The 288,358-nt window shown below is 38.1% G+C and overlaps 3 protein-coding genes across 4 annotated transcripts; 2 read left to right on the forward strand and 1 right to left on the reverse strand.

The window, feature by feature from the left end:
* The first annotated feature begins 202 nt into the window (after positions 1–202).
* On the forward strand, positions 203–66,951 carry LOC136877038 (transmembrane protein 231). Its single transcript, XM_067150840.2, has 5 exons — positions 203–421; positions 519–685; positions 3,938–4,066; positions 33,842–34,067; positions 66,073–66,951. The coding sequence occupies exons 1-5, from the start codon at positions 283–285 to the stop codon at positions 66,336–66,338; spliced, it is 927 nt and encodes a 308-aa protein (XP_067006941.1). The 5' UTR covers positions 203–282; the 3' UTR covers positions 66,339–66,951.
* Positions 66,952–116,837: 49,886 nt separating this feature from the next.
* On the reverse strand, positions 116,838–152,929 carry LOC136877039 (mitochondrial import inner membrane translocase subunit Tim21). The gene is made up of 5 exons (XM_067150841.2): positions 152,842–152,929; positions 152,331–152,566; positions 125,652–125,886; positions 122,114–122,213; positions 116,838–120,068 (listed from the first exon to the last, which is right to left on the reverse strand). The coding sequence occupies exons 2-5, from the start codon at positions 152,560–152,562 to the stop codon at positions 119,937–119,939; spliced, it is 699 nt and encodes a 232-aa protein (XP_067006942.2). The 5' UTR covers positions 152,563–152,566; positions 152,842–152,929; the 3' UTR covers positions 116,838–119,936.
* A 283-nt stretch (positions 152,930–153,212) lies between these two features.
* On the forward strand, positions 153,213–238,168 carry LOC136877040 (solute carrier family 66 member 2). 2 transcript variants are annotated; one of them, XM_067150842.2, is made up of 6 exons: positions 153,213–153,371; positions 168,954–169,223; positions 177,005–177,141; positions 187,272–187,334; positions 226,752–226,968; positions 237,046–238,168. In XM_067150842.2, the coding sequence occupies exons 2-6, from the start codon at positions 169,021–169,023 to the stop codon at positions 237,236–237,238; spliced, it is 813 nt and encodes a 270-aa protein (XP_067006943.2). In that variant the 5' UTR covers positions 153,213–153,371; positions 168,954–169,020; the 3' UTR covers positions 237,239–238,168. The 2 variants fall into 2 exon arrangements, with proteins under 2 accessions (XP_067006943.2, XP_067006944.1); XM_067150843.2 differs by lacking the exon at positions 187,272–187,334 and having other exon boundaries at positions 237,046–238,167.
* Positions 238,169–288,358: the final 50,190 nt, after the last annotated feature.

Raw genomic sequence — 288,358 nt, forward strand, 5'->3', positions numbered from 1 at the left:
TCGTCGGTCGTTCCTATAGCAACGATCGTACGATGTTTTAATGTATAGCCAACGTAAGGAGAGTATAAATCGATTAGGTATTTATTAATTTCGGAGGAAATTAAGTCAGAAAATCGAATTGATGAATACATTGTTTAATTCCCGTATGTTTGAAACTTATTTTTGAAGATTATTGATATTTGACAGGGGTATTCTTTATAAAAATAAAGTCACAATAATTATTTTATTGGTTGCACTGTATTTTGACGCTTCGCTTGATATTACGATTTTCAAACACATGTAATGGCAGTGTATGAAGCATTTTCTTATAATGTTGTTTACAAACATCGAAGTACGTTGTGTTCGAATACTACAGTTTTTCTAATTTTGTCTGCGTTAATTACTGTAATTGGCCCTTTTCTTTTAGCATACAGAAGTCATGGTAATTATACTTTCTTGAAGTAGTTTTTAAACTGATATTCTGCTTTTATTTACACGTTGTTATGCGAAGCACATTTAAGTGGATTATACATTTTTAGGTTTCTGGTTAAAGACCGAAACATACCGAGAACAACCAGACGTTCTTTATAAACACCAGTATATCGTGGTGGTGGAAACTGATCATTTGGATACTCCAATATTATGCAGTACATTTCCAAATCTTAATAATTTCTTGAGGGATCGTGGTCTGTGCTCGTTAGTGAAGGTTAGTAATGTTCACGTGAGTATTGAGCATATATTTTTGCTGAGTGTTTTTTACAGTTACTTTTGTCACTTTACATTCTGTACAGTATGTTTAAGAGTTTAGAGAATGAATGTTTTGTAAGCGATGAGAAGGACATTGCCTAGTTGTTACGTATGATTTAGTTCAGTGTACTACAGATCATGAAAGTTTTCCTTGCAATTTAGAGGTTACATCTATGTAGGAAAGGTAGATTTTGAAAGAGAAAAAAGTTGTTATTAGGGAATAGGCCTTGGAACTTTTAATATTAGCTGACCTTGAGAATTTTTAGCGTAATATTTTAAAAAGTTATTTTGTAAATAAGTGAAAGGAAATCAGTGAAGTAGAAAAAAAGAAGCTAAAACTCTTGGAATGGTGGGTGCCACTATCGTCTCGACCATTGGTGGTATTTAAATGTATAGGCCTAGGCTTACACTCACCTAAACAAGGTCTAACCTTGTAGGTTTAGAGTGGATGGTGCTAAAGTAACACACACACACACACACACCTGATCTCAGCCTTGAAAAACAGACTGTTGGGTTGGTATATTCCATGACTTGTGTTGTAATGATTGGATATAAGTTAGTGCTAGTCTTTTTCCTTTTCCTTAACATTTGCAATGATTGGGCATTTAAGCCATGCAGTGCTTAAATGATGAAGGATTTCTGCACTGAGGGTTCTGTCAGCAGTAGCCTAGTTAATCATACATTCATATATTTGCCTAGTTGTCAAGTCAAGGTGCTGAAAAGTCTTTGTTGTTGGTAGGTCAACAACATTGATTTTGATGGAACCTGAATTATTTACATCTGTAGCAAGATATTCTGTTTTCCTCATGTTGAGCCAAAGGCCAACTTCTGCAAGGCAGTTCTGGACTTGAACTTAATGTTGAATGTCATTGTTGTTGTCAGAAACCAAGAGCACATCATTAGTTTAAAGTAGTCCAAGGTTCATTTTTCTGCAGAACTCTTGCAACAGTATCCATTACTCTGATGAAGAGGAGAGGTGAGACTTGATGTACTTTCACAGGATCAGGGAAATCACTTGATAATCCAGCAGCTGATTGTAATTGACTTTTTGGATCATGATAGAGCTGTTTGACCCATTCTTTTAGCTCTTTAGATAGGTACTCTGTGCTCACGGAGAGCAAACCAAATAAATTAGTGTGGTGCTCTGTCAGAGGTCTTTCCCAGGTCAAGGAAAGCAAGCTGTAGGTGCATTGGTTTCTCACAATGCTTTTCAATAAACTTTCACAGAACACACTGTAGCATCTGGTACGGGTCCCAGCTCAGGGTTACGAATAAAGACCTCAACGCTACCTACAGCGGAGGCGGTGGCGGAAAAGGCAGCCCAATGCTTGGTTTAATTGAGTAAAAGGGTATCTGTATCCATGTTGGAGTCGGTACCTCAGAGAGGCAGCTACAACAGCAACTGTTCCCTTTGTTAAGGGTGGCTGTTGAACAGTCTAAAATGGCATTGAGGAAGGCAACAGAAAACCACCTCAATTAATTTTCCCCAGGATATCATCAGTGTGGCTGAACAAACAAATTCCTCGGTCCCTGGTCCCGGCAGGCCTTCAGTGGCCAGGGGGTGCTAAGAATCTCCGGGTCGATCGCAATGAAGATATGCAGTTCGAATGTAAGAAGTATGTATGAAGAAGGAAAGGTCTATAACACCATCAGAGAAATGGAAAGGCTCCAGATAAAAATCTGGGAGAATTTTTACATAGTAACTTCATGATCTGTATTGACAGTGCTGAATTGTACAAAGTATAAGCCTTTATTTTTTCCTCCTATTCAATATCTTATTATTATTATTATTATTATTATTATTATTATTATTATTATTATTATTATTATTAAGCATATGGAATTTACAGAATGGACAAGTATATACAATATTATACAAAAGAAAAACCTGCAAAGAATACATGGTAAGTAGGGAACAATTACACATGAATATCTAAATTGTTTATCCACTGCACTACGGATACTGAGACATCAGCAAAGTCTTTTTGGTCTCCACCATAAGCACGCAGAGGGCATTCGTCCATTATATGATGCATGGTCTGGACTAAAGCACCACAATCACACGCTGGAGAGTCCCTGATGCTCCACTGGTGAAGGGAGAATGCAGATCTTCCACAATTTGTGCGGAACCTGTTTAGTGATGCCCACGTTCTTCTTGGCAAGCTGAAACCAGCTGGGGCGTGGTTTGGATTAAAGAGGCTGGGCCACTCCGGAGCTGTACGAATCCATTGCTCTTTCCATTTCTCTTTTAAATTGAAACCAGCATCCATTAGATTCTTAGCTGTTTTCATCGGTGGCTTACGGGATTTCAGCCTTTGTCTCCAGAGATCTGCAACATCTCTATGGATAGGTAGAGTTGGATTGGACATGATCTTATTATATTCTTGAACAAGGGCTCTTGAACGTCGCAGGCTTAATATCTTATTCAACCTCCCTGAGTGGGTACAAGTTCATATCAAATTTACTTTAAAAAAACATACATGTTTTGGTCCTTATTATTACTATTATTATTATTATTACGTCCTTGCCCAATAACTACAAGTATTTGTCAACAACCTGAAAAATAGCCACTTGGAATCTCATAAAACAAAGAATATATTTGTATTTATTTTCCTTTTTCAGTGGGCATTTTTAACATACATCTTGTATTGTACTGAGTTGAAAACAATCTAAACATAGCATAAAAATTTACAATTATGGTACACTGCATATTAAAATTCACAAAGTTTTTGTACAAATCTTGCATTTGGATAACAATTGTCATATCTTGCCAGACTCTAGTTCTAAATTGAGTCTTATAAAATTGAGTTTACAGTCTCATTGAAAATATTCTACTTTCAGAACACAATAATTCAATATAGATTTTGGCATAATGCACAAAAAATGAACATATGAGTTTAAACTTTTTAAAAGTGTGAACAGCAGCTCAAATATTGATCTTTCTTTCCTAAAGCCATATTTTTCTTCTTCCATTTTCTTTTCTAATTCCACCTGTAATCTTCCAATATCTTCCCAAACATCTTGACTACAAGTGAAATAAGAGTGATTTCTCTGTAGTTGTTACATTCCTTCTTAATCATCTTTTATGAATAATGGGATTATTACACCCTTGCCCAATAACTGCAAGCATTTGTCAACAACCTGAAAATAGCCACTTGGAATCTCATAAAACAAAGAATATATATGTATTTATTTTCCTTCTTGTTTTCAGTCAAGAGAAGAAGATCACAATAACGATGGAAGGCGTGATGAACTTCATATAGAGTTTGAACTTTCCATTCACAATTACAAAGCTGTACACTCTGTTAGACTTTTCCTGTTGTTTGATTACAAGCTACGTGTAAGTACTACGGTAACCATTTTGTTGTGAAATACTGAATAATCATTAAGATAATATTTTTGAAATTAAAATTGATGTGATATTAATGTAATCATTATGAGAGATCTGAATGCCCATATTGGAACTGTGAGGGCAGGATATGAAGATGTGTTTGGCTCTGATGGTTTTCGAAACACCGACAAGCAGAGTGCCTCCTTGACTTTTGTCTTAGAAATAATCTCACCATCAAGAATTCCTGGTTTAAGAAACAGCTGTCACAAAATCCCAGATATAACTGGATAGTTGAACAGAAATCTCTGATCAACTTTTATCTTCTCACAGGGAACCTACCTGAGTGAGAGATCGCAAATGCAGTGTCTAGGTAGGCCCATTCAAAAGCATTAGTACCTAGTAATGATGATTCCCATGTGCATGACAGAACAACAGAAAAGGAATGCAGAGAGCAACTCTATGAGATATATGTGCTACACTTTACAAAATGCACATCATTTATATTTGCAAAATGAACATTTAACTTGATTGTAAGCAGCAAATGAAAAATGATCTGTCACAGTGATCACAAAAATTTGTGTTGGCAAGGTCAAAGGTGGAATCTTTACAAGATGTAAACAATTCAGGATGATCAGCTAAGTATCCTCTCACAGAATGCATAGATATTTATACTAGTATAACATAGTGATGTGGCCCATAACTGGTGACAGTAACTTGCTATTGCTTGACGCTTGGTCTGCGTATAAAATAATGCCATTTTAGAGCAAATTACCGTATTTATTTGTGTATTGGACTCCCTCGCGTATTAGACCCTCCTTGGCTTTTCGAGACAAAGAAAAAAAAACTCGCATACAAGACCCTCCAACGTAATTCTTCAGAGAAGAACAACGCTTCCGCTTCGAAGCGGGTACAAGCCTTATTTCAGCTCTGATGACATCTCACAAATTTGTGAATAGTTTCGTCCGTACGACCCACGCAATGAATATAAACGTCAAAGTCATGCGGTACATCTGTGTTTCGTAGTTAAGAAATATCCGCATCCGTAGTGTAGGCCTACTGCAGCTCTGATGACGTCGCACAAATAGGTGAATAGTTTTGTGTCTGACCCGTGCATTGCAAGCATGCATCAGTCATGTATATTTTATTTATTTATTTATTTATTTTCATGCTTTCATTTGTGGTGAAGTTAAGGCTCACGGCCCTCTCTTACACATAACTACATATCTAATAAACTTCATAAAACAGAATAATGAAATAATGTAATGAAATAATATAACAAAATATAAATCCTAACCTCATTCATTCTTCCATTCATACTGCCATTCATACAAGCTGGTTATACATTTAATAGGTAATCTCGGCAAGATCACTTGAAAGAAGCTAAGGAAGTGCAATTCCTAACACTGACTGGAAGGGAATTCCATAGCCTTGCACCAGACCTTGAAAGGAGCGGTTAAATGAAGATGAGCGATGCACAGGAATTGAGAGTGTAGTAGTCGATTGTGTGTTGTGTTCATGAGAGGAGGAGAGTAAATTAAACTTTGAGGATAAATACTGGGGTTTAGATTCATTCAATAGATGAAATACGAGAGTTGCAATGTGAAGATGTCATAGTTTATAGATTTTTAACCAGGAGATAATTTCATAATAAGGGGAGATATGAGTTGGAAATTTAATTGAAAATATAAACCTAATGCATGAGTTCATTGCCCTCTGTAATTTTAATGTCTGTTCCATGGTGGCATCTATCATTACAATATCACAATAATTAAGTATGGGAAATATGAGGGTCTGGATAAGTTTAATTTTCAAGCTTAGTGGAAGAAGTGATTGGCGAGTTTTGAGAGGGTGAAGTGACGAGTGAATTTTCCTACTGATGCTTATTATGTGCTCACTCCAATCTAGTGTGTATATATGTCTGTGTTTTGTAGTTAAGAATGTCCACCAGCATAATGGTTAGCACAATTAGCTGCTGTACTCGGGAGCCTGAGTTCGATTCCCGAGACCGTATTGCCAGAGATTCATGAATGGCAGGAAGGTTGATTTGCAGTAAAAATGGTACAGGCAACTCCCTTCCACTGGGGGCCTGTCTAAAAAAGAGCTGCACCACCTTGAGATGAGGAAAGGAGTTTACTTTAGTTAAGAAATATTCACGGTTGTTGCTAGGCCTATAGGCAAGATCATTAACAAAGTAATCGTTTAATATCTCGTAACTCGAGCCAATGTAGGGTTTTTGTGAGAGAAGGAGGTTTAAAACGTGATAAAAACAATCCAGTCACAATTGTTTTACTCGCCAACGTACGTAACAAATAATAGTAATATTGATTTTTATGTCCCCACTTACTTCCAACGATTTTCGCAGACGCCAAATAAAACATACTAGGGTATGCATTAGTGCATTAGTAAAAAAAAATGGGAGACAACGAACGTACAAAACTAAAAATTATGATAATAAATGCATTACCGCCACACCTGTAGATAAAGTCAAATAAATATTAAAGTTTATGTATTCCACCTGTTTAATACATAAAAAAAGATAAATTAAATAAAATTATAGGGACATGTTTTGCCCTTTAATTATGGGCATCTTCAGCTTTAATCTCAAACTGAAAGTTGATTAATCAGGTACCTGATTGTAATTAACTTATGTGAATGTGAAGGAAATGTTGGAAATGTGCAAAAAGGTTGACAATAGTTATGAAATTCTTAATATCAGGCCTTAATAAAGTCTAAAATACAAATATCCATAAAATTATACACTTTCTTGAATATAGTTAAGAAATTCTTGAAATGAGGCCTTAATGAAGTTTAAAATACAAGTAGTCGTGAGTTTATACACTAGAGGAAACTTTTGGATCTTAAACAGATTGAATGTCACTATAATAATCACTTCAAGTGGGGTTTATAATAAATGTGAATTGATAAAACTGTAGTTTTCTAGAAGCATGAGAGAAGAAGAGTGCTTGAAGGTAAGTTGCTGTGTTCAATGTTAGCAGGAAGGAACGGCAGTAGTCTCTTGTGTAGAGTCGTAAGGGAAGTTTGGATTGAAGTCTCTTTATTAACGTTGAAATTGGTTGACGTAAAGAAGATTCGGAGAGAAAACATTATGTGTAACTTCCCTTACGACTCCACACAAAAGACTAATGCCGTTCCTTCCTGCTAACATTTAACACAGCAACTTACCTTCAAGCACTCTTCTTCTCGCATACTACAGTTTTATCACTTCACATTTATTATAAACCCCACTTGATGTGATTATTATAGTGATATTCAATCTGTTTAAGATCCAAAAGTTTCCTCTAGTGTATAAACTCATGACTACTTGTATTTTAAACTTCATTAAGGCCTCATTTCAAGAATTTCTTAACTATATTCAAGAAAGTGTATAATTTTACGAATATTTGTATTTTAGACTTTATTAAGGCCTGATATTAAGAATTTCATAACTATTGTCAACCTTTTTGCACATTTCCAACATTTCCCTCACATTCATATATAAGTTAATTACAATCAGGTACCTGATTAATCAACTTTCAGTTTGAGATTAAGGCTGAAGATGCCCATAATTAAAGGGCGAAACATGTCCCTATAATTTTATTTAATTCATTATCGTTTTTTTATGTATTGAACAGGTGGAATAAATTCTTCTTCTTCTTTTTCTACTGCTTTTTCCCACACCTGTAGGGTCGCGGGTGCGAACTGCGTCGCACATGTGGATTTGGCCCTGTTTTACGGCCGGATGCCCTTCCTGACGCCAACCCTGTATGGAGGGATGTAATCGCTATTGCGTGTTTCTGTGGTGGTTGGTAGTGTAGTATGTTGTCTGAATGTGATGAGTAGAGTGTTGGGACGGACACATACACCCAGTCCCCGAGCCAGAAGAATTAATCACAAGCGATTAAAATCCCCGACCCGGCCGGGAATCGAACCCGGGACCCTCAGAACCGAAGGCCAGTACGCTGACCATTCAGCCAACGAGTCGGACGAACAGGTGGAATAAATAAACTCAAATATTTGACTTCATTGTACATTTCAATATGGACCTAAACATGAGAATTATAACATGTAACACCTGTAGATATCCATAAACGCGGCAGACTTTCCTGTTATTTATTTTTATTCTTTCCTTCGTGGAACTTTTAGCACTATCCGGGTGATAGCATACCTCACCTAAATGAAGCGGTCTCTCTTATCTCATTTACAGCTGTTTAGGTAAATCCTGATGTGATAAATGTAGAGAACATGCATGAAATACACTTAAAAATAAGGGTCTGGCTTTCAACAGCCACAGTTATTTAAAGAATGCTTCTAGTCACTATGTATTACATTCAGAAATACAACTCATAACATACACTAGTTATCAGCTGGTGGTTTGGCGCGCTTTCAACAACACGGCTTTGTTCAGGAGGAGTGGCTTCTGCTACACATACACCAGCTGGGAATATCAGAGACCATCTCTAGAAACCATTTGGGAATAGCTTCACTCAGTTTGGACTCTATAGTCGGAAACAAAACTATTTTTAAAAGGTTCAAAAAGACGGGACCTGGAATGCTCTCGGTCTCGATTGCAGTGCATGGCTGACGAGATGGCAGTGAAGATGACTTCATTTGGAATAACGATACTCTGGTAGCGGGGGAAGTTGGCGGCGCAAGACAAGTAAAATGAAAACAGTTATCAGGTTTACTGTGTGATAGGTCTACTGCTCAGCTGATGGAGACAAGTGACTGGCCATTGAGTTATTTTGTATCAATATTGCATAATACGATACCCTTATCCTTTTTCTCTACGGGGTCGAGTATGAAGTGAGACAAATCTTCGTAGCGAGCTTTTACGACCGTATGCCCTTCCTGACATCGACTTCATCAGAGGAATTGATTATTTTCACCATGTTGGTCCGTATTGACTTATATTCAAATTTCTGTAAAGTATTTTCACCGCCTTTTCAATACTTATACATTTTATTTTATTTAATTACCGTACATGTACATGTTTCGAGAGCCACCGCTCTCTTCTTCAGCGGTGCCAAACATTAATTGATCCTTGGACTATGGTACAATGGTATAATATAACAAGTATATATGAATTTTGAAAATTGTTACAACAATTTCTCTTAGTTTCACCTTTCCTATTGACTATGTCATTTGTTGCAGATTTTACTGGAAATTTCCTAACTAATGTAATCTTTTAAATTAATCTCTATATGTTAATTTATGTCCTTATTTACATCTGAAAGAATAATTATTTCTTCTTGTCTAAATTTAACATTTACTTGTCATTTAGTGGAAATCCTTAAATAAATCAATTTGTAAAATAATAGATAACATCTATAAATAGTCTTTATCCTAAAATCGTAAAATCATAAATAATAAATATCAATTCGTAAAATAATAAATAACATCTATAAAATTAGTTATTCTTTAGAATGTTTCTGCTCTTGCTTTTTTTCTTAAAGTCTGCTATAATTTTCTAGACCTCTCATATCAGAATATCTTCTCTTAATCTCGTCCAATTCATTCCATCTAATTTATCCAAAAATTAAAATGTGATATTGGTCTGAACCCAAACAATATGTCCTCCTTCCTTCCTTGTTGTCAATCTGCTACTGGTTACGCGATGACCATGCTGGTCGCTTTCTAACCGTCAAACTCTTCAGCTCGACTGGTTGCCAAAATTTAACCTTGACCGAAGTATTCTTGTACTGCCGGCAGCACAGCGACGGGTAGCAGCGAGCCTAACAAGGTCATTGACAGCAGAGAGCAGAACACGTTTGTTTATTCAAACTAGTACAAGAATACTTCGGTCAAGGTTAAATTTTGGCAACCAGTCGAGCTGAAGAGTTTGACGGTTAGAAAGCGACCAGCATGGTCATCGCGTAACCAGTAGCAGATTGACAACAAGGAAGGAAGGAGGACATATTGTTTGGGTTCAGACCAATATCACATCATTTTAATTTTTGGATAAATTAGATGGAATGAAGAATTGGACGAGATTAAGAGAAGATATTCTGATATGAGAGGTCTAGAAAATTATAGCAGACTTTAAGAAAAAAGAAGAGAGCAGAAACATTTTAAAGAATAACTAATTTTATAGATGTTATTTATTATTTTACGAATTGATATTTATTATTTATGATTTTACGATTTTAGGATAAAGACTATTTATAGATGTTATCTGTTATTTTACAAATTGATTTATTTAAGGATTTCCACTAAATGACAAGTAAATGTTAAATTTAGACAAGAAGAAATAATTATTCTTTCAGATGTAAATAAGAACATAAATTAACATATAGAGATTAATTTAATAGATTACATTAGTTAGGAAATTTCCAGTAAAATCTGCAACAAATGACATAGTAAATAGGAAAGGTGAAACTAAGAGAAATTGTTGTAAGAATTTTCAAAATTCATATATACTTGTTATATTATACCATTGTACCATAGTCCAAGGATCAATTAATGTTTGGCACCGCTGAAGAAGAGGGAGGTGGCTCTCGAAACATGTACATGTACGGTAATTAAATAAAATAAAATGTATAAGTATTGACAAGGCAGTGAAAATATTTGACAGAAATTCATCAGACGAATTAATGAGATGAAACGAATGACGTGATATGAGTAACTAAAACGGATTATATTTACTTTATATGTAGGCCTAAAAGTCGACTTTTTACATTTAGAAATACTGCCTCCCATTGAAAATAGCCGGTATAACTCGAATACATTCATAAGTTTGCTAAAGAACAGTGTAGAATGTTTGCATGTGCAATTTATAGCTCTTTATAGCCTAGAAGTCATGTGTTCACTGCACAAAATTTGAGGTTATCACATATTGGACCCCCTTTACTTTTTTGGCTGTAAAAGTGGAGGGAAAAAGGGTCTAATACACAAGTAAATATGGTATGCCTCTTGGAAAGTGTGCGACGTTGAAATTCAAATACCGTGAAACCAGTAGACAAATTCATCTTCTGGATGTCTGTCTTTTTTTTTTTTTTTTTCCATGCCTATAAAACACAATATCAAATACGTCAGCCTCATGTCGATAGATTTACTGGCACTTAAAAGAACTCCTGCGGGAAAAAATCCTGGCACCTCGGCGTCTCCGAAAACTGTAAAAGTATCTCAAAAAAATGGTTATAGAAAAGAAATGGTTAATTCCATCATTCGTAAGTTCAAATCACGACCCAACACCACTTTGACGAAAACAGATCAACCCAGAAAAAATTACGCAACTTTCACTTTCAATAATACGGGCGTATATTCACTAACCAATGTTCTGAGGAAGCATAGCATTAAAATAGCATTTAAGACTATACAAAATAATAGGCATGTCATATATAATAGCAAATCAGTAAATAGTAGTAACAAATATCTTCAATCAGGAGTCTACCGAATGGAATGTAACAACTGTTTAACAAGTTATGTGGGGCGTACAGGCAGGAATTTCACGACTAGATATAATGAGCATGTAAACGCAATTAGGCATAATCATTTCTCGGCAATAGGGCAACATATGCATGAATATAAGCACAATTTTACGGACATAAATAACGATTTAAAAATATTAAATGTAGAACCTAAAGGTCCTTTGCTTAATATAAGTGAAGAATTATATATAACACTAGATCAGTATGCAAATCCTAATTATAACATAAATGAGTTATCTGAAAAAACTAATATTTTGTTCAATAAAATCGTTCCTATCTTAAAAAACGACTACGTCAAAATAGTCAACAGACGACGTCATACACAAGCTACGGCGCAGACAGCGAACCTCAGTGACTCCGCCCATACACACGTAAAAACCTTCCCTACTTATCCCTCCGCCCCTCTCACAACAGACAACACTAGAACCATCAGTACGAGGTACATTACTCGTCAAACGGCCAAGAAACTTGCATTTCAAACATCCAGCAGTAAGTAAATTAATTCAGGCTTTACAAATTCACACAATATTACACTTCTATTGAAATCTAACTCACTTCATTCATTTTGGCTTACAGACTTTACCAGCCTTAAAAAAAGGGAAAGGAACCACCACAGTCTTACGACATTTGATGGGAGAAAACTCCAGAAGTTAGGCCAGAACTGAATCATACATATATTCCATAATTTAACACGTATCAAGCTTATATTGATCCATTTCACAGTTATACAAATGGAACCTATAAAGTTCAACATTCGACATATATAGGAAAAGGCAAATTATGGAAATATAACGCAAGAATCAAGGCCAACACGTTTCAGTGTCACTAAACACACTGACTATATTACTAGACATTCAAGTGTTTTTTAAAACTTCTGTAGTAAATGATAAGCATTCAATTTAATAGACATTTATGTTTTATACAATGCATAATCAACATAATATGAAACTTGTAATTTTATGCAAGAAGGAACTGACATTTAATCATTAGGTTTAAAAGCCAACCATACACGGCATATTCAAACATTATCAATATCTGATGTTATACAAGACAAATTGTTATAATATTTTACCACATAACAACGCAAGATTCAAGCAATAAGTATTTTAGACTTTAAAGTACAATGATTAGACTTTAAAGTACATTAGTGTGTTTATGTAAAAATATTTTATAGAGGTTAACACGCATTTATATTTTGCCTAAAATAATATCACTCCAGAAACAAGGTATAAAGATGTAACATGATATTTTATTATAATTATCACGCAAGCTTTATTTATCAAATTTTACTGATAGTCTATTCACGATTGTACATAAGTATAAAAGGGTTTCGATTCAACAGAATAAGCAATACTTAAGATACGTGCTTAATCAACCCAAGGATGCATTCTGTCAGCCCAAGGGCATGTATATAATAGACAAATTTTTGTAATTTTAATTTTTAATTTTAACACAACACTTAGAAATTTGTAAGTTTTTAGATAAGTTTTCACTGAAAAATTATGAAACAATACATCATGAAGGTCTTTCAGAGGTATAAGATAGAAATGCAAATGTGATTCTGATATAGCTGAGGATGACCTATGAAGGGTCGAAACCGGTCCTAGATTGTAATAGTTTACAAGAAAATAAATGTATTGATTAGGTGGAATTTTTCTTTCCTTTTATGAAGATTGGTAAATGTCAATACGGAAAATGAAATTCATAAATCAAGATGTTAACGCCAACCAGGCAAAGAGTCAAGCATATAAATATAGGAATATCAGAATTAAATTAATGAATACAATTAAGAACATAGCATTTTTGAAAGAATGCCTCGCTCATGACCTAATTCCGAAGTTTTTAACTAAATATAACAACAAACATAGAAACACAAGACAGACACGTGACACTTTAAAGAAAACCAATAAAATCTGGATAAAAACTGAAATAAAATTTTTTTATCGTAAAAAACAACACTTGAATAATATACTATACCCTTTACAATTGAAAGTATCCCAAGAGCTACCACTTAGCTATTGGGATCACTTCCAACGAGTAACGAATGAGAAAATTGAACATCTAGCCATAAAAAAACAGAACACCCTAGACAAGAAATTAGAAACCTTGAAACGAACTCAGAAAGAAAAACAGGTGACTCACCTTGCAGAAAATAATAACTTAGCTCAGTCCACAGGAGATAGAATGCACCAATTTTACCCACCATTAAAAAATCTCACGGATACAATATTCAGTAAAGCAGAGTATGAAATTTTAAGCAAAGGTCCAAAACATAACTGGAATAACGCCTCAATACTACAGAACGTTACTACCGCAATAGCAGAAACAGAATTAGCCATACAGAGAATTCCGCATGAAATACGTGAAGAAGTTAGACACGATATTGTAAAAAAAAACTCCCGCAGTACATCAACAGAATACAAGAAAACATATCTAATAGCAATAAAATGGACAAAACACACATTAATAGCTTAAAAGAAAAGGTCAAACGTGATAATCTCCTGATAACAAAAGCCGACAAAGGGAACACAACGGTAATTATGAACAAAGATATATACATTCAAAAAACAAAAGAATGTTTCAATAATAACACATTCCGTACAATACGTAAAGACCCCACAATTACAGTACAAAGAAACCTAAAAAACTTGCTTAAGAACACACGTTTTTTACTCACCGAAGCAGAAGCAAATAGCTTAATAATAATGAACCCCCAGTTACCGAATGCTAAAGCTCTTCCCAAAATTCACAAAGAAAATACCCCTATGAGAACCATAGTAAATTATAGATCTAGTCCCACATATAATCTCTCTAAATTTATTCAGAAATTTCTAAAAAATCACTATTCCTTTCAGGCTAATAAGAGCATACGAAATTCCATAGATTTTTGCAACAAAACAAAGAACTTTAAGTTAGATAAATATCATTCCATAGCCTCCTATGATGTAACAAATATGTATCCAAATATCCCCACTGACAAAACCTTAAACATAATCAGAACTAATCTCAAAACATATAGTAAATTAAGCACATTGGAAATTGAGGAATTTATGATATTACTCAAATTTGCAGTCAATAACAATTTCTTTAAATTTCACGATACAATTTATCAACAAACAGGTCTACCTATGGGATCACCCGCCTCCGGAATAATAGCAGATATATACTTAGACTACTTAGAACATACTGCATTTAGTAAAATTGAAGGAATATCTTTCTGGTGCAGATTTGTGGATGATGTATTCGTCATCATCGACAACAGAACAACCAACGAAAATGCAATATTGGATAAAATAAATGCCATAGATAACATGTATACAATTCACCAAGGAATCTGAGAGTAACGGTCAGCTAAATTACCTAGATCTAACGGTTACTAGACACGAAAAACATCTCACCTTCAAAATTTACCGGAAACCTACACATACAATAAACACCATAAAAATAGATTCTAATCACCCTAATCCACATAAAAAAGCAGCATATCAAAGTATGATTTATAGAGCGTTTAATATACCGATGTCAAAAGCAGATCTCAAAGATGAACTACAACTAATTCACGAAATAGCTCAAAAAAATGGTTATAGAAAAGAAATGGTTAATTCCATCATTCGTAAGTTCAAATCACAACCCAACACCACTTTGACGAAAACAGATCAACCCAGAAAAAATTACGCAACTTTCACTTTCAATAATACGGGCGTATATTCACTAACCAATGTTCTGAGGAAGCATAACATTAAAATAGCATTTAAGACTATACAAAATAATAGGCATGTCATATATAATAGCAAATCAGTAAATAGTAGTAACAAATATCTTCAATCAGGAGTCTACCGAATGGAATGTAACAACTGTTTAACAAGTTATGTGGGGCGTACAGGCAGGAATTTCACGACTAGATATAATGAGCATGTAAACGCAATTAGGCATAATCATTTCTCGGCAATAGGGCAACATATGCATGAATATAAGCACAATTTTACGGACATAAATAACGATTTAAAAATATTAAATGTAGAACCTAAAGGTCCTTTGCTTAATATAAGTGAAGAATTATATATAACACTAGATCAGTATGCAAATCCTAATTATAACATAAATGAGTTATCTGAAAAAACTAATATTTTGTTCAATAAAATCGTTCCTATCTTAAAAAACGACTACGTCAAAATAGTCAACAGACGACGTCATACACAAGCTACGGCGCAGACAGCGAACCTCAGTGACTCCGCCCATACACACGTAACAACCTCCTCTACTTATCCCTCCGCCCCTCTCACAACAGACAACACTAGAACCATCAGTACGAGGTACATTACTCGTCAAACGGCCAAGAAACTTGCATTTCAAACATCCAGCAGTAAGTAAATTAATTCAGGCTTTACAAATTCACACAATATTACACTTCTATTGAAATCTAACTCACTTCATTCATTTTGGCTTACAGACTTTACCAGCCTTAAAAAAAGGGAAAGGAACCACCACAGTCTTACGACATTTGATGGGAGAAAACTCCAGAAGTTAGGCCAGAACTGAATCATACATATATTCCATAATTTAACACGTATCAAGCTTATATTGATCCATTTCACAGTTATACAAATGGAACCTATAAAGTTCAACATTCGACATATATAGGAAAAGGCAAATTATGGAAATATAACGCAAGAATCAAGGCCAACACGTTTCAGTGTCACTAAACACACTGACTATATTACTAGACATTCAAGTGTTTTTTTAAAACTTCTGTAGTAAATGATAAGCATTCAATTTAATAGACATTTATGTTTTATACAATGCATAATCAACATAATATGAAACTTGTAATTTTATGCAAGAAGGAACTGACATTTAATCATTAGGTTTAAAAGCCAACCATACACGGCATATTCAAACATTATCAATATCTGATGTTATACAAGACAAATTGTTATAATATTTTACCACATAACAACGCAAGATTCAAGCAATAAGTATTTTAGACTTTAAAGTACAATGATAGACTTTAAAGTACATTAGTGTGTTTATGTAAAAATATTTTATAGAGGTTAACACTCATTTATATTTTGCCTAAAATAATATCACTCCAGCAATAAGGTATAAAGATGTAACATGATATTTTATTATAATTATCACGCAAGCTTTATTTATCAAATTTTACTGATAGTCTATTCACGATTGTACATAAGTATAAAAGGGTTTCGATTCAACAGAATAAGCAATACTTAAGATACGTGCTTAATCAACCCAAGGATGCATTCTGTCAGCCCAAGGGCATGTATATAATAGACAAATTTTTGTAATTTTAATTTTTAATTTTAACACAACGCTTAGAAATTTGTAAGTTTTTAGATAAGTTTTCACTGAAAAATTATGAAACAATACATCATGAAGGTCTTTCAGAGGTATAAGATAGAAATGCAAATGTGATTCTGATATAGCTGAGGATGACCTATGAAGGGTCGAAACCGGTCCTAGATTGTAATAGTTTACAAGAAAATAAATGTATTGATTAGGTGGAATTTTTCTTTCCTTTTATGAAGAACTGTAAAAGTAGTTAGTGGGACATAAAGCAAATAACATTATTATTATTATTATTATTATTATTATTATTATTATTATTATTATTATTATTATTGTTATTATTATTATTATTAATATAAAACAATTTACTGCACCATTTACAACTGTGTCATAATAGACATTGGATTTGTACGCAAATGCATATTTTGTTTGCCAATATGTAGACCTCCAAAACCAACAAGGAAGTGCAATTGAAGGTGAAATTGGATGAATTATTACCGTATGTTTAATAGTGTAATATTTGAGATTACTGCATACTTTTCAAATTTAGGATTTATTGTGCATGTTTTTGACTTTTATTATGCATATTTTAATGTGGTTTACAAGCAGTCTTCAACAAAATGTAAAGTAATTAATGCCGTGAACTCTTTCGGCAATAAACCGGTTCGAAGGGAACTGGCAGTTATCAAGACACACTCACATCATACCAGAATCAGTCAAGAAGTCTTGGTGATTCACTGGACAGTATGGAGAAAATGAAGCGTAAAATGGAAGTAATCTCAGGAAACCTTGGTCTTGTCTGCAAACAAAATATCGTGATGTCCTTAAACAAAATCTGGGCTACATCATAATAGCTATAAACAAATATATTTGGCTGGTACTGATAATATGGATCTACTAGAATGTTTAACACCTACACTCGCTCCCAAATTCTAGTACTGTCCTGTCACATCTGTAGATGTAGAGAGATCATTCTTCACATTGAAGGTATAGTTCCGTTTCTATGAGTTTTGACTTGACAGTTAACCGAATGTCAGACAATGGTGCCAAATTGTTATGAGTATAAACAGCTGATTCCAAACACGCAACACGAACGGAAATATATATACTCGAATATAAGTCCAGAATCAATTATTCTTTGTAGCAAAATGCATAACTCACATAAGATGAACAATAACACATAGACTTACCCTAAATATGTTATAAGATTTAAAAAAAATCAATGCTTGAACAAATAAAATGCGAGAAAATGAAATGAAATTTCTACTCACTGTTTAGAAGAGCTCGTGTTGCTGATAGATTAATTTCTCCTAAGGAAGGAAAAAATCCTACAAACACCACTCATTTCTGAGTCACTGTCGGCATTGTCATCGTTTGTTGAGGTTTCACTCTCCTTGCTGTTTGCTTTGTCAAGAATGACCGAGTGAACTGACAAAGACCATGGAAAAAATTAATCTTAATACAATACACAGCTGATAGTATGTGGTTATAGAAAACAGATCGACAACACTGGGAACCGAAACTAGAGTCTAACACGCTCTGTCGAAGTGATCAGCTGCCTATGATTTGCTGTTTATTAATTCACTTAGTCTTCGCCTAAAGGCAGCGCTCAAATGTCAAGTTGAAACTCATAAGAACTGAACTATAGTTTTAACAGACAAACACCACAGATTTAAACCAGAAAACTTGGCATCGCTCAAATGTCAAGCCGAAAGTCATAAGAACTGAACTATAGTTTTAACAGACAAACACCACAGATTTAAACCAGAAAACTTGGAGAAGACTTTTGTAGTTACTGCAAAGCAAATTATGTGCAGGGAAGGTAAGGTGTGCAGTGTAAAATGAACGAGGAATATGTATATAAGTGTGTTTCTTCATGTTTGTGATTTTTTTACATGGCTTTGTTAAAACTTTACTACAGTAATTGATTTATTATGTGTATTAATTAACACATTGTGTGTTATCTAGGAGAAGTTTGCATACTGTTTAGATTGATACGTTTCACAAGCTATGCACACATTGTTTATACTCATAGAACAGCTGCAGCTGTAAGTAGTGTGATTTTTTTGTTTTTCATTCACTTGTTTATTCATGATCTTTTTATGTATCGGTGTGGGTGAATCACGTGTCTAGTAAAATAATGTTACGTTTGCATTTCATACAAGTGTTTAATAGCATAAAAATAAGTGCATACTTGAATGCACATTTCACCACTTTTTGCAGCATAATTGCATGCTTCTATTAGTGATTTATACAGCATATACATCCAATGTCTAGTCATGAAGCATGAAAATTATATGAAATTAATATTTTAATGTCTATGAGGCTGAATTTAAATTGAAACATTCCTATGTTTATCAATACAAATTGTCTAAGGCTGGTTCCGCGCTCTAACAACCGGCTTCGAGTTGAGGAGTTGTGAGAAAGATTGTGTGTGGTGTTATGGAACATTTTTACGTTTTTCGATACATATTGTCTATGGGTGATTCCGCACTCTAACAGCTGGCTTCTAGTTGAGGAGTTGCAAGAAAGACCATGTGTGGCTTTCCTATATCTTTGCATTCACACGTTGCTTTGTTACCTCTGCTGTGATGATACGCAGTTATAATTAGGCGGCGTAACCAAGCCACGTGAATCATTGTTCTATGACATTTTGATCTCATTTTAATACCAATGCGTATCCATTGTGTCATCCTTGAAACCACAAAAGAAGAGAAAAATGGACTTCGAATTTTGTGATTTTAAGGCAGAATGGAGTGTTATTTTGTTACTGAAATAGATGCAAAGCATTGTGTTTAGTGTGCAGTAACACTGCAGCTGTACTTAAAGAGTAAAATATATGTTGGCATTATGAGACTAAGCATTCATCACAATATTCCCAACTAACATGGAAGGAATGATCACAAAAATGAGAAACTTTAAAACAGAGTATTTTACTACAGCACAGTTTCTTCACTAAAGTGAAAAATGAAGCTACATTTAAAGTAAGTTTACGAGTAGCTCATTTGTTAGCAGAGGAAGGAAAATTGTTTACTCATGTTGAGTTCATTAAATCATTCATGATGTAATATTTTTGGGATTATGTTGTGTAATAAAGTATATGAACACACTCAACACGCGTTTCGATACCGTGCCTTTCTCCATCAGGAGAAAACAGAAAATGGAAACACGACGCAGCAATGGTTGCTAAGTGAAAGCAACAAAGAACTTAAAATGGTGTCCTAAGATGTAATAGAGATGCCATTTTAGCCCCGTGCTAGGGACAAGGAATGGCAGCAATCCTTAATGCCATTCATTCTTGTATTTTACGCCTGATAGTGCATTTATCCTTATCATCTAATATCATCTAATTTATTTATTTATTTCCACCTTCCCCAACTGGAGATTGTCCCTGAAGACAAAGTATACAGAAAGGCAATCTATATATTAAATTTTTTAAATGAAAACTAAAGTCAGTCAGTCCGGCCATTCTATCCGGTCCAGTTCCTTCATTTTTGTTTTAACTTAAAGGTATTCATGCACAAATTTGTCATCAGGTACTATAAATCACTTAACTTCCACCTTCCTCAAATTATTTCATTTTTTTCAATTCTTTGTATCCTTGAAGCAATCATATCTTTGGTTCTAATTGAGGTACAGAGTTTGTTTTGGCCTAAGAACACTCAGTGGATCAGGTTCTTTCATTTCAGCTCTTAACTATTCAAATTGGTTCATTCTGAGCAAAGTTATGAGTGCACATTAAATTTGACGTCTCATTTCTTCAATATTTTTTCTCATTGAACCAATCGTATCTTTCGTTCTAATTGAGGTACGCAGTTCGTTTTGGTCTAAAAATGCTCAGTGGATCAAGCGCTTGCTTTTGAGGTAATAACTATTTACATTGATAGATTATGAGAATAGTTATGAGTACATTTGTCTCTATGACGAAGATCTTTGAAGGACTTTTTAATAGTTCGGCGCGTAGTGTTGTTCCAAGGAACGTTTAATTCAATTTCTTTGTGTAATGTATTTTCAAGTGTTTTCTATTATCGCAGCAGATCATGAGCTTTATTTCATTAAGTCGGAACTTTGCAAATACATCCGTGAGCATAGTAACGTACAACACCATACATTGTACATTGCGGGCGGAGCCAGCGGGAAACTGCTAGTCTATATATTAAAAAAATTTATGAAAACTAAATTCAGTCAGTCTGGCCATTCTATCCGGTCGATTTCCTTCATTCTTTTTTTTAACTGAAAGGTAATCATGCACAGATTTGTCATCCTGTACTATAAATCACTTAACTTCCGCCTTCCTCAGATTATTTGATTTTTTCCAATTGTTTGTCTCTTTGAAGCAATCATATCTTTGGTTCTAATTCATGTACGGAGTTCGTTTTGGCCTAAGAACACTCAGTGGATCAAGCTCTTTCATTTCAGCTCTGAACTATTCAAATTGGTTTGATTCTGAGGAAAGTTATGAGTGCACATTCAATTTGACGTCTCATTTCTTCAACATTTTTTCTCATTGAAGCAATCATATATTTCGTTCTGATTGAGGTACGCAGTTTGTTTTGGTCTAAAAACACTCAGTGGATCGAGCGCTTTTGTTTGAGGTAATAACTACTTAAATTGGTAGATTCTGAGAAGAGTTATGAGTACATTTGTCTCCATGACGAAGATCTTTGAAGGACTTTTTAACAGTTCGGCGCGTAGTGTTGTTCCAAGGAACGTTTAATTCAATTTTTTATGTGATGTATTTTCAAGTGTTTTGTAGACATAATATTACATTCTATTACCATAGCAGATCATGTGCTTTATTTCATTAACTTGAAACTTTGCAAATACATCTGTGATGATAGTAACGAACAAAACCATACTTTGTACGTTGCAGGCGGAGCCAGTGGAAAACTGCTAGTATGAATACTAAAAGTAATTATGAGTTGGTTAGCACATTTGACATACTGTGCTGTATGTTATTGCCTTAAAAAGTTTGGAAGATATGATTCTTCAGGATTTGGATGGAATATTTCAAGGCAGTCACTGCAATTTCTCTTATTAATGCCTGATTGAGGTTAAATGATTTACAGAACTGGACGAAAAAGAGAGGAATGGTTCCTCTAGTGTCAACCATTAATCCTATGACTTCCATATCATCAAATGGGATGGTTGGTTCATATGTTGTTTTCTGTTCCTTTTATACCTTATTGGGTTGTGTTTCGGACGTCTCGAATCTGATCGTTGAATCTATTATAAAGCCTTTTCGGTGGTCCTTGAAGGCTATCGTGAATTTGATGGGTGCTGTCTGTAATAGAGAGACTGTGAACCTCCTCGAAGACTGTAAAGCCTGAGTCCCTTAATGCTTGAGCAATGACAGATCGTATTTTATGGGGCCTAGTATTTTGTAGAGCTTCTCCATGTGGGCAGTGACCGAGGACATGAGCAAGAGTTTCTACCTTGTTATGGCAGCGCCGACAACGGTTAGTGTCCATGGTCCTGCCTGGAATAGCTCGTACAGCCGCTATGTTACCTGCCATTTTCAAGGCATCACGCCATTCACTACAAGATAATCCTTGAAGGTGACTAACCCACTGATTGGCCGGAGGATGTTGATGAAAAAGGATAACTCCTTTCCCTTTCTGTGGGAGATCGCACCACTTACCAAATTCATCTTCTCTCAACTTGGTTCTCATTTTGCGGTAGTCTAAAACAACCATTCTTTTTGTTCAATACGCTGTCATCTGGTGTTAGATGTAGCCTTTTCAAACAGTTTAGGCTTTCTTCTTTCGGTTCCCTTGTATTTAGTATGTAAATATCTCTGCAGTTAAAGAGTATCTAAGGGCATTAATGCATTGAAGAATAACCTCCCAACACGAACAGAATAGCCCTAGCTAGTCCCTTGAATTTCTTAGGACTGTATAGCATGGTGTCTGGCATATCAGCAGGAACTTGTAAGATTTCTTTCAATGTGCATCTGATCATTTTACCTGACTCTTCCAAGGAATTTGCTCGGAGGGAATTGTTTGGAACTGGTAAATTAGAGATGGGCAATTTGAGGTATGTAGAATACAGAATCTTATACACTGCTACTTTGTTCTTTGCAAGTGAAGATAATTTTGTCCCACTCCCTTCAGCAACATTTTTCTCTCATCTCATTTTCTTAATGAAGCTCTCTGATTTTCCTTTCACCACTACACCTCATTTCATTGCCTGATATAATGGAAAGCTACGAGTGTTACTGTATTCTCTTCATTAAGTAGTGCACCACCTAAGTGACAATATCTTATCGCTCACTCCAGAGAACTTTACTTTTACCAGTTGCGATAAGCAAATATGAGCAAACAATATAATTGTACTTGTATTTACGTGAGCTCTGAGCAAATCAATATTCTTTCCAAAATCAGCTGATGCATGGCAGGCTGGCAGTGCTGGACTGTCGCCAGGCCAACTGCTCGGAGGCTGTCCTTTTGCTTAAGAAGGGCTTCATGATGTGCGGTATGGGACTACTGTATTGTTTTGACAAAGGAAAACTTTCCTTTGACTGAAGAAAATTGTCAGTTTGTACATTCCTTGAATTTAGGAGGAAGTATAGAAGTATAGGTGAATATTGTCCTATTGGCTATTCTTGAAACACCTCCCTCCCAGAAATACAGGATTGGTGCCATCACATCCACTGTGTAGCGACTAGGGTATGGTTAAGCGGGGGGAGAGAAAAGGTTCCAGAACTCGCATATCTGTTGAGGTTTTGGATGAACTTGTCAGCGTATATTAGAGCAGCCAAGGTCTGACGTTTATACTAGTGATGAGTCCACACTACATGGACAGAAACTGAAAATGCTCTGAAGAAAATGAAGAAAGCCAAGTCACGTGGGTTTGATGAAATGGGCAATGATATGATCAAAGCAGCTGGACTGCAGTGTCTGCAGTAGTTATATATAGGATACTGGAATCCATTTGGAAAGGTGAGGATATCCCAGAAGATTGACAAAGGAGGTTCTTTTACCAATATTTCAGAAAAGTAGGTAAGGGTTATTCTGCCCGAAGGCAGATCCGAACCTCCGCAGAGGTGTTCCTGAGCCGGAGTTTACGTGCGGTAGGGTGGCCAGTTCCTTTCCGCTCCTCCATTCCCTTACCCCCCACCAACAGCGCGTGGCAACCCATCCAACTCCTGACCACGCCCAATGTTGCTTAACTTCGGAGATCTCATGGGATCCGGTGTTTCAACACGGAAATGGAAATCTCATAACTAACTATATGGGCATTCCTCTTTTGTCACATGGGCTGAAGATTATGGAAAAAATTGTCAAAAACTGTGAGCTGTTAGTAAACCACAGCTTAAAGGGGAAATATGTAGCTGCAGACATAGCAAAACAACAATGGACCTGATTTTTTTCAGTTAGGATGGTCATGGAGAAATACTGGGAGAAAAGAAATCGTCATTCGTTTCCTGGACATTGAAAAGGCGAATGACAGTTTTCGGAGGGATATAGTGTAGGAATTACTACATAGAAGAAAATGTGCCAGCATTCTTAATGAGTAAACAGTATATCCCATTTTGCCCTGTCCTGCACAATTGTGCATGTTCGGTTATAAGATTATTTGCATGCGAATCATGTCTTTTCATCACCAGACTGCATTGTTTGTGCGGGTCTCGCAACATACTTCTTGGATGTTTTTAGTTCCAAGCAGCGCTGACAGAGTGGCAGAAATTGTTATTAAAATGGATACCACCACATGCTCAAGATGCCAGAAAGGTATTATTGATGTATTTCAACCATTATTGGACTTTTCTAGTTTAAATAAATGTTAGATTGTGAGTGTGCGTAGATATAATGATAATTTTGTAATTTAAGTGGTTATATGCACGAGTGAATGTAGGGTGACATCTGGTAGTCCAGTTGCAGGGTATACACTCTAATTGGCTCTGTAGAAGCACATACAAAGACGTCATTTTCTCCTTGGGATTAGACATCTTAGAGTTACAGGCTGGGTGCATGGCATTGAGAACCCCTGATACTATGGTAGGCACACGGGCGGATTTGTTTAAAAGAGCGCCTATTTCGGTTAAATTAAGGCGCAATGAATGCGCTCAGTACGCTACAAAGAAACGATAATGAAAATTGCGATCTTGAATTTCAACACCGAGGGTTTCAAGTATGGAATGGGGGAGAGGGTCCAGCACATGATGAGTTAGGCTAGACCTTATCAGCACGGCCATACTCCCACCCGTTGTTCCAGTCCTAACCTTTCCGTAAATAGTCATATTTTAATCTGAAAAGGCATATGTTCCTTAACCATGTTTCATCCAGCAACATGACATCTATATTATGGTCAGAAATAAAAGCTTCAAGGTCATATTCACGATCATGCGGTTTAGGTTTTACTTCATATTTTTGCATGTGGTAACATTCAACTTGCTACACTATATAAGAATTTTATTTACGTAGGTGGTCTGAAAAGTTCTTGGAATGTACTAGAATGAAGTATCTTACCTCGGTGGAACTGCTTTTATTTTTCAACATAGTCTCCCTGTAGACTAATGCATTTGTTGCAGCGATGTTCCACTGCCTTGATCCCATCTCGAAAACGAGATTCCTCCAGGCCTGCAAAATACCTCTCCAATTCGGCTGTCAGTTCTTCCCTTGTAGAAAATCTCCGTCCACCGAGGAAAATTTTCAGCTTGGGGAATAGATGAAAGTCTGATGGTGCCAAATCAGGTGAATAAGATAGATGTGGCAACAATTCGTACCCTAGTTCATGAAGTTTTGCCATGGCAATAACACTTGTGTGCGGCGGAGCGTTGTCCTGATGGAAGATGACCTTTTTCCTTGCCAAACCAGGCCTTGTTTTGCGTATCTTTTCCTGTAGTTGGTCTAGGAGGTTTGCATAGTATTGCCCCGTAATTGTTTGGCCAGTAGGAAGATAATCTATCAGCAGAATGTCTTTTGCATCCCAGAAAACTGAGGCCATGACCTTTCTGGCTGAATGCACTGCCTTTGCTTTCTTTGGTGGTGGTGAATCAGCATGTTTCCACTGCTTTGACTGCTGTTTTGTCTTTGGGGTATAGTAGTGGACCCAAGTTTCAACTGTAGTCACAAACCGGCACAAAAAATCTTGCTGGTTGCACTGAAAACGGGCCAGACTTTGTTCGGACATTTCCAATCTGGTGCGTTTATTGTCCAATGTCAAGAGCCGCTGCACCCATCTTGCGGATAATTTTCTCATACCCAATTCTTCGGTTAAAATATAATATACCCATTCAGAAGACATCCCTACAGCTACAGCAATCTCCTGCACTTTCAGTCGACGATCCTCCATGACCATTTTATGCACCTTTGCAATAATTTCAGGGGTCGTAACACTTTTTGGCTGCCATCCACTACGCGGATCATCATCCAAGCTCTCCCGACCAAATTTACTCGCTGGTCCACTTGGCAACAGTTGAAAATGAAGGAGCGGAGTCCCCCAGTGTGTTCTGAAAGTCGGCATGAATTTCCTTTGCTTTCATACCTTTCTTTACAAAGTATTTAATCACTGCTTGAATCTCAGTTTTTTCCATTGTCACAAATCACTACGCGGGAACAACAACAAAGAGTCGTCACTACCACACTCCTGCAGCTAGAGCACTGACGCGCCACGTGTTCACTCACAAAGGATGTGTGATTATTGCGCGGGAACCTCATTGCTCTAGCACTGACATCTAGCGGTGATTCCGAGAACTTTTCAAACCATCCTCGTAAGTGCAAATCTATTACAAATTATTGTATATGTTTAACATTGAAAGTAATCAAAAGTAAATGGGTTAAGAATTAATTTTTGTATTGTAGTATATTTAATCAGGTGGACAATTCTGACATTGGTGGTCTAACAGTTGATGAAGATGAAAATGATACTCCAATTTTGCCAGAGATTCTAACCCCTGCAGGTGCCTACTCATCATATGATAGCGAAGATAGTGATCCAGATGAACCAGTAGTCGTACCAGTTTCAACTGAGCAGGTGGCCCACACCGGGAAAAATACTTATTAGGAAGTAGAAACTGTTGGTGAAAAACACTCGCCCTTTACTTAAGGATTACAGAAGTTCATTGTAATACAGTTTTACTTTTTTAGTTTCTGTAGTTTGTTTAGTCTTTTCATATATTTATTTTCTTTGGTAATACATGTTACTGGTATTCTTTTTTTTTCTAGAGCCTGTTTATAGTAAGACCACCATTGCTATACTTCAATAATGATTTCTTTGAAAATGCGGCTGAAAAAACAAATATGTCAGGGAAGTCAGCCATGACGACAGTTACAGAACTCGAGAAATTCTTAGATATTCACTTGCTCATGGGATGCATATGATTACAAGCAAATACTATCCTTCACAGAACGTTGCAAACTAAAGCAGTAGGTGAAGAATAAGTCATGAAGTGTAAGCCTTAAGAACTTTGTAACTTCTTCCTCAGGACTGGTTCTTTATGTTGAAATATATCAGAGCAAGTATACATCTCTCGTAAGTGAAGAAGTTGGACCTTCTGTCATGATACAATTAGCTGGTTTACTTCCCCTTGGTAGCTTTGTCAATTTTGATAAATATTTTACAACAATTCCACTTCTTGACAAGCTCACTGAGAATGGTATTTTAGGTTCAGTTACTATCATGGTAAATAGAATCAGAGACATGAAAATTACCCAAGAAAAAATGAACATGGAGACTGGGAAGTACGTTAAGAGTGACGAGAAAATAGTGGTTGTTGAATGGAAAGACAGCCAGATGGTTGTAACGGTATCCATGTGCTGTTGTACAACCCGAAGCAAGAGTAAAATGTTGGTCCAAAACTGAGATGCAATACGTAGAGGTCAAGTGTCCAACTACAGTTTGCACATACAACAAATGCATGGGAGGAGTAGATGTCTGCGATCAAAGGATAGAATATTACTGAACATGGTTCAGAACCAGGCAGTGGATTCTGAAAGTGACATTACACTTTCTGGATCTTGCCACAGTTAATTACTGGATGGTGTATCGCTAACATGGCTGTTCTAATCGGGCAAGAAAGAGAGATGTTCAAGATCTTCTGAACCGAGCTCGATAGCTGCAGTCGCTAAGTGCGGCCAGTATCCAGTATTCGGGAGATAGTGGGGTCGAACCCCACTGTCGGCAGTCTTGAAGATGGTTTTCCATGGTTTCCCATTTTCACACCAGGCAAATGGTGGAGCTGTACCTTAATTCAGGCCACAGCCACGGCCACTTCCTTCCCACTCCTAAGCCTTTCCCAACCCATCGCCACCATAAGACCTATCTGTGTCGGTGTGATGTAAAATAACTTGTGAAAAAAAAAAAAAGAACTCCTGACATTTTGACTGGCTGTCAGAATCTCTATAATTCCTTCCCCAGAAAAGGAAAGGTGAATAGAAGTAGTAGAAGATCAGGCAACTGATGAAGATGAAGGAGAAACAGACAATTCTGTGCTCTCCCCCTACAAAACAAAAGATTTATACACCTTCACCAATTCCATATGTAGACAAGAGGTATGATGGATATGACCACTGGCCAGTCAATTTTGACACACCTTCCCCCAAAATTTGCCACCTGGAAGGCTGCGGGAGCCTCACTAAAATTCGGCATGAAAAGTGTGTGTATTCGTGTTTATCGAAATATCAAAATTGCTTTAATTGTTTCATGTGAAGGAGTAAAGCATTATGCTTATCTGTATATGGAACTTCTTTGTTTACGTTATCAAAAACATGCATAATATTTTTAGAAAGTTTTTGTTCCCCCCGCCCCCCCATGACTATAGGGTTGTTATGTGCTTAGAAATGTAAAAATATAAGATTTCAGAAGAAGTGGGGGTGGAAAGGGATATAAAACATGTCCACATCTATTAGTCCACCTCCGTAGTGTAACGGTGAGTACTATTAGCTGCTGTCCTTGGAGGCTTATGTTCGATTCCTGGTACTGCCAGAAATTTAAGATTGACAGGAGGGCTGTTACGTGGTTAAATAGGTCCATGCAAGATACCATCATTGGGGGTGTGCCTGAAAAGAGCTGCTCCACCTTGGGAGGAGAACACAAATTTACTTTTATCTCAGCTAATATGTTGCAGACATCTCACTTTAATATCATTCAAGCTGACCCTGTGTCAATTTTGACATTTTTTAAAAACTGTAGCAGATGGCAGTGCAGTAACTGGTACTCTCTGGTGCAATCTATGGTCGAGTTTTAATGAATTTTTTTCAGGCAAACACAAAGTGTGTCACTAGAGATCTTTTACATGGCAACATTGTATGATATGAGTACCGAATGGATTATTTTCTCCCTTCAAAAATCCGACTGTCTCTGCTGGGCTTCAATCTGCTACCTTAAGATCCAGAGGCTGATACTCTACCACTAATTCACAGAGGGAGCTTATTACAATAATAATGATAATGATACAATGAATACACTGCATTTGTAAACAGCAGTAATAGTACTGTACAATGCAAAGTGAACAGATAGCAAAGATCACTTGACTGGGAACTAAGCCTGGAATTATATGCGGTAATTCTAGACATAAATGTTTTTTGCTATTGGGACGTTACCGAAAGATTTCAGAAGAAATGGGGGTGGAAAGGGATATCAGGGATATCGTCAGTATATATATATTGTAACAGTAAAAGTTTGTTTTGATGGCTAGCTGAACACAAGACTCGGTCCAGGGGTGACCGGTCACTATCTGAATTGTTACAGAGGAGAGGGAAGTCAAATAAGTATAATGGAACACTAATTGTTTAAAAAAAGTTTATTCATAAAATAAAGTCAGATTTCAATATCACCTCAGCACAGCAGTTATAATGAGTACTTCTCCTTGGGGCGGAATTGGCCCTGATACATTGCGGGTCACAAAGTCTGCTTAGGGTGTCACCATCTTCCGAGCCGATCTTGAATATCTGGAAGGTCTAGGAGCATTCGTAGTCACGGTTGTAACGTGGCACTGGGCATGAAATAGATCCAAAGTAACTGGTCTGCACAAATGAAATAATAGTTAGTAGTGGTCTGCACTCAATTGACTTCTCAGTTGGATTTCACTAATGAACACAGTTATTGCTGATGGCTTGAATTGAACTCAAAATTACATCTGTGAGGTATCAGCCACGGAAAATAAATAAGTCACTTTATCAAAGTTAAATATGAGAACTTCAGCTGAATAGTGACGTAGAAAATAAAATATTCCACTTACAAACTTTACACAGTTCAAGTTCGAATTAACTCTAGAAATAAATGAAACCAAAGAATTTGTTCTGGGATGAATTTAGTCCCGTTCACGATTAAATCAAGAAAACACTGTCCTTTCAAGAACCGTCCTGGGTTCAACACAAGAAATGTTAACTGTATCAGTTTATTTAACCACAGTTCTAAGGCTATGTTCTGTCATGAATACGGTCACTTGGAAAATAAATCTTAAGTTCGATAGCACTGTTAAATTCAACTACTAGTGTCAGTAGCTTGTAACATAAACGTATAGTTTGACGAAATGTTCTAACACCTTGGTAGAGTAATACTGTCACAAAATTCAATCACCTGTACAGTTTGAAATACTGAATTACGTTTCGCTATTAGCACAGGTTTATCACTTGTTAGGGTTAAATGCAAAATTTTGTACAGTTTTGAAGTTTCACTAATGACAAGGTCTTTATCACTTTTAGCATTCAATGTTAAGTCACTTTGTGAAGTTTAAACACTGTCATTTAAATCCTATCATCTCTTGTAATTTAAACATCAAAGTACGTTTAAGTACTTGGTAGCGTAGTATCGTAAAATATAAGTTCGAATCACACTGTTCCTGTAAATAGTTAAAACACCTTAACTGTTCATGTTTCAACTCGTACACAACTTCTATTACCACACGCAAACGATGCTGTAGTATTTCTAAGTCTTGTAGATGCCTTGTAGAATCAGAGTTCAATAGTATGCGAACTTAAACTTTCATCGGAGAGTCGAACTGGTGACTTAACTCACAGCAGCAGAATGACCAACAGCCGACCGACCGGCCTCGACTGTGGCACAAGGTAGACTGGCTTGACAAGCGAAATGCCTGCCTGTTTATTCAGTATCCCTTGGGAATTATAATTGCTAATATCTTCAATAGTTTTTAACTGATCTCCTTGAAACTTAGGAACCAGGATTATCAACAATTTGGCTATACGGTGATGTGATTCATTTCTTCATATCATTAATCTATTTAAAAGAAATTAACAATGGAAAAGAATGGAGCATTCCGTCTGACGTAATACAACCTTGGCCAAGTTACCCAGTTGTGACGTCTCACTTCCCCGCTGCTCACAGCTGACATGTTCGCAGGGGAAGTGTGTTCGGCGGGTAACATAACTCTGCACACATCGGAGACTATGATTTAGAACCGTGTTACGGGTATAATATATAAAGTTGTGGTATTAAGTAAAGTGTATTTCTCTCATCGGTTGGCCAGCAGGCACATGGGGCCTGCCATTGACTCATTGCTCCCTCCGTGGCATAGCGATAAACACAGCATTTCACTCACTTTCTCATTTGTGCTCCATACTTAAAACATTTAACGAATGTCTATCTAATAAAATAATTATTCCTTTAATTGGAATAAAATATATTTTCCACTTTTCAGTACTTAACAAGTTATAATCTGATGAATGACATGTTTCGGTTGTTATTTGACCTCCTTCAACTATGAATGGTATGATGTTTATTTAATAAATTGTTGTATTGTTATGGAAATATACATATAAACATTCTGTGAAAAATGTTATCATTAATGAATTTTTTTTTGCTATTTGTTTTACGTCGCACCGACAAAGATAGATCTTATGGCGACGATGGGATAGGAAAGGCCTAGGAGTGGGAAGGAAGCAGCCGTGGCCTTAATTAAGGTACAGCCCCAGCATTTGCCTGGTGTGAAAATGGGAAACCATGGAAAACCATTTTCAGGGCTGCCGACAGTGGGATTCAAACTCGCTATCTCCTGGATGCAAGCTCACAGCTGCGCGCCCCTAACCATATGACCAACTCACCCGGTTAATGAATTTAAACATATTATTATTATGAATATCCAATACAAGTGAACCCTATTTTACAAAGTATTGTAGGGTTATAGTTGAATTGTGTGTTTCAACTATAACCCTGAATAAAGAAAAGAATCTCTCTCTCTCTCTCTCTCTCTCTCTCTCTCTCTCTATATATATATATATATATGAGTTTTGTCTGTACATTGCTCAGAATTTAAAAAGGATAGCATTTCTGTATCAGACGTGTCCGCAGTAACAAGGAAACACACATTTTAATTTTCTGTCATTTCTGTCTGTCTGGCTGTATGTATGTACGTGCATCACGAAAAAAAAGGCTGAAGAGAATTTAATGAAAATCCGTATGTGAAGTCGGGGAATGAGCCACTACAATCTAGGCTAAAATCATTTTATTCACACTGAGTAAAATAGTAGTTTAGGGGAAGGCCCAAAATTTATTTCTCCATGTTTTGTTATTAGTGGTCCTGTTGATAAATACTACACAACTAAAGTTATATAGAATTAAATTTCTGATCATTTATGTCTAACATTTTTACTGTACCAGTATGATAACAGAGATTCATGAATTTGTATTTTTGTTGCCGAGTCCATATCAACGCCGAGCCACGAGAAAATGGGTAAACAGAATTGGATTAAAATCAATATGTACAGTTGGGGAATAAGAAACTACTGTCTAGGTTATAAATAATTTTATTCGCCCTGGATGAAATGATAGTTTAGAGGAAGGCACCTAAAATTTAATTTTTAAATACCTATGTAATTGGTCCTATCAAAAAGTACTAAATAACAAAAGTTATAGAGAATACAATTTCGGATCATTTATGTTTTATTCAGTTTCACAGTACCAATTATGATAAGAGTGGTATTTCAGAGTCAGAAGAAAACTAAACGTGAAATTAGAAAACTTTCTTCATTAGCATCCCATTCATCTGGTTCATACATTTTCTGATACTGCTGGTACGTAACACACTGGTTCATCATAGTATTCCAGCTATTCAATCCCTACTTCGAGGCGCTGATTGGAATGAACAGTGTGCACACTAAACGGAATAATGACAGAAGAGTGTTCACGGCTGTCTGCGGCCTGGTCATTCCAGCTCTGGAACTTCGGACTATTTGTTAACAAACCCCATGGCACTACAGCTCTTGCAGGGCCTTGGCCTACCAAGCAACCGCTGCTCAGCCCGAAGGCCTGCAGATTAAGAGGTGTCGTGTGGTCAGCATGACGAATCCTCTCGGCCGTTATTCTTGGCTTTCTAGACCGGGGCTGCCATCTCACCGTCAGATAGTTCCTCAATTCTAATCACGTAGGCTGAGTGGACCTCGAACCAGCCCTCAGGTCCAGGTAAAAATCCCTGACCTGGCCGGGAATCGAACCCGGGGCCTCCGGGTAAAAGGCATGCATGCTATCCCTACACCACGGGGCCGGCTCGGACTATTTGTTAAATTTGAGAAAATTTGCAGTTTTTCACTTGATCGTGTATTTCATATGATACCATTGCTTTTAATCGCGACATTCCTACTAAAGCCATTGTAATGACCTATGTTGACTTCAGTTGGGAAAACCACAAAGACAGTCTTTCTGAGAATTCCGTGGTGAAGCACGGGTAAATCAGTTAGTCATTTAATTAAATTGATGGTTCCAAAGAGATGTTTTTATATTCTTTAGAAAGAGAACACGCCTTACATGTGGCCTTGTTGAAGGTTAATGGAAACTTCAGGATTGCTAGGCAAGTTTGGACCAGTGCTATACATACTTTTTTCAATTTTACATTTTGAACCAAGTGATTTGTCTGTGCAGTATGAGTCATGTAGTTATAGCTTGCATGTGGGGGATGGTGGCCCCATTGTTGGCAACCCTGAAGATGGTTTTCTGTAGTTTCCTATTTTCATACCAGGCAAAAGCTGAGGCCGTACTTTAATTAAGGCCATGGGTGCTACATTCTTCATTCCAGCCCTTTCCTATACAGTGTTGCCAAGAACTTGTATGTGTTAGTGCCCTAACAAAAAGAAATTTCAAATTGTGCTTTCAGAAGATATGCTCCTTACAAATGGAATCATTGGGTGTGATACAACACAGTGCAAGTCTTCCTGGAGCACGTTTTGATGTAGTAGCAGATCTGCGATTGGTACAGAAACAACCTCTTCAGTACCGGAGAAGAGATTTGCGCTACAACAGTTCTGTAATCAATGCTGAGAGCATATTTCCTGAATCATTCAACTTTCAAGCCATATTGTTGGAATATGCTAAACGTAATGGTATGTATTTTAAAGTATTGATGACTAATACTGTTTTTTCTTCTTCATGGCAGTAAGGCTTACCATAGCAGAACGTTGATTTGCTTCTTATGAAGTAATAACCTGAAATTCTTTCTGTTGTATTTTGTTCTTTTTTAATATAATGTAAATCAACAGTAAGCTTTAAAATAAATTGTATATCATAAAGAGGTAGGAGGAAATCAGGACTAGTTGTCTCATCAGACTGAAGCCAGACTTAGCTGTACAGTGACAGATAATAATGGTATTGAAGGAAGTAATGACATATATTTATGATATTGTAGATATTTTATTAAATTAGTTTTTCCAGTGCAGTATAGTTTCATTCATTAATTTTTCTGATGTATTTGTAAATTTCTCATATTTCCTTTTTCTTACTATACAATGAACTTGTTGGATGAAACCGTACACATTAATCGGCTTTGGAAGTGAAGTCATGTGAGGTGATTGAATGAGTACAAATCATATAGTAAACTATCAGAAATAAAGGCAGAAGGCCTCCAAATTCTCAAATATTTATGTTATTAGAGGTCCTATTCTAATGAAAATTGGTATACAATATAATTGTACTTCAATAGGAACAAAAATGAATATAACTTATCTATATTTATAAAATACGAGTTTTGTCTGTACATTGCTCAGAATTTAAAGAGGATGGTATTTCTTTATCAGTCTTCTTCACAGTAACAAGAAAATGCACTTTTTAATTTTCCATAATTTCTTTCAGTCTGTTGGTATGTATGTACACGCTTCACGAGAAACGGCTGAAGAGAATGTAATGAAAATCGTGCAAAGTCGGGGAATACATCGCTACAATCTAGGTCATAAATAATTTTATTTACTCTGAGGGAAATGGTAGTTAGGGGAAGGTCTAAAATTTAATTCTCAAATATTTATGTTATTAGTGGTCATATCTTAATGAAAATTGGTATGCAAAGTCGGGGAATAAGTTGCTATAATCTAGGCTGTGAATAATTGTATTCACGCTGAGGGAAATGGTAGATTAGAGGAAGGCCCAAAATTAAATTCTCAAATATTTGTTATTAATGGTTGTATCTTAACACAAATCGGTAGACAAAGTTGCGAATAAGTCGCTACAGTCTAGTCTGAAAAAATGGTAGTTTAGGGGAAGGCGGAAGACCTCAAATTTAATTCTCAAATATTTGTTATTAGAGGTCCTATGTTAATGAAAATCGGTATACAAAGTCGGGGAATAAGTCGCTATAATCTAGGACATAAATAACTGTATTCACGCTGAGTGAAACGGTAGTTTATAGGAAGGCCTAAAATTTAATTATCGAATATTTATGTTATTAGTGGTCGTATCAATAAATACTACATAACTAAAGTTATACAGTATTAAATTTATGATCATTTATGTCTTATACATTGTTAGTGTACCGGCTATGATCACAGAGATATTCATGAATTTGAATTTTTGTTACTAAGTTCATATCAATGGCGAGTCACGAGAAAATGGGTAAACATAATTGAATGAAAATCGGGATCACTGCTTGATGTACAGGCCGTACTGTAGCTCGGATGATGTCACGCAAAGAGCCGAACCGTTTCCTCTGTCCGGCCGGTGCAATGCAAGGACATGATAGGTCTGTACCTTATAATTACGAAATATTCACAAATATTATATTAATATAACAGGAGAGATAATTAATACCTCTAATTGCATCATATCTCGTAAGTTTGATCCATGCAATTTTAGGAGAAGTAGGTTTGAAGAGTGATCCACACGGTCAAAGCTTGAGGCAAGATGTAAATTGAATAGATTCCTCAATCTTAAAACAAAAATATATAAATTAATCAAGGATGTAGTATTCTTAAAAAAATTGTCTGAGACTGAAATTGATCCCGAAATTCTTTAAATCAACACAAAGAAAGAATTGAAATAGTAATAATATGAACAAATTTCAAAATAGAGTAAAATATATTTGGTTAAAGAATGAAATCAAAATAATGTACAAAAAGAAAGCCCAATTGAACTTACAATTATATAGAACACATTTAATAGTAGCCCAAATATTGGCCTCATTAGAATGGAAATCGTTCCAACAGCACGTTGACAACAAGTTGACACACTTGATGGATAAGAAACAGGTGACACTAGATAGAAAACTAATGCAAGTAAGATCATCACAAACACAACATTTTAAGCAGAAAATAGATAGAAGGTAAACCCTTTAGGTACCAATTTACTATGATAGTAAATTTGACGGATACACAGTTTTCAGGTAAAGAGATACAGCTCTTGAATAAGGGTCTAAGTATAATTGGCCTAACAAGAATAAAGAAGTAGACATCAGAGGTAGCCGAGATAGAAACCAAAGTTTCCAAACTACCATACGAAATACAAAACGACATAAAAACAGAATTAAAGAAAAAACTTCCAAGATTAGCAGAAGATCTATATACTAAATTTGATCCTATTCAATGCACATTAATACAAAACTTGAAAACCAAGATAAAAAACAACAGCATCGTAGTAACTGAAGCCGACAAAGGGGGTTCATTAGTTCTACTAGACAAAGAAATATATATCCAAAAAACAGAAGATTTTTTAATAGTAAATGTTAGACGGTGGTTAATAAGGACCCAATAGTAAAAATACAGCGTAATTTAAACTTTTTAGACTTAACAATAACACGCGACAAGAACACATTTGATTTCCAAATTTACAGAAAACCCACCCACACTCCAATAACAATCAAAAATTCATCTATACACCCCAACTCCCATAAACAAGCTACTTTTTACAGTTTAATTACAGAGCCTTAAAAATCCCACTATCACCAAAGAGTCTAAAAACAGAAATTCATTATATTAAGAGCTTAGCAAAATTCAACGGTTTTAAAATAGAAATAATCAACCGAATAATTAAAAAAATCAATATTAAACTAGCAACAAACCTCGTCCCTGACAAACCTAAAAAATCTAAATTCGCCACTTTTACATACAATAATCGAGGCATCTGCCAAGCAACAAACCCTCTTAAAAAACAAAACATTAACATTGCCTTCAAGACGACAAACACCAACCGCAGCTTGTTTTTTAATCACAATACACTTAACATAAACAATAGTATTTACTCAAACTCAGGCATATACAGGTTAAAATGCATGCAATGTGAAAAATCATACATTGGGCAAACAGGCCGGAGCTTCCTTACTAGATACCAGGAGCACTATAATGCCAATAGACATAATAAATTTTCAGCCATGAGCTCTCATATGAAAGATACAGGTCATCATTTCACAACTATCGAACTGGACCTAACAATCATCAAAATAGTAGGAAAAGGAAAATTAATGAACGAGTTAGAAAACATTTACATATATCTGGATCAACATTACAACAAAGACCTAAATCTTAATGATCCCGTCAAAATAAAAAATCCCTTTTACGAGACTTTACCCAATTTATTACAATCTTTAAATCCAAATTTAAATAAAATCCTTAAAAATCTTAAACTAACTTCCAATAAAGATCACAACTTCCCCTTAAAGGTAACTCCCTCCGTCCCCACCCCTGCTAATCTTCCACAGCCAATAGCCCGTAAGCTCAACCCTCCGTCCACCTCCTCTTCTCCATCACACCCCTCTTCCTCAATTCCACATCTTCAACAGCCAATAGCGCACAAGCTCAACGCTCCGCCCATTTCCTTCCCTCCATTACACCCCCCTCCCTCAGTTCCACACAGATACAACACACGACATTCAAATCTTACTCGTTCCAAGACCAAACAGACAACCAGTTCATGCTGCAAAAACCGAGAATGTAAGTAATTGAATATACATCATTTCGCCTAATTAACCATTTTTTTTTTTTCCCCTCTAAACTTCATATCTTTCATTCTCTTTTCATTACAGATTCTTCACCATATATTCTTCAATAGTTAGTCTATATTCAAAACTACAGCCAACAACAAGTAAGAATGTTCCTATTTAACTATCAGTATACAAGTTAACAAAGATCTATACGGCAACATTCAATTATGAACTCTTTATAACTCCTTCAACAAGATTACGGAGACCGCGAACCCACTACGTAAATAACGAGACCAATGGATTAGTTGGATCCAACTTTATAATCTACATAGCGCCATACTACAGTTAAATATCACGACTTTTCAACAAGAAAGTTTCAGTGTCATTTCAAGCGGCTACTAAGTTCCATTAACCTTCTCTTCAACATGTAAATCAAGTTGCTTCCAGCCGAATTTCACTCGAACTTTCATACGGCAACTTTAGCCATAGACCTTCTTGTTATTATGTTGTTAAGGCCTAGTTTGTCTAATTTATAAAATCATTTTTTTAAATTACTAGTGTAATATCACACCAACTACAAAAAAAAAATTTTCTTCACAAACATTTTAAATGAAGTTTTAATTGTAAATTATTATTTAAGAACTCATAACAATTTCTCACATTGTATAATTTCACTCTAATCTTATATTCTCATTTTATATTTTTTACCATGACAATCAGGATCCTGATTTTGATCTTTAAGTATGAGTGTAAAAAGGCTGATGATACCCTTTTAAAGGGCGAAACATGTCCCTTTAAATTTTAATTTAATAGGATTTAAGTCCTAATTTTGTAAATTCTATTGTATTGAGTAGGTTGATCCTAATAAATTTTAGTAATATCTTAAATTGGGTGACCCAATATCGGGCATCCTAGCTGATATTTACATGGACTCGATTGGACACTCAAAAATAAGAACTAATATCAAAGGGATTTGTTTGTGGTTGAGATACGTGGATGACACGTTTGTAATAATCAATAAGAATGTCACCAATAGTAGCGAAGTCTTAGAAAGCTTAAATAATATCAACCCTAACTTAAATTTCACTAAGGAGGTTGAAGACAAAGGCTCCTTGAATTTTTTAGACATAAAAGTCACCCGAACCATTAACTCCTTTGATTTCCAGATTCATAGAAAGCCTACACATTTGTCTGTAACCATAAATAATTCCTCATTATACCCCGGTTCTCAGAAACAGGCATCTTTTTATATTTTAATATATAGAGCGGTAAGAATCCCACTATCCCCTAATAGCTTAAAAATTTAGTTCAGTTACTTAAGGAATCTTGCCAAAATTAATGGTTTTAAGGTCAAAATGGTAAACTGCTTAATTCATAAGATTAAGACCAAGTTATCCACACATCTTATACCCGACAAACCTAAAAGAACTGAATACGCCACTTTCTCATATAGTAGTCCAGTTGTCCACCAAATTGCTAACACTTTCAACAAATGTAATTTGAACATAGCCTTTAGAACAACCAACACAACTCAAAATATATTCTTCAATTATAGTAAAATCAACAATAATAATAATAAATATTCAGGTTCAGGAGTCTGCAGTTTAACATGTTCTCAGTGTGGAATTTAACATGTTGGACAGACTGGACGAAGCTTCTATATAAGGTACATGGAACACTTCAATGCAGAAAAACACAATAAATATTCGGCATTGAGCACTCATATGAAGGAAACTGGTCACCATGTTACTTCAATTGAAGAGGATCTCACAATAATCAGGAATACAAGCAAAGGTAAACTTTTAAATGAATTAGAGAGTATATATATTTTTCTGGACAAAACATATAATAAGGATTGAAACCTTAGCGATGCTACGGAAGTCGGAAATCTCCTATATACTTTAATGCCTAAGTTATTAAAAACAGTCAACCCAAGCCAGAATATAGTCCAATGAATATTTAAATCCTTTGAATTAAAAACTCCCCTTATCCCACCAAATATTAAGCCTACATTTACCTTCCAAACAACCCCCTCCCACATTAACATCGGCATGCGAAGCTTTGCCTACCTCCGCTTCCCCTCCACCGCATCGATACAACACGCGGAGTAGGAACTCCAGACAGACTAACGCTGCTGATACATTAAGATGGACGTAGTTTACGGCGAATGAGTAAGTACCCGTTTTACATAACATATAATTCTTAGGGATTCACATACGATTTAAACACATACCGTCAAGCACGTTTTTTTGTTTCGTTAACAATATAACCACATTCTTTTCCACGGTGTTCTACATCTTCTAGAAGTACTACACTTTCGTGAGACTGCCAAACAAACCTCTCAAATACTCTGATATACTCGTCTCAGCAGCGACTTCAACCAGCATATCAGTGTCTTCTTGCATTAGTTATCTTACGATAATTTTTGATTAATCATCTAAATAAGATAATTTTAAATCGTTCTCCTTTTTCCCGGCCAATATTTTTTAGCTCCTGTGTGTTTCATAAAAAAAGAACATAATTCAACCTCAGCTTTTGTGTATTATCATACCATTGTTGTCTCTTGAAGTGTTGGGTTCGATATCTGACCCTCAAGCGATACGTATGCTCAGATTTCTTACGAATCATGGTCGGACATGTGTTGTTTATAGAATTAATATGGCAAAATTCTTTTCTTTTTAGACAAACATTTTAAATTGTTTAAAGTGTTTTTAGCATGTGTTGTACAGTATATGTTATGTTCTCAACATCTTATTTTATAACAACTATTCCACAGTGTCATTACTTTTAAGAAATCACAGTTAAATTTTTATAAGTTATAAGTGATAATGTCCTCTGACCAATGCTTGTTTTAAGATTAAATAAGGCTGATGATGCCCAATAAAAGAAGGGCGAAATGTGTCCTTTTAAATTTAGTAATTTCTATGTTTATTTAACCACATAATCGTGGAATTAACTGTATTGAATAGGTGGGGTAATAAAAATACTCCTTTTGTAAACTTAGTGAGATAGCTGTTTTCAATACGGAACAAAGATGAGAGTTATGGTTTGTAAACAAGTTAATAATGACGTTGTGTTTGTGTTCCTTAACGAAGTCTGCTCCAAGTATAATATTGAAATTAACCTTAGACATCACTATAAATTTGTGCGAGAATGTAGAATTACCCAGCGTAATGTCAAGATAAACCTGTTCTTTACATGTCACTGTCTTGTCTGGAATAGCCCCTCTCACTTTAACATTTGAGACTGGTAAAATTACATATCCTCTTCAATTCCTCAAATAATGTTCTAGAAATAATACTTATAGAAGCTCCGGTATCCAAAAGAGAATATACTTTGAATCCACAAACACGTGTGTCATCTATAGGCAATTTAGTAAATTTGTAAATGGTAGCGGGCTGATAATCCTCAATAAGGTCTTCCGATTTTACGTACCAAGAATTTATTTGAACAATCGTCCATCCCTCGTCTTGCCTGAAATCTTATTTAGAAATCGCAAGATCTGATATGAAATTGGCGTAGTTTTTTTTTTTCTTTCTTTCTTTTTTTTTTTTTTTTTTCCGCCTTTGTCCTCTCTTAATGTAGAATTAGTAGAAGCGTCTGGCGGTTTACCTTCCGTTATGGATTTTCGATATTTCTGGTATTCTAACCCTTCTGCACCTTTGACTCTATCAGGATTCACATCTTGATTATTCATTGCTTGCTTCCGTTTTTCCTTTTCTTCTTTCACCTTTTGCAGCTCGTCCAAGTATTTCCTACTCTCCTGATATCGGTTTTCCATTTCTTCTCTAAAATTTTGCAATTCCTGCTGAAAATATCTGGATCGTTTGTAAGGCCTAGCTCCTCTTCGATTTTCCCAGCGTCTATCTTGTATTCTCGTATAATTCCTGTATCTTGGGTTTCTACCATCTTCTCTTCCCTGTCTCGAAATCTTCTGCGGTCATCTCTTCTGTCTTGGAATTGCTTCTGCTGATCACGAGCCTCCTGGGATTGATAATTTATCTGATCCGGCAAGTCAGCATATTGTTTTCCAGCAGTATTCACAGCATTAATTTGTGGATTATTTGTTCTGGGTTACCTAGATACCATTTGACTCTTAGTCGTATAATCCAATTGTGTAAGTATAGCCTCCGCTTGAACTACATAATTAATATGGCGGCAATTAAGATATGTTGAACATCTGGAGGAAATTGTTTTGCGAGTGCTTTCAATAAAGCAGTCTCTTCCAATGGTTGATCTAATTCTTTCATACGTCGTAATTGTAGGGAAAAATAATCTGCATATCTTGTAGGTCCAGAACCTGTGTATTTCCTTGAATATAAATCAAGCCATAAGTTCTGCTGCAGTTCAACTCCCCAATAACGTTGCAAAAATAAGCGTTTGAAGCTATCAAAATCTTCAAAAAGATAACGGAACACATAAAACCAATTAAGGACATCACCCCCTAAGAATTTTTCTATTGTTCTAATGTGCCTTTCGGGGGAGATCTTATTATCCTTAATGTATTCCTCCAAGTTATGAATAAACATTTTAGGTGAAATTTCTTGGCGACTATCAAATTTTCTAGGTTTATCTTCACTCATTCTGATAACATTTATAACCTGCTGATTTCCCTGAGTTGGTGAATCAGGCATAGTTATTGTCTGACCTGTAATGTTACTTAAATTCAATTGGTTATGTTGACTCTTATTTACCATTCCCTCCGAACCAACTATTCCTTCCTGAATAGTATCTTCCACGTGATTCTGTCTATCTTGTAGACATTGTACCAAAGCTCGAGGACTACGATCCTGAAGTTTAATTATGTAAACTTCCTTTTCTAATCTTTTTATAATGTCTGCATTTTCTTCGACTTTCAGATTACTGATCTTAACCCATTCACGTACCATTTAACTGAACTTATTTATGCCTTGGTGTACCATTTATTTTCATTACTTTACATGATATTATCACCGACACTGAAAAAGCATGCTTTACAGCAACGTAATGAGAGGAAATATCCAAACTACTGTCAGATGTTCTTTGTGAAGTCTTTATGAATATGGTAGGTCATAAAACAGTCATATTCATGCATAGTCACCTTGCACGGGTGGGATTCAAATGAAGATTCCTTCCTCAGACCCCGTGTCACACAGACTTTGCATCTCCGTGGTGGGATAACCTTCTTCGTTGTTGGGGGTATTGTGGTCGGAAAGTATCCCCAGTGCCTCTCTTGAAGTCTCAGTGGTGTATCCCCAGGGCTTAGGTGCCTTATTTTGGATAGTCAGGCAAGGTCACACTCGCCAACAGCTGTTCGGCCAAATTGATCCGGAAGGTGGTAAAGCCTACTCGCTTATTTTCAGGGTTGAGGAGGGGATGAATGATGTTGAAATTCAGAAGTGTCATGTCTAGCATGTAGAAGTATATTTTTTGTATCCTTTTACATACTTCCTCATCAAGGGGAATGATGCGAGTCTCTGGTCATGGGAATCAACACCACCCTTTCCAGAGTTGTAATCAACAAGAAGATTGGGCCTGAACGTCTTTTTTCCATCATACATTACCACTTCAAGGTAATCTGGCCTTCATTTCATCCACAGGTACAGGAAACCAGTGTTCCTTTCCAAATGACATTATCCTATTTATATCCTCGGCAGCCGATACAAGACATTTACTTGCATAAGCATTTACCTCATAGGTTAGATGTTCCCGAAAAGTCTGCTGTTAGAAATTCGTTCACAACTTGTATTTCGTTCGGGCATTGTCCTAGGTGCCTTTGGAAAACACTATTTCACCACTTGCGATGCATGAATGATACTCTGGAGAATTACTTACATGCTCCCAGTTCCATTCCCTATCGTGTAAAACATGATTAGAAGCCGCTGGTGCGGCATCAGTTGTAGGCTTAAAATTCAGTGACATATTTGACGGCAAAACAGCACTTTGTTCACCCCTACCAGCGCTAAAGTTTCTATCACACGAACTACTTTCACTACTTTCCATATCCACTAAATTATTTGTCGCTTATTTGTATATCAATGTCATTCTCTTCTAAAAATTCCCATATAATCGCTTCGTCACTCAACATGCAGGCAGCCATGATTTCGCTTACGATGAGGTTGCTAAGATACTGGTTATTCTTTCCGCAAAATAACTGCACAGACGTGTTTATCGAATACATCAATGGAATAAAACAGTGATTCCATCTGTCAAGAGGTTACCTTACTAATATCAAATCCTTCAACAAAGGAAACCGGCTTGGAGCGGGTCCGGAAATAAACACTACGCGCGGACGGAGAGATCCGTCTTTTTACCGGAGTGCAGTCAAGAGCCAGGACGGAGAGATCCGTCAAAGTACGTCAAGTGGTTAATATCTTCACCTAGATTAACAACTTCTTTTTCTTCTTCTTTTATGACCACATAGGATCACTTTAGTCAGTCCGTCGTTCAGGTCTCTTTGAAGGGATTGTTCCGGCTTTGCGGTCCTCCCAGTACTTCTTCAGACGCTCCGATCTTCGTGCCCTTTCCTCAGTTGAAAATATGCGTGTTGGTTTGTGTTGTGTAAGGGTAAAGTGGAGGTTTGTATTCTGTTGTAAGGCCTATTTCCTTCAGATCTTCTCTTACTTCTCTGATCCATTTACATCCTGTTGTGGTATTTTTTGAGACGAGATTGTGTTGTACTAGGTGTTTCAGAAGTCTCGAATCCTGCATCCTCATGATATGTCAAACGAATCCCAGTCTCCTCTTACGCATAGTATCTGTAATGGGTTCTAGCTCTTTGTACATGACTTTGTTAGGTATTAACCGCCACTGTCCATCTTTCTGGTATTTTTTGTTGATGCAGGTTCTTCCAATTCTCCTTTCAATTTTCTGAAGTCTGTCGGTCTTTGATTGTTTATTCAGGTGAAGAAGTGTTTCTGGTGCATATGTAGCTTCTGGTTTTATATTTGTGTTGTGTTTTATTCTTGCATTTATTGGTAGACGTATTTTTGTAGATATCCCATGTTAATTTTTGTGCTTTAGCTAATCTATTTGTTCTTGTTTGGATTGAGATTTTTTCATTTAGGTTTTGTGTTATTACTTCTCCAAGATATTTAAATTGAGTTACTATTTTGATTTTATTACCATTTATGGTAACTTCTTTTAGTTGTGTTGGTTTTTGGGGCATAATTTCTGTTTTTTCATATTATATTTTGAGGCCAATTTTATTTGCAATGTTTTGAAGTTCTTATATCTGGGTTTTTGCTTTTATGTCCACAGCTAGTAATGCTAAATTGTCAGCGAAACCCAGGCAATTTGTTTTGATTTTTCAGCCAATCTTTATTTTGGGGAGACATTTCCTAAACCGTTCCCTCATTACCATTTTCAGAGCACAATTAAATAATAGTGGTGAGAGCCCATCTCCCTGCCATAGTCCACTTTTAATTTCAAATGTCTCTGATGTTTCACCCCTAAACTTCACTTTTGATTTGATGTTAGAGTCAATTTTATCATGTTTATTAATTTGGGGTGTAGTCCAAGGTGTCTTAAAATTTTAAACAGAGATTCTCTATGGATGCAATCACAAGCTTTCTTGAAATCTACAAATGTTATCAGCATATCTCTGTTTTATCCTGTTATAGTCCACTATCAACTTAAGAGTCATGATCTAATCAGGACAGCTCCTCCAGGGTCTGAAACCTCCTTGATATTCTCCTAGTTCTTTCTCAAGTTATAAACTTATCCTATTAGGGATGATTATTGAAAATATTCTGTATGTTATGTTTAGGAGCGAGATTCCCCTGTAGTTATTAGGGTCGGTTTTGTCTCCTTTTTTTTTTTTTTGCAGTGGGTGAATGAGGGCTGTTGTCCAGTGTTCTGGTAGTTGTTCTTTAATCCAAATAGAGGCAAGTTGTTGATGGAGGGCAACCTTTGCTGATGTTCCTGCATATTTCCAGCACAAAGGTCTGATCTTCTCCTGGTGCTTTGTAGTTTTTTAATTTATTCAGAGCTTGGTAGACTTCCTTTATTGTGGGGGGGATTGTTGTTTTCTGGTGGTGTTTTTATCGGGGTGTTCATGTCCAAATGAAGGAGTTCTGTAAGTTCCTCACAATTTAAAAGCTTGTTGAAATATTTACCCAGAATTTCTGCATTGTCTTTATTGTTATGAGCTATCTTACCATTTTCATCCTTCAGCAGTAGGGTCTGGGGTTCATATTTTTGGAGCTGCTTTCTGAAGGTTTTGTAGTAGTCCGATTGAGTTTTATTGAATTGTTCTTCAGTTAACTGCAGTATGTCTTTATGATGTTGTCTTTTTATTCTTATTAAGACTTGGGTAGTTTCTTTTCTCTGTTTTACTAGATTCTGATAGGATATTTCCGTTTTTTGGGACTGATGTAATAGCCATGCCTGATGTCTTTTCTCCGCTGTTTCATCACATTCACTGTTCCAGCATTGGTGTTTTTTGCGTGGTTTAATTAGAGCCAGGTCTTCTGCAATTTGTTTAAGGTTGTGTATTAAGTCTTCAAGTTTATCTGTGATTTTTATTTTTTCAGTTGCTTTCTGGTAATTTTTGTTGTTGATTAGCTGGGTAGGATCTATTTTTCTTTTAGTTTTAAGGGCTTGCTTTTGGTGTCTCTTGGGGAGTGAGTTTAATTTTAACTACGTAGTGATCTGAACCTGTGTCTATTCCTCGGATGACTTTGACCTTATAGATCTCTTTGTGGTGGTATTTGTCCATGCAGATGTGATCCAGTTGCCATTCTCCTTTAGTGTAGTCAGGATGTTTCCATGTTTTGAGTTTTTGAGGTTTCCTCTTAAAACATATAGATTTTGAGATTATATTATGGTTTCTACACAGGTCAACTAGTCTCTCTCCATTTTTATTTGTTTTCTAGTGTGCTGGCCATTTTCCAATGATGTCACAGTATTTTCTTTCTCTGCCTAGTTGAGCGTTGATGTCGCCTATGGTGTTTGGGGATGTTATCTATGGTCTATGGTCTGGTCTTCTGTTTCCTCATGGTCTTTTGAGGAGTTGTTTTAATCATTAGTGGGAGTATGGGCATTTATTATAATATAGATTTTATTAGATACCTTTAAGGTGAGCTTTGAGAGTCGTGGAGACTGTAATTTGAATTCTTGAACTGAGTTTATTATTTTAAGGCTGACCAAAAATCCTGTTCCAAATTGTGGGACATTCTTCATCACTCTCTTCCCGGGTATACCTTTCTGAAGTCTGTACTCTTGAGATTCCAAGGCATCCTTGTCAGTGTTTCTAATTTCCTGTAATCCCATGATAAGAATTTTGTGTTGATCCATTATGTCGGTGATCACTTTTAGTTTACCGGTTGCATGAGTGAGTTTATATTGTGTGTAGAGAAGTATGTTATCTGCTTTGGTTTGATTCTTGATTTTGTCTCGTTCGTGTATGAGGTACTGGGGTATTTCCATGCCTCCAACTTCACAGTATCTTTTAGGTGGCAGCCCACCGTATCCGAATGCTGCCTCCTCTGAAATCTTGGTTCAGCCGGTGGAGTATTCCTTAAGAGACCTTCCATGGTTGACTGTCAAGGTGTCACCTGTGTGGGGCTAGGTCCCGAATTACAACTTTGGATGTGATCCAGTGAGGTGATAATGAGCCGCTCCTCTGGAGTACAGATGCCTTGTGCAGCCACCCCTAACCTGGAGAACAGACGCTCCATAATGGATTCCAGTGGCATTTCCTCCACTGTGAGGACCATCACCCCACCTAAAGGGGCTCATTCGCCCGAAGCCGTTGACCCCCTTTGGGAGTCAGGTTATTTCCTGCCACCCAACACTTGGCCTTAGCAGTTTTACAGCTGGGTGCCAAACCAGCAAACCCTCCTCCTTTCTCATTCCGGACTTGGGACTGGACAATGACGGAGTTACAACCTGTTCTAAAATATTGGTTTTATCATTTTCTACCATCAATTTTACATCCACGATTAACTGAGTTAACTCCACAATTTCAGCTTGGTTTCCGCGCATGTCTATTCTAACTCCACTAATATTCACTTCTATTTTCGTTTTAAATTCTTTAAGGTCCTCTGCCAACTCCTGTTTAACTTCCAGAATTTTCTCGACCATATCCTTTTTCATGGAATCCATTTCATTCCTTACAAATTCCATATTAGTTTTGACTATCGCTACATCGCTGTGTAGAGCTGTTACCTTTCCTGTAATTATCTTATTTTCCTCTTGCAACTGTGTGGTCAAGTTTCCAACCTTTTCTAATGTTTTCTTTTGATTCTCACGACATTCTAAGGCAATGTTGTCGATCCTACATTATGTTTCCACAATTTTAGCTGTTAATTCATCTCGTCCCTTCTTGGATTCTTCCTTACTATATCTATCCATTGCTCTAAATGATCCAGAGTTTTCTTATTCTTCATTTATTCTTTGCTCTAAATGATCTAGATTTCTCTTACTTTCTTCATTCATCCTTTGCTCTAAATGTTCTAGATTTCACGTATGCTCTTCCAATGCTTTCCTATTATCTTCCAATGCCAAAATAAATTCACTTTGTCCTTTCTTGGATTCCTCCTGTATACTCTCCAACATCGCTCGCAGTGCTTCCATGTCCATAATTAATTTTTGTGCAAACTGACCTATGCCAACAGACGTCAAGATTTCGAGCCTACCCGATGTAATTGTATCATTGAAATTAAAGCATTAATTATGTATGTAAATCAGATCTTTTATATTTAAATAATTCCCAAAATACTTACCGGTAATATTTGTTAGGGTCCTACCTACACAGGATGACATTAAAATATACACGGTCACGAAATATCTAAATTCATGTCAGAGTATGCCACATAATCTCCTAGTTAAATGAAATGAGATCAAACAATATTAAATCAGGCTAAATAATGCTACATCGAGGCTAAATCAAGGCCCCATGCTTGGTAAAGCCATTAACCCTTTGCAGTCCAATATTCTGTCACATGTTCCAACAGTCTGGTCCAAATTAATTTTGCACATTTTTACCTAGTCAAATTTAACTCAGAACTTTTATTCATCATCATCATCATTTCCCTTTTTCCAGCTGTAGCCGGGTAGGGGCAAATATGGTTCCTCTCCACTTGCTTCGGTCTTTCCACCACTCCTCCTCCAACACTGTGTCCCAGTCCAGGTTTCTTTCTATAATGCTGCGTTGGATGGTATCCTTCCATCTCAATCGTGGTCGTCCATGGCCTCTCCTTCCTTGGATTTGCATTTCCATCACCTTTTTTGGCATTCTTTCGTCGCTCATTCGCTTTATGTGCCCAAACCATCTTAGTCGGCTCTTCTCTATTCTGTCATTCATTTCTTCCACTCCAATTTCTTCCCGGATTTTCTCATTCCTTATTTTGTCTCTTCTACTCTTCTGTATCATACTCCTCAAGAATTTCATTTCGGCTGCCTGTATTCGACTCTCATCCTTCTTTGTTATTGTCCAAGTTTCTGCTCCGTAAGTTGTTATGGGTACATAATACATCTTGTACATAGTATCCTTTGCTTCCATTGGCACATCTTTGTCCCATAACATATTTCTTACACTATGATAGAAACAACTTCCAGCTTGAATCCTTTTACTAATCTCAGCATCCAGTCGAGCATTCTCCATTAATTCACTCCCCAGGTATTTAAACGTTTCCACTACTTCCAGGGGCTTGTCTGCAAGTCTAATCTGACCTTTCCCTTCTTTCTCCCCTCTAGTCATAACAAGAGTTTTACTCTTTTCTACACTTATTTTCAATTCACATTCTTCAATCTTCCCATTCACCACATTCAACTGTTCTTGAACCTTCCTGTCGTCTTCTCCCCAAATCACAATATCATCTGCAAATAACATCATGTTCATTTCTCTTCCTCCATATGCTGCTTTTGCTGTTCTCATGATGTCATCCATTACTATTGTAAACAGGATTGGTGATAGAACACTTACCTGTCTCAGCCCACTAGTTATTTTGAACCAACTTGTCCTGCCAACTTGTGTTTGCACGCAACTACAACATTCCTTATACAATACTTTTATTAGTAACTATAATAATATTGTTATGATTATTACCGTATATTCTGTTGCATAGGAATTGGTTTCCATAATAATTTTCGTCATCAATGCAGAAGTGAAAAATAACATAAACGCAATCTCAGTATTGGCTTCAACAAATGCTCTAAGCCCTTAAATTAATAACAGAGGAAGAAGAAAAAAATCAACAACCGATGGTAGAATTTCTTGCTTTTCAGTTCTGTTGTATGTATTACATGTAACATTACATTGACAGTAGTTCAGTTTTATTCATGGATTTTCCCCTTACGGGACTGGAAATGTTGATCCATTTCCGCATTGGACATGTTCTGTTTTAGGCTGTATACAATGAAGATAGCCAGGAGATTACTGGGATTATCTGGTTGCCAATGATTGTTGCTCACTTAGTACCACCTGGGAGGGGGTAAATGCAGGGTATATATTATGCAAAGAAAAGAGTAAATTGAAAAATGTAATTTTTTGACCCATAAGGACCCCCATTAAGAGAATTATATCTGGTACATTGCGCTCTACTCCTATTCAGTGGTTACCATTACTGAACAACTTGTCTCCTCACATCAGAAGGCAAAGCACCCTTGTTAGACTGTAGACCAGGATAGCGAAGAACAGTTACCTCCCAATACATCAGGATACAGCTGAAAATGCCATAATGAGACTTAAGTCATGGAAACCTGCCTGGAGGACGACAAAGGAATTAGTTAATTCCCATTTCAAGCCTGATGAAATATGGATACACGAATGGTCTCAATCACTCTCATAGCATTGTCAACATCAGGGATCCAACTACAAAATTGTCTGGGTTCAACCTTCCTCGCTCCACCTGGACCACACTCAACAGGATACGCTGCAGAGTAGGAAGTGCTTCTGCTCTGCATCAGTGGGGCTGGAAAGACTCTCCAGCTTGTGACTGTGGTGCTGAAGTGCAAACCTTCCTGCACATTCTGAAGGACTGCCCTCTGCGAGCTTTTGCTGGTTCCATAGAGGACATTCACCGAGTGACCCTTTTTAATGTGGAGTTTGTATATATTTTGTATGTATATAAAGTCAATTTTTTTTGTGCCTGTTAAGAACTTATACATAGTCGATTGTCAACTGTAGCATCATATGCTAAATAATAATAATAGCTACTCATATGGAAGCGTTGAAAATTCCTCTACTGGAAAGCCAGAGAAGAAATTCTTTTAGAGTAATTTTCCAGTGACTGTACAATGTTAGTCAGACTTTCTTTTCTGGGCACTATTACATCCTTTCCACTTCTTATCTCTTGTTATTTTACATTTTGCTTTATATTCCTACTATCTCCCAAATGCAAGCTGATAGCTATATGACCCAAACAGTATAGCTGCTTGCTCAGTCTTCTTCTCTCTAATACCTCATTTTACACAATTTTTTTAACCAACCTATTAGTTGTTAGTAGTAGTAGTAGTAGTAGTAGTAGTAGTAGTAGTAGTAGTAGTAGTAGTAGTAGTAGTAGTAGTAGTAGTAGTAAAACCTAAATTTTGCAAGCATCTTGGAATTTCTCTGAAAATATGATCTCCAGACAGCATGAGAGGATTCTGTAATGAACTTTTCATAAAATGAAATCCCCTGTGGATGTCTGTCTGTTGTTTGTGTGGGCTAATCTCGAGGACTAGAACCAAGAACAGATTTTGATGCGGTTTTCATTGTTTTATACAGCATGTATCGAGGAAGGACTGGTTGTCTGAAATATTAATCTATGACAAAAAGAAGCTGAGCAGTGGTTATTTTTGGGAAGGAAGTTGAAGGGAAAGAAAAAAAGCTGTCTGAGCACTTTCTTGGCTTCATAATCATTATCCTCCTCCTTTCCCCTTATCAAGCTCCTTCTGGGCTGGGGCATTTATGGCATGTCTCCACTTTCCTCTCTCTCTTTTCACCATTCCTCTTCCATCATTTTGTCCCAGTCCAGATGTCTTTTTCTTACACTCCTTTATTGAATCGATCTACCTTGTTTGACGTCTCCCTCTCACTCTCTCTTCCTTGAACTTCATCTTCATCGTCTGTTTTGGTATTCTTTTCTTCTCCAACCTCTTTACATGTCCAAATACAGTAATCTTGGTTTACTCCTACCAGTTCTTTCATTTACGTTTTCCATTCCGACTTTTGTCACACCTTTGTGCCTCAATCTTTCCTTTCCTTGTCTTTCCTATTATACTTTTTAGGTATTTCATTTTGCTGGCTTGAATTTTACTCTCCTCCAGGTCTCAGCTGAACAATATATTTTGTACATTATCTCTTTACACTTCCTTGATACTTCCTTATTCCAGACAAGGTTTTTTTACGCTTTGGTAGAATGTGTTACCCTGTTGTACCCTCTTGCTAATCTCCATGTCCAGCCTTGTATTCTGCATTCATTCACTCCCTAGATATGTGAAACTGTCAACAATTTCTAGGCTTTGATCACCAGTTTTCACAATGCCTTTCCATTGTCTTTCTCTTCTTGATATCATCATGATCTTGCTTTTCTCTGCGCTGATTTTCATACCATTCGTTTCAATTTTCTCATTCAGTGCCTCAAGTTTTTCTTGTACTTCTTTACTGTTCGTTCCCCAAACCACAATATCGTCTGCAAATATTGGTAACTTCATCTGCCTATTTCCATATGCTTCCTTTGTCTCCATTACAATTTCGTCCATAATTAGAAACAAAAGAGGTGACTCCCCCGTCTTAGTCCAATTTCATTTCCAGACCATTCTGTCTTTCCAACTAGGGTCTGTACACTGTTGGCACAGTTATTATACATTGCTTGCACCATTTCTACAGTTTGTGTACCCAGTCTCTTTTTTTTTTCATGGTTGCCCAAACCTTTTCCCTGGAAACACTATCGTATGCCTTTGTTAGATTATGAATGTCGTGACCAGACCATTTCTTTATTCCCAACTCCTTTCCATTAATTGCCTCATGTTGAATATTGGGTCCACTGTAGGTCCTCCACTTCTAAAGCCATACTGTTCGAATCTCCTATCTTTCTTCTCATTCTCTTCTCTAATATCCTTTCTTCTGTAGTTATCACTAAGGTTTGGAAGTTTATGACCTAAAGAAGTACAAGATATACAAGCAAACATGTCCTAGAATCTAGCTAAATATGACCTAAAAAACATTGAAATATGACATGAGTTTTAGGGATAGGTAGCAAGTATTTGAGTATTACTTACAGTAAACGTCTTAAGTATCAAAACATGATCAGTGACAATACATCAGACAGGTTTAGGGCCAGTTCAACCATCTGCTGGTAAACTGGCTGGCAGCTACGCAGTAGGTAAACTACCCGGGGGTGTAAATCAGCTGGTACTTTTGCTTGCGTGCAACCACTCCGCGCAAGGGCTAGGTAGCTACCCGGAGCTAGACACCGATATACGGGGTTAGCTAGACTGATTTTCAGCGACTTCTCACTTTCTAGTGAGGTGCTATCTATCGTAAGATGTACAAAGCTATTTCGATTGTCTTATTTTCCTTTGCTTGCATCTGCTGATTACCACCAAAAAGCCTAATAAGGGGAGTCTTAAGAGTTATGGACAACAATTTATGTCAAGCTTTCGTGATTTTAATCTATGAGCTTCAAAATCAATACCTAAGTGGGATTAAAATCTCAAAATTAAATTTTCTCATGCCAGTTATAACTGTCATGTAAGGCAGCGTTTTGGCAAGTATTCTTGTAGTAGATTGGTCAAGTCGCTCGTTCCATAATAGAAGGTATGCAGGTTCTCTTTGTCTTTCTGATTCACATTAAAAAATTTATTTTCGTCCCGTGCCGTTGTTCTTAATCTCTTTTCCGTGCTGCCAGATATGTACATATACACACACACATCTTATGGACTTATTGCCTTTGAGCATTCTATCTGCAGGCTTCTGTGAATTGATTAAGTACAGTATCTCCACGATCCTCTATTTGCAACTAGCCCTGTGACTTTGTTTAATTCCACATGCTTCCACTAACTGGTGTCTGAAAACTGAAAAATAAAGCCCATTTGAGATGATTTCCAAATAGGTTTTGATTTTATATCGTTATAGAGTTTCTTTGTGAAAGCTTGCCGTATAAAATGTAACTCCGACGCTGTCGATGCGAGAGGCCGGTGTGACCGTTGCAACTCGAGGGAAGCATTAATGTTCAAAATCCTGCAATACAGTATCGATTACTGTTACACTATCATGCTTTTATCAATAAACTGAGCTAATTTAAGCTGTATGTCACCAGAAATACAGCTAATAATGTTCAGCTCTCAAAATTTGCCCGGCAAGTAAAGTCTTACAAGTAACTATTCTCAGTTTGGTTCCGTATTGAAGTTAACGTATATCTCAAATATTATAATAATATAAGATATATCTCAAATATTATAATAATATTTGAGATATATGTAAAGTCTTATCGGGCCCTCGAAGTGGCCGATAAATTACACGCCGGGTAACTACGATTTATTCTGCCGATAGCGCTACCTGGGAGTGGTTGAATGGAAATAGCCTTTTACGCGGAGGGCAAGTTATGCATTACTTTACCCGTAGGTAGTAGAACTGTCCCTTAATCATACAAACTGACAGAGAACGACAGTACATTAAAACGTTTAGTATTCATTATCATGGCCTTGAGGTGCAATCCTCGCTCGGTTTTCCAAAAAAAAAAAAGTATTAGGATGCTTTATGGTATCTGTCAGCATATGTTAGAAGACCCTGCCTAACAGGAATTTTATTGAGTTCATTATTGTACGTACTTCGTAATCTTTTTCTCTGCCAACATTGCACATCATGACCATGTGCATTCTCAGGCTGTCAAAAAGAAATCTTCTTCGAAGGTCGCTCAGTATGTATATAACTTTTTTGACTGGACGAGTTGGCCATGCGGTTAGGGGCGCGCGGCTGTGAGCTTGCATCCAGGAGATAGTGGGTTCGAACCCCACTGTCTGCAGCCCCAAAGATGGCTTTCCATGGTTTCCCATTTTCACACTAGGCTGTACCTTAACTACAGTAAGGCTACGGGTGCTTCCTTCCCACTTCTAGCCCTTTCCTATCCCTTCGTCGCCATAAGGCCTATCTGTGTTGGTGTGCCGTAAAACCAATTGTAAAAAAAAAAAAAATTTTACTGGGCAGAAGCTCCTCTCTACGTCACATGACATCATAGGAGCGTATTTAAACACAGTCAGTTTACTGCTACTTAGTTGCAAGTTGTCTTCGGCTAAATCAGATCCACAACCCTCTAAAGTGCCACTAATTCTGCACATAGTTGCGTATCCCTCATTTGCACTCAGTACCTTACTGAGTTTGTTCTTCACCGTAACTGACACTCTACCTCTTGCTTGTTCTACTTCGGATACCATGTTCTTTACTATTCCCAAACTCTCATATAATTCTAAACCAACCGTTTCTAGGCAAGAGATAGTTTTCAACAGATCTCTATAATTTGATGTAATATATACTAATTTTCCCAATAAATCATTGGGAAACAGTTCATGTACAATTTTTGTTGACGATGCCTCCTACTATCAGAAGCAGAAACGATTTCTCATAGAGTTTTGTAGTGTTCACAGTAGTACTCCATTGTGTTACGCTATGTTTGGTGAGCACTGGTGGAGGAGTGAAGAGGAAGGAAAGGTGCATGATTTTTGAATTTTACCAACCCTAGTAGAGCCTTCACAAATATTTTCTTAACATTTGATATTAACTGGTCAACATCGAGAAAATTCTGCTGTATTTCTTCTGAAACCCATGGGCAAGACACATAAAATGGACCATTTTTGGGTAGAGTACCTTGGTGAAGCATCAGTTACTAACAACAAGATTAATTCTCACTTAACTTCACCATCCCACAAAAGCTTCATGTCATTCTCAAAAAGTACTGCAATTATGGAATGGTTAGCTGCATCTAGAACCTCTGTATGAAGTAAATAAACATCGCCTAGACGATCCACAAGAAGTGTACCAATTGTAACATTTGCAACATACCTCCGACAAACACCTGTAGTTTCATCAATCGGATACCCAGACGCTAGTGTCGCCTGTACATACTAATTCTAATTTTTCGAAGTGCGTGTTCATAACAGGAGGGCAAAGAACTTTTTCACAATGTTGACTTGTCCAGAATCGACTGTGTTGTGTACTTACTTAATTGGAAGTGCTTGTTATGTATTCACTTTAGTAAGCAGAATATTGGTAGATACCAACATTTCACACAAGTCTTTTGAGAAGTCGAAAAGTTTGGCAAACAAAGATTTTGCTGTATCTAACCTGCTCTGTTCAGAAGACTTTTGATTTGTGCAGCTTTTATGCTTAGCTGTTGCACATCAAATTGCTTTACTGCTGCTACCTTAACTTTACATGCTTTACAAAAAAGAATTGTTCCATTAGTACTGAAGATCTTCTCACGAAACATTCACATAATTTCTTAATTTTACACTTTTACTGCACTTCACTTTCTGCATGATGGGGTTCACTGCAGTACTACAAGTGTGAACAATCTGTTGAAATTTGTTGGTAGTGAAAGGGGAAGGGAGCTGTAACTGGTGAAGTGGGTGAGAGATAACATGGAATTTCCTTGTTTGCTAATTGCATTTGAGCTAAATATATGTGCTAGAGTGACATCTTATTCAAAGGTGGAAACACACCATCGTTGCATTCTGTGAACTCACGCGTATTGTGTCGCAATCTGTATCATCTGTGTCATCTGATGGCCGGGCAGGCATCAGTTTTTGAAAATGAGACAAAATCTCTCATAGTGCATTGGCGGTGCCGGTGGCTCCAAGTAGCCTACGCAGTGGCCTCCATGGTATGCATTAGCCTTGCATCTTGGCAAGTGTGCTATTTACCGACTGATGAGCCCAATTTAGCACACTGGGGCGAGACGCTGGCAACCAGAAATGACTTAGCTGGAAAATTTATAATGTCCAATAACGGACCAACTATATTGGTATTATAAATTTACTCGTTCAGGGCAAATATTTCAGGTTCCCTATGGGAATCGGCATCTATATCATCTGATGGCAGGGGAGGCATCAATTTTTGAAAATGAGACAAAGTCTCTCATAGTGCATTGGCACTGCTGGTGGCTCAAACTAGCCTACGCAGTGGCCTCCACGGTGTGCACCAACCATGTGTGTTGGTAGGTGTGCTATTTACCAACTGATGAGCTCAATTTAGCACACTGGGGCAAAACGCTGGCAACCAGGAATGACTTAGCTGGAAAATTTATAATGTCCAATAACGGACCAACTATATTGGTATGAGTGATCCACTCGAACACGAGACCGAACACCTTCCTCATTTTCATTTTACGGACTGCTAATTCCACCTCTGACATGGTTATATTTTCTACTGCTGAGTCATCACACCGTATTACTATCGTCTATGCACAATTTCTCACATTCAGCAGTTTATCTAAATACTCCTTCCATCTTCTCTTTATTTCTTTTGGATGTACTATAAACTCTCCACCTTCCTCTTTCATGAGTTTTGTATAAACTCCTTCTTTCCTATTACTTCGTATAATTCCATTCAGCATTCTTTTACTGCCATCTCCATGTTTGTCCATCTTTTGCGTAAATTCTTCCCAACTTTCCTGCTTTTGTTGTCTTAACCAATTTCTTACATTCCTTTTATTATCAGATACTTCCTTTTGCTTTCTTTTTTTAAATCTTTTTATTCTTGCCATGCTTCTTCTTTTCTTTCACTGCTTCTCTCACCTCATTCCACTACAGTGTCTCCTTTTCGTTCACTCTCGTTGATATTCTACCAAAGGCACTCTCTGCCCTACTTAAAAATGCCTTTTTGAAATTTGACCATTCATCTTCCACATTTCATACTTAAATAACTGGAATTTGTTGTTTCAGTCTCTCCAGAAATTCTTCCTGTACATTTTTTCTTTTATTTTCCTATATTAAATCTCCTTTAATTTTCCTATTTTCTGCACTCTCGTTTTTGCTATCACCACTCTATGATATTTATTGAATGCGAGTTGGCCGTGCGGTTAGGAGCGTGCAGCTGTGAGCTTGCATCCAGAAGATAGTGGGTTCGAGCTCCACTGCCAGCAGCCCTGAAGATGGATTTCCGTGGTTTCCCATTTTCACACCAGGCATATGCTGGGGCTGTACCTTAATTAAGGCCATGGCCCCTTCCTTTTCCACTCCTAAGCCTTTCCTATCCAATCGTCGCTGTAAGACCTGTGTCGATGCAACGTAAAACAAATTGTAGTAGTACTCCTGGTAAAGCTGTTACATTTATCAACTGTCTGTGATTTGTTCTTTCCTAGAGTTGCCATAAGGTTCAGGATGAAATTCAGGACATCAACATCGACATGTTCCAAACTTAGGCGCCGACTCCATGGGAGCACTTGCTCCCATGCATATAGTGGTACAGGGACACAATCGTATTTTTTCTCCTGTAAAAATTATTTGATATATTCATCCTTGCCCCCGTGCTCAAGACCAAAAGTTGGCGCCTATAATTCCATGTAAACTGTCCCATCCATTATCAAAAGACACTCTTGTTATATGATGTTAATGTTAAAAATCAAATAGAGAAAGAATAAGAAATCATACTTTAAGTAAAATACCTACTGTACTTTACAAATGACTCCAAAATTATATACGGTAATATTCAATGTAATTTGCATAGATTTTTAAGTAACAGATGAGAAATTCCCTTTCAAAAGCATTTGAGCAAAATTTTAAATGATTTGCTCTGATTTTTAAAATTCAGAACATTTAGGGATTTTTTAAAATTCAGTCAGGACGTCGGGACACATGCTTAAATTTAGGACAATCCCGCTTTTTCAGGACGTATGGCAACCTTATCCTTTCCACCAGAAAGTAATCAATTACTGATTTTATTCCTCTGTCACCCCAGCCATACCTTGTAATTTTTATGCTGTTTTTCTTCTAAAACCATGTGTTACCAACAATCAATCCATTCTTCTTACAAAATTCAACTAATTTCTCTCCTTCATTCCTTTTCCCATATCCACATGGTCAGATTACTTCTTTCTTTCTTTGTCCTTTGTTTCCCACCTGTGCATTTAAGTCTCCCATGATAATTACTTCTGCATCAGTTATCTCCTTTTTTAGCTTCTCCAAGAATTCCTCAATATCCTCCTCTTTGTTCCCTGTCTGTGGTGCATACACTTCATTCCTCATTCTCAGTCTAATTTTCATTATCCTGTCGCTGATGTACTCTACCATATCCACATACTCCTCCAGCTGTTTTTAAATTATCAGGCCCACTGTATTTCTTGCCCTTTGGCCATCACTCCAGTATAGTGTATATCTTTTCCTCTTCTTTCCTTTCCGCTTCCATTTAACTTCACTCGAGCCTATTATTTATATACCCTCTTTCTCTATAAAATCCACCACTTCTTTTGCATTTCCTGTCAGGGTCATAAGGTTGATTATACCCACCTTCATGATGTTGGCTATTGGTTGCCCATTTATCACAGTTCCCCCAGCACTCAAGGAACTGAGCGTTACTTGCAGGGTATGCCCTAACCTTTTTTGAGGCAAGTACCATATTCATATTTAGGCTATTATTACGGTGGGGTTGCCACTCCCAAAGGCATTTTATACCTACTGGCAGGTGTAACTTTAGGCTGCTTCTCAGGAGCACAAATGCCTTTTGCAACCGCTTCACTGAAGTACGGACATTGCTGACAGGAGAAAGTTTTCCGTTTTATCTGACATTGGGACTGGGGTCCTCTTCCACTATCTAATTTATGTGTCACTTCCTATACAAAGGTTTCACCTAGCCTTCAAAAGGAAGTATTCCTCCGCCCATAGCCATTGGTCCCTCCGTTTGTGTGTCAAGTTTGGCAATGGCTGCTTGACCCTCGGCCAGACAGTCGCTGTCACATGCTAGCAGGATGATCCTGACCTGACATATCGGTTTCTTGGCATATGCTGCCTAAAATGTTAATAATAGACCCCAGGTATACATGGAAAAGTTGTTGAGCATTAAAAACTGTAAAAAAAAGTGATGGTATATACCTACAGAGGTGCCAACTATTACGGATTGTCCGTAATTATTATGGATTTTGCCTCATGATTAGGGCATTATGGTCAAACGGAAAATTACTATGGAGAGATACATTATCACGTAAAACAAAATGTCTATGGAAAAAATCCCCAGTTCTAGCCCTTCAGGCAAGCAACCCAGTGTTAAAAACATCCCAGGGATATGAGCTATGAATTTTAGGTAAATAAAATATAATTGTATGAAAATATATTTTTTATTTATTCCTAAAAATCATCGTTATCCGGTTGACTAGATTAGTAGCTTGACTTTTTCTACCACTACGAGTGCTAATGCGAGTCAATGCAGAGTTTCACTTAAGCCCTTAGGTGTGGACATTATAAAAAAAAAATGCCTGAGGGTATTGAACCAAGGAACACATTACAGCAAAAATTATGTAAATAAGTTAATTTAGCTGGGATTTGAATGAAAAAGTGTAAAGAAACAAGTGAATAACATTATCTATTATTTCCGTGGTGTTGGATGTGTTGGTCAAGGACAAGCTACCCTCCTCTGGACTTTCACCACATGCTCGTTTAACAGATGATCCTTATGTTTTGGAGTAAACTGGCCCACTTAATTATTATTACTACCCGTGAGCGTTGTGAAATTCATTGTGAGTGAAGGGGCTCTATTCTGCTCTTCTCTACTGTAAAACTGTAAGTTTTTTATTTATTTATTTACTCAAGAAGGGGCACCTGAGCCGAGGCTCTTATGGTGCAATACAAGATTAAATATTGGCAGAGTTACAAAATATTGACAATACAATAATAGCTTATTTCTAAATACATTACAGTCTCACAAATATAAATACAATATATAATACCACTGTACATTACTTGGTTGAAAGATTTACTGCTCATTTTCTTTTGTCCATTGATTATTTATTTTTTGTTTAAATTTTGAAATTGTTGTTGCCTGTTGTATATGTTTTGGAAGAGCATTGTACACCTTCGCAGAGTAGTGCCATAAGGAGTTACAACCATACTTACTAGTTTTTACAAATTCGGTATGGTCTCTCTTTGCTCCTCGAGTGTTATATGAGTGTATGTCAGAATTTATAATACAGATAGTGTTTGTATGAACCAATTTATGCTTAATTTTATATACCATCATAGCTGAAGCTCTATCACGTAACATGTGGAGTGGTAGAAGTCTGCATTTCTTAAACAAATAATCTGTAGGTGTTAAGGGTGGTAAATTAAAAAGTATTTTTAATGCTCTTTTTTGTAAAATGGCAACTTTCTCAAAGAGTTCCTTATTGCAACATCCCCAAACATGAATCATATAAGAAAGGTGACTTTCAATGAGAGCCTGATAAATAGATTTTAAAAACTTATGGTTGAATTTATATCTTATTCTGTGAAGCACTCCAATTGCTGGAGTTATTTTTTTGCATATAGTTTTAACTTGCTCGTTCCAGTCAAGCATTTCATCTATTTTTAAACCTAGAAATTTAGTAAATTGGACTCTTGGTAAAGGATGATCGAAGAATGTTAATGTAATATCAAGAGGAGTTGCACATGCGGGCTTGTGAAAAATCATGTAGTTGGCCTTGCTAAGATTAATGGATAGTCTATTGTTTGAAAGCCAAGTTTGTAGTAATCTAATGTCATACTGCATTTTTACCTCAAGTTCTTTAGCAGAGGTACCAACATAGAAAATATTTGTATCATCTGCAAAAGGAGATAATTGTCCTTGTAATTTTAGGGAGCCTATATCATTCACAAATATTAGAAATACAATTGGACCCAGTACTGATCCCTGAGGAATTCCAATTGAAGACATAAATTTTTAGCATTTTTATATGAGACGAATTGTGATCGATCACTGAGAATCCTTAAACCAGTTCAACGCTACACCTCTTACTCCTGCATCTTCCAGTTTTCTGATCATGATCTCGTGATCAACTGTGTCAAAGGCTTTTCTTAAGTCTAAAAATAACCCAGAAGCTAATTTTCGTGAATCAAGAGCTTCTTGCAGTTTAATGATAATATCCTCAACAGCATTGTATGTGCTGGAATTTGGAATAAAGCCATATTGATATTTATAAAAGTAATTATTCTTAAGAAGGAATTTCAATAATCTTATTTTAACAATTTTTTCTAATATTTTGGCTAAAATGGGCACGATAGAGATTGGTCTGTAGTTGTTTATGTCTAATTTATCTAAGCCTTTATGGATGGGTATAACTTTGGCAATTTTTAACAATGTAGGAACTGTACCTTCAGCTAACGATTTGTTAATAAATGCAGTGATGTATGGAACTATTTCGGTTGATAACTGTTTGAGAATTGTGTTGCTTAAACCATAACAATCGCAACTACTGGTATTTTTTATTTCTTTTATCATACTTGCTACTTCTTCATTGTCAGTTGGGTACAAGAATAAAGAATTTCCTGGATCTGTGTGATAACTATATGGATTACTGGTATTGGTTGTAGGCAAATTAACAGCTATTCTCCGGACCACCTTTTGAGCAGACTAAAGCGGAAGTGACGTCACTGTCTCGTCACACTCGCCGGGGATGCCAAATGAGCCGGCGCGCGATTCAAAGTTGTTCTCCACCAGTATAATACAGCACAGCTCACGGATTGAACCTCGAATGAATTTAAAATAATTAATACATTAACGTATGCGTGTTAGAATCTCATACAGTTTTTTAACGGCTTACATCTTTAAACAATTAATTTACTGAATTACATTTTAAATGTGAAAACCTACAATCTGTTTTCAGTCAATGACCGGGTCAAGGATGGAATAAATGAAGCCCCATCTTGCGGCGAGGATAGGAATTGAGCCAGCTGCCGAAGCCTGTCTCACTCCTCTGGGGCAATGATTAATGACTGACAGATGAAATTAAATGATACTGGAGAGTGATGCTGGAATGAAAAATGACAGGGATAACCGGAGTACCTGGAGAAAAACCTGTTCCGCCTCCGATTTGTCCAGCACAAATCTCGCATGGAGTGACCGGGATTTGAACCACGAAACCCAGCGTTGAGAGGCCGATGCGCTGCCACCTGAGCCACAGAGGCTTTCACAGTTTTAATGTACTAACTACAATTTCACGCTTAAAACATTGCGAACGAATTCTTTTGACATAAACAGTAAGCATTACATTCATTAAATTATTCTATTATTATCAATATATATGCTGTATATATAATATTTTATTATTTATTATTCACTATTATTATCTAAATATATGGCCTGATTCCTGATTGAAATGAGCTGCTACTCACGGGCGATTTATGAATAAGCGAGAGAAGTGAGGATTATGTACTCGTATTGGAATTAACTTGAAACTGACAGATGAAGTTAGCGATCCAGGCGAGAACCTGTCCTACCTCCGCTTTGTCCAGCACAATTTGAATAAATTAATTATTACAAATATATTTTAATAAAAAATATTAATACATATTATTATTATTATTATTATTATTATTATTATTATTATTATTATTATTATTATTATTATTACCATCATGCAGGAGATTTCAGCGTCAGCTTACCTTGTGCCACAGTAATTAATCTGAGTCACTATCGAGTGGCTGCACACCCAAGTCGGAATCAGAGCCGGGGCCAGCACACAAGGTAAACTAATCCCACCGTCAATACTATTCGCTCGGAAATGTTTATAAACAGAAAGAATCATATTTCTCTCGCCGGACGTAAAAAGCTTGCGTTTCTTCTTTAACTGATAACAGTCCGGTGAATTTTTGTTCGGATCCATTGCACAATAATATCCAATAACGAGTAAGAAGAAACCTACAAACGTACAAGAATTATGAATGGGTAGCACACAATACGCACATACACTGTTTTTGTAAAAGCGAAGCACACTGATAAAATTCCCTCACTGCCGTTTTAAACAGACTATGATTGGAACTGCACTCACGTGTTCAGGACATCCACTGAGTGAGTAAGTATGGCAGCTCTGCATTGACTGCACCGTTGCCAAAACTCGCTCTGAGTAGCGCTGCCCCCGTCGCCCGCGCCATCCCCTGGTCTATACACTCACTTCCGCTTTAGTCTCCTCAAAAGGTGGTCCGTAGAATAGATCCTGACCAGTACTAGTAAAATATTTAATGTTGTTGAAATATCACAGGGGTTGGTGATTATATTATTATTAATTTTTAGTTGAATATCTCTATTGTTGCTATTTGTTGTTTGAAGTATCTCGTTAACTAATTCCCATGGATTTTACTAGAAGCTAACCTGTTACTGTAATAAGAACTTTCAGCTTCTCTTTTGAGTTTAGTGACCTTATTACAGAGTATTTTATATTCATCTTTTAGATATTCTGAGACATACTGGCATCCCCTTCCCAACCTATAATGCTGTCTCTTGATTTTCCCATATATTTTATTTTTATAATTTATGAGGTTGAGGAGTTCAGGAGTCATCCATGGACATCCTGAGTTTTTATGCCTTGATTCAGTTATTTTCTTAAAACTTGATATGCTGGCTTCTGCTAAGAGATTAGTTAACTTATTAACAGTAGTTTCACAGTTGTCATTAGCATCAAGTATCAAAGGATTTTTATATGAAAGTCTCCTGGTGCTTTTAATGTCTATTTTTAGGGTGTGTGTTGTGGTGGAATATTTAAAAATACTACTACTATCTCTTACTGGGATGTCAAGATCACAGACCAGTATATTGTGATCACTGAAGTCACTGTAAACATTATACACAATTTTTTTACAGGGTGCATTAATATAAATATGATCCAAAAGTGTAGAACTCTTTTCTGTTACTCTAGTGGGATATATATTATTACATGGCAGTTGGCCATAGCATTCTCCTAGTTTACTCAACTCAATAGATTGCTGATTTTGTGATATTTTATCAATATTAAAATCCCCAATTGTAACACAAAAGTGCCTACTATTCTTGTTCCATAATTCTTCAAGTTCACTTAGAAAGGACTTTCCGAATTTATAATGTGGGTTATAGCAAGCTAAGATAAGTATTTCCCTTTGAAACCCACTGATTTCTATTAATAGTATGTTGTATGGTTTTTCTATACAGTTAATTGACAATAATTCTTTGGCTTGGTGCTCTGATTTAATATAGATAAGAATTCCACCTCCCCTATTGTAATTTCTAGAGCAAAATAACTCATAGTTATTTAGCATAAAATATTTCTCTTTGTATTTACTGTATTAAGTGTACCTGAAAGTAAATCTCCCACTGGAATAGTTTTCAGTTTTGGGAGGGAAAATCAGACAATTCAGGCCTACTGTACATTGGAATCGTTTTGGGTTGAGAAGATGAAAATGTCATAACAGAGGGAAGGATGCTTCAAGAAAACCTACACTGAATAAACCCAGCTGCTGGGTGCTAAGCAAGCTACAAATAATGTTTTATCACAGAACTAACACGTAATGTGCAAATGTTGTGTAATATGGTATGCTTTAGAATAGACTGTTGTCAGAAATGGCAAAGGAAGAGAAGGGAGGTGTAGTCTTTGAGTCAATTTTCTGAGGGAAGAGAGAGAGAGAGAGAGAGAGATTACTGATAAAGCCAATTCAGACTTCGGCACGTCTTTACCTATCTGTGAAAGATAGCCCTCAATAAATATTTTGTTATATTTTGCAGTAAAATATCAACCTTAAAATTATAAGCCGTAATAGAGTAATTCTTATCAGAATCAATTGTTTATTCACATCAATGATCCTGTTCGGATAAAAATATCCTTTGCAGTATATGATTTGTATGCATGATTTAGGAGTTATTGTCAATTTAGAAATGGTTTAAATATCTCTTGAGGAGAAAGGAGCAAGCTAACAGGAAGGCATTGGAGAAATGCTGCACAGACTATGTGCACTTCCTGACACAGAAAGTAAGCATCTCCTGGAAGATGTGGTGTTGGATGTGTTGGTCAAGGACAAGCTACCCTCCTCTGGACTTCCACCACATGCTTGTTTAACGGATGATCCTTATGTTTCGGAGTAAACTGGCCCATTTCATTATCACTTGTCTTGAGTCACTTGAATCCGCAGACCTAATATTGATACAGTATGTGAGGACTATTTTTGAGTAATTTCGTACATTGTCCTTTTGATTTTTTAAAGTTGTCTCTATGTTGAGATGAATATTGTGTAAGGTAAAACATTATTACCATTGATTGTTGAATTGTATAAATTTTTTTAGCCTTTATGGGAAATTATGAATGCTTTATTTTCAGTTTCTACTCGTTTGGGTAATGTATATCCTGTGTGGACTTCCGGTCGTGCTGCTGATGTGCCATTCATCATTTCTGCCACCATTCACTATCCAGAGGAAACTATCACCTATATACCTGGATTCTGGCAGGTTATGAAGTGGGCATGGATTCAATATTTATCCATTTTGATTATTTTTATTCATGTATTCCGTTCTATCAAAACATATGTATTCAGTAATCAGCTTGTGTCTAGTGTTAAGGAAGTTCCATGGAAGAAAGTAATGTAGTTGACAGTAGTTCAAAGCTGTGTAAATGTTTCAGTTACTGTGGAAAGCATGGACAGGTGGGAAGTAGCAACATCTCCCAAAGCTGTCCACTTCTTGTATCATAGAGATACAATGTGAGGCACTTTCCTCGTGTAGAAGTGATATTGAGGGGATGGTTACCTAGTTGTACTTTCCCTTAAAGTAATCACCTTCACCTCAATGCCACCAAAGTAATTATATTTTTATTGATAAGAATGTAATTTTTAAGGCTCTTATTGTAAAACTACTGCTTCGTAAAGAAATTCCAAATTACTATTTAGGTCGCCCAATTCCCATCTTTTCTCCGTGAAAGCATTATTATAGAATGCTGCATATTTCCACAGTTTGATGCTGTTTATTTTTAGCAGCTAAGTTAATTGCTTACATGATTATATCATGATACCAACTGTACTTCTATCGACAAGGATCAGGTCGTCTACCTATTCAACACTGTATACAATATGTTAATAGGGCAGGGGCTGATGACCTAGATGTTAGGCCCCTTAAAACAACAAGTATCATCATCATCATCATGTTAATACGGTATTATTTACTACATGATGATATAGATGTTGATTATAATTTATAAATTTACTCATTCAGGACAAACATTTCAGATTCCCTATGGGAATCAACATCTATATCATCCGATGGCCAAGCAGGCATCAATTTTTGATAATGAGACAAAGTCTCTTAGTGCATTGGCACTGCCGGTGGCTCCAGTTAGCCTACGTAGTGACCTCCACGGTATGCACTAGCCAGCGTATTGGTAGGTGTGCTAGGTACCAACTGATGAGCCCACTCTAGCACACGAGGGCGAAACGCTGGCAACCAAGAATGAGTTAGCTGGAAAATTTATAATGTCCAATAACGGACCATTTATGTTGGTATTATTTACTACATATCGGGTCATATTATATACAGTATTGAATAGGTGGACCTTCTCATCCTTGTTGATAGTGATAAATCATCAATACAGACCAAAATTAAATTCATTTCATATGATTTAATAACTAACTGCACTACTCTATTGGTCTCAATTGACCTGGCTCTTAGTGACACCCCATTGGTCCATATCATCAGGGGGTGCATAGTAATGAGCCTGCCTTTGACACAAAAACTCACCATTAGAGTGAAGGGCGTAATCAACAATTCATGGAAAGATGGACATTCTAAAAGGTACTTGGATAATGATAACAACAGTGTATACATAACCTTTGAAGCATATTATTGGACAGAATACTGGTAGAATGATGATTAGTTTTGATAAGCTGACTGAAAGTTTGTGTGTGCATGTTTTTTGACAATCACATTAGGTTTTCAAAGATATGTGTATCTGTTTTTAAGAATTTTTGAAACTCTTATGTATATATTATTTAGAAATATTCTAAACAATAATCCGTTCATGTGAAATGGTGCTCTGTTACTACGAATGATTGCCTACAGATCCGTCCATTTATATTAAATGTAATTAAAAATTAAGTGGTAAAAAGGAGATTAAAAAAAAAAAACATTACTCATATACTGAAGAAGCTATTTGATAATTATTTTGTAATAAATTTGGCTGAAGGATAATATTCGTCCGTTTGCAAAGATGTAGAATTATGGTCCTCTAGGATGGAAAGAAACACATATGGCAAGCAATTATTTCTCATGTGCATTTGTTTACCGACTAATTTCAGATTTTAGTGTGTGAAATAATCCTGTCCTGTTCACTGAGTATTCAGTGCAGTTTAACTCCATTTGCTCATCATACCTGGTGCCTTTCACCTCTAAAATTGTCTCTAGCTTTTTCTTCAGTAGTGTACAAATTGTTTGCATTATTGCTTGCTCATTCAGTATGGTCTTTGTTATAAAAATCCATTGAGTTTGAGTCCCAACTATGCATTTAATATGTTGATGAAATTTATTCTGTTATAACTCTAATGGGAGTAAAGTTCTTCATTTTTCTGATTTCCTAATCTGTTCAGGGCTAACTCTTTAAGGATTTACATTCTTCAGTGCATATAGCAGAGGAACCTTATTTATCAGGATCAATGGGGACTGTACATGATCTGGATGACCAAATAATAATAATAATAATAATAATAATAATAATAATAATAATAATAATAATAATAATAATAATAATAATAATAATAATAAATAATAATAATTAATTTTTTTATGGGGGACTGTGGAAAATGTTCAAAAGGCACTTGTGGAAGAGTGCGCACTCCACAAGTGTGTGGGATTCTTACCCACTAAAAACCACACACCCCTTTTCCCACGATGTGTATCATTACCCCAGAACTGCTCTCGCATTACTTCAAGGTGATGTGCTTACTTAGTCTTTCAGAGTGCTTCTTTCTTCATTTCTCCTTTACGGGCGTTGTTACACTTCCAAATTCCTCTTCTTCTAACGAAGGACATCCTCCACATACACTGCTACCCGATCCCAGAATTCCTGGTTTTGTAGCATCACAGAAATAACTGTATCTGGTGTCAGTTCTCCCAATTCAGTTTCCACACATCTTCTCTTTATCATCCAATGGCCGTACACAAAGAAGGTGTGAAGTACATCATCGATGTCGTCACAGTGTAATGCATGATGCATCACTCACTCCGCCCACTCTGTGCAGGAATTTCTGGAAATATCCATGTCCTGTTAGAAGCTGTGTGAGATAATAGTTAACTTCACCATAAACCCTTTGAACCCAGATATCCAAGCATGGTATCAGTCGCTTGGTCCATTTACCCTGAGGGTCGCTTTCCCATCTGAGTTGCCATCGCCTCATCCGTTGACTGAAGGCATGCTTCTTTCTTTGCACATTTCTTTCCCAGCTCTCCTTGAGTATGCCAGATTTCTTGTTGCTCCAATGCAAGTATATCTGTTGGGGCTATTTCTGCCACCGTGAGGATTGCAGGTTTAGAAACCGTGCAATATTCACATGCAATATGTAAGAGAAGGCGTCGTTTACTGGATTTCAGACCTTTAATATTTCCCATCACCGAGCTCGATAGCTGCAGTCGCTTAAGTGTGATCGGTATCCAGTATTTGGAAGATAGTTGGTTCGAACCCCACTGTCGGCAGCCCTGAAGATGATTTTCTGTGGTTTCCCATTTTCACACTAGGCAAATGCTGGGGCTGTACCTTAATTAAGGCTACGGTCGCTTCCTTCCCACTTCTAGCCCTTTCCTGTCCCATCGTTGCCATAAGACCTATCTGTGTCGGTGCGACGTAAAGCAACTAGCAAAAAAAAAAATTATTTCCCATCAGTCTGCTAAGTGCAGTCATGTATTTTACTGCCTTATCTGTCGCTCTCTGGTTATGATTCCAAAATGTGAGCTTGGAATAAAGTGTCACTCCTAGATATTTTGTGCTCATAGACATTTCAATCACCAACTCTCCAAGAGTAATTGGCACAAGAGTCTCGATCCTTTTCCTCATCAGAAGAACTATCTCCATTTTGTGTCCTGCTAGTGTTAGCCTGCGACTCATCATCCATTCTTTTATACACCACACATCACCTGGTTCAGTTTGATTTGAGCCATCTCAACATTACGAGCCTCTATCAAGGCGGCCACATCATCAGCGTAGCCCACAAGCTTCGTATCGTCTGGCATCTCCAAATGTAACAAGCCATCATACATGATGTTCCAAAGATCTGGGCCAAGGATTGATCCCTGCACTGCATCAGCTGTCAGTCTTTTTGTCTTTCTTCTGTATCATACAGCAGAGTGCGATCCTTGAAGTAGTCTCTCATTATACACGTAAGATACTATGATAGCTTGAAGGTTTCTTCAAGAGTGTCCAACATGTCGCTCCTCTTTGCCAAGTTGAAAGCATTCTTCACATCCAGGGTCACAAGAAGTATCAATTTACGGGAATGATGATTGCCCGTTTGTGCTCTTTGTGCTGTATTCACCACCTCCCACACTGCATCCATCGTCGAGTGCCCTCTCCAAAATCCATGCTGGCGAACAGATAAATCCTCTGCTAGCTGAACTGCTGAGAGAATTCTGGGATGCAGAAGTTTCTCCAGGTCTTTTCCAGCTGTGTCCAATAAAGGTCTATAACCACCAGGTTTTTCTTTGCTGATCAAGACCAATCGGACCCTTTTCCATCGGGGACTAAATACACCTGCTTGCAGGCAGTAATCGTACATATTCAGCAACAGTTCTGGACAAAGTTCTTATATTATTTTAGCACTTCTGCTGATATACCATCTGGTCCTGGAGTCGTCTTGTTTCTAAGAGAGCTAATAGCTCTATTCAGCTCTTCTATTGTGAAGGGGGGTATATCATCCAGTTCTTTTTCACCGTCACTGTCAATCCTCTCTGGATGCTCGGGGAATAGTGTATCCACAATTTCTTTAATGGTTTGGTGATCCATACTCGGGGTTGAAAATGTCGCGAGTTTCTTCATTACAATCTTGTAACCTAGTCCCCGTGGATCATCTTCTACTTCCTTAGCCAATGTGCCTCTCATCCTCTGAGTCCTGTGTTGAAGTCGCAGACAATTCCTTTTCAGTTCAGCAATCTCTTCGGTCCACCAGTACGCTGGGCGCTTGCTAGTTCAACACATACACCAGCTGCTTCTTTCCCTCTACAGCCAAAACATTTTTCTGTTATGTTCTCCATTCCATTCTGTATTACAGCAAGAAACTTTTCCTTATCGATACCGGCTATGTTCCACCGTGCTGGCCTATGTAAGATGTTTCTTACTCGAGGAGCTTCCTGGAGCAGTCGAAAGATGATATATTGGTGTTCACTTCCTGTATAGTTCTCACTCACTTGCCATTCAGTAATCTTAGGCGCAATATCCTCTGATGAAAAGATTACATCCGGTATTGTTCCCTGACATCCTGGCCGTCAAAATGTTGGCACCTTTCCAATGTTGTTGACAGCCAAACCCGTTCTGGCTGCCATCTCCATTATACGTCGTCCTCTGGAGTCTGTTTTTGACATGCCCCATTCCAACGCTTGAGCATTAAAATCACCAGCGACCGCTAGTCTGTTTTCCATTTCGCGTAATGCATCCTCAAGGCCATCAAGTTTCATCTGAAAGTTGAGAACAGATTCATTTGGCGTAAAATAACAGCTTACAATAGTCATTTCCCCATCTGTACCCAAACAAAACCATCTTCAGATCCATGCTCTATTACTGAAAATTTTTCTAGGTCTGATATCCAAATTGTAGCTGTTCCAAGATTATCCACAAACCACCCTCCCTTGATATGGTTCACTAATAATAACGATGTCTGCTTCCATCTCATAAATCAGCTGTGTCATAAGGTCGTTAGCTGTTTGACTCCTGTGCATGTTTGCTTGAAGGATTCACGTCATTTGCTGTGATTTTTGGCCTTTTCAAGAGCTTCACGGAATATTGTGCATGCACCCGATCCAGGAACATGATTTCGTTTAGTTTCATTGACACCCTTGTCTGTACAAAGCATGTATCATTCTTTTTGCAGTCTACTGCCTTATGCCCAACTTCTCCACAAATAAAAGAGAGCTTATTTCTGTCAGGGTCTGTGCAGTTTTTTGCAGGTGTCCATATGATGGGCATCGAAAGCAGCGAGGTAACGTGGTTCTAGTACGTACTCTGCAGTATAGCCATTCTATCCTAATTCTTCCTGCTTCCAGTAGTTTCTGAGCATCTTGATCTTTAGTTTCGAAGATGGCAAGTTTCTGTCCCCAGCTGTTTGGTTTTGTGACCGATATTTTCAGCTCTCCATGAGGATTACTGGAATCTTGTCTTACAGCTTCCTTCACATCTGCAGCGGTAGTGACACCATCAGTGTCTCGAATCTCCAGTGTAGTTCAGGGGGATTAAAGCCTTTACATCGCCATCTTGTCCGAGGCATCTCTCAGAGATAGTATGTACTGAATATCTCCCTGTTTCAATCTGTGTTGTTTTATTCCACTCAAAGAAAAACAGCCCCAGGTCTTGTTTTGCGGATAGATTGGATGCCTGCTCCACTGTCTTCCGGCTTCACCCTGTTCCTGATATCCATCAAAACATCTGTGAAAGTCTTACTGTTCATTGGTTCAATGATTTCGGCTTCTGAATGACTCCTTGATCTAGAATAAGGTCGTTTTCCACTCTCACTAACCGCTGTACCTTCAAGATCGTTTCTGGCCTGTTTCATTGGAATATCTTTGTGCTTCCTATTCTCACTCTTCTACTTTCTCTTCTTCTTGGATAGAACCTTTTCTCACTTACCTCGGTCTTCCTCCATGTCATTTGTCACTGGCGATGCCCTGGACAATTCCTTGTTCTCCGTGGCAGTTGATCTCTGCTTCAGTTCTTCTGTAGATTTCTTCCAGACATCCTGCATGTTGCTCCAGCCTCTAAAGCTTCTTCCATCTTCATGAGGCCATTTTTTATTTCAATTTTTAGATTCTTAAGAGGAATAGCCATGATGTTCTTCAACAGTGATCTTGCAGTCTCAAGATTCACCTCTTCTTCATACTGATTCTCCGTTATCTGCCGACTGATATCATCAATTAGATTTAAGTCAATACTCTTGCCGTTTCTGCCATTGTGGATGCTTTCCCTTGATACCCCAGACAGCTCCACTGTATCACACTGAATCTCTGTTTCTGCCACCATGCCAACGAGGGAGTCTAATTGGCTGCGACTTGAACTTAGGGGATGGTGTCTTGAGTCAGCGCTTGCACTAGAAAATGATCGTCTGTCTACTGCAGTGCTACTTCTGTGTGATTTTTATCTTTGACAAGATGGCTGCTGACAACAAGCTTTTCAATATCTCACTTGATATTCTGTCGTTCCAGTTGTAAACAAACACATCTACTGTACCATACAATGGAGCTTAAAATAACCGTACAAACCTGTTTCGGTAAGTACCTTCACAATATATCTTGTAGCTGCAAAGTTCACGCGTACTTTCTACAATAACAGCAATAATGATAGTAGTAACCTTTCTACTCCAGTAAGCATAATTTCACTGCCATTATTGTTCTCCCCATGAACTCCTTTGTTCAGGACTTCAGTAGAAAGTTTTCCTCTAATGTTGAGAAGATATTTAGAATATTCCTTCCATCTGTCCAGTGCTTTCCTTGAATCTACAATGATTTTACCTGTTTTACACAAAACACTATTCATTTCCCTTTTCCCTCCTTTTCTAAGATTCCTTCATCAAGTCTTTACGGGTTATTACCAAAATCTTCCCAACGTTTCTTCTTGGACTCTACAACAATTTGTTTCAATCTATTTCTTTCATTACATACAATTCCCTATCTACGTGTACATTATTTCAACCAAGATGTCTGCTTTTCCCCCAATCTTCACACACATTGTTGTTCCTATTGTACTCTGTTGTATGCCTTAATTTACTACTTAAAATCTACTATCTACTCATTTTGTAGCAATTCAATTGGATAGTATTATCAAACAACAGTTTTTGGTCACAGGCTGAAACTTCAGGCAATATAATCTATTCAAAAGCTAATTCTAATATGAAAACCAATATAGACTTATTTATTGAAGTGTGGCTTCCCATTTCTGCTACAGCATCCATGTGTGCTAGTCATTCCCTTGCTATATTGTGAACTTGCTAACTGTCTACAATATTCTTTAGATCATTTTGCTAATTGTATCCATGTTCTTCCCTGATTTCCTTATTCTGGAGATGCTCCACTCTTATCTGTCTGCAGTTTGGCACTTCGTCTTTTGCTCGGTGTATAGGATGCCTAGCTATTGAAACTAAACCCTTTAATCCTTTACATGTGCACTGACTGGGAGAGTTTGTATTTTCTGATTGCAACTTCACTGAGACCTTCAAACTTAATATCCTTACACCCATACATTTGGTAACACTTGCACCACATATTTTGCTGTGAAACTTCAGTTTTAGTGGTTTACCATTTTGAAGCTCCAGTAGCATTGCTTCATGTTGAAGTACAGGCTTTCAACTGTAACATGCTGCATGGAACCCAAAGCCATTCAAAGTACCAAATTCTAGCACCACACTTTTTTTGTCCTCAGTACTAATAGCCTACCACTTGGAGATGTCATTACTAGCATTTCTTGCCTATCATTGTGTTATGCTCATTCTCAGAGTTTAGATGAACTGGAAACCCAGTGTAAGAGGTTCTAGACAAATGAGATTCTGCTGTATTCAGAATCACATGTGTTGACTTAATTGTTAATGGAAAGTTTCAAACAATGATTGTTTAACGAATTGTATTTATTTATATATACAGTTGAACCTGACCTATACGTATATCAAGGGGAAGAGAAAAAACTACTTGTAACTCAGAATTACTTAGAAATCAGACTTACGCAATACATCACATATTTACTGAAAAACCAATGGAATAGACCTGCATGTGTAAATCCTTGCAAATAATAAATACATTAAGACAGAAAATATTATTTTGAACTTGGCCCGGCCTTAAAGAAATCAGATAGTTTGGCTTGTTTCACTTTTCTTGCATTAAGAAAATAAACCTCCTTTAGCAAACTTGGTAATGCATTCAAAGCATTTTCACTTCAACTTTTCGCACTGATGGAACGCCTACACACTTCGATTGCACTTTAACACTTCACTCAGTTCAGGTGTCAGGATTCAAGTCGTTATCTCCATCTCCAATGTCACTATTGCTTGTAGCTGGTCCATCACCGCCGCGTTGTTGGCATACATCAGCAATAATCTCTTCATCTGGTAGTTCTCCAGATACAGCCAGATTGTCATCGAAATGCACAAAAGTATCGAATTATATTTTTTATACACCCACCGTTAGCTTGCTTACGATACCCCATAATCACATCATAATTAGAGGCAGCCTCTTCTCGTAAGACACCAGTTTTGCAGGAACGGTTGCTGATTGTGGAGGATGACACCTGCTTCCAGGCAGCCGAAATAAAGTTCATGGCTTGTAGCAAATTAATGGAGAGAGGTTCATTTCCTGCATCACTCAGTGTTATTAAATGTTGAACCAGCATTTTTCTATAATGCACTTTGAAATTTGCAATGATGCCCAAATCAAGCGGTTGTAGAACGCTGGTACAGTTAGGAGGGAAAAATTCCATTCGGATATTCTCCAGAATGATTTGAGGTGGATGTACTGCACATCGATCCATAAAATGAAGGATCTTCTTCTGTTTCTTTTTCATTTTAATGTCCAGTTTTTCAACCACTGTTCCATTGGATTCAACTTCCTTAGGTTTTGTTTTCGCACCCTTAAAACACCTCGGATTCTTCGATTTTCCTATCACAAATGGAGGAAGTTTGTCAACTCCACCTGCATTGGTGGCGAGAAGTACTGTTACAAAAATTTTATTTTTCTTCCCTCCGTGGCATGAGTCACCTTTTTCAGCTAATGTCTTATTAGGAAGGAGATTGTAGAATAGGCCGGTCTCGCCACAGTTGTCGATGTTTGGAGGCTGATAATCGCTTACGATACCCGGCAGAACCTCCTCTTTCCAATGTTGCACCGTGACGTCATCTGCAGATTTTGAGTCACCGCAAATTGTTCTCGCTGTAATTCCATGACGATATTTAAATCCTTGCAACCATCCCGATGAAGCCTTGAAGGCAGCAGTGATACTCATCATTTTAGCTAAATCTATCGCCTTTGCCTTCAGCATGTCTGCACTAATTGGTAGAGCTGCAGCCCGCTTTTGCTGGAACCATGTGAAAAGTGCTTTCTCCAAATCTACATACCATCCTTCTTGCTGACGGCTGCGTTTTGCTGATTTTGAACCCAGTTTTAAGAACTCATCCAAAATAGCGTTTCTTTTACTGATGACTGTACATAGCGTGGTATAAGCAATGCCCAAGTCTGAAGTGATTTCAATTTTCGTTTTGTGTGGATTAGCGTCCACTTCTCGTATAACTTTTCCCTTTTCTGTTCTCCATGGCTAATCAAAAGCAACTACTGTTCAACAGTAAACATCAGATACCGGCATCTTGGACATTTTATTCTCCGTTGTTCCCACAAAAGAAATTCTCATATTCAAACAAATTTACTGTATTTTCATTTGTTTACGCACCGAAACCGCCCATTTTGCTTACAATGTACCTTAATCTGTGGCGGCATGTTAAAAACGACGAAGGTAGAGGAGGAGCAAAGGGGGCTCGTCTTTGTTAACTCACCAGTAAGTAAGAGTCAACAATGTCACTCGGCGAAACTCTGTTCTGTTTCAGCACCGAAACCCGATTGCTCTATTTCCGCCTACGCCGACAAAGAGGGAACTTCATAAATACAGTAGTTTCTTTTTAAAAAGCACATTCTCATTACAATTACGCAAAACTCAGTTATATTTCATTGGCACTTAATACGTATAACAGCGAATTACGTATAAACGGATTACGTATAAATAAGATTTAATTAACACGCTTTTAAATTATATTTTGCCGGGACCTAAAGGAAATTACATACAAATACGAATTACGTAGAACAGAGTTACGTATAAAGCAGGTTTAACTGTATTCATATTTCTGTTTATAGGCTTGACTTTGTGGTTTCAATTATGCGCCCCTCCCCCAACTCTTTAGTTCTGCAATTCTTATTGTAATATAATAAAGTTAGCATGCAACTGATCTCTTTTGAATGCTGGATATTTTAATGTTATCTGTAGGAAATAAAATATATAGCAAAGTCATCTCCTTACAGACCATGAAGGCCCTGGGAGAGGTGGAAGATAAAGGTTTGCACTATCTGTAACCACAATGCTTGGTAGGGTAGCGCGGTTAGCTCTATGCCTGGCCGTCTTTGTCCTCAAGAATTAATCTTATTCTCATTTTTGGTGTAGGCTGAGTGAATCTCAGGTCCATCTGCACCTCTGGAGGTGGAAATCTTGTTTCTTAAATTTTTTTGATGGTGAATAAAATCCCCTTCTGGCTGAACTGAGCATGCCTTTACTGCCTTGGCCAGGCATCCCCTAAATAACATGTATATAGCATCAGAAATTAATAGTTAAAAAAATTACACACTTTCTAAAAAAAATTATGAAATTGGTGGGTTTACAGTGTATGTGTTCAGATTGCTATTAGTTTGGCAATTAGGAACAGAAAAAAGAACATTTTAATCTTGGGAAGGGTATTTTGAGTATTATTTTTCAAGTTCCTAATTGCTTGTTATAATACTGATAATTGTGGATTTAGAAGTCATTACTGTTCATAATGTTCTAACAAACAGTCTTAGCAAAGATATAACATAAAGATATACCAATTGTAATTGGGAGGATATAAATAAATCTGTTTTATGTAAAGGTGCTCATTTATTTTAATTTTACAGATGAGTGTACAAATAGTTATCATGTTTGGCCATAGGAATAATAAGTAAACTCCTACGATGTTTGATATTTTGTTGTTATATTTTTGTGTTTTGTAAATTGTTCTTTCTTTATATTAATAAAAAATAATAAACATTCCTTGCTGTTCTATTTATCATAATTGCTAACACATTTATTTATTAACCCTTTACCGTCATATCGACGTTGCCGGGACAAAACCTCCTATGGGATAATATTTTTGGAGATATACTGACCCACAGCACATACATTATGAAGAACGATAATGCCTTGACAATATTCACACAATATTGCACCTTAGATGACAGAACCTTACCGGCCAAAGTTGAAATGAAAATCCACAGCCTGTTTCCAGTCATCCGACCGGGTCAGGAATGGATTGAATGAAGCCACCATCTAGCGGCGAGGATAGGAATTGTGCCGGCTGCCAAAGCCTGTCGCACTCCTCTGGGGAAGTGATTAAGAAAGGAAAGATGAAATGAAATGATATTGGAGAGTGTTGCTGCAATGAAAGTTGACAGGGGAAACCGGAGTGCCTGGAGAAAAACCTGTCCTTCCTCCACTTTGTCCAGCACTAATCTCACATGGAGTGACCGGGATTTGAACCACGGAACCCAGCGGTGAGAGACCGGCGCACTGCTGCCTAAGCCACGAAGGCTTACTGGCCAAAGTTCTAAGCTAAAATATTTCACATCGGAGGTTTTGTCCTGGCAGCGACGATATGTCAGATTAGTCTCAACATCAGTATCTCCTGTTGTGCACATGTTGGAACTCTTCTGACATGTTTATTCCAAGAATAGTGCATGCTAACAGCAGCATTTCACCTCTCGTCAATTTTTGGTTGGCATTATCATGTCTATAATGTAGCATTTCATAGTCCAGCTTCTTGGGTGAATGGTCAGTATACTGATCTTCGGTTCAGTAGACACTGGGTTCGACTCTTGGCCAGGTAGAGGATTCTGACTGTGTGTGGTTAATTCCTCTGACTTGGGGACTGGGCACTTGTGTTTGTCTTAATACACTTCTCCTCAACTATGTACAACACTACACTAAAAATCACCACAGAAATAGGGACTACTGAATAAATAGGGTTGGTATCAGGAAGGGCATCTGGCCGTAAAACTGTGCCAACTCCACATCGATTGTCGACCACAATAAATAGGATTCTGACTGTGTGTGGATAATTCCCCTGACTTGGGGACTGGGCACTTGTGTTTGTCTTAATACACTTCTCTTCAACTATGTACAACACTACACTAAAAATCACCACAGAAATAGGGATTATAGGGATTATAGATTTAAAAACTTAAAAATTAAAGTTATCAACATTTCAAAGGACTTGATTTTTCTTAAAAAAATGTTCACTAGATAAAGAAACTCTAAACATTTAATATCACTAAGGAAAAGATGTACATTGCTAAATTATGAAAAGAAGATCAAGGTCAATCAGATGTGGATTAGAAATGAATTTAAATTATATTTCTTCATATTAAAAAAGGCCAATTAAATCACAACCGTTCCTCTGCAATGGGACAGCACAAGGCTGATTTTGAACAATTCTAAGAATTACACAAAAAGGTATTCTGCTCAATATTGTCGTGGAATGCTTAATGGCTTAATGAAGTGTGGCTTTCCATTTGGTGACTCCTCGTCTTGACAGGAGAAATGTATACAACGATCATGAAATGTTACATTCTCTCCTCTCATTCCTGGCCTGTTTTTCCCTATTTATTGTGGTCGACAATCGATGTGGAGTTGGCCCAGTTTTACGGCCAGATGCCCTTCCCGATACCAACCCTATTTATTCAGTAGTCCCTATTTCTGTGGTGATTATTAGTGTAGAGTGTTGTACATAGTTGAAGAGAAGTGTATTAAGACAAACACAAGTGCCCAGTCCCCAAGTCAGGGGAATTAATCACACACAGTCAGAATCCTCTACCTGGCCAAGAGTTGAACCCCGTGTCTACTGAACCGAAGATCAGTATGCTGACCATTCACCCAAGAAGCTGGACTATGAAATGCTACATTATAGACTTGATAATGCCAACCAAAAATTGACGAGAGGTGAAATGCTGCTGTTAGCATGCACTATTCTTGCCTGTGATTAGTACCACTATATGAGCGGCTCCGTGGGTCTGTGTTGCCTGTGATTAGTACCCACTATATGAGGAACACCACGGGAATACCGGCGCCCATGTTTAGTACACCTAGGTCAGGAACGCCATCGGTTTGTGTTGCCTATGAGTGGCACCATTATGTGAGAAACACCATAGGTCTGCGTTAGCTGTGTGACGTACAATACTTGTGAGTTGTATCATAATGTGTGGAACACCGTGAGTCTATGCTATCTTTGATTAGTACCGCAACATGACAAATACCATGGTTCTTTACTAGTGCTAAGTACCATTATGAGGGGCCGTTGACCTGGATTTTGGACCCCCTTTAGACGAGCATCCTCGATTCAGCAGGATTGTGCTTTAGAAGCAGTCCCTCAGTTTCTGGGTCGGATCCACTGATTGTTTTAAATTCATATTCATCCTTTCATTCATAACTTTTTTATTCTAGTCAGTGGATGATTTTGAACTTTTAAATTGTCATTACATTTAGTCTCATTTGGTACTATTAGGGGCCAATGACCTAGATGTTAGGCCCCTTTAAACAATAAGCATCATCATCATCATCATCTTCCACCTGCTACCCCTCCCCTCGCATTCCAAGTAATAGCTTGCTCCAAGTGATGAACAGCACTCAGTGCACCGTCAACACAGCCACTGAGAACAGGCCTACACAGAACTGAGGGAATAAGTTCAAATTCTGATCTTTTACATTGAATTTTTACTTGACATGGCATTCTCCAACTTCAGTTTTTTCCTTTTTTCTCAGACATCCATGAATTTATTCTGAACCGCATACTTGAAATAGATACAGTATTGACAATTCCTTAATCAACAGCTCATCAACTTTACCAGCAACTATCATAGTAACTAAGGATGCTCCCTCATGATCACCTTTTTATAATGAAATGACTAGTCCTGTGTTTCAATTTAATATATAATTAAATTGTAGAATTTTAAATGAAGAAAATAATTGAAAATGTGGTGATTTCATCTTCAGAAATGTTAACTATCAATGAATTTGTAGCATTATTTCCTTGCTTAATGCTGCAGTACAAGCACCACATACTAGGCAATTTGCTGGCTCTGAAGAATGGGTCATCTGGAAGAAAAAAAAAATCCAAACTATTTTTAGTATGTATTAATACCATATTTCTCCGAATCCAAGACGATCCCCAATTTTTCCTTCAAAAAATTAAATCAGTCTTAAAAAGTTCTTCTTGAAATCATGTAAATGCCTTTCTTGTACGGTACACATTTTTAGACTCTATTTGTCTTCACGCCAACGCCGAACATTGGCTTTAGTTATGCTATATTTTTTTGTGGCTACACAATTATTCTTCATTTCCGTGAGTTTCATAACCATTAAATTAAAACTGGCATCATAATATTGAAGAGAACCTGTTGAAAATTTGCCGATAATACCTGTTCTACGTTACGACGATCCATCAGGAAAACAATCCTGCTGTCTATAAAATTACTTTTACTAAGCGTCAGGTATAACTGGCTGCCGCTGGACGAATGTCTCTCTTGCCGGCTTCGGCCAACTTCTGCGACTAGCGATGTATAATGAAAACGTGGACCTTGAAAGTCAACGAGTTTATTGTGCCATAGTATGGCCATTCCGCTCTTGCATTTTACACGCACATACCTCAATATTTAATCTTAGACTTCTTTAAAGCGTCCTTGTTGCAGGCCACTGAATGCAGTTTTTGTATATTATGCATTTTTAAGCTATCTTTGTCTTCATGCTAACGCGGAACATTCGCTTTAGTTATGCCGTATTTTCTTGCGGCTGCACAATTGTTCATTTCTGCGTGTTTAATAACCATTAACTTAAAATTTGCCGGCAATACCTGTTCCACGCGTCTTTACAATACGACAATCCATCACATAAATATTCCTGCTGTCTGTAAAACTGTTCATGATACCAAGTGTCAGGTACAGAAGACGCGTTATAACTCTGCCAATGAGTAGCCATGGCCTTTCTAAGAATTTGAAGGCTCGCATGATTTGATACCATTCTGCGAATTTGGAAATCGTTTTTGTAGAGGCTAAAACAGGGACTGTCGCTCGCCCGGTCGCCTGCGCTGCAAACCTGTCTCCTGCCAAGTAGGATGTCATTCTCTCTTCACTATTTCCCGAGAACCAGTGATATTACACCGAGGCACTGTACAACCAGTTGCCGCGGCTAGCGATGTAGCGTATATGCCTAATAAAGACGTGGACGTTGAAGGTCGAGTTTAATGCGCACGTGGTTACCGTGGTGGCTGCCATTGGTGTTCATTACTCTTAGGTCGCGAATGCAAGGCGACCCTTGATTTTTCACATGAATTCTGAGAAAAAAAAGTCGTCTTGGATTCGGAGTAATACGGTGGATACCCAACTAAGACAATGTGCCTCATTACTGGTTTATATTTGCCATACCAACCACACACTGGCTACCTGTCTGAAGCAACATACCACCACCATAAGTAGATTGGAAACATGGAGGAAAATTGCAAGCAATCAAGCAATCCATGCGTACCAATCCACGCAGATGCATTAAGAACTACAAGAAAGCAACTGAAGTCTTGACAACAATCATGACACATGGCAATCTTCTTTGGAGCTCTTTCAACACCTCGGATACCTGGAAACGTCAATGGAAGAATGTTCTTCTCTGTCACACCATGAAATTGTTCATAACCCATGTTTTCAGCCAGCTGGATTCCATCTTCCCAGATGCCAGTGGAGAATTCTCAATTGAATAAGGACTGATTAAGGCAGATGTGGTGCTACACTTACCAAATCGGGATGGTGAACTTCACCGAACTGTGAATGTGGCGAGTAGTTACAGACAGTTCAACATATTGCCTTTGAGTGCCCACTTTGAGCTTTCCAGGGCACTTTGAAATTTTCATCTTGCATCCAATGTAGCCATCCAGTGGATTTCCGATTTGAATTTGTAACCAATATTCCGATCTTGCGGTATCTCTCTTCTATTATATACAAAACTTGAATATACTTTTGTATTATCGCATTCCAAATAAAAAAAACCGCAAACATTTAAGTGCAACCTATAATTTCACCAAAGAGTTAAATACAAATATCAAATGGGGATGGTGGACTTCACCGAACTGTGCATGAGGCGAGTAGTTACAGACAGTTCAACAAATTGCCTTTGAGTGCCTACAATGGAGTTATAAGCTTACCTCTTCAGTGGTAGATTCAGGACTGTGCTGTTGATTAGCACGTTGCAGTAGTGAGAGCAGTCAAACTGCAGAAAGAAAAAACAAAACCTCATCCTTTTAAGTGGGGGTCGAACAGTGTTCATTGTTTTTGAGCCACAAATTAATTGTATCCAGCAATGATTGTCTTACTCTTTCAATTTCCTAATCCACTGTGATGGCTTATGTAGATGAGAAATTATGCTGTTCCATATTTGCCAACCCTTCCGATTTACACGGAAACTTTCCGTTTTTTAACTCGTCTTCCGATTTATTTTTAATTCTTCCTATTTTTGACCAATATAACCTCCAGTACGGTCTTCCTCTTCCTCTAGGATAAATTGTTATGTGCTTGTGTAATTTACCCAACCTCATTTTCAAGCGTATTTATTTGATGCTTTATTTCGCGAGTGTATCGTCCGTCGCCTTCGTGTATCGTGTTTCCCAGTGTTTCCTGCTCGCTACAGCAGCAAACGCCCAAGCGAGTACAATGTGCTTTACGGCTGGGGATTCGGGACGGCAATCGTCCTACAAGCAAGAGAGAGTCTAGCGCGCGCTAGCGACACAGTTAATCTCGTGACGAAAGAATTATTTTCTTATTGTCTGGTTCGCGCACTATTAACATCGTTTCTGTGCGTTTCGTTGCAGTTGTAGGCCACGTGTTTTTCTAGCGGTTCTGTGCTTTTCCCCGTGTCAAAGTCGTATGTTAATAATGTATAAGACATACCGATCTGTTTTGTATGTGGCAGTTTCGCGTATTAGAGTGCATTTTTGTTTATTCTTACTTCATAATTTTAATTAGTTGAATGTATTTCAGGGAGTTGTGTCGGTGACAGTTTCTGGTATTTTCTCTTCACGTTATGGCCCAAAAAAACAAACATAACAAACGTTATCTTCAAGTGTTCAGAGATACCGGTACCTATAAAATTAAATTTCCGTTCATTTTATAGTCTAATAAAGGAAACTATTATGCGTTTTGTTGCGTGTGTCGGTTTGATATAAATACAGTGGAACCTCGATATCTCGAATCACCTCGGGAGATAAATTTTATTTCGAGTTATCGAAATTTCAAGATATAGAGAATACCGTTTTTGAGCATGTATAGAATATAATTGAATCATATGTATCTATGGGCTTTTACTGAATACCTACATTATCTTAACAATACTTAAAAATATACAAAGAAACTCTTTTACGGTGTCACTTTAATTATAACACTTATTATAGTAACTTTTTAGAAGACAGGATACAGTACATACAGCAGTGAAACAAGAAACATAGCTGCGTTAACACCTTTGGAAAAAAAAAAAAAAAACCCGTTAGTCTCCTCTGTTTGTTGCTGTTAACTTTTCCTCCCTTCATGTTGAAACGTCTCGTCAATACCGGTACCACACAGCCGAGTTTCGTAAATGGAGCTTGTCATCCGCGACTTCTGGGCTTGCTTTCGTACCGGTAAGTGACCGGTGGTTGACACCCGCGAAACAGCGAGGCTTTGCCGATTTTCCGATCACTAGAAGTTCGAATTTTTCGGTTCCCAGCTTCACTGTAACCCTTTCTTTACTTGCTAACTGTTCCTCACAAATCAAAAATGCCGTAGTATTGCACCGTTGATGTTGCACAAAATTCGAGTTACAGAGTATTTTTCGCTTCAAGGGAGAAAATGTTTGCTTCGAGAAATTCGTGTAACCGAATTTTGAGTAATAGAGAAATAAATACAAGTGAAGAATAGGACAGACGGCCGGAAAATTTAAGTTACTTCGAAATACTGAAAATTCGAGTAATATATAATTTTATTAAACACATTGTGTACAAGGTATTAATTAATTGAACAAAATTAGCATCATTTGCATAGTGTGACAAAGTCAATGTCCAGTCTTTGCACTCAATGATATGATACGTGTTGCATGGTCCTCCACATATGGTGCACTGACATCTGTCGGTGGGGCTGTGGTATCCCTTGGTTGAACATATTTGGTGATGTAGTCCATGGGCTGCCACTCTCGTATATAAATGGTGCAGTTGGTAGTTGGCCTTTTTCCATTCGTTGCTTGTCATCGCTGGGGTGGTGAGGAGTCCGGGATTGATGTCCCTCGCTTTCTGTCGCCTGTCTTCTAGGAATCTGGTGCTTTGTGGTGTTGGTATGAAATTATGAGCTTTCATCAGGTCTTCTATAAAGAAGGTTGTGCCCGCCAGGATATACGTTATTCTGTTTTGCATGTATTTTGAGACACAGAGGATTCTTTTCAGGTAGGCTGTTTTAATTCCCTCTAATCGCTTCAGATTCGAGTATGTGAGGTGGTTCCATATAAGCTATATGGCATATGAGGCAATGGGGGCAATCTTTATGTCGAATAGTCTCAAGGCTGTTGTGACGGATAGTAGATTCAGTTTCTTTATCTCGAAAGTCGCCTTTATTGCTCTTACAACTTTGTCTTCAATGTGCTTGGAAAAGGCATGTCCTGTCACTTGCAGTGTGAGTCCTAGGTACTTGTAGCTTTTGACTATTTCTAGTACTTCTTCCCCACACGTGAATGTATCAGTGTTTGCCAAATTTCCTCCTTTTCTGAATTTCATTATTTTTGTCTTTTCCCTATTTATAACTAGGTCATTTTCTAGGGACCACTCTTCCAATTTGTTTATGGCCTAGCTCAAGCAGCCGAGGTCGTGTGGTGTAGTGCGTGCCGCGAACATGGTCGGCATTGAGCAGTACCGGGCCGTGATTGGGAGATGGCAGGTGAAGAAGAAGGAGACCAAGAATGGACGGGTGCTTAGAAAAGAAGAAGTAATAATGAGTGAAGCGGTGCTGGTAGTGACGGTGATAGCAGTGTTGCTGGTTATTGGGGGGGGTGGAATTAAACCCAGGCCCAAATACCAGCGGAAAATTTAGCATGGAGGACTTGGCAGCACTCAAGGTGGTAGTGAGTGAGGTAATTCAGGAAAAGTGTCAATAGGATAAGGTGCAGGAAATAAAGGACATGATGGAGGAGCAGAGAAAGGAGTTAGGGAACATGAAGAAATGGCTTGAAACGAAGACGGAAGAATCGAGCAGGAGAGTGGACAATAATGAGAAGGAAATCAAGTCATTGAGAGGGGAAGTGAAACATTTGAAAGAAGAGGTGATGAAGAAAGAAGCGGAGGGGTACAGGCAGGAGAGATTGAAGAAAGCCATATTTATATATGGAGTTGAGGAAGGTGGGAGGGAGGGCAAGGTTGACCTGATATCCAAGGTGGTAGAAGTCATACGAGACAGAATGAAGATAAACTTCAGTGAAGTAGACATTGATGATGTAGAGAGAGTTGGAAAAACCAGAGGTCGGAGGCCTATTAGGGTAACATTTTTCTCAACCTTAATGGCTGATATTGTGTTATGTAACAGTAATAATTTACAGGGACAGAAAGTAGGGGTGAAAAGAGACTTAGGAAGGGAAGGAAGTGAAAATACAAAGATCTTGAACAGGCACTTATGGAGAGCAAGGAATCAGGGGCTAAAGGCCCGAATAAGAGGTCAGAGGTTGGTGGTGACAAGCGGACGATGGGTGAAGGAGCACTCAGTGGCGAAACTAAAGGAGATGGATGAATGCGCTATTTCTGAGGGAGGAGAGATGACAAGGCAAGATGGAAGGAGGAAAGAAGTAACAAAGAGGAGGGGAGACGTGGAAGGAGAGGAGATCAGCGCAGAAGAAAACGGACAGTGCAGTGTGGATTCAGAAGACCAAAATAGTGATGGGGTGAGCAGCAAGAATCGGTGAGAGCAGAGTGCAGTGGTGTAGTGAGCAAGAAAGGACACGAGGAGACTGATCGACAGGAAGGTAAAAAAATTATGAGTAAAGGAAGAAGTAGGAGCTTAAAAGACATCTGGGGAAAAGTACGTAAAGGGATGGAAGATACAGAGGACATGGAACGGAATAGGTTGGTTAAAAAAGGAGGAATGGAGATAAGGGATGAGAGGTCGATAACTACAAGAAGAAAGAATAGAGGGGGAGACTTAGAAGGGAGGGAGGGAAAGTTATAACTATATTGGAAAATAGGATGTGTGAATATTGAGGGACTAAGGAACAAATTAGGAAATAAGAAAGTTCGGGAAGTAATAGCAAGTTTCGATGTTGTGGCACTCTTAGAGATGTGGCTGGAAACAGGGAGGGAGATTTCATGGAAGGGGTTTGTGATAAAATATAAATATAGAAGAAAAGAGAAGAATAAGGGACGAGCACCAGGAGGGATGATAGTTCTAATTAGGGAAGAAATTAGGGAAATGGTAGAAGATATAGAGACCGATATGAAAGAAACCATATGGTTGAGATTGAATATGGGAGGGGTTGAGGGAAGGAGGAAGAAAATAAATCTAGCTTTTGTTTACTGCCATCCTAGTAATTCAGCATATGCAAATAAATATTTTTTTGAAGAGTTATTGGTAGATATTGGTAGGATAAGAGCAATGTTTCCAGGGGAAGAGGATATGTTGTTATTCGGGGATTGGAACGCGAGAATAGGGGAACAGAGCCCAGTATATAGTAGGGAGGATGGAATGTGTATGTTGAAAAGTAGAAGGAGTGAGGACAAAATTATAAACAGTTATGGAGAGAAGCTCCTAGAGATGTGTGCTGTGGGAAATTTGTATATTCTGAATGGGTGGATAGAGGGTGACAGGATGGGGAAATTGACATATGTTACTGAGAAGGGTGGTAGTGTGATAGATATGGTTTTAAGTTCGGAAGGGGTGATTGAGGATATTGTAAGAATGGAAATAAGAGATTGGATTGAATCACACCATTTCCCGGTGAGGGTTATGCTGAAAAGGGAGGAAGAGAAGTGTACAAGAAAGGAGGATGAGACGAATGATAAACGAGGGGGTGGTTATAATAAGTGTAAATGGTCAGAGAAGGTGGGCCGGGATTGGAATAGGGTAGTAAAAGAGGAGTTACAAATTCTGAAATATGGGTGGGAAGGGGCGTTAGAAGAGAATAATACTGATAAAGCCTTGGAATTGCTGCTACATCCAATAAAGATAATAGCGCAGAAGGCGAAAGCTAGAAAGAGAAATAAGAAAGAGGGAGAAGAATGGTTTAATAGGGAGTGTGAAAGAATGCGGAGGAAGGTGATGGACGCGTTAGGAGAATATAGAAGGAAAGGTGGGGGCCAAGAAAGGGAGATTTTCTGTGAATTGAAGAAGGAGTATAAAAAGAAAATTTGTGAGACAAAAAAGGCGTGGTTAGAGGAACAAATTGAAGCCATAAATAATGATTGCAAGACAAATAATTTTGAGAGAGTTTGGGACAAGATTAATAAAATTATTAAGGGTGGGAGGAATATAGAGAAAACGAGTATTGAGGAAGTGCAATGGGTCAGACACTTTGATGAATTACTAGGGGAAAAGGGGGAAGAAGGATGGAGAGGGATGGGGAAAGAGGTAATTTGGAGGAATAGGAGAGTGGCAATTTATGATCTGGATAAAGAAATCACAAGGGAGGAAATCCTGAGAGTGATAAGCAGAGTCAGAGCGAAGTCGGCCGGGGGATGTAATGGTATAAATAACAAGTTTTGGAAGGAAATTAGCAAAAATGAGATAATGATAGGGGGCATAGTTAAACTATTTAATAAGATATTTGAGGGAGGTAAGTACCCGAAGGAATGGGAAACAGGAATTATATGCCCTATATACAAGGGGAAGGGTAGTAGGAACAGTGTGAACAGTTATAGAGGTATATCTCTGTTGGATTCCTTGAGTAAAATATACACTGGAGTGTTAGCGAACAGAATAAGCGGGTGGGCGGAAGAAAATGAAATTTTGTCAGATTACCAAGGGGGATTTAGGAAAAAGAAAAGAACAGTGGATAATATAATGATAGTAAAGACTATTCTAGAAAAGTATAAGAATATGGCTAGAAGTACGGTTTATGTAGCAGCAATAGATTTTGAGAAAGCTTTTGACAAGGTGAATAGAGAGGCCCTATTAGAGAAATTAGGCAGGCTAGGGATTTCGGAAAAGATGTTGAGGGCAGTGGAAGGAATATATAGGGTTGTCAGGTTTTGTGTAAAATTGGGAGAAGAGAGACTGAGTGGACCCTTAGAGTCCAAGGTGGGTTTAAAACAAGGGTGCAAGTTATCGCCAATACTGTTTATTTTATTTATCAACGATATTTTAGAGGGCTTTGGGGCAGAAAATTGGGCTGTGCCGGTAATTAATGGTTTAGAGGTGCCAGGACTGATATTTGCGGATGATGTGTTATTATTACATGTAATAAATATCATTTTTGGTCCGTATTGATGATATTAGATTGAAATAATAACATTAGTAGTTCAGGTAGACAAAAGAAGAAAGATAGAAGGTAAATGGGTAATTCAGGGAGAAAGATTGGAATAGGTAAGGAAGTTGGAATACCTAGGAGTTATTTTTAATGATAAAGGAACGTGGAATGACCAGATCAAAAGGGTGAAATACAGAGGATTGGCAGCCTTAGCCTCAGTCAGAAATCTGCTAGCCAAATACCCGGGTATCAGTTATAAAACACTGAGGCTAGTATTAAGGTCGGTAATTTTTGGGAGGGTATTGTACGGCGCAGAAGTTTGGGGGCTGGATGAGAAAAGAGAGGAACTAAGAAGGATTGTTAGTAGTTTTGCTAAGTTAGTAATGGGCTTACCGAGGTGCACAGCAAATGCAGGGGCGGAATTAATGTGTGGGGAGGATTTGGAATCAGAGGGTGTGAAGAGAATAGTTAGATACTGGATGAATTTAAAAAGACAGGGAGGTGGGAGGGTATTACAGGCAGCGTATGAACAGCAATGTAGGAGCACGTATAGGGGTGGATGGCTAGAAAAAATAAAGGGATATTTGGAGAGGATAGGATTAGGACACCTGTGGGGGGAGGTCAGGTTGAAGACAGAAGTGAGAGGGATGAAGATACTTGAAAGGAGAATTAGAGATATCCATAGGCAGAAATTATTGCGGGAAAGCAGACTGAGAAACTCGCTGAATATTTTGACGAAAATAGAGGAGATAGCAGGGTTGAATATTAGATACGTTGATAGGTCAAAACGGTATGGGATGATGTGGTGGTTCTTAGGATTGCAAAGGAATATAGGGTGACTGCAAGAGAGGGATAAGACAAGGTGTATACTTTGTGGAGCTGTGAATGATGAATTTCATTTGCTAAGAGACTGTGAGGAAACGAGGGAGATAAGACATGGATTATTGAGTGCCGAGCATCGGAAAATTTTGGGGAGAGGGGATGAGAAAGCAATCTTGAGATGGATTATTAAACAGTGGGAAAAAGGGGGTGAATTGAACAGATATTTATGTGCGGCAAAAAAGGCCTGCGAGAGTAAAATGAAGGAGGGTGAGTTTAGAGGGTGGACAAGGGGGTAGGGGGGTGGAATAGTTATGTATATAAGGGAAGGGGATAGTATGATAGTGTGGTATGAGATTGAGAGGTGGTATATGAAGCGATGTGTTGGTATTGAATGGTAGTTGTAATAGCTTTTGTGTTTGGTATGATGTTTATTTAATGCTATCTAAGTGAGTGTTGAGAGGGAGCAGAGTTTTGGATGGTGGAGGTTGAAATGTGGTGTTGGTGAAGAGATGGTATATGAGTGTTTGGTATTTTAAGATGTGTTATGATTAAGTTATGATGTGTCACATTGCTGAAATGAGGTGTTGGAGAAGTAGTGGTATAAAAAGGTCGCAGTTATTGAGGACTATGGTTGAAATGTGGTGAGAAGTGGTGTTATTTTGTAAATCTTAGATTTTGTAAATTTTGATTTGGTGGTGTATTGTGGAAGGTATATGAGGTGGATCTGAAATGGAAATTGTGGGTAAGAGGTGGTATCTGAATTCGGGAGTTTGTATGTAGATGGTTTATTTATTGCTGAATTATTTTAGATTTGGGAAGTGGCATTATTATATTTGTGTTTGGTATTAGTAAGTTGATGTAATCAGATCATTGATTACTGAATTCGGGAGATTGAGAGGTGGTATATGAGGTAATGTGTTGGTATTAAATGGTAGTGTATTGATGAATGTTTGGGTTGTAGAGGTGATTTTATTATCTATTGAAACAAAATGTGGTGTGGGAGAAGTGTTGGTATATGAGTGTTTGGTTTTTGTAGGCGAAGATGGTTTGGTATTGAGATGGTTTTATTTATTGCTGAAATTTTTGGAGTTGGAGAGGTGATTGTATTAAGTGGTGTCATTTTGAAAATTTTGGTTTGGTGGCATGTGTTGTATTATTTTTCTATACCTTTTCGGTACAGTAGGTGGAGTTTGTAAGAGTAAATGCGGGTTGGTAAATGTAGTGTATGATGGATTGGAATGCAATTGCGGAATGTTGGTTTTTATGGTTTGGACAGAGAGTAAGCTAGAGAACAATGAAGATGACATATGTGCTGAATGCACAAGGACATGTAATGAGTGATGGTTGCAATAGCAAATGTAATGCTGAGCATGGCTTGGGTTTTAAATGAGATCAAGCATGAGTAAATAAGGATAAGTTGCAACATGAGTGGTATTAATGTGTTGAAAGAAAAGTGGTATTTAAAGTAAGTGTGGAGGGAGACCAGTGTTGAGATTTGATTGTATGATTTTTCTTTTCCCTTTCTGTGTAGGGTAGTATGGGACCAGCAATGAGGAAGTGGGTCAAGAAAAGTGGTATTTTATATTTTTATATTAAATTATGTGATAAGGCTAATGCTTCCTCGAGGGAATCAACCGTAGGCCAGTTGGTTTGTAGGGCTTTATTATTTTTATTAGTTAATTGTTTAAATTATTATTATTATTTTCTTCTGTGTTATGATTATTTTATTTATTGTTGTGTACGTGGTGGCTTACGTTGGATTATTTTATTGTGAACGTGTATTTGGGGCTGAACGCCTGTTATGTTCATGAATAAATACAATACAATACAATTTGTTTATGGCTTCTTGCAGGGGCTCTCTTCTTTCTGAGAGCAGGATCATGTCATCAACGTACAACCACATCCTCACTTCTTCTGTTTGTATCCTTTGTATCACATCATGGGTAAGTACGTTAAACATAATGGGGCTTATAGGATCTCCCTGGAGTACTTCGTTTGTTTGCTGGATTCCTTTGGATTGGATTAGGCCATCGTGGATTCTGATTGTATTTTCTCGGAGGATGCTTGCTATGAACTTAAAGATCTGACTTTCTTCGTCTAACACAGGCTTTAGTTTTTCTAGTATTCTATCCCTGTTTACTCTGTCAAAAGCTTGTTTGTAATCAACGGATGCTGCATATGCATGGCCTTTGGGTTTAGCCAGGGCTTCACTTATGAATTGGAGTACGTGTCCCACTGCTTTCGAGATATCGAGGTTCAACTGTATTATTATTTGTATGTATGTGTCATAAAGAAGTAATCAGGTACATTTTCTTGTAACCATTTTTTGTTTTTTAAGATTTTAAACTTAATGGTCAATTCACATTGTAGATATGTATTCCTTTTATCCTGTCTTTTTTTCACTTAGACCGTGGTGCAATATATGTGATGAAATCCAAGAATTTAAAAAAAAACCTTCCTATTTTTGATTTTGAAAAGTTGGCAGCTATGCTGTTCACAACGGGGATTGTCTCAGACACTGTCACTGTAGAAGAACTTAAGGCGAGCATTGTGTGATCAATAAATCAGTATGTTCTCATTGTGCTACTGTAAGATTTACTGGAAGGGTGAGATCAGCAGATGTTCTTGAAGTCTTTTTTAGCATGTGAAGAGTTGAATTCCATCATGTAAGTTCATCTTGAATTGGACGGTGTTGTGGTAGAAAAAGATGATATTTCATAGCAGCTGGGAAAATCAGAATTTTGAGGAATATTTTGTACATAATGCAATTTTATTCTCAATATTTTTTGAACTGAAAACTCCTTCTTTCAGAACAAGTTGTAGTGTATGAGCTACACATGGCAAATGGGAAAATTTATCTAAATTCATGGCACTTCTTACATTATGACTGTTGTTATGAATCACAGCCAGTATCTTATACATTAAATCCCCAAGTTTCTAATCTCTTTTTTAAGCAATTTGCAATATTTTTATCTGTTTGTCCCGCTTATCAAATGGTATCACTTCAATACATACAGTATATGCTGAAGTTGGTAGTCCTGGTCTACAAAGAGAACAGTGATGCTTAGGTAGTCATCGGTTGCTTTTGATGCCCGTCTGTCGTAACAGCTATACTATCTGCATTTCAGAGCTCATCTTTTATTCTTGTTTCTACCTCTTGATACAATCTGGGAGGATGCTGTTTGATCTGTGCTTATGATTAGGCATAGTCTATCTGGGTTCAAGGTGCTGAATCAACTGTCTAAATTATTTATCTTTTACAATGCTAAATAACTCGTTGTCTTTGTATATCATGTAGCATTTTCCTGGCAATTATCTCCGATTATTATCTCCTAGTTTAAATTTGGATTTACTGACCAGAAAAGACTTGTAAATAGGCTGGTGGAGCATATTGGAGGACAGTGACATTGAAATGGAATCAGTCAATCACCCCTGATCTGCATTTAGAACTGTCGCTTAGGTGGCAGATTCCCTATTGGTTGTCTACCTAGTCTTTTCTTAAACGATTTCAAAGTCGTTGGAAATTTATCAAACATCTCTTGTGATAAATTATTCCAATCCTTAATTCCTCTTTCTTTGAACAAGTATTTGCCCATATTTGTCCTCTTGAACTTCAACTTCAGCTTCATTTTGTGGTGTATCCTACTTTAAAAACTCCGCTCAAGCCTATTCGTCTAGTAACGCAATTCTGCCAGGCTGAGTGGCTCGGATGGTTGAGGCGCAGGCCTTCTGACCCCAACGTGGCAGGTTCGATCTGGCTCAATCCAGTGGTATTTGAAGGTGCTCAAATAAGTCAGCCTCAAGTCGGTAGATTTACTGGCACGTAAAGGAACTCCTGTGGGACTAGATTCTGGCACCTCCGAAAAACTTCAGAAGTAGTTAGTGAGACGTAAAAACAATATTATTTTATTAATGTAATTTCAAGCCATCTCTCCACTGACAGCTCAAAACATTCTGTTTAGTCAAGCTGTATCTCCTTCCAAATCTTTCCAGTCCAAAGTTTGCAGCATTTTCGTAACTAATCTCGTGTTGAAAATCACCCAGAACAAATAGTGTTGCTTTCCTTTGAATATTCTCTGGTTCTTCAAGTATTCCTGATACCATCAAGATGTTAAGTACACCCTGTCCCGAGCGATGCTGGCCAGAGTGTTTCTTTGGATAGAGGATGAAATTTCTTTCGGGCACTTGAGATGCAGTGACCGCAAGTACAGGTACAACAACTATTTATGCTTTTATTAAACATGACAAGTTGCAGAATTTTTACTCATTTCTGATCCAAAAAAAGGTTCTAAGTAGAATTTGGAAGCATCATAAGAGTGTACAGTAAGTCACAAACTTTATGTTATTCCATAAAAAATATTAAATTCAGATAATTGCTTAACAAAATGGGGCTAATTAATAGTGATGGGCTGTCTCAGACAGGGTCTCGAGATTCCTCGAGACAAGCACAGGCACTGCTTCTCATGAGAAATTTCAAGAGATCTTGAGAGTGTGTCCCCGCATTGTATGGCAAGCAGCATCATAGGCCGACAGGTAGCTGAATGAAGTTTGTGCCGCGTATGCGAATAGCCAACCATGGACATTCTCCATTCCATAAATACATGTCAACAAGCAACTAGGGTGTTCATTTCTTCCGAGGTCTATTTTGACGCAGTATAACATAATTATAAAGGATATGCATTCTGGCAATGTATGCAGTGGTAAGTACATGAATGAATAGGCTACGTACGGAAACTGACGAATGCTGTAGGTATAGTACGCGCACCTTTTCTTGAGCCCGAATCTCCATAGTAACGAATGGGAACCAGGGCAATAGTGAGAATGGGAACCAGGGCTCAAGAAAAGGTGCGCGTACTATACATCTATCTGGATACTAGAGCCGTGCATTATTAGAACTAGACGGGACAAGATGCGCCTTGCTGCATATGCAACCACCATTACGCCTGTATCATATGATGACTGATTGTGTTTACCGATATTTTGGTGACAAAGGAAAAATTTCCTACAATGTTATAGAGTACTTCGGTATATGATGGTGTAATGTCCGGCTCTGTAGCTAAATGGTTAGCGTGCTGGCCTATGGTCCAGATGGTCCAGGGTTCGATTCACGGGTCGGGGATTTTGACCTTAATTGGTTAATTCCAGTGGCTTGGGGGCTGGGTGTGTGTGGTGTATTCAGCATTAGAAATCATCCTAGGTAGCGCCCTCATCTTCACAGACATGCAGGTCGCCTGATAGACTGTCTACGAGAAAAGGACCCCTCACCAGGCCTCTCTGGAGGCCATACACCATTATTATTATTATTATTATTATTATTATTGTTGTTATTATGGTGCAATGTGTAATTGTGTCTAATTGTACGTGACAACTTTTAAGACTATGTCCGAAATGCAATGTAAGTCGTGGATGTAGGTTATTTTGAAGAGATGCTGCATAGCACAGCCCGCTGTATTGTTTATTCAAAAGAAGTTAAATACGCCAGCAGAAGTACTTCTGGGATGATCTCGCACTTAAAAACACACAATATCGCTGAAGGGGAGTTGTCACAGGGAACACCTCCGGCCTGGCCTGCATCACACGAAGCTATCCTGTCAACAACAACTGCAAGGTATCCAGTTAGTGTACATCCTATCTACAGTTATTCACAAATTATGCAGGGTTATTCAGCTAAGATATCCATCTCTAATAACTTGTGAACCATGTATGATACTGACATTGTGTTTTCACTTTTGTTAATGGTAGTAAGGGGTTCGTAGTTGAACATGCAGTACTTTTCCAGGCTTTTGACAAAATTTATCGGCACTCAAGTTTCCACATGAGAATGTTATTTCATGCAACAGCTGATGATATACTATCGAGCTTACACTCGTAGTTACTGGAACATCACACACATCGCAGCACAGGAGAATCAGTCTCGAGATCTGCGACGTCAGTCTCGAGCGAGAGCGTTGCTCATCACTTCTAATTAGTTACCTTGTACCTTCCACTAAAAGCAGAAACAAGGAACAGCTTATTTGAAGAAGGAATGGTGGGGAAACTGCTTAGTTATTGATAAATAACAAGGAATGCTGTTAAAATGAGAAACTCCCGTAAGACTAGAGATGTACAGGTACAATGGAACAACACTTTTATTATAACACATTCCAAAAATATACATTTCACACACTAGTATTCTAATTCATTAATACATTGTTACATTCTTCAGCACTAATATGACTATGGAGACAGAAAAAGAGCCTACAATATATACTGTAATCCTTATTGAAGTGATGCAAATGCTTATTGTCTGCATTCTCATTTTTTGATTTGCATATTAGACTTCAGAGAGGTAGACTGGTGCTAGGGGCCAGGGACACAAATGTCTCCTACTATTTTCCTCTTTATTGCATAGTATGTTTAAAATACAGGATAGAATTTCTGCCTGAGTAAGGATAGACAACTTCTTTCCTGGTCTTTTACCAACTACTAGGGGTGGGCTCTGAAAGTGGATTAAGCTCTAGTTTTATGTCCGGATGTCCTTTCTGATACCAGTATTATGTGGAGGGATGTATTCACTATTGAATGTTTCTGGAGTGATTGGTTCTTTGATGTGTGTATATATGTGTGGAGATGTGTATTAAAGACAAACACAAACACCCGGCCTCTGAGCTAGAGGACTTAACCAGATGTGATTAAAATCCCCAGCCCAGTCAGGAATTGAACCCAAGATCCTATGAGCCAAAGGCCACAACACTGATATTCAGCCAAGGAACTCGACATTATCTTAAAATAATTTGTCATGTTACTTGCACATCACAGAAAGGGAAACCTCTGTAAAATGTTATCATATGAGCCTGGAATTATTTAATTAATTTTCTGCTTACATATCTCTACCAATGCTTGATTGAGTGGCTCAGACAGTTAAGGTGCTGGCTTGCTGAGCCCAAGTTGGCAGGTTTGATCTTGGCTTAGCCTGGTAGTATTTGAAGGTGCTCAACGTCAGCCCCGTGGCGGTAGATTCCGGCACCTCACCGTCTCCAAAAACCGTAACAGTAGTTAGCGGGATGTAAAAAAATAATATTAATATCTTTACCAGTGAAGCTTCTTTGCAATATTGTCATTGCTGGCCAACTCCAATTGCCAAGTGTGATGTATGAACCCCCTCCATCGGTCCATGAACCATTCTTTCACAACCCTCTCCCAATCTCGTCCTTTCTCATCTACATCCTTCTTCACTAGATCAGTCCATTTTCTCTAGGTCTACCTACTGGGACATAATTCCTACATACAAGCGTATTTATTTTTTCAAAACAGTACTGAAGGAATTAAATCCAGGAATGCTGTCCAAGTAATGGAAAGAAACAAACGAGACAGGAACATGAAAAAGAACACATAATAGGAAAAACACACTGAGTGAGTGTTTATTCTAAGTGTGTTCTTTTTCATTATCCTCTCTATATATGACTGGACTTCAAAAGTTTGTTTGTTCCTTTCCATTACTTATATTGACACATTGGGATTCTCTTTTTCCTGTGTTCCTAATATTTTACCACCTGTATTCATCTTATATCTCTACCCTTTTCCTGTGCTTATACTTCTTTTTTCTTATCCCCCTTCCTACATCCAGACTGGTGATATGTCAAGATGGCACATCAATGAAGGCTAATGAAGCTGGGAAGAAGAAACAAGCTCATTGGGGGTTGAGAAGAAATGGGTGTAAAAGAAGAGGGATTGATGAGAGAGGCCACTTGAAGATGGCACTGTGCAGACGCAGAGATTGTCCTTGTCCTCTTTTGTTTACACCCCTGTGGGTGGCAGCAGTAGAATCCATCCATGGTATTCCCTGCCTGTTGTAAAAGGTGACTAAAATGGAAGTCTGTGGTTATAAACTTTGGATTGTCTGTTGGTGACCATGGTTTCCCTAGGTGTGTCTGACATTGCTTCCACTTACTTCTTACTTTAATATTTCCTGTCTGACCTCAATTGGTCAACTCTTGTTCTCTTCCAACCCTGGCGGTTGTACAGTGTAGAGAAGACAAATCGCACAAAGACTATATATGCTAGTGTGTTTAGATTGGTTGTAATATTAAGGATTATTTGTATATAAAAATATCTGGACAAAGTCTGGCTCCTTGGCTAAAAGGTCAGTGTGCTGGTCTTTCATTCAGAGGCCAGGTTCGATTCCCAACTGTGTTGTGGATTTTTACGTAGTCTGATTAATTTCTGTAGTTCAGAGACTGGGTGTTGGTGTTCATCTTGATACATCCCTCCACATATGATGGGTGTTAGGAAAGGCATGTGGCCACATAACAGGGCTAAATCCATACAAAGTGCTGACCCCAAAAAATGGGAAAAAGGCTAAGAAGAAAAGTCTGGACAAAAATTAACTAAATTACATAACAGTAAGAATGTATGTAGAGCTGTTGTTTGAGTAATGAATACTTGTAGATATTTCCTTTTTTGACTATACGAATACTTAACCATGTGAATCATGCCACAGTTGTATGGCTGATGTATTAGCATCTTGGCCTTTGGTTCTCATGTTTGGTTGTGGGATTGTAATCCCATACATGGCAGATGCCGCCCACTCTCATCAGAGGGTCTGCCTTACCATGACTGCACCAGGCTAGTAACAGCCACACAAAATGTATTTATCCCATAGTCACGAAAATTCTCAATGATTTCTTTTTGAATGAAGGTGCAGTATGATAACATTTTATCATTTCTGAGTACCACAATATCATACATAATAAAAGTAACAACTGAATTAAAAGTTCTTTATCCTAAATGAATTTAACACACGTGCCTTGTAAAATATTGTATTTCTGTTGTGAAGTCACTTATCTGGGTAAAAAGCTTTTCAGTTTTTGCTCCAAATTTGACTTCACCTCCACAAATTTGATTTAATAAGATGTTTGGTCTGATGTTAGTATATCATCATCAGCAGCATCATCTGTTTCATAGCTTTAAAGAAAACCCTAAACTGGACTTGGATATGACTAAACTCTCTACGTCCCTGGATGATTCCATGGCCCGATATTACAACCCTGGCCCAACAACACCTCTCTCAATAGCTCTGCGGTTCAGCACATTATTAAGCATGACAACATGCAACTGTTCAATTTTACTCCTTTACTCATGCATATCTTTGAGTTCCAACCGTTTCATAATAAAACTTCCATGCTTCTTTAGTTCAGCTTCAAATTCAGCATCCTGGTTTACAGTACAGTATATTCAACCCACATTTATAACAAAATATAAAGGTTTTATTCATTTTTTTATGTGGTATCAGTCTTTATTACCCGTCATCTGACTCAATAAAATAAGCAATCTGAGTTTAATGTGACAAAGAAGCATCAAAGAAAAGACAAGGCAAAACCAGCAAAGTTAAAAATTTCTTGCTGTCACCAGCAAATAATACACCATTTCCATATACATGGAATAGTTTGCACCTTTGTGTTGCTCAGGAACAACAAATAAAATAATAATAATAGAATGTGTAAATTTTACAATGATATTTACAAACAATTTTTTCTATAAAATTTGAATGGATTCACAAAATTCTTTATCACTACGAGTACCCAGCACTAGCAACTTCTTAATTAAGAAAAGGAGAGCAATCTGAACAGGAAGAGCAAGAGATAATTTTATTTCTACATATTTCATCGTAGTTCAGAAGACCTGTGATTCTATTGGAATGGTGTCACTATAATTGAAAATACACCATTTACAGTATGATGAATTGAATTGTAGATATTTCTAACAAGCACTCCAAGCAAGTAGAATGAAAAGACAAGGCTGATGAACTTAATTACAAAAGAGAACAGATTATATTTTGCACAACAATGGCCGATCTCATTTCTGTACTCAAGAGACATTTATATAACATAAAAATCTGTATGGGTGTTTATCTGTCTCTGCTTTCCATCAGGCAAGTTTTGAATGCTTGAACTGATTTCCACTATAGTTTATATATTCTAAACTTTGTTTCTATCGTGTGCATTTTTCTATTTTACTATTGCTCTGCCCGATGAAAAGTGAATACAGCAAACTTTTACACTTCAGATCCATACCATGAAATCAGTACAAAAACCTTATAAAAGTAGTTATACAGTAGCTTGCATATGTCAGAGATATCAAACTAGATCAATACACATTCAAATTTTGATACAAGTTAAGTGTGGCTTTTAAATCATTCCACAAGTTATTAACAGCAAAATTATAACTAGGCATTCTAATCTGTCTACTAGCGAGACCTAAAAGGGAGAATCTGAATCAACATGCAAGTCACTTGGATGACATCACATCAAATTCATCAGCCAAGACTATATGATAAAACTTAGGTTATTAACAGCAAAATTATAACTAGGCATTCTAATCTGTCTACTAGCGAGACCTAAAAGGGAGAATCTGAATCAACGTGCAAGTCACTTGGATGACATCACATCAAATTCATCAGCCAAGACTATATGATAAAACTTGGAATATAAATTCAAATCCTATGGTGTACTGGTATACATTAGATGTTCATCCAGCAAAATTATATTGAATAACATTGTAATATTATAATATATACATGAAAGTGAATATTATATTATAATCTGTTACTTTAAGAGTTCTCAGTTTGGATACTGTTTCACTGATTACAAAAGTGAGAAATCTGAATCAACATGCAAGTTGCCTAGATGGCATCAAATGAAGTTCTTCGGCCAAGACTATTTTCACAAAATTGAGCAGTGAAAGCTTTTCATATCAAAGCATGAAGAAAGAAATTATTCTTATGTGTTTATCCAGTTTATTCAGCTCTGTAGTGGCTGTGTTGATCCATCGATGCACTGTTATTTTTACATTTAGTAATGTTTCACTAACACAACATGGTATGGTATGAAATATTCATGATACGAGGAGTAAATAGATGTGTATAAAAACAATCTCTTTGAAATCAAATGAGCAGCTTAAGCTGTACAGCCATTGTTCCAGTTTACATATTTGTGAGAAATACATTTTTGGGACAGTAAATTTTCTTATAAAAACAAGTGAACATTTTGACTGCTCAGAAAAAAAGAGTATAAGTCATAAATTGCAAAATAAGACAAGTCCTTATTATGCTACCTCAAGGAGTGTTTTACATGTAACCTTAAAACCAATCTGTAGAAATGTAATAGATTCATTGTAAGACACCTTAGTTCTTTTAGGACAAGTCTTTAAAATTCTTCAGATTTCCTGTTTCCAAGTACTATGATTACATAAAATATTATAATTGTTAATTTAAAGTATCCACTTCCATGTGATCAATCATAATAATGCTATTGTTTTAACGTCTGTCACACACTAGTTCCTCATACAGTTGTATTCCAGCTGTTTGGTCCCTACTCTGATGTGCTGTTTTGAATAAGCAGTGTGCACACTTAAGGCAGAGGCTCACTTAGTAGTAGTAGTAGTAGTAGTAGTAGTAGTAGTAGTAGTAGTAGTAGTAGTAGTAGTAGTAGTAGTAGTAGTAGTAGTAGTAGTTGTTGTTGTTGTATGACCTGGTCTAGAATTACAATTTACGCTATTCCAAATTAAAACACCACAATTCACTAAATAACTCAAAATTCAACCCTAAAAAAGAGCCGTTTCTTAAGAAAAGCTTCTTCCTCTTCACTTTTATTACATTCTACATTAATTTTATTTTTATTCCAAATTAGCAGTGAAAAGGGGGTTTATCCTCTGGCTTGGAGGAAAAAGTTGCCTCCAAGTCGGATAGATTTTTCTACCACCAGAGATTTTCAGACCCATTGGGTACTCCTAGAAAAACTGATTAGTAAAAGGGCATAGTTTTTGCCCTGGTACTCTCCACTATTCGACCCCCCTCCCCACCAAAAAAAGGCCAAGAGTGTCCACGGATCAAGGCTGCCTGCGGCTTGATCATTCCAGCTCTGGAACTTTGGACTGTTAGATCGGCAGCATACTACTGTTTGTTAAAAATGAGAAAATATTTGATTTTTCATTTGATGGAGCATTGCTTTTAATCGTGCCATTTCTACTGACGTCATTGTAATGACCTATGCTCATTTCAGCTGGGAAAGCCACTAAGACCCATCTTTTTGAAGATGAAAAAAGGCAGGTGGAGAGTGAGTGTCTGCCATTATAATGAAAATTCCCCAACCTGATTGTGACTGATGGTAGGCAGGCGGGCCTACCATTACAATGGAAGTTCCCTAACTCAGTCTTCATATGAGAAAAGAAGTTTGGTGACTTTCCTGTCATGTTACTAGGGTAACGTTAAGAGCTGTGCAATTTAATACAAGCTTGCTCACGTTTACACTACCTAACCTAGAATTCTGTATAAAATACAGAATTCCGTACTGAAGCACAGGTAAATCAACTAGTCAATGATGATAATAATGCTATTGCTTTAATGTCCCAATAACTGCTTTTGAAGGTTTTCAGAGACGCCAAACTGGCAGAATTTTGTCCTGTGGGAGTTTTTCTTACGTGCCAGTAAATCTACTCACACGAGGCTGACTTATTCGAGCACCTTCAAATACCACCTGACTGAGTCAGGATCGAACCTGCCAAGTTGGGGTCAGAAGGCCAGCACCTCAACTGTCTGAGCCACTCAGCCCAGCTGTAATTAATATGTTAAACATTAAATTTCCTGTAATGAAAAGTTGTGTATTTTGACTTAAACTCATTTTTTCTGAGCATTAAAAGTACTGTATGGTATGCAGAGAAACAAACAATAAAATTAATGCTCATCTGTTGTCCACATTTCCCTAGCAATGAAGTATTTATTTATTGTATATTAATAGTTTGACATATTGTGAATTCAGCGTTTTTTAAATTTCTGAAATTATGGTTATCACAACAGAAAAAGTGTTTATCATGGAACATTATTTCTGGTCATATGGAATGGGGTGTCGGAATGGGCCAAGTTTGCTTCATGTTAAAGAACCATAAGAGAAGCAATATTATAAGGAGGCAAAAATAAGAATTTTAGCTGTCATTAACAAGTTTCGTTATTACAGACTATGAATCTCATGTTAAATTCGTATTTAAAGAATCGACTGCTGGACTCTGTAGACAGAGAACACAGGTGATACAAGCGGGCCACGTAACACTAAAATCAGATGGTTCAACTTCAATAATGCTCATGTATATCGGCCCATGTCGGAACACAACAACTAAGCCAGCAGTATACAGATACCAGTTGAAGCACACCAAAGGACAACAAAACATTGAAACAGAAAGACCTCCAGCTCAAGATCAACATTTCACAGTTTTTTAAACTTTCATCTTGCTTTAAAAAAAAAAAATTAACTAACATTTCATTTTGTGTGTTTCCTATGTTTTGAATTCAATTTACATATCTTACTGATGATGACCCAATGCCGGGTCGAAACATGTCTATTTATGTGTGAAGTTTCATCTTAATTGGACGTAAAATATACAGTATTGACTAGGAGGATTAAAATAGTTTTGTACAATTTTGTAAGAAATTCCATTTTATAGGATCAGTCTTATATTAATGAAAGGGGGATAACAGGGTGCCCAAGAACTGTCATTACAAACAAGAATCATGGATGACTTCAAACAGGAATTACAGCCCCCAACGTACAGTCTTCAACGAACATCTCTGAAATTCAGTTTGAGCAGGAGGTCTGTTTGGTGGACATTTAAAGAGCTAGGTGGATTTGCATATCGCATTGAAGTTGATCAGTGTCTAACAAAAAGGGATGAGCAAGCCCGATTACAGTATTGCAGCCTAGTGTTTTCCATGATGTATGAGGATCCAGATTTCTTCTGCAACATATGGTTTTCAGATGAAAGCCATATTCATCTTCATGGCAACATCAATCAACTCATTTTTTAGGGTTTGAATGGCCTGATGTCATTACACAGAAATCATTACACAGTGTGAGAGTTACAATTTAGTGTGCCCTGTTCAGTCATGGAATACTGGGTCCTTATTTTGTTGAGGATGCTGTATAGAATCCAAAAACAGTGATCGAGGTAGTCTACAGAGACTTCATTACTACCCCATTCATATGGGATTTGTGCCACTTTTGTCGCACCAGAAACTCAGCCCTTCAATAACAATGGATGCAGTAAGATGGAGCTACAGCCCACACTGCAGGGTAGTCGCTTATCCTTCTGCAATGACTCTTTGGAGAAAACCAAATTTCTCATGGAATTCCATCTCCATACCCTTCGTGCAACCTGGATCTCATGGCCCTAGATGCCTACATATAGGGTATGTTGAAAGAAACAGATTTCAAGACAGATGACCCACAGTGGTAATCAGTGGTATAGTTATTACATGTTATCCTTGAAAAAAAAAAAAAGTATCAAGAAAGAAATTTGAATAGCATGTTGTACAAAATGTTCATTTTACATACTTCATATATGATAAGCATAGTAAAAAATGAAAGAACAGTTCATACTCACAGAAGTGGCAGCCATAGTGGGACTTGCCTACATCATATCCTGAACGAAAAAAAAGCTATCTTCCTTCCTTATATCTTAAAACCATGGGAAAAAGAGGCCTAAATGTATTATAAGTTCATGATTTTTTATAATAAAACAATCAATAATAATTTCAGTTTTGAGGTGAATGGTATGCACATTTCTGGCAAGGAGGAAATACATTAATTCCCAGTACTGACTAGATGTTAGATCTGGTGGTTTAAGAGACACAAAAATGCCAGGTTTGCTTTTCATGTGTCACTAAATCTATCGGACATAGCTCTTGTACAATTAAGCACTCTTAAAATTCAACTTTTGATCCCAAAATTTTAAGCACACGAAGCATGTGTGTAACTGATAGCAATGAATTTTATACAGTACATTACTTTTCTTCTTCTTCTTCTTGGCCTTTTCCCAACTACTTGGGCTAAGCCTAGCTTTATGGGCATATACCTTTCCTGACACTAACCCTATGTGAAAGGATGTATTCACTGCTGAGTTTCTGTGGTTGTTTGTAAAGTGATGTGTTGTATATGAAGATGTGCATTACTACAAACACTAATACCCAGCCCATGAACTAGAGGAATTAACCAGACACTGTTCAAATCCTCAGCCCATATGGGAATCTAACCCACAGCTCTCTGAACTGAAGCCACTAGATGACCATTCAGCCAAATAGCTGGAAGGTTTTGTTCATTTCTTTCAAGTCTATTTAATTACATCAAAATATGAGTTAGTAATACTACTTAAACATATTTTGCCTCTTCAGTGTTGTCCTTTCCATCTATAATAAATTCCATTATCTTTTGTGAAAAAGTTGTAAGAGTGCTATGTGGGAAGATGGAATATATGATGCATGTTCTGAACTATTTAGCTTACATCTTTCACCTGACAAACCTGAAATAAATCTATTCAAATATTCACCCATTCATTAAATAATGTTATAATTCCTATGGAGATATGCATGTCTATTATTATAGCATGGATCCCTCTATTGCCATAGATGCCCATGCCATTCTTGACTAAAATTTGGAATTGATTACACAATGTACAGGCAGTGATGTGATTTATTTTTTTTGAGAAAGATAACTCTAAAATGGAAGAATGAACAGGAATGATGACAAATCCATTATGATGAGATGACAAAAGGCACTTGAATTTGAGGGGAAGAACTTGGAACGCTACTGTATACTATATGAGAATTAGAAAGAATTCAGAAAATACAGGATGGTAAACAATTCCTTAAAGCAAATTTCAGGTACAGAGGTCTGAGAAAATAATGTTTTGATTAGAAACATATTTCCACAAAAGCACCATCTCATTGCTAGAAGGAAAACGAAACATATTTTTTAATTAAAAACTGCTGCAGTAAGGACAAAGAGTATGTTTCTAATGCAGCTTTGGATTGGAAAAATAACAGGCTATTTACCTATTGTTAAAATTCCATGGGCTTAAGCTTTGAGAAATGGGACAGTATACTGTAATATAAAAGTGATAAAAAGTATAGTATATAAATATTACTAGCTTAAGTCAGAACTGATATTCGTAATACCATAGTAAATCTTGTTATCCTTGTACATGTTTTCAAAAAACTGTAACCAAATTTTAGGATTCATATTTTTATGTGTGAAAATAAGCCTTCTCTCATACCTCGTGCATCACTGAAGGGTAGCTCAAGCAACAGCAAGTCATGCAATTATTGTCCGGAATAATAGCATTGCATGTCTGCTAAAACCTGTGATGTAAATGTTTACTAGCTTACTGGAATGTAACACTTCTGTGGATTCAACCACAGACAAGGGGTTGTGTATGGCATTCTAACACCCTTGGAGTTCAAGGAAATCCCCACAAAGGAGAAATAACACAAAATACTGGGACCTATCATTTCTATCACCAGTGTATGTAATTTCCATGATTGGTCAACATGTACATTTAAAGTGCATTTTACGCTAGTGTTTTGCACACTTGCCGGGCTGAGTGGCTCAGACGGTTGAGGCGCTGGCTTTCTGACTCCAACTTGGCAGGTTCGATCCTGGCTCAGTCCGGTGGTATTTGAAGGTGCTCAAATATGTCACCCTCGTGTCGGTAGATTCGCTTGATGCTTGTTGTTTAAAGGGGCCTAACATCGAAGGTCATCGGCCCCCTGTCGGTAGATTCACTGGCACGTAAAAGAACTCCTGCGGGACTAAATTCTGGCACCTCGGTGTCTCCGAAAACCGTAAAAGAGTAGTTAATGGGACGTAAAGCTAATATTATTATTATTATTATTATTATTATTATTATTATTATTTTGCACACAGTAAAGGACTGCAAGTTGAAATGAATGCCAGTACAGGAATGTGGCTATAATCATCTACAGTGAAAAAAAAATAAAAAAAAAATCATACTGCAAGTAGAAAGTACAACAGACAAAAACTGCATCTGAGACTGGAAGAAAAAAAAAAAAATCTTCCAATAACTCCAACAGAAGAGCAGTTTGCAGCAAGAAACTCTTCTGGCTGATTCGTGAAGAGAAGTTACTGAAGTACATCATGAGCAAATGAGTTTCGGTTATGCCATATCTAAGGAAATATGCTGACTAAGGGCAATTCAATTTACCAACGAAAACAACATTGAAAATTTCAAAGCAATTCGCTCACGGATTGAAGAATTTTTTCAGGCATAACAGATTAAGTTTGCAATATTGTACTACTGTTGTTCAATGTCTTCCACTTTCACACACTGACAGGATATTGAATTTTCAGCATTTCATCATCCAGTTGTGAAAGAAAAATTCTCACATAATTTCACAAATTGGAAGCTCAGATTAAACACCTTTGTGTGGCTTTAGACATCACAGTAAACATAACAGGATGAAGTACTAATATTATGACTGGAAGGAACAGGAAACAGTGATGTACCATAATGCTATGCATTACTGCTGATGGATGCAAACTTCCACTGTACATAGTTTTCAAACAAATAAACTGTGCTGGATTTGAGGGTAAATGACGTTATTGTAAGAGTGCAGGAAGCAGGGTGTATGGACCTGGGTCTTGTAGAAGACTGGGTGGAAGTGATGCCTAGGTGCATTCTTAAACATACGTGTGTTGGACAGTTTCCGAGGACACACCAGACCAAATGTCTGCGAGTTACTAACGAGAAAGAAGACTGATTTAGTTATCATTCCTAGCGGGCTCACATCTTTTCTGTAACCCTTGGACGCCCATGTAATGTCAGGTGATTTTGGTGTAGCAAGCGATAATAGTGGTTAATATGCCAGTTACTTTCCGAATAAGAAGCCCAACCCTCCACTATACAGCAAGTCAGCAGAGTTAATCACGCGCAGTGGGCAGTGTTGTGGGGCAAACCCAAAAGGCAAAGTCGTGATAGGTACATGGACATTGGAAAGAACAAGGAAAATAAAATATCCCCTTTTCTTTTGGAAACAACCGAAGGGTTTGAAGCTATGTATTTTCAAAACTGACAAGATAAAGGTAAAAATGTAACAATTTTTCTTTTGGTGATACTCAAAAGAAGCAGAAATTTTATACAAGACCAACAATCCCATTCAATAGGAATTCCAACTAATGTCTAAGCACAATAGTGATCCTGACTAGAATTTCCACAAGCCTTTTTATTATTATTATTATTATTATTATTATTACTATTGTTATGCTTTTCTTATTTTACGATAGGAAATAACATGCTTGCACCACACTAGAGAAACGCACAAATAGATCAAAGGTCAAAATCTCAAAGGAAGGTACATAATTTTGAGGGACGAACACTGATAATAATACCTAAAGTACACATACGGAGTGAACAATATCTCAAAATAGTGCAAAGGTTATCGAGGAACGACAATATGGATCCTCACAATTTGAAAAGGTAGAGTAATAGTGCACATCAGCCAATTAAAAGAAGGGACCAAAGCAAAATGAACATTCGTACACATAATATATATTTTTTTGAAACAACGACTAGATCAGCACCAATGTTGATAAAAAAAAAATGATAAAACGACAAAAGTTAAAAGAAGTTGGGGATTTATGAGCCACAATCTTTTTTTATGAATCCCATAATACAATCAATTAGAATCTTCTCAATCATAAAAAAATCTATGTTAAAAAGGGGCATGACTAAATAGTGACAGATCAGTAACAAACATTAATAATTTTTTAACTTTTGGTCCTTCACTTCTTTCTTTAAGGATCAAAAAAAAAGAATGGATGGGGAAAGAGAAAGGATGATAAAGTCCGCAGAAAATAGACACAAGATTCCAATGATCTACGAGACATCCATTATCAAATTCAAAATTATGTATCCATAGCTGAAGATACTTCTGCAACACTTTGAAAATATTATAAAACTTTCAGGACTTGAAATAAATCGAAAATAGTAAGTCCATGTTTGAAAGAAGATAGACTGAAAATGGAGTTTGGCAAGACCAATAGCTGAAATATTTAAAAGTTTGTATGCATGTCCTTTGCTCACCCACCTCCTTGTAGAAAAGCCAGTTCGTAGTACAGCAGAAGTACAGACCAGCTCTACAAGGACAAATGAAGCCCTCCACACTAGAATCACCTCATATCCCAACTCGTCACAAAGAAGATCAAGGTGAGCTTATACAGGCAGAGAGTAGCAATCACCGAACATGCGAGAAGGCAGACGTAAGACGTGACATGAGCGGAGGGGGGAGGGGGGCAAATCCATGCCCAGTAAACGAAGAGCCAGCCGGACGAGTAGACGCACAGCTGATAAGAAGCGACACATAGCAGGAGGCGGCTCGTAGAATGCAGCAGCACTGGATGACGAGACAAGTAAGGTAGGCGAAGAAAAGTAGAGCCTCAAATCCCACGATGTAGTAGTGAGAGTATGTGACAGTATGTGACAGTAAACAAGCCCTTCAAGGTCACAACAGCAATTGTAAGGGGAGTGGTGGCTTCTAACAATCACCAACTGACATCCACAGGCTGTATTAAGATGCTGGATCTCAAGCGTATCTGTTCACAGATAAAAAGTGCTTGGGACTGCATCTCAGCTGAGCATCTGGTTAAGAGCTTGAGAAATGAGGTGCTTCCAAGAACATGGAAGGGGAAGATGATCATTCCTTGTACGAGGATAAGGATGACTTCAACAAAAATACCAGAAACATGTCTGTTGACGAAAGCAGTGATGATGAGTAATAGTGTTTTGGTAACCTAGAAACCCAGACACAACTGTTCCTTCTAAACATGACAATGCTATGTTTCGATTTGCAATCTCATTACTTATGTTAACTTGCAGTCACTAAATCTCCATATTTATTTATTTTGGGTGAAAATATCATCAATATACCTTGGATTACATTTATGACTCTGATAAGTGTATCACTTTATGAATGATGGATACAGACTTAGCATCGGTGGATTTTGTTTACAAATTTCCCCACTTGTCTGTTTTTAAAATTGAATTTCTTTCGTTCATCCCGCTCCAAGGTGGGATCCACTACTTTGGCTCTATGTCACTATTTAGCATAATCAGGGGCCTGGTCGGGAAGTAGACTTGCAATCCTGAGGTGATTGTGCAAGGTATGAATCCAGCACTGCCTCTGTCTTCCAAATGATCCTTTGCCACTGACTTGTAGTACAAACGCCCTCTTTGCCACAGTTTATTCCTCTTCTCTATGATTGAAGCCACTCCATATTGCCCACGTTCTTCATCGTTTGTCACACGATCAAGAAGTGTTGGGCCAGAGTCCACCATAGCATCCTTGTTTCCATCACAGCGAAGTGCTACTCCACCTCCTTGGTAACCGGCCAGCACTTGGCCCTATGGAGAGAGATTGGCTGGATGAAAGAGCACTACATTTTCTAGTTACGCCAAGGATTGACTCTGCACTTGGTTATTTCTGGCTGAAGGGTTCTGTCCTCAGAAAGTGTTGAGCTGAAGTATTTAAAAGTGTTGGCTTTCAGCAATTCGATAGCTTATCTCTTTCGTTGAAGTCTGTGGTTATTCCATTTTGTTTAAATTCAGAAGTGTTGGGCCAGAGTCCACCATAGCATCCTTGTTTCCATCACAGCGAAGTGCTACTCCACCTCCTTGGTAACCGGCCAGCACTTGGCCCTATGGAGAGAGATTGGCTGGATGAAAGAGCACTACATTTTCTAGTTATGCCAAGGATTGACTCTGCACTTGGTTATTTCTGGCTGAAGGGTTCTGTCCTCAGAAAGTGTTGAGCTGAAGTATTTAAAAGTGTTGGCTTTCAGCAATTCGATAGCTTATCTCTTTCGTTGAAGTCTGTGGTTATTCCATTTTGTTTAAATTCAGAAGTGTTGGGCCAGAGTCCACCATAGCATCCTTGTTTCCATCACAGCGAAGTGCTACTCCACCTCCTTGGTAACCGGCCAGCACTTGGCCCTATGGAGAGAGATTGGCTGGATGAAAGAGCACTACATTTTCTAGTTATGCCAAGGATTGACTCTGCACTTGGTTATTTCTGGCTGAAGGGTTCTGTCCTCAGAAAGTGTTGAGCTGAAGTATTTAAAAGTGTTGGCTTTCAGCAATTCGATAGCTTATCTCTTTCGTTGAAGTCTGTGGTTATTCCATTTTGTTTAAATTCAGAAGTGTTGGGCCAGAGTCCACCATAGCATCCTTGTTTCCATCACAGCGAAGTGCTACTCCACCTCCTTGGTAACCGGCCAGCACTTGGCCCTATGGAGAGAGATTGGCTGGATGAAAGAGCACTACATTTTCTAGTTATGCCAAGGATTGACTCTGCACTTGGTTATTTCTGGCTGAAGGGTTCTGTCCTCAGAAAGTGTTGAGCTGAAGTATTTAAAAGTGTTGGCTTTCAGCAATTCGATAGCTTATCTCTTTCGTTGAAGTCTGTGGTTATTCCATTTTGTTTAAATTCAGAAGTGTTGGGCCAGAGTCCACCATAGCATCCTTGTTTCCATCACAGCGAAGTGCTACTCCACCTCCTTGGTAACCGGCCAGCACTTGGCCCTATGGAGAGAGATTGGCTGGATGAAAGAGCACTACATTTTCTAGTTATGCCAAGGATTGACTCTGCACTTGGTTATTTCTGGCTGAAGGGTTCTGTCCTCAGAAAGTGTTGAGCTGAAGTATTTAAAAGTGTTGGCTTTCAGCAATTCGATAGCTTATCTCTTTCGTTGAAGTCTGTGGTTATTCCATTTTGTTTAAATTCAGCTGCAGGGGAAACTCATTTAGGTAGTTTTACTATTTTTGTACTTATAAACTTAAGTTCCTCCAAGCTCTCAGCAGTCACCAACATATCAGCATCATACTAAACCGTTCCGTTCATGGTCAAATAGAGATAATTATAAAATGCCGATGAGACCACAAAAGGACATTAGATTTGATATGATTGTGCAATAGTACGCAACACTGCACGCTTTTTAAGAGATCAGGGCGTCAGTAGCGAGCTGAAGTTCCCAGCATGAACAATCAAATTTATGAACCCACGCTAACCACTTATCTTATCAGCGTCTGATGCTAGCAACTTCATGAGAAACCGCGGGGAATTCAGCTTGGAGGGAAACAAAACTCATTGGATATTTCTGCCCATACGAGGAATAGCGAGATTTGGAAATAATAGTTGGAATGAGCATAATTTTCTGCACATTTTGATATGCTACATGATGGTATTAATAATCTCAACGAATTAATGAATAATTACCTTGAGCACTGTGAGAGAATTTCCATCTCTGCGTGCACACTTTCGAGTGGCCCATACAGGAGGAATCTTGCGGGCGTGGGTAATGCTCGTTCATAAATACAGCCCGTGAGGAGCATTCTCTGTGCGCATCGCTGACAAAGGTGTTCATGTGTGATGGCAGCTCAATGACAAGAAGCCAGTCTTTGTCTCCACGCACCGCAATTAGAGACTGCATTGTCCTAGTGACATGTAAGTAACAATCTTCTGGGATGTAAATAGGAAGTTTGCACAGCAAGCTGATTGAATTGATTTTCTTTGGAAATATTTCTTTGTCATTAACTTCTCCACGCAAAGTTGTATATAACAATCTGATGCTAACATGTTCTCAATTAGCTTTATGAGTTAGTGTATGCTCGGAAAGACAGTATTGCTTCAATTATTTCAGATTAATCTTGGTCAATTGTAAGTTCCATTTCTAATGGGAATCGTGTGACTGTTTCATAAAGATAAACTTAAAGGATAATAGATAGCTACAGGAATTGAGTCAGAAGGCAAGAGGGGAACCTAGGAATTGAAATAAGAATACATAACAACATGGTTTTCCTTGCAGTTCTCTAACATCACAAATTCACCTGATACTGCCAATTCATCATGCTGGGGGCTGTGGTACGTGCAAACAATGGGACATCCTTCACCGCAGTGAGGCAACGAACGAGGACCCGCTGGCAGCGTACATAACATCCAGTCGATGCACCGTTAACAACGAGGAGGCGGCGATCAACTCACCAGTACAAGCATCGAGCTGAACAACGCAGATTCTCGTGATGTCACCAGTCACGAAACCCGGGCTGCTGCCTTCCATCCACAACATTAGCATGGCTTGCTAAGTCTCATGTCCGCGAGGTGAACTGCTCAGGTGTAATTGCAGATGCAGGTCAGACAAAGTCTAATTTCTCAGCATGGAGCAGAGATAGGATAGCTTTAACATTTAACACTTTTAGGTTAACATGTAAATAGTAAATATGCCCTCGGGCACTTGTACATAGATTTATGCTCCGAGACGCACATGGTTAGGATAGTTCAATTTGTATCCTAGATTTCATGATTTGCTTTCATTTGTGTCATAACTTGTTGTATATAATGTCTTCAGTCACTGATATTAGGGGAGTTGTGATTTCATCAACCAGGAGACTTGTGCAGTCTAAAGTTTTTATAGGCAGACCGAGAGTCTTAGGGCCTAGCTAGAATGCATGAGGCATGTTGAGATGTAAGTGGTTTGTTGGCAGACGTAATACTATAAGATCTTCTATATTTCCTTAATGCACCTGGGGTCTTGCACGATTTTGAGTCTGCCATGAATTCACGCATAAATAAATAAGAAATGAGAAACATGTGTTTGAGAAGCCCTAAACTGCGCGATGAATGCAGGCATAAGAAGTGAAATGATAGTTACATGTGCAGGAAAATGCATGAGAAGGTAATGGAATAAATGTTCTAGTTGAGCGTGAATTATGAATAAATTTAGAGTGCTGTGTTTCGCACTGTATGAATAAGAATACGTGTTGTACTTATAAGAGGGCCAGGTAATTAGTGATCTTGATTGGGGCTAGTATTGTAATGACTGGTAGTTCGCCCGTTGGTTTGTTAACTACTTGTCAGCTGCTCGTAAATCACCGCGGTTCAGCATGGCGCTTGATTCGGAGGCAGACTCACAGGGTCACCAAAAAAAAAAAAAAAAAAAAAAAAGGTTACTAACGTCAATTGCTAGGGAAACTCTACATGTCTGGCTTGAACAATAAAGTCTCTGTCTAATGAAGGGATCTTTGACCTGACTCTTACAGGCGTTTTAAAAGTAAAATTTATACACGGCTGCGTGTACCTTTCATACATGTATTTTGCGATCAATTATCTGTCTGCACATTATAAATAAAGTGTTTTCAATTGTATCATGCTTAGAGTGGTTGCAGGTTGTTCTGTGAAGTCATGAGTTCGAATCTTTTACATCACGTATTTGTGTTGCATTTTTTAGTTTTAAGTACGTGTGTGATTACTTCAAGTCCTGTAGCATAATATCAGTAGGGATGGATTTTTATATTATTTATGTAAGCGAGTTAGATATCTCTTGATTCATTATTGGTTTCATTTTGTTGGAGGTTAGCCTTTGTCTGAGCCAAACGCATAGGTTGGTAACCTGATTGCCGCTGCATCTAAGGATGGAGATGCAAGGGTTTCCCCCACAGCAGTTCTGATGACTGAAGATTTTATTTCGTAATATCAGTTTTAATGGAAGAAAGAATATTTGTATAAACATTGTTTATCAATTTATATATGAGCAATCATACTCTCATTTTATAATAAATATTTGTTATTTAACCCGAAATTTGCAACTCACATATTTTATTATTTTAGCTTGTGTTAGTTTATAACCTGACAGCACAATTCCTCTTCATTTTTTTTTGGTTTCGCTGACCCACTTTACACACAAACCCTTTTTCCGACTGAGTTACGCTGTGCTGTGGAAGAGGATTTACGATTCAGGTAAGCTATGTGCCAAGGTTACTTACCGTTTGGTGAGTAAGATTGTCCACTATAATGTACCTGGTCGGTTCTCAGCTTTTGCTTGATAGTGACCAGGGCACTGTAGGGCCCAATACATTACGTAATGGTTTCTGGTGATCTTCACTAACAGCGTCCACAATTATGATGAAAAGTAGAAGTGATAGCGCAGATCCCTGATGGACTCCAACCGAGATAGGGAACTCACTCGATAAGCCACCAGCTGATTGCATATGGTGTTTAGGAGCTTTTAAAATTTCATTTAATCACTGTTATACAAATACTAAATTGTTATTGATGTTTTTAAGTATAATATGCTCTCTTGTTGTTTAATGCTGAAACGTTAACCTATATCTGTTGCTTAAACAGTTACATATGATAGAGACACTGCAATTTTTTACATTTTTACTCTACCAAAACAGGCCGTGGGCCTTATATGGGGGACGGAAGTTAAATGCAAAATACGGCATTAGAAGTGATTGAATTATAAAATTAATTGCAAAAAGTCAAATTACTTTTCCTTTGCATACAATTTGTTTACGTTGCACTGACACAGATAGGTCTTATGGCAGTGACAGGATAGGAAACGAGTAGGAAGGAAGCACCCATGGCCTCGATTAAGGTACAACCCCAGCTTTTTCCTGGTATGTAAAATTGGAAACCTCAGAAAACCTCCTTCAGGGCTGCCAACATTGGGGTTCGAACCCACTATCTCTCAAATGCAAGCTGACAATGTGTGTTATCAAGCTGTGTGAGGTATCATTTAATTCATCTCACCGAGTTCTATAGGAATACGGCAAAAGAAAGCAAATGGAGAACATTATTTTTAGAACACTGTGGTGCAAAGAATTTCTTTCTTAAAAATCATTATCATAAACATTGAAATATTATTGAAATCTCATCACAGAGGGCTTGTCAGAATTAAAAAATGTTCAAAATCATTGATGCAGAACGTGAAAAGGTTTATCAGAAGCGTCTCAAAGTTACAGTGGCTGAGCGTAGCGAGGTGAGTTTTGAACTACTGGAGTCCCAACTAAGCATATCCACTGCTCCAGTTGAAGAAAATGACTTGGAGCTCATATATGAGGATATCACTGGTGACAATGAAGAGGCTCTGGTGCATCCAAGGAAGCTCCCATAACTCAGTGTGGTCCAAATATAGATTTATCTTTTGCCCATACCAGTAGTATTGACATTGGTATCTTTCCATATGTACGTTACTTCTCACATACAGACAATACATATATGCCACAACTTTTAAAACTATGTCAAAACGTGCAAATGTGACCCTGACACAGTCCTGTTTGAATTTTTGTTTGTTATAAAAAAACACCCGCAGATTAATAGATCTCATGCACTACAACAGACACAGCACAGAGTGGAGTGTGAGACAAGGCAAGGAGAGCAACTGTGTAGCAGAGAGCGGTGCCATTTTGACATAAGCAGTTTCCACAGTGAACAGTGCAGTGCAGCCTGAACAGCCCTGCTTTTGTATACTTCCTTAGAGATATATTATCCTCATGCTCAATTCTGTGAAACCAGTGTTACATAGAGGTTCACCGAAGTATAGCACCCCCAAATTATGGTTCACTAACAGAGTCCAAAAAGGAGCACAATTTTATCACCAAGTTAGGTCCCTTCTATGGGATAACAAAATATCTGTAAGTACAAAGATAACCCTTTATCAGGTATATTTTGTGCCAATAACTACATATGCCCTTGAAACCTGTATGATCAACAGTACAGATAGTAGCAGACTTCAAGCTGTAGAAATGAAGTTTCCGAGGTCAATGCTACAGAAAACAAGAAGAAATAAGATCCGGAATGAAGAGATCCGTCATAATACACAAGTAAAGCAGTCGCTAAGCTAAAATGTAAGAAAATCAAGACTAGAAGTGTTATGGCCATGTAAACAGGATGGATCAAATGGGAACAGCAAGAAAATGGGTAGAAAAGGAACTGGAAGGCAAAAGACCTAGAGGCAAACCAAGGAAACAGCAGATCAGTCAAGTAAAGCAGGACCTGGAAGGAAGAGGAGTGGAATAGCACCAAGTTGGGAAAGAAGAAATGTATCTGGATAGACAAAGATGGAGCGCGCTCTTGTACTGCACCCGGGTGACTGGAGACTGTTACAGGCTGATGATGACGATAAACAAAATGTGAATCAATTTTTAAGACATAGTGGGTTTTTCTTCTTTGGTTTCAATTAATAAATAAGGATATAATCATGCAGGATCAGGTCAAAACTGATTATGTTAAAAAAAAAATTAAAAAAATGCTAACAATTATGAGGGACTGATAAAGCTGTTATTTATCCCCTTTAAACAATAATCACTAACACACTGATTGTGAGTCCTATTTTTATTACAAGATGTATATGATCTTTTCATAACAGTGCTTACAAACTATCCACTTCATGTCCGTATTGACATGACAATCTAACAATCACAGAAATATTTTTTTTATCCACCTAATCGATACTTTATTTGTCTTTGGCAATTTTTTATAAAATTATTAACAGTACATGTTTCGAGTGCTTTGCAGTTATCATCAGCTGTATTATATAAGCGTAGGTGTAAATAAGGTAAAAATAAGCACATTATATGTTCTCATGATAGACTTGATACTTTACATGGGAAACTTAAATTTTTGTCTATTGGAGGAAGATGGTAGTGGTGGTGGTGGGGGAATGCTTAAAAGGTGATTAATAACTACTTTTTTTAACTAAAATATTGTTAAATCTTCTTCTTCTTCCAATAAGAAGATAAAAACGTCTTTAAGTGTCTTCTATTGCTTCTGTTCGGAAGCGTATTTGAAAAAACTGATTGGTTTTTCACCAACTAACTACTTAAGATATACTATATAGGCTTTTGGACAGCATAAGCCCAAAAGCCTATACAGTATCATGTCTATAAGTCAGGCCATGAAAGCATCAATGGCAACTACTTAATATGTTATTGAAGTATAATTAAAACATATTCTTAACTAAAATATTAATAAAAATATGTTGGCATCCAATCGATGAGTTAAGATCTTCTTTTCTGAGTCCCATTCATATTGTGCTTGAAGGTTTGTGGAAAAAGCTGATTAGCTTGAGTTTTTCTTATTGGCAACGGTAGATTCTAGAATGTCCTTGCATCTCACTGTTGGGATGTGTTAAATAGTTATTATATCCATAGACCATATAACTGGGTAGCTTGCAACACGATCCCTGTCTGGATTCATGTCTTTACTTCTCACTATCTTGGGTGTGGGTCTGTTTCCGCTGTCCTTGATCTGCCAAAGGTAAATGAAGTATCGATTAGGTGGAGAAAAAAAAAATTCTTTGATTATTAGATAACAGTGCTTATCAATATTAACCAATAATTGTTTCAGATCAAAAATTGGATGTATGGCTTTTCAAGCGTTTGCTCTATTAACCAGCATTTCGTCTTAGGTCTGACACTAGACTCGTCAGAGTGGGATGTGTCAGACCCTACCCACTGATGCTGGGGTGTATGCAGGTGAACTTATCAGAAGCCTCTTATGTGGCACAGTCTGATAACTGCATACGGGAGATAAAACTCCACAATGGAATTAATGCCCGCCTAGCAATTCCAAATGGTAATACTAAATTCCCATGAAGGGAATTAGATATTTTTCCACCAATAGAGCATATCAAAAATCAGATCAAAAATTGGATGTATGGCTTTTCAGGCGTTTGCTCTATTAACCAGCATTTCGTCTTAGGTCTGACACTAGACTCGTCAGAGTGGGATGTTTGTAATTTTTCCATTGCCTCTTGGTTTGTCATAGGTAACTGGTTTATAAAAAGAAGTTAATTGGATAGTTTTTGACAAAATATTTTTAACATCTGGAATCAATGAAATTAAATTATGTTTCCTTCTGCGAGCTTAATTTCGGATATAAAACCCAAAGGCAGGCATTTATACAAGTGGAGGTACATACTTGCCCTAGTGCACAAACACTTCATGGTCCTACAAAGGAGGCTTGCAGTGGTGTCTCAAAAGCACTCTAGCTGCCAGAGTCTTGATAAGGTATGGCAATCCAACTGATAAGCCTACTGCCACACTGGAGCGAAATGCTGGCAATTTCATGATTGAAAAGGCCTAAGACTTGCAAGCGATGAAATTAAATTATGGTTTCCTTCTGGAAACTTAATGTGGATATGAATACATACTTGGTCTTACATTTAACACTAGGTGCAAATGTAGTGACTTCAGTATTAGCTTCTCACAAAGGCAGATGTACATCAATGCAAGTGAGATTTCTTTTGCAAGTTGCTTTACATCGCACTGACACAGTTAGGTCTTATGGTAACGATGGGATGGGACAGGGAAGGGCTAGAAGTGGGAAGGAAGCACCCATGGCCTTGATTAAGGTACAGCCCCAACATTTGCCTGGTGTGAAAATGGCAAACCACGGAAAACCATCTTCAGGGCTGCTGACAGTGTGGCTCGAACCCACTATCTCCCGAATACTGGATACTGGCCGCACTTAAGCGACTGCAGCTATTGAGCTCGGTCAAGTGAGATAATTTTTTTTTTTTTTGCTTTACGTCCCGGTCTAGAAATCCAAGAATAAAGGCCGAGAGGATTTGTCGTGCTGACCACACGACACCTCATAATCTACAGGCCTTTGGGCTGAGCAGCAGTCGCTTGGTAAGCCAAGGCCCTTCAAGGGCAGTAGTGCCATGGGGTTTGGTATGGTTTTATTTGCTCTACGTCGCACCGACACAGATAGGTCTTATGGCGATAATGGGATAGGAAAGGCCTAGGAATGGGAAGGAAGCAGCTGTGGCCTTAATTAAGGTACAGCCCCAGCATTTGCCTGGTGTGAAAATGGGAAACCACGGAAAACCATCTTCAGGGCTGCTGACAGTGGGGTTCAAATCCACTATCCCCCGATTACTGGATACTGGCCGCACTTAAGCGACTGCAGCCATCGAGCTTGGTAAAGGAGATTTATGATCTTACTAATATTCTTGACATTACCTATTAATAAAACTTCCACTGGTTTGGATTCCATGAAAAACTGAGGGCCTTTAGGCTACTGACTTCAGGCTTACTTTCACAACTGTTCTTGAAGAGAAATTCCAGTTGGTCTGTATAGTACACAGCCCAAGGTGACAAGGAGGCTGCCAATATCATGCACTTGCTTGAGCAAAGAATAAGAATTGCTTACCAACCACTAAACTGCTGAGGATGTAAGCATTAGTTGCTTTCTCTAACATCAATACCCTAGGTTTACATTAACACATGCATTGATCACTATATAAAATATCTGCTTCAGTCTTCTGTTACAGCGTTTCAAAAGTCTTGACGTCATCTGATGGAACATCATATCTGTTATCTTCAAGAATGATTGTATCTCGTGGATAGTCATCAAGTTGTACGAACAAGTATCTATATTCGTACTTCCCCTTGTCATTCTGGAAAGAAAGACTTATTTTTAACTTTTACCTTTTAATAAAAGGACAAATAATTAGTGAAGAAAAATAATTAAAATTTACATTCTGAAATCAAAACTAGCCAATCAGAACATCAAGATCAACTGGGTCAAAATTTTCCAATAGTATTGAAAGGACACCAACACTATAAGAGATTCAGCACCACACCTACGTAAATCATCTGCAAGGCAGTAGCATTTTGGTGAATTTGTGTGTCATTTCCTACACAAAGGCTTCACCAAGTCTCCTAAGGGAGAACTTCTCCGCCCTTAGCCGGTGGTTCTCTCGGCCAGACAGTCGCAGGTAGTACCGTCTATTGTTACATACGGTAGCACAGTGTTCCTGACCCGACAACGATCCTACAATCATTAAGAGGGGAATTCCTCAAGGCAGTATTATTGGACCTTTATGTTTTCTTATATATAAAAATGACGAGGAGTAATGAACTGCGGATGATGTTATTCTGTATAGAGTAATAAATAGGTTACAAGATGTGAGCAACTGCAAAAAGACCTCGACAATGTTGTGAGATGGACAGCAGGCAATGGTGTGATGATAAACGGGGTTAGATGTCTGGTTGTGAGTTTCACTAATAGAAAACGTTCTCTCAGTTATAATTACTGCGTTTATGGGGGTGAAAGTTCCTTATGGGGATCACTGTAAGTACCTCGGTGTTAATACAAGGAACAGATCTCTGCACGTGATTATGAGGGAATTTAGGGGTTGTAGTAAGGATGTAAAGGAGAGGGTATATAAGTATCTGGTAAGACCCCTATTCGAGTATGGTTCCAGTGTATGGGACCTTCACCAGGATTACTTGATTCGAGAAGTGGAAAAATTCCAACGAAAAGCAGCTTGATTTGTTCTGTGTGTGTGATTTCTGACAAAAGTGTAACACTATGAAAATGTTGCAAAGTTTTGGCTTGGTAGACTTGGGAGAAAGGATACGAGCTGCTGAACTAAGTGGTATGTTCCGAGCTGTCAATGGAGAGAAGGATTGAAATGTCTTTAGTAGACGAATAAGTCTGAGTGGTGTCTTTAAAAGTAGAAGAGATCACAATATGTAGAAAAAGTTGGAATTCAAGAACAAATTGGGGCAAATATTCATTTATATGTACGGGAGTTAGGGATTGGAATAATTTACCAAGGGCATATAAGTATGCCCAATAAATTTTCCAAATTCTTTGAAATCATTTAAGAAAAAGCTAGGAAAACAAGTAGGGAATCTGCCACCTGGGCGACTGCCCTAAATGCACATCAATGTTGATTTTGATTTGACTTTGATCAATTCATTTCCAAACACTTGATCAACGAAGTCACTTAGTGTACTGATAGGGGGTTACAGCATCACTAAATACACACATGTGAACATTCAAACATACTTGTCTCTCAGATTGTAGACAGACATTTATTTTCCAGCCAAGCAATACTCCACACTGTTCATGTTAATATAAGGTAAATCCATGATAACTATCACCATTACCATCAATATTCGTTATAGACCTCTTAACTCACTCAGTGCTGGTGGCGCTTGTAAGCATAAAAACGAGCTGTGAGCCCATGCGGCTGACACTTGTAAGTGTGCATGACCACTTGTTGTACAATGCGTATTATTCCGTGTAGCTTGGTAGCTACGGCCGTGTTTGTAGTTCTCGCATTTAACTAAAATCTTAAGTAACATTTCACTGCCAGCAGTTTTGTTTTCTTCTTATTGTGTTGGTGGTAGGTATAGTTTTAAAATAAGCATGATTTCAGCATCTCTTGGTGGCACAGGGTCTAAAGGACCAGCAGTGAACCGTGTTAATGCCTCAAATTTTGCATTACCTCTTACTGCAAAAAGTTAATTCTTTGCCAAGGGAATTGTTGATTTTAGAGCATATTTAACAGAATTTTAAGTAAAAGTTTGAATGCATTAGTGACAACGAACAAAATCAAAATTAATATGGATTATGTTAAAAATGGAATTAAACTGAAATTCTTCATATTCTTCAATATTAACCACAATACAAGTATCAAAATAATATTACCTCCCGCATTTCTAGATGGACAGTTCCTCTCCTTCTGCTGCCCTGAATGTAAAATTTCATTCGGAGATAATTAATTCCATCCTTCTCATACAAAAGATGACTAGAAAAAATAATACAAAATTATTACTGCAACACTTTCCGTAACCATAAGAAAATAAAACAAGTAGTACTGATATACATAATTCAACAGATAGAAGGAACACACGTTCATAAATTTATACATAACACTTTCCATAACCATAAAAATGTAAACAAGTAGTACCGATATATATATATATAATTCAACAGACAGAAGGAACACACGTTCATAATTTTACACATGAATGTAAACCATTTAACTTGAAATTTTATAAAACACTGGTATATTTGGTTAAATGCACAACCATGCTAAAAGCATTTATTCACTGCTCTAGTCCAATACCAAGACGTCTTAAAAAATGGTTGATTAGAGTGATTAGAGATAAGAGCATTTGAACATTTCATTTCTATGCTGTAATTATGAAATGTATTAAGGAAACAATGAACACATCATTCTCGGAGCATGAACAAACTGGAATTCAAGATATCTTAGTATACAACTAGACAGCACAACAACAATGCTATGTGTTTTTGTTTATATCTCAAAATCTCATGTTTTAAAATGTATTAGTACAAAAACAGATCAGCGATATAATGATGTCTCCGGCTCTGATTTTAGACACCCATAAAAATGAACTCATCTACTGATGATGATGCTTGTTGTTTAAAGGTGCCAAACATCTCGGTAATTGGCCCCTAATGGTACGAGGTGGAACAAAGTGAAAAGATACTTAAAATTTTAAAATGTATCCACTGACTAGAATTTAAAATGAAAACTCATCTACTGCCTAATTGTTTGTGATATTTAAGTGTTTCTTTTTCAGGTACAATTTGGTTACCATATGTTTCCTTTTTCAGGTAGTTTCTAAATTTATTTATTCTCTTACCAACTACTATCCAATTGGTCATGTATGTTTTTCACTTACATAAAGTAAAAAGTAAACTTGTGTCCTCATCCCGAGGTGGTGCAACTCTTTTCAGGCACATTCTCAATGGAGGTAAGCTGCATGTACCATTTTAACCATATACCAGCCCTCCTGCCATTCTTAAATTTCTGGCAGTACCAGGAATCAAATCTGTGTCTCCTCTTCTGAATACATAAACGCAGTGAAGATGACATGCAACCTCACCGCAGTCAGGTCGGTTCCCGGTAGGTCATTCAACACAACCCGTTGCCGCCAAAATGGCTGCAACGAGACAGAAACCCTTGGACATGTGTTGGGATTCTGCCGGAGTACTGAGCTAATGCGCAACCATCGCCACCATCGTGTAAGAACGTCGATTGCTCAAGGTTTGAGAGAGCGTGGATGGGAGGTGCACGAGGAGGTTCACTGCATCTCTACCGATGACTCTAATCGGAGGGCGGACATCGTAGCCATCAACAGAGAGGACATGAAAGCGATGGTCTTAGATCCCACCATTCGCTTTGAAAGAGACCTTAATCAGGCACGGGATGTGGACCTAGAAAAGCAAGCTATTTATGTTCCATGCTTGCCTTACCTTTCATCTAAGTATAAAATACCTATTGATCGGTGGATTGTCACAGGCCTGCTTTTCGGAGCAAGAGGCACCCTCCCTAGTCAGACATCGAACTTCCTACAAAATTTGAAAGTTCCATTCTGCGAGCTAGAAAAAATAGTAATACAGATACTGAGGGACTCGCTGCAAATCATTCATTTCCACCTATACCTGAGAACGTGAGTTACATTCCTCCCCAACTAACCCTGGAAAAAAGAAGATAACAGCATTAACGAGTAAATGTTCATCTTTTGATATTTTTAAACCATTGAAATTGAAACTGTATTCCGGATCCAAATGGTCACCCTCATTGGAGGACGGATGATTTATTTCTTTAATAAATCTCTCTCTCTGCTAACTATTAGTTTCAACGGACTGAAGAGTCTAACAGTTATACATTGATTGAGTCAAAACTGAAAAAGAGATGGCTTCAGATATAAAGAAGAAAATTTAAAAAACTAAAGATTTCAATGAACAAACCGCAGGTTTTTAAACTGTGGATGTATCACAGAATGTTCAAGATCCCATGGGCAGACACCTCACCAACAACATTCTCCATTGAGAATGTGCCTGAAAAGAGACAAACTTTCACTTACATGGAAAGGATACTAAGCAAAATCAAACCAAGTTCAACCAAAAGACCACATGGAGATATGTTTACATACTAACTTGTACATGCCATCATGGAAGGAGTAAGACAGTATTGCAGGTCCAAGCTGAGGAATTCATATATGAACCTTGTACTGATTTGATATGTCATTTATCATTTCAGAAGTTGACCCTGAAATAGGCTACTTCCCTGCATTTTGCAAAAATTTAACATGAACTCATCACAATATATATTTCACAAGAATATCAGCACACGCACTGTGTGTGACCACAAGGATCCTCCTTGTAGGTGAGGTGTCTACCCATAGGATCTTGAACATTCTGTGATACATCCACAGTTTTAAAACCTGCAGTTTGTTCACTGAAATCTTTAGTTTTTTTTGCTTTCTTAAAATATATGAAGCCATCTCTTTTTCACTTTTGACTCAGTCAATTTATACCTGTTCGGCTCTTCAGTCTGCTGAAACAAACTTTGAGTAAATACATTTATAAACTACCTGAAAGAGAAAACGCCCAGAAAATAATCAACTTAATTAAAATAGAATGACTTGTTTTGTTCTCGAAAGATCATCAGATTCTATCAAATCACACTCAAATATTTATGTTTATTTTTTAAATACTTAGGAAGTTGAAATCTGGAACTTTGCTTAAAGATGTCCTAGTCATGTATACTATGCTGGAGTACATCAGATTCTATAAAATCACACTCAAATATTTAGAAATAAATATTTATGTTTATTTTTTTTAAATACTTAGGAAGTTGAAATCTGGAACTTTGCTTAAAGATGTCCTAGTCATGTATACTATGCTGGAGTACAGCCTAACAGGTTAAAAAAAAAAGCTTTAGTGTCCATCCTTTGACGCTGTAAAGCAGGACTGGTAATAAACAACAAACTGAGGAGTTCCAAATCTGGTTTTGATTCCCACATCCAGATTCCATTCTTGTACATATTAGACAACATCCTAATTTGAAACGTGATACTTTTTGAATGATGTTTCCATCCAGGGTGATATCAGTGTAGGTGATTTTCTGTTTGCAGATTACCATGGTTATTTGTTTTTTGAACATTTATTTTAAGGATGAATTCCTTGCTTACTTCATGTTCAAATTAATAAAATGCATCATAAATCTGATACAGACAAGAAGGATCAATTCATTCTCGTGGAATGGCTGAGAGAGGGAGATGGGCATATACAAGAACAAGAGACTTCAATATAAGTGACAGAACTGTGGAAATTATGAGTACCGGTAATCTAAAAAAACACCATACAGATGTTTGTAATAAGTTCTCTAGGAACTTACGTAAATACAAATAAATTCTTTGCGACATACCTAACATGTCTCCTTCTTCCTCTCCTTGTCTCCTCACCAAACCCTTTAATGGGGTCACCAAGGGCATTTAAAATCCGTGGTTCATTACAGCATTTATCTAATGCAGCTGAATATACACTGTTCGGACTTTTACTTGAGAACAGCTCTTGAAAAACAGCAAAAAACATTATTCCAGTCACACCAACTCCAACGACAATTACTCCCAAGTAAGACACAGTTTTTGTTGTTTCCTTCACTGTAAAAAAGAAAAAGAAAGTGAAATCAGCTCTTTTCAATGAATTTTAAGTTAATAAGCCTACGAATTTCACCTTACAGACAGTAAGAGTAAGCAGTGGCATGACCAGTAGGTGAGGCTAAACCCAACCAAAATATTATACAAGGCTTCCAGATTGTGAATTTTAAAACGTCAAATAGATCTTTGTTACCCTTATGATCATTACCACACTCAGGGACTAATTTTAATATTTTAAACATATATTTTGTCATTAACATCTAATCAATTTGCTCAGTAATGACATTATTACATCTAATAAAGGTAAATATATTTAGTGGCAGGTTAGTTTAGGTTTCTTCCTAATCTTGTCCCTTGTTAACTGGTCATCAGTCCATAGACTGGTTTGATGCAGCCCTCCATGCCCCCCTATTCTGTGCTAATCTTTTCATTCACATGCACCTACTCTAATCTCTCTGTCACATTATTCTCCTGCAAGCATCATTTAATACAGTGTAACTCCGCCTCTGGACTTCATAACCACCTGGATTTGGAAGTGAATCTACAAGGTTGTGCAGGTAAGTCACATCCACATTAAGCCACTCGCCGAGGACTTGATCTCGCAATTCCACCAAATTGCGGGGATGATAATGTCAGCATTTTATGCACTCTTCCTCCGTGTCCCACAGATTTTCAATGTGGTTCAAGTCAGGTGATTTTGCAGGACAATCAAGATGCTGTTGTCAGCTTGAAAAATCTGGGTATCAATAGCATACTCATCATGCCGATTTTGACTGAAAGGCAACACCTGATCATCCATAATGTTTAAATAAACATGCTGGTGTCCAACTCGTTGGCTGAATGGTCAGCTTACTGGCCTTCGGTTCAGAGGGTCCTGGGTTCGATTCCCAGCCGGTTTGGGGATTTTAACCTTCATTGGTTAATTCCAATGACTCGGGGGCTGGGTGTTTGTGCTGTCCCCAACATTCTTGCAACTCACACACCACACATAACACTATCCTCCACCACAATAAGACGCAGTTACCTACACACTGCAGATGCCGCCCACCCTCATCGGAGGGTCTGCCTTCCAAGGGCTGCACTCAGCTAGAAATAGCCACACAAAATTAAAAAATGTGCTGGTTCATATTAGTGGTCACCTCAGTAAACGAGCCCAATCCATGATATGAAAAACACCCCCAAAACATCACAGACCCACCTCTGGCTTGAAAGTGACCTTGCATACATCCAGGATGATATGCTTCATTTGGCCTTCGGTGCATTCAGTGATGTGTGTCTTTGGAATACAGGCAAAAACGTGATTCATCAGACCACATTATTTTCCGCCAGTCAGCTACTGTTCACATTCAACGATTTCTAGCCCACTGAAGGTGCGCAGCTTTATCTGCCTGTATGAGCAATGAACTCATGCAAGGTGACCAACTCCAAATGTTCATTACAAGATATTAGAATCATTCCGTATTGATCGTTTTCACTTTGCAAGGGAAAAAATTAAAACTCATAGGAGTAATAAAATTCATTATTTATTACTCCATCTAATGTTGGAATGTTACGAATAGGAGGATACATTTAATTTTTTCTTTTGTAAAGTCCAAAGGTTCATTGTATCCAGTTCCCGTCATAATGTTTTCTCGCTAACAGGTTGGGATGGACCTTCATTCAGACTGCTGAGTTTGGAAGCGATTTTGATTCACAAGCCACGAAATGCATCTCCAGTCCCTCTCAGTCAAGATTTTTTTTCTGACCACACTTCTAATGTCATGTTTCATGGCCACATGTAGTACACCATTCCTTGTAGACACGTTGAACAGTCCGCTGTGAAACACCAACAAATCCAGGCACCGTATGGCCATGGGCACATCCTTCCATCTACCCATGTTGACGTACACCACCCACTTGAAACATCAATGTCTCACTGATCACTACTGCCTTATGCTCATGCAGAGGCAGTGTGCGGTTGAGCATGGGACTCATTTGCTCTGCCATCTGTACAGGCTTAACGATCCATCTGTGTGTGCACACTAGGGTGACTAATGTTTTGTCTGCTGAGCTTATATGGAACAAGGGTCTGTGTTATATTATACTAGGCATTCTGGCTCAGCAAGCAACAACAACTTTGGAGTGAGTTTTACTAAAAATTGTGAAATGTAACAGAGCTTTCCTTGTGGTTATGCTTCAATTCATGATGATAATTTTAAAAATTAATAACAATCAATTAAAAGTCTAATTTGATAGAATCTGACGATGTTCTTTCAAGAATGAAGCATGTTATTCTGTTTCTTAATTAATGGTATCTTTTGAGTATAATCTCTTATTAAATGTTTTCTTTTTCAGGTACAGTATTTTCTAAATTTATTTTATCCTGAATAATTAGTTTCGACAGACTGAAGAACTTCACAGTTGTAGATCATTCTGAAATATTAAAAAACCTGATAATATGTGGTACACTATTTTAAAAAATTATGCCAAATTAAACTCCAAAAGTTCTCTTCTTCAAATTCTTCATCAGAAAAACTACCAAAGTAATGGTAGTTTAAGCCATTGAGGACAAGAACTTTGGTTCCCTGAAACATGTTTGTTGTATTAAAATTGTAACAAATTTCATATTAGGATTGACAAGGTGGACATTCACATTTAATTGACCTTTTAATGTTATATATTGATATCAAGATCAGAATCCAAATCATAAGGATGTGACTTGCATATCAAAAATTTCACATGCACTGGCTGAGATTGGAACAGTGAATGCTTTGGATGACTTGACTGTTACGCTCACTCTGCTTTCAGAGCTAAGTAATTCTGAAATCTAATTAGGCCTATGTTACACTGAATTCAAATGAAAATTGATTTAAGTTGTCTTGGTTATTGTTAGTTTAGGCACCAATGTCCTAATGTATCACAGAAAAAGTTGAAACCTGACCCTATGCACACCTGTTAACTGATGAATATGCTCCTTAGCATATGAAATATGCTCCTAAGCTGGACAATTCAACAAGCTTTAGACTGGCAACTTCTTAACAGTACTGTGTGAACGAGAGGTAGGTTACTGAGGAACCAAGTAGTGAAGCAGGTAGAACCAGTAGCAGGAATTGAACTGACATCACTGATGAAGGGAATGGACGATTTTCCCAAAACATGTATGGTAAAACAAATAGTTATCTATTATTACAAGGTGTATTGACAAAGCAGACTCAAGTAAAAACTAGTTTAAATAGTTCTTTAATAGATTGGGGGAGGGGCAGTCGCCACCACCCCACTTTGTGGAGAAAAACAAATTTTTATTCCATTTTAGCTGCCTGAAGCTAGAAATTATATATATAAAAATTTGTACAAACCCTGTTGTCGCTTCAGCTAATTCTTTCCTTTAGTTTCTTTAATTATTAAGAAAAATACATGCCAAATGACGTTAGTCGTGGCCAACAGAATTGTACAGCACCACAGCAAGTAGTGGAGGCCCACGCAGCAATGTGTAGCATGAGTTGCGACGAAGGGTAGCAGGGTTATATTTTTGTCAAGGTCATGGACACAGGTATGAGTTACCCGCTTGTTGTGCGCATTCGTCAGTCTCGTTCAGACAATGTGCGTTACTTTCATAGCGTGTAGTCAAATACTAAATGACTTTTTAAATTCTATATTCATGCTGTATTTCTATTTATTTGCAATACATGTGTAATTATTGCTACTTTGGTGAAAGTTTTATTGAATAATAATGTTATTTGTTTTTACGTCCCACTAACTACTTTTACAGTTCTGGAGACTGTGAGGTGCTGGAATTCAGTCCTTCAGGAGTCCTTTTACATCCCACTAAATCTACCGACACGAGGCTGACATATTTGAGCACCTTCAAATACCACTGGACTGAGCTAGGATTGAACCTGCCAAGTTCGGGTAAGAAGGCCAGCACATCAACCGTCTGAGCCACTCAGCCCGGTAAAAATTTTATTGTACAGTATTGAATCAATAAGTAAAAAAACTATTATTACCGCACTTAAGTTAGTAGACTGTCAACCTTTACATCCCTATCGAAATTCACACAGAGAGCATAAAAAATTACAATTTTGCAGCTACTTCTTTTAAATGTTGATGTCTCTCCACCCCCCACCCCATATATTCCAAGGACCCGGGTACTTTCTATTGTCTACAATTTTGTGCCCCCCTTCCCACTTCCAATTCCGAATTGCCACTACTGGGTAGAACACAGTATATCAGTACCCAACTCTACTGAGTTAACTGGCTCAGTATTTCCTGTCAATTTTTTTTGTCAGATCCTACATTTTACAGTTATATTTCAACCATAAAAAACACAGACACAGTTGAAGCAAAGGTCTGATAACCTTACTGTTCTGCTGCTTATAATGATGATGCCATCATCATCATACGAAAAACATAACACCATACCCATACACACAACACTGCAACAACTGTCTAAATTAGTCCCAGGCACTTCACGCGATTACTACATGCTGACTTCAAGCAGGTTGCTCCAGCAGTATAAAGCTATCACAAATCTGTGGGCAAGACTGAGCTAAAACAAAAGTATTACAATGAATACGTATATACTGTAATTATGTAGTAATCTATATATATTGTACCCGCTCAAAGCCTGAGTCCCAACCAGCATTTATCTCAGGGGGTGTTACGGTCCGAATCTATCGCAACTAATAAACAATAAAAAAAAATTATGAAGATTTAAGATCTCCAATTAAATGTATGGGCGCCATCCAATTAGTACTACAGGGTTGAACAGGACACTCTAATCATTAACTTTAAGGCCCATAAAAAAAAAAAAAAAAAAAAAAAATATTAAATCAGATCAAAGAGATAAATATGAAGGCTCCGTCCTAGGAATGGGGACGGATATTGAAACGGTCACCAAGGGTTTACTATGCTACAAGAACAAGAACCTGGAACTGTTTCCTTGCAAATGTTAAAGGAGCATTTTATTTTAGTTATAAAAAATGTATACCACAACAAAATTCGTTGACCCTTAATTTGCCGGTTATTTGGCAAATCATTCCTGAAAAATTTACATCATATTTTACACTTTTGACCACCCATCCATTTGGGTGGTGGAACCATTGATTTCTGAAGGTGTCAGTTCGACCCTTTTTAACACAATGACCATTGATGGTCATGGACCAACTACCTGTTGGCCAAGTGGGCACAATCACATGAATCATGTCATCGTCTCCACTTTTATTGAGATGAGACAAACCCGGGATACTACACACCTCTCCCCGGGCTCCTAACCAAGATATGCTAATCGTTAACTCAAGGAAACTACAAAGGGACTAATGGTCCAGATGTAGGGATTTCCCATCACTTTACAAATAACAAATTTAACTTATTATTTACAACTTGACATTATTACGTTCTTTCGCCAGCCGACTTCCCTAGTATCATTCAACATCATCATCCGAAATCATAAAAAAAAAATTAATTTCATTATTATTATTATCAGTAGAGATCATGATTATCGTAACCCGTAATCATCACTGATTCAATGTTTCAATTTCATTTTTCACCGTTCTCATTATTCTCAAAATGAATTTAATCAATTCTTCTTCTTATTCTTCTTCTTCTTCTTCTTCTTCAAAAAAATAATAATAATAATTATGATTATTATTATTAGTTTGAAAATTCTATATTTTAATTTTAATTGTTACGTGGCAGTTAACTATTATTATGTTTAACGCATAACCCCTTTTACAATTCCGATCTAGTTTGGCACTTAATCAATTAAGACGTGATTTACTTGGATTATTATTATTATTTCAAAAATTTATATTTTAATTTCAATCTTTAGAACTTAGTTACATATGTTAACTCCCAAATATGAACCACCCAGATCCGATTTCATATCGCTCGGGACATAATAACGGTATTCGAACCCGCAACCTTATTTTCATACTCTCGTTAATTTATGGGAACACCATGTCCTCCCAAGACAAATCTCAAATCCCATGGCACCTCGCAGTTGGGCAAATACATCCAATCTCTGCAAGTGCTAAATTTTTCCTTCCATTTTTTGTTTGAAGTCCATTTATCCCACTGGAACTCTTCAAACATTTAATTCATTCATTAATATTTGATGCGTGGACTCCTGCCACTCATAACACCGAATCGGCATATTATATCGACGTAGAAATTGAGATTTATCTATTTCATCATCAAAAACAGTACAGCTCAATTCTCACCTCATGCCGGATTTTCGTCTCGCATGACTTCCGATCTCAAAAATGGGCTCAAAGCACTCTGGGCTTTCAACATATCATGACCATCCTATAAACGTGCCTCTATCACTTCTAAACAAATATGTATGCTTATTATGGAGTCCAAAAACGTTAAATCAACAATTAAGGTTAAAATCAAATTTAGTGCCTCAATTAAAGTCTTCCACGCCATATGTTATCTCGACATTGAAATTACTTTAACTTGCAATCATTCCATCAACTTAGGCCCGTGCCATTATTCACAAAGCATTACAATAAACAGGCATTTACACATTACCCATGTTCATTTATCACTCCGATACTTCTGCTGATTATTATATTTCTGTCTACTGGCGAAACTTCGCGGCACAAATAATCATCAATATTTACAGACAATTCAATGGACTTCATTCCGTCCCACAACAATTAAAATCACTTGGCAACCCTCTACCTCTGGCTAATCTTACCACATGCCTTAATATCTATAAAGTTTCCGATAACTGAAAACCACATTTGAGCACTTCGTAAATGAATATTAATCTTATCTTTACGTGAAACGTGCTCCATATAATTTCAAACAATTCAAGCACTTGAATAAACAAATCAACCCTACTCTATTAAATAATCAAAATTATGATAAGTGCTTGATCTAATTATATACATATTAATTTGTCCCTTAGTCTATCTCTGAATTTATACGAGCTGGAAACGGTTCGTTTCACAATCAAGTTACCATAATGAAAGAATAGGACTTCCTCCCACTAATGATAGCAATCTACAAATATATCTTAAGGGGTACTCATCTCAGCCTGTAGTTTGCTAAACCGGAAGAGGAGCATAGCCCTCACCCATGTTTAGCACTGCATTCTACTGGTATTCATGCCAGCTTGAAGAGGTAATCCTTGACACTTTTTAATATCACACATTTTAAATCTTATAAAAAAAATAACTTTTGCACATGGAATATTTTCCAATCTAAATTTAACACACAAATTTTACACTCATGGCTTTTTATCTAGCCCACTTAATATAAATATACATTCTTCGTTCCTTCCCTGGACACTAGGAACATGTAATACCTCGGTATCACTTTCAACAGCCCGGCACGCACTCAAATTTTCCTGTCTCACGTTCATGTAGCTGACCAGGTATCAGTTATTAATTGACTGTTTACTTGGTGAAATTCCGTCGAACACCCACGACCGTTCTCACGTAACGTACTTCCTATTCTTGATAAATAACCTCGCACTCCTATCTGTAGGTGCTGATTTAATGAGTTCTGTATATATTCGAACTCCTACTGGTATACTGTTCAAGACTGTAATATGGACTACTTCACGTCATGGTTCACTGTGCTACGTAACATTATAATACCTCAAACAATATTCCACGAGAGACTACACACACGTACTGGCGTAGTAACAGCACGAACAATTTATCACAAGTAAGTTACGCACCCTGGCATATTAACAGCACGAACAATTTATCACAAGAAAGATACTTCCGTCTCCACGACCATGTATTTATATTCAACTCCCCTCTCCTCCGAGTTCACGGGAGGTCATCTTAGGGCATGCAGTTCCAATATCCTCATACCACTATTTGCGGCCCAGCCAGTGGCTTAAACTTGGGATCCACTGATGTAATTATGTTATATTAGCCTCTATGCCAAGTCTCAAATAATATCGTTCGCTGGTAATTGATATAATCGTGAATTTAGCTCGTGTATCCCAGGCTGGGATTTCGCGCCCTTTTGTAGTGTCTCTTGCTTGCAGCCAATCAACGGTTAGCGTCTATGAATTCTCAGAATTTCTCCAGTCAATCTCCCTCAATCAATAACTTAATAACTTTTATTATATTGTTAGGCTTCTAAATCTTACCTTATCTCGAATTTATAAATCACTTCCTTCTATAAATTTAATCCGTGGAGTTAACGTTGACAGTGCTTCTTACAATACGAAGTTGTCATACCTGCTTCTGGTCTATGAATTTTACGATTGGTCCAAGCTCACGCGGGACTGGGAAGTTTCATATTTTTTCTTTAAGTACCAACTTTATTCTCGTAAGGAACTCTGCACACGGCCTCATCCGGTGTGTCGCACTATTATTTCGTCCCCGGGCCTGAAACCTTTCCATTGACTTGGAAATAACTCCTGCCTTACTCTTCCCCTTCGTCACAATTTCTGAGAATTCTAATTCTGCTGGCCATTGTATTTCTTAATCTTAGTGGAAACAACAGTCTGTGGCAGGTTGCACAATACCATCTCTGTCTGGTCTGTACTTACAATATGTAAAGTAAGATATTCTTGCTTCTGATAAATGAAATATGTATTCCTCAATAATTAATTACAACTGAATGACGCCTATCACACCCCCACCAGGGCGCAATATAAAATAAGAGTTTTGTCTGTACATTGCTCAGAATTTGAAAAGAATGGTATTTCTGCATCGATCATGTCCATAGTAACAAGGAAATGCACTTTTTACTTTCCCGTGATTTCTGTCTGTCTGTATGTACGTACACACATCACGAGAAAACGGCTGAAGAGAATTTAATAAAAATCGTTATGTAAAGTCAGGGGATGAGCCACTACAATGTAGGCTATAAATCATTTTATTCACGCTGAGTAAAATGGTAGTTAGGGGAAGTCCTGAAATGTAATTCTCAAATATTTATAATACTAGTGGTCGTATCGATAAATACTACATAACTAAAGTTATATAGAATTAAATTTCCGATTATTTATGTCTTCTACCTTTTTACTGTACCGGCTATGATAACATGGATATTCATGAATTTGTATTTTTGTTGCTCATATCAACGCCGAGCCACGAGAAAATGGGTTAAGAGAATTTAATGATTATAGAGTCGGGGAATAAGAAACTATAGCCTAAGCTATAAACAATTTTATTCACCCTGGATGAAATTGTAGTTTAGCGGAAGGCACCTAAAATTTAATTTTTAAATACCTATGTTATTGGTCCTATCGAAAAGTACTACATTACAAAAGTTTGTCGTGTCGCTGATACAGCGCCGCCCGCAGTTTGCACGCGATGGAGAAAACGGTCCGATCTAAAATTGAACTGTGACCTCCCAGTACCAAGAGTAATGTAAAATAAGAGTCATAGAATCAAGAAAAGAAAATGCAATCCAAGTATATGACAAGGGATTAAAAGTGTTGGAGTATTATATAGGGAAATAATTTTAAGATACACAACGGAAATGTAAGACGATGCAGTTCTGAAAAGTTGAAACCAACCAGCCATGGTGAAATAGTTAGGTACACACTGGATATTTGTGACTCCTTTATCACAATGTGTACATGATCAAAAAAGGGCAGCGGAGCAAAGCTGGGAGAACGCACGTAGAAAGGAAAATTTCAGCTTCTCGGGCTTCGAGAACAATTAAGAGAGTATAACTTCACCAAGGAGCCTCCATGGCTCAGACGGCAGCGTGTCGGCCTCTCACCACTGGATACCGTGGTTCGAATCCCGGTCACTCCATGTGAGATTTGTGCTGGACAAAGCGGAGGCGGGGCAGGATTTTCTCTGGGTACTCCGGTTTTCCCTGTCATCTTTCATTCCAGCAACACTCTCCATTCTCATTTCATAGCATCTATCAGTCATTAATATATCACTTTGGGAGTGGCGACCCCATCGTACTAACAGCCTATATAGGCTTCATTCATTACATCCCTGACCCGGACAATAACTGGAAAACAGGTTGTAGGTTTTCAATTTCATTTTCAACTTCACCAAGGAAGGGATATTACGGACCAATAGGAGAACGACAAATCAGAATCACAAGGAATTCGAAGTCTACAGGGCACGGTAGTTTCGAGAACACCGAGGTAACTTAAGGAGGAACCAAAAAGATTAGTCAGTCAGTTGGCAGTCACCAACGGGAGCAGCGTCGGAAGCAGAAGTCGGGAGCAGGGAAATCCGGTAGGACAGTGAGCTGGTCAGGGTGTAAGTCAGTATTCAAGTAAGAGCTCGAAGTCAGAAATACCAATCACTGTAACAAGTAGTCTTAGGCAGTTTGCCAGGAAATAATCTACACCTGGATGATAGAACTTAAGGTCGGAGTAACACTTGAACGGATTAGTTACAGCCGCAAGTACGAAGGGAAAGCCTTCAGGTAGCAACAGGCGACCAGGGAACAGTATGAATATATGGTGTAACCGTACAACATGGTTACAGATTCCATTCAGTATTTATTATTATTATTATTATTATTATTATTATTATTATTATTATTATTATTATTATTATCATTATTATTATTATTATTATTATTATTAACCCTATTCATTAGATTTTATATATTCTGTTTCTCATCATTTAGACTGTAATAATTAGGTATCACGTATATTATTGTATTTCATCATAGGTTAAGTGAATATGTTTGTAATTATTCTGTATGGTAGTAAGTGAGATTTGTTGGTTTCATATTGTCATGCTGTGGCTTGTAACTTTGGCTAGATGAGCTGGCATAGTATTTTGCAATCGAGGCTATGTTTAACTGGGAATGTTGTGTACAAGGAGATTTCCCGGTGACGCATTCGGTATAGTCATTCTCGGACCGCTTGGGTACGCTTAGACGACACATGACTGATGACATCAGTGCGTGGACACGTGATTGCGACCAAGTGTCAGTATTCGCCAGCTACTGTATGTTGAAGTGGAAGGGATGAACAGTGAGTGGGGAGATGAGTCGTCATCGCGAGGTGATAAGGTGATGCTACGGTAGGGAGAGAGACTCAGATGATATTAATCAGTTGAGAGGTACTCAGTTCATAAGCAGTTCATATCGTGCAGATCATATGTAACAGTCAGATGTATCAAATGGAAGAAGTGGTCTTAGTGTGATGGTCAGAGCTAAGAGTTGTGTTTGAAGAAGTAATAATCGAGGAGGTCTACAAGTGGTGGTTGTATCCGAGCAGAGACGGGTACTATGCTGATAAAGAAACATCATCTTCTTGTGAGGATGGACTTCACAAGGTGCTTCAAGAATATTTTACAATTTCTTATAATATATTGAGTGGACGTAATTACATTGGAGCTCCCTACACGCGTACATGGTATGTAGGCCAACTCCTTGTGACATAAGAAGATTACACCAGACGGCTCCCGACTTCAGCTCACAGGTTTTCCCAAGAATTTTCAAGTTCAACAGCGGTGTATGCAGACAACAGGTAATTAAAGCATCAGACATGTTATGCATTCATAACATGAAGAAGAGTGTAATCAGCGGCGATATCACATCTCACTTCAAGTTCATGCCAATAGCTTTTTTTGTTTAGATTAAATTTTCCTTTTCTTAGTACCGCAAATCTCACTAGATATACTTTTTGTTAAATTAAAAGACGTCAATGATTGTTCATTGTGACGTAAATTATAGTCATGAACTCAGTTTTATTTTAATTATAATAAGTGATTCCAGTTCCATGTACAATCCTCAATTGTGGAAATGCAATAGTAATTTAATATTTTCCTGATCCATATCCCTGTATATTGCCAAATATGTGAGTTTATCACCTCACGCCTTGAGATAATTGATATAAGAGGTATGCTCTACCGAATTTTGTTGTTTTTCTTAAAAAAAGCAACTGGCGCTCAAACAAATGTTATGTATATTGTGTGAAGGAAATGTAAGTATAAGAGTAGTGGTTGGAGTAGCCACAATGGGAAAGGACCCATTCCTCATAATCTTCTAACTGCAGTATAAAGACACTTATTTAAGGGAAGAGACTATAAGGGACATTGGCTGCTCCTTGTTAAAGACAAGTGAAGGTCTCTGGAGGAGCCCACAAGTAGTCTCTAATCTTTACGGAAGTTGTTCAAGGGAAAGCGCACGTTAGAGGCACAGAGTATTCGTAACATAGACTCAAGCGGGGACAAGGACTTTACTAATATTGATCGGCCAGTTGGGAAGAGGTAACCACGGAAGAAGCAGATCCAGTATATCTACCAAGTCCAACAACAAGGGAGTCATACAGACATTAGCTAGTAGAGATAAGAGAACTGCATCCTCTTGGAACAGCGAAGGAAACAGTGAAGTTAGTGAGTGTTCAAGTGAGTGAGTGATCCTCTAACTTGAAGAAAGAAGATGTCGTGGAAGACAGCAATCATCCCGGAAGATAAGTATCAACTAGTAATAACTGAAGTACAGATAGGGAACCAAAGACTGATTAAGTAGCTCTAATGTGTGTAGATTAGGAAGTTCCCTAGAAGCAAGACGAATCTTACCAAGTGTATAAAATTGTATATATTTGTAAATTAATGTACAGTGCATTCAATACTAATTCAATACAGTTGGCATTAAGCCACCACTAATTGGTGTTATCATTGTAGAGCTTTAGTGTATCCTAGAACCCTTTCTGGTCCCCAGCCTATCACATTCGTAGGATATGACAAGTTATAGAGAATACAATTTCTGATCATTTATGTATATTCAGTTTTACCGTACTGACTACGATAAGAGTGGTATTTCAGAGTCAGGAGAAAACTAAATGTGAAGATCTACAATATCGAAAGCGCATAATATTGATCAACAATAACATTACATTGACCATTGTTTGTTGAGATGTTTTTTGTTACTCTGCCACTCAACTCCGATAGATGGGATTACTGCTGCGTACTGACTATAAAAGTCTGACTGAATATTGGTGGGAAATAGCTGGAGAATTAGAAAACTTTCTTCTTTAGCATGCCCATACATTTTCTGATACTGCTGGTACGCATCACACTGGTTCATTATAGTATTCCATCTATTCGATCCCTACTCTGATGCGGTTTTGAATGAGCAGTGTGCACACTTAGACCTAAGGCAGAGGCTCACTTAGTACTGTAGTAGTATAACCTGGTGTAGAATTACATTCCAAATGATAGTACCACGATTCACTAAATAACTCAAAATTCAACCCTAAAAAGAGCCATTTCTTAAGAAAAGCTTCTTCCTCTTCACTTTTATTAAATTCTTTATTAATTTCATTCCAAATTAGCAGTGAAGAGGGGGTTTCTCCTCTGGCTTGGAGGAAAAGCTTGCCTCCAAGTCAGATAGATTTTTTTTCCCCTGCTAGTTGCTTTACATCATACCGACACAGATAAGTCTTATGGCGATGATCAGATAGATTTTTCCGCCGCCAGTGTCGTAAATTGAGATTTTCCGACTCATTCGGTTCTCCTAGGAAACATTAGTAAAAGGGCATAGTTTTTGGCCTGGGACTCTCCACTATTTGACCCCCCCCCCACCCCACCGCCAAAAAAAGACAGTGTGTTCACAGATCACAGCTGTCTGCGGCCTGGTCATTCCAGCTCTGGAACTTTGGACTGTTAGATCGGCAGCGTAGTATTGTTTGTTAAAAGTGAGAAAATGTGTGGTTTTTCATTTCATCGAGTATTTAATATGAAATCGTTGCTTTTAATCGTGCCATTTCTACTTAATTCATTGTAATGACCTATGTTCATTTCAGTTACAAAAACCAATAAGGCAGCCTTTATGAGGATCTAAAAAGGTAGGTGGAGAGTGAGTGTCTGCCATTATAATGAAAACTCCCCAACCTGATTGTAACTGGTGGTAGACAAGCGGGCCTACCATCAAAATGAAAATTCCCTAACACAGTCTTCATATGAGAAAAGACGTTTGGTGACTTCTCCGTCGTGTTTCTAGGGTAACGTTAAAAGCTAAGCAATTTAATGCAATCTTGCTCACAATGTGTACACTACCTAACCTAGAATTTTGCATACAATGTAGAATTCTGTAGCGAAGCATGGATACATCAGCTAGTTACTATAATATAGCTAGGATTTATTCACCTTACACTTCCCCAGATTCCTGGGTTGTCTATCAAAGTATATTTGATAAATTTTTAATTGATTAAAATTGTAAGTTGTTTCTGTTGTTGCAGTTGCTTCTCAGTAGCAGAAATTCCTGAAGATGGAAATTGATCTTTTCAGGGCCAATATCATGACCTTTAAGATGTTACTCTGCAGAGAAAAAGCCAGAAATCTGTGAACAGGTGAGGGATGGTTCCACATGCTCCCACCATTGGGTTGGTGACAGATTTCTTCCAGACTGTACTTCTTCTGGTAATATCTAGGATGTTAGAATCATAATTATGCTGGGTTGTCTTTTTCACTGATGTCAACAGGCTGGCCATTGTAGATTTCCAAGTGGACTGTTGGATTTATTATATAGTCTACTAAAGGATGATTTTTTTAATGGTAAGTATGTCAATCCTCCTGCTGTCTGACTCCTTGGCTGGATGGTCAGCGTTGAGGCCTTCGGTTCAGAGGGTTCCGGGTTTGATTCCCAGCCAGGTTGGGGATTTTAATCTAGTCTGATTAATTCTTTTGGCTCGGAGACTGGCGGTTTGAGTTTGTTCCAACACTCTCCTCTTCATATTCAGACAAATCACCCCACTACCAACCACAACAGAAACACGCAACAGTGATTATAGCCCACCACATAGGGTTAGTGTCAGGAAGGGCAACCAGCCATAAAACAGGGCCAAATCCACGTGCGACACAGTTTGCATCTGCGACCCCAAAGGTGTGGGTAAAGAAAAAGTCAATCCTCCTGCTACTGCCATTTGTTGCCTAGCCAAGCGTTTCTTCATAGACTTTGAAACCTTTCCCTTTCAGTGCTTTGGTTATTGTTGACCGAATTTTATTATGTCTAACATTCTGTAGAACTTTTCCATGCGGGCATGATCCCAGGACATGCACAAGGGTTTCTATCTCCCTGTGGCAACACCTACAAAGGTTACCATTATGGGACTTTCCTGGAATGGATTGAATTGCAGAGACGTTGGCAGTCATTTTAATGGCCTCTCAACATTCACTGTACGAAAGCTCATCATGGATTATTAGCTAACTATTTGTTGGTGTGTACTCTCCTTGAGTAGTGTTAGGCTAACCCTTCTCCTTTGTCAGGCAGAATGCTCCATTTATTGAAATTACAGTTTCTGAGTTCAGAGTAGGCCTAAACCTTTTTAGCAGCAAGCATGTTTGTCTTCTTATCTAACAAATGTTCATCTATTTCAATATCAAGATCTAACAGACACAACTTTCTTAATAATAATAATAATAATAATAATAATAATAATAATAATAATAATAATAATAATAATAATAATAATAGGCCTAATAATAATTGTTTTATATCCCACTAACTACTGTTCATGATTTTCGGAGATGCCGAAGTGCCAAAATTTTCCTATCTTGGAACACTGAAGGACTACTAGGTATAGCTCATTCAATTTGAGCAATGCTGCAGACGTGTGATGTTGCAATATTTGTGGAAACTTTTTAAACATCAGAATGGAATGTTAATAGCCACCACTCAGCGCATGTTCTAGCTGACACAGGACCTACCGGAAGACCTAAAGGAGAAATTTCTTGTTTTTTTCTCAGATAAATTCTCGCCTTTCGTTGTACAGCGAAAGTCCAAGAATGCTCTTGTAGTGCGCACTAGACTGTGTGTTCTCATTGGTGTTTATTTTCAACCTTACGCCAGTTCAATGGATATTATTGATGAAATTAGCCGCTGTTTGCAAGTGACAAAAAGAGAGGATACAGTAATCCTGGCGGGAGATCTTAACTGCCGTACAGACATTCCACTTCAGAAAACAAAAGAGGTCAGTAGTTACTTAGATGAGGAGGGTTTTCATCTACTCAATAATAAGGATCAGAGGACATATATTTGCTACAATGGCATGAGTACGATAGACCTTGTTTTCATTAACTCAAAATTAACTCTTAATCAGTCAAGTAGTCACAGCAGAAACAGAGAAAAAACATTTACCAGTTGAGACGAGATTGAAACTAGTTAACTTTTACTCATGCCCAGAAGCACTACCAACTCAAGTGAGCAGGCGGATTGATTTGTCCTTAATTGGTGACTCAGAACATAGGATAATTATTGAAAAACTACAAAGTGACACTCTGTCAGAGGCAGCAACAAAACTAGAAAAGATCATTAAAAAGGCTGTCATCTCTAACGACATCCGCCAAAGAAAAGCGAAGCCTTGGTTTACTATGGCATGTTTCAATGCAAGGAAAATTGCTTTAGGCTCCTTTTATAGTTACATGCCACATGCTACACGCCACACGCCAAGCATGTGAATTAACATTGTTTAAATGGGACCATTTTATACTTACCTGCTCGCGTCTCGCGGTCGCTTCCTCCCGCCAGGCATGTGACTGAGGCGGGTCGGGACGAGCAGGTGGCCGCCACGCCTGACATGTCACGCCGTGCGGGTGGGACCAAAACCTTATGGGAATGTTTATAGTTGACGCTTCATGCCGGGCGGTTCAGTACAGTTTGTGGTCTAGTCGAGTGCTAACCAGGACAATGGATGCTGGATTAGATACGGAACTGCTCATTAGCGAATGCAGTGTAGATCGGTATTATGGGATCCAGGTAACGAAGACTACAAAAATCGAGATCTTCGGAATAAGGCGTGGGAGTAAATCTGCAGCGTTATCACCCCTACGTATGAAGAAAGATTCATATAATGCACACTCTCGAAACCAAACCGATTCGGGTCAGTCCCAATTGAGTTATGTCCTCCCAAATCAACCTTCTACATCATTGTCTGATCCAGGTCAATTCCAAATTTACTATAATGATCCACATCAACGCCGGGCATCATATATTTGCCTAGATGAATCTACACATTCTTGGAAATCAGCAAGTTCTGAATAGTTTTAAATGTTCTTTGTATTTAATACATCTGTAGATTGTACTTTCACAGAACCGCTCTATTGGACGAATGGGCAGGAAGTGTTTTCTTGTAATATGGAACTGACATTATATTTTTCCAAATAATTCATCAAATGATTTTGGGGTCATCCTAAAATAATCAAAAACATTGTTTCGTCCTCTCGCGGGTCAGTGTAAAGGATTTTGAAAGCTCCTATCATATACTGTATATTTGAATGTTCAGAGGATGAAAACTGAAATGCCTTTTCCTCTCTTTTTTTTTCCCTGCCCTTATCTCGCAGAAGTATGCAGCTGCGAATACTTTAGCTGTAAACTCTGCCATTGTACCTGCTCGACAGATACGAAACTATAAAAGGGTCCTTTCCAAGTGCGAACGCCACATGCCTGGCTTGAAGCATGTGGCATGTAAGTATAAAAGGAGCCTTAGAAGCCTTACAGGATGCAAAAGTGCAACAGACAAAGGAACGGTTAGCAGTTTACGCTAGGTTAAGAAGAGATTATAAAGTCATTGTTGCAGAAGCTAAGAAACAGTTCAGAGAGAAGGAAGAGACTCTACTAATTGAGGAAGCGAAACAGAATCCATATAAAGCCCTTCACCCAAGGCAACCATCATTCCCAAAGAATTTACCGATGAGTGTATGGGAGACACATCTAACTGCAATCCTACAGGAGAGAGATACGCGGCTGGTTAACTTTCATTTACCCCACACGGAGGCTAGCGTCCATTACGAGGAATTCACACTTGATGAAATATCAGATACCATCTATAACCTGAAAGACAAGAAAGCATGTGGCCCTGATCTCTTATTCAACGAACATTTGAAAGCTACTTTCCCAGTGTTACAGAACTCGATATCACTACTGCTAAACGAATGTTTGCGTCAAGGTAGAGTACCAGAAAGTTGGAAACGATTGACAATTAAGATCTTATATAAAGGGAAAGGTGATACAGCAGATCCCAATTCTTATAGAGGTATTGCACTGGAGTGTATTCTCTTGAAGACCCTGACTGCTTTAGTTCATAAATGCATTACAGAGTTCATTGCGGACAAACTCCCAGATTCTCAATTTGGTTTCAGGAGTGGTAGGTCAACACTTCAGGCAGTTCAATGCCTTCAACGGGACATAGAGGAAGCCTTGGATCAACCTAGAGGAAAACTTCATGCCATCTTCATTGATTATTCAAAGGCTTTTGACACGATTGACAGAACTATTCTATTAGAGAAGTTACAAAATATCACTGACCATAGTTTCTATCTTCTTCCACTAATCAAAGATCTGCTCACCAGCAATTGGATAGAAATCAGTGATGGCATTACCAGATCAGGTCCTATTTTACAAACTATTTGTGTACTCCAAGGTGACCCGTTGAGTCCTTTGCTCTTCATTATTGCAACGGCAGACATTACAAAATCGATAACGTCTAGTAATGTCAAATTACTCATGTATGCAGATGACATGGCCTTAACGTCCATCTCAGAGTCTGACCTGCAAAGTAATTTTAACAAAGTGAGCAAATGGGCATAAGATACTAAGCTGAGACTGAATGAGAATAAGACAGTCTCGATGACTTTTAGGAGAGGAGGCAAGAAGGGAACATTTTACTATGGGGACCGCCAGTGAAGATCAGTATCAAGTTTCCGGTACTTGGGAATAACATTTCAATCAGCTGGAAAACAATTTTCCCTTCATGTCAAAGAAAGACTAAACGCGGCCATTAAAGCAATGGGTGACATCAAACTTCTCAGCAGCTTGTCACTGACGACGGCCATAGAGTTGTTTCATCTCAAAGTCAGTCCAGTTGCGTCCTACGGAATATAAAACATAAGGGGTATCTTACCAAGGCACAATTGCAAAGTTTAGAGAATGTAAAATCAGCATTTCTTAAAAGAGTACTTTGTCTATCCAAGTACACTCCTTCGCGCCTCGCTTACATACAGACAAGAGAACTGTTTTATGTAGAAGAGCTGCGTCTGAAGTTCCTGCTACCCACCACCGTGGCGTATAAGGCACTACTGCAGGAACTTCTTCAAAAGAGGAACAACATATAGGACGATTTTTACCTCAGTGACGCAATGATTAATTTAGAGTGGATGCAAGGAGGTTATAAATTAAGACATATCAACAAGGCTCGCCGTGCATGGATTTCACCATAAACTGTGTGAATCCAAGCAATTTCATGACCCCTGCCATGACTGTAAGTGCAGAAGATGTGGTGAACTCTGTGAGAGATACCATGTACTAAAATGCAAATTGAGAACAGAATCTCTGAGAAACTTTTGTGAGTCAGTGTAATACTTGTATTCATGCACATTGTGCGCAATTAAATATTTATTTATAATAAAATTTTGTCCCTAATTGTTCTTTCACATGCCAGTAAATCTACAGGCACGCAACTGACGTATTTGAGCGCCTTCAAATACCACTGGGCTGAGCCAGGATTGAACGTGCCAAACTGGGGTTAGAGGGCCTGCGCCTCAACCGCCTGAGCTACTCAGCCCTGCACAAACTTTTTTCCTGAGATCTTGCGAGGATAAAATGTACAGGTTACCAGAGAATTTAAGAATTCTACAGGTGTTCACATTTATTATTAGAATTTGCTTTACATTGCACCGACACAGATAGGTCTTATGGCGATGAAAGGAAAAGGCCAGGAGGGGGAAGGAAGCTGATGATGATGATGCTTGTTGTTTAAAGCGGCCTAACATCAAAGGTCATCGGCCCCTGATGGTACGAGATGGAACAAAATGACATAATTACATTTTAAAAATGTATCCACTGACTAGAATTTAAAATAAATGGCGATGAAAAATGATTATGAGATTAAAACAATCAGTGGATTTAATTCACAATGCCTTATTTTCTCTTTATGTATATAATTCAACTTAGAAGTTAAAATAACGCATTAAAATATGCAAACAAGAACTAAAATAAAGTCAATGAAATAAAAGTGCAGTTAACAGAAATACACTAATACAAAGGACATTATTACACACGAGAAAAAAGACCACTATCCCTCATAAAACGGATGACGAGGTCTGCTGACTTCATCATCTCGTAGGATGAGAAAGTGGTACTTAGAGTTTTAGACTATGGCGCAGATCGATCAGGTCCACGCACTCCGTAAGGATGGGTGCCACGGTAAGATGATCGCCGCAAGTACACACCGGAGAGGGGTTCTCCTTTCAGTAAATAGGAGTGCGTTATTATACTGTGGCCGATCCAAAGACGACATAATACCACTGCTTCCCTCCGAGAAGCCTGAAGAAAAGTCCTCTATACCTTCATTGTACCTTTTATCGCTCTCAGCTTGTTTGGAAGTGGAGTGGCAGGTGGCCTGCCACTCCATCTCCCAATGGGACATAACCAAATGTCTCACCTGAGAGCGAATATCACTTGCTGGAATCTTGTAAGGCAACAGGGGCAATCTAACTGCCTCCTTGGCAGCCTTATCTGCTAACTCGTTTCCCTCAACACCCATGTGGCTTGGGAGCCACATTAATGTGATTCTGGTGCCGGCATCCCAACACCCGGCCAGCAGGTCCTCAATCTGCTGCATCAGAGGGTGCCAAGTAAAACAGGTATAAATAGACTGTAGCAAGCTCAAGGAGTCAGTACACAGCAGAAATTGTCAGACAGTGCGTACTGCAGAGCTTTACAGATAACATAGAACTCTGCTGTGTACACACTACAGGTTTCCGGGATAGCAAAGAGAAACCTATCATTGTCGACAACGAACGCACAGCCCACTTTCATTTCTGCCTGCGAACCATCCATGTAAACAACGGCCAACAACGGACAGGAAGAGCCACCAATAAATCGAAGAGTCCATGTTTTCCTTCGAGCCAGTGTGCAGATCAAGGATTATTTCAGGTCGTCGTATTATCCACAGAGGTAACCCACTTGGTCGTCTGAAAAGGCAGGGAACCAAAGGTACATTGAAAAATCTGTGACTGCTCTCCAGGCGTATTCCAACCGGCAACGTTGCTCGAGGATAAGCAGCGTACAGCTGACAGTTTCTGTTGTGGAATGCGCAAGGATAGCTTGGGTGAAGTGGCATCTATTGCAAATTTGCAGCAGAGGACAGAAGCATTCGCTGGTGCCTCAGGTGTAAAGGCGGCACACCAGATTCTTTTTAGGCGGCACACCAGATTCTTTTTTTATAGTGGCTTTACGTCATACCGACACAGATAGGTCTTACGGCGACGATGGGATAGGAAAGGCCTAGAATTTGGAAGGAAGCGGCCGTGGCCTTAATTAAGGCACAGTCCCAGCATTTGCCTAGTATGAAAATGGGAAACCACGGAAAACCATCTTCAGGGCTCCTGACAGTGAGATTTGAACCCACTATCTCCCGGATGCAAGCTCACAGCCGCACGCCCCTAACCACACTGCCAGCTCGCTTGGTCACACCAGATTCAGCAAGCAGGCTAGCAATGGGGCTTGTACGCAAAACTCCTCTTGTCAACCTAACTCCGTTGTGGTGAATGCTATTCAGTTGGGCTAGGACATTTTGCCTTGCAGATCCATATGCTGCACTGCCCTAGTCTAACCTGGATAACATGTGAGCCCTTTAAAATCGTAGGAGCAACCTGTGGTCTGCCCCCCAAGTAGTGCCGTTAAGAAACTTCAAGATGTTAAGCTTTTTAGCACATTTCGCTTTTAGCTGCCGCACGTGTGCTCCCACAACAATTTTCTATTGAAAAGGAGCCCAAGAAATCGGTATGTGTCAACTACAGGTAAAGCGACATTTCCTAAGAAAAGCTCAGGATCCGTGTTTAGAGTGTGCTGCCGGCAAAAGTGTACATCAGAAGTCTTTGCGGTTGAAAACTGAAAGCCATGTTCTAAGGTCCATTGTTCCACTTTTCTAATAGCGAGCTGTAATTGTCGCTCAGCGACGGCCATATTTTGTGAGCTATAGTGCAGAGCAAAATCGTCTATATATAGCGATGGTATTACTGCTGAACCAGCAGCAGCGACAATACGTTTATGGCAATCGCGAACAGTGACACTAAGAACCGATCCCTGTGGGACTCCATTTTCCTGAACGTGGTACTGGGAATATGGCCTTCCTACTCAAACACAGAATAGACGGAGTGAAAACAAATTCGCAATAAATATCGGCAAGTTACCTCAGAAATTCCACTGATGCAGGACTGAAAGGATGCTGATTCGCCATATGGTGTCATATGCCTTTTCTAAGTCAAAGAAAACAGCCAAATGCTGTTTTTGGAGAAAAGTGTCCTGGATAGAAATCTCCAGGTGTACCAAGTGGTCAGTGGTCGACCAAACAGCTCGAAAGCCACATTTGTATTCGGACAAAAGTCCTCTTTCCTCCAGGCACCACACAAGTCGGCGATTCACCATCCTCTCAAAAAGCTTACACAAACAGTTTGTAAGACAAATAGGCCTGTAACTTCCTGCATACTTAGAACTTTTTCAGGTTTGAGGACAGGAATTACTATGCCCTCTCGCCACTGTGATGGAAACTCACCCTCAATCCAGATTTGGTTCAACACACGAAGGAGATATAAAAGACTCCTCACTAAGGTGTTTCAACATCTGGTTATAGACATTATCTGGTCCGGGAGAAGTTTCTTTGCAAAGCACCAAGGTGCTGTGGAGTTCCCACTCCGTAAAAGGGCATGTTATAGTTACCTGGAGCTTGGGTGGCAAAACTGAGTTGTTGATGTTCTGCCTCCCTTTTCAGAGCTAAGAAATCAAGATGGTAATTTCCGGAACCGGACACATCCGCGAAATGACCGGCCAAATGATTAGCAACAGAACATGCGTCTGTACCGATATTGCCTGCAATGGAAATTCCCGGTACTAAACATGTTCCTTGTATAACTGAAATACGTTGAATAGCCCACACTTGAGATGATGGTTATGTGACATCATAGACGACACATATCTCTCCCACGAAGCTTTCTTAATCTGTTGAAAAACAACTCGCGCCTTAGAGCGGAGTTTTTTACATGTTACCAAGTTGGCCACAGTAGGCTACCTACGACAGCATTTATAAGCGCAACGGCATTCTTTTATAGCTGCTGCAATTTCTTCGTTCCACCAAGGAATGAGTTTTCGGCGAGGAGGCCCTGAGGAGGAGGGAATGGACTCCTCAGCAGCAGAAAGGATAACCTATGTTATGTAAGTTATATCGCCGTCTATGCTCCGGTCAGTTGCGTTGGTAAAGGTTGCTAGTGCTGTGAACTTGGCCAATCAGCACGTTTAAGAATTCATCGAGGAGGCGCCTTAATAGATTTTTGTTTCAACAAAGTAATAATAATAGGGAAGTGGTCACTGTCACAGAGATCAGTGTGTACATTTCACTGAAGCAGGGGAGCCAGCGCTCGGCTGCATACACTAAGGTCTATGCGATAGTATGAGCCATACTGTACGTTGAAATGAGTAGCTTCACCTGTGTTCAAAATACATAAATCCAGCTCTCTTAGTAATATTTCAAACTCCCCCTTGGGCAAGGCATTTCAGAGCCCAATATAGGGCGATTGGCATTAAAATTGCCCAATAAGAGGAATGGAGGTCGAAGCTGAAGATCAGTTACATCATTTATATTAAGAGGCTGGCCTGGTGGAAAATACATTACACACTGTTGCTATGACAGGCAGTGGTACCCGCACTGCAACTGTTTCCAGTGGGGTTCTTAGAGGAATCTCTTCGCTAAATGTATTAGAACGAACAAAATTCCAACGCCACCTGACGCCCGGTGAGCATAATATCGTTCTGTCGAGTACAGTCTGAAATTTCTCAAGACTGTATGATGACCTGCTCTGAGATAAGTTTCCTGAATACAAACTATACTCGCCACAAACTCACTAATGAGCTGGTGCAGCTCAGGAAGATGCCTGTCATAACCGTTACAATTCCACTGTAACAGTGCCATAGTGTGGACAAAAAAGAGTGTTACGTTATGAGCGACAAGATGCTCTTAACCGTAAACACTATCAATATCTACATCCGTAGATGTAGATGACAGCTCGACGTCCATCCCGTCATCAACAGACGGTGGGACTGACACCCAGAACTTCGACATACTTTGGGGGCGGGATTTCTTTCTACAAGGAGAGCACTCAGGTTTAGGGGAAGAAGTTCCTGCTGGCGCTGATTCATAACCTCCAGATGGAGGGCATGATTTTCCCTTCGCAGGAGAAGTGCGGGAGCGCTCGGTAAGGGCATTCCTCTTATCTACCTTCTTTTCTTTTGATACAATTTCCCAGCCCTGGTCGACGATGCCACCTCTGCCGGCTTGGGCACGGCTTTCGCGACCTCTTGGGGGGGGGGGGGGGGGGAGAGAGACTTAGCCTTTCCCCCACTGCTGTGGTGGCTTAGAACTGCCAGCCGGCACAGACTTCTTGATGGTCAAAGGTTGTGTGATCCCCCTCCTTTGAGTTTTTACTCTTTGCGACTTTGCTCTCAGGAGCAACAGCCGCCTTGGGTGCAGCGATCTTGACAGGTAACGATGTTGTGAATGACGAACCTGGGAGACTCTGAGCTATCATGCTATAGTGTAATGTAGTGGCAGGTATATTAGTGGAATTAAACTTACGGCGCAAGGAAAGACCATCCAGGGTCTCTACCTCCTGGATCTTCTTTACACTCAGATATGTCGGATAGTTCCGATCTCGAGGAGAATGAAGACCAGAGCAGTTAGTGGACCTGTACAGAGTTGTGCACTCCTCCGTGCCATGAGCTGCTCTTCCACACGTACCACACACAGACTGATTCAAACGAGATACCGTATGTCCGAATCTCTGCCATTGATAGCATTGCATAGGAGCTGGGATGTATGGCCTCACACTGCAATGTAAGTTGTTACCTTGACTGTCTGGCAACACTGACAACTTCAAAGAGACAATGAAGGCACCAGTAGCAACGTCTTCACCGTTGACTTCGCGCGTAATGCGCCGGATGAGTGTCACGCCACGATTCTTCATGTCTTCCATCAACTCTTGGTCAGTGTGCACCAGATTCAAGGATTAGTGCTCTTCCACCTACTCCGATCAGGGGCCTCTGTAGCCGAACCAAGCAGCCATGACAATACCCACCTGGTCATAACCGGTAGTGCCCGGGGTCTGATGTTGAACGATGCCTAATACGGAATTAATAATAATAATAATAATAATAATAATATGTCCTTCTGGCATTTGGCTGTGCGGGGACCTGTGTTGTCAATCAGATACTACTGCACGGGTACATGACACTCCCACCCGCCACCTCCTGGGTGGTCAAAAGCAGGCTTTCAGGCATAATCGCACACATAAGAGGCCCATCTCTGAGCAGCATGCACATCAAGAATTTTGAATCAGTCTCCTTGAATCTGGTGCACACTGACCAAGAGTTGATGGAAGACATGAAGAACCGTGGCGTGACACTCGCCCGGCGCATTACGCGCGAAGTCAACGGTGAAGACGTTGCTACTGGTGCGTTCATTGTCTCTTTGAAGTTGTCAGTGTTGCCAGACAGTCAAGGTAACAACTTATCATTGCAATGTGAGGCCATACATCCCAGCTCCTATGCAATGCTATCAATGGCAGAGATTCGGACATACGGTATCTCGTTTGAATCAAACTACTGTACCCTGCTGCTCTTTCGTATATCTTAAGAATGAATTGATACCAATCAGCAATAGTCTACAGAATATCATCACTGAAATTTCTATTTCTATATTATTGAATGGAACTTAGTACAGTATAAATAAAAGGACTTTTGAGTGCGGATGGGTTATGTGTCATTTTGGATAAATTCTTCTGCCCTTATGTTCCTTTTGCAAAACAAAGACTTTTAAAAAATTCACGTATGAATGATGCTATCACCAAATCTTATTATGTCTAACATACTGTAGAACTTCTTCATGCGGGCATGATCCCAGGACATGCACATTTGTTTCTATCTCTCTGTGGCAATGCCTACAAAGGTTACCATTATGGGACCTTACCAGAATGAACTGCATGGCAGAGACATTGGCAGTCATTTTAATGGCCTCTCAACATTCACTGCACGAAAGCTCATCGTGGGTTAGTAGTACAAGCATCAAACATAACTGTTGGCTCTTCTGTAAGTTTTTCTCTGGGGATATTAAATGCAAATGACTTACTCATTCTTTGTTTTTGCCTATTATGACAATGTCATGAGCGAAACCCATCACCGTAAGATTCTTCTCGTATGAAGCTAAGAAATATCCACGACAGGTGCTGATGTTTTCCTGTGTTAACCTGTCAAGCAAGTGGTCTGCTGCGAGGTTTTAGGAGGCAGGGGAAAGAGGGTGATCCTTGTAATATCATTCTCCTTAGGTGAATTGTTTTTGTCTTTCCCCATGTTAAATTTTCCTCCTGAAGGTATATGATAGCATTAGAAGTATATGGGTTTGAGTTAGGCTAAATATCCCAGGTTTCACACCAAGAAATTAGTCTGGTTGTGACATTAATAACAACACAGGTTTAAGGGCTCTTATTCTAAAGTCAAATTGCTTCATAACCTGCACTAACCTTGTTCAAATGTAGCTGCAGCTCCAATTTCTTTTGACTTGACTTCCGTCAGGGAGGATTTGTTCTCTTTCTCAGTTGAATAACATCGACGTCCATACATAAGCCGACAAGAAGAGTAATTTGCCCAGCACATAGCTTCAATATTACATCTACACATCGAGTGCAGAATTTTTGCACTGGGAAAAGGTGTAAATCTCGCAAGTACTGGTACAATTCTTGACATAGTGGACATCAGACTGGAAAGAAATTCAGTAGCACATACGGATGTACCATTGAGACAAGCAGCGTTTTATAAATACAGTATTTTGGCAAACTATGATAAAATATGACATGTTACTCAAATCTGTTCCTATTGCCATCCATTCTAATACATCTGGAATAATTTGTATGCATAATCAAGACTAATACGAAAGGCATATAACCTAACACTAATTCATTGTAAAGGATAAAAATAAAACAAAGATCATGTTTAATAAAATAGACTAATTATGAGTATGATCAATTAACTTACCTGCCCGAGGAGACACGTATGGATAATGAAAATGAAATGGTCGTTTTATTAACCTTTCAAGCCCGTATTCTCCTCTCTTGGGTCTCAGGTTGGTATATCAAACTAGTGCCAATGAAACATTAAGGCTACGGGACGAATACCAATATTACAATACGTATATCCGAACTGTCAGTTGATGGTTTGAAATTTGGATAATTCTCAATCATTGTAATAAAAATAAGCGCATCATTATATTTAGAGGAACGAGATGGCAATATATATAACACACTGATGTGGAAATTCTGAAAATGCATTTATAAAGAAATATTTTCATTATGCGGTGCTTGGTAGTATTGGACTATCCTAAAGAAACAAATGAACATAGAATGTAAACAGCTGGTTGGTGTTTGTCTATCCTGCGCGTGTAATCATGTGGCATTATGAAATGCGATAATATGATTCCCGAATTCTCAAGGCTGATGTTTTATCGTTGGAATACACTTACAGTCCACGTTTCAGGTGAAATATCTGAAAACAGCACTTGACATGAGGTATGTTTTTAATTGGTACTATTTATGTATCTGTACACCGCACGTGAGAAGTTGAATTGTTTAAGTTGGATGATTAATCAGTTCTGATATAAATGAGTTCTGGTAGTGGAAGATTAGATAATTTTATTTCTGAATTAGTATTGCTTTTTGGAGGATTTACTTTCTCAGTAAATTTTTCTTAGTTTAGAATAATCACTTATGTTCAAAATCAAAATTGATCTGCATTTAGGGCAGTCACCCAGGTGCCAGATTCCCTACTTGTTTTCCTAGGCTTTTCTTAAATGATTTCAAAGAATTTGGAAATTTACTGAACATTTCCCTTGGTAAATTATTCCAATCCCTAAATGCCCTACCTATAAATGAATGTTTGCCCCAGTTTGTTCTCTTGAATTCCAACTTTATCTTCATATCTATGTATCTCACATCTTTCCTACTTTTAAAAACACCACTCAAACTTAATTCGTCTACTAAAGTCATTCCATGCCTTCTCTTCATTGACAGCTCAGAACATACCATGTAGTTGAGCAGTTCGTCTCCTATCTCCCAAGTCTGCCCAGCCAAAACTTTGCAACATTTTCGTAACGCTACTCTTTTTTCGGAAATCACTCAGAACAAATCAAGCTGCTTTTCATTTTTTTCAATTCTCAAGTCAAGTTATCCTGGTGAGGGTCGCAAGCACTGGAACCATACTCTAGTTGGGGTCTTACCAGATACGTATATGCCCTGTCCTTAACATCCATACTGCAACCCCTAAATTCCCTCATAATCATGTTCAGAGATCTGTACCCTTTATTTGCAATCCCTTTTATGTGATCACCCCAATGAAGATCTTTTCTTGTATTAACACCTATGTTAGTTACCGTACTTCAAAATGTGGTTCATTGTAGAATTCAATGGGTACGATCTAATAATTTATGCTAAAATTTCTCTTCTAACAGAAAAATTGAAATGGATTCCTAACATGAATATATATTAATATTTTGAAACACTGTTATTTATTTGCTAGGTGGCTTGAGAGAGAATACAGGGAATTTCTGCATACGGTGATTTGCCTTTAATTTATTTTCATGGCAAACTTGAGATTGGATAGGGACTAACATGAACATGTTCCTACCTTCTGCTTATCTCACAAACATTTATTTTAATGTGTTGTTATACTTACTGTACATCTTATAGCCTAATAGATGAAAGGCATTTGGCCTAACTAAAAACGAAAATACCAGCTGATTGTATTTGAACAGAAATACCAGTTGCATGTAGTTGCATGTAAAACAGTATTTCTGTGCTACTGTTTCTGTTACTGACTTAGTCAAAATTATATAATTCCTCAGAACTGGAACTAATTTACATCAAAACTTATTAATCATATGGCTCGGTGATGGAGGAGACACCTGTGCATGTTTTGAACAATTGTAAACTTAACTGTCAGTGACAGAACAGTTTCAGAATTCTTCCTCACATAAACTTACCTCAGAACAAGATGATGATTCAGTGGGTTTGTACCAGTATAAAACCAAACCCCATGGCACTACAGCCCTTGAAGGGCCTTGGCCTACCAAGTGACCGCTGCTCAGCCCGAAGGCCTGCAGATTATGAGTTGCGTGTGGTCAGCACGACGAATCTTCTCGGCCGTTATCCTTGGCTTTCGAGACCGGGCCTGCTATCTCACCGTCAGATAGCTCCTCAATTCTAATCACGTAGGCTGAATGGACCTCGAACCAGCCCTCAGGTCCGGGTAAAAATCCTGGACGGGAATCAAACACGGGACTGGCATTGTACCAGTTATAAATATGTGGTAAAATGTTTAGTGGACTCTTCCAGAAACTGAAAATTAATGCTGTATAGTTTTTTATGTGATTTGCCTGGTGATGGCCATGATCGTTAAGGCGTCAAGTCTATATGGTCTGACAGCATGGTTAGCTGGTAGGAGAGGTGGTGGTATACAATTTCAAATCACTAGATTATGTGTCAAACTCCTGGAATCATTTCCAAACCTCTTCGCAGTATTCATTGAACACTGATGATGGCGATTCGTCTATTGGATGGAGACATCAGGCCTTGAGCAGATTCCTTGATGTTATTCAACAGGAGTAGGCTATGTGCCAGTAGCAGGTTTCACTCTCTCCCTTCCTACTATCATATATCAGATCATTTATTTCATCTCATGATTTCATCTGAGGTTGTTGTTGGGAAAGGCATACGGTCACAAAAAACTCACTATGAAGATTCATCTCATTTCAGTGTTCTCCCTAGGACGTTTTTAATGGGCCCTGCTGTTTTTACAGACCACCCGGCTAACATAATCTAGATATGTGCTAGTTACATAATATTAATACCTGTTTGAGTCATTAGCTGCTCCAAATTAAAATGTAAATACTGTAAAACGTTTATTTAAATGTTCATTATTGTCAGGATAATTGCATGAATTACATCAGAGTTTTGCTTGACTATCGTGTAGTGTTGTGTGCGAGTAGTGTCTGGATTGGTGTGAGCACTGATTCCGTATGACATCACAAACCTGTAGGCCACCGTACTGCAACCAAGTAGTAAGCACCAGAGTCACATGATTACGAACGAACAGGAGAACACTATAAGTTCAAGAACACAGTGTTATGTCTTGTTTGTGATAATAACACCAAAATAATACAATTTTGCAGACAATATTTACTTGCCTGATATTGTTAATGCCCTGAGGGGAATATATTGAAATGTTATCATATTAATTTCTTATGTAGTATTCCCCGCCCGGCTACTCATTCCTGCCACCTGGGTGACGAAAACTTCTGGGGAGAACACTGCAGTTTATAACCGACCCCGTAGAGTAATGGGACAAGGGTTGGAAACGCACATTTGTTGATGTGAATTAACATGGGCTCTGTTAAAGAAGCCGGTCGTTATCAGTTTTTATGTAATCGGGACAATAACCTTAATGATATAATTGATAATAAGAACTCCTTATAGGAAGGAATATTAAGGGAACCTGGGGTAATTATAATATAGGGTAATTAGAACATTATATAAATACCATATGCAGGAAAATAAAATGCAAAATTGATAGGGTAATTAGAAAAATACTCTTGCACAAATTGAGTAACACTGTATAATGTGTGGGAATGCAGAAATATCATTAGTTACTTTTTGGTATTTATATGATAATGTTCTAATTACCCCGGGACGGGTGAGTTGGCTGTGTGGTTAGGGGTGTGCAGCTGTGAGCTTGCATCCGGGAAATAGTGGGTTCAAATCTTACTGTCGGCAGCCCTGAAGGTGGTTTTCCGTTCTTTCCCATTTTCACACCAGGCAAATGCCGGGGCTGTACCTAATTAAGGCCACGGCCGCTGCCTTCCCACTCCCAGCCGTTTCCTATCCCACTGTTGCCATAAGACCTATCTGTGTCAGTGCGACGTAAAGCAAATTGTAAAAAGAAAAATTACCCCGGGTTCCCTTAGCACATCTGGGAACATTAGGCATAAAAAATAACACAGACTGTAAAAGAAAGAAACAGATCGAATCTCTGTCCTCCCGAATATCTATTCCCCTACCATCTCTTCAGAACCCATTGAAACAGTGACCGTAAGCGACACGCCTCCTCCCCACTCCATACCCTTGAATCCCCGAGGAAGGAGGAAGCTTCAGAATGCACACATCGTTATTTCACTAGAAGGAAATCCGCATCAGTTGCCGCTAGACTCCTCCAAGGACACAGTAGGTTGCCGACGTAACAAGGTGAGACACCATTCACTTAAATATTACCTTCCCTTGTGCAGATTTTAATACACATTAATACAAAGCAATCCCCCATTTTTGTTTCAATGCAGATTTTGGTGAAGCTTTTTCATAAGAACAATAAGACAGCAGTGAAATGAAATGTCGTATGGCTTTTAGTGCCGGGATATCCCAGGACGGGTTCGGCTCGCCATGTGCAGGTCTTTCTATTTGACGCCCGTAGGCGAGCTGCACGTCGTGATGAGGATGAAATGATGATGAAGACAACACATACACCCAGCCCCCTTGCCATTGGAACTAACCAATTAAGGTTAAAATCCCCGACCCAGCCGGGAATTAAACCCGAGACCCTCTGAACCGAAGGCCAGTACGCTGACCGTTCAGCCAACGAGTCGGGCAAGAGAGCAGTCAGCTTCAGAGGATCCCTTAGTAAACAAAATTCAAGAGAACCATTTTCACCAAATTAAATCAAACGAAAGTACTCACCTCATAATAATAATTATTCAAAACAATTTTTGAAGGTGTCCATCTTTTCAATAAAATCTATTTTTCTTTATAAGTAGAATCTTTACATTAGCATCGATTCAAATTGTTGGGACGTGTTTCGCCCTCATGTAGGGCATCATCAGCCAGTTTCTTGACTCAAAATCCTTAATTAGACCTACAACCAGAATTCTGATTATAATAACATTCAGAATATTTTAAAACTATGTAGTTTATGTTATCTTAAAATTTCTGGTACTCATTTGACTAGAATAACTACTTGTGTGAAGTAGAACGCATTGAGACAATGTTAATCCTTAAATAAAAGTTCTGGGGTACACAAATCGACTATAAATTTAACACTGTTGAATCACTTCAGCTATTTATTTAAAAACAGTCTTATTGTCTATTAATGTGATGGTTCTTCCTTGGACACAAATTCTTGATGGTACACTTTATTGTTAATGTTCGAAAACTCCTTTATTAAGGTGTTCTAACTGCTCCACTTCTCTTAACTTCTATTGAGAGAACATACGTAAAATGGATATCCCTAAATGGACTGTCGGTTTGAATTTGTAAACAGTTGACTGAGTTAACCTATTTGATACTGCATTCCCTGTTTAAAAGAGCTTTTTCGTTACAGGTTTTTAAAAGACTTTAAAAATCATGATTTAATTTTAACTGACATGTTGTCGATCTCATGTCACCTCTGTAAATTCAGATTTATGCGAGTAAAATAAGTACATAAACATTTTTTGTCACGTTGCTTATAGATGTTTTGCTTTTTAAGTTGTGAGTCGCTTGTTGTTGGAGAGAGTCGAACAGGGGACTTCTCAATGTATTCATATAAATGATGAGTTCCGGAACTCTAGTACGAAGAACGGAGTTGAATTGAGTGTCTGTAACGATAAGAAAATTGTTTGTTTTACTATTTGGAATGAATGTTGTTAAATTAAAAGTGAATGGCGTTGGATTCTATCACTTGCCCCCCTGTCTCTCTCGCGGCTAGCTTGTCTCGGTGACACTACTAGATTGTCTGGATGTAACTGAGCCTGCACACCTCATGTTGTATCTGTGTACTGTAGGGGAAGGAGAAGGGCAGGCGGGTGGTGTATTGGCTGGTCTTGGAGGAGTATTCATTGTGGGTGAGACTTTTTATGAGAAGATTTATTGATGTTTATAAAAGTATTCTCCTTTATTTTCATTACTTTTATTAATTATGGAGTTAAATTGTATAGGCCTAGAGGGGTTTTGTGCCTATTGTGTCATTCAAATTAAGGTTTTCAATGAAGTATAGGTCTATAAAAATGTAAATATTTGCATATTCATTCATCAGTTTTCCTTTTCCTAAGTTTTTCAGTATTGTTAAATCTTGTCCTGTTGTTGTATAAGTGTGTCCTGTTTCCTTCACGTGTACACACATAGCTGAATATTTACTATGATTATTCACGTTGAAGTGTTCCAAATATTTTGTTGAAAAACTACATCCAGTCTGTCCGATGTACGAGGCAAAATAGTTTGAGCACATTAGCTTATACATTCCGGAACCTGAATATTGATCTTTATTCAAATTAACACTGTTATGGTTTAAAAACAAACTTTGAGTGGTGTACTGTGTTTTAAATGTGATTTTTATATTTTGTTTATTAAATTGGTTTGATACCTGATATATATATTGGAGTTATTGTATGTAAATGTAGCATATGTCGACTTTTTTGTTTATCTGGAATAAGATATAACATTAGTTTATTTTTAACTTTATTGATTATACGATTAACCATTAAATCCATTAAACTTAGCTATGCTCTTGATATATTGTATTTCTTTATTATGTTCTTTGGACGTGAGGGGTATTTTAAATGCTGTATAAGTTAAACTATAGTAAGCTGCTTGTTTGTGTGAGTTAGGGTGTAATGAATTATTTTTAACTGTAATAGGGGGAAAAGTTGTTTTTCTGTAGATTTGGTATTCAAATTCGTTGTTTTAATGTGCAGTAATGATATCTAAAATGTTTATAGAGTTATTGACCTCATCTTCTTTAGTAAACTTAAAATTCTGATCTAAGCTGTTCAGGTATTCTAAAATATTGTCACTACTGTTAAGTTCTTGATCTATTATTTAATTGTAAATGTGTCGTCCACATATCGTAACCCCACAGAACAGCAAAGCGACATGAAGCATAAAATAAAGGAAAAACTCACTAATTTGGCTAATGAATTAAATACAAATTCTAAACTCGTGAACCACAAATTAAACAAAGATCTACAAATTAAAATAAAACAGAATGATGTCATAGTCACTAAAGCCTATAAAGGAGGAGCCACAGTCATAACAAACAAGAAGGATTATATCGATAAAACAGAAACTTTTTTCTCAGATAAATCTTTTTCCTTAATAAGTAAAGACCCTATAGCCCAAGTTCAATGCAACCTCAAAACGTTACTTAAAAATTCAACCTTTTTACTATACAAACATGAAACACAAAATTTAAGTAATGTGAATCTGAACATTCCTAAGGCAAGAGCTTTGCCTAAAATTCATAAAGCTGAAATTCCTATAAGACCTATTATCAGTAGTAAGAATAGTCCAGCATACAAGACATCAAGATACATACACAATTTCCTTAAAAAACATTATAAACTTAACAATCCTTCTCCATTAAGAAATTCATTAGAGTTTTGCGAACAATTACAAAAATGTAAAATACAGCCTAATCATGTTGTGTTCATTCGATATAACTAACATGTACTCAAATATCCTAACCAAAGAAACAGTTAACATTATTAAAGAAAATCTAACTAAACATAGTCATCTCAGTAGTCTTGAGATAAATTACTTTATTAAAATATTAAATTTCGTGCTGGACAATTTTTTCACATTTAATGGGAAACCATATCAATAGAAGGGATTATCCATGGGGGATCTGATTCCAGGTATACTAGCAGATATTTATATGGATCATCTAAAACATACTAAAATATTATCCAAAATACGAGGCCTACACTTATGGTTATGATACATGGATGTCACATTTACAATAACAGATCAAGAACTTAACAGTAGTGACAATATTTTAGAATACCTGAACAGCTTAGATCAGAATTTAAAGTTTACTAAAGAAGATGAGGTCAATAAATCTATAAACTTTTTAGATATCACTACTACATGTAAAAACAGTGAATTTGAATACCAAATCTACAGCAAACCAACTTTTCCCCCTGTTACAGTTAAAAATAATTCATTACACCCTAACTCACACAAACAAGCAGCTTACTATAGCTTAACTTATAGAGCATTTAAAATACCCCTCACGTCCAAAGAACATAATAAAGAAATACAATATATCAAGAGCATAGCTAAGTTTAATGGATTTAATGGTTAATCGTATAATCAATAAAGTTAAAAATAAACTAATGTTAAATCTTATTCCAGATAAACAAAAAAGTCTACATATGCTACATTTACATACAATAACTCTAATATATATCAGGTATCAAACCAATTTAATAAACAAAATATAAAAATCACATTTAAAACACAGAACACCAATCAAAGTTTGTTTTTAAACCATAACAGTGTTAATTTGAATAAAGATCAATATTCAGGTTCCGGAATTTATAAGCAAACGTGATCTAATTGTTCGCCTTGTACACCGGACAGACTGGACATAGTTTTTCAACAAAATATTTGCAACATTTCAACGTGAATAAACATAGTAAACATTCAGCTATGAGTGTACACGTGAAGGAAACAGGGCATACTTACACAACAACAGAACAGGATTTAACAATACTGAAAAACTTGAGAAAAAGAAAATTGATGAATGAATATGAAAATATTAAAATTTTTATAGACCTATACTTCAATAAAAACCTTAATTTGAATGACACAATAGACACAAAAAACCCTCTATACAATTTAATTCCACAATTAATAAAAGTAATGAAAATAAAGGAGAATACTTTTATAAACATCAATAAATCTTCTCATAAAAAGTCTCACCCACAATGAATACTCCTCCAAGACCAGCCAATACACCGCCTGCTTGCCCTTCCCCTTCCCCTACAGTACACAGATACAACACAAGGCGTGCAGGCTCAGTTACAGCCAGACGATCTAGTAGTGTCACGGAGACAAGCTAGCCGTGAGAGAGACAACGGGGTAAATGATAGATTCCAACGCCATTCACTTTTAATTTAACAACATTCATTCCCAATAATAATTTTTTTTGTGCTATTTGCTTTGCGTCCTACCGACACAGATAGGTCTTATGGCGATGATGGGACATGAACGGCCTAGAAATGGCAAGGAAGCGGCTGTAGCCTTAATTAAGGTACAGCCCCAGCATTTGCTTGGTGTGAAAATGGGAAACCACAGAAAACTATTCTCAGGGCTGCCGACATTGGGATTCGAACTTCATATATCCCGGATGCGAGCTCACAGCTGTGCGTCCCTAACTGCACGGCCAACTCGCCCGCTAAATAGTAAAACAAACAATTTTCTTATGGTTACAGACACTCAATTCAACTCCAGTCTTCATATTGAAGTTCCTGAATTCGTCATTTATATGAACACATTGAGAAGCCCCCTGTTCGACTCTCTCCAACAACAAGCAGCTCACTACTTGAACAGCAAAACATTTATAAGCAACATGACAAAAATATTTATATACTCATTTTACTCGCATAAATCTGCGTTTACAGAGGTGACACAAGATCAACAACTTGTCAGTTAAAATCAAAGAATGATTTTAAAAGTTTAAAAAAAAAAAAAAAAAAAAAAAAAAAACTGTTGTGAAATAGCTCTTTTAAACAGAGAATGCAGTATCAAATAGGTCAGCTATTTTATGTACAGTATATCATGGTGGTGCTGCAAACAGCCAAGCTCATGGGGAGGAGGAAAATGATGTTGGTGAAATTATGCTTGAGGAAGTGGAAAGGATAGTAAATAAACTCCATTGTCATAAGGCAGCAGGAATAGATGAAATTAGACCTGAAATGGTGAAGTATAGTGGGAAGACAGGGATGAAATGGCTTCATAGACTAGTAAAATTAGCGCGGAGTGTTGGTAAGGTACCTTCAGATTGGACAAAAGCAGTAATTGCACCTATCTATAAGCAAGGGAACAGGAAGGATTGCAACAATTATCGAGGTATCTCATTGATTAGTATACCAGGCAAAGTATTCACTGGCATCTTGGAAGGGAGGGTGCGATCAGTCGTTGAGAGGAAGTTGGATGAAACCCAGTGCGGTTTCAGACCACAGAGAGGCTGTCAGGATCAGATTTTCAGTATGCGCCAGGTAATTGAAAAATGCTACGAGAAGAATAGGCAGTTGTGTTTATGTTTCGTAGATCTAGAGAAAGCATATGACAGGGTACCGAGGGAAAAGATGTTCGCTATACTGGGGGACTATGGAATTAAAGGTAGATTATTAAAATCAATCAAAGGCATTTATGTTGACAATTGGGCTTCAGTGAGAATTGATGGTAGAATGAGTTCTTGGTTCAGGGTACTTACAGGGGCACAAGGCTGTAATCTTTCACCTTTGCTGTTTGTAGTTTACATGGATCATATGCTGAAAGGTATAAAATGGCTGGGAGGGATTCAGTTAGGTGGAAATGTAGTAAGCAGTTTGGCCTATGCTGACGACTTGGTCTTAATGGCAGACTGTCCCGAAAGCCTGCAGTCTAATATCTTGGAACTTGAAAATAGGTGCAATGAGTATGGTATGAAAATTAGCCTCTCGAAGACTAAATTGATGTCAGTAGGTAAGAAATTCAACAGAATTGAATGTCAGATTGGTGATACAAAGCTGGAACAGGTCGATAATTTCAAGTATTTAGGTTGTGTGTTTTTCCAGGATGGTAATATAGTAAGTGAGATTGAATCAAGGTGTAGTAAAGCTAATGCAGTGAGCTCGCAGTTGCGATCAGCAGTATTCTGTAAGAAGGAAGTCAGCTCCCAGGCGAAACTATCTTTGCTTCGGTCTGTTTTCAGACCAACTTTGCTTTACGGGAGCGAAAGCTGGGTGGACTCAGGATATCTTATTCATAAGTTAGAAGTAACAGACATGAAAGTAGCAAGAATGATTGCTGGTACAAACAGGTGGGAACAATGGCAGGAGGGAACTCGGAATGAAGAGATAAAGGCTAATTTAGGAATGAACTCGATGAATGAAGCTGTACGCATAAACCGGCTTCGGTGGTGGGGTCATGTGAGGCGAATGGAGGAGGATAGGTTACCTAGGAGAATAATGGACTCTGTTATGGAGGGTAAGAGAAGTAGAGGGAGACCAAGACGACGATGGTTAGACTCGGTTTCTAACAATTTAAGGATAAGAGCCATAGAACTAAATGAGGCCACAACACTAGTCGCAAATCGAGAATTGTGGCGACGTTTAGTAAATTCTCAGAGGCTTGCAGACTGAACGCTGAAAGGCATAACAGTCTATAATGATAATGTATGTATGTATGCATATAATTTTATTTGCATAGCCACTCATGTTGGTTTTTTTGTTTTTCTTGCTAGTGGCTTTACGTCGCACCGACACAGATAGGTCTTATGGCGACGATGGGACAGGAAGGAGTGGGAAGGAAGAGGCCGTGGCCTTAATTAAGGTACAGCCCCAGCATTTGCCTGGTGTGAAAATGGAAAACCACGAAAAACCATCTTCAGGACTGCTGACAGTGGGTTTCGAACCCACTACCTCCCGAATACTGGACACTGGCCGCAATTAAGCGACTGCAGCTATCGAGCTCGGTCATGTTGTTTTATAATTAGGCAATTCTATGCATATAACAACATTTTAATCTGTGTTTTAACTGGACTTTATGGTTCATATCATGTTCATGCTGGACCATTTTAAGATTCAGGATTGACAAGACCTTATTTTCAAAGACTTTTTTATTAACTTATTTTAATGTGTCCTCACCTTATTTTCAATTTTTGTATGTGTGACTGAAGATGTCCCATAAGAGGACGAAACGTGTATCATGAATATAGTCTAATGTAGTCTTTTCAATAAAGACAATTACAGTATTGTAAAGGTGGACTTAGAAATTTAAATTTTCACAAGTTGCTCTAATATGAAATTTATTACATACAGTTAGAACACCTTAATAAAAGTGTTTTCGAACATTAACAAGAATACGTGTCCAAGGAAGAACCATCATATTAATCTATATATATAAAATAAGAGTTTTGTCTGTACATTGCTCAGAATTTGAAAAGAATGGTATTTCTGTATCTGTCATGTCCATAGTAACAAGGAAATGCACTTTTTAATTTTTCCTAATTTCTGTCTGTCTGTCTGTCTGTCTGTCTGTCTGTCTGTCTGTCTGTCTGTCTGTTTGTCTGTATGTATGTACACGCATCACGAGAAAATGGTTGAAGAGAATTTGATGAAAATCGGTATGTGAAGTCGGAGTTTGAGGCACTACAATCTAGGCTATAAATCATTTTATTCAAGCTGAGTGAAATGGTAGTTTAGGGGAAGGCCTAAATTTGAATTCTCAAATATTTATATTATTAGTGGTCTTACCGATAAATATGACATAACTAAAGTTATATAGAATTAAACTTCCGATCATTTATGTCATACATTGTTACCGTACCGCATTGATAACACAGATATTCATGAATTTGTATTTTTTGTTGCCAAGTCCATATCAACGCCGAGCCACGAGAAAATGGGTTAACAGAATTTGATGAAAGTCGGTATATAGAGTCGGGGAATAAGAAACGAGAGTCTACGTTATAAACAATTTTGTTCGCCCTGTATGAAATTGTAGTTTAGGGAAAGGCACCTAAAATTTAATTTTTAAATACCTGTGTTATTGGTCCTATCGAAAAGTACTAACTTACATAACAAAACTTATAGAGAATACAATATCGACCATGTTAAGATGGGTATTTCAGACTCGGAAAAAAGCTAAATGTGAAGGCCTACAATATTGAAAGCGCATAACATTGATTAACAATAACATTATATTGTCCATTGTTTGTGGTGATGTTCTTTGTCTCTTATAGTAGTAGTAGTAGTAGTAGTAGTAGTAGTAGTAGTCTAGTGGTCTAGAATTACAGTTTAGGCATATTCCAAATTATTAGCACCACAATTCACTAAATAACTCAAAATTAAACCCTGAAAAGAGCTGTTTCTTAAAAAGAGATTCTTCCTCTTCACTTTTATTAAATTCTACATTCATTTTATTCAAAATTAGCAGTGAAGAGGGGGTTTCTCCTCTGGCTTGGAGGAAAAAATTGCCGCCAAGTCAGATAGATTTTCTGCTGCCAGTGAAGTGAATTGAGACTTTCCGACTCATTGGATACTCCCAGGGAACAGATTAGTAAAAGGGCATAGTTTTGCCCCGGGATTCTCCACTATTCGATCCCCCCCTCCGAAGAAAGACTAAGAGTGTTCACGAATCAGAGCTGTCTGCGGCTTGGTGATTCCAGCTCTGGAACTTTGGACTGTTAGATCGGCAGCGTAGTACTGTTCGTTACAATTGAGAAAATGTTTGGTTTCTCATTTGATCGAGTATTTCATGTGAAATCATTGCTTTTACTCGCGCCATTCCTACTGACGTCATTGTGATTACCTATGTACATTTCAGTTGGGAGAACCACTAAGACCGTCTTTCTGAGGATGTAAAAAGACAGATGGAGAGTGAGTGTCTGGCATTATAGTGCAATTCCCTAACCTGATTGTGACAAGTGGGCCTACCATTACAATGAAAATTCCCTAACGCAGTCTTCATATGAGAAAATACGTTTGGTGATTTCTCTGTCGCGTTTCCAGGGTAATGTTAAGTGCTATTCAATTTAATACAATCATGCTCACAACGTTTACATTCCCTAACCTAGACTTCTGTATACAATGTAGAATTCCGTATCGAAGCACGGGTACATCAGCTAGTAGACACTAAGACTGATTTTAAATAACTAGCTAAAGTGATTCAACAGTGTTAAATTTATAGTCAGTTTGTGTATCCCAGAACTTTTATTTAAAGATTAACATTGTCTCAATGCATTCTACTTCACACAAGTAGTTATTCTAGTCAAATGGGTACCTTTATGTATTGTTAAACAAGAAAATTTCAAATAACATAATCCAAAATGTTTAAAATTTTTAAAAATATTATTATAATCAGAATTCTTGTTGTAATTAATTAAGGATTTTGACTCGAGAAACGGGCTGATGATGCCCTAAATAAGGGCAAAACATGTCCCAACAATTTGAATCGATGCTAATGTAAAGATTCTACTTGTAAAGAAAAATGAATTGTATTGAAAAGGTGGACCCCTTCAAGAGTGGTTTTGAATAAATGTTATATGACAGCTCAATACGGAACAAGAAAATAAGATTTTGTAAAATACTTGCCTCGGAAAAGAAGAGCAGCTGAAGAGAACAGTTTTTAAATTAAAACGGAACATTGACATGAAACATTTCTTTTTTCAGAAACTTTTTAGAAATGATGAACTATGAAAAACATACACATCACAGATGAACAAAAATGCTGTAGACTAACTTTAACATCTATTTAAATGAGTAGTTAATTGTTTTAAATTGGGTTAGAACATAAGTAGATCCATCTTCCCTTCCCATTTCACTGCCCCACTCAACCCTCCTCACATATTTTAATTTTATCTTTTTTAAATTAATATTGTTTTAAGCATAACAAGGTACTTTTTTAAGATGTTTCCGAGAAGAAGAAAATTCTCTGTAATTTCACCGAGGCAATGTAATGTAGCTGAAGATGTTCCTAAGGAAACATGTCCTTACCAGTAATTAATTTACTTAAAGCAAATTTATATAGTATCAAACAGGTGGAAATTTACTTTTATTGATTTAATGTAAACATTCAGTGTGTCATTACAGTCTGTCCCAAAAGTTTGTTGTACTGTTTTGAAAGTTTGTGAAGAAGACAGTGGATGGTGATAGTATGGGCAGTTGTAGGAATGAGACATCTCTCATACTTAGATTTTGCAAACAATATTGCTATCCTAGCTGAAGCAACAGTAAATCTATGGGGGATGACTACCGAGCTAGGTAGGATGGCCAGTTATGTGGAGCTACGAATAAATTCAGACGAAACAAAAACCATGCATATAAATGGTGAGAAAACCGAGAATTACAGTGCAACAACGTGTGCTGGATGGCATTGACCATTTTACCTGCTTCAACAGTATTAGCTGTAATGCTGGCGATGCAATTGTTGAATTGACACAAAAATTTGAAAAACCTCTGCAGCCTACCAATGATTGTGCTAATAATGGATAAACTTCAGTTAGCACATCCTTAAAGCTAAGACTCTGTGCATCTATTTTTTACCAATAGCATTGTACTCTTGTGAAACGTGGAAGATGTCACTCAAATTATCACACAGGTTCAAATGTTTTTCATATATGTCTGAGGTGGATCTTTAAAATAAGCTACCGTGTCCATGTTACTAATGAAGAAGTTCTGCAAAGAAGTTGGTCCTCATAGCTTACACAATATCATTTCTGAAAGAAGACTAGAGTTTGCGAGGCATTTTCTGCCAATTGACAAAAAGAATCCTAATACCCAGTGGGGTACCGCCAGATGGACGTAGGAAAAGAGAATGGCCATGCAATAGCTGACGCGGAACATTCCAGGAAGATCTTGAGTTAATAGATGTTGGCTGGGAGGAAGTCGAAGGTCTTGCAGCTGACAGGACTTGCTGGAAGAACCTTGTTGCTCAGTATGCTACAGGGATGGGAGGAATTACTAAGTTCCATCCAGAATATTGACTAGGAGGGTCCAAATTCTATTCCTTGCTCTGCTAAGAATTCAAAGTATTAACTTGATCTGTTATGATGTTGCCAGGTCTTATGAGATCAGTTGGGAATGTTTTGTCAGATGGAGGCATGGAAAGGAACTGTTCATTGTACTGTGTGCAAACATTAGTTCATTACTGCTATACACATATCCACAGATATTGCAATAAGACAATATATTTAAACCTCAAATATATGCTACAGGACTGATGACGAAGTTTGTTTTTCTAGCTCCAAAGGCAAGCAGCAATATTTCTGAGTTACTGAATATCCTAATAATAAAACAAGTTCATAGGTCTCAAGGAAAACGTACAGCATCTTTGCATAGATAGCCAGTATGTTTGTTTAATACGCTAATCTGTGTGCTAAATCACGGCAGCCATTTGCAACATTCTGGAATTATATTAAATGGCTCAGCAGTATGGGTACTATATTTCCATCTGTCTGTAAATTATTTTATTTGTTTGCTGATCAATAAAATTTATTTATTGGCAACCTGTGTTTTGGAACTACCTTACTTCTTTTAATTGGTGTTGGATTGGTGTGTAATTTTTTCCTTTTAACCATTTTTACAGAACTTTGTGTCCATGTGTTTACCCTATTGACGACTGAAGAAGAGGTCCAGATAATATTTATTAAACCATGGACTATTTTTGGGAAGAAATATCGGATATATCTGTCTCCAAAATAGTGAAATGGGGTGCTGCTGGTGGCATGATATTTGGTGGTGTAGTGCCATACATTCCTCAGTATAAGGAGATTAGGAGAACAGAAGATGCAGAAGGGTTTTCTCTGTTTGTGTGTCTGGCTCTTCTTATTGCCAATACACTACGTATTTTATTCTGGTAAGTTTTTAAGAACTTCTTAGATTATTTTCTCAAAATTAATTATTTAATTACGGTAAATAGCTTTATTTTTTTGAAAAAGATGACTTAATCATATCTGTTATGATTTTATTGTTCTGCGTACTAGGCTCGCTGAAAAGTTTTTTCTCATCCTGGTACTTTATGTGTAAGAATAACAACTAAACAAAAAAAAGTTCTTCACAATCAGGATATATTTTTCCAGTGATTTTCATCCATTTCTCTGTCAGCGTTGAAATTTGTTGATTCTATTAATCCTTAGATTTGAAAAATAATAGAATACCTGGTACAAAAATATCAGTTTGGGAAAACAAAAATGCTTACTTTCAAAAGCAATGACATGCTAAATAATTAGCCGTTAGAACAAACTAACTTCTTTAGTTCTCTTCGCTACTACATATCATTTGACAGCAATACAGATATCAATATCAACATTGCAAAATTTAACAAAACCATGGGTACTGGTACTATAAATTCAGTAACAAAACCATTCTTAGTCCAAAGAAACATAAGATTACATTACAGAACACTAGTCAGACCATTTCTCTTGTACGGCAGTGAAGCATGGACAGTCAAGAAAAGAGATGAACCCTGAATCACTGCTGCTGAAATGAGATTCATGAGATACACAGCAGGATGCAGACCATGGAATCACAAGAGAAACAACGATGTAATGGAAGAACTGAAGATGGAACCCATTTTAAAATTCTTAGGAAGATACCGGAAGAACTTGAAGGACAATGTTAACAGAATGGGAAGGGAAAGAATCCCAAAGCTAATCTTATGGTACCAGCCTACAGGAAGTTGCTCTATTGGATACGCAGCTAAGAGATAGATGGTACCGTAACAGGCCACTTGACCTACTTCCTGTTTGATGAAGAAGATGAGGGAGTTGAAGACCTAACAGGTATTTAATCAGGTGTCCATATTCAGAGTTATCAAATTGCCATGGACTGGACTAAAACACAGGTATTGAGTGAGTTGGCTATGCGTTTAGGGGTGCGCAGCTGTGAGCTTGCCTTCGAAAGATAGTGGTTCGAGCCCCACTTTCGGTAGCCCCGAAGATGGTTTTCCGTGATTTCCCATTTTCACACCAGGCAAATTCTGGGACTGTACCTTAATTAAGGCTATGGTCACTTACTTCCCACTCCTAGCCCTTCCCTATCTCGTTGTTGCCATAAGACCTATCTGTGTCGGTGCGACGTAAAAAAGAAAAAAAAAACAGGTATCAGGCACAATACAATATCTGTGTTATATGCTGGATGAGTATGCATTTGTATTCTAATAAATTCCTTGAATTCTGTGGAGTTAATCTTGCTTGATTTGTTGGAGCATTTTCCTGCTGCAGTTTAACTCACATTTTATTGCTTGTCTGGATTTGATGAAATTTCAAAAGTGCTTTTCAATTCAGGAAAAGAGACATAACCCAAGTCATATGATGCTCCTGATGATATAAAAACCATCATAGTTATTTATGTCATAAGGGCCAAAAGTGTGTTTAATGTATGCATTGAGATGTTATATTTTAAAACAAATATGTGAAACGCTTTTGGCTATGTAACGTACAAAATTTAAATTTAATTCTATGTTGAGTTTTTATTTTTACTTAAATAATATTTGGTGGCAAATTGGGGACGATAATTAACAAAGTGAAACTTTATTTGAAGAAATTGCTCCCATTAAATGAAGAAAGAAATGTGCCTGGTGGAATGAAGAATGTAACTGTGCAATTCAAGAAAGACATGGTTATCTGACTAACAACGGAAAACCAAAAAATCCCGCGAAGAACTCATGAATGCCAGAAGACGAACAGCCAAATAAATTATAAAAAACACCCACCAAATACCTTAGAAGAAGCATTTAGTCAACATAAAACAAGGGATTATTACAAAACATTCCAACAGTATCAATCAAAATACACTCCACCTACATTTGTGATGAAAAATAGAAATGGGGAAATGGCACTCAATCATAGGGATAATGCTAAAATTATGGCCAACTATTTTAAAGAATTACTTACCTGTGAAGATCCAAAAGAAAAATTCCATTTTGATCCTTCCCTAAAAAATAAAACTCCACTGGAAAAGATTATAGCGCCAACTTATGATGAAGTGATCAAAGCAATAAATTCTCTCAAGAACTACAAAGCAGCAGGAGAGAATCAATTGGTAGCAGAACAGTGGAAGAATGAAAATAAACAAACTCTTCAAAATTTACTTTAAAATATCATAGACATCTGGAAAACTGAAGAAATGCCTGAGGAATGGACTACAACAATAATCCAGCCACTGCACGAAAAGGATGATAGATCAGATCCCAGTAATTATCGGGGTATATCTCTGCTTGATGTTGCTTGTACATTGTTATCTAAAATTATATATACAAGAATTCAGGCACAACTTGACCTGGAACTGGGAGAATATCAGGGAGTATTTTGACCAGTACGAAGCTGTCGCGATCAAATCATCAGTCTCAAGTGGAACCACCATACAGTTCGGAAGAAGAGATTAATCATCACTTTTGTTGATTTCATAAAGCTTATGACAGTATTCATCGTGAGTCACTACTGAAAGTCCATAAAGAATTTTGTTTACACCAAAAACTCATCACTCTTAAGAATACTAAGCCGAAAGTCAACTTTAGAGGTGAATTGTCTGAGCCATTTGGAATCCACACTGGACTTTGACAGAGAGATGGACTTTCGCCATTATTGTTTAACTGTGCTCTGGAGAAAGTCATGTGAGAATGGGTAAAGAAATGTCATTCAAACACCAAGGTAAGCAGAAATACTAAACTTAATTGCCTAGCATTTGCAGACGATCTTGCATTACTAGCAAGTAGTGTGGAAGAAGCTAAATTTGAAATTGAAGAATTCGAGAAAAGTGCTGCAAAAATCGCACTGCAAATCTCACTTGAAAAGACTGAAATGATGCCGACCTTCAGAATTGAAAGACCAGCCATTCACCTCGACAATGGCAAACAAATTAAGATTGTGGATAAGTTCAAATAACTTGGGGAAATTATAATCTGGAACACAAAAGAGAAAACATTGATTGACAGCAGAACTTCTAAACTGAAAACAGCACAGCGAATCACCTGGCCTACTTATTAAAAAAAGGCTCTCTCCATGAATGCTAAATTTCGACATTACAATACAGTTGTAAAACCCGAAGCAACTTATGCTAGTGAAACACTCTTCAAGTTGAACACTAAATTAACAATCGATAAATTGCAGAAAGTAGATAGAAACACCAAGTTGATGGCCAATGGAGATTATTACCTAATAAAGTGGTATATCGTGAAAGTGAATCAATAATAGATACAATGCGGAAAAGTGGAATTGCCTTTTTGGTCATATTTTCAGACTGCCAGAAACCTGACTCATGAAGCAGTTATTTAGTTACTCCTGGAAAAACAAAACAAAGAACACTTAGTTCACAGAGATCATAAATGAGAATTAAATTTATCAATGTTCCAAATTGAAGGTAGAGAAGAGAATTCTAAGGAATAAACACTTGTGATTCAAACTCGTAACATTTGAACGAAGGAAGTACATCATGACTGACAACCAAAGGGCAGCCAGGTCCAACAGGATGAAGAAGTTTTGGGAGCGGAATGAGAAACTGAAAAGCTGACTCTATTTAATACTATTAGACTTTAATGTATATGACTGATTAAAGTGCTCCAACTATTTAAAAAAGTATATATATTAAGATGAACATATAATGATGATCAGTTGAGGGCCCACCATTCAAACAGTCAACTTAACTCATCCACATGTTGCAGTGAGGACATCTGATAAGTATCTAAGTACTGTTTTATATGCACTGAAAAACGTTTCTTATTGTAGGCCTGTTTGTATGTTGGTAGAAGTTGAGGATAGTAAGTAACCAGTATCATAAAATTCCACTTTTCACGTCATTTTGAAGAATGTAAACATGTGAGACTCAACAGTTTCAGATGAGGAGGTTGGAGAAAAGCTAGAGATATGTGCTAACAACAGGCCAGTTAGGAAGACAGCCGGTGAGGGTAAGTGCGCGAGTGAGAAAGCAGAACAGTGGAAGCAAGAACGCTGACTTCCCCTTCTCGCTTGGTGTTGTGGCGATGTACAGTTGCCCTGAAATTTGTTGTAACTGACATGTAACACTTTGCAGATTTTCAGTTAGCAGAATTCCCTTCCAGCTGTAAATTACAGACATACCTAGCCAAAAAAAAAATTATTTAGAAGTGTTACGGATGATAGATTTAAGGAGAACATAATTTAACCCCAAAGGTAAATACTATACAGTCTTCATAGATTTTACAAAGGTATTCGATATATTGGACAGGAACATACTGATGAATAAACTGGACTCCAATAGAAAATAGGAAGATGAAAAATTCATAGAAAATAAAAAAATAGAACTGGTAAATTCATTCAAATACTTAGGACTAACTCTACAGACATCAGGAGTATCATACAGGATCCACATCAGGGAAAGAGCTACTACTGCAATCTATTTATTTATTTAGTGTATGAGTACAATATTATATACAATATGTACAACAACCATCTCAAGTTCATAACTAGAGTTCCATATCAGTTGAGAGCCAGAAGAGCTTCACTTGAGATACAGTGTAAGTCCTCTATAGAGCCTGTATAAGCATGCAAAGGACACTGTAATGCAATGTGATCCACTGTCTGCTCCTTTTCTCCGCAGTCACATTGCGGTGATGTCTTTCATCCCCATTTGAAGAGAGTGGCTCCACATCTACGTTGGTCAGTCCTAATTCGGTTTAGCATCCTCTACTACCGCCTGGAAAGGAAAAATCCATGTGGGCACTTGCAGGGGTTCTCAATGATGTGATGATGTGGTAACGAGGATTGCTGTTGCCATTGTTCTTTCCAGGCATCCGATACATTAAAGGAGGTATCCTGTAGATTCATTGCAATACGCCAAGAAGGGTGCCTGTATTTCAGTCGTTTAGCTGGAGAAGCTGCTATGTCAGAATGAATAGGGAGGTGAGAATTGTTTTCTATTTTCTTCCATAAGTTAAGCAGTGACTGTGATCTTTTTAGGGATGGAGGTGGTATGTGGCTTAGGGTTGAAAGCCAGTGTGTGTTATTTGGTCAGATGCACCCTGTAGTGATACGCATTGCTTGGTTCAGCTGGGTGTCTACTAGTCCACTGTGTGCACTGTTGAGCAGCAATATTCAACAATGGAATAAGAAAGTGCAAGAGCAGTGGATCTGAGGATTTGAGCATTAGCACCCCAGGATGTACTCGCCAGCTTTTGAAGGATGTTATTCCTAATCTTGATCTTGGCTGACACATTGCAGAGGTGATTCTTGTAGGTCAAGGACCTGTCCAGAGTGACTCCCAGGTATTTTGGGTTGCTACAATACTGTAGATTCTCTCCTCTGAATGGTATGGTTGATTTGTACCCAACACTTCTATTCTGCAGGTGGAAGGTAGTCACAGCAGTTTTCTGAGGGTTTAGTCTAAGGTTTTCTGACGAAAGTAACTGTCTAGAATCTTTATGTCTGATGTAAGCAACTCAGATTCATCGAAGCGTTGGTGTTGGGCGATCAATGCGATGTCATCTGCGTAGATGGATTTTCTGCAATAAGAGCCATGTATGATCTCAAGACTATAATGAAGCTCTCTCTAAATACAGCTATGACTATGTTCAAAGCTAAAATAGTACCAATTATCACGTACGGCTTGGAACTAATCTGAGAATTCCTAACTATCAATGATCTAGAGACAATAGAAAAAGTAAAAGCCCGCTTCCTAAAAAGAGCCCTCGGAATAGCAAAAAACGCATCCTCAAGGCTTGCATATGAACTTGCAAGAGAAACCTTCTTCGTTGAAGACTTGAGATGTCACTTAATGCTGCCATCAACCAGTCAAGAAAGGAAACTACTGACCTTCCGACGAGACAAGTGGATGAAAATAGAAGAAAATTTATACTCTACAGACACCATGATAGATAGAGGATGGACAAAAGAACTCCACGACATGCGTTCTGCACTGACATATTTCTACTCTACAGACGCCATAATAGATAGAGTATGGACAAAAGAAAACCACGACATGCGTTCTGCACTGACAAGGCTGGCGATACATGGATTCCACCACAGAATATGCAAGAATACGAAATACCATGAACACAACAAAGACTGTCTATGTAGTTTGTGTGATTAGTTCTGTGACAAATATCACTTCTCCTGGTGCAAGAATCGCAAGGGAACCCTACTAGATTATAGCAGAGACTAAACACCCACAGTTCTCTATGTACATTTGTATGCTATTATTAATTAATAATAATAATGCTCGTGTTTGTACATTGTCTCACGGTGTGGAATGTTCCTATTCACTAGCCAGGAGATCATAGTCACTTTCCGTGAGCTGGAGGTTGGAGCATGATCTACTTCCTTGTTGTGATATGACGTGTTGTCAATCACGAGAAAACTGTGAGGTGGAAGATTAGGAATAAGCAAATCTTTCACCCACTTAAAAACATTGTCACATTCATGTCATCGTGGTAGTATCCACTCTTGCTGCCAGACTTTCAGATCAGCAGGAATTTCTTGATGACACCCATTTCCCCGCCAGCATGTACAACAATAAGTCTTTTTCCTTTTAACATGGGCGCTGATATACCGGATATTAAGTTATCAGACCAGCCTTGCTGGATATATGGGACGTATGTATATAAGTTTCATCCTTGTCCCGGTACATTCTAGGCCTATCTTCCACCTGGTACTGGGCAATTTTTTTCAAATAAACAATTTTTTGTATGTTTCGCTTTTCCATTAGGATGCACTTTTTAATGTTAGTTTATTCCCAACGATATCCTAATGATTGAAGGATTCGCTTGACACTAGTATTGGATCCTTTGAACTTTAAGTCTTTCTCTAACTTTGCACGAATTCTGGAAACTGTAGGTAAACATTTTTCAACCAAATAAAATTGTTAACAATACAGTGTACGACTCCTTCGCCACAGTCGTCCAGTCCAGTAACATTCTTTTTGCATATTCTTCTTTTGTTTGGTGTTTCAAACGGACTATCCATAGGTTTTCATAATTCTGTCGCTTTTAGTTTTTCGCTCTTAATCCGTGCCACAGAACTTTCTGACACTCCAACAGCTGCTGCTACCGTACTCTTTCCTGCACTTTCTTACAATCTATCACAAACTTTTCTTCCATTGCCTCGCTTTCAATAAAGTCTATAATGTTCAAAATTGCTGCACGAGTCTGACCTAACGACACCACTAACCACAGTTACAAGACAATGAGAAATTAGAAAGCAACCTGCAACAGCTGAGTGTAAACTTATGCACTGAAGTGTCCTTGTAGCAGGAGTTCTGTTAGGAAGGGATGCGCTACGCTGGATCATCCGAAGTGCGCATGCGCAACCAGACATCTTCCTAGCTGACCCGATCTCTACAGGAGCTTACATGGATTGCTTAGAAATTAGATCATTACCATATGTGGTTATAGATTCAGATAATTTCCTTTCCTCCTGTCAAAGTCTATATTTTTTAAAATAAAAAGAGACAAATCATGTACTACTACTACGACTACGACTACTACTATCCAGAAGTTGAATTTGTAACATTTTCCTTGTCTGTTTTCTTTTTTGTATTGAGAAAAATAATATTGCTCTGTAATGGAATTAATACCACTTTTGCCTGAGGAAATATTGTAACATTTTTTGCTATTGAAAATCTCTACTAAATTGTTGTGTAATTCGGTATATACTTTTCTTTTGTTAGGTTTGGAAGAAGATATGAACTTCCTCTGCTGGTTCAGAGTATTGTCATGATAGTAACAATGTTTATGATGGTGCGATTATGCGTGAATATAAAAAACAAGAACCAGATCATCCGTGGTCGAGAGCGAATATTTACAGGTATAGTTTGATTGATTTTAGGTGCTTATTGGTATAGCGGTATTAGTTTTCCTTTCTGAGAGAGCAGTAAACTTTATAGATATCAGTTATATTTGCTTAATAGCAATAAACAGCATCTGAATGTTGATGACTTAAAAGTACCAATGCTATTGAGATGAATTTTCATTTAAAGAAACTGTGTGAAATTTGTCTAAGAATCCCAAAAAGTGTATGGAAATATCAGTGAATCATTCCTACAGTCTTTAACATAATATGAAATTCACTTTGCCTTGGTTATTTGTGGGTAGTACCTGTCATATACAATCTGGAGGATATGAAAAATCTGTATGATTGTTTGTGCCATTGTTTGTTACATACCCTTGCTCGTATCTAATTGAGAGGCAAGGAAAAGGAGAAGTACTTGAGCTTTTGTACTGAATCCTGTCTGGTCTAAGTTTTCTGGTGTCCAATGACTCTTCCCATGATTATTTCCAAAATGTTATTGTACTGTATATGAATTCAAGCCAAATACTTTGACACATGAATTGGCTTGTAATGATAGACTTCACAGTCTGGTGATGAATACTATGAATGGTAGATACACTTTTGGGTCTGATACCTAAAATACAGTATTAGGCTTTAGATCCTAATTCAAACCTCATGACTTAATCTTAAATGGTTAATTACCGTAACTTGCTGACTGGGTGATTGTGCTGTCCCCAACTTCTCTGCAGCTCATACATCGCACACAACACTATGATTCTATTACAAACAACACTATCATCCACTATAATAACACGCAGTTTCTTTTTCACAGCAGATGCCATCCATCTTTTCAGAGGGACTAGAATGTCAAGTCCATCATTACAAGTCAAATTATTATTTCATCTGATCGCATGGCAGTGGGAGTAAAAGTGCTTTTTCTCTTAAATCTTGTCTTTCACTGTTGAAATTATCTTGAGGTAATAAGAATTCCTACTTTGGCTTTGTGGTTATCAGAGATTTTTGGAATACCATTAGTACTATAATCCATAAAATAATGAGCAAACATCATACCTTCTTCTTGGTATTAGGTATTGCAGACTTGTTGAGCTCAAAGTAATCTGTCATAATTACGGTGTTCTTATGTCATCAGTACTGTGAAGTTTTACATATTATTGACAAAGGATAAATCCTCAAGTTTTCTTGATTCATTACATTTACTCAAGTCATCTTCTTTCTTCTTCAGTGGTTTTTCCTAAAAACTAGCTTCCTCTGCAGATCAGTGATAGAGTGTCGGCCTTCTGATCTGAAGATTGTGGATTCAAACCTGGCAGAGGTAGTTTGATTTTTGAAGGGTGGAAAAAAGTACATTCAGTTCTCCCCATTGTATGATGCTAGCATGTGAAAGATGATCTCTGGTGACACATTTTGTGTTCATCCAACAAAATTAATTAAAACTCAGCTGTAGACACCCAAGATAGATTCGGTTTACTCTGCCATCGAGTAGGCTTAGAGTAAAACGAGACATTGAAATTGGCAAGCAGGCAGTCAGATGGCATCAAATTGAAATGCCTGCACATAGTAGCTGAGACCATATGATTATTCATAATCATCACCCATTTCCCTCGTCCAGCTTGGGATATTTATGACACCTTTCCATCTTTCTCTATCCAGCCGTCATTGTTCCTCCTTAACTATGTTCCAAAATACCTTTTTTCTAATTATACTATTATCGATCATTTTCAACCAGCTTAGTTGGGGTGTACCAAAGCTTAGATCCGGTCGGATGGCAACCTTTTAATTTTCCAGATGTTCTGAATGGTCTCAGTGAGCGTATTCACTGCCTTGTTACCGGCATACTTCCAGAGTTCAGCCACAATGGAGCCCTCTCCAGTTGCGTTGTTGTTCTTGGGTACTGGATAATTTGACCAACTTCTTTGCTAAAGGAGGCAATTAGTTTGGGTTTGGTGTCATTTGCTGGTAGTCTTCACTGGGTTGATTACAGTTCTTATAGTACTCGGCTAGGGGATGGCAGTTGTCCATGTTGTTGTAAACCAGCTTTCCCTGTGAGTCTCTGAAGTCAAGGCTTGGTGGAGTGTATTTACTGAGATTCTGATTGAATCTTCTGCAAATTTCTTGTGTTTATTTTAGTGAAACTTTCTTTGATCTAGATCAGTTGGTTGTGTGTGAAGGTTCGTTTGATTCTTTGGATTATCTTACCCATGAGTTTGTTTATTTTCAAGAATTTCTTGCTGTTTTCCCTGATCTTCTGGGTGTTCCACCTCAACTATGCTGTTTGTCTTTGGGCTCTTATGTAGTCATCATAGATTTCAGTGAAAGTGCAGGGGGAGAGGGTTAGTTCACCTGCTGTCTGGACTCTTCAGTTGGTCCCATTTACTGAGATCTGTGTTGTTCAACCTTTGACTTACTTCCTGGTTGTTCTTAAGTCATTCTTGTCGAATTTGATTGTCCTGTGGACTTTGTGCTGCCGCTGTTTTTGGATAGATGTCTCAGTTTGTGTTTATGATCCAGATCCATGTTGGCACCTCTTAGTTACCCGAAGGCTCTGGATTTGATTCCTGGCCAGGTCAGGGATTTTTACCTGGATCTGAGGGCTGGTTTGAGGTTCACTTTGTGATTACAATTGAGGAGGAGCTATCTGATGGTAAGATAGTGGGCCTGGTTTAGAAAGCCAAGAATAAACAGCCGAGGGGATTTGTTATGCCGATCACATGACACCTCGTAATCTCCAGAGCTGAGCAGCGGTCATTTGGTAAGTCATGACGCTTCGAAGCTGTTGCGTCATGGTGTTTTGGTATATATATATATATATAACAATTATTTATTCAATGGTTATTTACAGAAAATTAATGTTTTTGTTGGTTTAGAATGTCTCTCATCCACATTTCTCCACCCCGTCTTTCATTCAGAATGTTCTGTTGTCACATTCTTCCTTCTGCCCTTCTTCATGACTGCGTACACTCTTATAGAAAGGTGTCCCCATGTCTTTTCACTTTCTCCATCGGATTCTGTACTTCTTTTGATCTCCTTGGCCGAAGTTTCGTTCCTGCACTGGTATTGCAGTAGACCTGTTGTCCTAATGTTCTTGTATATTTGGCAGTACTGGGCTCTGTCAGTCTTACTGAATTTTATTTTTAAGAAGGAAGCTATTCTTTTCAGTTAATGTAACTTAAAACTTTTCAGTCTATTGAAAGCACTAATTATAACACTATAACTTACCTGTACAATAATACTCACTGTTAAACAATGATGTTCTTGTCAGCCAGGTGAGAGAAAGACATGTTGAAATGTATGCTGCCTGCCACAAAGACCACTTACCATATTGTCTTGCATAATTAACACACTTTTTTGACGAAAAATACAGGCAAAAACTTCGAATGTGTAAATTATTCAAGGAATTCAGATATTTAAAAAATCTAAATTCATTTACATTTAAAAGATACATCAAATATAATATACACACAATTGGTTCAACTCATTTGTACTGAGTTCGATAGCTGCAGTCGCTTAAGTGCAGCCAGTATCCAGTATTCGGGAAAGTGGTTTCGAACCACACTGTTGGCAGCCCTGGAGATGGTTTTCCGTGGTTTCCCATTTTCACACCAGGCATTGCCGCCATAAGACCTATCTGTGTCAGTGCGACGTAAAGCAACTTGCAACTCATTTATGGTTATTGTCATTTGGCGTAAAATTCCAGCGTAAGATTTTTCTGAAAAGTCAAGTAGGGTACATCAAGTAAGTTGGATGTGTGGGTTTGAAGTACTGACACTGGAAAATATTTTTCCCGTTATGAGCTGACAATATGACCTAAAGTGAAATAAACATAATATAATACATGTAAGTACATAATAATGACATACCAGCAAAAAATAAAACTGTCATACACGAGAAGGGCCCGGCATCAAAGGAGGGACCCTGCTAGATTTCCCCAAACCATTCGTATCCAATCTTGTACGAGTGAGGTATCCAATCTTGTATGAGTGACGTGTCCATCCGCCCTTTATCTTGGATACGAACATGGATCCCTCGTGGAAATTGTACTTTAGGCATTGTTTTTCATTTTAGAACATCGTAAGGTGGAAGCTTTCAGCAATCACCTGTTACAGCAAGTATTGCAGTACATTGTTTTATACTTCCATTAGTGCGTACGACAACACTCGATGTCCCTTTCTTATTGATTGTTTGATTTTGTGCCATATGGAAACAATTGACGTCTGACCTGCGGTTTCTATTTGGCAGAGCAAATATTCTTTCACTTTGCACTTCTCAATCAACAAGCGATGAAAATCAATTACTTTTTGGTTGAAATCATTCTGCATTTTTTTTGGAATAATGTTGTTCTTCGTCGAAGAGAAAGTCCATTTCTCTTCATAAAATTAATCATCCAGCCTTGGCTAACCTTCAGATCTGAGACACTGATTTCATGTGCAACATCTATTTCTCGTCGTTTAAAATACAGCATTTTGTGATAAACGGCATATTCACCATTGCGTTTACAACAAAATAATATATTTAAGCAGATCCTCCTATACTTGTGTGAACTTGCCGCTGTTTGGTCCACGAAATGCTATGCGAGACTTGTTGGTCGCTTGATGTGCACCTCTCTGTTACCGCGGATGTGCACGTTGCATTCGGACTATTCTATCCTCTTTGATTTGGACACTGAATACTTGCGGCCTGCTGCCCTATTCCCATATGTTTCGGCGTTTATATGATGCAGTATTACTCGAATACTTGCTCACTGTGGACTAACAAACAATTTTGAAATCACAGAAAACGCATGTCCCGTGTCGGAAACACTCGTAAAATATGTTTATACCAGACTGGAATAGAGCGTCACTAGTCACTTCAGCGTTGATTCTCTCACTGAACTAGTGCAGTGGTATTTCCTACCAGCTGATAATAGCATGTTGCCCAGTATTTAGAATGCCTGGTTTTGCAATAGGAAGGCTGCTACCTGAGTATAGTTCAGTTTTTATGAGTTTCGACTTGACATTTGAGCGCTGCCTTTTGGCGGAGGCTAAGTGAATTAATAAACAGCCAATCGTAGGCAGCCGATCACTCCGATAGAGCGCATTAGACTCGAGTTCCGGTTACCAGTGTTGTGGATATGTTGTTTACTGTAACCACGTTCTACCAGCTGTGTGTCGTATTGTGCTCAGTTCTTTTCGTGGTCGTTGTCAGTTCCCTCAGTCATTCTTGACAAAGTACCAACAATGGTGGCTAGGAATAATGAGTTAATTGAGCGGTTGAATGAGGACAATATTTCGATTCGTGATGACATGGGGAAGCGGGTGGGGGGGAATCTCATGCATCTTGTGAAACAAAACAAGGCATAGTACACAGTTTACGTGGTGGATGAAAGAGTCAGGAGGCGTGGACATAAAGTTGTTTGCCACTCAGAAATGAGTGGTGTATTCCCTTTGTAAGACTTTTTCCTTCCTTAGGAGAAATTGTATGTATCAGCAACGTGAGCTCTTCTAGATGGTGAATAGAAATTTCATTTCATTTTCTTGTGTTTTATCTGTTCGAGCATTGATCTATCTTTATAGCCTTATCCTAAATATATTATGCGTTATTGTTAATCTTATGTGAGTTATGGATGTTGCTCCAAAGAACAATTGATTCTGGACTTATGTTAGAGTATTTACATTTCAGTACGTGTTATGTGTCGTGAATCAGCTGTTTGTTATGTGTCGTGAATCAGCTGTTTGTACTCATAACAGTTTGGCACCAATGTCTGACTTCTGGTTAACTGTCAAGTCGAAACTCATAGAAACGGAACTATAGTTGACACCTTTATTTCGAAACGCGTCTGGAGCTGCGTGATGATGTCATATATGTGAACATTTCTTTTTCTCAACTCTGCACTAAAAAATATTGGGGTGCCTAAATTATGCAAGGGCATTAATTATGCGAGAAAATGCGGTATGGATGTGAACTCATCTGTTAGCACCCTCTTGTTAAATCATGTTGTTTATGCTGTTTGTACAAAATTAGTGTTCCCTGTGCTTCTTTCCTTGGAATTGTAGGGTGGTTATCCACAGGTTATTGTCATTTCCACCTTTATAAATATAGGTTACCAGGAGATTATTACTTTAAAAGAATACGAATGAACCAATCTATATCTAGAATTATTTCTGCTTATTAATCTTCCTGTATGGTGTACATGTTAAGTGGATTTTTTTCTATTTATGGAAACCTAGCCTTTTGCTACTAACCCCCATTAAAAAACTTAAGTTTCAAAAGTTATCTTCTGAGCTTTCCTACAAGTTTTCCCAGACTACCATCCCAATTAACATACATTTACAGGAGATTCCAAATACCAATTTTCACATCTGTAACATGTTACATTTTTGAGATATATTGTAGATATACTCATTTAAAAATTCACCCCCTTTGTCACTCCTGTTTACCCCCTCTCAAGTAGATTTTCCAGAAAAAAAAAAAAGTTTCTTTATTTTTAAAGGAGATTCCAAATACCAATTTTCATGATTGTAACATCATCAGTTTTTGAGATATAAGTATCCCCATAAAACCCCTTATTGGAGAACTTAAATGGGTATTTTTAATCTCTTTTAAAAAATGAAGTAACACTTTTTTTTTGTTTCGGAAAAGCCCTTTTTCACCCCTCACCCCCAGTTAAGAGGATTTTTCCCAAAACAAAAAAATACGGGTTTTGTTATTTTTAAAGGAGATACCAAATACCAATTTTCACGTTTTTAAACTGTTAAGGTTTTGAGATATAAATACACCCATTTTAAAACTTCAACCCCTGTTTCACCCCCTAAGTGAAGGAATATCCAAAAATCCTTTCTTAATGAGCACCTGCACTGTAATATAAATGTTTCTGCAAAATTTCATTTCTTTATGTCCAGCTTGGCGATGATGAATCAGTCAGTCAGGACGTGTTATTTTATACTGTATATATGTAGATTATTACACGTATTCCGCCTAGGAATGTTAGATGGGGATTGCCGTAACGTTGAAGTTCGGGGGGGGGGGAGATTTATAGCAACACATCAGGAGAACTTTCCTTATATCTAATAACTCGCTGTTGTTGCTTCAAGTTGTCTTGCCAATTGTACAGCCTTATTAAGATCAAAATTGTCTATCATTTGTAGTTTCTCTGAAAGAGCCTGATCCAAGACACGTACAACAATCAGATCTCTAATTAAACTGTCTGTCAAATTTTCAAACTGACATTGGTCAGCTAAGCTATAAAGATCATTAATGAAAGAATCTATAGATTAGCTCTCCATCTGTCTTCTTTTGAAAAATTTAGCTCTAAGATACACAGTATTTGTCTTAAATACAAGAAACTTTATAAACTCATCCTTGACCTTGTTGTATCTTCAACTATCTGCCTCATTCAAACTGAAGGACTTCACCCTCTTCTCCTAAACACTATAATAGCATACTGACTTGTTCCTCCTCATCCCTGTACTTCAATCCGGACAAAGCTCTAAAACATTCAAACCTTCTAATCCATCGGGCCAATCTGACCTTTCTTTAAAGTTAAATATCTCAGGAGGGGAGACTTGGTAACACCTGGTAGCTTCCATTCGAGTAGTGAGATTTTTCATTTGATTGAATAGGCCAGACGGGTCATAAACAACACTCATAAAACACCTGATATCACATAATGTTGAGCATATCAGTTAATGAACTCTAGTCTTTTAACATAACTGGTTTAATTCATACTACACATAACCCAACATCAACAGTACCAAGATATTTGCCATAATCAATATTTCGATACAACAGTTTTAATCCTCTTAATTGCGGAAACATATTTTCCTGTTGTACAGCAGCTCATTCAGCCAATTTACTAAGCGGAAGAGCATTTTTTAATTTTTCTGTGTCACAGTAATCTGCTGCTTAAGCTATTATTTTTCTGCCCTTACTGTATATAGCCTGTGAGATTTGTTTCCGAGTAGGAGATCTAAGTTGTTCCTGTGATGTACTTGGCCATTGCAGTATGTTTCAAAAGTTTAGTTTTCACCTGTATTTCACTAGATAAATAACAATAGTATTCCAAAGAATGCAATTTTGCCACCAGATGTCTCATAACATGCATAATCAATTCCTTTTTGGTGTTATGCCAATCTGTATCTCAAAGATAACTGAGGTCTACCAATTCAGTACTAGGGAGCTGAAGTATCACTGAAAGTTTTGCATATAGTACATTACTCGAACACCTTTAAACCCTGGGATGTATTAAAACCTTGGCCTACATTAGATCTATGATGAATCAGGACAGACTGAATGATTCATTATTGCCGAATGCCCATCACAGTATTCATTTCATCCCCGAGGTAGTCATAGACCATTTTGTGAAAAAATATTCCCATTGGTTATAGCTTCTCTACCAAATAATGTTATAGGAAATGTGTTGATAATTTTCACCTTGCACATTGCAATCATTATTTTAAAACATGAGTCATAAGTTTTTAACCATCACGAATTGCATGTAAATGATGTTAGCAGCAGAAAATCTCTGTTTTATATTATCTTTGAATGCTGCTGTTACTGTTTGGACAGAAGTCCAATGGAGAATCATTATTAGTTTTGGAGGAAGTAGTTATAATAAAGAATACCACATTGAATAATACTCATTCATAATTCTTCTTCTTTTTCTTATTCTTCTTCATTATCATCATTGTCATTATCATAATCATCATCATTATTGGTGTTCTGCACAATTGTAGGTTCAGTGTTTTATGTCTTGTTCCAATGTTCCCTATCTTGTGCTGTTCTTTTCAAGTCCTTGTAACATTCTCTTTTCAGGTCATCTATGAATTTTGTTTTCCTTCTTCATCCTCTTTTCTTACCTTCCTCAACAGTTCTTTTTGGGCATCCACAACAAACTGTCTTCTCAAATTATGTGCTATCCAGGTCTTTTTCCTTTTGGTCACTGTTCTTATTAAACTTCTCTCTTCCCCTGTTCGAGCTAGAACCTCCTTATTCAAAATATATCACTCTCTTTTAAGCATCCTTCTCCATTACCACATCTCAAATGCTTCCAACTTCACTTTTCTTAATAGTCCTGGCCTCTTTTCTGTTCATTAACACACTGCAAACATAACATTTAGACAGCTGTTTTCTTAACCCTAAGTTCATTCTGCAGTTAGTTAGCAGTCTTTGTTTCTTTCTGAAAGTTTCCTTTGCCATTCCAATCTTTGCTCTTCTTTCCTTTCCAGATCTCCAATCCTCTGTCACAAGAGTGCAAAGATATCTGTTTTCTTAAATCTGTCCTGTCCTCTGGTTGTTGAGGTACAATTTCCATTCTCTCCTCATCTGCAGTTCTCATCCCTCATGTCTTCTGTCCATTGATCTTTTGCCTGTAGGGCTCTCCTCCCTCCCATCCCCCATATCAGTTAGCTTCAACATGGGTATTAATAATTTGTAGACATAGGAGTTGGAAGTTCTGTCTGTGGTTAATGAGAGCTAATAGTATCCTATCTGTAACTCTTTTTTATACATTGCTGGTGTTCAACAGCTAATGAATGTAAATCACCAGTTCCAGAAGACAGTATCAGTCCTTACAGAAGTTTTTATCATTATTAGAGATGTGTTTGTGGTAGAATAAATGTTAGGCCCTTACTGTCACCAGCTATTTATCTGCAAATATTCATGCCTTTATTGCCTGCATTTTTCTTTTCCATGGGAATACTTGCTCCATTGTTGTATTACTAGTAGCTGTTGATGTAAGGAGAGTTCTTGAGAAATGGTATACTATCTGTCATTGTTATTGCTCCAAAGGAGGGTAGTATTCATAGTAATAATGCATGATACTGTATGTTCAGAAAGGGAAAGAGAATAAATATCATGTTTATAAAACCAATTTGAAAGTAGTTACCCTACATTTTTTTTTTTAAATCACTATGATCCTTTTATATACTGTGTATTGCTTTTTATTTATGTACTTGTTAATATTTTCCTAAATCATTACAGTAATATTTGTAAATGTTGATTTAATGAAAATGTCACTTTTTTTCTTCTCTGAAGTTTGATATAGCACCTTTGAGCATTTGCACTATGTTCTCAACTTCTTGGAGCTTTAATGATATATGACAATCAGTGGGGTAGCTACCAGTTGTTTTGTTCAGCTGGTACTAATCCCCCGCTTTGTCTTCTCATGACAGCGAGTGGCAGCAGCCAGCAGCGCCAGGAGGCATTGCCGCCGATTGCTGTTCACACCTTCAGTGGTATGTGGTGGACTTGCACTGCCTTCCATCTTGACTTTTTCTGTCTGCCTGCCTCTTTGTCCTTATGTAGTACCTGCACTCTTTCTGTGACTCTAATACTAATTGGTGGTTGGGTGGTTTTTATTTTGTAGTTCTTTTCTGCAGCTTTTACTGCTATAGCCCGATATTTGTAAGAAAGAATATGACAGATTTTGTAAGAGGGAATAAAATGATTGCTCGTTTGGTTCCTATTGGCTAAATTGTCCATAAATATATTTGCCTATAGTACTACAGAAGTGTTAACTGAGACATCTGAATACGTGAATGAAGCATGCCTTGGCAGGTCTTTGTGATAAACCGTTGCTGTTCACTAACTTCGGATGTTTCCTACTGGAATAGGTGATGGGATATCTGATAGTCATCCACTAACTGACATGCTTTCCTTTATGATTCTTCTTTTACACAGAATCAAACAGTAGTTTGTAGCTAGCTAATGGTCAGATGAATTGTATGGCGGGTTTGAAACTCTTTATTGTTCTTTGCTTGAATGGTTGAAATTTCATGCTTTCCAAGTAGTAGACTTGTCAATGCTCTAACTCTGCAATGAGTTATATAACTTCTCTATTAAATGATTAGTTCAGTATAAAGTGAGCTTTACCTCATGCTCATCATGCGTTATACCAAAAAGGAAAGTATGGGGTAATAATTTAGTAATAGTGAGTAAATTGTGTTTGAGATTGTTTCAAATTGTATGTGTTTTGAACAGTATGTGATCATCTTCCTGGAAACCTGCTCAGAAATTCACTTGTCTGGCTGATGTGGTGAGTGAATCTTATATCTAAGTTATAGCTGTATGCTGTAGATGATTTATCCACTGCCATATTTATGAAATACATTAGAAAGAATCAACTTAATTGGTTGTAGGGGTGTAATAATGTATTATTGTTATTTTAGTTAACTTTGAATATTAATTATGTATCTGGAGCTGATAGATGACCTAGCTTTAGGCCCCTTTAAACAACAAACATCATCGACATCATAATTATGTATTTATTTACAAACAGTATGCATATATGTTGCCATTGATGCTTTCACGGCCCGTACTTATAGACATGATACCGTATAGGCTTTTGGGCTTATGCTGTGTCAAGAAAATAAGGTGAACTTCTTTACGCTTTGCAGAGCACTGTGGTCTGCGTCATCAGAAGAAAATCTCGACTGTCCACGAGAAAGGCTTCTTAAACAACGACTTTTTGAATTTATATGTTACAATAGAAGTGGAAATGGTATGTTCATTTTCTTCTGATGGCGCAGAGCATAGTTCTCTGCGAAACGTAAAGAAGTTCACCTTATTTTCTTGACACGGCATAAGCCCAAAAGCCTATACAGTATCATGTCTATAGTATAAATATATTAAATTGTTTGTGTTGTGGAACAGCACATGAAAACAATAGCTCTGAAATCAGCTGATTCCATTTGGCAATGCAGTTGAGCTGTTTTATACTTTTGCACCATATCTGCCATGTTCTTTCTTACAAATCTCTAACTATAGTGATTAGTGACTCATTCAGTGCTAGGGTGGTATAGCCCTGGTTTTCTGAGCCAAAGGTGGTGGGTTCGATCCTGGCTCAGTCTGATGGTATTTGAAGGTGCTCAAATTCACCAGCCTTGTATTAGTAGATTTATGAGCATGTAAAGGAACTCCTGTAGGACAAAATTTCCAGCACTTTGGCATCTCCAAGAATAATAAATAATTAGTGGTACGTGAAATTAATAACCTCATTACTGGTACTGTATCAAGGGAGTATAGAGGTGGAATTATTCATGTCTTACTGGGCTGTGTAGCTCAGATGGTTGAGTACTGGCCATCTGTTGTCAAGGTGGTGGGTTCAATCTTGACTTAGACTAGTGGTATTTGAAGGAGCTTGAATATGCTAGCCCTGTATTGCTAGATTTATCAGCATATAAAAGAAAGGGAAACAAATAGGCAAGTGCAGACAGGGTCATAAATATAAAGATAGGTAGGAACATTGAAAGGAACTCCTGTAAGACAAAACTTTCCAGCATTTTTGCATCTCCAAGAATAGAAAAGGTAGATAGTGAGACATAAAACCAATAACCTTAATACAAGTGCAGTATCAGTGCATATGCACCCTAAATTGGTCAGGACGCTATTGAGAAGGAGGGTTTCGGGGTGGACTTGGAGATGCTGTTACAGGGAGTGAACAGGTCTTCCTCAGAGGTGGCATGAACGGCCATGTTAGATGAACAGATCGCGGAGATAAGAGGTGGCATGGTGGCTAAGAAATCAGGAGGGAGAAGAGATCATCCAATTCACCAAAGCTCATGCGAAGTCATACTGGGGAACCTGCTGCAACCCAACATCAGTTCCTGTTGACTGACACCCTCATGAAACACCATGAAAAACAAATGGACAGTCAGTCAGAGTGGACAAGATCAAAGGTTTCAAAGTGAGAAAGCCAGAAAGTGCTGGATTAAACTGTGTTTAAGTCTTACCTGATAGAAGGACTATTTCCTTATCTCTAATACCGGCAGCATCTGAAGAAGTGTATATGACACTCGTTCATCAGCATACAGGGTCCGACAGAAATAGCTTTTTTTTTTTGCTAGGGGCTTTACGTCGCACCGACACAGATAGGTCTTATGGTGACGATGGGATAGGAAAGGCCTAGGAGTTGGAAGGAAGCGGCCGTGGCCTTAATTAAGGTACAGCCCCAGCATTTGCCTGGTGTGAAAATGGGAAACCACGGAAAACCATCTTCAGGGCTGCCGATAGTGGGATTCGAACCTACTATCTCCCGGATGCAAGTTCACAGCCGCGCGCCTCTACGCGCACGGCCAACAGAAATAGCTGACGAATTTCAAACGTAAATAACTCATCAACGCAGCAAGCCATTCACAAATTTAACTCTTTCTGTCATAATGATTTACATTTTGCATCACCCCTTTCTTTTTATTTGAAGCACAGTGATGCATATTATGCATCACCCTGCATCACCCGCGTCACCCTGCTTAATGGTTTGACATTATGGGCACAGTGATGCAGCGCATAAAGCACCTATTTGTCGTAGTTCTCAAGTTCACTGACAGATGCCATTAGAGTCCTTACATATGTGCGCTTAGAAGCAAATAACTGAGGTCTGAATGCTGCTGCGTTGAGTACAGCTATGGTACTCGGGTGTACCTTCTGCAGTGTGCAGGAAACAGTCAAAAGGGTAGTGATTGCCATTTATGCCACGTACAGTAGATTGGAGCGAATTAACACCTATATTGGCCACAGCTCTTAAGCAGGTGTTATTGTCTTGGTGCATGGTCCTTGACCTTGGAGAACATATGCACATGTATCGCCTCATCCAGGCTAGTCAGTCAGTCAGTTGCTAGCATGGCGTGAAGTGGTGAGCATCGAGGTTTCATGATTGAGATTTTAAAAAATGCCGACTTTGTTACCACAACACAGCGTTTATTTCATAGACACTTTGGGTTAGATCGACATGGGAAAGTTCCGAGCAGGAATGCCATTCTGTTATGGGTGAATAGTTTGAGAAAAAGTGGTTCAAATGTTAAAACGAAATAACCTGTAGGCCTCGTAGCGTTCGAACACCAGAGACCTTCCGTGAAGTGAAACATGCTGTTACGCAGTCTCCTCGACGTTCAGTCCGCAGGCATGCTAATGCTATCGGATTCTCGGATCACACTGTAAGGAGGATTTTTCACACAGCGATGAAGTTCCATCCGTACAAAATGATGGGTGTTCAGAAACTCAGTGAACATGATTGGGTCAAGCGCAGTGCGTGTTGTGAGACTATCCTGGAAGCTGTGGCAGCTGATAGCAGTGGAAATGTTGAAGTGAACTTTCATTTGTCAGGCTACGCTAATAAACAAAATTTTTGGTACTGGTCCGCAACCAATCCTCAGCAGATCCATGAGTGACCTCTCCACAGCGGACATGTTACTGTTTGGTGTGCTGTCACTGATTTCATAATTGTAGGCCCTTATTACTGTTTCGAAGAGGACAGAACTGTGACAGTAACATCTGATCGTTACGTACAGCTGTTATGCAACTTCCTTCAGCCAACACTCAACGACCAGTGGAATCTTGCTGTGTAGTTCCAACAAGATGGTGCTACTACACACACAGACAAGTCATCAATTGGTCTCCTCAGAGAGATGTTTCCAGGACATCTGATCTCCTTACGAGGTGATGTTCCTTGGACAACCTGTTCTCCTGATCTCACCCCTTGTGATTTCTTACTCTGGGGATACCTGAAGGATTGTGTCTTCTGATGTAAGCCGCAAACACTGTATGACCTGAAAGCTGCCATCCGTGAAGAAATCAAGGCAGTACCACAAGACATTCTCATGTGAGTCATGCAAAACTTCAGGGAGATGCTTCAGAGGTGCATCAAAACGGACGGTCAGCATTTGTATGACATTATTTTCAAAACCTAGTGTGTATGTGTCATAAATGGCAAACACTACTCTTTTAAACTGTGCAATAAATTTGTGATGGCTTGTTAAGTTACTGAGTTGTTTACATTTGAAATTCGTCAGCTATTTTTGCCGCACTGTTTATTTTATAATGTCGGGTCCTAGTGTCTGTTTAACTGCAGAAACTTGGACATCTAGGAATACACGAAGCTACCTTGCAGTCGTGGTGCATTTTATAAATGAAGATTTCAAAGTATTACTCCTCAGAATGTAAATGGGTCATAGCAAACATTTTCTAGGAATAGTTAAGAATGTGAGTGACGAGCTGGCGAAAGGGACAATGGGGAAGAAAATGTAATACTGCTATTTATACGTACTTACTAAGGTACGCTTAAGGACTACAAGAGGCAACAGGTATAGAGAATGTTTCTCCCAAAAGTTGACCTGCAACTTGTATTATGTTGCTTTTATATCCTAATACTCCAACCTAATACTTCGTGTAATGGATACACAGGAACATGATACTGGAAAGTAACCATTTGTACCATCCCTAGTGGTAACTACAGTGGCATTAAACTCATGTCGCATACTCTAAAGATCAGGGAACGAGAGATCATAAATTGTGTGAAAATGTTCGTTCATTCAACGATGCATGCTAACCAGTGCAGATTTGTACCAGAAAAGTCCACTGTAGTTACATTTCAGGCTATAGGGATTCTGATGGAAAAATACAGAGATGCCAAAAAAGATCTGCACATAGTTTTCATCAATGTTGAGGAGGTATTCAATAGAATACTGAGATATCTGATTTAGGCAGCATTACAAGCTCATGGCATTCAGAATCATATGCGAAATTGATCCAGGATATGAACAAGGATGCAAACACTCTTGTCAGGTGCACTGCAGATATATTGAAATCTTTTCTATCAAAATTGGTATTCACCATGGTATTGTTCTCAGTGTCCTCTTTTTCATGGTTGGCATTAATTTCCTGACATTGGAAATCACAGATTCACTTCTTGAGACCTTTCTATTTGCTGATAATGTGAATTGTTCAGCGACAAAATAGTATTGCTTCTGGAGGTATCTGGAAAATGGCAAAAAGTGCTAGAAGACAATGGATTGAAAGTGAACCACTCAAGGAATAACCATCTTCACTCCACTTTCAAAGATCCCATGGCTTCAATGCCAGATATTTTGTTTGACTCCCGACCACTCCCGAGATTCTGTGGTTTTAAATACCTTGGCTCTGTGGTGGAAAAACTAGATAGATGTGATGAGGATGTAAATCACAGGATCAGTGTAGGCTGGCTGAAGTGGAAAGAAAATTTGCCTGTGTTCTGCAATAAGAGGATGCCACTGAAGCTGAAAGGAAAGCTTTACATGGCAGTGGTGAGGCCTGCCCTGACTTATGCTTCAAAATGCTGGACATTCTATGAACACCATAAATGTTTTCTAAATGCCACAGAGATGAAGATGTTGAATATGTCAAGGTGGATCACGTCTGAAATGAGTGCATTAAAAACATGTTACATGTAAAGAAGACAGTCATGGAGAAGGTTCAGCATGAGCAGGTGATATAGTTCGAGAAAATGAATGAACAGGATTAAAGCCATGTAGCTAAAAGAGCCCTTGACTTTCAGCTATCCAGGGTATGAAGAAGAGAAAGGCTAAAGAACAGGTGGGCCCAGCAGATGAGGCGATAACTACTACTTAACAGCTGCAATGATGTTGAAACACAAGCAGTTTCCAACAACAAAGTGCAATTGCTTTCTGCTAACCCTGGAGGATCTGCAGCAACAGCTCCATCACCAGGATGTCATCAATGAAGCTAAGCTGGAGAGTAAAATCAGTGCATATACCTACAGCGAATATTAGAGTTGCTGTAATAAAATGGTCACATTCTTGGACATTAAAAAAAAAAAAAGAAAAAGGAAAGAGAGAAGGAGGTGAAGACAACTTGAAAGATATGGAAGACATGCATTGGATTGTAACACATAGAGCAATAAGGTATCAGAACCAATAAGAGCCAGTTTTTAGAAAACAAATTTATTAACTAAGTTTAAAATAAAATTTAAAATACAAATCAGAGTGAGTAATTGTAAAACACTTTAATGTGCTCATAAGCACTTACATAAATATAATGAGTGTGCCTTTAAATGATTGCACCACTTCACATTAAGAAGAGAAATCCTGTATGTCACATTTTAATTGGACCTATTCGACTTTGAATTTCAGTTAACATTCAGTGTTTTTACTGTCCTTGTTATAATTTAAGGTGTCTTGTAGATCATCAAATAGAGATGTCCTAAAGGAGGACAAAACATGTCTCGAAATATAATAATGTCTTAAAATAAAGACAGAGGTGTGTTTGGTATAGGATTTTACAAGTGTATATGTACGACAACAAGGGCTTTATAATGACATTTATTTTATGAAATGAGAGAAACACAAGATGCCATGAGGGCGAAGTGACAGATACCTCCAAGTGAGGATATGAAATTAAGGAAATTAATCCCAAGCAAATTTAAGAGGAAACACTGGACACGAGATCATGCGACTTCAAATGTACAACCATTCTGAAATTTTATGAAAGTTTCATATGTTGGAACATAATCCATTTTTATATAGGATATATACTGGTACTAAGGACTAGCAAGGAAAAATTAACAGTTACTTTAACTCTTGAGCCAATGGGTGTGCATCACACATTTGAAAAATATACCAAACTGTTCATAATGAACTAAATATTTGAGAAGTGGTTTCCATTTACTGTCACTTTAACCGTTTTTAAAAATTTCTTCCCCTTTGAATGCATAATAATTTTCTTCTTTTATGACCACATAGGATCACTTTAGTCAGTCCGTCGTTCAGGTCTCTATGAAGGGATTGTTCGGGCTTTTCGGTCCTCCCAGTAGGCTTCTTCAGACGCTCCGATCTTCGTGCCCTTTCCTCAGTTGAAAATATGCATGTTGTTGGTTTGTTTTGTGTAAGGGTAAAGCGGAGGTTTGCATTCTTGAGTTTTGTATTCAATTTTATCTTATTTGTGGTGTCTTCTGTTGTAAGGCCTATTTCGTTCAGATCCTCTCTTACTTCTCTGATCCATTTACATCCTGTTGTGGTATTTTTTGAGACAATATTGTGTTGTACTAGTTGTTTCAGAAGTCTCGAATCCTGCATCCTCATGATATGTCCAAAGAATCCCAGTCTCCTCTTACGCATAGTATCTGTAATGGGTTCTAGCTCTTTGTACACGACTTTGTTAGGTATTAACTGCCACTGTCCACCTTTCTGGAATTTTTTGTTGATGCAGATTCTTCCAATCCTCCTTTCAATTTTCTGAAGTCTGTCACTCTTTGATTGTTTATTCAGGTAAAAAGTGTTTTTGCTGCATATGTAGCTTCTGGTTTTATAACTGCATTGTAGTGTTTTATTTTTGTACTTATTGATAGACATTTCTTTTTGTAGATATCCCATGTTAATTTTTGTGCTTTAGCTAATCTATTTGTTCTTGTTTGGATTGAGATTTTTTTCATTTAGGTTATGTGTTATTACTTCTCCAAGATATTTAAATCGAGTTACTATTTTGCTTTTATTACCATTTATGGTAACTTCTTTTGTGTTGGTTTTTGGGGCATAATTTCTGTTTTTTCAAATGATATTTTGAGGCCAATTTATTTGCAATGTTTTGAAGTTCTGATATTTGGGGTTTTGCTTCTTTTATGTCCACTGCTAGTAATGCTAAATCGTCAGCAAAACCCAGGCAATTTGTTTTGATTTTTTGGCCAATCTTTATTTTGGGGGGACATTTCCTAAACCATTCCCTCATTACCATTTCTAGAGCACAGTTAAATAATAGTGGTGAGAGCCCATCTCCCTGCCGCAGTCCAGTTTTAATTTCAAATGTCTCTGAGGTTTGGATTTATCACTCCTTGGTGCTAATTTCCTGATAAAATGTCTTTCCTGCAACCTTGGAACTGTATTATCTGATGCGCGCTGGCCTTAAATATTTCGTTCCCCGCCCCGAGCGAGTATATTTTGTAAACAAACCTTCCATCAACTGAACCCGATAAGATAACTGCCCAGTGTTTATCCCTGTGACTTGTCTGAATATTATTAGGGAATTTAGGAATCAGAGTTCACTGCTGAAAACTTCCCTTTGACCTGTATAATTATATATAGTCTCCTACACGAAATTTCCAAGTACTGGTTCGTCCTTATCGCCACTCTCATCATTTACTATTGCATCTGCCACAGACACATCATCTATTTCATCATCACTGCTGCTAATATTGTCACTGCTACTTCCGACTAAATTTTCATCTCAATTATGTAATATTTCAAGCACGTTACTGTCAGTCAAACCACGGCTGAGTGCGACGCTTCACACGGACTGATGACACTGCAGGGAGACCGAAAGCAGCAGAATGAAACTGAATGAGGGGAATAATATTTATGACGAAACAAACCAACTCGACACATATTTCAGATAAAAGGTCGAGACATCGTCTTACAAATGAGATATACACCATGAACAACTGGTTCTCGTATCGTATGACAGAAAGCAGCACTAACTGATGTCTACACAGAGCGCTAGTGGAGAGTTACGAAAATATTACAAGCTGAGAAATAAAGACGAATATAGTAAATAAACTGCACTCTTGATGTAAAATTAGAGCAAAGAACATCACGCGAAAAGACAAACTTCTCAGATCATCATTTCTTTATTTTATTTTGCGGGAAAGAATGCAGCAAACAGACTTTTAAAAAAGCAGAGATTAGTGCTCAGACTTACTTGACAAATACTTATCCTTGCAAAAACCACTACATTTTAATGATTTTCAATTCTTATTTACAACACTGATAAACCCAAAAATGTCTTCTTGGAAACAAAACAATTTGCACATCCATAATTCCAAAACTCTTCGCGCTATAGCCGTAAATGTGAAACCATGTATGGGTCTATACCACGTATAGAGGTCGGCGGCTACGGAAGAAAAGAGGGTCTATACCACGTATAGAGGTCAGCGCTGAGGGGTTAATTTGGGGTGTAGTCCAAGGTGTCTTAAAATTTTATACAGAGATTTTCTATGGACGCAGTCATATGTTTTTCTTGAAATCTACAAATGTTATCACCATATCTCTGTTTCTTCTCCTGTTATAGTCCATTATCAACTTAAGACTCATGATCTGATCAGGACAGCTCCTCCAGGGTCTGAAACCTCCTTGATATTCTCCTAGTTCTTTCTCAAGTTGTAAACTTATCCTATTAAGGATGATTATTGAAAATATTTTGTATGTTATGTCTAGGAGCGAGATTCCCCTATAGTTATTAGGGTCGGTTTTGTCTCCTTTTTGTGCAGTGGGTGAATGAGGGCTGTTGTCCAGTGTTCTGCTAGTTCTTCCTTAATCCAGATAGAGACAAGTTGTTGATGGAGGGCAACTTTTGCTGATGTTCCTGCATATTTCCAGATTTCCGCAAAGGTCTGATCTTCTCCTGGCGCTTTGTAGTTTTTTAATTTATTCAGAGCTTGGTAGACTTCCTTTATTGTGGGGGAATTGATGTTCTCTGGTGGTGTTTTTCTCGGGGTGTTGGTGTCCAAATGAAGGAGTTCTGTAGGTTCCTCACAATTTAAAAGCTTGTTGAAATATTTAGCCAGAATTTCTGCATTGTCTTTATTGTTATGGGAGCCAGCTTACCATTTTCATCCTTCATCAGTAGGGTCGGGGGTTCATATTTTCAGAGCTGCTGCATAGTAATTTTATTTAAAAAATATATATTTTATGTACACGTCAAAGAAAAACGAATCATCATTTCTTTAAAAACTTTTAAAAATGTAAATTTTAGGGAGAAATTAATTTTTATGATATGCCTGCAAATTTTCATTGGATAATGCTGATATCTAACTAATTATTCACTAAAAAGTAGAATGACAGCATGGCTAACATGCCTGCATTGTAGGCTACAGTAGAGTCATTCTACTCTAGACCTAGTTCACTACATCCATCACTTTAACTGAAACAACTATTATCTAGATCACACTTGTCACTTGTATTTACAGATGCATTTAATTCCATCACAATATCTTCATTGTTTAATTCCAAAAATTTTGCCATTGTATGTGAATAACAAAATCGTAAACAAGAAAAGCAAATCATAACAAGAACAACGCATGGTTCAAAGCTAGTACGAATTATGACTTTCATTTGTCCCAAAAATCTCACACATAAATGGATGTATTTATTACCAAAACATTCCACATTCCAAGGGGAAAACATGCCTGATGGATACTGCCATCTGACAGATAAATTCACAACTTCTTCGTCCAGCTCCATAGCTAAATGGTTAGCGTGCTGGCCTTTAGTCAGAGGGGTCCCAGGTTCGATTCCGGGCAGTATCGGGAATTTTAACCATCATTAGGTAATTTCGCTGGCACGGGTACTGGGTGTATGTGTTTCTTCATTTCATCCTCATCACAACACGCAGGTCGCTTACGGGCGTCAAATCAAAAGACCTGCACCTGGCGAACTGAACATGTCCTTGGACACTCCTGACACTAAAAGCCATACGCCATTTCATTTCACAACTTCTATTTGCTGGTAAACTAGACCTGTCTCTGAAAAACATAAAAGTAGTTAGTGGTACATAAAAAGCAATAACATTATTATTATAAAGTAGACCTGACGATATATTGATAGCGGCAGATGAGATAGGCGCACACTTGTCAATCTCTTATCGCCTACCAGTTCAAGGTTAAATTAAAAATTGCTTACTCGAAGAAAAATTGCTGATTAGACTTAATGTCACTAGATTTGATGAAAATGAACTTCAGGGGCTTGAAAAAACCCTTGAAATCATGGAATCATTACACACATTTAGGAAGATGAGTGAGCCTGAATTTTCCTAACATTGTTAATCATTTACCAAAATTACAAAGTAGACATATATAATGCCTAGCTTACCTTGGCCAAAGGAATCTGGTATGAACACATCCATACTGTACGAGAGCAATCTGCAGAGTACACCATACCAAGTTTCTCATGCAGCCAGTGAGTCTTTTCGCTCAAGGACAAACCAACAGACAAACTATGGCAGTCATCCAGTTACATACTTAGGATTTAACAGATCAGACTAATCAACCAATAAGCTTAAAACTAAAGTATTGATCTTCTCAATTGAGCACAAGAAAGATTTCACAACTTTCAGTTGTTTTATGTGACATGTCACTATGGGATTTTTGGGCTAAATTCTTGGACCACTTGAGGGCACTTAAAAAAAAAATTATAACCAAACCAAGCGTTAACTAACTAAAAATATCAGTATACCATCTGTTGCACACAGGGGTCCACTCAAATGAAATTACAACTGTAACAAAAACTTTTTTTTTTTTCCTTCTTCCAAGAATAAGGTATTGGTGAAAGAAAGGAATGAAACATGAAAAAAAAGAGCAATGTGAAAAAACATGTAATGCAACTGGTTGGTATGCTGTATTTTGCAGATAATTTAAAGAACATTTTCCTCAGCCTTAAAAATCATATAATTTAATAATAATGATGAATATAGTATATTGCCAAAATTGAATTGGTGCAATCAAGACCAAGCACTGGACTCGGTTCATGTGTGCGAAACCGGTTTCACAAGCAGGTCACACACTCTGTGAGAACTGGGCGTTGTGAAGTAAGAATACTACTAGAGTTGAATTTGAGGTTGTGCAATTCAAAGTTTGGGCCGACTCTGTGTACAAAAGGGTCTGCAAAACTACGTGAAAAGGAAAGTAAAATAAAGAGAAAAATAGAAAAGGAAAGTAATAAAGAAAATAACCTTTAATGGTTGTGGTCTATAATTATATAATAGGCTCATTTCAGAGTTGTTCTGCATCAGTTTTATGAATATATGTGTGTATAATAGTAAATGATCATTTGAAGGAAAGTAGCAAAGCTGTATAAGAGGTGAGAAAATAACAGAGAAGGTATGTTCATGGGACACACTTAAATCAGTAAGTCATTTTTCCTTTAACAGGAATGTACTGTAGGTCATCAGCACTAGTTCTTGGCTTAATCTATAACACCAATTTGTTGTACTGGTACTTCAAAAGTTTGAAGAATGTGTAGAAACTTCCCTTATAATTAGGAGATAATTGCTTTGGGATAGTACATGATAGCAGCTGGCACTTTCTGATGAAAATTTGCAAATATTTTTATTAATTTCTACAAATACTTCCTTGTTTTGTGGTAGAGAATTGTCTTAGTACAATCACCTAACTATCATTAAATATGTTTTCATTCTATATTGATGGATATGAATGGTAGACTTGACTTGAAAGAATATTACTCCAGTAATTAAGAAAAAATAGGAAGACTGTTTGCACTTGAAAATCCCAACTGATTATATGGTTGATGTACTGTAGTTTGATGTCATAAGATAGCACCTTTCTTAACTAGATAATAGTTATAATTTAATTTGTAGGGCATGCCTTTTCTAGTAGGTCTCATTAGCATTTTTGTTACCCAAGAATTAATTGAATGGTGTTGTGTGAATAATTGTGTAAGTTTGTTTACAGTGTCAGCTTGAAGCTGAATACACTGAGTTTCATGTGAAGTAATGTAAGGGAAACAAAACATGTGATGCTGCAGCCCTGATGGGCCTTGGCCTGCCTAATAACCGCCACTCAACATTACGAATCTCTTGGCCATTATTCTTGGCTTTCTAGACTGCTACAGTAGAAACTGGTCTAGAAAGTCAGTGGCGGACTATATGCTCTTTGATAGTAAAATGAAGATGGGCATTACATACATAAAAGTAATCTTATCGACTGCTGGTTGAGATGAATTAAAGTATTGAAGCTAAGAGAGGAGAAAACAAGGGAAAATATCTCAAAATAATAAAGGAAAACATGCTGATGGATCAACCAAAAATTGGAGAAGAAAAATGCAGAAACTTTAGAAACACACTTAAGAGAGACAGAAGATGTAGTATGTGAATGGACTAGTATGAAGAAGAAATGGAAGGAAACCCTGTAGTGGAATGATAGAATGGAATAGTGCAAATGAAGATGCTTTTAGGACCTGGTTCCAAAATAGGATGGTTGAAGCACAAGAAGTGTATCAGTCAAGAAAGAAAGGAAGGAAAAAGATAGTGACAGAGGAGAGGAAAAGATACAGAAGAGTGGGCCAAGATGATGGAAGTAGATAGTGAAGGTAGTAAAATTGTATTATATGGAATTATAAAACGTAAGAGAAGGAAAGATATGATGGAGTATGTCAATGGTAAATCAAGATGACAAGGAGGTGGAGAAAATGGAGGACCTCAAAATGATGTGGAGGGAGTGCTTCGAAGAATTGCTGAATACAGACAAAATCTCAGAGGAGAAAGTAACTGAGGAGGATGAAAAAGAACTACAAATGGAAACAGACGTAACAGGGGAGGAAGTGGAAGCAGCATTGAAGAAGCTGAAATGAGAGAAGACACCAGGTTTGAATGAGATGAGTTTGGAGATGTTGGGAGCAGGTGGGGAAACAATGGCTATATTGGGTGATGAGAGTTGTATGCAAGGAGAAGGCACCTGTAGACTGGAAGAAGGGCATCATTGTACCATCTTCAAGAAAGGAAATAAAAGGGAGTGTGAAAACTATCAAGGAGTTACTCTAATGTGCCATTGTATGAAGATTTTTGAGAAGATTCTGCAGAAATAGGTTCAGGCTGAAGTAGGAAGAGGGCTGAGACAAGAACAGTATGGTTTCAGACCAGGAAGGTCCAAAGTAGACAGCTACAGCTACAAGAACAGCTTTATGAATATGGAAAAGGTCTGCTAATGGTCTTTTTGGATATTGAAAAGGTATATGGTAGTGTACGCAGAAGCAAATATGGAAGACCTTGGGGAAAACACGACTATGTGGACGATAAAGGAGATGTATCAACGGAGTGTGTGTTGTGTTAAAGTAGGAGGAGAGAGAGCAGATTGGCTAGAATAGAAGAATGGTTGGAACAAGGTAAAAAAAAATAAAAAATAAAAAAATTAAATGGCATATGGCTTTTAGTGCCGGGAGTGTCCGAGGACAAGTTCGGCTCGCCAGATGCAGGTCTTTTGATTTGACTCCCATAGGCGACCTGCGCGTCGTGATGAGGATGAAATGATTATGAAGACGACACATACACCCAGCCCCCGTGCCAGCAAAATTATCCAATTATGGTCAAAATTCCCGACCCTGCCAGGAATCGAACCTGGGACCCTGTGGCTAAATGCCAGCACACTAACCATTTAGGGTCATATTCATGAACGTGACTTTGACTTTGACTTACGTAAGTTCGTTTAGTTGAGTTTCGTGGGAGTCTGTTTCATAAACGCAACTTTAACAAAGTAGACTCTGGCGTAAGTAGACTTTGGTAAGTTACGATGTGAAGAATTAGATATGAAGTTGGCAATGAAAACAATGGAAGAGCAATGTAGCATCTCCCATCACTCAATGTTTTTCCTTAATAAAGAGGTAGAAGAAGAAGAAATTCAGCTATTTCCTGCGTTATAGATCCAGTTAATACAGTTAATTTTTATTTCTCGGCGATGGATGGAAAGAAAAAAATTGCTTTCAACAACTATGAAAGGGAGGTGTTACTAGAACTATGAAAGAGAAGAAAGATATGGCTGAAAACGAAATCAATAAACTTCATCTCGTGGTTGGCTATGGCCTGATAATTGAAACTAAAAATCCCTTTCCTATCACAGAAAACCTCAGCATGGTTGCCACCTGGACTTATTATTGGTACATGGGTGCAATCAATAGCTCCAACCACTCCAGGGAATTGGGATCTTTAATACACACGTCGCGCATCATTTTGACATTCAGCTTCATTTGGGAACGAAACAAACTGTGGTCTCTTTCAGGCAGTCAGGATCGATATTCGATATTCTTTTGATTATTCTACATACTGATGGCTGGCTTACTCCTCGTAAATGAGGGGAATCAATTTGGAAGTTACCTGAAAACCATGGAAGTGTGAAAGACTATTGTATTTACCATAAGAATGCATTAATCTGTGCTGATCATCCCTTAACCTACTGTAAATAGATAACACGATGAGTAGAAAGTGCAAAAACTTTGCGTTATAGTAACAATAATTTTACCTGTAGCATAATATCTTAACGACCGGGCGATTTGTCAGTGTGGTTAGGGATGCGCGGCTGCGAGCTTGCATCTGGGAGATAGTGGGTTCGAACCCCACTGTCGGCAGCCCTGAAGATGGTTTCCCGTGGTTTCCCATTTTCACACCAGGCAAATGCTGGTGGGGGCTGTACCTTAATTAAGGCCACGGCCGTTTTCTTCCCATTCCTTGGTCTTTCCTATCCCATCGTCGCCATAAGACCTATCTGTGTCGATGTGACGTAAAGTTAAAAAACAATCTTAACGAAATTAGCAACTGTATTATTGGAGGTATGGGTGGTCCTCGATTATTATATTTCTGTAATTCGTTTTCAAACATGGTTAGTACATCTAATACTGTACGTTTGTCGAATCTATATCGTTTTCTGAACTCATTATCTGTATTAAATTCAACTGGGTTCCGTGCATCTCTTTATAACACGCCGAGGATTAGGCACAACGTACCGAATAATTTCCTGGATCTCTTCAATTTCGTCTACAAAATTAACTACACCGGCAATATCTGCCATTTTATTATTTTTCTGATCTCAGAGTCTACTTAAGTATGGAACATCGGCGACTTGGAAGTGAAGTCGCCAACTAAGTTTACTTACCTTCAAGTAGTGATTATGAAATGGAAATGGCGACTTACTGCCTTCTAAGTCTAAGTCAAAGTCTCGTTCATGAATACGACCCTTAGCCATGGAGCCGGACTGGAACAAGGTAGTGCATTCTCATAATTACTTTTCGTTGTAGAAATGGCTGATGTAATGACATGAGTGGCACACGAAATTGGGGAAGGAAAGATGAAAGCAGTGGGGCTTTCAAATGATTTGATGGTGTGGGGAAATAGGAAGAGGAAGAAGTTCAGGACTTGTTATATGCATGGGATGAAATAGTTCAAGATATGGCATGAAATTTAGTTTAAAGAAAAGTAAGATGGTATTTACAACTGGGTAAAATGATAGGCCAACAACTGGAGTAACGATTGTTGGGGAACAACTAAAGAAGGTAGAGAGATTCAAGTACCTAGGCAGCTTAATACAGCAAAATGGAAGAAACAATAAGGAATAGGTGAACAGGGGAAACAAGCAGAAAAATTCATCAAAAATATTAGAAACTTGGTGTGGAGTGAAGATGGCACACAAAGCAGCAAAAGAGAGAGATTCCAGAAGTACTAAATCTCAATACTGACATGCTACAGAAACTTTTATAAAGAGAAGAGAGAAAAGCAGGATCGAGGTCTGTGGAAGGAAACTTTTGAGAAATAGAATGGTTGTAACAAAATTGGATAAGAAATAGGGTTAGAGAATTAGTGAAAATTGAACCATTACTGGTCAGAATAGAGGAATCAAGGCTTGGACGATATCCTGAAAGATGTACGAGATAGAAGTGGAAGTCAGGAGACCGAGAGGAAGTTCATATAGCTGAAAGGAGTGGAGCAGCAGCTGAATGGGAGGACTGAGCCAGAGTGACAACAGAGAGATGGTGGGAAGGTAAAAGATGATGGAGAATCTTATATTCTAAATAAACCTAGCCGGTGGCTGGAAGCTGTACAAACGATGATGATGACTGAACATCTGTTTAGCATGCACTACAGTATATCTATTCAACATGACGTAGTAAGTTGAAATCAGTCAAGAAAGCTAGGTATTTAACAAGAATAATTGTAAATACTGAAGTAGGTAAGCTTATACAATAATACTGTTTATAACACAACTAGACGGGAATGATCTACAAGGTAAGAACACAGTTGAAATTAAGGTTACAATGGTAATTGTGGACCATTATAATGTTTTTATCTTATGTATGTATGTATATATGTGTGCGGTATTAACTATATTCTTATATGGTTTTATTTATTTCTTACGCCCGCCTATTGGTCATGATTATTAAGGCATCAAGTCAAGCTGGTTTGAGTCCCTTAGGTGGGAAAAAAAAAATTACTGTCAGAATGTTAGCCAGCAGGGCAGGAAAGATGGTGGTACATAATTTCTAATCACTAGATTGCATGCTAAAATTCCAAACCTCTCTGCAGTGTTCATATGGAGAGAAGGCATGTGACGCTGTTTAAGGTGATTCATCTGTCGGATGGTGCCGTTAAGCCTTGAGCAAATCTTTTGGTGTTATTTGCTTGGAATAGATTATGTGCCGACCCTGGGTTTCACCCTCTCCCTACCTCATTAGCATCATCGCCACCAGATGCGCGAGTCACCTATTGACATCTACTAGAAAGACCTGCAGAAGGCTACACAACACCAAACCATATTAATTAATTCATTAATTAATTTATTTAGTGTATGTTACATCACAATTATCAAAATTAAAGTAAATACAGGAATAGGAATGAATGAGGTAAGTCACTGCTTCCATCTGTTATCTCTAATTTCTATTTGCAAAGGAAACATATTTAGTCATGCTTGTTTATCACTTCAGTCTATGCAAAAAATTATTATTTTTACTTTTCAACCACTGCATTGCTAATATAGCTTTATTTTAAGGAAAGACATGAAGTACTGGGGATTGATATTCATTTCATGAAACCTTAGAATTAACAGCTCTTAAATACGTGTTTGCCAGCATTAAAAGTTGATTGACATCCATTGGATGGCACCGTTAAGCCTTGAGCAAACCCTTTGGTGTTATTTGACTGGAATAGGCTATGTGCCAACTCTGTGTTTCACCTATTGACATCAATTAGAAAGACCTGTGCTAGGCTTCACAACACCAAACCATATTTATTTATTAGGGCAGAAAGCATTCTTAATTTGCATATTATGGTACTACAGGGTCGTCATTTTATTTCAGTTCGTTTCCAGTTGCATAACTCCTACTTATCTGCCATCACTCCAGTCCCTTTGGCGGGCCACTTCTCCAATTCTGTCTACTTGGCTGACTGCATATTCTGAGCTTTTCGCTTATCACCATTCGTTAGTGAGCGAACGTATGTTTGGGCATCCCAGATACGCACCATTGACCTATAATCTGCCAGGTAATGATAGTGATCCATCCACAAATCGTCTCTTTTTGATGGAGGTTCATTTTCAAGAAAGCATATTGGAACAAGTTTGAGACAGAACTGGATGAAAGAGTGTCAAAACTCAAACCTGTTCCTGAGTCTTATAATGAATTTTTGAAAGCAGTAAAGGAATGCTGATTGCTTTCAATAGCACAAGGCTGCAGTTTCAGCTACATCTAAGGATTACCACCAGAATTGGCAAAAGAAACTAGCTATAGGACTACCTAGCTTTCTTCAACAAGGACCCTTTTAGTACACAAACAATGAAGCTGGACAAGAGCTACTCACAACTATCTCAGAAGTCAAGAGAGAAACCTGGACTGAACTAATGGAAGAGACAGATATGATTAAAAGTAGCCAACAGGCATGGAGACTCCTCAGATGTCTTTGGAACGACCCTATATATATATACTCCGCTATATTCCAACATGTTTGCCAATCAGAAAGCTCATTTGTTATTAAGTAATCGTATGCCTGAAAAATGCCTAAATATATCAAAGTGTAAATTAGAATGAAGTAACTTGAGAAGAATAAGTTTGCTCAGCACTTCCATCATAATGAGTTGAAAGTGGCTATTGACAGATGTCAGGCAGGCATTGCAGTAGGATTGGATGACATCTGTGTGGAGCAGATCAAACACTTTGGTGTGAAAAACCTGGAATGGCTGTATTTAACTACTGCTTGGAAGCCTGCTGTTTTCTAAAAGTATGAGGAAGGCAAGTGTAATAGCCATTCTTAAACCTGCCAAGTCACACATTGATCCCAAAAATTATAGACCTATATCTCTTCTATATCTCCTTTTCAAAATTTTTGAAAGTGTTTCTGTACAGGCTATCTCCAGTCTTAGAACCTCTTCTTATTGAATAGCAGGCTAAATTCAGACCCGATAGAAACTGGTCATCTCAGATCCTCAACTTCACCTAATTTATAGAGGATGGATTTGAAGCCCAAAATAATAATGGGGTGGCATTTATAGAGCTCACGGCGGTTTGACACAGTCAGTCATCTAGCCCTTTCACAGAAGCTTTACAGCTTTACAACAGACTATAAGCTGATGAACATCATTGGCTAATTGTTTCGAAATTGATTTTCAAGGAACGGCAAGGCAGTGTCTTGGTGTCCACCTTGTTCAATATTTACACCAATGACCAACCACTTCCAGAACAAACCAGAAGATTTTTATACACTGATGACTTGGCACTGGCTGTCCAATGTAGAACGTTTGATACCGTTGATCATCATCTAAATGTGGCACTAGAAGAACTTGGCCATGAACCTACTACGCTGGCGTAGCAGGGGGAGAGGTGATACTCCCACGTGGCGCGTCCCAGGTGGCGGATAGGGAAGTCCTAACCGGCTTGCCGGTGGACTTGAGGGAAATAAAATACCTCTCGCGGACCAAACACACAACCCCCTGTGGGTGGGGGACGCAGAAGAGAATACACCCACGGTATTCCCTGCCTGTCGTAAGAGGCGACTAAAAGGGGCGACCAAGGGATGATTGTCTTGCAACCATAAAACTACTTGTGATCAGTACCACCATGCGGAGAACATCATGGGTCACTTTTACTTGTGCGTAGTACCATTATATTGGGTACCAAATAGGTTTGTGATTAGTAGCACACAGGAGCACCATGCGGTCAGCTTTTGCAGTACCTGTGATTAGTACCACCACATGAGCAGGACCATGGGATGATTGCTACCATGGTTCTGCCTTGCCTATGATTAGTACCCACTATATGAAGAACACCATGGGATAGTGCAGGTCCCTGTGGTTAGTACTCTTATGAGATGAACACCATAGGATTGCGTTGCCTGTAAATGGCGCTGCAATGTGAGAAAAACCATAGGTCTGTATTATATGTCGAATTTCATAACCTGTGAGTAGTACCATAATGTGTGGAATACCGCGAGTCTCTGCTACTTTTGATTAGTTCCGCAACATGACAATTACCATAGTTCTACTTTCCTAGCAATAAGTACTGTTATGAGGGGCCGATAACTTGGATTTTGGACCCCTTTTAGACTGCAAGCATCATCAATTCAGTGTTATGCTATAGAAGCAGTCCCTTAGTCAGTAATCATATTGTTTTAGTCAGTTTCTGTGAATGTAAGGCATTGCGGGTCGCATCCACTGATTGTTTTAAATTCATCTCCATCCATTCATTCTTCGTCCTCACGTTTTGAATTCTGGTCAGTGGGGAATTTTGGACTTTTAATTTGTCATTCCATTTCGTCTCATTTTGTACCATTAGGGGCCAATGACCTTGATGTTAGGACTCTTTAAACAACAAGCATCATCATCAGAAGAACTTGGTATACACTATTTCAACAATCAGCAAAGATACAACTTACTGCTTCCATCTAAAGCACAAACATGCTTCTAGGAAGCTAGAGGTGTTACAACATGGGGTATGTTTAGAAAACACTGCAAATCCCAAATATGTAGGAGTCTCACTGGATTGTACACTCACTTACAAGCAACACTGCCTGAACACAAAACTTAAGTGCAAGGAATAATATTCTTCGAAAGATAACATGCTCTACCTGGGGAGCACACTCACCTACAGGAAAGACCACTGCACTTGCTCTGTGTTATTCTGCAGCAGAGTATGCTAGTCCCATCTGGTAATAAATCTGCCCATGTAAAGGAAGTGGACAAGGCCCTTAATGAGACATGTAGGTTGATTACAGGGTGTTTGAAACTTACACCTGTTATTAAACTTAATCTCATGGCAGGCATTGCCCCCCCATGACATCAACTGCAAATTGGATATTAGTGTTGTGGGCAGATAAAAGAGAAGTGTATTAAGGTGAAACACAAACACATAGTCCCCAAGCCAGAAGAATTAACCGTATGCAGTTAATATCCTCGGCCTGGGTGGGGATCGAACCTGGGGCCCTCTGAACCGAAGGCCAGCATAAAAAATATTATTCATCTGGTTGTATTCATGTGTATGAGTAATAAATTCATAGATATTTCATAATTTTGAAATATCTGGAGGTGATGATCTATTCGTTGACTCTTCTATATTTCCTGCAACTCAGCATACCTCACCAATTAAAATTTAATACTTAATCATGTTTACTTGACAGTAATACAATTGCACTTGGATTCAGATTAAATAATTGTCACTAAGATAGTTGGGAATTCGGCAAACTAAGAAATGGAAGAAATAGCCTTGATGAACTATATACATCTACCTTTCTTCCCAACAATCAACCTTTAATTCTATGCAACCGTTCTGATCTATCAACAGTTAAGTGCAAAGTAAGGTATACATCCTGGTGTTAATTGTGCATTTTGTTGAAGTTATATTTCTCTCTTTCTTTCATGTTATGCTGCATGGCTTTGCACTGTTTAATTTGTGATTAACAAGATATACTTTCAGTATATATTTATGGTGTTGGTACAAAAATTATGTTTTAAGTTATTTACTTTAATTCATTTAAAATATCTAAATTTTATTTGTATTTTTATTAATTTCTTGTTTTTTTTTGTTTTTTTTCTGCTAATTGGGTTACAGAGCTAATATCAGTTATGTTCTTGTACCATCCAGTTATTTATTTCTCATTAGTTAGCTGATATGTGTTGTTGACCTGTAAGATAGAAGAGGAATAACTTAATGAAAAAATGAAATGCACTGAATTCAAAAAACAAAAGACAGAATTTCACTGCAGGGTACTTCATAAGTAGTAAAATGAAACTATCATGAAAATGTTATGTTTGTGTGCGTGCGTACCATCTTGCATTGTAATTTTGTCGTAGTATGTCCTCGCTACCACTATTTTGCAATTGGCTTTACGTCGCACCGACACAGATAAGTCATATGGCAATGAAGGGATAGGAAAGGCCTAGGATTGGGAAGGAAGCGGTCGTGGCCTTAATTAAAGTACAGCCCCAGCATTTGCCTGGTGTGAAAATGGGAAACCATGGAAAACCATCTTCAGTGCTGCCGACAGTGGGGCTCGAACCCACTATCTCCTATCTCCCGGATGCAAGCTCACAGCCGCGCACTCCTAACCGCGCGGCCAACTCGCCCGGTACTACCACTATCAAATAGGTTAGCAATTTGTTTTTTAAGACTGATTGGCCAACAGTCAGTATTAAGCTCATTTAAAAAAATCAATTATTTGCTCTGTTGAGTTATAGACAGAAAGATAAGTACATGACAAGGAACACACAATGGGATAAATGCAGTGACCTGACAGTAAGGGAAGGGAAGTAACAGAGAGAAGGGACAACAACAAGCATGAAAGCACAAAAAGACAAGGACCATATCCACATCGTCTAATAGATGGGCTCTTTCTTTGTCAGTCCCAATTCTTCTACATTAATTTCTTCTCAGCCTCTGACATGCTCATTTCTGTTTCTCAGCTTCATCAGATGGGCGGGTATCAATACTCACCAGTGATCTCCCCAGAAATTTTCATCAGCCGGGTGGCAGGAATGAGTAGCTAGGCGGGGAATACTACGTAAAAAATGAATATGATAAAATCTCAATTTATTCCCTTCAGGGCATTAACAATAATATTAGACAGGTAAAGATTGAACTATTGAACTATTTTAGGCCCAGTTTCTTCAACGAATGTTAGGTGTTAACACTGCTGTTAAGGAGACTTAACATATAATTTAACAAAATGGTCATCTCATCAAGAATTGTTAACTCTAACAAGTTGTTAATACTTGTGTTAACATGGCAGCAGCCCTGTGTTAAACCTCTTAACAGCTGCTAAAATTTCAATATGGAGGCATGTAGAAGACATAAGTTTGAAGCTTCACTGCTGTATGAAGACTATTTATAAACTAAAGAAGGCAAAGTACGAGCCACACTAAGAAAAAGAGACTTTTAGAGTTGTTAGAAGAGAGATTTCTACAAAGATATCTAATTACCAAAGCCATAATGCACAAGGTACTAGAAGAAATTAAAAATAGATTAGAGTTCTGAATGGATTGAAACTTATCAGTGTCTCCAGTGCACCAGTAGCTTATAGTTTTTATAAGGAGAGGTCAGACCCTGTGTCCAGTTGATTTCAATGAGCTAATTAATGTACATGTTGGGGGACCCTCAAAAGTAACTTGTGTATAAGGGTTTAGGTCAATACGCTTTCGTTTTCGAAAAAATTGAGGACAAACGTCGTGAGGCAGGATCCGCTTCGGACCAAGTGGAGGTGATAGAACACTAAAAGGCGAACACATTTTACTTAAACATGTCAGGTCTACAACCTAATAATTTCTAAAAATGTGATGACTCCACAGATTCCAATGCAACGCGTATATACTTAAAGAGTTGCAGCACAGTCATGCAGAGCGGTGGCCGAGTGGTCACCGAACATGTCTGCAAACTGCGCCGACGTGAGTTTGAGCCCCACCGTAGCTATACTTTTTATACACATTAAATTATTATTTGAGGGAACGTGAAGGCAAAAATGTGAATAAAAATATTAGGCAAACTGCAGTGAACTTTATTTTCTACCTCAAATTAATATATGTGTGTGTATATATATATATATATACAGAGAGAGAGAGATAGAGATCCAGCAGTAACTGTGAGAACGTAGGCCTATTACAGGTAGAAAATTAAGTGTACTGCAATTTACATAATATTTGTGTTCCCATTTTTATCTTCACATTCCCTCAAATATTAATTCATTCTCTAGAACAATTATAGCTGTGACTAGACTAGAACTCATGTCTACGAGGTTTGCAGACAAGTACAGTGACCACTAGGCCACCACTCGGTTTGACTGTGATATAACTCCAAGTATATATGCGTTGCATCGGAATCGGGGGATTCATCAATTGTTCAGAAATTATTAGGTGGCGGACCTGACATGTTTAAGTAAAATTTTTAGTGTTCTATCACCTCCACTTTGTCTGAAGCGGATCCCATGTCATGATATTTGAACTCATTTTTTTCAAAAACAAAAGCGTATTGACCTAAACCCTTACACATGAGTTGAATGTCACCCCCACAGGTACATTGAAGCTTGTTGAAATCTGTTGACCGCAGGGTCTGGCCTCTGCTTGTTAGATATTATGCTTGAGACACTTTTCATATAATTGTAGGCGACTATGTTCACGAGTGCAAGACAAGAGTGTGTAGAATTCGACAAAGAATTCCTGATGACATTGCAGCATTAAGAAGGCATTACAATATTTTCCCCGCAGTAAAAGAATGCCCAAAAATCATTCAAAACATACCAATTATCATATTTACCCATTGATGTAGGAGCCTTAGATTGCACTCATTTAAGAATAATATTGAATGTTGTGATATAATAGTCCACTCTTCCATTTTTCAAGCACACTCGCATACTTTCAAATTAAACTTTATAACAACATTTGTCGTGCATTCATCATAATAACGCTTTTGTTGCCTCTTACTACACATGTTTACATCTTAGCAGTCCCTGCTAACCATAACCTATAATAATGTCAACTATGTGTGACAAAATACTATTCCAACATACCGCTAGGAGCACTTTATGTAAATAAACAAAAGACGCTCACTGCCAAACACATTCAGAAATCTCACGGAAATGTGTTAATTTGTCTTTAACAATTGTTGCATAACAAATGTTGGGATGTGTTCATGAAGCAGGGCACTTTTAACCAAAGTGTTAAATTAATAACATTTGTTAGTTAACATTTAAGTAACATTTAACACAGAGTTGGAGAAACTGGGCCTTAGTGTTATTATTCGTGAAAAAGGCATAACAGAGTATTTTGAACTAGTGTTCTACTGCTCGTTCATAATCATGTAACTCCGGGGCTTATCACTCAGTTGCTGCGGAATGCCGTACAGGTTTTGTAACGTCATGCAGAATCGAGTGCTCACACGCATTTCCACGCTAATCCATACACCGCTCGCGCACAACATTATGTGGTAGTCAAGCTAAACATTTAAACTCTGATGTAATTGATGCAGTTTTGCTGACAATAATGATTATTAAATAAACAGTTTTACAAATTTAATTTGGAGCACTGAATGACTCAAATATGTAAATATTAAGTAACTAGCATATATCTAGGTTATGTTAGCCAGGCGGTCCATAAAAATGGAAAAGGTCCTAGGAAGAACACTGCTCATTGAGGAGCCATATTGATAGATCTTTGGCCTTGTTGTAGGAAGAAGTGGTTGTACTGTAGAAGAACTCAATCTTTTGAGGAAAGAGCCCATCTGTGTAAAGACACGAGTGTATGAAGATGTGGCGGAGGTTGTCCTTATCCGTTTATGCTTTTATGTTTGCCCTTGTCTTTCTGTCCATTGCTAACTCTTTCAATTCCGACCTGTCGTGTTTTATCTTTCTGTATAGACGTAATTTGTTGCTTGTTTGTTGCTTTCCACTACTATATACTATGTTGGTTATATAGGCAACTTAGTTTCTTAGTACATGGTTTGATAACAGTACTGGTAGGTGTGACAATCAGTTTGGTTTTTCCTGGAAAACAAAGCAAAAGAAATGTTAATATTGATACTTTCAAGGCCCATACTTGTAGACATGATATGGGATTTTGGGCTTATGCCGTCTCAAGAAAACAAGGTGAAACTCTTTACGTTTTGAAGAAAACTTTGCTCCTCATCTTCAGAAGAAAATATTGACTATTCACGAGGAATATTTCTACAATAATGAGGGTTTGAATTTAAGAATGCTTTACCATTGGACCTGTAGTGGTACGCTCATTCGTCACCAGGTGCGTCGCTGTATGCTGGCACAGCTGACGACGACATTAAGCTCCAATTAAGATATTCTCTCACACCGTACGTGTGTGAGAAGTAACAGAAAGGACATCAAATGAATCAGGGACAAATGTGGTAGAAGAAATAAATAGAAACTAAAATAAAATAAAATGCACGAAAGACACCAGGATAGAATAGAACAGAGCTGAAGAATTGAAAGAAAGTACAGTATGTGGAGAAAACCAGAGGGTGATACTGATGTGAGACGGTGTGGGAGGGAGCATAACCGGTGTACTCATGTTATGAAAGTATGACAATATATAACACATAGCTTGGAATAAACCATCTGGTGGTGATGATAGTACAAATTTGAAAAACACCAAAACGAAATAGCAATATAGAAAGGACAGAAAGGAGAACTACCAACATAAATCCTTAATGGCTAGCAACCATGTATTTCTTAATTGATAGCCAGTGTCCCTGTTGGAATTGTTAGGATTTTTATGTATTTCCACAGCTTCCCATATAATCCTAGACCTGTAGTGTTTAGTGTGGATAAGAGATTGAATATCTTGTTGGTGTTCCTTGATGCGAGTCCCAATGGACCGGCATAATAACAATTCCTCTGTGAAACATAAAGAGTTTCAGTTTGATTTCTTGACACAGCATAAGCCCAAAAATCCATATCATTCCTGAAAATAAAAGAAAACCTGCACCTCTGTTTTCTCACATAAGAATGTCAGTATACTAACCAAACCACTCCAGATTTCTGAGAAAGAATGAACTTATATTTTTGGATGAATTCAGTAAATTATGCACCCTTCTCATAGGCAGGACAAACCCTGTATAAAAGAAACTTGAAAAGGAACACATAATACGATAAACACAATGACATATCAGTTTGGGAAAGAGGAGACAAGGATGAGTAGAGGCATGATTTTTTCGCATTAATTTTTGAACGATTTTGTGAGAAGGATACTAATTTTTGCGTTATTTCGCGAAATAGATATTGCCGTATTGCTTTAATTTCGCTTTAATGAAATTCTAAAATTAATCATTAAAGGTTTCATTACTATTACCGTTGATTGTGGACGTTTAATTGATAGACTGTACATGCTTTTGAAGCCATTTCCGGACTGCAGGGTCGTCTACCTTCTCCAGTGGGATGTTGGCTTTGAGTAGCATCGCTGTTTTTTCGTGAATAAATTCTATTTTTTCACTCTTAGCTTTCTTTTGCATATCTAATGAGAGTTCTATTGCTGCCTGCTGTTTCACTGTTGGAGTGCTAAATTTACGTTCTGAATGTTCCTTATTTTTAAAACAATGTTGTGAGACCGTATCTTTTTTCTCCCATTCAGTACGAACATTACAAAATTTACACATTAAAATATTGCTTTCCGAAACGTATAAACCTTCAATCGCAAACTGTTTAGCTCTGCTGTGCACCATAACACTTAATGGTTATGAATTTCATGTTTTTGGTCCGTATTGAACTGAGAATAATATATAAGTAATAATAATAACAACGTAAACGTTTCCACCTTTTCAATACTAAAATATATTCACAAAATTATAAATTACACGGTACTAGTTTCGACCCCTAGATGGGTAATTTATAATTTTGTGAATATATTTTAGTATTGAAAAGGTGGAAACGTTTATGTTGTTATTATTATTACTTATATATTACCGTAACACTTGTCGAGCGACCCATCTTCGCTACTGTTTCTGATCACTTTCTTAATTTCACCTGACCACGAAGGCGAAATACACCAGTCAGTTGTGCTGCTTGTAGACGTCATTAGCGATTCCAAGATTGCACAGTGCCATGAGGAGACAGGCTGAGGTGGGATTACCAGCCACCACAAGAACAACATTCCGAACATTTCGTTTGGCAAGAAGCCTGGAGCCAACCCTTTTTCTTTGATGCCATGTCTTAGAGATTTTCCAGAACATTAATGATAACATATTTATTTCCTGTTGATGAATGTTTGTTCGCTCTTCCTTTTCTTTTCATACATAATCTTGGAACAAAATGTCAAGTTCGTTATTCACTACAGATTTCGCTGTAATATCGTGCTTATCACGAAATCATTGAATTTTGCTTTAAAATGGCCTTATCGCTTTAATTCATGAACATAATATCCACATTTTCTTAACCAGAAATATATGATTCGTGAAGATATCGCAAAATCGCTTCAAAATATTTTTTGTCACGTTTATCGTTAATGCGAAAAAATCCTGCTTCTAAGGATGAGCATGAAAACACAAAAAGACAAGGACAGTCTCCCCATGTTCGTATACTGTTGTTTTGAAATAGAAAGTATCTCTTCTTGTCAATCCTAGGTCTTCTATAGCCATTTCTTCTCAATACCCCTATGTACTCGTTTCTGCTTCTGAACTTCATTTGGAGGGTGGGTATCAACAGTCATTGAGGGGCCATCTTGACAGAACTTCAATCTTGAAAAAGTGTTGGATAAGAAGAAAAACAAATAATAATAATAAGATAATATACGTCAAGAATGAAACACTGTACAAGAAAATTGAAAAGCTCTCAGGTACTATGTGAAAAAGGAGGATAAATTTTTACGGTCATCTTCTCAGAATGAACTCTAATAGATTAACCAAACAAATCTTTGCTTTCTTCCATAACTGCAAAACAAAACAAAACTGGTTTAAAGAAACAGAAAAATTCCTAGTAGAATTAAAAATTACAGAAAATTCGCTGCTTGATCAAACAGCTAAAGTAATAACTAAAGACGAAAATATAAGCTTACAAGACAAATGTACATCTTGGAAGATGAGAGGAAACGAAGATCAGAAAGAATGAAGAAATACTGGGAACTAAGAAAAGAACAACACACAGAGAAATGATTGATTCAACTTACCCCAAAGAGGGTGAAACAAAACGATCAGAGAGAAACTCAAATAAATACTTAAATGTTACTATTAGACAGTTGTCAGTCTGTAATCTGTGTTTCTTAAGCGACATGCACCAGTTCTCACAGAGGAGCATGTGGTATCAATTGCATATCCTTCCACACAAGGAACATATACAGTTTTCACATGGTTCATGGATTCGGTCGGTACAATAGACTTTGAAGTGAAAACTGTGAGTCTCAAGCTTTGTCACCAGGTACCTCAGCTCATAGTTCGCTTCCAAGAACGACAGATAAACACAAGAATAAAATGAATAGGAGTATGTAGATCTGTATCTATTGATTTTATGCCGTTCTTCTGATAGGCCATTTAATCCAGTTAAAATGTTGTGATGGTGATAATGATATCCAAGTATTGTCAAATATTAAATTCCCACTGTATGAAGCAGCTTCAACAACCTTGTTTTTTGAGTAAGATGTTTTTAAGCAGAGTTTCCATAGCACAGGTGGAGCAATGAAGTAGGTGCTTCAGATCTTGAGCTGTACTATATTGGCAATTAGCATTTTTTAACTTTCCATGGTTGCCTTAGTTCTTGGCATAACAATTCTGATCCTATTTAATGTTCTCGATACTGGCCATGGTTGTGAACACGAGCAGGAGTCCTCTGTGTTGATTTAGTCCAGTCAAGTAGCGTAGACGGCTAGTAGCTGAGGATAGCTGTAGCTGCCTTAACGCTACTGATGCAGCTCTCCTGTGAGTTTATATGACATAGTATCAATTGGTAAACCTAGAGAGGATGTTGTTGATCCCAGTGCTCCTCTCTCCATTTTCAGCTGCTTCTTGCCATTACTTAGAGTTATACCACAGCTGTGGTACAGCTTTTTGGTAGTTCATTTAAGGCTGCCAGAAACCATATCATCCTCACTATGGCAAACTAGTGAAAGTTACGAATAAGGGAACCTGTAGTTCTAAAGTTTTGGTCTAAATTTTATTACCTATATAATCTTCACCCTCTGACAAAGTCTCACATCTGCAGCTCATTCTGTATGGCTAACACACAAAACCAGTCATTAAATATAACAATTGATTTGACATGAGTAATCACAACTTCTTTCAGCTCTCCTAATTTTTTGACAATTTGCAGATTCATTAGTTTCCCAGAGGAGGGACGATATAGTACATCTCATTGAGGAGGTATCCACTTTCTTGAAATGGGCAAAGTTGGCCCTCACAAGGGAAGCATACTCAGTTGTAGAGAGAGTAGATACCAAGGCTGTAGTTTTTACAGTTGAAATTAAGCAAACATTGCAGACTGTTTTTGGCTTTAATATTCATACGGACTGGATGACAGCATGCCTTGAATGTAAGACGACAATCAAACTGAAAGCCAAGGTACTTGAAGATAGGGATAAATTTAAGTTGTTGTGTTTTCCTTCTGAAGTAACACTGGGTTTATGGTAAAATTTAAAGAACATAATTTGCGAAACTGTTATATTAAGTTCCACTGGGCAACCGGGTAAAATATTACACATTTTTATCTCTCTTTTGAACTGATATTCCTCATTGAACAGATATAACATTGTTTTTGAGTTGTTGACTCTTTGAGTACAGTAATTGATAGAGAAAGACTTGTTACTTATCTAGGTAGTTTTAAAATTTTCTTAGATAATCTTAAAGTTCGTCTGGCCGGTCCATTCTGCTATGGTAGTAGAGTAGACCGTACAGCCAGCGACTCTGTGCCGATTGTTGGGCGTGAAAAATAACTCGACTCTTTAAGAAGACCAATGGCTTCAGGTGGATGAGTTCTCTTAGGTGGGGGTGATGGTCTCCTCAGTGCAGAAAATGACACTGTATCCCATCAAACAGCGTCTGTCCCCAGGTTAGAGGCGCTGCAAAAGGCATCTGAACTCCATGTTATGAGCGGCCTCATTTCCTGCTGGCAGAAGCTCTAAAATGCCTTTGGGAGTGGTGAACCCATCGTAATAACAGTGTAAAACAAGTGCAAATATGGTGAGGCCTTGGAAAATGCAAGAGCGTCCCCTGCAGGCGACGTGCAGTTTTTTAGATACTGGGGGTAGCTGTGAGAAGTGGGTGACCAGTATTACCCTGACTGACTGGACCGAAGAGCTGATAGAGTTCATAAAAGAGGACATAGCCATCCTTGGAGAGGAAGAGGGGAAAAAACTGAAGGAAGGGTACTGGCTGTTTTCTGTGGAAGACAAGATGCAGTAAATGAAGTAGGAATGATCATTAGTAAGTATGTCCTGAAATATGTGGAGGAGATAAAGAAGATCGACAGATGTTCATAGCAAGGATACAGTTTGAGACAGAAGCACGACATCTGTTCCAAGAATATGTTCAACAAACTGGAAATAAAGAAGATAATACAGAACAAGTCCTTGAAGAAATAGAGAAGTACATAGAAAAAAAGGAAGTAGTGATAATGGGAGGTCTGAATGCACAAGTAGGAAGAGACTGACTGGGAAGAGATTTTGGGACCATATGGATATGGCCACAACAATCAGGAAGGGGATATGTTAATGGACTTCTGCCAGAGGATAGGAAACACATGGTCCTGGAAGAAAAATAGCTGGAAGATTACCATGTATGGATGAGGAGGCAAAAGAATGAAAATGTTTATTGATTATATATTAGTGGAAAAGGGAGATTGGAAATATCTTATGGATGTTACAGCTATGGCTGAGGAAGCCTCTGGGAGTAGCCATAGAGCAGTGGTAGCAAAGTTGAAAGTAGGCAAGGTCACAAAACTACAAGAGAAAAGAGAAAGAAGTAGTAGGGTCTGGATTTGAAGAAAGAAGAGGATCAGGAAGAGTTTTGATACCGAGAACAATGTCCAAAAACGGACCATTTATATTGGTATAACAGATATTAGTCTTGTTGAACAGGAATGAAATAATTTTAAGAGTGCATAGTAAGGTGTGTGGAGAAAATATGTGGTAGAACATTAGGAAAAGTAAGGGAGAAAGACAATGTTAGAGTGAAAGATAAAGTAAAGGAAAAGAAGAAAACTTGATAGGCATGGAAAACACAAAAGACTGAAGAGAGTAGAGCAAGATACAGAGAAGTGAAAAGAGTTTGCAAAAATGTAGTAGCCAAAGAAAAGTTGGGAAACATTCACCTAGGCAGTAAAGGAAGATTTGAACTGTGGGGAAAAAATATTATTTGGAATAATAGGAAATAGTAAGAATAATGGTGAACACAGGGTTTGTGAGAATAAAGAAGTAGTAATACTGACAAAACTGGAAGACATAATGAACCGATGGAAAGAATATTTCACTGAACTGCTAAATGTGAGAAACCAGACATGTGAAGAAGGTATCCAGGCAGCAGCAACAGAGGAAGTAACAGAGAAGGAATCAGACATTGCAATGACAGAGGTGGAATGGACAAATAAAAAGATGAAGATGGGAAAAGCTGTGGGAATAGATGAAGTAGTTGTAGAAATGATCAAGGCAGCAGAACCAGCCAGACTCTAGTGGACAAATAGAGTACTTAAGTGTGTATGGAGAGAGAAAAATGTTCCCAAGGATTGGAAAAAAAGGATGGAGGGGGGCTATAATGCCAATATTGAAGAAAGGAGATAAGGAGGTGTGCGGTAACTACCGTGGAATCACCATCATCTGCCATTTTGCCAAGATAATGGAATTAGAGGAAAGGTGGAAAAATGGAACAATTTGGATTCAGAAGTGGAAAGTCAACAGTGAAACCCATTTTCATTCTGAGACTGATCATAAAAAAAGAGCCAGGATTGGCAAGGAACTTATGATAAAAGCAATATATGATAACTGTTACAGCTGTGTGAAGACAACAGTGGGTAGAACAGAATGATTTAGAATTGACAATGGGCTAAAACAAGCAAATGTGTTGTCACCTTTACTGTTCATAATGGTGATGGGTTGCATCATAGAGACAGCAAGGGAAGATAATAGAGGAAATAGAATTAATGTAATAATGTTTGTGGATGATGATGTGATGTGGGAAGATTATAGAGGAAATAGAATGAATTTAATGATGTTTACAGATGATGATTATGTGATCTGGGGAGAAGATAAGGAGGAGGTACAACAACAGCTGAATGTACTGCATAGAAGGGAAATAGTAAAACACTTCAAATATTTGGAAAGTGAAATTACAGAAAATGGAAGACTGGATATGGATATTAGTAGGAGGATACAACTGGGGAATACCTTTTACCACCAGTCACAGAGATTAATATGGAATAAAGATGTACTAATGAAGGCTAAAGAAGTGATGTACAAGGGGTATCACTTACCTATATTTGCATAAGCAGCAGAAACCTGGACAATTACTCCAGGGATATTAGAGTACAGACAGCTGAAATGAAATTCCTGAGGAGTATGATACAGAGGGCAAGGAGGGATAGGAATGAAGACACGAAAAGAACTAAATGTGTAAAAACTAAATGACAAACTGGAACACAACAGATTGAGATGGTTTGGACATTTCAAGCAGATGAAAGAAGAAAGACACCAAAACAAGCAGTGGAAAGGCAGATGACAGGGAAGAAGAGACGAGGAAGACCAGGATCATGATGGATGGACTCTGTGAAGAACAGTATAGGAAAACGAAACCTGGACTGGGGCGCAGTGTCGGATTAGGAATGGTGGAGAGGCGGGATGAAGTGGAGAGGAATCATGTTTGCCCCTACCTGGAGCCAGCTGGAAAAAGGTTCGCCATTGGGTAGAAGCAGGAGAGTGATAGAAAGCAGTGACTTATTAATGCAACAGTTACGTACACTAGTGTCCAAAAAGTTAAGCATAATCACTAAACAAGGCCATACCACCTGATAGGAATGTCAGACGGATTGCTGAACAAATGGAAGCCGACTTACACACCATATGTCACACAACTTGTCCAAAAAAAAAAAAACAGTGTCAGAAAGGTTCTGATAGCTAAGGTACACCTTTGAAAACAACGAACAAAACTTGGCAATGTCTTCCACAACAAAATATACTGTTACTAGGGTGTATGGTTACCCCTAACGGCCACACATGCTTTACAGCAACGTGGCATGCTCTCTATCATATGATCCATGAGTTCTTGTGGCAGTCGATCCCATTCCTCTGAAAGGGCAACGCGAAGGTCTTGGAGAGTCCTTGGTGGAGGCTGACGGGATGAAGTTCGCCTCCCCAATGCAACCCAGGCATGTTCTGTAGGATTCAGATCCGCAGACCTCGCTGGCCAGTCCATGCATTGAATATTTTCCTCAGTCAGAAATTCATCCACCAGAGCAGCGTGCTGCAGTCTGGCATTATCGTCCATTAAGAGAAAGTCTGGACCAACTGCACCTCTAAAGAGTCGAACATGTGGTCACAGTACCCTATGCCTGTATCTCCAAGCATTAACAGTGTTCCTCAGACCACCCGTGAAGATTTGCAGGTCCGTACGGCCATTCAACGTGATGCCTCACCACACCATGATGCCGCCACCACCATACTGGTCCCGTTCCACGATGATTCTGTGGTTGTATTGGGTTCTCTCCAGATAATATGCGACGGGAATTGTTCTGCAAACTGAAGTGGTATTCATCTGTGAAGAACACATGCTTCCATTCATTCATGGTCCAGTTTCGATGTTGACAGCTCCACAGTAATCGGGCCCGTCTCTGTGCTGGGGTGAGCGGAACACACACCGCTGGACGTCGGGCAAACAGCCCTGCTGTTCTGAGTCTCTGGTACACAGTTTGCCAGGAAACGGCAACCCCTGAGACGGCTGCAAACTCCGCCGACAATTGTCTTGAAGGTGCACTCCGATTTTGTTGAGCGGTTAAGGCGAGATATCGGTCCTGCTGTGGGGTGGTTACCCTTGGTCGACCTGGTACTGGTCTATGACTAACATCTCTTGTGTCTTGAAATAGTCTCCAAAGCCTGGAAATGACACTTTGTGGCACATTCAAGGATACAGCGACTTTGGTCTGTGTCTGGCCTGCTTCCAGGCGGCCGAGTATTCTACCCTGCAAAACTGGGTCCAAATGGCGTCGTCGTGCCATAATGTTGTCACATTCACTACGAGGCTACACTCCGCACACAATAACAGGGCAGACACGACTGAGGGAACATGGGGCGCAGGCACTGGCTGTGTTTACCTTGTGGTCACGCCGCTAGCAAAGCAGGGGACACTCCTTTCCTGTACAGAGCGAACATGTAGAGTTGGTAGGTGCATATGTCGTGCGATTTGCAGTCTATTTTCTGTTGCCCTGCTTACTCGTAACTTATGCTTGATTCTTGGCTGGGTTGGGGATTTTAACTTTATCTGGTTAATTCCTCTAGTTCAGGGGGGTGGGTGTTTGTTTTCTTAATATACATCTCCATTTTTGTACAACACATTACAAACCACCACAGAAACACACAGTAGTGAATACATCCCTCCACATATGATCGGTGTCAGGAAAAGCATCCGAACATTAAAAAATGGGCTAAATTCGTTTAAAGTGCTGACCCCAGGTAATTGAAGAAGAAGAAGAATAAGATGATGATTAAGAATGAGGTGATAAAAGCATGAACTCGACTGATGAAGCTGTGTGTGTAAAATGGCTTTGGTGGGTTCTTGTGAGTCAAATGGAGGAGGATTGGTAACCTAGAAGAGAAAAATGGACTCATATGTGAAGGGTAGGAGAAGCAGAGGGAGACCAAGAGGATGATTGTTAAACTTGATTTTGAATATTAAAAATAAGAGGTACCCGTTGTGGGTGGGGGATGCAGATGAAGAATACACCCATGGTATCCCCTGCGTGCTGTAAGAGACAACTAAAAGGGGAGACAAAGGGATGATCAAATTAGAACCATAATACTACTTGTAATTAGTACCACCATGCAGGGAACACCATGGGTCGCTTTTACTTACATGTAGTACCACTATGTTAGGTACACAATAGATTTATGGTTAGTAGCGACAGTGTGTGTTCAGGATGCATTTTACAGTACCTGTGATTCGTACCACTATATGAGCGACACCCTGGGTGAGTGACACCATGTTTCTGTCTTGCCTGTGATTAGTACCCACTATGTGAGGAACACCGCAGGATAGTGCAAGTCCCTGTGGTTAGTCCACTTATGTGAAGAATACCATAGGTTTGCATTGCCTGTATAGGTTTTGCGTTGCCTGTAAATAGCAACATAATGTGCAAAACACCATAGGTCTGTGTTACATGTGCACATTACATTACCTGTGAGTAGTATCATAATATGTGGAATACTGCGAGTCTATGCTACTTTTGATTGGTACCACAACATGACAAATACAATGGTTCTACTTTACTAGCGATAAGTACCATTATGAGGGGCTGATGACCTGGATTTTGGGCCCGTTTAGACTACATGCATCATCGATTTAGTATTGTGATTTAGAAGCAGTCCCTTGGTCAGTAATACTATTGTTTAACACTAGTTTCTGGGAATGTGGGGCATTGCAGGTTGGATCCACTGATTGTTTTAACTTCATATCCATCCATTCATTCTTCATCCTCACATTTTGAATTCTGGTCAGTGGAGGATTATGGATTTTTAATTGTCCTTACATTTTGTCTAATTTTGTGCCACTAGGGGCCGATGACCTAGATGTTAGGCCCATTTAAACAACAAGCATCATCATCATCATCATCATCATCATCATCATCAAAAAGAGGTATAGATCTGAATATGAGCATAGAGTTAGTTGCAAATAGACCGGACGAGTTGGCTGTGTGGTTAGGGTCGTGCAATGTGAGCTTGCATCTGGGAGATAGTGGGTTTGGATCCCACTGTCGGCAGTCCTGAAGATGGTTTACCGTGGTTTCCCATTTTCACACCAGGCAACTGCTGGGGCTGTACCTTAATTAAGGCCAAGGCCGCTTCCTTCCAACTCCTAGGCCTTTCCTAGCCCATCATCGCCATAAGACCTATCTGTGTCGGTGCAACGTAAAGCCACTAGAAAAAAAAAAAGTTGCAAATAGAGGATTTTGGAGGCACATATTTAATTCACATAGGCTTGCAGGCTGAATGTTGAATGGTGTAACAGTCTATAATGTGAAGAAGAATGGTGATTATTATTATTATTATTATTATTATTATTATTATTATTATTATCATCATCATCATCATCATCATTATCATTATTAATGGACATATTTTCAAGATCTTGGCCCTTGACAAATTCTTCTGAGACAAATTTGGATTCAACTGTGTGCTAAAAGAATTGGAGAAAAGAAATCTTTGTGGAATTAAAGGATCAAGTTTCAGATCTCCCGTTGCACCTCTCATATATGCAGTAAGTTTTTTGTGCATGTGAGAGGACAATATTATTACCATATTTCAGCTTTTTGAAAGTTTAGGAAGAGAACTTTCTTAATACTGTCTCTCTGTCTTGTACTTCATCTTACCTTCTTTTAGTTAATGCTGTACTGCACTTGCTTTCCTGCTATAATCCTGTATCTTCGTCCATACTTATCTGCTGGTTTACAAATGTTGTGTTTTTATATTTCTGTTTTTTAGGTGCAGTTATTAATTGGTAAAGAAAATATACAATTTGTGCAACTTGTATAGATATTATATTTTTTGTTTGAAGAAAACTAGAATGTGGTACAAGTACATAGCTGAATGTAAAGGTTTAAAAAATGATTATTCCTGTATTTATTTATTTACTTAGTTATTTTTTAAATTGTAAGTATGAGCAATTCAAAAACTAGGTAGACTAGTGAAGTTTATTATTACTACTAAAGCTTTCAAGTATGTTTGTAATTAGACAAATCTCAAAACAAAATTGGTTACAAGAGGAGTCCATCTTTTCAGTACAATTGATATTAAAAAAGAATATATTATAAAATCTGTAACATTTCAGTACATGTTTCATCCCCTAGATAATCTTTAGCTGATGAAGACAAATTAAAATACATACAATATTCAAAGACTTACGTTAAAATTGGCTATAAGAAGTATAAAATGAGGCTTACACAATAATAGGAACACTGTAGGACTTTTTTGAGTCCTTTTTGAAAAATCCAGCTGTATGGAGCAACTAGTATTGTAAATAATTGACAGTGTTCATTAAAATAGGCCAAATTAAAAAGTCTGAAGAAAACACATTAAAAGTACTGTAATCTTGAAATCTTCTGAATGAGACATCATGTAAGTTTAATGAATTTCTGTGGCATTTGAATATTACAATCCTTCCCATTCTGCAACTGTTTTTCTAATTCCCCATTTCTTTTTCCTTTCTAGACTCCTTTTATAAGCATCCATTTGACTTTGCTTGATTTTCAAGTTATTTCTACGCCGTTTCTGCTCATTACCACTTCAGCGCTTTATGAGATGAATTTTTGTTCTCGTTTTTAGAAAAAGAAGTTTCCCTATGTGTATTAACTTTAAATATAATGTAATATTCAAGTGAGAGAGAAATTCATTACGCTTTCATGTCACCTAGATTGTAGTGCCTTATTGACCGACTTGACATACCAATTTTCATTAAATTCTCTTCAGCCTTTTTCTCATGATGTGCGTACATACATACAGGCGGACGGACGGACGGACGGACCGACAGACAGACAGACAGACAGACAGACAGACAGACAGACAGAAAATTAAAAATTGTATTTCCTTCTTACTGTGGACACGACCAATGTAGATATAGTGGTACCATTCTTCTTTAATTCTGAGCGAACTATATATATATACATACATCCAGTAAACATGAAATACGATACATTAGTCACATTTATCATACTGACCGTTTCCATGAGCAATTATGAGTAACATCTGGCTGTTATGTATAATGCCCAGCTTTATCAAATTTACCTTAAGATATATATCGAAAGGTGTGTCTCAATCAATACTTTTCATTTTGTTTCCCTGGATTAAATTTTACATTCATATATTATATGTTTTGAATTACCAGTGCTTTGTAATTTGATATCATCTTTATGCCCTGTTAAGAATTCTAGGACAGGCTATTTTTTATACCCACTTTCTGTACATGAGTAAGGGTTAATGAGGATATGTCATTATTGTATTATTATATTGAGTTTATTGCAGCATCAAGTTTAATTAATGTTTGATAGTATTCATGACAGAATGAATTGTGACAATTGCTGTCACTTGTATGGTTTTTGGAATTGCTCATATTCATTATATCAACTATAGTTTAAAATCACTGACTTAGTTGAAACATTTATTAAATAATGGCCTTTTTTTTTTTTTTTTTTTTTTTTTTTTTGAAGTTAAGTAAATATGTAAAACTTACTACTCATTGTTTCAGATTTCGATTCGCAATATTTCTGGGCGTGGACAGATTTCGTTTCTTATGTGGACTTCATGGTCTTCTTCACCTTAATTAGTTCATTATTAATGTATGTTCTAATAGAGGTGAATATTTTTGTGGAGTTAGTGGGTTTCTTGGCTGTGTTCATTGAAGCTCTGCTGGGCTCTCCTCAGCTGGTGAGAAATTACAAGAATAAATCAACTGCTGGAATGAGGTGAGTTTCTAATCCTTTTATTTATGATGGATAATTTCCTCATCATTAATTACAACTGCAAGCTGTAGTAATTTTCTCTCCTATTGTTGAATGATTTTATTCTTAAATACAGTGAGAGTATTTGAACTAAGAACCAGTCATGGCATATTTTTGCTATTGGTGACACAACAACCGTCTACCGAGTTCAATTCACTTGAGTTGCACACACATCTGTCCTGGCCTTGGATGAAGTCAAGCATGTTAGTGAATGATTGCCTATTGAAAGACTCATTTGTGAGTTGTGTGTTATTCCGTTTTGTGTATTAAATCACAAAATGTGTAATAACTGAGTATATGTTTATTACTGCACAACATCTGTTTATTTATGATTCATCTTGTGTTAACGCTAGAAAAACCTGCACCACTGCTCTCTGGAAGTCACATGCAGTCAGTCAGTGTGTTAACTCAGTCAGCCTGATAAATCCAAACACCATTTAAAAAACGATTCTTTTGCATAGTAGTTCCAGGTCATACAGCAATCCCTACTCATTATATTAAACTAGATGACGTACCCGTGCTTCGCTACAGGATTCTCAGAAAGACTGTCTTTGTGGTTTTCCTAACTGAACTCAACATAGATCATAACAAAAACTTCAGTAGGAATGTAGCGATTAAAAGCAATGCCAGCATATGAAATACTCTATCAAATGTAAAAACACACATTTTCTCACTTTTAACAAACAGTACTATGGGGCCGATCTAACAGTCCAAAGATCCAGAGCTGGAGTGACCAGGCCACAGACAGCCATAAACACTCCTGTGCCATTATTTCCTTATATATGGACACTGCTCATTCCAATCAGTGCCTCAGAGTAGGGATTGAATAGCTCGAATGCTATGATAAACCAGTGTGTTGCGTACCAGTAGTATCAGGAAATTTATGAACCAGAGGAATGGCATGCTAAAGAAGAAAGTTATCTACCTACCCATCTACTGTACTTCCCGCCAATATTCAGGCAGGCTGTTACACTCGGGGCGACCAGGCAAGATGGCCATGTGATTAGGGGCGCGCAGCTGTGAGCTTGTGTCTGGGAGATAGTGGATTCGAAACCCCCTGTCGGCAGCCCTGGAGATGGTATTCCGTGGTTTCCCATTTTCACAACAGGCAAATGCTGGGCTGTACCTTAATTAAGGCCAAGGCCGCTTCCTTCACACTCCTAGCCTTTCCTATAAGACCTATCTGTGTCGGTGCAACGTAAAGCACATCTTATAAAAGCCTTGGTGCGCAGCGGTAATCCTATTTATCAGAGATGAGTGGCAGCAGAAGACACAAAGCACATCACAACAAACAATGGTCAGTGTAATGTTATTGTTGATTAATTTTATGAGCTTTCTATATTGTTGGCCTTCACATTTAAGTTTCTTCCGACTCTGTGATATTATGCGTGTTATAAAATTAGTTGTAGCATAGACTGTAGTTCCTTATTCTCTGACTTTACATACTGATATTCATTAAATTATGTTTACCCATTTTCTTGTGACTTGGCACTGATATGGACGTAGTAACAAAAATCCAAATTCATGAATATCTCTGATCATAGTGGTAGGTAAAAATATATAAGACATAAATGATTGGAAATTTAATACTATTATGTAGTATTTATCGATATGACCACTATTAACATAAATATTCGAGAATTAAATTTTAGGCCTTCCCCTAAACTACCATTTCACTCTGTGTGAATAAAATTATTTATGGCCTAGATTGTAGCGACTTATTCCCCGACTTCGCATACGAGTTTTCATTAAGATAGGACCGCTAATAACAAATATTTGAGAATTAAATTTTAAGCCTTCCCCTAAATTACCATTTCTCTCAGCGTGAATAAAATTATTTATGGCCTAGGTTGTAGCAACTTATTCCCCGACTTTCCATACCGATTTTCATGAAATTCTCTTCAGCTGTTTTCTTGTGATGCGTGTACATACATACATACAGACAGACAGACAGACAGATAGACAGATAGACAGACAGACAGACAGACGGAAATTACAGAAATTACAGAAATTACAGAAAATTAAAAAGGGCATTTCCTTGTTGCTCATGACCAATACAGAAATACCATCCTTTGAGCAATGTACAGACAAAACTCTTATTTTATATCTATAGATTTCAGGTTATGGAAAAAGTTCAGTCTAAGAAACCAGATAGACAAAGATGTCTAGGGAATATATTTTGGGGGGGGGGAGAATTTTCCATTGTCAGCGAGTAACATATAGTTTCTTAAAGAGTACCAAAAATGTATGTACAATGATCAGCATCTCCTTTCATAATGTTGGTTAGTAATAAACTTCTTAAAATACCTCATGATATTGTTGTATGGTGGCATCACAGCTGCTGAACTCTGTTGACACACTGCTCACTGACAGGAAAAACGCAGCTCAGCTGGTTCTTAATGCAAATGTTCTCATTTTATTTGATAGGCAGTGTGGTGATAACATGTATGTTGTATCAGGTACAAAATGCAATTATCAGCCTGTTTTTTAAAAAGATAAATTGTAGAAATAGATAAAGAGATTTGACCGGTAAAAAGACAAGACTGGACAAACAGAAGAGCTATAAAGACATGGCTATAAAATACAAGAGTTCACTGCCGTTTTCATGTCATTGTCATCATTGTAATGGTTGCCACTGAGGTGATGTTTGAGGTGGAGGAACAGATGGTAATCGCTCGGCGCAAGATCAGGACTGTAGGGTGGGTGGTCTAAAACTTCCCAGCCAAAACTGTCCAATAAATCGTGGGTCTGACCTGCAGTGTGAGGTCTTGCATTGTCATGGAGAAGGACAATTCCCTCTGTCAGCATGCCGCGTCTTTTGTTTTGAATCGCTCTGCGTAGCTTTCTCAGGGTTTGGCAGTATGCTTCTGCATTGATAGTGGTTCCTCGTTGCATGAAGTTGACCAACAAAACACCATGCCTATCCCAAAACACCGATGCCATGATTTTGCACTGGGACAGAGTCTGTTTAGCCTTCACCTTTACAGGCGAGTGAGTGTGTGTGTCTCCATTCCATGCACTGTTGCTTCGATTCGGGCATGATATGCTAAACCCATGTTACGTCTCCAGTTACGATCTGGCTCAAGAAGCCGTCACCTTCTTCATCATAACGAGTCAAAAACTTCATCGCACACTCAAATCTTTGGTTTTTGTGGTCCTCTGTTAGGAGTTTCGGGACCCAACGGGTGCACAGTTTCCTAAACTTTCGGTGTTCAGAAACAATGTTGTAAAGCACTGATCTCGACACGTCAGGAAATTTGTTTGAGAGACCTATTATTGTGAAGCGCCTGTTCTCACAAACCTTTGCTTCAACTGAAGCCACCAAATCGTCTGTAAGCAGAGAAGGGCGACCGGAGCGGTCTTCATCATGGACGTTGTCACGGCCATCTTTGAATTATCGTACCCACTTACGCATTTTGCTTTGACTCATAACAGTATCACCGTACACTTCGCAAATCTGTCGATGAATTTCTGCAGCAGACAGGTTCCTTGCTGACAAAAACCGTATCACTGACCGAACCTCACACGCGGCGGGCGAGTTGAAAGTCTTAAACATTTTGAAAGCACAGAACAGAACCGTACAGGTTAGCTACAGAGCTGAAACTGAGCACAGTCGTTCCCGAGGCATGCCGGTACATGACGCACGCGCTCGTTGTGATATGTGCGCGAACTACTAGTGTCTACAACAAAACGGACCTTACTTAAAAAACACACTTCATCCATCCGTCCGTCCGTCCCAACTCCTCGACCCTTTGCCGAAGTTTATCATTGTCGAAGTGTGTGATCTGTTTGGTTGTCTTCCTTGTGTTTGCGGGAATTGGTCTGAATTTGATAAGGGACATAAAATGATCTGAGACCACATTGATGCCTTTGTTTACCTTGACATTCATAATCTCGGGGCTGTTTCTCCTGGAGATTGCAACATGATCAATTTGGAACTCTCCGAGAGCTTGGACGGGAGAACACCAAGTCATTTGCTTTCTGGGTAGATGGCGAAAGTGGGTCGACATGACCTGCAGGTTGTGATTTTCGCAAATGGACACCAGTCTTTTGCCGTTGGGATTGATTCTTTTGTGAGCAGGGTAATTTCCTATAACTTTCTTGTACTTCTGTTCACGACCTAGTTGGGCATTGAAGTCACCCAAAAGAAGCTTGACATGGTGTTTGGGGATTTTGTTTAATTTTTCATCCAGTAGGTCCCAGAAATTATCAACTTCGTCTGGATCAGACTTGTTCTTATCGTTTGTAGGAGCATGTGCATTAACTAGGGCGTAGGTTTGTTCGCACATTTAATTGTGAGTATAGACAATCTGTCATTCACAGATTCGAAATTTGCAACCGATTTAAGGATCTTGGTTCTAACAGCAAACGCGGTTCCAAGCATCAAAGCTCCATTGAGGATTCCTCTTTGCGCTTTGCTCTTAAAAAATCGGTAGCCTTCGGATTCAAAAATCTCTTCATCTGGGTACCTTGTTTCCTGTAGGGCCATTATGGATACCTGATTTTCGCGAAGAGCTTTGGTGAGGGTTTTCAGCTTGACAGTTTGTGTAAGTGAATTTATGTTGAAAGTTGCTAGAAAGATTTTAGATTTTGGCCTGAGTTTTTGACTCTTTGGGGTACACCGAGACGCTCCGACTCGTCTCTTGCATGATGTCGAGTCTCCCCCTAGAATCCGAACGAGACTCGTGCGCCGTGGCGATCACGATGAGGAATTTATCCGAAGATTTACCCCCTGGGGTATGTTTCTTGAAATGTTGTGCCATCATGCTTTTTGACTTGACTTTGCTTTGGACGGGTACCCATCCTTTTACAACTAGGGTTGTTAGCCCTAGAGGTTGCCTCAAGATGTTTTCTGGCTTCTGGTCATTTACCAGTCTTCGCCGTAACCCTGGCAAGGGACCAGTTTTTTTTTCAGGGTGGTATTTTATTTCCCTACTACCCTCTGACTCTGCTGGCGGCAGAGCCAGCGAGCTTCCCCAATTCCAATGGGACGCGCCCGATGGAGGTAACCGGTAAATCCCCACAGGGTATTATTATTATTATTATTATTATTATTATTATTATTATTATTATTATTATTATTATTATTATTATTATTATTATTATTATTATTATTATTATATAAAATTGGATGTTGGTATATTTGAGATTAATAAACTCAAAAACTACATGACCAATTTTGCTGGAAATGTTACAATATGTTCTCATTATTTCTGAGAGCGTTTATGAAGTGGTTTGAATGAAATCGGATAGGTAGTTTATTGTTATGAGTAATTTTATATAGTTTTATTAAATTGCAAAGCTGCACCAAGATTAGATCGACTTGATGGACAAATTGTCACTAGGCGACAGCAGCTTATGCTATATCATGATAGTCCGGTAATAAATGCTGTATATAGGACGGGAACACGCTGCCATGTTTTACAAAGTACCTTGATAGGAGGTTCATTCTTATGCCTCGTATTTGGAAATATCAGTCCCACATGCTGTGATCAAAATGTACTTTCATGTCACAGGACCAGCTCTGATACGTCTGCCCAGTTTGAAGAATATAGATGTATAAAATATTTAAGAAACTGTAAAAAATACATATAGAATATTAACAGTGCAATGACACGAGTTACAAAGAGCAGCTGGGGGTTCCCAACGTGCAAAGTCGCGTCTATGTAATCTCTCTATAGGTCTGTATATATAAATGTCATTGTATGTGGGTATTTATGTATTACATCTCCTAAACCAATGAAGCGATTTCAACCAAACTTGGTACACTCGTGACTTAGTATCAGGAGACAAACCTTATGGAAGAAGGACACCACAAGCACCTTTAAAGGTGGGGGGGCAAGAGGGCTGAGTTATAAAAATAATCGAAAATAGTGTCGAATCCATACTTTTCGGGGTTGCTGATATGAATAGTGACACTCCAGATTTTTTAAGTCCAAGGTCAGCGCTCTTTGGGGTAGGGTACGAGGGGGGAGTGAGATATAAAAATAACAGAAAATAGTGTCGAATCCATAGTTCTCGAGGTCACTGAGATGGATAATGACACTCAGGATTTTTTATCCCTTAGGGGTGAGGGTCGAGGAGGGATTTAAAATAATCAAAAATATTGTTGAGTCCATAGTTTTTGGGGTCGCTGAAATGAATAGTGACACTCCGACCTTTTTATCCCTTATGGGTGGAGGTCGAGGGGGGGATATAACAATAATCGAAAAGTGTTAAATCCATAGTTATCGGGGTTGCTGAGATGAATAGTGACACTCCGGATTTTTTAAGTCCATTTTCAGCCACCTTTGTGATGGTGGCGAGGGAGGAGTGAGACATAAAAAATCATCGGAAATAGTGCCAAATCCATAGTTCTCAGGGTCGCTGAGATGAATAGCAACACTCCGGATTTTTTATCCCTTAAGGATTGGGGTCGAAGGGGGCATATAAAAATAATTGAAAATATTGTTGAATCCGTAGTTTTTGGGGTCGCTGAGATGGATAGTGATACTTTGGATTGTTTAAAGTCCAATTTCAGCCCTGTTTGGGGTGGGGGCAAGGAGGGGGGGTGAGATATAAAAATAATCGAAAATAGTGTTGAATCCATAGTTGGGGAGCTGAGATGAACAGTGATACTCCGGACTTTCTATCCCTTACGGGTGGGGGGGGGGTGGGGGAGATATAAAAATAATCGAAAAGTGTGTTAAGTCCATAGTTTTCGCGGTCGCTGAGATGGATAGTGACACTCCGAATTTTTTAAAGTCCAAGTTCATCATCCTTTGGGGTGGGGGCGAGGGAGGAGTGAGATGTAAAAGTAATCGGAAATAGTGATGAATCCATAGTTTTCGGGGTCGTTGAGATGTATAGTGACCCTCCGGATTTTTTAAAGTCCATATTCAGCCCTTTGGGGTGGGGGCGAGGGGGGAGTGAGACATAAAAATAATCGAAATTAGTGTCAGTACCATAGTTTTCGGGATTGCTGAGATGAATAGTGACACTCCAGATTTTTTATCCTTTAGGGGTGGGGCGAGATATAAAAATAATGTAAAATATATTTTGAGTCCATAGTTTTCAGGATCGCTGAGATGAATAGTGACACTCCAGATTTTTTAAAGTCCAAGTTCAGCCCCGTTTGTGGTTGGGACAAAGGGGGAGTGAGATATAATAATAATAATAATAATAATAATAATAATAATAATAATAATAATTAAAAAAATAGAGTCGAATCCATAGTTTTTAGGATCACTGAGATGAATAGTGACACTCCAGATTTTTTAAAGTCCAATTTCAGCCCCCTTTGACATACGAGTGAGGAAAAAAGTGAAAAAATAAAATGCCCAAGATTATGATATATGTTTGTATTTTCCAGCATAGCTGACAACTAAATTTGGTACAAATAGTATTTAGTATTTGTGAAAAATGCTGTTGGGGTAAGACACAGCTAGAACCCCCAGGGGAGGGGGAGAAATGTACACATAAATAAAAAGATTGATATTAGTCTGGAATCATAGTTTTCAGGATTCTTGGAGCGATTTCTACCAAACTTGGTACACATGACTTACTAACCGGAGACTAACTGCGTGGGGATAAGACACCGCTCGCACCCTTGGGGGAGGTGGAGGTATAAAATTCAGAAATAGTGTCGCATCCGCAGTGTTCGGGGTCGCTGAGATGAATAGTGATACTCCCGTAAGTTTTAAATTTCAAGTTCAGTTCCCCTTGGCGTAGGGGATGAGAAAGGGTAAAAAAAAAATATGACCATTATGACTGAGATTATGGATGTATGTGTGTATTTTCCAGCATAGCTGTCAACTAAATTTGGTGCAAATATTACTTATTATGTGTGAAAAGTACGGTGGGGACGCGACACCCCAAGAAATGCAAATATAAGTAAAAACGACCAATAATAGTGTTGAATCCATAGTTTTCAGGGTTACTGGGACGATTTGAACCAAACTTGGTACACTTATGACTTACTATCAGGAGACTAACTGCGTGGGGGAAAGACACCCCTAGCACCCTTAGGGGTGGGGTGAGGGCTGTAGAATATAAAAATATTCAAAAATAGTGTTGAATCCATACTTTTCAGGGTCGCTGAAATGAACAGTGACACTCCGGATGTCGTTTAAGTCCAAGTTGAGCCCGAATCGGCAGGGGTGTGAGAAGGGGTGAAGAAATGAAAATGTTCCAATGACCGAGATTATGGATGTTTGTATGTATGTTCCACCATAGGTGTCAACTAGACTTGGTAAAAATATCGCCTACTATCTGATAAAAATACTGTGGGGGCAAGACACCATTAGAAGCCCTATGGAAGGGGGCAAAATATAATTATAACTAAAAGCAACTAATATTAGTTTTGAATCCATACTTCTCTGGACTGCCGGAGAGATTTCAACCAAACTTGGTACAGTTATGACTTGCTATCAGGAGACAAACTGCGAGGAGGTATGGTAAACCTAGCACCCCTAGGGGTGGGGTGGGAGGGGCTGAGAATTAAAAACAATAAAAAAACAGTTTTGAATCCATAGTTTTCGTGGTTACTGAGAAGAATAGTGACACTCTGGACATTGTTGAAGTTCATGTTCAGCCCCCATCGGCATGAAGATGAGAAGGGGTGGGAAAGAAATTGTCCAAAATGACCGAAATTATGGATGTATGTGCGTTTCTTCCAACATAGCCCCCATACAAAATTGGTACACATATGACTTACTCTCTGAAAAAAAAAATACTGTTTGGTAAAACACCCCTAGCACTCCTAGTGGAGGTGGTGAAATATAAAAGTAAACAAAAATGACTGATATTAATGTTGAATACCATCATTAACGAGGTCGCTCAGTTGAATGGTGACACTCTGGATGATTAAGTCGTACATATGGGTGTATGTGGGTATGTTCCAGAATAGCTCTCAGCGAAACTTGGTACACATATGACTTACCATCTCGGAAAAAAAAAAAAAAAAAAACGATGGAGATGAAACATAACAACCCCTGCTGGGGGTGGGGAATGAGAGAGGATAGCATTTAAAAATAATGGAAAATAACCGATATTAATGTCGAATCCATTGTTTATGTGTTGCTGAGATGAATCGAGATGCTATGAATACCATTTAAGTCAACGTGCAGCCTCCATTGAGACGGGAGACTGAATGGGGTTTAATAATAAATAGTCTAAAATGACCGAGATTAGTGTTGAATCCATTGCTTTTGGGGTCGCAAGGCTGATTGGTGACAGCCTTAAAGACAGTTGAAATCATGTAGATCATCTATAGCGTGGTGAATAAATACATGTAGTTATTACTTCTTTTGAAAGGATGAAATGCTTTCCAGTCAATTCGAGCTTCCTCAAAGGACAAAGTTTTACTCAAAAATTAAATAATCTAAAACTTGAAATCAAACACATCTAAATAACTCTAAAAATACAAAATAGATGGTAAAAATCAATATCCCAAAAAGTAATTCTATAAAAATTCACTTCACACATAACTAAGTGGTAATATTAATCTTAAAACAAAACCTTCAAAAACCAGCTGGGCAACACTGGGTACTACAGCTAGTAATAATATAACATTGAACTCTTTAAGAAAAAAACAAGCGTAAAGTGTTGTGTCGCATGTCTATCGTTTCATTTAAAAAACTCCAGTTGAGTTCAAGATGGCAGATTCCAAGATGGCGGCCAGTGTGGTCACATGTCCTTGGGTTTGCTCCCATCCCCAAAACATCATGTGTGTGTCCAACACAAACCTCCAACACACCAACTTCTGCTGTAACAATGTTGTAACCTGACTTTTGGCCCATCTTATATATAGATTTATATTGTGCAGTGGTTAAGTATAAGAGAGAGCCTTGGTCCCTAACTTTGCCACAAATTGCTTTTATTTATTTATTTACCATATCTTAACAGAGTTTTAAAGCAATTTCTACTATACTTTCTGATAATTTCAGTTAATGTGGACTTGTGTTAATCTAATCAACTATGCACCCAAATAGTCTAACAAGGATCTACTGTACTAAAAAAGTATACTATAACTGAAAAATACATACCTGTAATAATTTTCAGTGTGAAGATGGTGGTCATGTGGACAGTGGGTGATACTTTCAAGACTGGATACTTCTTGCTTAGAGAAGCACCTGTGCAGTTTTGGCTTTGTGGAATGCTGCAAGTTGGAATAGATATAGCAATCCTCCTGCAGGTTCGTTGGTATAGGCATAATCTTGGGCATCGTGTGAAAAAGCAAGATGTCCCTGATTAGCCTTCGAATGCCTGATAAGTAATTTTATGTATCATTGAAATTTTATGGTGGATTTGGCTTTACTGTGTGTTTGTGGGAATCAGAACGAGGGATTCTGATCAAAGACTTTTTTTGTGTATATTATGCCAATTCAGCTTTGTATAGGCTAAAAGCATTTGTCTATCTCCAAGTATCTATGGTGAATTACAGTATTAAAAAAATAAAAAACACTTTGATTTATGATTTTCTGGAATCCTGAAGTAATGTTTGATGAAATCATCATCCAAAGTAAGAATTGTACACTGCCAATTAGGACAGGAATTTATTATAGCTTTTAAGATTTTCATCTGCTAAATCATTTGTTTAGCTCATGTTTGGCCTCTAGTTCAATAAAAAGACTGAGTGAGAACAACAGTAGTTATTATTAAAAAGTTTGGATATTATTCTCTAAATTTGACATGCTCTTTTTTCCATGTACAACTATTATATTTCTTATACTTAATCTGAACCCTCCTGATCATTCTTAACCTAAATTTATTGCATCTAATTAGAATAAAAATGCTCAAATGAATCATATCGTACTTAGGCTACCAATCATTTATGTTGATTAGACAGCTTTTGGGCAGACTGGTATGGAACGTTATTAGTTTGGGTGTGGTGTCGTATCTGGATAACCATGTACACTCAGAATAATCGAAATGCAGCAGGATGGAAATGGCAAATCAATAAACCAACAATGTAAACACGGCCATAATTGTAGTACACTCACAAATAATCAGGGATCATTGAAGAATATAACTAAGTCATGAACTTGGACACTAGTCTGACTAACGCGGTAACGTAAACAAACAGCAGTCCATTCAAGTATGGCATGCCACGAAAAGGATTACAGCTCTCCTCAAAATCCATGCGATATACAAGTACTCAGAGTTCAGTTTCAAAGTGAAGCGTTTTAGCAGAGCGCACAAGGAAGCATTTTGCTGTGTCCATTTTCCAAAGGGACCCGAGGTAAGTACAGATAATAAGGGGCATGGAAATATGTGTGACAGGAATCAGGGAAAGAGAAGGAACTGCTTTTTCATAATAATAATAATGTATTACAACATATACCAAAACAATTTTTACATGCCAAAGAAAGTGATCAGATGATTAAAGAGAGTAACAATATTTTCAAAAATAGATAGTTCGGATTTTTAAAATAAAATGGGACGACCATTTAATAACACAATTTTCTACCCAAAACAGCTAGACTCAAAACAAGAGATGAATTTTACAATAGTTTTCATTAGGAGTATCCTACAAATGCTAAACAGATATTACCCATTAATACAAAATTTTAAAAGAATTTGAAAAGGCATATAGGCCACTGTACAATCGCAAAAGAAAAAGAAAAGAGAACCCCGGGACAGGAACGTGGGGAAAAGGGAAGGACGAGGAAGAGAACAGTACCTAAGGCTGGCAACAGGAATTAGGAAAGATAGAACCTACAAGTATTAATACAATCCTGAAATTCGAACAGAAGCTAGGCGTTAATATGAACACAGTTAGTCCTATTCTTGCGTTTGTTCACCAAGTCTTTTAGTATCCAATGGTTCATATCACTGTAATTTACACGTAGTAGAAAGCGAAATTTGGAAAAAATCGTAGTGTAGTTCCAAGACAAACACCAATGTAAACAGCTCAGACTAGTGATGTTTGGTAGCGTGAACAGTCTTTAGCAGCCAGTTCAGCATGATGAAATAGGGGTATACAGCTTTAAAGAGAAAATTAAGTATGGGAAGAGAATATAGATTTAAAGTTCGCTCACCCGTCCACCAGTCCTTGAGCTTCAATCATGAACAACAAACACCATTTTAAAAACATTGCACACGTACCAGCCGCTAGCACAAATAAAAGGAAGTCCTCCCTCCACACAAGTCGTCTTCTTCATCCAACTCGCCGATAGAGCCCAGAGCAGGCCTTATTTATATTACGATGGAAACGTCCAGAAAAGACGAGAGCAGAAGGTACACATTGCGCAGTGAGGTGATAGGGGTGGAGAGGAGGGAGGGCAGCAGTGCGAACAGTACCAGCTGGACGGGCGAAGAGAGCACACACACAGAGGTTAGTAGCAGCATGTCGAGCCGTAGCAGACGTAGAATCACGTAGAATAGTAGAAAAAATAGGAACACGTTATAGGTATCATAGTATTACTTTAGGTGATACATCAGTATTTAACAACTTTTTATGGACTTCCTAACAAATAAAACTTTAAAGCTTAAAATAGTATGTTAATAGATGATTTTCAAGTCTCCGCATTTCAAAATCTAATGCCTTTTTTGTACTTGAAGGTTTACAAAATACTTCAACAATTCATTGTACATACTTCAAGGCATTATTATGGAACAGTAATTAACAATTACTGTATTAATAACATAGCATGACTCTGCATAATCAGGGATATCAATATCATCATAGACTTTCCTCTTCTGATCATCTCCAGAAGTAGTAGTGTTAGAAAGGAGCAATATACAGATGATATGTGCATAGTAGAAGCTTTTTACTATACTTTTTTTAACAAAGGAATTTTATAGGAAGCTAAATGTTAACATGATTAAAAGTATATTATCTTGTGTAGGCATTATCCATTCTGTAACTTAAAATCATATTTCTTTGCATGTTCTTGGGTAATTTTCTAATCTGAAGTTTTATCCACATCGATTGTTGCTGAAGCAAAGTCAGCTTGTTTTTTACACATGTGTTTGTTAGTTAAATAATCATTTCTTCCCAATCTAAAGATATGTATGAAGTGACAGAGATGAGGCCTTTTTCTCGTCAAAGTATTTCATAGTTGAGCTTGGCCTTACAGTCCTGTAGCATGTTTGAAATTCATGTATATGAAACATTCAACTTAATAAACAGTTATTTCATATAGCTTTTTGTTTTCCAAATTTAAAAAAAGAAGAAGAAGAAGAAAAAGAAGAGGAAGAATGTTGTTAGGGCCTGTTCACTACTTTCTTAAGCAGGTTTTACTTATACTTCTTGATAAAATTGAATATAGATGGAGATCTTTACTTGAGGCTCTAAGATAGTGTTGAGTGAAGGTTGTCAGAGAGGGTTTTACCTATTACTGTAGGTACTTGTGTGAGTTACCAACCATATTGGTCCAAAAATAAGCTGCACCTCTAGAATTTGAGGGAGAATAAGGAAAGAGGAAAAAAATATGTACGGTATATGAAAAGAATGAAGGAAAGACTGAGAGAAGACAAATGAATGGTTCATGTGGAAAACACTACAATATTACCATTCAGCACATTCACCTTTATTATGGTATGGGTACAATTGCTTGGAAAAATCATCCTAGAGCATCAGATATACCATTATACTTGTTACTTGTTGAAATGGAATTATTAATTTTTATTCTTGTGGAACCAAATGTCAAACATCAGATTAGGTTAACCCATATCTTCTGCTGGCTCCTGTGTTACATGTGCTTTTAGCATAACACACATTTTGAAACTTGGGTTTAACTTTGCCAAATTACCAAGCTTGTGAACACTTATTGTTTCGAGTGATTGTTCTGTACTGGCAAGAAACAAACGCTATTATAGCATATTTACTAGCAATAATTCCATGGTCTCCAGAGAGACCTGTTGCAGGTTATTTTATGTTGACACACACTGGCGACCTGGACGTCTGTGAGGATGGGGCCCTACGTAGGGTGAAACCCAACATCGAAGATGGCACAAGCACTCAGTCACTGAATCATAGGAATTAAACAATGGAGATTAAAACCCCTGACCTGCCAGGAATTGTACCCAAGCTCCCTTGGACCAAAGGCCAGCATGCTAACCAGTTAGCCACAGAGCTGATCTGTTCACTGCTATTTCAATCTTATGACAAAATCGACAAGTATTGCAAATGCTGAGATCGAACATTACATTGATATACAATGGAGTAATCTTACACTAGTAGATTTTATCAAACCTTAAACTTTGGTTTATGTTTCATCCAGCCATTCAACCCTCACGCTTCTTTCCCTCTTTGCTCCGTGGAAATTCCCATAATAAGTGGTAGCAGAACGTGGTTGACTGGGGCTGGACAAAGCCCGTTTTGAATTTTTCAGCAAAAGTTTCTATCCAAACTTTAAATTTCAATTTTTCCTAATTTTCTGATTTTTCAGTTTTTCTCTATTTTTCTCTTGTCAAATCCTTGGGACATTCTAGTTCCTTGGTATCTTCATAAAGAGGAGCTCATTTATGAGCTTTGTGTCCTGACTCTAGTGGCATCTGTTATAATATTTCAAAATGTTGGACAGATGCTGTATTTGAATTCCCTTCATGTATGATACTAAGGGTTATTATGAAGGACATTTGTGTAAGTTTGCACCATAAGCTGCACTTCAACACTTCAAAACAGAGAGTGGGATAAAAAGGGCAGCTTATCTTTGGACCAGTACTGTAACTTTTATCATACATTTGTGTTAGGAACTGACAAGTTTGATATACGGTAATTAAGCTGCAATTATGGTAAGAGAGAGAATGGAGACAAGTGCTGACAGTCTTTAATACAGAGCTGAAAGCAAGTAGTAAGTTAATATTTAAAGGTTAAATCTTTAAATGTTAAGTTCTGTGTTTTGAAATATGTCATTTTTATATAACCATAATATTGTATGAGGTGTTTCAATTGAGAAGGGAAAGCTGCACCAGCTTATATGAGGAATTTTGTATTTAAAATGTAAACAAAACTAAACATGTTCTCAAATTTTTTTCAGTCTCTTGGTCTTAAGCTTACCTTTTTTTAAACTCTACAGATCAATAGTAGTACTGAATTTCTTATCTACAAAGTTACAGCTTTGCGTATATTTTGGATACCTCATATGATACATGTTAGAAGAATTCAAAACCAATAACTAATGCAAAGAGAGCTTTAAAATCACAGTTACATAGTTACCAATTAATTTTTTAAATTCTCTGTATCATAGTGAAACTTTAAAATAAATTATAAAACCACAGTATAATGTACCCGATTATAAAGCTTACAAGGGAAGAAGGGGTTTGCTATCACAGATAGCGTAACACTAATACTTGCAGCAGCCTGCAAGCAGATATTCTACTGCAACATCAAATTTTTAGTTCTTTGTTACTCATTATTTTATCATTTTACTAATTTATTGCTCACATGCATGTGCAGTTTATAATGGATCTAATTAGTCTTGCATAGCTCTTTAAAGTATGTATATTTCCAGGGAATGTTACATAATTGTCCATATTATTTATTCATTTTAAGGATACTTAAGTAATATAGAACTGCTTTCTTCAAATGAACACACTGTTTCCAGCTTCTGCTGTATCGTTAACACTACACAGGTTTTTTTTGCTTTACGTCGCACCGACACAGATACGTCTTATGGCGACAATGGGATAGGAGAGGCCAAGGAGTTGGAAGGAAGCGGCTGTGGCCTTAATTAAGGTACAGCCCCAGCATTTGCTTGGTGTGAAAATGGGAAACCATGGAAAACCATCTTCAGTTCTGCCGACACTGGGATTCGAACCCACTATCTCCTGGATGCAAGCTCACAGCCGCGTGCACCTGACCGGACAGTCAACTCGCCCGGCGTTTATTGTTTTAACCATTATGGTTAACACTAACGCTACACGTTGAAATTTTTTGGACGTTGCTTGGCACTAACAGTAACCAGTGAATAGTACTCTGTACTGTAGGCACTTCCTTATTATATTGAACTCCAACATGGTCAGTGCTATTGCTCTATATGTCAACTGTTTGAGAGGTATGAGGCTATGAACCACTGTTGTGAAGAACAATGTAGTCAAATGCAATAAGGTTTAATTTACATTTGACATTTTTTTATGGTGGTTAATCTGCAAAACAGATAATCAATAGTTTACATTAATAAATTTACAGTGAAAGAGTAACCCTAGCCATATAGTTTGAGACAACATTCATTGGCAATGTACATTTCCACCCCAAACGAACCACTTCAGCTGTCATATTTTCTTCTCTGCTTCAAACCATCAATAATATATGTAATAATGAATCTTTTTGTTGTTGACACTTCAGGTGAGTTCATGGACTCTTCAAAGAGGATGTCTGGTATACTATGTACTCTTAACAATCCATACCATTCACTACTTTTTGACTTTCTGCTTGACAATTTGAGCTTTTTTGCATATTTACATGTCATTGCTACTGTTAAACATTAAAACATACTGTACCTTAGAAATCAAGACTACTCTGTATAAGCATGCTTATCCAAATAGAAATAAATATTAGTTTCACCTAAACAATTTTAAAGGAACCTTCTCATAGCTATGCATTTGTTTGTTATTAATCCAGAAGCTTAATAACTTGAAGTTTATTTGATGTTGGCAGAAAATGCCTTTTTCAACTCTTAGGTTACAGGATATTTCAGCAACCTAAGAAATAATATCTCCGGTGTCATCTTGTTATAACAGTTTACTATGTTATGTACATTTCCTTTTGTAAACCCCTTGTTGACAAAAACGTTGCTTCCTATGAGAATAATCCAGGCAAACTCCACAATGCCAAGGAGTATTAGCTTGCTGGCTGTGTGGTTGCGCTACAGTTGACAGATGAAAAAAAAATTGAGTCAAGCTTTGTGACTGTGTTAAAACTGTGGTTTTATAATCCCACACTTTCTGTGAAAATAATGGTATGTTTTCATTGTAGAAATGTATTACAATCAGTCGGAGAATATTTACCTTGTGGCGTATAGTGTTCTCTGATAAACTAATTATAAGCATAAGTAAAAGGAATCAGTGAAGTTTTTATTTTTGGAAGGTGGTTGCCTATATTATTATGTCCTTTACAATGTTGTGCAATTCTAACATAAAATTCCAATTGAGGAATTCTTTGTTTTTTTAGCCTTTCATTTGGCTGTGATAACTCCAATATGAAGAGCTTAGGATATCAAATTTATGAAATATTTAACATTTTAAAGTATGAAATGTGATTATATGTATGTACTAATTATAATATAATATAATATAATATAATATAATATAATATAATATAATATAATATAATATAATATAATATAATATAATATAATATAATATAATATAATATAATATAATATAATATAATATAATATAATAATAACATTAACATTCAGGGGTCATTTCTTAAGTCATGGCAACTGTGCTATGTCTTCCACTAAATCCATTATTTTGTTTGAAGTCCACTGGAATGTGCTTCTAAAGGCAAACACGAGTCAGGTCCACATACAGGAACTAACGACAAGGGGCAATCAAAAGATATCTAAATAGAAATCATTGTTAGGTAATGTATAAAATTAATTCAACAGTACACTACAAGCAGGTTTTTTCAATTACAACAATTTGATTTATTTTGTAATTTCCTTCACAATTAAATTGCTCCAGATGGATACAACATGTCTTTTATTAAGTCCACTTCTGCATCTCCGTTAACTGATGTGACAACCACCTTGCACTTATCTTGTGCATTTGATGGTCTTCAATCATAAAATTTGGAACACTGATGACACAAAAATACCTGTAAGTTACTGTATATGTGAATAATGCCTGCAGAGTCCAACACTTTTTTTCCATTAAAAGCCATTTTTATAACGTAGCCACTGGCAGCTTACATGGGACATCCATCACCTGACAGTCAAGTTGCTACACATCCACGTTTGATGGCCTCAACCTAGCATACAACAGTTTGATATAATAATGTATTATCACTCAATGCCTGTCTTATCTCTGCATGACCCTAACTTACATTAATTTCTGTCATATGAAGGTTGTAATTTTTGTGTCTGACTGCTGTTCAACTTTACTTACATCTTCTTAGAGCATGGCTGGTAATACACAAATTTTTTCATGCATTGTTAATTAGCCACCAGTGCAGGCAGCTGCTTTCTGTCATTTGCATTTAGTAGAATGCAACGTAGGTTTTCAAACATACATAGGGTCAGATGAGATAATTCTGACCATGAGTTATTTTTGTCCACCTCCCTTTCGTCCCTACAATGTTTACCAAGTTTCTTGTTAGTATACCTTCAATATAGATTACATAAATGTCCGTAAAAAAGGTGTACCCAGTTATTTTTCCTTACACATTGTAAAAATAATAAGGGAGATGTACAGAAATATCCAATGGTCATAATTAGCCCATCCTGCTGTGCTGCTACACATTTGGACAATATAACATGGTTACCATAACTTATGAATTGATCTCTGTATGATGGTAAAATAAAATAATCCCATTATTAGTGGAATTTTGTGTTGAACGTTCCAGAATTCTTAGTCACGATAAGTTTTAAGGAGTTTTACATTGGATCATATCAAGCAAATTTCATATAACAAACTGTGTATGTGAGTAGCTCCTACTGAAATTTGTGTGAAGTTAGAATGCCCACATTAAGCACTATGCAGACTGTAAATAAACTGTAGCGTTAAATTCTCAGAAACTACAAACTGCATTGCAGAAATTTCATTTAAATAATTCAAGTACAATATCTCTTTGAAGAGCACCCTAGCTAAAATGAATGGATCATTTTAAACTTTTGTGTATACACTGTTACTTGAAACAATATCAGCAAACCAAGGGATGGTGTGGATAATAGGGATATAAGAGATTCAGACTGTTTGTAGATTACCATATGTTTTAGTGAGAGGTATGAGGTCTACAGTCTATAAATGTTGTGTACCTATGACAATTTAAAATCTGTTATGAAATAAATTCCTATGCATGTCACTGTTTGGAAAAAAAAGTTTCTTTTATGCATCAGTTTTTATTTGGATGTATTGTAGGATTGGACAAATGCAAAAAAAGGGAGCAAATTACTGCCATATGAATGTGGTAGACAGATACAGGTTGTATCAAAATTCAATAATCCAGCTTCTAGGGATGATAGAAGAGTCCAAAACAAATATTTTCTGATAAATAACCATGGGTCTGAAACAGACTGTTTACTGATAAAATCAGAAATTGTACTGCAGGGGTATAAATTAATTATGACTCTTATCCTTCAAAACCATCAATATTGTATTACATATTTTGTCAAACATGCCATGACACCAGAATACAATGTCTGTGCTGTGATACTGCACAGTACATTTTCGTTGCTTGAGCAAGAGAATGTATGAGACTCCATTTGAATCTGAGGAATAGCTCCTTACTTAGGTACTTCGAGCTGCATCTCTACTTCACATGCCTGGGGTCTTTAAATGTGTACAACTGGCAGTGACACATTATTACAAAATATGTATCGAAGCAGTCGCTTCCTCCCATCACAACCTATACTGCAAATCTTATACACTCTACTCTCCTACCTCGAACACAAACTCCACATTTTTCCATTAAAACTTTCATTGATTATTTCTTCGAGATAGATGTTGAACAGTGTCAGTGATAAAGAGCAGCCCTGTCTTACACCTCTTCCTAATTCAATTTCTTCATTCGTCTCATCTCCTATTTTCACTCTTGCTCTCTGGCTTAAATACAAATTCTTTATTAGCCTTCTATCCCTCCAATCGACTCCATGTTTCTTTAGGATTTTCATCAACTTGTCCCATCTGACACAGTCAAAAGCCTTCTCAAGATCAGTAAATACAGCATAAACCTTCCTGTTTTCTTCTATGTACCTCTGTCCTATCACCCTCAGTAGCCCAATGGCGTTTCTTGTTCCAACTCCTCACCTGAAATCAAATTGTTCTTCACCTATAAAGTTATTCAGCTTTCCAAATATCCTTCTGTTGAGCATCCACATTAAGAGTGAAATTAGACTCAATGTCCTATGTTCTTCACATTTTTTGCTGTTCTTTTTCTTTTCCATAGGGATTAAAATAATTTCACTGAAGTCCTTTGGCCATTTTCCTGTCATGTATATCTGATTATATAATCCAATCATCTCCTTTCTTCCTCTATTATTTAACACTTTTAACAGCGCAAGAGGAATCTCATCTATTCCCAATGTATTCCTATTTTTCATCTCGTTCAGTGATGCTTCGATCTCTCTTCTCAGTATGGTTTCCCCTTTATCATCCCCTTTAACCATATCTTCCTCCTCTAATTCAAGTTCTTCATTTGGTCGGTTGTCCCCGTCATTTAGTCATTCTATGTATTCTTCCATCTTTTCATTATTTCTTGGGGCTCACATATCATTGTGCCATCTTTAGCCTCTATTTCCTTATTGCTGTTGTTCCTTCTCTTTTCTTTGAATACTATATTTCTTGCTTCTGTGTACATCAAGACATATTTCCCTTCTTTCTCCAGATGCTCTATCTCATCACACTTTTCTGACAACCATTTCTTCTTCTTAATTCATTATTTCCTTCTTCTGTATTTGCTGTTTTCCATTTCCTGCATTCCCCCATTTTGCTTTATCATTTTATATGTTATCCATTCCTTCTTTGTCCTTTTCCTCTCCTCAACTCCAAGCCTTTTCTTAGCTGCTTCTTTTATCCCATTTTTAAAAGTTTCCCATCTCCTGTTTACATTTTCTGTTTCATTTCCTAACGTATTATTGTCACGATACTCATCCTCTAGCTCTCTGCACTTGTTTTTGTCTTTCAGTTTCTCAATATTAATTTCTTCTTTCCTTTCCATGTTATTTTCAATCTAATTAGCACCTCTGCTACAACTAATATATGGTGAGAATAAATGTCTGCTCTTGGGTAACATTTAGCATTGTTTAGGAAGTTTCTGTACCATTGTTGTATCGTTATATAATCAATTTGATATTTCTTGTCATCTAATCGAGATATCCAAGTATACCTTCTTCTTTTGCGGTTGTCAAACTGTTTCCAACCACCATGCAATTTTCATTACAGAATTCAATCAACCTTTCTCCCCTCTCATTTCTGTCTCCCATTCCAAATTTACCAATGTTCTTACTATCTGATCCTTCACCATCAACTGCGTTCCAAACACCCATTACGACAGACCATGCATTCTTTTCCTCTTTCTCGATGAGTTGATCTATCTTCTCATAACACTCTTCTACCTCTTCATCAGAATGATTACAGGCTGGCATATAAACTTATGATCACTAAGTCTTTTCTTTTCCCCTTCAGTCTTATCATCATAATCTTTCCATTGATATATTCAACCTTCATAACTTTGTTCTTCAGTTCCAATCAATATTCCAACTCCATACAGTCCATTTTTATCTTCACCCGAATAGTACATTTGAAAGTCACTGCTTTCTAGTTCTCCACATCCACCCCATCTCACTTCACACACTCCAAGTACATCCAAATTATTTCTCTTCATCTCATATTTAGCATTTTCTAATTTTCCTTCCTATAAATGGGTGAGAACATTCCACATCCCTATCTGCAATAAATCTTTCATCTTCTCCTTCCTTCCATACTTTAAAAACCTTGTTGTATACCCCTCCCGGAGATCCGAATGAGGGGAATCTTTACCTCCGGAATCTTTTACAAAAAGGTCACATCCTATTGGCTTGCTGACCCAGATTCCTCCTGAGGTTGATACCCAACCTTCCACTGGGTTGCTCAGCTTAACAGGCGCACCACTTGTAGGTAGAATTGTGGAGAATCAGGGTGAGAGAGGCTAAGAGAACTGTCTTGTTGAGTTCTTATATTCGCACATCACCCCCATTTGTTAGGCAGAGTCACAAGGTTGAATTAGTGACTCCCCCAGGTCAAATGTCAGATGAACTCAAGATGAAACTAGAAGAATATGGAAAGAGAATTAATAAGAAGACCAAAAGTATGATAATTGGAGGAAGAGGTAGAAGTTGTCATATTAGTATAGCGGGAGAAGAAATGGAGCAAGCTAGTAACTTTAAGTATTTGGGAAATATGATCAGGGATGATATGTACTGCACAACAGAAATTAAGAAAAGAATTGCCACGGCAAAAGAAGGCTTTATAAGAAAATCAAAATTACTTTGTGGGCCACTAAACAAAGATTTGAGGAAAAAACTTGCTGAGTGTTATATTTGGAACATAGCGTTGTATGGCGCAGAGACCTGGACATTGCAAAAGGAAAACAAGAGAAGATTGGAAGCACTAGAGATGTGGGTATGAAGGAGAATAGAACATGTGAAATGGGAAGACCGGGTAAGGAATGAGGAGGTATTACAAAGAGTTGGAGAAGAACGAAGTATGTTGCAAACCATTAGAAGAAGAAAAATGAACTGGATCGGACATTGTTTGAGGAGGGACTGTTTACTGAAGGAAGGAATAATAATAATGGCGTATGGCCTCCGGAGAGGCCTGGTGCAGGTCTTTTTCTAGTAGACGGCCTATTAGGCGACCTGCATGTCTGTGAAGATGAGGGCCCTGCCTAGGATGATTTTTAATGTTGAATACACCATACACACCCAGCCCCCGAGCCATTGGAATTAACCAATTATGGTTAAAATCCCTGACCCAGCCGGGAATCAAACTTGGGACCCTCTAAACCAAAGGCCAGTACGCTGACCATTCAGACAAGTTGTACAAGGAAGGAATAGAAGGAATGGTGAAAGGCAAACGAGGAAGAGGAAGGAAAAGCTATCAAATGTTGGACAGTATCAAAGGAAAGAAATATTTGGACATGTAAAACTTGACGCAGGGCAGGCAAAAGTGGGATGAACCTCTTCCATGACAAGACCTGCTATGAGGCAGAATACCTGGATGATGATATTGAAGCAGGAGGCGATACTTTTGAACTGCATTTGTGAAGTATTACAATTAAATTAACATGTAATAATTTTATTCTCAACCATACCAAAATATACTTCAACTATTGATTTCTGACTTATGGTTATTTAATAAACTTTTTTCTAAATCTCTTGTATGATCCCTAGAAGTTTGAGCATTGAATTCTGATACACCGTGTAGCTGTAACTAAAGAAAGGTTTCCCACTACCTGTCTAGTGTGAATTCCTTCACAGTATTACAAACTGTATGCCTTTATTTTACCAGTTTTCGCTGTACAGATTGATAATACTGTGTGTGGTATGGATACGGTATGGATACTTTGAATACTTGGTATTGAAATGCTTACTTTATTTATTAGAAATTCTGAGTATCCAATACATTTTTTTCTTGGGAAAAAGTACTGTGCAATTGATCTGTGCTAGGAGTTTCCTAACTCTCAGCAAGTTATTATTAATTCACAGGCTGATAAAAGTGAGAAACAACCTGTGATGTACAGATAGCATGCCTGCCTCGTAATGGAGGACCTGGGTTCGATTCCCGGCCAGTCCAAGAATTTTAATTCTGAACTGAGGGCTGAAACAAGGTTCACTTGTTCTTGTGAGAACAATTAACGAGCTGTCTGATGTTAGAGACAGTGGACCCGGTCACAAAAGCCTATCAGTATGGCTGAAGATGTCATCGTGCTGACCTGGTATCAGTCCAGTATCTGTAGATCATCTGGCTAGGTAGCAGTCATCTTGACAGGTTAAGGCCCTTAATGAGCTGTATGTGCCACAGGTTATTTTGTTTATTTGATATAAGTGAGAGAAAGTAACTGAGTGATATAAAATTAAAACTGAGTAATGTTCCTTTTTGAACAACATATGTTTTTTAACAAATTCGCAGCTACTGAGTCAAATCGCACTACGCCAGTCGAAAATACACGCACACTCATTTTCCCATAAAAATAATTTTGATTTAATATCAACCTAGATATTCAATATAGGAAATCACTTGTCTTATCAACATATTATAGCATTTTCATAACAGTCACTATTCTTAGTTGAGTGGTCCAAATTACATGGATCTCCCCTTCTTGGATTTTTCAAGGTTAAAATAAAGTCCATTTGACACTTTTTGTCTTACATGTTATCACGTAAAAGATCTGTGGTGACACATTAGGTGTTTATCCAACAACATTAGTTAAATCTCCGCCATATCACCCAACAGAGATTTGTTTCTTTGCCAAGTGGTAGATTAAATGGAATGTTGAAACTGACATGGAGGCAGCCTGCATGGCATCAAACTAAAATGCCTGCACATGGCAGTTGAGATAATATGATGATGATGATGATGATGATGATGATGATGATGATTATTATTATTATTATTATTATTATTATTATTATTATTATTATTATTATTATTATTATTATTTTGTACATACGTCTACCCCTTAGTCCCGTGTCCTGCTACAGGGTTGGGGATAAGGTAAGATTAAATTATATGGCATGTTTTTACGACTGGATGCCCTTCTGGACACCAACCTCAATTGAGGAGGCAATGAAGACAAAATGAATGACGTGAATGAATTTGGATAGGCGGTGGAAGGAATTAGCTGTGGCTTTTGAATACAAACTGTCCCAGTATTTGCCTGGAAGTGAAAATGGGAAACCATAGAAAAGCATTCTCAGGACTACAAACATTGGGGTTTGACCCCTCTCATCTCCCAAAGAGCTTGGTTCCATAGCCATATCACATTAACATGCACGGCTACTCCATTCGATGATTATTATTATTATTATTATTTTTATTATTATTATTATTATTATTATTTTAATGAAAAGTCATCTTATCAGGCAACATGTTTAAATTGTTTAAATTTGATTTTTGATAGTTGAAAATCAAAATTATTCTTATTCCTTGGTGGCATCTCTGCTATTTTATTACTGAGGCTCTTCACACTTTGAATCTTGATGTGGGATATTCAAAATAGGTTCAGAGTCCACTTAAAATATTGGTCTCATTGCTTATGATCTTAGAAATTGATAGTTATGTAAAGTTACAGCTTCTTGTTTGCTTTATTCTTCTTATGAGACTTTGAACTGGAATAAAAGAAGAGAACGAAAAGTACTGCTTATCAAAGGCGGTCGTCAGTAACCTGGAAGTCATCATTTAAACACAGCTTTTGTGAATATGCATTTATTTCAACTCAGTTTCTACACCGATTGATTTACCATGAAATAAAGAACAAATTTTCTCTTTATTACTTGATTGTATCCTAAATCTTAGAATAAGAGATATGTCCTGTAAGGACATCAAGCATTTACTGAGCTTTATATTTTACTAATTCACCAAGTTTATTGGTTTCTCTTGAAATTCAAACCGCAATTAATCTTATTGCTAGTCAGGAAATACTATTTATGTCCTAAAAATTCCCTCAAGAGCACAGAGAGCCAGCTTTCTACTTAATATTTATTTGATGTGTAACTATAATGCTAATTGACAATGAAAGAGTAACGTATGGGCAATATGTAATTATCATTTTTATGAAATTTAGGTAGCTTAAATAAAAAAATAAAAAAGACCATTTCTTGCCATAGAGAAATATCGTGATAAAGTCGTATTTTACAAATTTATTTATTTATTTTATATATCTTACGTTGCTCACTTTGAGAGCCATCTGGGTATTATCTGTTTAAGGTGCGATAATATAATGAGCGTTTAGCTTTGATATTTATTGGTTCATATCCTTTCTATAGGAAAACAGCTGGATATATTTCAATGGAGCTTCATATTTATGTTGACATTTAATAGCTGTTTATAGAGTTAAAATAATTTCAAGGAAACTGTGGGGAGGAGAGATTATTTGAAGATTAAATGGAATATTATTTGAAGATTAGCCATGGCTAAATAGTTAGCATGCTGACCTTTGGTTTGAGGGGTCCAGGGTTCAATTCCTGACCAGGTCTGAGATTTTAACTTTCATTAGTTAATTCCTGTGGCTCAGGGACTGGCTGTTTGTGCCGTCTTGAACATTACAGTTCATCTTAGGTAGGGCCCCATCCTCAGTGACGCGCAGGTTGTGTATAGGGTGTCAACTCGAAAGACCTGCACCAAGCCTCTACAGAGGCCACATGCCAAAAAAAAAAAAAAAAAAAGAATCACAACAATGAAACAATGTACAATCACATTTTTCATTAAGTTGTATTCTACAATGTGCTTCAGAGCTTTTTTTTTATAAAGTTATTAAATTATTAAAAAATTGTGTCTGGTAACAGTATTACTTTTTTCATTTTCAATGAATTGGCAATCATGGATAAGGCCTACATTAAAACATGGTTATGTTTAAGATTGGTTGTTATGTTGTGGTGATGATCAGCTGGAGTTGAAATTGGACTGTAATTCCTTTTCCCTTCAAGCTTTTTTCCAATTAAGTAAAAGTAAGGTAAATAAAAATAGCAGACTGTGTGAGTAATTTATGCCCTTGCGTGAATCACCGAGGCAGAATGTAGTTAGAAACGTGCACTAATCAACTTCAGAACTATTACTAGTCATATATGGAAAGATAGGTACATGACAAGAAACACATAAAGGATAAACACAATGGCAGAAGAGGGAGCAGTTGAGAAAGAAGACAAGGACAAATAAAAAAAAGACCACTTCTTGCCATAGAGAAGTATAGTGATACAGTCTTATTTTACAAATCTTGTACAATCTTCACATCTTCAAAAAGCTTCCCAAATAGCTGTTGTATTTGAGAGTGAGATAACTAACCCTTCACTGGTGGAAACAAAGTGCTAGTTCATGGATGTAATCCAGAAAAGTTGGTGTTTGTCTTGGAATCCTATCAACCAAAGTTTGGTTACTTGGATAGACATTTTTTGTAAAATAATATATAATGTAATTTTGCTGCTGGAAAGTATAACTTAAAAGTATTCAATTAATCATAATTATTGTGTGGTGCTGACATATTTCTAAGGGGCAATATAATGAGATTATCAACTCCAGTAAATTCGACACACTTCAGGTTTGGATTAGTAGTGGTAGGCTCACTTTTCAAGTCCTGAGAACACAAAGCTTTCAGAAGAAGAACTTGAATATGATCTAAAGATATACTGGATAATCTATGATGATCTCAGGAAAATAAGTTCATTCCATGCAACCACGAATATTCGCCTGATGAAACTGCACACCCGTTATCCAGTCAAGGCAGACAAGTTACCGAGATCACCACAACCAAGAGTACAATAACATAGTCGATTGTTCAGTCAGTTTTTAACTGTGATATCGCAAGATTGTATTACACTCTGGCTAGTATAGTGTTTGTCAATATGAAAAATGTAAAGGAACATTTTAGGCACTTGATAATCTTTTAGTATCACAAGGGCAAAATCATTGTACATACCCTGAGGAAGTTTTGTGCTATTTTTGGTAAAAATGCCATAAGTGATCGGATGTGCCAGAAGTGGTTTTCAAGATTTCAGTCTGGAAATTTCTCTTTAAAAGACAAATTTTATATTGGTAGACCTTTGAGTACTGATGTAGAAAGTCTGAAGGAGTATTTGAAAACAACCCAAGGGGAACAATGAAGGAATTGACACAAGAAATTATTATATCATCTCGTAATATGAAGAACCGTTTGAAGAGGCTTGTTAAGTTCTTTGTTGTGATATTGTGGTGCCAGTAGTGTAATAGATCCTCACGATATCACAGTTATAAACCAAATGAACAGCTGACTATGTTGTTGTATCTTTGGTTTAGGTAATCCTGGCAACTTCTTTGCCTCAGTTGTAGTTTGGGTAAGCAGCCTTATCATGCAAATATTTGTGGTTGCGCTGAATGAAGTTATATCTCCACTGTGATACTGGTCTATGAGCAGGAGGTTGATGGTAATCATGCTGTTTGTGTAATGTAAAGGTATGTGAATTGATATATAATTAGACTTTAAAAGAGGAATTCAAAATTCCTAGTAACTAAACTCAAGTAAAAATGTTAAGTAAGAGAATTACGAAGTGAAACCATATTTCAAATAGGTCAGTATAAAGTTTAATAATGTTAATATAAATGTAGAAACATCATTTCAAGAAATGAAATTCAGTGGTCTTGACTGACCAGATCTTTAATCCTTTAGCAAGCTAATTTAGCCTGTATTTCCTTTTAATTATACTTTTTAAATATGAAAGTATATTGAAATACATCAAGTGAAATGTTTTCAAAATAATATTTTATGTTTAATTTTGTAGGACTCTTTTATTAAAAATATCAAGTAACACTACAGTACATGCTGCTTTCACCTAGCTCTGCCTAGTTACAGCCTACCTGCATTAGTGAGCTTTTAAATACTATACGTGCTGCTGTGCTGATTGCTGGTTTTTAGCAATGAGCTAGCTTTGAAAAGATGTATCTTGCAATAAAACTTGAAATGTTCTTATGCCCAAGTTTTGTCACTGATATGCTATAAGAAGCAACTTCCAGCAGGTTGATTGGCCAAGTAGTCCGGGTTGCAGAACTAGATCTCAGCACAGTCTGTTGACATTGTAATATGCTTGGATGAGAGAGACTTAAGACTGAAAATTTGCTGGCACATTAAGAACCTCTTTTCAGGGCAAAATTCTGCCACTCTGACATCTCTGAAGACTCATAGTATTTGAAAGAACATTAATCACAGGACGTTATACACAAGTTATAACACTCCACCTCATTTTGTTCAGACATATTACATACAAACATTTCTTGCATCATTACTTGCAGTTCTAATAGGTGGTATACCTAAGCACAATAGGTGTTTATTTGTAAAACTGAGTAGATTATTACTGTTACTTAAACTATATATCCTCACTTTACTGCCCAGAATTTAGTTCATTCTTTGATACAAAACAAATGTAAGTTTTTGTTACTATCTATAAAGAAATCATAAAATTTATTTTCTGATTGGAAAGTGCATACTTTTAGTTTGTAGTATTTTTTATATACTTATGTTTGGTGGAAATGAAGTGTTGGAAGTACAATAATTCTGAAAGCATTATTTTTTGTTTGTTTTATAAAATGTTATGCTGCTGTGCATTTAAGATTTTATGTGTATTTGTGCATCGTTGGATTGGAACTTATCTAATGGAAAGTTATAATATTGAAAATATATATATTTCTATCTATTACAAGTTTGTATCATCTTTTAAATACAGTTTAAGCACTATCATAGTAATTTACTCTTAGCGTACTTGTCACAAATATCTTTCTTAAGGGACCACTGTTAATAAACTGTTATGCTATGTAGTCTAACTAGGGCTCAAACTGGATCAGAATAGTCTCTGAAATGAAGTGGATTCTAATATTTTTATTGCCAGTATTACAGTTTGTGATTTTAAATACAGTATTTGAACTATCTTTGAAGTAAGGAAAAACCTAAAAATGTCTTCATGGGGGTGATCATCATCATAATCACCACAACAGTGTTCATGCATTCCATTTTGTGAAATTCTCCATTTTGAGCCCTTAGTGCAGTTTTTATCATGCCATTTAGAATTTTCTTTTTAAAAGAAAAATGTTATAGACAGTAAATTTTGTAAATGATTGGAAGATATTTCTGGATATCTGGTTGCAATAAGATAGAAACACACCTTATAGGATACTATATAAAAATGTTCAAGATTCTTACCAGGAATCTTGTGTGGACTTATATTTCCTTAGTCCTAAGAAGGGAAATTAATAAGGACTGAAGACTGCAAAGTGAAATTGCTTATACAAAGCACTGTTCTACTATGTTGTTAAATATTAAACAGTATCATTCACCTTGGCACAAGTTTTATATAAAATATAGCATTAATTATAGTATTAACATTTTTCAGTAGTTAGGTGAAAAGTGATTTTCCTATTACTCTTAAAAGATTCTATAAAAATGTAGGGAAAACGCTGGTAAATATTGGTCCGTTTGCTACATCACTTTCATTTCTTGCCATTTTCAGTATAGTGTTTCATTTGAAATAATTTCTGTAATTTTAGTTCAAAATGCATTTAAAAATATTTTAAAAAAATTATGCATGATATTCTTGCTCTGTTGAAAATATACAGCAGTGGCTGGCTACCATTGTTGCAGAAAATCATTATGTGAAGTTCAAAAGTTGCAAAAAGATCTATGTATTGTAATGTATGAGTTGTGCTATTTTATATATAGATATACAGTTGAGACTGGTTTAAACGTAACTCAGTTTTGCGTAATTCTGTTTTATATGTAAATTTCTGTTGGTCCCGGCAAAACATAACCTCATTTGTACGTACCCCTTTATACGTAATTTGATGTTAAATGTATTAATTTCCATTAAATGCAATTTGTTTGTGCATAACAAAGTTAATGTCGCCTACATATCCATTTCCTCTGATCAAAACTCAGGCAAGTTAGAAATGTGATACAGTAGAATCAGTTTTGTTGGTGGTGGAACTGTAGCTGCAGATGTCGAAGGGATGCAGTACAGTAGTGTAACGAAGGTCATGGGAAGTGACCGCGTGGCTTTTAACTAAATGAGAAAGATTACGAGCCAGACATCTGTTTATGGAATACAGTTGATTTGCATGTAACAGAGTTAAAATAATTCTGTAGATGTATAAATTTCCTGATGTTACTGAAATACAGGTGAGTTAGAGATGCGGTACATTAGAGTCGGCATTGTTGGCAGCAGGTCTTCAGCTGCAGATATTAGACAAGGGCGGTGCAGTGGTGGAGCAAAGGTCATGGGAAGTGACCACGGAGCATAAAGCTAAAGCAGAAGGATTACACGACACGTGTTTGGGATGTAAGACATTCTTCCATTTTAACTGTAAGCACATTAAAATTATACCAACAGCTGATATTTGCAATATTGAGAAATGAAAACTGCAGCTGTATCAGTAGAAATTGTATGTTGCTGTCAGTCAGTCGTGGAGAACAGAAGGAGGAAAAGTTGCACACTGGATGAGAAAGTGACATTTATACAAGGAGTGGACAATTATCTGCATAAAACTAAAATTGAAATAGCTGGAGATTTAGGAATTGCTTACACCATACTTTGCACAGTCATTAGAAAAAGAAACACTGTTACCAAGCGAGTTGGCAGGGGTCGCACAGCTGTGAGCTTGCATTTGGGAGATAGTGGGTTTGATCCCCACTGTCAGCAGCCCTAAAGATGGTTTCCATGGTTCCCCATTTTCACACCAGGCAAATGTTGAGGTTCTATCTTAATTAAGGCCATGACCAATTCCTTTCCACTCCCAACCCTTCCTATCCGATCGTCACCAAAAACCTATCGGTGTCAGTGCGATATAATACAAAATTGTAAGGAAAAGGACAAATTTTTAAATTGAGTGCAAAATTAACAAAATGTAGCCATCAACAACATGGGAGATAGGCAGATTTGGAAAAGGCTGTCCTTACATGGTTTCGGCAAAAATACGCTGCAACTCTCCCAGTCGGTGATGACATGTTGAAAACTAAGCAACCGATCTAGCTAAAATGATGAATGTCACTGAAGATTTTAAGGCCTCATTAGGATGGCTGCAAGGATTTAAAGATCATCATGGAATCACCAAAAGAACTGTTTGCAGCTAGTCCAAGTCTGTGGATGAAGTCATGGTGCAACACTGGAAAAAAGAGATTCTTCCAGAAATCACAAAAGAATATCAACCTCAAAACACTTGCAACCATGATGAGACTAGTCTGTTCTTACAATCTCCTTCCAAGTAAAACAGTAGCTGAGAAAGGTGACTCATGCCATGGAAGAAAGGAAAGCAAGATTTGCATTTATTTTTCTCACCTGCAATGTGGATATCTTCGACAAACTCCCTCTCTTGTGGTAGGAAAATATCAAAATCTGAGAATCAAAACTGAACCTACTGATTATGAGTCCAACAGAAATTGGTGGATGAGCACGGTTATTATGGAACAATGGCACAGAAATTGGACCTTACAATGAGAAAGGAAAAGAAGATACTGCTTCTCGTGGATCAGCATGCAGCCCATCACCCAAACTAGCCGTAGAAAATGTTCGAATGGAATTCTTCCTCTCAAATTGCACCAGTCTTCTTAAGTGGTGTGACCTGGGAATCACTGTCAACTGCAAAGTGCACTACAGGAAAATGTTGGTACAACATTTAGTAACATTCACAGACGCAGGAAATGAACATTTGTCCATTAACGTACTCCATTCCATGGAGTTCATGTCGGCTGCCTGGGAGCATACAGTAGCTTCCATAAAGCTGGTCCTTTATGAGAAGAGGCCACCTTTTGTGAAAGTATTGAAGATGTACTTGGCAGTTAGCAGCCAGATTCACCAGATGGGGTTAATTTTGATACCTATGTACACTTTGGTGATGATCTGGCTGTATGTAGAGACTTACAGGACAAAGTGATCATTTCTGATGTCTGTCAACATGGCACTGCTCAAGAGGATGGAGCAGTTGCAAACGACAACAGTTCTAGTGACAGAGAAGATGACTTGAAACTTGAAACACTCAAACTCAGTGATGTGTTAAATGCAGTGGATGTGTGTAGGCATTACATCAGCACAAAAAGTGTAGTGAAAAGGCTATTAATGCACTGATAAGTTAAGTGTGTGTATACACTTAATGTTAGAATAGTAAAACAAACCAAAATGTCTGATTTCTTTTAACCAGGGTCAGGCTCTTTAATGTCCCTATTGTTTTCCTAAAATTCTGGATATGTTGATATATTGTACAATACTCTGATGTAATCTTTCTAACTACCTTTTGGCACTAAACAATTTGTGACATTTTTACATTTTTCTGTGTTCAAGTGAAGAGAAGATTTTAAGGTGAAAACTTTCGATTAATATTAAAACTAGAAATTTAGCATTTACTGTGATGTTTATTAGTAATGTTAGAGAATGTTAAAAGAATCATAAGTATGAATTACGTTGTTGCCTTATATCTCTAAAATAATTTGTATTTAATCATATTTCTGAAAATAAGGAAAATTATTTTAATAAATATGACACAATATCTGAACAAGATTTGTAAATAATTCTTAGTTACGAGTATATGTGAAATCTGCTCTTCTCCTTGATATACGTGTAACTCAGATTCAACTGTATATTTGATTTTTTGAACTAAACATCAAAAATGGAACAAAAGGTGTGTTGCTATTATTATATAAGTGATGTTGTTATAAAAATGCTGTGTAAGATAGAGAATGATCCATGTTTCAGTAATTTTGCAGAAGTTTATTTATTGTCACATTATTTCCTTCTCACTTCCTGCCTTGCAGTGAACTCTCTAATATTTCATAGACTTCCGTGATTTTAAAGTTTTATGAGTATATGAACTTGGATTCATATTTTTTTTGTAAAATACAGAGTATGGATTGTAACATGAAAGACAATAATTCATGTGGTTCCCATCTGGTTCAATAAAGAGTAGCCTATGGCTTGATTTTAAATGTTGCATTCTTATTTTATTTAACCTGCGATGTACTGTATGTATTATAACATTCCCTAGGTCACAGATAAAAATGTGAACTTTAACTCATAGTTCCCATATTTTTTCATCTTGGCCTTTGTATATATTTACATTTCATGCAAGATAGTTTCCTTCTGCAATGTACTTCTGCCAGCACAATTTAAAGTGACCATTCTGAAAATCATTTTGGAAAAAAATACTCTTGCAGCACTTTTGTCAAATTTGCAGTGACTTTATAAATGCTCAAAAATGATTGCCCCTTTAATGACTTTTCATGTGACATAGATTTTGATTCTCAAAGGGAACCTGAAATGTTTGTCCTGAACTCCAGCATAATTGGCTTGTTATTGGAAACTACAACTTATCCAGCTGACTCATTTTTGGTTGCCATTGTGCCAGTTTGGGCTCATCGGTGGGTAACTAGCACACCTACCAAGATGCATGGCTAGTGCACACACTGGAGGTCACTGCACAGGCTACTTGGAGCCACAGGCAGTGCCAATGCACTATGAGAGATTTCATCTCTTTTATAAAAATTGATATCTGTTGGCAATCAGATGATATAGATTTTGATGAACCTGACATATTTGTCCTGAATGAGCAGGCATCAATTTTTGTAAAAGAAAATTCCTAGTCTCTCATTGTGCATTGGTACTGTCTCAGGCTCAAAGTAGCCTCCACTATATCCACTAGCCATGTTTCCTAAAAAGGGGTCCTTGACATTGGTTGATGTATCAAATTAAAGCTTGAATATTCCTCTTTTTACTGACTGATTTTCATCCTGATTGCATTGTAGGTTTGTCTACAATCTCCAGAGCGCCATCAGATGTTTTTCAGTGGGTGGAGTTGAGCCGTAGGGAATCCTAGACTTCCCTCGCACTCTCAGAACTCAACATCTGTTCCCAATTTGGCCGCACCCTCGTATGCTGCGTACCGTAGTTGCTGATATTCACATTATGTAAGATACTTCTTGGCATTATCATTTAGCATAAAATTCCCTGATTCATATGAATCTCGACTTCTAAATATCCATCACGTACTTCAGAACTTTGGTTATTATTATTATTATTATTATTATTATTATTATTATTATTATTATTAAAACAACTGAAGACTGTGTTGGTACCAGTGGATATGCAGGGAAACTTTCGAAGATATAGAGTTTCATGTGTTGAGACGACTCCCGCCTGGTGACCTAAATCTGGGATCACGTGCCGCGTACCTAGCCTGTTTTTTCTCGCACAGAAAGAAACCGTTTTTTAATACAAGCGAGCGCAAGTCCTTCTTTCTCTAATTACGCGCGCTGAGACCCCAGTCTTGCGAGCCTCTGGACACGGTACAACGCCTTTCAGTGGCCTTTCAGGATGTTCGTTAGAATGGACCACGGTAGGAATCTGTCCTGTCGATTCGTGAACTGTGGAGTTGATGCATTCCACGATAATCGGAGTGACATCAACCCACCGCCAATGTTGTCGTGGACAATATATTCTGCAAAATTTACGAATCTCCGGCATGATCCTTTCTGAGTGGTTAGATTTCGGGTGTCTGATTGAACTCATAATATGCTGAATTCCCATTTGTTCCATATCTCGACGGAAAGTGGCCGACATAAATTGGGATCCATGATCGGTAAATAACGTGTCTGGTTTGCCCATTTTTGGAATAATTTTTTCCTGATCTGATTTATCACTGTACGTGTGTTCGCTTTTTGCACCGGACATAATATAACATATTTTGTGAACACATCCATACAGACCAAGATAAATTGCAGCTCTCTGGTCGCCTTGGCAAGCGGACCATAAAAACCATAGAAAATAGCTCACGCGGCTTCTCAGAAATTAGCGGCTTTGGTGGTTGCTTGAGCAAGTACGCGTTAGGTTTTATGCGCTAACAGGTGTCACAAGTCATCAGGACTGTGCGCATCATTCTCCTAATTCGAGGCCATGTGAAAGTCCCCTTGAGTGTAGTCATGACCTTATCAACTCCTGCATGCCCTATGGAATGGTGTGCGATCCATATCAAGTCCACTTGAAGAGCAGGTGGAACGACAACTCTAAGACGAGTATGGACTTCGTCCATATATTTGTACAAAATCTCGTTGACGAAATTATAATTTTGAGCATGCTTCTCAGCATCCTGGTATTTGGGTGTTGCTGGTTGTAGCTGTTATCGAAGAAAACGTATCATTCGATGAGTTTCAGGCCAACTCTCCTGCTCTTCGGAAATCTGCCTCAGTTTATCTAGAATCTCTTGATCTCCATCAATCAGCTGTAAGTGGTGTAAGGCCTCGATCTCGGAATCTGGATTTCTGCTGAGCGCGTCTGCGATAATGTTCTTGCCCGCGCAGTCTTCCACTTCCAAATCAAATTGTTGTACAGACAAGGTCCAGCGATTTACTCTCTCGGAAGACGTTGTGGACTTGAGCATAAATGCGAGGGCTCGGTGATGTGTTTGCAGAAGTATGGGAAATACATATATGTATATGCGCCAGTGGTTAAGACCAGTAACAGTAGCAAGCATCTCAAGCTCTGTTACTGTATAATGTTCATGTTCACGCAACTTGCGGCTCACGAAGACCAAGTAATTTATATGGTGCTCAGCATCCTTCCTCTCTTGGTAAAGTACAGCGCCGACACCAATCATGAAAGCGTCCGTTTGAATCATGAATTTTTGACTAAAGTCAGGGCTTTCCAATTTGACACTTGCTCATTAGTTCTTTAGTTTTCTTAAATGCTTCTTCGCACGTTTCATCCCATTTCCATTGTTTATTCTTTTAACAAGCCCTGCAATGGAGCAACAGTGGTAGTATACGCTGGACAATGGTCCGCAAAGAATCCACATAAGCCTAAAATTGTCGGACATCCATGACCCTCTTTTGCTTAGGAAAATTTTGAATCGCTTTAATCGTCGCCGGGTTTGGAGAAATACACTGCGTCAATGACATGTCCTAAGAAGAGAATGCTGCGCTGACAAAAATGCGGCTTTATAAGGTTGATTTTGAAGTTCTTCCGGCTCAAATATTCTAAAACAAGACACAAGTGTTCCAAATATTCTTCCAGCGTCTGCGTCGCTTTTAAAATATCCACGTATCGGACTGTTATTTCCTTCACCTTGTCTAATGCTCTAATTAAAGCTTATCCAGAATTTTTAAGTCCGAACGGGAGCCGATTATACACAGGTCTGTTGATCAAACAAAAACTCAGTTGAGACTTTTTATTCACTGGATAATTCCACGTGGCGATAGCAAGCTCGCAAATCAACACTCGAGAAAAACAGCATATGTTGAAATTTTTTCAGAATGTCCTTGGTATTGGGTGCCCGGTCATATTCCGGCACTAGACTTTCATTAATTGCTCTCGCATCAAAGCACAGCCTCAAAGATCCATTCGGTTTTGCTACAATGACCAACGGGTTTTAAAATGGCGTTGAAGACCTGAAAATGATATCATGATCGCTCCATCTCCTTGATGATCGTGCGCATCTTTGCGTGATGTTTTTCCAGTATGTGATACGGATTTTTTAAATGGTTTCCAACTAGTCACTACCAGATTATATTTGAAATTTAGAATTTTGCCAGGTTGTGATCCGAAAACATCCCGATGCATCTCCAGGATTTCTTTCAATTTATTCTTATCCTCTTTGTTGATTTTTGCTTCACTTAATTTGACCTGCACCACATTTTCAAATCTGGGCTCTTCTTCCTCTTTCTCCAAATGAGCAACCATCATTTCGAATTTCTCTCTAATTTCTTCCATCTTCTGCACGTCCCAATAGGGGAATTCATTATGGTCGTCCTCACTATGGTGTATCTGTGTTGTGCATATCCTCTCTCCAACTACGATCCTTGGCCTATCATTCAATTGTACGTTCTCTTGGCCCATATTAACATAAAAACTCATATGGTTGTGATCCATGTCGATGACCGCTCTATATTCTCTCAGAAGGTCTGCACCCAAAATAACATTATATTCCATCTTGTCCATGACCAAGAATGGATGTGCAATCATCATGTCTCATACGTATAAAATTGTAAAGCGGTATCGAACTAAAGTCCTGCGGCGTTGAACTACGTCATGGCGGAAGACGAGTTGGAGTCGTTTCGTTTATCTGTGATGAATCTCCCATCGTGTCTGACTTGATACGATTCCCTAGGATATCTTCATAGTTTTTCTCTGGCTTCTTCAAAATGGATTTTAATACCTCGTTTCCCCGAGTCACTTGAGTCTTAAGGTTCTCGACCTCTTCTTGGAGCTTAAGACCAATTTCTAGTGTACAGCGGTCTTGATAGTTGCTTTGTGGGCCTTCGGCTCGAACGTAACGACCTTTTCCTTAAGATCCTGCAATTTGCTTTGAGTTTCCCGTTGCTTTCCCTCGACCTTTACTTGATCTATCTGTTGATCAAGATACTCCTTACATTTCGTTTCCGTGTTGTCTGCAACCTGTATTAATTGCCCCTCAATGTCTTGGGATGTTAACGACAGTTCCTCAAATTGAACTCGTAGATTTACTATGTCCTCTGCTCCGGTACTGACCTTCGCTTCTAAACCTTCAATTTTATTTTTTGAACGGTAATTTTCATATCTACTTCTTCTATTCGTCCGCCCAGACGGATGTTTGTTTGGTCTAATTTTTGCATCAGGGAATCTATGTGATTTGTTATATCGCTAATACGGGAAGTAAAATGGTGTTTGAGCTCTGCGGCCTGGGCTTCACATGACGCCTCGTGCCTCTCTAAACGTTCAATGAGCTGTCCTAACCTACTAGTGTGTTGATTTAAACGTTCGTCTAATTTATTAAGCTGTTCTTTGGTTTCCGCGTTCGCCTGCTCCTGTCTTTCAAAACGTTCACCAAGATTCGCACTTGAATGTTCCAAATTATCAAATTGTTCTTTCAAACATTCTGCTTGCCTTTCACTTTGTTCGGCCATCATCTGGGCGAACATCACCTTTATCGCCTCGAAATCCATATTTAAAACGATACTGTTTGAGAAACCTGTACCCCCCGAATCGAGCTGATCACAATACCTCAATCACCATGATTTACTATACTAAACTTAGGTAGGCGTGTTTCTAAAAAAACTCGGAAATCACATTATTGTACCCTGCAGGGCACATCAACACTGCAGGATCATACCTACCTGCTCACCTGCTCTTGCATACGGGCACCAGCTCAGCTGCAGTTGGCAGAAATGGTCGGTAGTTGGGTTCTTATGACGAGAGGATCATGGGGGAACTCATACAATTACATTAAACTACGAAATGAGGAACACTTGCGCAGCGATCAGAATTCTTGAGCATAAGTTTGTATTCATAACTCAAATTATTTACAATGATTGCACCTGGAGTGCCCAAATAAATGCCCCAAAGGTTCACATCTACAGTTTAAAAGGAAAACAAAGAAAATACAATCTGGATGATGACGTTATGCTGAAGTTTGTCGATCTGTGAACCAAGAAAAACCGGATGTGTCCCCCACATGGAAACCGCATACCTATGCCTGCGACATAAAATGATATGATGGTAGAATTAAGTATACCCGCAGAGGAGATTACCGCTATTATGAAAGTTTCCTCCCATACCGGGATATTTATATACACAAAAATAGCAGCACAATAAGTAATAAAAATAATCTCAGATAACCTACTGTTGCGCCCTCAATTTCTTATTTACACGGACGTGAACCCACGTCCACCAGGCAGAATTTCGCGTCAACAGATGGACTCTCACAATAATTATATCGTGCAAGATAACTTAAGGGTAAATATGCAACCATAAGAAATGCAGAAACAACAAAAAATAAAGGAAAGGAGATAAACGTTCGAATGAATGAGGTAACAGTGTCCCCAGAAAACATCTCTGTTTCAAAGGAAAGATGACCTTCCCGCGGGCTACACCAAGATGGCTGTGCCACCCCCAGAGTGCGGGCCGTGCATTGACCTGCTTCGTCTAGCCATGAGGGACTCGCCCTAAGCAAAAAATTTGTAAACACACCGACCGGCTGTGACCCAGTATCCTGGTTCTCGTGCTCCCAGAGCTAACTTCACAAAGGGGCTTTTATTTATCTACGCTTGACAAAGCAAAATAGCCACAAAATAAGTGAGGAAATACATCTTACACTATGTATCCGATTTCACTGACAAACAACCACGGGCCCCAATTATAGCATAAAAAGTCTACGATCGTACTACACCCCGATAAATCAAATATCGTCAAATTTACGACGAGGTCACAGTCACCTAAGGTCTGTGGTTCAAGCCCTGTCTGGCAGAGTCGCACAGAGTCCAATAATACTAATGTCTCCACCAGCGTTACAGATCACGTTCATTTAAGTTGCATAAATAGAGCCATGCCTATGATCGAAATACGATTAGCATGCACCCCTAACATCACGCAGATATGTCTGCCCTTCCCCATAAGATGAAAGGATGATTATACACGTACCCTAATCATACAAGAGAAAAGAAAACGTATCCAACGACCGACACAAAGACATGTCCCGTCTACCACTCTCAAGCAACTTATATCCGCATGGCACACAACATCTTGCCGTGTTATCAAGATTACATCATTGTCTGCTTTACATAAAGATGAAAAAACAAATCTAACTACTCTTACCCTTAGATATATCAAAACAATCTTAATATGCAGCCTGATGGGCCACAATCAAATCGTATATTAATATTTACAAGTTTAATTCTACTATCTCTGCGTGACACCTTAACTCTGCCACTTGCCTAGTATCTCATGGTCCACTTATCTCATAATGAGGATCTCCTCCTCTCTCCCTCCGGGTAGGCTATCATGATTTAGCCCATCATGGTAGAGGTCTCAGCCAGTGTCGATTCTTGGAGTCCGGTCTTCCCGCCCCGCTGGTCCATGGTGCTGTCTTCTTCTTGAGGGATGCCTCGTTCAAGGTAGCGTCTTCGAAGCCACGTTCTGAAGTTCTTGCACCTCACTTCCCTCGGTATATCTCGACTTCTTACTACAATGAAATATTCACTTTAAACACAACGCAACATTCTGGACTTCATGTAGGTTGAGCTAACATACAGCGCTAACACTTTGCAATATACATTCCTCGTCCAGTCCGACTCGTTGGCTGAACGGTCAGCGTACTGGCCTTCAGTTCAGAGGGTCCCGGGTTCGATTCCCGGCCGGGTCGGGGATTTTAACCTTAATTGGTTAATTCCAATGGCACGGGGGCTGGGTGTATGTGTTGTCTTCATCATCATTTCATCCTCATCACGACGCGCAGGTCACCTACGGGTGTCAAATAGAAAGACCTGCACCTGGCGAGCCGAACCCTTCCTGGGATATCCCGGCACTAAAAGCCATACGACATTTCATTTTTTTCATTCCTCGTCCTCCATTCTCGTATAACTGAATACTCGCTAACTTGTGCACTATGCCACAAACTGCTCTAGAGACTATCCACTCGGTTATTGTGTTTTTATGCCCGCATAATTTGGATCCAACACTCTATCAGAGGATAAATTTAGACCCCCTTAGCCTATTGTCCACACTTCCTCGGCACCTCGGGAGATTCGCCCCTACCGCTATTTATCCGAGTCTATAAGTACGGCGTTCTTTTGTTGCTGATACAATTAACCACTCGCGATCTTATTGATAGGTATCTGAACATCGCGCCACCTATAAATCCACCACCTGTAACTCTGTAAGTCACCGATCCACTGGACCAAAGTTATCGCACAGCAATAATTACACACTGTCTTTGTTCTGAACAAAAGGTTTCTGGCGCAATCTAGGCAGACGTGCGACGCGCACTGGCAGCAATATGATAATTCACTGGATGTTATCAGCATTAGTATCATATTCAGGCGCTTATCTGGCCTCGATACCGACATTTTGGTGCGGCATTCCACATCGCACATGACACGCAATCATTTGGGGAGATTCACATTTCCATCTACAATCTCAGCATTCTGGACAATGACCTGCAAGGCAAGCTTCGCTCTCCCCGATGTCAGACATGCTTGTGTACTGAAAAGGACGAAGTTCGTGACAAAGTTCACTATAGCACGCGCGATCTAAGTAACACACAGTTCACACCCCGTTGTCATATCTTCATTATTTTGATCAGCACTCTGAAAATTAAGGGTCGGAGGAATTTCCTACATTATGTGTGAAGTACAATGAAATAACATGAGAACTTTTTACGACCCATATTGACTTATAAATTGAGGATGGCTGGGAACATGTTAATGATCCTTAGCCGCTTTACATTAGGGTACTTCACACGTAATTAATTCTATGGTCTTATGAGCTCGATAGCTGCAGTCGCTTAATTGCGGTCAGTATCCAGTATTTGGGAGATAGTGGGTTCGAATATCACCGTTGGCAGCCCTGAAGTTGTTTTTCCGTGGTTTCCCATTTTCACACCAGGCAAATGCTGGGGCTGTACCTTAATTAAGGCCACGGCCGCTTCCTTCCATCTCCTAGGCCTTTCCTGTCCATCGTCGTCGTGAGACCTATCAGTGTCGGTGCGACGTAAAGCAACTTTCAAAGAAAAAGAAACTGCCATCCCTTTGAAACAGCGTAACAATGATATGTATGGCAAGTTATTTACATGCATAAATTATTTACAGATATCTTTGGTGTCGACTTTGTCCTGCCTATAATTAGAAATGTACTAATCACTTCGGCATTGCGATCAGCTTGTCATTAGGATGGTACAACCATGGGTTTAGGTTGTCATGGTGACGGCTTCAAGCGTAGTCCTGGGTTTACCTGTTGGCTGGATCTTCAATACGCGTCGGAAAATCTAGAAGTTCTCTGCTTCGTTGAGATGGAACATAGGCAAACAGCTTGAAGACTCATCTGGGTCCGACGATCTCGCTGGTTCAAATATGAAAATGAAATTAATTCGTTATAAATGCGTTCAATTTATGTCACACATTATAACTCGTTACGACTAGAACTTCTCATAGACTCGAGTATTCTAGTCCAGCAGCGGTAATTGTCCTGTAGCCCGTTACTGATTCCCTCTCATTTGCTTATCTCAATTATTAATAGCTATCTAGGCCTTGAAGCTATACACGTTCAGCTGGTCACAGTCACTGGATTCACAATGTTTAGTTATATCAACACGCTACGTGTCAGTGATATTAGATTTGCCTAATTCACGGCACTGGTTAATTGTAGGACGGGTTACTCACTACGTTTGTAAGGCGTCTAGCAAACGCTGCCCGTTCTATAATATCGTAAGTAAGCCGCTCATTCTTTCACCTAGTTCACGTCCAAAATATTCTATCACGAAGTTATGGATTCTCGTATAGCACTTTCCTCTTTTTATTTGAGCTATGCACCCAGTTACGTTCTGTGCGTATTCTAATATAATCAAAACCGCACTCACTTAACTCATACTTTGTGGGTTCGCACTTCACAGGGTAAATAAATTCACAGCTCTGTGACGTCTCAGCATGTAATCTACACAGATCACTATTACTATCGTGCTTACGAGTTCACCAGCGGCAAATTATATGCACACCGCACATTATAATTAAATCACTGAAAGTGTGATTGAGTTCACAACGAATCTCGATTTAGTCAAACTGCACACTGAATAAAGAACGAAAACTGCGATACTGAATTCTGCGTAAAGATTGAACGAAGACTGGAAGACTGGATAACCGGCCTCAAAGCTCTGTCATCTTATACATGAACATGCCTGGCACTAGGAGAGGGGGTGAAACACGTCTACTGATCAAACATTGGTTCGCTAATAAGAGGTCCTCGACATTGGTTGAGGTATCAAATTAAAGCTTGAATATTCCTCTTTTTACTGATTGATTTTCATTCTGATCGCAACGTAGGTTTCTCTACAATCTCCAACGCGTCATCAGATATTTTCCAGTGAGTGTAGCTAAGCCGTGGGAAATCCTAGACTTCCCTCGCACTGTCAGAACTCAAAATCTGATTTCAATTGGGTCGCACCCTCGAACGCCGCGTAGTTACTGGTGTTCACATTATGTAAGATACTTCTTGGCATTATAATTTAGTATAAAATTCCCTGATTCATATGAATCTCGACTCGTAAATATCGATCACGTACTTCACAACTTCGGTTATTATTATTATTAAAAACAACTGAGACTGTGTGTTGTACCAGTGGATATGCAGGAAACTGACGAAGATATACAGCTCGTGTTGAGACGACTTCTTAAGTCCCGCCTGGTGACCTAAATCTGAGATCACGTGCCGCGTGCCTAGCCTGTTCTTTCTCGCACAGAAAGAGAGCGTTTTTCAATTTCAAGCGAGCGCAAGTCCTTCTTTCTCTAATTACGCGCACTGAGACCTCAGTCTCGCGAGCCAGCAGAGAGCTACTCGTATCCCGGAACTGGTAAAATGTGCTAGTTTGGACACTATTTGTCCTAGAATCGCGTGGAAAACGGCATATTCTTTTTTACAGGGCATCATAACATTCTCTTGACGATGTCATGAACGGTTACAATATGTTATGAATATGATTATGTGAATACACATACGAGATGTTTATATTAAGTAACTCCTAGTATACCAAGCTTCATTTCAAACATATGGTTTCTATCTGATGGACTTGGCTTGATATACACTCCTTGGATGAGATTTCCTTCTACTACATTACTATCTGTTCTCGAAACAGTCTTAAGCTACTCATATTCTGCGTTAATTCCAATTCTTCTCTGCCTTCCTAATATCTATACTCTTCAACAACTATTCATTCCCTTCATTATAATACGTAGCTTACTTATTTGAACTCTGATCCTTCCTTAACTTATCGATTCCTTCTCAAATATCTCAATTCTTACATAACGTTTCCCTCGACGTAAAAATGCTCAAATATAGCTATTTCAACTACACTGGATCCATGATATCTCTTCACGACGATATTTAACTTTCTTACCTAACATAACATTATTTCATACCGTACCGTACTTCACCAATGACAAACAGAAACATATATCTCCTATATATATCTTTGCCTACCCATATATATATATATATATATACACTGACTGACAGAGCAAATGCAACACCAAGAAGGAGTGGTCAGAACTTTATGCCAATTGCAGGGTAGACTGACGTCACTGAGGTATGCTCATGATGTGAAATGCGCCGCTGTGCTGCGCACGTAGCGAACGATAAATGGGAAACGGCGTTGGCGAATGGCCCACTTCGTACCGTGATTTCTCAGCCGACAGTCATTGTAGAACGTGTTGTCGTGTGCCACAGGACACGTGTATAGCTAAGAATGCCAGGCCGCCGTCAACGGAGGCATTTCCAGCAGACAGACGACTTTACGAGGGGTATGGTGATCGGGCTGAGAAGGGCAGGTTGGTCGCTTCGTCAAATCGCAGCCGATACCCATAGGGATGTGTCCACGGTGCAGCGCCTATGGCGAAGATGGTTGGCGCAGGGACATGTGGCACGTGCGAGGGGTCCAGGCGCAGCCCGAGTGACGTCAGCACGCGAGGATCGGCGCATCCGCCGCCAAGCGATGGCAGCCCCGCACGCCACGTCAACCGCCATTCTTCAGCATGTGCAAGACACCCTGGCTGTTCCAATATCGACCAGAACAATTTCCCGTCGATTGGTTGAAGGAGGCCTGCACTCCCGGCGTCCGCTCAGAAGACTACCATTGACTCCACAGCATAGACGTGCACGCCTGGCATGGTGCCGGGCTAGAGCGACTTGGATGAGGGAATGGCGGAACGTCGTGTTCTCCGATGAGTCACGCTTCTGTTCTGTCAGTGATAGTCACCGCAGACGAGTGTGGCGTCGGCGTGGAGAAAGGTCAAATCCGGCAGTAACTGTGGAGCGCCCTACCGCTAGACAACGCGGCATCATGGTTTGGGGCGCTATTGCGTATGATTCCACGTCACCTTTAGTGCGTATTCAAGGCACGTTAAATGCCCACCGCTACGTGCAGCATGTGCTACGGCCGGTGGCACTCCCGTACCTTCAGGGGCTGCCCAATGCTCTGTTTCAGCAGGATAATGCCCGCCCACACACTGCTCGCATCTCCCAACAGGCTCTACGAGGTGTACAGATGCTTCCGTGGCCAGCGTACTCTCCGGATCTCTCACCAATCGAACACGTGTGGGATCTCATTGGACGCCGTTTGCAAACTCTGCCCCAGCCTCGTACGGACGACCAACTGTGGCAAATGGTTGACAGAGAATGGAGAACCATCCCTCAAGACACCATCCGCACTCTTATTGACTCTGTACCTCGACGTGTTTCTGCGTGCATCACCGCTCGCGGTGGTCCTACATCCTAGTGAGTCGATGCCGTGCGCATTGTGTAACCTGCATATCGGTTTGAAATAAACATCAATTATTTGTCCGTGCCGTCTCTGTTTTTTCCCCAACTTTCATCCCTTTCGAACCACTCCTTCTTGGTGTTGCATTTGCTCTGTCAGTCAGTGTATATTGCTTTCCATCTTAATATTAGGATGCTTTATTAATTCACAACATCAACTTCTCAATAGAAAGATCGTTTTATGTCGTAGTAAGCATTACCTAACTCATACTGTCATTACAGGATTGCCATTGCATTGTTCTTTGCCTTATACAGATTGAAATTTACTCCAACCTTATATATCGATTTTCATTGAGGTTTAATACTATAATGGCTCTGATATTGCTTCTTAGTTCATTTATATTTAAAATAAGTTTCGATTCAATATTCTGCCCGTTTCGTTGTGCTATTATTACACTGTTTATAACAATATTACCAGTACATCTCTACGGTTATATATTCTAAACATTATTATTAATCAATTCAATTAAGCATTTTGGATCAAGAAACTTAGCTTTTCATTCTGTGGTCCAGGATGATCTAGCCACAATCCATCCTACGGCTGCTGCATTCGGTCGATCGGGAACCAAAGTCAGCTGGCTCGGCGTTCAGATCAGGTGGGCTGGCTCCAGCGTAACCAAAACATCTCTAAGAATGTCCGTTCCTCATGTAGTATGACATCATTTTCTTCTTTCTTTAGCTCATGGAAAAATAATGCATATGTGAGCTAGGTCGATTCATGATGATACTCTTAAAATACAGACAAATATAAATGCTTGCCTGCCTTCAATATCAATTGAAACCATTCTCTAATATACTGTAATGGCTATGATATTGCTTCTGAGTTCATTATTACTTTTTAATAAGTTTTGATTTAATATTCTGCCCGTTTCGTTGAGCTATTATTTCTTATTTTTATTACTTTCTTGACTGTATCTTCTAAATATGCTTGGCAATCTTGCTACTATGCCGGTCACTGCTGATTTCGGCTCACGTACGATAACGTATTTCGCTTATTTGATTTCTCTCTTCTTGTTTAGTGAGATTATAACTTCTTTCTTCTCTATTTTCTTTCTTTCTTGATTGAAGATTACTTAATTTTTTGTATTATCTGCGAGTAACGCAATTGACTAATGTGTCATCCATTTATTTTCTTTTTTTAACAATCTGAATCCGATTTCTTTTTTTTCACCGCCATAGCGATTATGCTGTTTTAACTTCGGCCCTATAGACCTCTAAACCATGCTGTATATGCAATCACTCTGTTTAATTTCATTTCGCGTAAGTTTTATTCACTCTGACTTGGCGAAGTCTTACATTACGGAAAGTGCAATGGTACACTACCATACTACCATTCGCTTCGAGAGGGACCTGCAACAAGCTCAGGATGTTAAACTGGAAAAACAAGCCATTTGTATACCATGTCTGCCATATCTATCAGCTAATAATATAATATAATATTCCTCTTGGTCTGACGTCATCCTTCTGGCTGAGTTGTGAACGCAGACGTGACTTATGAAGTTACCAATGTTACCACTTGTTCTATATATAGTTCTGTGTTTCCCAGTACTATACAAAATAAATTATGTACAAGATCTAATATGGAGGTCTTCTAGCTTCCACTCTTTATCATACAACAAAATTAATATACATGTAATAGAAGTAAGTTTTATTAAAAAGTAAATCATCCGTCCTCCTGTGAGGGTGACTATAAAGGTCCGGAATACATTACTTACAGTATGTAATTATAACAGTGAAATATCCTTTCTGGAAAATTCATCGTAATAAGATTACGATTTAAAGTATAAATGAAACTATAATTTGTAGAGAATCTCATATGATCTCTAATATGATTTTCTGTATGTCGTAAAAAGGTATTTTTAAAATTTGGAAGAATAGGTTCTTCGGGAGGGTACCTCTGGTTCCAAACGGGAGGCCTCTGACAACCCATTGACCAAGAGGAATATTATATTTAGCCGATAGATATGGCAGACATGGCTTGATTTTCCAGATTAACACCCTGAGCTTGTTGCGGGTCCCTCTCGAAGCGAGTAGTAGGATCTAACACCATCGCTTTATTCTCTCTCTTATTGATGGCTATGATGTCCACTTTTCTCGTTGAGTCGTCGGTAGAGACACAGTGGACTTCTTCGTGTACCTCCCATCTACGTAGCCTCAGACCTTGAGCAACTGGTGTCCTTACTCGATGGTGACAATTATTACGCAATAATTCGATGGTCCTGCAGGACCCCAGCGTATGTCCAAGCGTTTCGGTCTCTTTGCAACCGTTTTGGCGGTAACGGGTTGAGCTGGAAGTTCTGCGGGGAACCGATCTTACTGCAGTCAGGTTGCACTGCATTTTTATAGCATTTGTGTATTCGGATGAAGATAAAGGTGACTTGCGAGACATCTAGGAATTTGCTTTCGGGTGATCAGCGCACAACACCACTCCTCTTCCTTTATGGGGTAATTGACACCATAACTGAAAAGATCGATCTCTCATTATCTCTCGCAGCTTTGTTCCATTGGTTTTAGAGGGAATATTTTCTTTATTGACGCTCAGTTTATGGAGCGCCATGTTCTGCTCATCAAAAAATTTTCGTGCATAATGCAGCAATGCAGCAATTGCAGATATTATAGTGTTGAATATTAGCCTCTCATTCGGCGCAGAGTAGTCCCATACCTCCGAATTTCTTTGAACTATGTAACATGGAGTTTGACATATCATCGGATAGCATAATTATTTCTTTAACCGAACTTCTTATAATGTTGTACAGATCATTAAGAAAAGTTCTGGATAACTGAGTTAGAGGTGCGCACTGTAGTGGGTATATCAATACTGGCCAAATCAATTCAATGATAATTTTAACTTTCTGTTCCGGTTTTAAAAGTTCAATTTTAACTAAATTGTTTACATCAGAATTCAGGAGATTAATTACTTTAGATATGTCAAGAGATATTTCATTATTGAAATCAATTCCTAGATACTTGATTCGTCCATTATTTGATGTTACTGATGGCATTACTGATTCTTGAAGAGTGGTGATTTTTCCCGGAACCAGTTTTCCTTTCTTTAGGATAATAGACTTACTTTTTTGTGGATTGATATTTGGACCTGTTTCTGTGAAGTTGGTTATGGTTAAATTAAGTAAAATTTTTGCATCTTCTTCGGTTCTGCTAATTATTCCTGTATCAGTGAATGCGAAAGCAGACAATGGTGGGATTTCTTTGAATAAAATGTATGCGTACTTGTAGGATTCCAGCAAGATATAGCAGATATCTTGGATTCTGGAGGTCAAATGGACTGTATCGCGATTGACATGTCTAAAGCATTTGATAGGGTGGATCATGGGAGACTACTGGCAAAAATGACTGCAATTGGACTAGACAAAAGAGTGACTGAATGGGTTGCTATATTTCTAGAAAATAGATCTCAGAGAGTTAGAGTAGGTGAAGCTTTGTTTGACCCTGTAATAGTTGAGAGGGGAGTTCCTCAGGGCAGTGTTATCGGACCTTTATGTTTTCTTATATATATAAATGATATGAGTAAAGGAGTGGAATCGGAGGTAAGGCTTTTTGCGGATGATGTTATTCTCTATAGAGTGATAAATAAGTTACAAGATTGTGAGCAACTGTAACGTGACCTCGAAAATGTTGTGAGATGGACAGCAGGCAATGGTATGTTGATAAACGGGGCTAAAAGTCAGGTTGTGAGTTTCAGAAATAGGAAAAATCCTCTCAGTTTTAATTACTGCGTTTATGGGGTGAAAGTTCCTTTTGGGGATCATTGTAGGTATCTAGGTGTTAATATAAGGAAAGATCTTCACTGGGGTAATCACATAAATGGGATTGTAAATAAAGGGTACCGATCTCTACACATGGTTATGAGGGTGTTTAGGGGTTGTAGTAAGGATGTAAAGGAGAGTGCATATAAGTCTCTGGTAAGACCCCAACTAGAGTATGGTTCCAGTGTATGGGACCCTCACCAGGATTACCTGATTCAAGAACTGGAAAAAATCCAAAGAAAAGCAGCTCGATTTGTTCTGGGTGATTTCCGACAAAAGAGTAGCGTTACAAAAATGTTGCAATGTTTGGGTTGGGAAGAATTGAGAGAAAGAAGAAGAGCTGCTCGACTAAGTGGTATGTTCCGAGCTGTCAGCGGAGAGATGGCGTGGAATGACATTAGTAGACGAATAGGTTTGAATGGCGTTTATAAAAGTAGGAAAGATCACGATATGAAGATAAAGTTGGAATTCAAGAGGACAAACTGGGGCAAATATTCATTTATAGGAAGGGGAGTTAGGGATTGGAATAACTTACCAAGGGAGATGTTCAATAAATTTCCAATTTCTTTGAAATCATTTCGGAAAAGGCTAGGAAAGCAACAGATAGGGAATCTGCCACCTGGGCGACTGCCCTAAATGCAGATCAGTATTGATTGATTGATATCGCTGACGTCATGGTCGGTAAGATCATGTACTATTTTATTAATTGCCAAATTGAAAAGGAATGGTGAAGTAGGGGAACCTTGTACTACTCCACATTCAATTTCTATAAGTTTGGATTTCGTAAATCTGCTTCTACTTGAATATTGTTCTGCAAAAAGAAAGCTATAGTAAGTTTACGTAAATTGTCTGGAATAACAGACTGCTGAAGAGCCCGTCTGATGTGCTGATGCAACACCTCCTAGATAATAAGGCCTAACAACAGCGTAGTGACGTCACGCAACGGAGGCGATGGCAATGCAGAGAAACGCGGAACATAGTTAAACACAGACATGATTTTAATATTTTTTGCCAATGGAATAATTTATTTACTAACAAATAGCGTTTCAAATTTGAAGGATATTGAATTATACTGTCGTTATTACCGTATTTTAGTGACTCTGCCATTAAAGATAAACAGCAGACAGTTGTAAAACACGACAGCATTTTGCAATGTTAACTCACTTAGGCCGAATTGCTAACATCACAACAGAATGTTACAAACATATTTCAATTTAAATAGGCATTACGTGATCTTAAAAGAAAACTAGCACGTATAATATTAGCATAGGCCTAACATCTAGGCTGATGTAGCATCACTGGCAGTATATGCACATGAGCCTACAATGTTTCCTCCCTTGGAGTTCATGTATGGTTTAATGAGAATTTCACCTACCATCGATGTTACTAATTTGTAATTCTGTTCGAAACCTTTATGTATTCCAGAAAGTATGTAAGTTTCTAACCTAATATTGGACTACCATTCGGACTGGAGCCTACTCTTTTAAAAGTATTGACATATTGTGGCAACATTAAATTGCTACTGTCTCATAAATTTGTAAAAATCGCACGGCGCAACAGCCCTGAAGGGCTTGGCCTTGATCCTGCTCAGCCCGAAGGCCTGCAGATTACGAGGTGTCTTGGGTTCCACAGGACGAATCCTTTTAGCCGTTATTCTTTGCTTTCTAGACCTGGGCCGCTATCTCACCGTCAGATAGCTCGCAAATGTAAACACGCAGGCTGAGTGGACCTCAAGCCAGCCCTCATATCTAGGTAAAAATCCCTGACTTGGCCTGGAATCGAACCGGGGCCTCCGGGTAAGAGGCAGGCATTATATCCCCTCACCACGGGGTCGGCCATAAATTTGTAAACATGAGGAGATATCAGACAGAAGGTTGAACAAATAACAAGAAAATCATACACATACTCCTTTATGAACTAAGAAATATTTTAACTATGGCTATTAAATTAACTGTTGGGACATCATCCCCGGTGTTCAATTCACCAACTAGGACTAGAATTAACTTATTTATTGAATCTTTCTACACATTGTTACACTCATTCCTTGTGATGCAGCTATGATGTTTTGTAACTAAAGAATATACCGCATTTGTATTAGTAATTTTGTCCACATATTCATTAGAAATATTTTTTACTTTAATAAAACCCGTTTAGAATAAAGGCCATGTCTTATAAGATGATTACATATGCCATGCAGTATGGTTGCCTTGATGTATCGACGTACAGAAAAATTACTTACTTTCCCTTCATCACAGTACAACAACCATCAGGTAACAACGTGTTTATTGTACTTTTCAGCTGTGTTGAAATTCTGTGTATGAGATATATACTATCTTCAATGGCTCTCTTTATTGCTCCTTTCTATTCTACATTTTTGCCTGGTTCTTTTAACTACTCCTCTTCCAAGACCATGATTGTCAGAGACAGCAGTGGCTTATATCTTTTCCAACTGCCCATCATATTTATAGTTACATTCTGGCAGGATCAGTACCAGTTACTTCCCATAAAATATCACCGACTTTGAAATGTCTGTGGCATACCTGTAAAATAATGTATCACCGTGAGCGAAATTCGTGCATTTACAGAGTGAATCGGCCTACACCAGCAGCTCCTGTAGGTGGTATGTTTTAATGCGTATAATAATAATAATAATAATAATAATAATAATAATAATAATAATAATAATAATAATAATAATAATAATAATAATAATAATAATAATAATAATAATAATAATAATAATAATACCGTTGAAATAATGTATCCCATGATTGTGATCTAACATAACCTTAAATCATTGAAGAGTAAATATGCCTACATATCACCAGCTGTTGCGTGTAGTTAAATACGTCATAGGCCTATACTCATTATGATTGTGTGAGAATGTAATAATAATAGTTACTCACCATTGAGTTATTAGTAAATCTGTAGTCTTGTCTTGGAATTGCACGTAAACATATCTGCCGCATAACCTCGTCTTTCGTAAACTTAATGCATGCACTTCGTTATCACTGCCGGAATTCTCCTTAAAGTTGAGTACGCAACACATCAGTACCATTACGTACAACGGTATTAACAATTGGCACCATTAAACGAATTAAAACTCTTCTAATTTCAGCGTTACATGGCCAAACTCATTGCTGTGTTATTACTGAAAAGGTTCAAGCTTGCCTCCCGATTTTGACGTCACAGTATATTCCCAGAACAGTTGTGAGGCCTTATATATCTAGGAGGTGTTGGCTGATGTCCAATAGAATCAAACGCTTTCGATATGTCGAGAAAAATGACGCAACAGTCCTTCCGGTAGCGCTTTGGATCTCGAAGGCACAGAACACCAATATATAAGGCAACCATTGACAAGAGAGATGTTAATATGGGTTCCAGGTAGTGGCATATAACCGCGTTGAGATGGATTTAAAATGATGTGTGCACGTAGCTGAACTTCTAACACGTGTTCTATGATTCTCCTGACCACAGAATATATGGTAATAGGTCTCCATTCCTTGATGTAGTGTATTTCTTCCCCTTTGTGTATCAATATCGTTCGTCCCCTTGAAAGCTGTGAAGGTACCCACATAAGAGAATTGCAGCATTGCGTTAATGAGCAACGTGAGAAGTCTAGCGGCTTTAAGATGTCTTAAAACACGAACTGGTATACGATCGGGGCCAGGTGACGTGTCAACTTTTATGCCGTGAAACGCCTTATGGACGATATTTTTACCAATGGTGACGAATTAATTGAACTGACATCCCCAATGACAAATGAACATTAAACAGCGGTTCTGCGCTGGTCAGCCTTTACGGGAGTTGTACCTAAAACTGGTACTGAGCTATCTCGAAATCATAAAGTTCTCGAATTTTTGTCGTTGTATATTAGACCTTTGTTTTGGATTATTAGATGTTTTGTGATCGTATTTATGATTAAAGTGCGGGGGTGCGATATATGTACTATGATACCTTCTTGTATTATAGTTATCTTTAATTATACCTTGTGTTCATTTGACTTCACTATAATTTATTTATTCACTTTGCACATCTTTTGGCTTATTTATTGAAACCGCCTCCAATAAGAAAAGAAAGAGTGAAACTAAATACATTTTGTACTTGACGTGTTATTTCTTTTGCAACTACCTCGTCTAGACCTGAGGCCTACCACTTCATAATCCCCCGTTCTGGTACACAAAAGATACGTTATCAAATCAAAATTCTAATACATGTGCAAGGTTTTGATACGTAGTATTTTTATTACTCAGATTAAAAGAAACACCAATTGAAGTAAAGTTTGGTATACACACTGTTCTCGAAGTATTTTGTTAGCATTCAAATTTTCAGAAAATTATCTTCGGAAATATGTACAGTAAGTATCAAAATTCAGTCCCGATGTCTTTTCAATTCTTTCTATAAGCATTGATGTGCGCCCTTAAATCGGCAAATTGAAGATAAACCTCAGTGTGTTAATTAAGTAAAGAATTTCTATGGCAATGTGCTCCTTCTTTTCGGTTGAGCTTTTACTCGAGGACTTACATTTTTTCAGCCGACCACTTCTTGTGTCAAGAGGTATACCTGAACCGTAACTAGATTTTGCTTTGCCCGGTAGGGGAGTGGTGATCAGACACCCTTCTGCATGCTGTTTATAAGGGCCATGTTTGGTAATACACTATACTATATGTTATTAAGGTGCCTACACTTATACCTTTGCATCATTTAACGTTGGATACATATTTGATACAGTTCACTACGGTCTATCAATACATTAAAACTAAATCTCTTGGAGGATCCGTAGAACGACAAAATGAACCATAGTCAATATGGACGCTGAAAGTCGCTGATACCGGTGATCAAACTACTCATCTTCACTGCAGTCGCACGCACAGAGCCTGTGCCTATGAGCAGCAAAGAACGCAGCTCCTGGTTGGGAAGGATCAGCTCACGCAAACAACGTAGATGGTGCCATAAATGAAACGGGTCGCATTATCACAGGTTGTCGTAAACCGACATTCTTCCGGAGACGCTATCTGCTTACTGGAATCGCACCTACCGGACTACGAAGGAAGGAGGTAACGGATGCTTAAAGTAAGGAGCAAATGGAAGATCCACTAGCGTTCCTCCTTAACGCCGGGCGCGGTCCAGGGTGAGTTTCTTGACTACATCTTCCTTTCAGCAGGAAGTGGCATTAAGTGCGAATGTGGATACATCCAAGACCAAGTACATCTTCTGGTCTACAGGAGCTCATGGAATAGACGGAACATCATCTTCAGGGCTGCCGAAGGTGGGTCTCAAACCCAAACTTACAGCTACACGACCTGTACCTCTTAGTCATCTCACTAGGTCTGCTATAGAAACAACGTGCTTCATAATTTGAGGCCATTATTTATGAAGAGAGGGATGTCATATCATACACGCGTGCAGTATAAACCTAGCCTATCTACTTGGTTTGCATTTTGACGTCACATTCTATGCAATTACAAAAACTACCCCATCAATGACGTGTACACAACATGATTGTCATTATCGTTTACGTTAAGATTGATTGTCATTAACTGACGTGTAGGGCTTGTGGGACCTGTCCGGTCTCAGGGATGTTAGGTATAGCCGTTCTGTTTTTAAAGCAAGTGAAGGGCTTGGCCATTTTAATGTCAAGTCTCATCAGTGCGTTCAAGGTCTATTGCCAAGTGCAGCCCAAGGTTAATCGTGTCGCCTAGAGTGATAGTGATGAGGTCGCCCGGTACTTCCCCTTCACAGCTGGTCACTCAATTAACAAGATCGTGAATGTGCTTAGCGAGGGTTCCTATCTGGTCCTCTCCGGATCTCCAGACAGGGTGAACAGGCAACGGTGTATGATGGCAGGGCTCGACTCTTGAAGAAAGTAATTTCTGTGCTCAGATTTTCAGATTACTTGTTAAGGAATGAGACGAATTGTATCCATGGTAAGGATTATACGCTAGGCTGTTGCGGGTTCGATCCTGATTCAGTCCGGTGGTATTTGAAGGTGCTTAAATTCGCCAGCCTCGTGTCGTCAGATTTACGGGGACGTGAAAGGACTCTTGTGGGACAACATTCTGGCCCCTCGGCGTCTCCGATAACCGTAAAAGTTGTTAGTGGGACGTAAAACCAATGGAATTCTACTACTACTACTGCTGCTAATAATAAGTAAACTCGTGTCCTCATCCCGAGGTGGTGCAGCTCTTTTCAGACACACCCCCAATGGAGGTGAGCTGCATGTACCATTTTAACCATATACCAGCCCTCCTGCCATTCTTAACTTTCTGGCAGTATCGGGAATCGAACCCGGGCTCCCGAGGACGGCGGTGATTAGTGCTAACCGTTACGCCACGGAGGCAGAAATAATAATAATAATAATAATAATAATAATAATAATAATAATAATAATAATAATAATAATAATACCGAGCTCGATAGCTGCAGTCGCTTAAGTGCGGCCAGTATCCAGTAATCGGGAGATAGTGGGTTCGAGCCTCACTGTCGGCAGCTCTGAAGATGGTTTTCCGTGGTTTCCCATTTTCACACCAGGCAAATGTCGGGGCTGTACGGTACCTTAATTAAGGCCACGGCCGCTTCCTTCCATTTCCTAGATCTTTCCTATCCCATCGTCGCCATAAGACATATCTGTGTCGGTGCAACGTTAAGCATAATAATAATAATAATAATAATAATAATAATTGTCCGACTCCTTGGCTGAATGTTCAGCGTCGAGGCGTTTGGTTCAGAGGGTCCCGGGTTTGATTCCCGGCCGGGTCGGGGATTTTAATCGCGTGTGATTAATTCTTCTGGTTCGGGGACTGGGTGTTCGTGTTTGTCCCAACACTCTCCTCTTCTTCGATGTTGTAGTGCGAAAACAAATCACTAGCATCTTCTTCTTCTTTCTTATTTTGCCAGGCTGAGTGGCTCAGACGATTGAGGCGCTGGCCTTCTGACCCCAGCTTAGCAGGTTCGATTCGGCTCAGTCCGATGGTATTTGAAGGTGCTCAGATACGTCAGCCTCGTGTCGGTAGATTTACCGGCACAAAAAGAACTCCTGCGGGACTAAATTCCGGCACCTCGGTGTCTCCGAAAACCGTAAACATAGTTTGTGGGACGTAAAGCCAATAACATTAGCTTTCTTATATTGCTACCGCTTTTTTCCCACACCTGTGGTGTCGCGGGTGCAAACTGCGTCGCACATTGGGATTTGCCCCTGTTTTACGGCCGGATGCCCTTCCTGACGACAACCTTATATGGAGGGATAAAATCACTATTGCGTGTTTCTGTGCTGGTTGGTAGTGTGATATGTTGTCTGAATATGATGAGAAGAGTGTTGAGACTGACACATACACCCAGTCCCCGAGCCAGAAGAATTAATCAGAAGCGATTAAAATCCCCGACCCGGCTGGGAATCGAACCTGGGGCGCTCTGAACCGAAGGCCAGTACGCTGACCATTCAGCCAACGAGTCGGACATCAAACCACCAGCATAAAAAAGAGGAAATAATACCATCATTGACTTAAGGTCATCCCTGCTGGTTACCAACGTCTCCAGCCTTATGTTCTATCATTCAAGTGTCTTACCAGTTGACCAGTTTAAGTGTGAGGGGAAATACGTGAAAATGTGGCTGCAAAACCATTGTACAGTACTGCAAGAGACATCTCCATTTCGAGTTTGTTCTATTGAGAATTTTGATTACAGATCAAAGAGGCACTTTAAGCTATTCTTAACGTAGACTTACGTTCCTCGACAATGGGTAATGGAAAGAAAAATTTAAGACGCTTTTAGTTTTTGGCTGAAACCCGTGGCTCACACGACAGCGCGTCGGCCTGTCACCCCTGAGTTCCGTGGTTCAAATTCCGGTCACTCCATGCGAGATTTGTGCTGGACAAAGCGGAGGTGGGACAGGTTTTTCTGCGGGTACTCCGGTTTTCCCTGTCATCTTTCATTCCAACAACAATCTCCACTATCATTTCATTTCATCTGTCAGTCATTAATCATTACCCCAGTGGAGTGCGACAGGCACAATTATTCCTATCCTCGCCGCAAGATGGGGGCTTTATTCATTCCATCTCCAAGCCGGTCATTGACTGAAAAAGTGGTTGTACGTTTTTCCTTTCATAGTTTTTGGATAGAAGGCGTATATCGCCGAGAGTATTTCACTTTTCTTTGAAATCATTTAAGAAAAGGCTAAGGAAAACAACAGATAGGGAATCTGCCACCTGGGCGACTGCCTTAAATGCAGATCAGTATTGATTGATGTCTTACGATTATGTTTAATGTCTCAATTGCCAGATAAAAGAGCAAGCTACATGTTGAAAAAAACTGAAAAATCTGAAACCTAGTTTTCATGAAATAGCGCTTCAAAGTAAGGCAACATGTGACTTCACACGCATACTCTGTTATAAGATGGCGCTGTGTTGACTCGCGTGCTCAATTGGAGGTTATCTGTCGTTGTGAATACATCGTGGTCAGTTGTGTTAGTCGTAATATTACACCCGAATTCTTAAATTATGTCTCGTATTTCTCAAATCATAGATCCATACTACATCGAGTTTTTACCCACATCCCATGTGTACCACCTTCTATTGAATAAAATGTATTATCCACATAATATTTGTCTTTTATTTCTAATAAATAAATCTACGATACTCTCAAAACACTGCGGCCGTTACTATATTGTCAGCCTAGAGGCAATCTTTTAAATACAGTGACTGACAGAGCAAATGCAACACCAAGAAGGAGTGGTTCGAAAGGGATGAAAGTTGGGGAAAAAACAGAGACGGCACGGACGAATAATTGATGTTTATTTCAAACCGATATGCAGGTTACACAATGCGCACGGCATCGACTCAGTAGGATGTAGGACCACCGCGAGCGGCGATGCACGCAGAAACACGTCGAGGTACAGAGTCAATAAGAGTGCGGATGGTGTCCTGAGGGATGGTTCTCCATTCTCTGTCAACCATTTGCCACAGTTGGTCGTCCGTACGAGGCTGGGGCAGAGTTTGCAAACGGCGTCCAGTGAGATCCCACACGTGTTCGATTGGTGAGAGATCCGGAGAGTACGCTGGCCACGGAAGCATCTGTACACCTCGTAGAGCCTGTTGGGAGATGCGAGCAGTGTGTGGGCGGGCATTATCCTGCTGAAACAGAGCATTGGGCAGCCCCTGAAGGCACGGGAGTGCCACCGGCCGCAGCACATGCTGCACGTAGCGGTGGGCATTTAACGTGCCTTGAATACGCACTAGAGGTGACGTGGAATCATACGCAATAGCGCCCCAAACCATGATGCCGCGTTGTCTAGCGGTAGGGCGTTCCACAGTTACTGCCGGATTTGACCTTTCTCCACGCCGACGCCACACTCGTCTGCGGTGACTATCACTGACAGAACAGAAGCGTGACTCATCGGAGAACACGACGTTCCGCCATTCCCTCATCCAAGTCGCTCTAGCCCGGCACCATGCCAGGCGTGCACGTCTATGCTGTGGAGTCAATGGTAGTCTTCTGAGCGGACGCCGGGAGTGCAGGCCTCCTTCAACCAATCGACGGGAAATTGTTCTGGTCGATATTGGAACAGCCAGGGTGTCTCTTGCACATGCTGAAGAATGGCGGTTGACGTGGCGTGCGGGGCTGCCACCGCTTGGCGGCGGATGCGCCGATCCTCGCGTGCTGACGTCACTCGGGCTGCGCCTGGACCCCTCGCACGAGCCATATGTCCCTGCGCCAACCATCTTCGCCACAGGCGCTGCACCGTGGACACATCCCTATGGGTATCGGCTGCGATTTGACGAAGCGACCAACCTGCCCTTCTCAGCCCGATCACCATACGCCTCGTAAAGTCGTCTGTCTGCTGGAAATGCCTCCGTTGACGGCGGCCTGGCATTCTTAGCTATACACGTGTCCTGTGGCACACGACAATACGTTCTACAATGACTGTCGGCTGAGAAATCACGATACGAAGTGGGCCATTCGCCAACGCCGTGTCCCATTTATCGTTCGCTACGTGCGCAGCGCAGCGGCGCATTTCACATCATGAGCATACCTCAGTGACGTCAGTCTACCCTGCAATTGGCATAAAGTTCTGACCACTCCTTCTTGGTGTTGCATTTGCTCTGTCAGTCAGTGTATATACATGAAAAAAAGTTTGGAATATTGTAGGATTAGGCACATTATGTGGTAAGGTAAGTTCTGTTTTAAGTGGTAGAGAGAAGAAATAATTCAATTGCTTATGTCGTTGCGTACGGCCTGTGTTGAGCAGTTGTGGGTGAAGGGGTGGGGGGAGGGAGGAGGTGGGTTGAACTATGCATTTCAGGTGAAGACTGGTAGTATAGTTGGCACCACGAGAGTAGGAGTCTGACATTTGAGCGGCGAAAGCAGTAACTACGAAGTACGGGGTTAAAAGTCAGGTTGTGAGTTTCACAAATAGGAAAATTCCTCTGAGTTTTAATTACTGCGTTGATGGGGTGAAAGTTCCTTTTGGGGATCATTGTAAGTATCTAGGTGTTAATATAAAGAAAGATCTTCATTGGGGTAATCACATAAATGGGATTGCAAATGGTTATGAGGGTATTTAGTGGTTCTAGTAAGGATGTAAAGGAGAGGGCATATAAGTCTCTGGTAAGACCCCAACTAGAGTATGGTTCCAGTGTATGGGACCCTCACCAGGATTACCTGATTCAAGAACTGGAAAAAATCCAAAGAAAAGCAGCCCGATTTGTTCTGGGTGATTTCCGACAAAAGAGTAGCGTTACAAAAATGTTGCGAAGTTTGGGCTGGGAAGAATTGGGAGAAAGAAGACGAGCTGCTCGACTAAGTGGTATGTTCCGAGCTGTCAGCGGAGAGATGGCGTGGAATGACATTAGTAGACGAATAAGTTTGAGTGGCGTTTATAAAAGTAGGAAAGATCACAATATGAAGATAAAGTTGGAATTCAAGAGGACAAACTGGGGCAAATATTCATTTATAGGAAGGGGAGTTAGGGATTGGAATAACTTACCAAGAGAGATGTTCAGTAAATTTACAATTTCTTTGAAATCATTTAGAGAAAGGCTAGGAAAACAACAGATAGGGAATCTGCCACCTGGGCGACTGCCCTAAATGCAGATCAGTATTGATTGATTGATTGATCACAAAAATCATCAGTTTCTGACAATAACCTCAACAGATGCACATGTTAAATACAGAATATAACTGTACAACTAGTCACTGATTAACTTATAAGAAAAAGAAACTGACAACGAAAATAATATTCAGAAAACAAACACGTAAATACATAAAGCAGCAACAACTAACACAGCTAATACAGTACCACTCCGAACAATATCATGAAAGCGACTGAGAGCAAGCCAACCCACGTGGCGATAGTTTCCTTAAATGTAGCATCGCTGCTATCGTTGCCATAGCAACAGAATATTTTCGAGCAGTGTTAGTCAAATTTGGGCCCGTGGTGTAGGGGTAGCGTGCCTGCCTCTTAGGCCGGCCGCAAAATGAGACGCAGGTCCGTGAGGTGACGCAGGGTGACTCACGTCGAATTCTTCACGGCAGAGTGAGTCACGGCGACAATCGTCGCAAGTTGGATTGCAGTTTCAGTAGGTAGTTTATGTCCTATCTGAGTCGGTGCGACGTAAAGCAACTTGTAAAATGAAAACAAAAACAAACTCATAATTACTTCCTTCTCTCACACCCCCTCGTCATGACTTCGTCACATTATACAGTATGTTACTTATTTTTCTCATTAAAACGCACTTTTTTTGTGTATGGAAATAAGTTGTTTTCAATTTGTATATCTCAGTTTAGCCATTACAAATAATTTGTATTTGTCACATGAGTTTATTTTTAGAATTTCTCATTTCAAAACAGTTATTTTTGCATTCATCAATAGATAAAACATTTAACTGCAATAAATTGGTATTCTTCCCCACAACACAATATATAGTTTATGGTGGTTTACACAAAAAATGCATTTAATATGATATTTCAAAAAGA

This window comes from Anabrus simplex, chromosome 7 (genome assembly GCF_040414725.1).
Source record: "Anabrus simplex isolate iqAnaSimp1 chromosome 7, ASM4041472v1, whole genome shotgun sequence".
Taxonomy (NCBI): Eukaryota; Metazoa; Arthropoda; class Insecta; order Orthoptera; family Tettigoniidae; genus Anabrus; species Anabrus simplex.

What these genes read in the sequence shown, in the direction of transcription:
- LOC136877038 (XM_067150840.2), top strand. Translation starts at nt 283, where the DNA reads ATGGCAGTGTATGAAGCATTTTCTTATAATGTTGTTTACAAACATCGA. An exon ending in TGTTTGATTACAAGCTACGT is followed by an intron (nt 4,067 to 33,841) that starts GTAAGTACTACG and finishes TTGTGCTTTCAG; the next exon opens with AAGATATGCTCCTTACAAAT. An exon ending in GGAATATGCTAAACGTAATG is followed by an intron (nt 34,068 to 66,072) that starts GTATGTATTTTA and finishes CTTTATTTTCAG; the next exon opens with TTTCTACTCGTTTGGGTAAT.
- LOC136877039 (XM_067150841.2), bottom strand. Translation starts at nt 152,562, where the DNA reads ATGTCCACTATGTCAAGAATTGTACCAGTACTTGCGAGATTTACACCT. An exon ending in GGAAGAAGGAGACATGTTAG is followed by an intron (nt 122,214 to 125,651) that starts GTATGTCGCAAA and finishes TATTTTTTCTAG; the next exon opens with TCATCTTTTGTATGAGAAGG. An exon ending in TCCATCTAGAAATGCGGGAG is followed by an intron (nt 120,069 to 122,113) that starts GTAATATTATTT and finishes CTTTCTTTCCAG; the next exon opens with AATGACAAGGGGAAGTACGA.
- LOC136877040 (XM_067150842.2), top strand. Translation starts at nt 169,021, where the DNA reads ATGGACTATTTTTGGGAAGAAATATCGGATATATCTGTCTCCAAAATA. An exon ending in TCGAGAGCGAATATTTACAG is followed by an intron (nt 177,142 to 187,271) that starts GTATAGTTTGAT and finishes TTCTCATGACAG; the next exon opens with CGAGTGGCAGCAGCCAGCAG. An exon ending in AAATCAACTGCTGGAATGAG is followed by an intron (nt 226,969 to 237,045) that starts GTGAGTTTCTAA and finishes AATAATTTTCAG; the next exon opens with TGTGAAGATGGTGGTCATGT.